The sequence below is a fragment of the Peromyscus leucopus genome, chromosome X (assembly GCF_004664715.2).
Source record: "Peromyscus leucopus breed LL Stock chromosome X, UCI_PerLeu_2.1, whole genome shotgun sequence".
In the NCBI taxonomy this organism is placed as follows: Eukaryota; Metazoa; Chordata; class Mammalia; order Rodentia; family Cricetidae; genus Peromyscus; species Peromyscus leucopus.
The window spans coordinates 119,672,382-119,960,739 of record NC_051083.1 but is presented as its reverse complement, the minus strand read 5'-3'; the positions used below and the strand labels follow the sequence as shown (position 1 = coordinate 119,960,739).

The 288,358-nt window shown below is 41.3% G+C and overlaps 3 protein-coding genes, 2 long non-coding RNA genes and 1 other non-coding gene across 11 annotated transcripts; 4 read left to right on the top strand and 2 right to left on the bottom strand.

The window, feature by feature from the left end:
* The first annotated feature begins 35,258 nt into the window (after nucleotides 1-35,258).
* On the top strand, nucleotides 35,259-45,518 carry Rbmx (RNA binding motif protein X-linked). 4 transcript variants are annotated; one of them, XM_028889888.2, is made up of 11 exons: nucleotides 35,259-35,441; nucleotides 36,781-36,915; nucleotides 37,105-37,211; nucleotides 37,623-37,794; nucleotides 38,496-38,648; nucleotides 39,765-39,879; nucleotides 39,965-40,090; nucleotides 40,665-40,747; nucleotides 41,392-42,610; nucleotides 43,511-43,595; nucleotides 44,204-45,518. In XM_028889888.2, exons 2-9 carry the CDS (start codon nucleotides 36,807-36,809, stop codon nucleotides 41,700-41,702), a joined length of 1,176 nt encoding a protein of 391 aa, XP_028745721.1. In that variant the 5' UTR covers nucleotides 35,259-35,441; nucleotides 36,781-36,806; the 3' UTR covers nucleotides 41,703-42,610; nucleotides 43,511-43,595; nucleotides 44,204-45,518. The 4 variants fall into 4 exon arrangements, with proteins under 4 accessions (XP_028745721.1, XP_028745720.1, XP_028745719.1 ...); XM_028889887.2 differs by having other exon boundaries at nucleotides 36,784-36,915; nucleotides 41,392-43,595; XM_028889886.2 differs by having other exon boundaries at nucleotides 41,392-43,595.
* On the top strand, nucleotides 36,963-37,034 carry LOC114707237. The gene has a single exon (XR_003736623.1). It is a non-coding gene; the product is annotated as a small nucleolar RNA SNORD61 (small nucleolar RNA).
* Nucleotides 45,519-72,513: 26,995 nt separating the features above from the next.
* On the top strand, nucleotides 72,514-76,137 carry LOC114707233. Its single transcript, XR_003736620.2, has 2 exons — nucleotides 72,514-73,200; nucleotides 75,349-76,137. It is a non-coding gene; the product is annotated as an uncharacterized LOC114707233 (long non-coding RNA).
* Nucleotides 76,138-96,265: 20,128 nt separating this feature from the next.
* Nucleotides 96,266-218,435, top strand: Arhgef6 (Rac/Cdc42 guanine nucleotide exchange factor 6). 3 transcript variants are annotated; one of them, XM_028889909.2, is made up of 22 exons: nucleotides 96,266-97,316; nucleotides 98,536-98,619; nucleotides 130,807-130,891; nucleotides 133,021-133,145; nucleotides 135,537-135,738; nucleotides 147,996-148,066; nucleotides 163,589-163,683; nucleotides 167,995-168,090; nucleotides 169,997-170,119; nucleotides 195,617-195,755; nucleotides 199,419-199,478; nucleotides 201,592-201,738; nucleotides 204,763-204,849; nucleotides 205,591-205,669; nucleotides 206,627-206,772; nucleotides 207,886-208,011; nucleotides 209,564-209,584; nucleotides 210,787-210,880; nucleotides 212,185-212,262; nucleotides 214,346-214,445; nucleotides 216,890-216,944; nucleotides 218,126-218,435. In XM_028889909.2, the coding sequence occupies exons 1-22, from the start codon at nucleotides 97,152-97,154 to the stop codon at nucleotides 218,264-218,266; spliced, it is 2,319 nt and encodes a 772-aa protein (XP_028745742.1). In that variant the 5' UTR covers nucleotides 96,266-97,151; the 3' UTR covers nucleotides 218,267-218,435. The 3 variants fall into 3 exon arrangements, with proteins under 3 accessions (XP_028745742.1, XP_028745743.1, XP_028745745.1); XM_028889910.2 differs by lacking the exons at nucleotides 96,266-97,316; nucleotides 98,536-98,619 and adding an exon at nucleotides 107,253-107,550; XM_028889912.2 differs by lacking the exons at nucleotides 96,266-97,316; nucleotides 98,536-98,619 and adding an exon at nucleotides 107,795-107,870.
* A 9,033-nt stretch (nucleotides 218,436-227,468) lies between these two features.
* Nucleotides 227,469-240,294, bottom strand: Cd40lg (CD40 ligand). Its single transcript, XM_028889908.2, has 5 exons — nucleotides 240,021-240,294; nucleotides 237,866-237,997; nucleotides 233,162-233,216; nucleotides 231,228-231,290; nucleotides 227,469-228,740 (listed from the first exon to the last, which is right to left on the bottom strand). Exons 1-5 carry the CDS (start codon nucleotides 240,174-240,176, stop codon nucleotides 228,364-228,366), a joined length of 783 nt encoding a protein of 260 aa, XP_028745741.1. The 5' UTR covers nucleotides 240,177-240,294; the 3' UTR covers nucleotides 227,469-228,363.
* Nucleotides 240,295-250,567: 10,273 nt separating this feature from the next.
* Nucleotides 250,568-254,201, bottom strand: LOC119086664. The gene is made up of 2 exons (XR_005090011.1): nucleotides 253,964-254,201; nucleotides 250,568-250,854 (listed from the first exon to the last, which is right to left on the bottom strand). It is a non-coding gene; the product is annotated as an uncharacterized LOC119086664 (long non-coding RNA).
* Between the last annotated feature and the right edge of the window lie 34,157 nt (nucleotides 254,202-288,358).

Below are 288,358 nucleotides of genomic sequence, written 5' to 3'. Positions count from 1 at the left end.
CCATCCCTGTTCCAGCTCGACCATCCCATTCCCTTACAGTCTCATCCACCATCCCCTAGCCTCTATTGCCCCTCTGCTCCTAGTTTACTCGGGAGATCTCATCTATTTCCCCTTCCCAGGGTGGTCCATCCATCCCTCTTAGGGCCCTCCTTGTTAGCTAGCTTCTCTGGAGCTGTGGGTTGTAGTGTGGTTATCCTTTGCTTTACATCTATTATCCACTTATGAGTGAGTACATACCATGTTTGTCCTTTGGGTCTGGGTTATCTCACTCAGGATATTTTCTAGTTCCATCTATTTGCCTGCAAATTTTATGATGTCATTGTTTTTTACAGCTGAGTAGTATTCCACTGTGTATATGTGCCATGTTTTCTTTACCCATTCTTTGGTTGAAGGGCATCTAGGTTGTTTCCAGGTTCTGGCTATTATGAACAATGCTGCTATGAACATAGTTGAGCATGTATCTTTGTGATACAATTGAGTGTTCCTTGGGTATACGCCCAAGAGTGATATTGCTGGGTCTTGAGGTAGATTGGTTTCCAATTTTCTGAGAAACTGCCATAGTAATTTCCAAAGTGGCTGTACAAATTTGCATTCCCACCAACAGTGGAGGAGTGTTCCCCTTGCTCCATGTCCTCTTCAACAAAAGCTGTTATCAGTGTTCTTGATCATAGCCATTCTGACAGGTATAAGATGGTATCTCAGAGTCGCTTTGATTTGCATTTCCCTGATGACTAAGGATGTTCAGCAAGTCCTTAAATGTCTTTCAGCCATTTGAGATTCTTCTGTTGAAAATGCTATGTTTAGTTCTGTAGCCCATTTTTTAATTGAATTGTTCAGTATTTTGATGTCTAGTTTCTTGAGTTCTTTATATATTCTTGAGATCAGCCCTCTGTCATATGTGGGGTTGGTGAATATCTTTTCCCATTCTGTAGGCTATCGTTTTTTCTTATTGCCCTACAAAACCTTCTCAGCTTCAGGAGGTCCCATTTATTAATTGTTGCTCTCAGTGTCTGTGCTACTGATGTTATATTTAGGAAGTGATCTCCAGTGCCAATGTGTTCAAGACTACTTTCTACTTTCTATTCTATCAAGTTCAGTGTAACTGGATTTACATTGAGGTCTTTGATCCACTTGGACTTGAGTTTTGTGCACAGTGACAGATATGGATCTATTTGCAATCTTCTGCATGTTGACATCTAGTTATGCCAGCACCATTTATTGAAAATACTTTCTTTTGTCCAATGTTCAGTTTTGGCTTCTTTGTCAAAAATCAGGTGTTCATTTGTGTGTAGCTTAATGTCAGGATCTTCAATTTGATTCCATTGGTCCACATGTTGGTTTTTATGCCAATACCAAGGTGTTTTTATTACTATAGCTATATAGTAGAGCTTGAAGCCAGGAATAGTGATGCCTCCAGAGGTTGCTTTAATGTACAGAATTGTTGTAGCTATCCTGGGTTTTTGTTTTTCCATATGAAGTTGAGTATTGTCCAGGTCTGTGAAGAATTGTGTTGAGATTTTGATGGGGATTGTATTGAATCTGTAGATTGCTTTTGGTAAGATTGCCATTTTTACTGTGTTAATCCTTCCTATCGATGGGCATGGGAGATTTTTCCATTTTTTGATGTCTTCTTCAATTTCTTTCTTCAGAGACTTAAAGTTCTTGTCATACAGGTCTTTCACTTGCTTAGTTAGGGTTATCCCAAGGTATTTTATATTATTTATGGCTATTGTAAAGGGTGATGTTTCTCTGATTTCTTTCTCAGCCCATTTATCATTTGTATATAGGAGGAATACTGATTTTTTTTTAGTTAATTTTGTATCCTGCCACATTACTGAAGTTGTTTATCAGCTTTAGGAGTTGCCTGGTAGAGTTTTGAAGTCACTTATGTATACTATCATATCGTCTGCAAATAAGGAAAGTTTGACTTCTTCCTTTCCAACTTATATCCCCTTGATCCCCTTGATTTGTATCTCCTTTTGTTGTCTTATTGCTCTAGCTAGGACCTTGAGTACCATATTGAATAGATATGGGGAGAGTGGACAACCTTGTCTTGTTTCTGATTTTAGTGGGACCACTTTGAATTTATCTCCATTTAATTTGATGTTGACTGTCAGCTTGCCATAAATTGCCTTTATTATGTTTAAGTATGTTCTTTGTATTCCTGATCTCTCCAAGACCTTTATCATGAAGGGGTGTTGAGTTTTGTCAAAGGCTTTTTCAGCATCTAATGAGATGATCATGTGTTTTTTTTTTTTCTTTCAGTTTGTTTATACGGTGTATTACACTGACAGATTTTCATATGTTGAACCATCCTTGCATCTCTGGGATGAAGCCTACTTGGTCATGGCTGATAAGTTTTTTGATGTGTTCTTGGATTCGGTCTGCCAGTATTTTATTGAATATTTTTTCATCAATGTTTATGAGGGAGATTGGTCTGTAATTTTCTTTCTTTGTTGCATCTTTGTGTGGTTTGAGTATCAGGGTAACTGTAGCCTCATAAAAAGAGTTTGGTAATGTTCCTTCTATTTCTATTTTGTGGAACAAATTGAAGAGTATTAATATTAGCTCTTCTTTGAAAATATGGTAGAATTCTGCACTGAAGCCATCTGGTCCTGGGCTCTTTTTGGTTGGGAGACTTTTAATGACTGCTTCTATTTCCTTAGAGAGTATTGGTTTATTAAAATTGTTTATCTGGCCTTGCTTTAACTTTGGTATGTGGTACCTATCCAGAAAATTGCCCATTTCCTTTAGATTTTCCAATTTTGTGGAGTACAGGTTTTTGAAATATGACCTGATGATTCTCTGGATTTCCTTGCTGTCTGTTATGTCTCCCTTTTCATTTCTGATTTTGTTAGTTTGGATTCTCTCTCTCTCTCTCTCTCTCTCTCTCTCTCTCTCTCTCTCTCTCTCTCTCTGCCTCTTGGTTAGTTTTGTAAGGGCTTGTCTATTTTGTTGACTTTCTTAAAGAATCAACTCTTTGCTTCATTATTTGTATTCTCTTTGTTTCTATTTTACTGATTTCAGCCCTCAATTTGATTATTTCCTGGCAACTGTTCCTCCTGGGTGAGGTTGTTTCTTCTTCTTCTAGAGGTTTCATGTGTGCTGTTAAGTCGCTAGTGAGAGGTTTTTTCAGTTTCTTTATTTGGCCTTTAGTGGTATGAAATTTCCTCTTAGCACTGCATTCATAGTGTCCCATAAATTTGGGTATGTTGTACATTCCTCTTCATTGAATTCTAGGACATCTTTAATTTCTTTATTTCTTCCTAGACCTAGTGGTGATTTAGTTAAGTACCATTCAGTTTCCATGAGATTGTAGGTTTCCTGCAGTATTTGTTGTTGAAATCTACTTTAAGCCATGGTGGTCTAATAGAATACAGGAGGTTATTTCAATTTTCTTGTATCTGTTGAGATTTGCTTTGTGACCGAGTATGTGGTAGATTTTAGAGAAGGTTCCATGGGGTGCTGAGAAAAAATGTATATTCTTTTATGTTAGGGTGGAATGTTCTGTAGATATCTATTATGTCCATTTGAGTCATAACATCTGTTAGATCCCTTATTTATCTGTTAAATTTCTGTCTAGCAGACCTGTCCATTGGTGAGAGTGGTGTGTTAAGTCTCCCACTACTAGTGTGTGGGGTTTGATGTATGATTTAAGCTTTAGTAATGTTTCTTTTACAAATATGGGTGCCCTTGTATTTGGGGCATAAATGTTCAGAATTGAGACTTCATCTTGGTGAATTTTTCCTGTGATGAATATGTAATGTCCTTCCCAATCTCTTTCAATTGATTTTAGTTTGAAGTCTAATTTTGTTAGATATTAGGATAGCTACACCAGCTTGCTTCTTGAGTTCATTTGATTGAAACGTCTTTTCCCAACCTTTTACTCTGAGGTAGTGTCTACCTTTGAAGTTGAGGTGTGTTTCTTGTATGCAGCAGAAGGATGGATTCTGTTTTTGTATCCATTCTGTTAGCCTGTGTCTTTTTATAGGTAAATTGAGTTCATTGACATAAAGGGATATTAATGACAAGTGATTGTTAATTCCTGTTATTTTTTATTGGTAGTGTTGTGTGTTTTCCTTCTTTGGTATTTTTTGGTGTGGGATTATCTATTGCCTGTGCTTTCATGAGTACATCTAGCTTCCTTAGGCTGGATTTTTCCTTCTAGTGCTTTCTGTAGTGCTGGATTTCTGGATAGGTATTGTGTAAATCTGGTTTTGTCTTGGAATATTTTGTTTACTCTGTCTATGGTGATTGAGAGTTTTGCTGGGTATAGTAGTCTGGGTTGGCATCAATGGTCTCTTAGTGTCCACATAATGTCTGTCCAGGACCTTCTGGCTTTCAGAGTCTCCATTGAGAAGTCAGGTGTTATTCTGATGGGTCTGCCTTTGTATGTTACTTGGCCTTTTTCCTTTGCAGCTCTTAATATTTTTTCTTTATTCTGTATGTTTAGTGGTTTGATTATTATATGGCGAGGGGACTTGTTTTTCAATCCAGTATACTAGCTTCTGTAAGCTTCTTGTATCTTCATAGGCATTTCCTTCTTTAGGTTGGGAAAGTTTTCTCCTATGATTTTGTTGAATATCTTTTCTGTGCCTTTGAGCTAGTATTCTCCTCATCTAACTCTATTATTCTTAGGTTTGGTCTTTGCACGGTGTCCCAGATTTCCTGGACATTTTGTGTTATGACTTTGTTGGCTTTAATGTTTTCTTTGACTGACAAATCTATGTTCTCTATGGTATCTTCAATGCCAAAGATTCTTTCTTCCATCTCTTGCATTCTGTTGGTTATGCTTGCACCTGTAGTTCCTGTTCATTTACTCAGATTTTCCATTTCCAGCATTCCCTCAGTTTGTGTCTTCTTTATTATCTCTATTTCATTTTCAAGTCTTGAGCTGTTTCCTTCTCCTGTTTAATTGCTTTTTCTTGGTTTTCTCAGCTTTCTTTAAGGGTTTTATTGATTCCTTCCAATTTTTTGTTTGTCTTTTCCTCGATTTCTTTAAGGGAATTTTTCATTTCCTCTTTAAAGGCCTCTATCTTCTTCTTAAAGTCATTTTTAAGGTTGATTTCTTCTGCTTCTTCTGTGTTGGGATGTTCAGGTCTTGCTGATGGTGCCATATTGGTCTTTATGTTGCTGACTGTATTTTTGTACTGGCATCTACCCATCTGTTCCTCCACCAGTGCAAGTGGTATCTCTGTCTGAGGAGGCCTTTCTTGGTCCAATCGACACTTTTGGTCCAATCAGAGCTCTTGGTCCTCTTAGTCCAATTGGTGCTACTGGGCTCTTTCTCAGGGAGCAATGTGGTCTCAGAGGGTGGGTGGATTTGGGAGGGTTGGAGCTTGTAGTTTACAGGGTCTGGTTGGGAATGGTGGTAGTCCAGCCTGCCTGAAGGATACCTGCCTGCTTGCCTGAAACTGGATCTACAATGGGTAGTGGTATGAGGATATGGGGTTCATTTTTTTTTTGAGACAGGGTCTCTCTATGTAGCCCAGGCTATCTTGGAGCTTGTTAAGTAGACCAGGCTGGCCTCAGACTCAGAGATCTTCCTGCATTTGCCTCCCAAGTGCTGGAATTAAAGGTACATGTGCACCACCACATCTGGCTGATATTCTTTTTTTTAAGTGTGTGTGTGTGTTGTGTGTGTGTGTGTGTGTGTATGTGTGTGTGTGTGTGTGTCTGTCTGTCTGTCTGTCTGTGTGAGTGAATGCTCATATTTGTAGTGTACGTGTGGAGGCCAGAAGAGGTCACTGAAATCCCTGGAGTTCTATGTACAGATAGTTGTGAACTGCCTGACTCATGTGCTAGAAACACAAACTCAGGTTCTCTCCAAGAACAGTATGTTCTCTTTTTTGTTGGATTATTTTTGAAACAGGGTTTCTCTATGTTGCCCTGGCTATTCTGGAACTCACTCTGTATACCAGGCTGTCCTCAAATTCAGAGGTCTGCTTGCCTATGCCTCCCAAGTGCTGGGATTAAAGATGTGTGCCACCACTACTCTCCAGCCTCCAAAAATAAATTATCATATTTTTAGTTAATTCTTTTTTCCCAAGAATATTGAGGTAATTCAAAATGGTGCTTCTAAAAGATGCAAAATTTATAGTATACATACAAATTAAGTCTAAATAGATGACAAACAAATTTTCAAGGTTAAAACAATGAAATGTTTAGAATAAAGCACAAGAAAACGCTTTGAAATTTTGGGTTAAGTAAATATTTGTGGATAAGGGGCTGGAGAGATGATGGCTCAGTGGGGACTCATTTCCCAGCATCCCTACAAAGCAGCTCACAATTCCTTATAACTCCAGCCCCAGGGAATCCAATATGGAGTCTTACAGGCTATGTAGGGCACACACACATACATGAGTAAACAAAAAAGTAAGATAAATAATATTTTTAAGTTTCATAGTTAAAACAGTATATTTGTCATTTATACAAATAATTTTTGGCTCCATCAATGTGTAAATCATTTGTATCCCAAAGCTATAATTAAGGAAATGGAGCCAAATGTGGTGCTCTGTATCAGTAATTTCAGCAAGACAGAGGTGGAGACAGAAGGAGGAGGATCCAAAGTTCAAGCTCATTGTCTTAGATAGGGTTACTGTTGCTGTGATGAGACACCATGACCAAGGCAAGTTGGGGAGGAAAGGGTTTATTTCAATTATAATTCCATATAACAGTTCGTCATCAAAGGAAGCCAAGACAAGAACTCAATGAGGCAGGAACCTGGAGGCAGGAGCTAATGAAGAGGCCATGGGGGTGCTAATTACTGGCTTGCTCAGCCTGCTTTCTTATAGAACCCAGGACCACCAGCCCAGGGATGGCACCATCCATCATGGGCTAGGCCCTCCCCCACCAATCACTGATTAAGAACATGCCCTACAAACTTACCTAGGGGCCAATCTGATGGAGGCATTTTCTCAAATGGGGTTCCCTCCCCTCAGAGGACTCTCTAGCTTGTGTCCAGTGGGCATAAAATTAGCAAACACAGGCATCCTTAACTATCTATCAAGTCTGAGGCCAGGCTAGGCTTTAAGAGACATTGTCTCAGAGAGAGAGAGAGAGAGAGAGAGAGAGAGAGAGAGAGAGAGAGAGAGAGAGAGAGAGAAGGGAAAAGAAGAAAGATGGAATGAGTAAAGGGGATCCAAGTCTGTTGACCAGCTATTTGGGGGGCTGAGAGTAAGGAATAAAATGATCAATGATTGCCTTGCCTTGGTATCATGGTGAAACCCTGAAAAATAAAAATTAAAGAAAACGTCAGCCAGGTGTAGTGGCACACACCTTTAACCCCAGATCTCGGGAGGCAGGAGATCAGGAGTTTACAGAAAGCCTCAGCTAAAGATACCTTGTCTCTGTATAACCGAGTGGTGGTGATACAAGCCTTTAATCCTAACATTACAAAGGCAGGCAGATCTCTGTGACTTTGAGGCCAGCCTGGTCTATAGAGCGAGTTCCAAGACAGTCAGGGCTACACAAAGAAACCCTGTCTTGAAAAACCAAAACTCAAAAACAAAAACAAAGGAACAAAAAAACAAACAAGCAAGAAACTGTAGATGAATCTTAAAAAGTCTTGTTAATTACATCAAACCTAAAGCCAGTTATTGCGGTGAATGCTGGAAGATCAGAGAAGCAGAACAAGCCACAGCTACCTCACCTCACAAGTTCCTCAGCTGATCCTGTTTCCTCAGACTGGAAACCTCTGAGTCCTCATACAGAATGAATCTCAGCTGAACTGGTGCTCCAAAGCCTGAAAGCTTAACCAGCTAAAAGCTGCTAGTTTCTGGTCCTCACACCTTATGTATCTTTCTGTTTTCTGCCATCACTCCCTGGGATTAAAGGCTGGCTTTCTGGGATTAAAGGTGTGAGTCACCATGCTTGGCTATTTCCAATGTGGCCTTGAACTCACAGAGATCCAGAGGGATTTCTGCATCTGGAATGCTAGAGTTAAAGGCATGTGCTACCACTGCCTATCCTCTATATTTAATATTGTGGCTGTTCTCGTCTCTGACCCCAGATAAGATTATTATCGTGCACAATATTTTGGGGAACACAATACCTCTCTCAAATAAATAAAAATATAAAAAGGGATGGCAAGATAGCTCAGTGGATAAAGGGCCTTGCTGCTAAGCCTGATCCCCAGGCCCTACATGGAAAAGAGAAAACTAATTCCTTAAATCATCATAAGACCTCTACACATGCTACATGGCACACATGCACCCACATACATACACAAAAGTAAATAAATGTGATATATAAAGAACTGTAGATTATATATACAGGAAATATAAGAGAGGATTTGAACCAGGTATAGTTGGAGCAATCCCAGCACTTGGGTGTTAGAGACAAGAGCATTAGTAGCTCAAGGCTAGCCTTATCTACATAGCAAGTTCCAGGCCAGGCCTGAATCTATGAGGCCCTATCTTCAAGCAAACAACCAACCCAGAGTGTGGGCCCCGTGGGCCCTGGACCCCGACTGTGAGTGGCTGCTGCCTTGCTTGCCAACCTTGACCAGATGTCCTCCCTATTCAGATTCCCTGCGCTTACCGGAGGTTCTTTGTTCCTGCATCCTGTATTAGGTGTAAACAACTTAGATGCAAGAATGTAGAACATTGGGTCTAGAATGTAGACCATTGGTAGCGAACTTCTGCCCTCCAGAGATCCTCCATTTGTGTTGTAAGCCTGTATTTAAGGTTTCTTCCCTCTTTCTTTCTTTTTTTTTTTTTTTGGTTTTTGGTTTTTCAAGACAGGGTTTCTCTGTGTAGCTTTGCGCCTTTCTTGGAACTCATTTGGTAGCCCAGGCTGGCCTCGAACTCACAGAGATCCGCCTGGCTCTGCCTCCCGAGTGCTGGGACTAAAGGCATGTGCCACCACCACCCGGCTTGTCTCTATTTTTTAATCCGCAGCCCCTCGCTCAGACATGGTGAACGGGTATCGGTAATGCGGGTGTTACCACTACACCAGAGTTTTCAGTAGTTGTGGTATTTGATGGCAAGTAGTACAGAAAGGGGAACCTGTGTCGTGGATGACTCATTAGTTTCAGACCAAGCGCCTGTATTTAAATATAGTATACTCTGAGAAGCACAAATAGGAGAGTGAGGTTACAGATAAATGTTTGTCTCCGGAATGCTGATAGGTGTTAGGACTTGATGGCTTATGAATGAGAGAAGGGAGGGTACAGAACAAGAAGATGATATACAACCAATCTTTGGAAAATTCAGTAACTTGTGGTCTGACAAAAGATGAACTGCAGATTGAGTGAAGCAGCAGAAAGGGATCTGGGTAGAAAACCTGAAGAACATGATGTCATATATAAATGCAGAATTTGGTTGCCAGGGGAAGAGACTATTTCACGGGGGAAATGGGCCAGAGAATCAAAGGCGAAATTAAATAGTAGAAATGTTCTCTTTGGTTTGGTAACAGACATCAAAAGAAAGCTCTTGGAGCTGGGGTGCTGGAGCACACATGTAATTCCAGCACTAGGTGGGGGAAGGAAGAGCAAAGAACACTGGGAGTGTGAGGTTATCTTTGGCTACATAGGAAGTTCAAGGCCAGATTGGGATATATGAGACCCTGTCAGATGAAGGAAAAGAAAGACAAAGGGAGGAAGGGACAGAAGGAGGGAGGGGGAGGAGGGAGGAAGGGAGAGAGAGGAGGGAGAGAGAGAGGGGGAGGGAGAGGGAGGGAGGGAGGGAGGGAGGGAGGGAGGGAGAGAAAGCTAGCCCTTTGGGGAAATGATCAAGATAAAAGACAGGAGTGGGTTAAGAATTGAGCAAGAGGTGATGAAATGGAAGGACTTGATATAGATAGCTCATTTTATTTAGTTGCTTTTAAAATTATATAGTACAAGAATACTATATTGAGTGGAGTAAGGCGGAAAGCACTGGGCCACGCCTTAAGCAAACAAAAAGTTCTGACATGTGCAGTAGTACCCTGACACAGAGGAGCCTGAAACCAGACCCCCAAGATGACAACTCCCAAAGTAAGACCCAGGGCAAACCAAGAAATGCCACAGCAACTGGAAGCAGAGCCCACCAGACATCACACATACACACGTAAAATACCTCAGTCCTTTGTGTAATAAATGAGATTGCTTGCATACCTCCCAGAATCTGTGCCGTTGAATCTGCATCTGCCCACTCCCTGCCCCCAGGAACAGAGACAGTGGGACCCCAGCTGCAGAGCCAGCAACACTATGTGTAAACCTCCTTCAAAAACTCAAAACAGCCTTGTACAGTGATATACATACACCTTTAAACCCTGGTCTACATTGCCCCAGTTTCAGAACAGCCAGTGCTACATAAAGAAACCCTGCCTCCAAAAGAAAAAAAAAAGAAAGAAAAAGAAAAAGATTATAGAGAAGACAAAACTTCCCTTTGATAACTACCATCAACCTGAGCTGCACTCCCATCTTCCATAAAGGAGCTTTGCTATGTGATTGCTCTGTCTTTTCCGTTCTTTGATTTTCATACACACATAAATACACAGTGGTGCATATACTTAATTATAAGTTATTTCTTGTGTAGCATGACATAGAATGGACTACTTAATTATTCTAAGATATGATATTAAATTAGCATATCATGGGCTGGAGAGATGGCTCAGTGGTTAAGAGCACCCTTGCAGAGGATTCTGGTTCAGTTCCAGCAAACACATCAGGCACCTAACAACTGCCTGTGATTCCAGTTACAGGATATCTGTATCTCTTTGACCTCAGTGGGCACCTGAACACACATGGTATGCATAAACTCATGCAGACACACATCAAATAAATACATAGATTTTGTATTTTGAGACAGGGTTTCTCTGTGTAACAGCCTTGGCTATCCTGGAACTCACTTTGTAGACCAGGCTATCCTCAAATTCACAGAGATTTGCCTGAGTCTGCTTCCTGAGTGATGAGATTAAAGGTGTGCACCACCATGCCTGGCTAATACACATTTTTTAAAAAAAATTAGCATATGCTGTTTTATTTGATGGTTTCTCTTTTTGTTTTTTAAGACAGGCCCTCATGTCCCTCAGACTGGCCTTGAACTTACTATGTAGCCAAGCATGGCCTTGAATTTCTGATCATCTACTTCCAGTGTTGGGATTACAGTTGGGGTCTTTGTTTGTTGGTTTGTTTTGTGGGGTTTTTTTCCCCCTGAGACAGGGTTTCTCTGTGTAGCCCTGGCTGTCCTGTAACTCACTCTGTAGACAAGACTGGCCTCAAACTCAGAGATATCCACCTGCCTCTGACTCCCAAGTGTTGTTATTATAGTTGTGAGTCACCATACACAGCTATATTTATGGTAATTTAAGTTGTAATTTCTTTCTCTACAATCACTAACAGTTCTGTAAAAAATGTATCCTATATGCTCTACCCTTGACCTGTTTGATACTTCTCCAGAGTGAACAATAAATTTAGTAGAGCCAGGTATGGTGATGTATGCCATGATGTAATTTCTAGGCCAGCCTGGTCTGTCAGACCCTGTCTCCCATAAATAAAAGAAAAGAAAAGAAAAAGAAAAGAAAGGGAGGGAGGGAGGGAGGGAGGGAGGGAGGGAGGGAGGAAGAAGAGAAAAAAGCAAAAAAATTAGTAAATACTACTTGTATTTTTTAAATTTTTTTATTTCATTGAAAATATATTGTTTTCATATAAAATATCCTGATTATGGTTTCCCCTCCCTCTACTCCCAGTTCCTCTACACTTCTCTCCCATCTTTATCCACCCCCTTCTGTCTCTCATTAGAAAACAAACAGAATTTTAAGGGATAATAATAAAATATAATAAGATAAAACAAACACTGATACATCATGATAGATCAAAACAAACAAAGAGAAGGAAAACAGCCCAAGAGAAGGCACATGAAACAGACCCACTGGTTCACTGGTCCACACCCTCAGGGATACCATAAAAACACTAAACTAGAAGCCACAATGTATATGAAAAGGATATGTAGGGTAAAAAGAAAGAACAATATAAATAAAATAACATAAAAAGAAAAAAAGTTATGATATATTTTTTAATTAAAGAAAAGGAAAAGTCCTAATACAACATTATGAGACAAGAACTTCCAAAGATGTTGTTGAGTTCATTTTCTGTTGGCCATCTACTTCTGGACATGCAGCCTACCCACAAGAGTAGTTTGTTTCCCCAGTGAAACTCCCTTGGAGAAAATTAAATTTTCATTTGCAAGTGATTATCACCTAGATACTGCTTCTGGGTTTGGGCTTGGGCCCTGTGTCCATATCTCCTTTTAGCTCTTGAAGGGATTAAACTCTTCCACTTTCACTACTGAATTTAGGCTCCAGTTTTCTGAGAAGGACAAACAGGTGTCTCTCCCAACAAAGAGCCATTTATCTACAAGTCCTTACATTCAGGGTTGAGGGAGAGACCAAATACAGAGGGCCTAAGTCTGCAAAACAGTTTCTCAAGGACAAACCCAGCAGCCCCTTCTGAGTCATGTCCACGCTTGTGCAGATGTGCCCAAAAATGAGAAGACTAAGCCAATTAGTAATGTAACTGCTGCTTGCTTAACCAATTATGTAGCTGACCCTGAAATTCCACTTACCTGTGCTTAAAAGGAGCCTACATGTCCCTCTTGGGGTGTTTGCCATTTTGTGCAGGTGACCAACCCCACATACATGTGATATAATAAATGCTCTTTGTTCTTGCATACTATTTGAATCTGGGGTCTTCCTTCAGCATTTCCTCTGACCCTACACTCTAGGACCCCATCTGATACAGACCTGTGCAGGCCCTGTGCATGCCTCTCCAGTCTCTGTGAGTTCATGTGTGCATAGATCTTGTTGCTTTAGAGGACCTTTTTTTTGGGGGGGTGTCCTCTGTTGGAACATAATCAAAAGAATGACGCATGGTGAGCAATGTCTTAGGGAACTGTGAGAGAGGCTCCAAGAAAAAAGGCAAAGGACCTTTTGCCTCAGGTACATTTTGTTCACTGGATTGTTCTTGCATGTGATTTCATACCTCCTGTGACAAACATTTACATACAATTTATGAAACATGTTTATTCTTGTTGGACGTCAGAACATAGCTATAGAATCCAATCTGGTGAATGTGCCCTGAATCTGATTATGGACTTCTGCCTTGCTTTCATGCTTTCCCAGATATAATCTATACTATATGCCAGGTAATTGTGTTTAATTGATCTGTCCTGAGAACGTTCTGGAAAAGGGTTGCTCTGTCAATATTAAGTATGTGCTTACTAACATTTATTTACTTTTTTCTGATCATGTATTTCTGATCATGATTTTCTGAACTCAACCTTCCTTAGATCATTGCTTTTTGTTACATTCATGTATAAAAGTACACAGAAACTGAAGTGAGGTTGTCTACAGTGTTAGACTGTAGCCTGCCCCATTCTTTCAGGTCCTCAGATCCCAGGTCTGGCAGACACAGATCTGCATAGATTGGTGGAAGTTGACAGTCCTCCACTCCCTCTGGCTCTTTATATTCTTCTTGCCTCCTCTCCTGAGGGCTTTTCTGAACCCTGAAGGAAGGGATTTGATGGAGACATTTTGTTTAGGGCAGAGTGTTCTAAAGTCTCGCACTTTCTACATAATGTCTGGCTGTGGATCTCTGCATTTGTTCCCATCTGCTGTAGCAGGAAGCTTCTCTGATGATGACTGAGCAAGGCACTGATCTATGAGTGTGAAAGAATGTCATTAGGAGTCATTTTATTGCTCCATTTTTTGTTTTTCTTTTTAGAACAGTAGCATTTGGTTTTACCCTAGATCCCTGGGCTATCTAGTCTCAAATTCTTGATCATCCATGCAGTGTCAGGTATGGGTTCCATCCCTCGGAGAGGACCTTACATCAAATCAGATATTGGTTCGTTACTCCCACAAGCTTTGTGCCACCATTTCACTAGCATATCAAAGAGTTTGTGGCTGCATTTGCATTTATGTTTCTTTTTTGATAGCATGCAGAGTACCTACCTGTACCAAAGATGCTACAACACTGGGTAACAATTCCCCCAAGTGCCTGCCTTGAGGGGATTTCTATCAGGGTCCAGAACAGATGCTACAAGCAGTTAAGGTTACTAATCTGAGGGATATCAAATGAATCTAAGCACACTGAGTTCTTTAGTCCATCCACCTTATTCTTCTAAGTCAATTCTATCTACACAGTTTCAGCTCTGTCTTTACATTCAACTTCTCTCTGTACCCAGCTTTCCTGTCCTCATAGATTTAGTAAGCTCTTATGTTTTTGACCTTCATCATCCATTCCTTCACCCTCCATCTATATCCTTCCTGGCTCCTTACCCCTGGCCCTGATAAACTCTACAAGAGATCTGCTTTACCCTCTACTCAACCTCTGTCTTCCTCTCTTCTCTCTGGCCATGCAGCTGTGTCTGCTGTTCCTGCCTTATCCTTCACTCCAGTCCTTACTTCACCTGGTTATGCAAAAGCCCTATTGTCCTTAGTCCATTGCTCTGGAAAGCCACTAGACTTGAAGGCAAGGGATGGTATGAGCTTCATTTGCACAAGAAACAAAGCTATGCATTTAGGAGCCTGTTTGTCTCCAAGGCTTAGTGCAGAGTTAGCTACCTAGAAGTTCAGCAGATCTGAGCTTAGTTGTTTGCCAAATGGTCTACAGTATTTGGTCACACAAGAATTTCATAGCAGAAGACAGCTGAAATATTAAAAGCTGTATAACACCAAATATTCCATGATAAACGGTTTCCCATTTGATTGACCCTTGGCCAGTCAAAGTATATCTTTAATACACAGCTGAATCTCTAATATATATTCTTGCAGCCCACAAGAATTGGGGTTGTTATGCCCAGATCGTGACCCCCAGAGAGACCACCAAAGACGAGCATGCCAGAATGCAAAAGCAAGGTTTAATTCTGGATATCCAAAAGCAATACAAGCCTAGGCAGGGACTTCGTCCAATACATCCAATGCAGTGGAGGCTGGAGGAAGTGCCCACCTGTCTGCAAGCTCAGTTTTTAAAGGGAAAAGTCACAAGGTTACATCATTTAGGGGTGCTAGTATGGATACAATTCTGATTGGCTCGCTTATAGGGACTTCTAGAAATTACTTCTAAGGGAGTGGTTGCCCGCCACCATTTCTCATTGGCTGCCCTCAGGTGGGGGCATTTCTGTGGTCAGTTACCCTGGAAACCAGGGAGAGGACATTCCATAGTCTGGCAGGCATTACCTCGTGACTATCTTGTGACTCTGTACTTTTACACTTCCTGGTTTCTGGAATCTGAACTGACTGGTTTGAGTAACTAATGGCCTATTCCCAAAAGGAGAAATCTTAGGCCTTAATTTTAGGGTGAAAGCATTTTAGTCTTATTTCTAAGATGGCTCATTTTGGTCTCACAGGGTGAAGTGTCAATCATCAACTCAGTTGCTCCATGTTCAATGAGTTGTGTAGGTGCTGTCTTCAGCAATGGGGTCTTTCTGTCAGTTTGTGGAGAGTAACCTATAGTCTTGGAAATACCCTGGATTGTTTAGGGGTTCCCATGGACACCTTTAGACATTATCTGAATTAGATGTAACACAATCCTGGTACTGAAAACTCCATTTGTTGACAAGAGATGACCACATGAGACTCTGTCTCTGCAATTATTTGAAGATTTCATTTAGATCACCTTCATGTATGTATATATTTTAGGAAGCTTCTACTGTGTTAAGTTTCCATATTATCCTTCAAGTGGCCCTTAATTTTAGCTGTCTCTCCCATATTCCATCCTTTGTCCTCCTTCTTCCCTCCCCACAACTTGATCCTCTAATTCCAGTCCACCTTATCCATCCATACTACCTATTCTATTTCCATTTCCTAATGAGATCTATCACACACACAAGTCCCTTACTCTAAACATAATCTCCATGATCCAACAGATTGTAGCTTGGTTATAATCAAATTAATAGCTAATATCAACATATAAGTGAATACTTAACATGTTTTTTGATAGGAATTCCCACCACACCCCCACAGTTGCACATGCCCAGCAGGACACTTAGTCATTTCCACATAGTCATTTCTGGGTCATACATCCTGTGTGACCCATGACCCCATTGTTGCCAGAGTCTTCCTGCCTTGCCCACAGTCAGGACAAATCCTTGTCACCTGCCAGTCCCACAGCCGCTCAGACCCAACCAAGCAAACACAGAGACTTATATTGCATACAAACTGTATGGCCGTGGCAGGCTTCTTGCTAACTTTTCTTATATCTTAAAGTAACCCATTTCTAGAAATCTATACCTTGCCACGTGGCTCGTGGCTTACCAGCATCTTCACATGCTTCTTGTGCTGGCGGCATCTGGCAGGCAGTCCTTCTGCCTTCCTGTCCTTTTATTTCTCCTCTCTGTTAGTCCTGCCTATCCTTCCTGCCTAGCCACAGCCGATCAGGTTTTATTTATTGATCAATCAGAACAACTTGACATACAGACCATCCCCCAACACAGCCAAGTGCAGACCATCTCAGACACCTGCACTCAGGCCCATGGTCCTAATCATCCTCTATGCGGACCTGCTGGGTAACGCCACAAAGAACCCAAGAAGGGCTCCCACAGGACATACAGAACATCCCACAGCACCCCATGGCTGCATGGTTGCAGAAAGTGCAATGCAACCATGTGATCTATGCACATGTGTGGAGTAGCCATGTGGACCTGTGTGTGCAGGTGGGGCTTCGCCTCTAAAAGCCAGCCTCCAGGTCCCCCCACCCGCTTCACACACGTGTCCTTTCAGCAGGCCTGATCATATCTATCCTTCTCTCCACATCTTAATATAACTCTTGTTAGTGGATTCTGTTATGTTTCATGACTTTTCCTCACAGTGTAAGAGTACTGCTAAAAACCAACATCTGGTACCGTGGCCCAACAGGCCATTCCGGATGCTCTGTGCCTGTAACCTGTAAACCGGGGAGTCTGCTCCATCCAAGACAGACCACTTTCCATTTGCTTGGCCGCAAGATCCTGCACACAACACTGCTACTTCGATTGGTGAGTCCCCCACTTTTCAGCCAGCATAAACAGTCTCCTGGATCTGTGGGAATGACCATTGAGCGTCCATCATCCCTCTGGCATTCTTGAGACTGGGGGAACCCCGACCATGGTCTTCACTGGCTACCATGAAGCACACAGTGTAACTTTCCCAGGCTAGAATTTCTAGCCATCTCCCACATCTGCAGTTTGAGATATATTCCTCACAGTAAGACCCCCACCTTCGGGTGCATCCTCAGGCTATGTAAGGATAACACATTTTTCTGGCTTGCCAAAGCAGTCAATGCTGTCTGGACTCCTGGGGAATCCTTGCCTTAAATGCCTTAGGTCCCTGCCTTGTGACTGACAAGTTGTACAGTGGTTTGTGCCTGCTACAGATCCGTCCTTGGACTTAGGGACATCTGGGGCCTTGGATTAGGATCACATTTGTTTTTTGTTGTTTTGATTTTTTGTTTTTTTACTTTTTATTTTTTGTCTCTCTTCTGCAGACATTGGATCAAGGACCTCAACATAAATCCAGCTACTCTGAACCTGCTAGAAGAGAAAGTAGGAAGTGGTCTTGAATGCATTGGCAAAGGAGATCACTTCCTAAATATAACACCAGTAGCACAGACACTGAGAGAAACAATCAATCAATGGAACCTCTTGAAACTGAGAAGCTTTTGTAGAGCAAAGGATACGCTCAACAATGCAAAGCGACAGCCTACAAAATGGGAAAAGATCTTCACCAACCCCACATCTGACAGACGACTGATATCCAGAATATATAAGGAACTCAAGAAATTAGACATCAAAACGACCAACAGTCCAATTAAGAAATGGGCTATAGAACTAAACAGAGAATTCTCAACAGAGGAAACTCAAATGGCTGAAAGACATTTAAGGAATTGTTCAACATCCCTAATCATCAGGGAAATGCAAATCAAAGCAACTCTGAGATACCACCTTACGCCTGTCAGAATGGCTAAGATCAAAATCACTGAAGATAATTTATGCTGGAGAGGATGTGGAACTTGGGGAACTCTCCTCCACTGCTAGTGGGAATGCAAGCTTGTACAACCACTTTGGAAATCAATATGGTGCTTTCTTAGAAAATTGGGAATCAATCTCCCCCAAGATCCAGCTATTCCATTCTTGGGCATATACCCAAGAAATGCTCAATCATACCATACGAACACTTGCTCAGCTAGGTTCATATCAGCATTGTTTGTATCCAAAACCTGGAAACAACCTAGATGCCCTTCAACTGAAGAATGGATAAATAAATTGTGGCACATATACACAATAGAATACTACTCAGCAGAGAAAAACAATGATATCATGAGGTTTGCAAGCAAATGGATGAATCTAGAAAAAAAATCATCCTGAGTGAGGTAACCCAGATGCAGAAAGACAAATATGGTATGTACTCACTCATAGGAGAATACTAGAGGTGGAACAAGGATGACTGGACTGCTACTCACATCACCAGGGAGGCTACCTGGAAAACAGAACCCCAAGAAAGACACGAGGATCGCCCAATGACAGAGAAATGGCTGAGATCTACATGAACAACTACGGTGATATTTTATTTTGTACTAAAATGTTAATTGTATGTTAATAAATAAAGTTGCCTGGGGGTCAGAGCTATTAGAGCCATAGCAAGAGCGTGGCAGTGGTGACGCACACCTTTAATCTCAATACCATAGAAGACCTAGAAGTCTCTACAGACAGGCAATGACGAGGCAGTCATGTGTTTGGGTTTACAGCCAATGAGAAGGCAGAACAGAAAGTCTATATAAGGTCAAACAGACAGGAAGTAGCTCTCTTTCAGAGAGGTCTCTTGGTGGAAAAGCTAGCTGTAGCAGGAAGGGTAAGGCTCTTAGCTCTGATTTCTTGGTTTTCTTCTTTACATTGGTTCTGTGTTTATTATTTAACAAGACAGTTGGATACATCTACAAACAACCTGGACATGAGTGGGAGTAATGAAGTGCGAGTGTCGAGGGAAAGAGAGCCTGTGGGAGTGGGAGATTCCAGCTGGATCAAGAACACAGAGAGAGAACAAGGAATAGGAGACCATGGTAAATGAAGACCACATGATAAAAGGAAGAAACAAAGTGCTAGAGAGGCCCACAGAAATCCACAAAAATACCCCCACAAAAATAGACTGCTGGCAATGGTAGAGAGACAGCCGGAACTGACCTACTCTGGTGACGGGATGGCCAAATACCCTAATAGTCGTGCCAGAAACCCCATCCAAGTACTGAGGAATCTGGATGCAGAGATCCATAGCTAGGCCCCAAGTGGAGCTCCAGGAGTCTAATTAGCGAGAAAGAGGAGGGTTTATATGAGCAAGAATTATTGAAACCAAGGTTGGATAAAGCACAGGGACAAATAGCCAAATGAATGGAAACACATGAACTATGAACCAGCTGGATCAGGCCCTCTGAATAGGTGAGACAGTTGATTGGCTTGATCTGTTTGGGAGGCATCTAGGCAGTGGGACTGGGTCCTGTGCTCATTGCATGAGTTGGCTGTTTGAAACCTGGGGCTTATGCAGGGACGCTTGGCTCAGTCTGGGAGGAGGGGACTGGACCTGCCTGAACTGAGTCTATCAGGTTGATCTCAGTCCTCCTGGGAGGCTTTGCCCTACAGGAGGTGGGAAGCGGGGAGGGGGGGCTTGGAGGAAGGGGAGGGGGCAGAAGGGGGGAGAACAAGGGAACCCATGGCTGATATGTAGAACTGAATGGTATTGTAAAATAAAATAAAAGGAAAAGAAAAAAGAGATCAAGAAGGACATTACATACTCACCACAGGAAAAATCCACTAAGATGAAGTTTCAATTCTGAACATTTATGCCCCAAACACAAGGGCACCCACATATGTAAAAGAAACATTACTAAAGCTTAAATCACATAGAAAACCCAACACATTAATAGTGGGAGCCTTCAACACCCCACTTTCACCAATGGACAGATCTCCCAAATTGAAACTTAACAGAGCAATTAAGGACTTAACTGATGTTATGACCCAATTGGACCTAATAGATATCTACAGAACATTCCATCCTAACAAAAAAGAATATACCTTCTTCTCAGCAACCCATGGAACCTTCTCTAAAATCGACTACATACTTGGCCTCAAAGCAAATCACAATAGATACAAAAAAAAAATTGTAATAACCTTCTGTGTTCTATCAGACCACCATGGTTTAAAGTTAGATTTCAACAACAACAAAAACTACAGAAAACCTACAATCTCATGGAAACTGAATAATGCTCAACTGAATCACCAATGGGTTAAGGAAGAAATAAAGAAAGAAATTAAAGACTTCCTAGAGATCAATGAAAATGAAGATACCACATACCCAAACTTATGGGACACTATGAAAGCAGTGCTAAGAGGGAAATTCATAGCACTAAACACCCACATAAAGAAGTTGGAGAAATCCCACACTAGTGACTTAACAGCACACCTGAAAGCTCTAGAACAAGAAGAAGCAAAGTCACCCAGGAGGAATAGACACCAGGAAATAATAAAATCGAGAACTGAAATCAATAAAATAGAAACAAAGAGAACAATGCAAAGATTCAGTGAAACAAGCCAGGCGGTGGTGGCGCATGCCTTTAATCCCAGCACTCAGGAGGCAGAGCCAGGCAAATCTCTGTGAGTTTGAGGCCAGCTTGGTCTACGAAGTGAGCTCCAGGAAAGGTGCAAAGCTACACAGAGAAACCCTGTCTCGAAAAACCATAAAAAAAAAAAGAATCAATGAAACAAAGAGTTGGTTCTTTGAGAAAATAAACAAGATAGACAATCCCTTATCCAAACTAAGCAAAAGACAGACAGAGAGAGAGAAAGAGAGAGAGAGAGAGAGAGAGAGAGAGAGAGAGAGAGAGAGAGAGAGTGCATCCAAATTAGAAAAATCAGAAATGAAAAAGGAGACATAAAATTTAACATTGGAAAATCCAGAGAATCATCAGGTCATACTTCAAAAACCTGTACTCCACAAAACTGGAAAATCTAAAAGAAATGGATAATTTTCTGGATAGGTACTGCATACCTAAGTTAAATCAAGACCAGATAAACTATTTAAATAGACCAATAACCCCTAAGGAAATAGAAACAGTCATAAAAATCTCCCAACGAAAAAAAGACCAGGACCAGATGGATTCAACACAGAATTCTACCAGATCTTCAAAGTAGAGATAATACCAATACTCTTTAAATTGTTCCACACAATACAAACAGAAGGAACATTACCAAACTCCTTTTATGAGGCTACAATTACCCTGATTCCCAAGCCAAACAAAAATGCAACAAAGAAAGAGAACTACAGACCAATCTCCCTCATGAACATTGATGCAAAAATACTCAATAAAATACTGGCAAACAGACTCCAAGAACACATCAAAACAATTGTCCACCATGATCAAGTAGGCTTCATCCCAGGGATGTAAGGGTGGTTCATCATACAAAAGTCTGTCAATGAAATACACCATATAACAAACTGAAAGAAAAAGAAAAAAACCACATGATCATCTCACTAGATGCAGAAAAGGCATTTGGCAAAATCCAACACCCCTTCATGATAAAGGTCTTGGAGAGATCAGGAATACAGGGAACATAGCTAAACATAATAAAGGCAATTTACAGCAAGCCAACAGCTAACATCAAAATAAATGGAGAGAAACTCAAAGCAATTCCGCTAAAATCAGGAACAAGACAAGGCTGTCCGCTCTCCCCATATCTATTCAATATGGTACTTGAAGTTCTAGCCAGAGCAATAAGACAACATAAGGAGACCAAGGAGATACAAATTGGAAGGGAAGAAGTCAAGCTTTCACTATTTGCAGATGACATGATAGTATACATAAGTGACCAAAAAAACTTGACTAAGGAACTCATACAGCTTATAAACACCTTCAGCAATGTAGCAGGATATAAGATTAACTCAAAAAAATCAGTAGCCCTCTTATATACAAATGACAAACTGGCTGTGAAGGAAATCAGAGATACATCACCCTTTATAATAGCCACAAACAATATAAAATACCTTGTGGTAACTCTAACTAAGCAAGCGAAGGACCTATATGACAAGAACTTTAAGTCCCTGAAAAAAGAAATTGAAGATGTCAGAAAATGGAAAGATCTCCCATGCTCATGGGTAGGCAGGACCAACATAGTAAAAATGGCAGTCTTACCAAAAGCAATCTACAGATTCAATGCAATCCCCATCAAAATTCCAAAACAATTCTTCACAAACCTGGAAAGAACAATTCTCAACTTCATATGGAAAAATAAAAAGCCGGGCGGTGGTGGCGCACGCCTTTAATCCCAGCACTCGGGAGGCAGAGCCAGGCGGATCTCTGTGAGTTCGAGGCCAGCCTGGGCTACCAAGTGAGTTCCAGGAAAGGCACAAAGCTACACAGAGAAACCCTGTCTCGAAAAACCAAAAAAAAAAAAAAAAAAAAAAAAAAAAAACCAGGATAGCCAAAAAATTCTGTACAATAAAACAACTTCTGGAGGCATCACAATACCTGACTTCAAACTCTACTATAGAGATACAGTAATAAAACAGCTTGGTACTGGCATAAAAACCAACATGTAGACCAATGGAACCGAACTGAAGACCCTGACATTAATCCGCACACCTATGAGCATATAATTTTCGACAAAGAAGCCAAACCTGTACAATGGAAAAAAGAAAGCATCTTCAACAAATGGTGCTGGCATAACTGGATATCAACATGTACAAGGCTGAAAATAGATCTATATCTGTCACCGTGTACAAAACTTAAGTCCAAGTGAATAAAAGACCTCAACATAAATCCAGTTACTCTGAACCTGCTAGAAGAGAAAGTAGGAAGTAGTCTTGAATGCATTGGCGTAGGAGATCACTTCCAAAATATAACACCAGTAGCACAGACACTGAGAGAAACAATCAATCAATGGGACCTCTTGAAACTGAGAAGCTATTGTAGGGCAAAGGACACAGTCAACAAGACAAAATGACAGCCTACAAAATGGGAAAAGGTCTTCACCATCCCTACATCTGACAGAGGGTTGATATTCAGAATATATAAAGAACTCAAGAAATTAGACATCAAAATACCTAGCAGTCCAATTAAAAAATGGGCTATAGAGTTAAACAGAGAATTCTCAACAGAACAATCTCAAAGGGCTGAAAGACATTTAAGGAATTGCTCAATATCCTTAATCATCGGGGAAATGCAAATTAAAATGACTATGAGACACCATCTTATACCCGTCAGAATGGCTAAGATCAAAAACTCTGAAGAGAGCTTATGCTGGAGAGGATGTGGAGCAAGGGGAACACTCCTCCACTGTTGGTGGGAATGCAAATTTGTATAGTCACTTTGGAAATCAATATGGTGCTTTCTTAGAAAATTTGAAATCAATCTCCCTCAAGACCAAGCTATACCACTCTTGGGCATATTCCCAAGGAACGCTCAAACATACCACAAGGACACATGCTCAACTATGTTCATAGCAGCATTATAATTGTAATAGCCAGAACCTGGAAACAACCTAGATGCCCTTCAACTGAAGAATGGATAAATAAAATGTGGTACATATACAGAATAGAGTACTACTCAGCAGAGAAAAACAATGACATCATGAGGTTTGCAGGCAAATGGATGGAACTAGAAAAAATCTTCCTGAGGCAGGTAACCCAAACTCAAAAAGTCAAACATGGTATGTACTCACTCGTAAGTGGATAGTAGATATAAAACAAAGGATAACCAGACTGCAACTCACAACTCCAGGGAGGCTACCTAGTAAAGAGGACCCAAAGAAAGACACAGGGATTGCCCAATGACAGAGAAATGGATGAGATCTACATGAGCAACCTGGTCGTGGGGAAGGGGGGTAATGGAGGCAAGGGTCATGGGAAAGAGAATTTAGGGGAGCTGGAGGTCCCAGCTGGATCAGGAACAGTGTGGGAGAACAAGGAAAGAGATACCATGATAAATGAAGACCCCATGGAAGTAGGAAGAAGCAGAGTGCTAAAGAGGTCCCCAGAAATCTAGCAAGATACCTCCATAATAGACTACTGGCAATGGTTGAGAGAAAGCATGAGGTTGACCTACTCTGGTGATCTGATGGCTGAACACCCTAATTGTCGTGCTAGAACTCTCATCTAGTGACTGATGGAAGCAGATGCAGAGATCCACGGCCAAGCCCCAGGTGGAGCTCCAGGAGTCCAATCAGGAGAGAGAGGAGGAATTATATGAGCAAGACATATTGAGACCATGATTGGAAAAAGCACAAGGACAAATAGCCAAACATGAACTATGAACCAATAGCTGAGGCGCCCCCATGGAACTGGATCAGGCCCTCTGGATAAGTGAGATAGTTGATGAGCTTGAACTGTTTAGGAGGCTCTGAGGCAGTGGGACCGGGACCTGTCCTTAGTGCATGAGCTGGCTTTCTGGAACCTAGGGCCTATGCTGAGACATTTTGCTCAGCCTTGGTGTAGGGAGGAGGGGACTGGACCTGCTTCAACTGAATCTACCAGGCCGAGCTGAATCCCCAGGGGAGACCTTGCCTTGGAGGAGGTGGGAAAGGGGAAAGGATTGGGGGGGAATCTTGGGGGAGAGGAAGAGGGAGGACAGGGGAATCCATGGCTGATATATAAAATTAAATTAATTATAAAATAAAAAATAAATATTTCTTATCTAAGTTCTACCACATGCACATGCCTGGTACCTTGTTACCTCATTTTCTACATGCCCTGCTTCCTTTGCATCTGGCTGGTGACTCCCTGTCTCCACCTTTCTTCTTCCCAGTATCTGCTCTTTCCCGAAAATCCTGCCTAGCTATCAGCCAGTCAGCTTTTTATTAACAATGAGATCAACACATCTTCACAGTGTACAAAAGGATCATTCCACAGCAACATCTAGGTTTTTTCCAATTTCTGGCTATTATGAATAGAGCACCAACTAACATGACTGAACAGGCACCTCTGTGGTGAAATGAAGTATCCTTTGGTTATATGCCCAAAAGTGGTATAGCTGAATCTTGAGGTAAATTCATTACCATCTTCCTGAGGAACTGCCACACTGATTTCTGTAATGGCTGTACAAGATTTTACTCCCAAGCAATAGATGAGTATATATTGCTTTTGGTAGGATGGCCATTTTTACTTTATTAATTATACCAATTCATGAACATAGGAAATCTTTTCATCTTCTAATACCTTTTTCAATTCTTTCTTCAGTGTCTTAATGTTTTTGTCATACAAGTCTTATACTTGCTTGGTGATAGTTATACTAAGGTATTTTATAATATTTGAGGGTATTGTGAAATGTACCATTTCCTTGATTTTTTTTTCAGTCTGTTTATCATTTGTATATACAAAGACAGACATGGTGCTGGAGAGAGAGCTGAGACATCTGGATTGGAAGGCAGGAGGAAAAGACTGACTTACTAGGCCTGCTTGAGCTTCTGAGACCTCAAAGACTGACCCCAGTGACACACTGCCTCCAACAAGGTCACACTTACTCCAATAAAGCCACACCTCCTAATAGTGCACTCCTTATGGGCCTATTGTGGCCATTTTTATTCAAACCACCACAAAATACCTCTAATATATCCATAAAGGCTATTTTAAGGTCTTTGTCTTATGTTTCAACTATGTTACAACACTCAGGACCTGCTGTGGTAGGGTAGCTAGGCTCTAGTGGATACATTTGGCTGTCACTGATTATGTTTTTACCATGACATCTAGGCAGATGGCTAGGGTTTGGGAAAATTGTAATTTTAAGTACTGATATCTGGTCTTGTTTTTGTTGGGTGGATGTTTTATTCCTTGGGTTTGTTGTAATCTCTAGTTCCTAGGCAAGTGTGGTGGCTGTGTGTTGTGTGGTAGGAAATTCTTCTGAGATCATGATAGATACAGCCATTGAGGTTTCTGGTTAAATGTGTTTCCAGGTATTAGGAGCTGAGACTTAGCAAACAGGATGGAGCCAGTGTTGGTGGCACATGCCTTTAATCCCAGCAGAAGCAGGCAGAACTCTGAAAGTTCAAGGCCATCCTGGTCTACAAAGCAAGTTCTAGGGCAGCCAGGGCTACACAGAGAAGCCCTGTCTAGAATCTCCCTCCAAATAATAATTAGGAATCAGGATATGCTAGGAGGGGAGGGCTAAGGATTTTCATAGGAAGGTGGAAAGCAGGGTGTTCCACCAGGATCTGCTTAGTCTACTGGGAATGGAGTCAGAGATTGAGGAGAGGCCACAACAGGTAGTCTGCTACAGAGCTGGAGGTGGGACTAGGGGACTGGATAGGGAGAGAGGAGGGAGAGTGGAGATTTGAAGTTCACCTACCTGCTTTGCTGGCCTACTTGCTTTACTGGCAGGCTTAGCTTGTGGGTTTCCAGAGAATGCTTTCTGGAGTTGGGGGATCAATTAACAGGATGAATGGGGAGCATGGTTGGAGGAGATCTTAATCATCTACTAGAGATGGGAGCAGAGAGAAAGGGGAGGCCACAGCAGGTGGTCTGCGATAGAGCTGGGAGAGTGAAAGTGAAACTGGGAGAGTAGACTTGGGGGAAGGAATGGCTAGGTGAAGATCTGCAGTTAGCCTACCTGCTTCCCTGGCCAGCATGACCTGAGAGGTTCCCAAGGAGCACCTGCTCCTACTTGTGCTTTCTACATTTTAATATGTCCTACCAAATTGTACTCCTAAATGGCTGTGCTAATTTCCCATCCTGTAAGCAAAATATTAACCTACTATATATATTTAATAGCTCTTTGGATTTTCTCTATTTTATTTTCATGTTGGTAAGCACTTACCACTGGTTCTACTCTCTTAATAGATTTTAAATATACAGTATATATTTTGTTTATTTAATTATTTATTTATTTATTTATTTATTTATTTATTTTATTTTTTTTTTTTTTTGTCATTTGAGCTATGGTCTTGGACTGCACCTCAGGCTGGCCTGCAACTCACAACAATCTGCCTGCCTTAGCTTCCCAAACACTGGAATTAACAGGTATGAACAATTTTGTTGGGCTTATAATATGATGTTGATATCTATAGACATAAGGCTGTATAGTAGATAGCTAGTCGTTATATATCATGAGTAATTCAGTGTTATGGTTTGGATAAGTGTCCCCCAAAGGCCCTTAGAAGGGAAGTCTGTCTTTGGCCACATGCCTTTGAAAGTGATATTGGGTCTCTAGACTTTTCATCTTTCTCTTTTGCATGCCTCTTACTCTAAAGTCAATGGCTTTTGCTCTCTTTCTCTGTAGTGCTTCTTCTGTGATATGCTCTCCACAGGACTAAAGCCACAGGGCCAACTGAGGACAGGTTGAAACCTCTCCAACTAGCTGCCCAAATAACTATTTTCTCTTCATACATAGATTATTTCAGGTATTGTTAATAAGAATGGAAAGCTAAAGAACATTAAGTTTGACTATTTTAGATAATTAATCCAAGTGAATTCATACAGCATTTCTCTATTTGTCACTGGCTCATGTAACTTAATATGATCCCCTTCAGAGGTCATCTATACAGATTGCAGGATTTTGTTTTCTTCTAAGTCTGAATAGTATTTTATTATACATATGTGTAGCTGGAATTTTCTCTCTGGGTCCCGCCAAGCCCTGGCAGTCCCTTAGCCCACTTATAAAATAAACACACAGACGCTTATATTATTTAAACTGCTTGGCCATTAGCTCGGGCCTATCATTGTCTAGCTCTTACTCTTATATTTAGCCCATTTCTATTAATCTATACTTTGCCACGTGGCTTGTGGCTTATTGGTACCTTACATCTTGCTTATCCTGGCAGCGGCTCCAAGCAGTCTCCCCCTCTGCCTTCCTGTTCCCTCAATTCTCCTCTCTGTTAGTCCCACTTATACTTCCTGTTTGGCTACTGGCCAATCCGTGTTTATTTATACAGAGCAATATCCACAGCACTTCCCCTTTTCTTCTTTTTCAAAATGGAAGGTTTTAACTTTAACATAGTAAAATTACATATAACAAAACAATTATCAAGCAAGAATTACAGTTACAAGCTGGGCGGTGGTTGGCGCACGCCTTTAATCCCAGCACTTGGGAGGCAGATCCAGGTGGATCTCTGTGAGTTCGAGGCCAGCCTGGGCTACCAAGTGAGTCCCAGGAAAGGCGCAAAGCTACACAGAGAAACCCTGTCTCAAAAAAACAAAAAAAAAAAAAAGAATTACAGTTACAATATTAAAGAAGATACCCTATCTATCTTATATTTGTGAGTTTAAGGTTTTTAGAACTAACTTATCTTTTATCATAACTAAGGAAAACTGTAACTATCTAGCTTCAACTACATCAAAGACCTCAGAAGGATATAATATTACCTGAGAAATTACTGTCCAGGCTGCCAGCTGTCTCTGTCTACTCTTGCAAGATTCCTGAAAGTTGCTTGCATCCACCTTCCACCTCAGGTACCATTATATTCCTTCTCAGGTCTTTGATGGGATTGAAGACTAACAGTTATAGTTACAACTTTGTGTGTGTGTGTGTGTGTGTGTATACATATATATATATACATATATATACATATATATATATAAAATATCTTAGAACATATTAAGTATTAGATTCTGGATTTTAATATGTGTTTCTTGCTTGATATTGTTTGCATTAGTTGTACTTCCATCTTATCTAGGTAATTAACCCTCTTTATTCCTGGACAATATTTGATAACCTTTCCTTGTATATAGTCTTGTATTAGGTTATAACCTTCTTATTTAGACAAAAGGGGGAGAGCTAGTGGGTAGCCATTCCAACCTTGATCTGGAAATTACAACCCCCATTGAGGCTTCAGTAACTGTCATGCCTACAAGGAAGGGACAAGAGAGGACTCTGAAGACCCGAGATCCAGATGTGTCATCTCTCTTGGTTCTGGGACCTTGGACGTTGGAGGTAGACTGAGCAGAGTTCTCCAGGGAACACCACCGGACTGCGCTATGTCTTTCCCAGACCCTGCAGCCTACCTATCCCTTCATTTGTAAGTTATGCCACTAAATAAACCTCCCTTTTAACAACGTGGAGTGGCCTTAATAATTTCACCAGTACATATGCACCACACTTTTTGAAATAGGGTCTCCTTCCATAATCCAGTTTGGCCTTGAATTAAAGACCACACCCTGCCTTAGTCTCCACAGGGCTAGGATTCCAAACATGTGCCACAATGCCTGGTCATGGACAAAATTTTCTTTATCCATTTATCTGTTTGGTAGAAGCAACCAAACATTATTTAGGTTGTTTCTACTCTTAAGCATCATAAATAGCAATGTAACAAACATGGAAGTATTACTACCATATGAGTTCAGGTGTGTGTGTGTGTGTGTGTGTGTGTGTGTGTGTGTGTGTGTGTGTATACACCAGAGCTTGACATTAGGTGTCTTCCTACTGCTTACCATCTTATTTTGAGACAAGGCTTCTCACTAAGCCTAAAGCTCACTGGTTGGGCAAAACTTGCTGACCAATGAGCTCTGGAGATCCTCCAGTCTCCATCTGCCCAGCCTGAGATCACACACACACACATACACACACACACACACACACACACAGCCATTCTTACTTTTGTTTGTTTGTTTGTTTGTTTGTTTGTTTGTTTGTTTGTTTGTTTTGAGATCAGGTCTCTCTACATAGCCCTGGAGGTCCTAGACCTCACTATGTAGACCACTCTCCGCCCTTCAGCTCTCAGATATCTGCCCGTTTCTGCCAGGATTAAAGGTATGGGTATGCACCACCGTGCTTGGCCTTGCAGATTCCTGTTTAATTTTAATTTTTTTATTATTTTTTTTAATGTGGATGTTGGAGTTTCAAATGAGCCATCCACTCAGCTCCTGTGGTTTGATCTCAGTTTTAATGCTCTGGGATTAATCACAAAAGTTGGATTGCTGAATGAGATGATTGATATTCCTGAATGACTCTTTAAAATGTTTGGCTGCAGAGAAGTAAATTATGTAAAGCATGTCATATCTAGAAGATGGATGATTAAGAGAGGGAGGGACATGTATGAAGAAGTCCTGAGCATGTTTTAATGTGCATGAGAAGTTTCTGGTTGAGTATTCCAGAGGGAAGAAAAGAATATTAATGACACATAGTCCTAAGAGGATGAGCCAAGGCACAGGAAGAAGCACAAGCAGAGAAGAAGCTTTGCGTTTCTATTGTGGTAAGTCTCTAGCTTGCCTATCTCCTCCAGGAACAGAGTGTGATGGCACATGCTGAGAAGCCCAGCACTTGAGAGGCTGACCCAAGAAAACTGTAAATCTGGCACCAACCTGAACTTTACACTGATACCCTATCTCAAAAGAAAAAGCAAATTCCTGGGAAGTAGAGAAAGGAGAATCAGAAGTGCAAGGTCATCTATGGATACACTATGTGAGGCAAGTCAGACCTATGTGGGGACTTAATCTCAAAAATGAAACAACAACAAATGGCTTTTTTTTTCAGGCCTGGCATGATAGCCCACATCTTTATTCCCAACACTCAGGAGGAGTAGATGGGCAGATAGATATATGTGAGTTCAAGGCCAGATTGATCTACACAGTTTCATGAGGGATCCACCAGACAAGGCCTTTGGGACACTAATTCAATCCAACAGAAAGTTTTGAATAGCTGGCTGGCCACTACCCTGGGTGTTTGAAACCCAAGTGCTGTCTTGAGCCTTTCTCAGGGTGAGCTTTTAAGCACAAAAACCACATTCTGGGTTGACATACCTCAGTTAGCAAGGGCAGTCAGCCTTAGAATTGGAACTACAGAAGCTAAAAAGCAAGGTTAGTACATTTAGGGACTTTCCCAGAACTCTGGAGTTTGATGAATTATGTCTTTGCTCCCATTTTAGCAGATGTTAAGATCTACATGCTGGACTTTTAGGTCAGAACGGTGCAGTGTCTCTACATGGTGTTAGATTTGCTAACGTTTGGGAGCCTGTCACAACACCAAGTTTAGGACTAGCCAGGGCTACAGAGTGAGACCCTATTAAAATAAATCTCCACCCCTGGAGGGGTGCTGAAATACAAAACGCTTCCCCTGGTTTTGGAGAGGTGGCTCAGAGGTTAAGAACTTTGCTGCTCTTGTAGAAGACCTGAGTTTGATTCCAAGCAGCCCCATAGAGGCTCACACTGTCAGTAACTCCAGTTCAGAGGGGATCCAATGCCCTCTTCTGGCCTTTTTTACAGGCAAACCACAAACATAAACAACATAAAATAATAAATCTTTAAAAATTGTTGCCGGGCGGTGGTGGCACACGCCTTTAATCCCAGCACTCGGGAGGCAGAGCCAGGCGGATCTCTGTGAGTTCAAGGTCAGTCTGGGCTATAGAGTGAGCTCCAGGACAAGCTCCAAAGCTACACAGAGAATCCCTGTCTCGAAAAACAAACAAACAAACAAAAAAATTGTTACATTTTTCCTCACCCTAACCCCAGGTTTGTGATTCTTTAGGTCTGGAGATGCACAGAGAGAGGGTTTGTGCTGTTATGGAGCATTAATTACAGTCTGAGAACTACTATGTACTATTTTACAATAGGAGGAGGAAAAGAAATAGGATGGATACACAGTTGTATTGAAAGACCCTAGCCCTTCAAGCTTACACCCCCAAGCCTCAGGAAAAGAGAAACTTCAAGCACCAGGAAATGAGAAACTAAAAATCTAGTTCCAAGGGCAACCTGATTTAGCCATTGTTCAATCTCCCCTGCAACTATATAACAATGTAAAGAGATTTCTGTTAAGAGATGTGCTCAACTGTGACTGGGAGAGTTGCAGGTGTTCCAGGAAGGACTACTGTGACCTTTGTGTAAACTCACTCCAGCCCTGATAGCCCCCCTTGAGGTTTCAGGAAGAATGTACCTGTTGACGTAACTGTACCCCCTCTGTAATCACTCTGTGATCAGACCATGATCTTGTGAAATGAAATTGTATGGGAATTGTAATCTTGTGGGTTTTGTGGGTTTTTCCTTTATAAGCCCTTATGGGGCTGCAGTAAGATGGGACTCTTGCTCTTAGGAGCAGAGTTTACCCTTCTATATAGAAGCTTCAATAATAAAATCCTCATGGTATTGCATCAACTGGACTGGAGTCTGGGTTCTTGGGGCGCCCACTTGAGACCCTAAATTTTGGGGTCCAACAGTATACATATGCATGTCTGTAGTCAGAAGCTAAAGAAATTCCCATATGCCAGGCAATGGTAGCACCTACCTCTAATCTCAGCACTTAGAAGGTAGAAGCAGGCAGATCTCTGTGAGTTCAAGGCTAGCCTGGTCTACAGAGTGAGTTCCAGGACAGCCAGATGCTGTTAGACAGAGAAATCTTTTCTTTAAAAAAAGTTCCCATGTAGTAGTTTTTTTTTAACCGAGAGTAAGTAAGTATATAAAACAGGTATATAAATAGAACATTCAGTGATAATAAATTATATGGTTTATGTGATCCCAGCTGAATATTTGATATTGGAGGACAAAGAGCCTCTTCGATATTTTCAGAGCTGATCAATATTTTTACTTTACAAAAGTCAGTGCTGAGAATGCTACTTCATATAAATAGGTAATATAAAATGGCAGAAATATGGCTAGGGTGGTTTCAGAAATTGTTGGAAATTGCTTGTTTTGGTGATTAGTAGGCATCATAGCTGAATAGGACTGTTGGTTGCATCCCTCCTTTAGAAACTTGCATGGTGCCTTCTGTTGCCAGGATAGCTGGTTCTCAGGAAGGAGAGATTCAGATCAATTCCAGCTTGTGTCCTCCAGGTTCTGTGCCCAAAGTGTCTTCAGCATGGGGACTTACCTTCTGAGTCAAGGGCAACAGCAATAATGTTTTGTTTGTTTGTTTTTCGAGACAGTGTTTCTCTGTGTAGTTTTGTGCCTTTCCTGGAACTCACTTTGTAGACCAGGCTGGCCTCGAACTCACAGAGATCCGCCTGCCTCTGCCTCCTGAGTGCAGGGATTAAAGGCGTGCACCACCACCGCCCAGCTCAGGAATAATGTTTTGTGAGTCCTTGGACAACCCTGACCAACTCAAATGAGAGCTCCAGGAGTTGGTCCTGGAAGGAGCATTGTCAGGCCAGATGAGAAAATTTCATTTGTATTCATACACCATTTTATTCCTATTATAGGTATTTTAGGTAAATAGTTATTATGATTCCTTATCATAATATCTTATCATACCCTTTCAGACATCCTTACAGTTCTTTTACCCTCCTCCTTCCTTCTTCCAAGGTTATTTCCCCTCCCTAATTAGAGTAACTTTCTCCCCATTTGTACTATCATATCACTTGTACCCTGCTATTCCCTTCTCTACTCTCACCCTCCCTGCTCTGTGGTGATATTTTGAACAAATAAAATTTGCCTGAAGGGCCGGGCGGTGGTGGCGCACACCTTTAATCCCTGCACTCAGGTGGCAGAGGCAGGCAGATCTCTGTGAGTTCGAGGCCAGCCTGGTCTACAGAGACAGATCCAGGACAGGCACCAAAGCTACACAGAGAAACTCTGTCTCGAAAAAACAACAACAACAACAACAACAAAAATTGCCTGAAGATCAAAGGGCAGAGCCAGCCACTAGATAAACATAGAGGTCAGGCAGTGGTGGCACACACCTTTAATCCTAGCACTCAGGAGGCAGAGATCATCTGGATTTCTGTGAGTTCAAAGCCACACTGGGCTACATGAGATTAATCCAGTCTAAAAGAGAAACAGAGCCAGGCAGTGGTGGTATACACATTTAATTCCAGCACTTGGGATCACACACCTTTAATCCAGTACTAGGAAAGGTGGAAACCGGAAATGATATGGCTGGGGAGAAAAAGGAATATAAGGTGGGAGGAGACAGGAACTCAGCACTTCAGGCTGAAGAGTCGGTGAGGTAAGAGGTGGTGGCTTTGGCTTATTCTGCTTCTCTGATCTTTCACCCTGATATGGCTCTGGGTTTTGTTAAGACCATTTAGGATTCATACAACCCTGCTCCTCTGAAATCATACCATTTTTACTTTCTTGATTTCTGCAGTAATCCAGATTATGTTCTCACATCTGAAGATTTGGAGTTAGGAACCTCAGATGAGAGAGAACATGAGACATTTGTCTTACCGGGTCTGGGTTCCCTCCCTCTGATCTTTCCTAGTTTCAATCCTAGAGAAGGAAGTCAAGACAATAGATTTAAAAACATGTTGTGCTTTGTAATATAGATATTGCTGGAATGACTGACAGGTGCCCTTCATGTAAAAATGTAAAAGCTCAAGAGAGCTTCAATTTACTCACTTCACAATTATTCCTATTTAATAAGAACTCTTAGCCGGCGGTGGTGGCACTCACCTTTAATCCCAGCACTTGGGAGGCAGAGGCAGGCGGATCTCTGAGATTAAGGCCAGCCTGGTCTACAGAGCAGGGACAGCAGAGAAACACTGTGTGTGGTGGGGAGAGAATTCCCCTGCCTCAAAAGGGTTTAAAAATGTAATTTTCCCTCTACGGGGCAGATAAAAATTTAGAATCAGAACCTGGTATGGTAGCTTATGCCTGTAATCCCAGTACTTGAGAATTTGAGGCAGGAGGACTGCTGTGAGTTCCAAGACCAGCCTCAAAACACAAAACAAAGTATGAATGCTCACTTGAACTTCAAACATAACTGGTAGCATTTTTTCCTGGTTTTGTTTTGCCTTTTCTTTTTGAGACAGCATCTAACAAATCCAGGCTGTTCTGGAACTCATAGCTTCATAGCTGCCCTACTTCAACGTTCCAAGTCCTGAGATTAAAGGTGTGGGCCAGCACCCTGGCTATCATCGTGCATTTTTATTTGGCAGTCTTAACTCTGCCCTAGCCTAGTTTCACTAGTTCATGGTTGTTATAGGAATCTAATAGGTAGTCAGTAATTATTCTGTATGGATGGTTTTTCTGTGCTATTCAAGTTGTTTTCACCTAACAATTACTTGCCAGATTCTTCCCATTTATTAGGGAGTTATAGGTAGCAACTAAACTTGTTTGCTATTTCTACAACATTGGCATTGTACTTCTACCATTTTCACATTGCTTTTGGAATTAAGATTTTATGCAAAAGTAAAACTTTTGCACCATGCTTGGCCTACTAGGCCGCTCAATAAGTTTACTTTTGTATTCAATAAATCAGGGTGCCGTTTTAGCACAAAGCTAAAAGGCGCCTTGGAGGAGAATGGGTGGGGGTAGGGCAAACAGTAAAAATTGTACACCGGCAAGAACTTTAAGAGACACGAAGAGGCGGAGCGAATAGTGAATGACATAGGAGATGGCCAATGAAGAGTCTGGGAACCACTGCCCTCCCTCCCTTCGTGCTTCAAATTCTAAGCTTAATTTCCATCCGGGTTCTTCAGCCTCGTTCCCGGGTAGTATAAAGATTGCTGTCTCCTTTGTTCGCCCTCGTTGCGCAGTATTCCTAGCGTCATTTCGTTCCGTTTCAAGAATCGCAGCTGTCACTGAAGCGGCGAAGGTCCTGTCAACGAGCTCACAGGAACTTGACACCGTCGCAGTCCCCTCGGGTAGGAGCCTCCTTTCCTTGACCTGTTTTCCGTACAGTCTTGTCATGTTAGGGCTGGAGATCATTTGTTTCCCTGGAGAGAGTGGTGGCGGGCGCCATTTTAAGACGCCCAAAGGTGTCAACCTATTTAAAGCAGAAGGGGTGGAAGCAGCACACTAGGGGGTCCATTATCTTGCGTGCGTCTCCGGGAGGTTTGGCTGTCGCCTGAGGGCGGAGGGCGGAGGGCGCAGCGCACAGCCTTGTAGGTGGGGCGGGAGGGACGCAGAGCGACCACAGGACTAGCACCAGGACAGCGCCGATGCTAATGATGGGCTGGTTGACTTCTCTGCGGCTTCCTCTGGTCGTTGGCGGTAAAGAAAGGAAGCCTTTGGAGTTTTCGCTGCCAGTGTCAATGCAAAAGTTAGTTAGCCCAGCGGTTGTTGGTGGTTCTGGGTTGGATCCAAGTGTCGCCATTTTGTCTTTAACACGCGGTTTTTAATGAGTCTTAATTAGGTGCCGGCACAGGGAAGGAGTGTGAACAGTGTGTGATTCTGAGTTCCGCTATTTTCTGACTTTGGCACTTTTTATCTTTTCAACCAGATAACAATCTTTGTTGGGTTAGATGCAGCGACTTTGTTCTAACTTAAAGATTTGTGCCTAAACTTACTAGGAAATCTAAACCAGAAAAGGGCTTGGTCTTTACTTGGTGCATCTGACTGATGACCTTATTTATACCTTCGCTGCGGGGGAGCGAGAAGGGTGATAGGGGGAGCGAGAAGGTTGATAGCAACGGAATGTTTAAAAGATAACAGGTCAATACAATAGCCGGGTGTGGTGGCGCAGTCTGTTAACGCCTGCACTCTTAAGGCTGCAACCTTGAATAAAAAAAGTAAAATACGTTTAAAAGTGGTCAATATAGTAGCCGGGTGTGGTGGCCCAGTTCGTTAGTTTCTGCACTCTTAAGGCTGCAACCTTGTATACAAAAAAGTATTTAAAAGTGGTCAATATAGTAGCCGGGTGTGGTGGCCCAATTTGTTAGTTTCTGCACTCTTAAGACTGCAACTTTGTATCAAAAATACATTTAAAAGTAAAAGTTGCCTTTTCAAACGTCGAATAGCTGTTCTTTGACTAAAAGCAGCCAGGGCAGAGGTTTGCTAAATTAGGCAGACTCTATTAACCGGGTTAATGAAAATTGCACTGCACTGTTAACCAAAAGTATTTCAGTTGGTTTTCTACTGTTCTTGAGGGTTATCAGAGTCTTTAGTTACTAAAGAATAAAGATTTTAATAAAACAGGAGCCACAGTTAAGCTGTTCAGTAAACTTAGGGAACTTTCTCCAGAAAGATAATATTATTTTTCAGCAGACTCCCATCAGTTGGAAGAAAAAATGGTTGAAGCAGATCGCCCAGGAAAGCTCTTTATTGGTGGGCTCAATACAGAGACAAATGAGAAAGCCCTTGAAGCAGTATTTGGCAAATATGGACGAATAGTGGAAGGTGAGTTATCTAAAATTATATGCTGTGTTACTGAAATGAAAAGACAAGCTGTGATGAATTTGAATCCACTGATCATCTGACATGATAACGTATTTTGTCCTCTAAGAAGTTCTGAGCTTGCTTTCTGTAAATGTGCTCGGGTTATTTTTGTTTGAATGAAAGTAACCACCCCCTCCCAAACTGTTTTAGTGCTTTTGATGAAGGACCGAGAAACCAACAAGTCAAGAGGATTTGCTTTTGTCACTTTCGAAAGCCCAGCAGATGCAAAGGATGCTGCCAGAGATATGAATGGAAAGGTATGATTTTCTGCTTAATATAAAGGGGTTTTCTGGTGACAAAAATAACTAAAGTGTTATCCAAGTCTGGGTCCAGAGCAGCTCTGGAATTTTTATTTTGTGTATGTATATCCAGAGACTTTTGATCATAGCCATTGGTGGTACTATCCTGAATTTTATTTTATTATATTTTCTATTTTATTTAGTAAGAAGGGGGTCTCCATGTAGTCTTGACTATAGATCAGGCTGACAAACTCTGAGACAGATCCTCCTGCTTATGCCCCCAGAGTGCCATAATAAAAGACCACACCAAGTCTCTATTCTGAATTTTAGAGTGACTCCACAACCAAATTTTGTAGCTAATGTTAAAGGTTATATGCCTGACAAGACTTTGTTTCTTTTCAGTCTTGGTAAAATTTATTTTTTTTAAAGTCCTTAGATGGAAAAGCCATCAAGGTGGAGCAAGCCACCAAACCATCATTTGAAACTAGTAGACGTGGACTACCTCCACCTCCAAGGAGCAGAGGTCCTCCCAGAGGTCTTCGAGGAGGAAGAGGAGGAAGTGGAGGAACTAGAGGACCACCCTCACGCGGAGGACACATGGGTAATTTGATTGGAACTCAGGCTTGGTGTTTAAGTTAAAAGATGCAGACCCACACCAGTATATGCATTCTTTTTGAAAGGCTAAATCAGTGATCCTCAACCTTCCTAATGCTGTGACCCTTTAATACAGTTCCTCATGTTGTGCTGACCCCCAACCATAAAATTACTTTCATTGCTACTTTATAATTTTGCTACTGATATGGATTGTAATGTAAATCTCTGGTATACAGACTATCTGATAGGCGACCCCCATGAAAGGGTTGTTCCACCCCTGGGATCACAAACCAAAGGTTGAAAACTGCTGCCTTTGACATGGAGATTACTCACCCAATTAATGTAGTGTTCATGACTTGAGAAGAAAATATGGGAGGCCTAAATTAAATTATAGTGTTAAAACTATGGGCCAAATGGCTCAGGACTAGGACTATTGTTTTTCCAGTCTATAAGACTTGTGGATTTCAGAAACAAGGTCTCTGTTGTTTATTCGGGCTGGTCCTGAACTCTTGCCATGCTTACTCTTTTGCTCAATGGAAAACAAACCTAGCCTCCTTAGCTAAGCAGAAAAGATAATGGTCATGACACACATAATTAATTCTTCATGTTGTTTTCCTTGAGGCAAATATTTCTTAGTCTTTTTCTTGAGTGTTATAATTTTTTTTCTTGATTATTGGGTTGATGTATCTTCTTTCTTTTCTAACATAGATGATGGTGGCTATTCCATGAATTTTACCATGAGTTCTTCGAGGGGACCTCTTCCAGTAAAAAGAGGACCACCACCACGAAGTGGGGGTCCTCCTCCTAAAAGATCAGCACCTTCAGGACCAGTTCGTAGCAGCAGTGGAATGGCGGGAAGAGGTAACTGTTGCATGCTTTACAATCTCTGCTGCTACCATAACACTAGGTTGAAGCTAGGCATGGTGGTTGGTTCATGTCCAGTCCTAGCACTGAGGAAAATAGGATTGACATGAGTTCAAGACCTACCTAGGGAGACTCTTTGTTTTCTTTCTTTTTATTCGTTTAAATGCTTGGCCAGCGAGATGGCTCAGTGGGTGAAGCATTTGCTTCTCAAGCGCAAGAACTTGAATCCAATCCCCCATTCACAAACAAAAGTGGAAAGAGAACTGAGATTCTAGAGTTGTCCTCTGACCTTCATGTGCATCATAGCATGCACACGCCCCCACCATTACACACACACACACACACACACACACACACACACACACACACACGGTGGTATTATGTTCCCCAAAATATTGTGCACCCTAATAAATTTATCTGGGGTCAGAGAATGGAATAGACACTAGATACAGAAGCTAGAAAATGGTGGCACTCACACCTTTAATCCTAGCCTTCTGGAAGCATGGATCTCTGTGAGTTCAAGGCTACACTGGAAATAGCCAAGCATGGTGACTCACGCCTTTAATCCCAGAAAGTGAGCCTTTAATCCCAGGGAGTAATGACAGAAAGCAGAAAGGTATATAAGGCGTGAAGTCCAGAAACTAGAAGCATTTGGCTGGTTAAGCTTTCAGGCTTTGAAGCAGCAGTTCAGTTGAGAGCCATTTGGATGAGGACACAGAAGCTTCCAGTATGAGGAAACAGGATCAGCTGAGGAATTGGCAAGGTGAGGTAGCTGCGGCATGTTCTGCTTCTCTGATTTTCCAGCATTCACCCCAATAACTGGCCTCAGGTTTGATTTTATTAATATGACCTGCTAAGATTCATGACACACACACATACACATTAGTAAGTTCTTTTTAATGCTTATGCTTAAGACTGATTTAGGGATTCCAATTAATCTCATATTTATAATTAATGAGCACTGAAATTATGTGACTAGGAAGCATTCTGTTTTAGCTACATATGATATTTGATTAAATCAGTTTTTTGTTGTTGTTTTTTTTAGCCTGAGTGTAAGTTTACACTTTAGCTTTTCGATGGCTAGATTTTGATGGTTATTTTTTTTCCCTTAAGCCCCTGTGTCACGTGGAAGAGATAGTTATGGAGGTCCACCACGAAGGGAGCCCCTTCCCTCTCGCAGAGATGTTTATTTGTCCCCGAGAGATGATGGGTATTCCACTAAAGACAGGTAACAGAAAAGTGCAGTTTCTTTTATGAAGAATTATGTTGAAAGAGAGCACATCAGAAGCATAAACCAAATTCTCTTCCTGTAGCTATTCAAGCAGAGACTACCCCAGTTCTCGAGATACCCGAGATTATGCACCACCACCAAGAGATTATACCTACCGTGATTATGGTCATTCCAGTTCACGTGACGACTACCCATCAAGAGGTTATGGGTAAGTGGCTACTTCTGTGCTTTCCTTTAAGTATTTTCTGTAAAACTTCATGCCTCCAGGGCTTGGCAGATGGCTCCTCTGTTAAAAGCACCTCCCAAATAAGTTTGGCAACCCAAGTTCCATCCTTGAAACCCATGTAAAGGTGAAAGGGAGAGAAGAGATTCCACAAAGTTGTCTTTTGACCTCTACAGGATGATGGCATGCCCATGTCTCCTCATCCTCCCAAAATTTATTTTCCATTGGACAGCTTAAAAAAAAATGAAGAGATTGCCGGGCAGTGGTGGCGCACGCCTTTAATCCCAGCACTCGGGAGGCAGAGGCAGGTGGATATCTGTGAGTTCGAGGCCAGCCTGGGCTACCAAGTGAGTCCCAGGAAAGGCGCAAAGAACACAGAGAAACCCTGTCTCAAAAAACCAAAAAAAAAAAAAAAAAAAAAAAAAAAAATGAAGAGATTTAAGACTTTTATTTTTAAAGGATTTGGGAATTTTTAGAGTGTATTACATTTATATTATGAAATAAACATGTAATTTTGGGGAAAATATATATTTTAATTAAAAAGTTGCTTTTTATTTAGTGATAGAGATGGATATGGTCGGGATCGTGACTATTCAGATCATCCAAGTGGAGGTTCCTACAGAGATTCATATGAGAGTTATGGTAAGATACTGGTTAAGGATCTTAAATATCACCAGCTTGAGGTTTTAGGTTCATGAGCTGGATTAATAGGCTGCGTGGTGCTTGCTTTTCAAGGGACCTTTGCTTGCTTTCAAGGGGTAACTTTATCAGCTGGGCTTTTTCCTAGTTTTGTGAAGGGCTTTTTGGTTCTTTCCTTGTTTCGGTTTTTGTGTCTTTTCTTTTGAGGCTGTTCGCTTGCTTTGGAGGGGATTTTGCTTGCTTAAATTGGCAGCCTTATGTGTTTTCCCCCAACAGTGAAAATACAATTTAAAAATTTTATTAACAAGATCAAATATTTACCATTGCAATATGAAGGAAACTCAACAGTTCAAAATTGCAACTTATCACTGGAAAGTGGCTGAGTGTCTACTATAAAATAACAAGCTGTCTGGAATGTCCTCTTGAAATACACAACGTCTTCAGTCTTTTCAAACAAACATTAAAATCAATCCATTTCCGTATTTCAGCAGATGAGCAATTCCCTTTTATGGCCAGCAATGGTAGAGTTTAAAACTTCCCAGTTGAGAAAGTAAACTTATAATACAAGAATTCTGTAAATTCAGATTTAACTGTTGTATATATACAATTTATAGTGTTGCCATATTACCTGACCATTGACCCTGCAGGTAACTCACGTAGTGCTCCACCTACACGAGGGCCCCCGCCATCTTATGGTGGAAGCAGTCGCTATGATGATTACAGCAGCTCACGTGACGGATATGGTGGAAGTCGAGACAGTTACTCAAGCAGCCGAAGTGATCTCTACTCAAGTGGTCGTGATCGCGTTGGCAGACAAGAACGAGGGCTTCCCCCTTCTATGGAAAGGGGGTACCCTCCTCCACGTGATTCCTACAGCAGTTCAAGCCGCGGAGCACCAAGAGGTGGTGGCCGTGGAGGAAGCCGATCTGATAGAGGGGGAGGCAGAAGCAGATACTAGAAACAAACAAAACTTTTGGACCAAAAAAATCCCCATTCAAAGAAACAAACAAAAAATGGAAACTTTCTGTCATAAACTTCCCAAGGACTACTAAAAGGAAAAATTGTGTTACCTTTTTAAAATTTCCTGTTCCTCTTAATAATTTTTATGTTCTTGTGAGGGAAAAAGTAAGACATGTTTAATTTTATTTGATATTATGAGTTGCTTTCAACAAGCAAATGTTAAATGTGTAAGCCTTGACTTGTACTAGTGTTGTAATTTTCCAAGTAAAAATGTCCCTGAAGGCCACTTCCTGATTTTTCCCAGTAAATGAGGAAAGCAATCCTAAGATCTTCCACAAACATTAAGCCATCTATATGTCCTGTGGTCTCCACTGAGCGATGAATCGCCCTGCCTGTGCTATGAGAGAGGGTTGGTTGGGTGTGCTGCTCTTAGGATTTCATGATTTCAGGGTGTCTTCCAAGTGAAACCTCAATGCTCACAGTATAAAAAAAAACCCTGAGATCAGATTCCTAGGAATGTGCTATTTACCCAGAAACCCCAAAAAGCAAATGGATGCAGGCCATATTTTGCTTTTCTGACATTTCCTTGGGAATCTACAAGGACCTCCCTTTCCCCTCCTTTAGTAAGACCATTTAAGTGTGTGTTAAACAACTACAGAATACTAAATAAAAAGTTTGGCCAAAACCAACCATGAAGCTGCAAAACGATGCTTGCTCTTACTGTTTCAAATTTTTGCAACTCTGTAGTGTCTCACTTTTAAAGGAACAGCTTGATTGCAAAGGAGAAAATAGATAAGCAATGAAGTTATCTCCAACTTCCTAAAGGCTTATGACTTCTAAAAAGTGAATCTATCAGCATTCCACATCAGATTTAAAGCACCAAATGCCTGTGAAACAGCAAAGATGGTAAGCAAAGCAAACTAGTTTTTCCGTCTAAGTCGAAATTGAGCACTTACCTTCCTCCTAGTACAGTGAACCATACTGTACTTCATGGCAATGGAAATGCCTTCTAGATTAAAAAAAAAAACTTTTGAAAAAAACCACAAATGTTCAATAGCATATTAGAAGTCCTCCAAATTCAACACTTGGATCTTTTTTTAAAGCATGTGTGGCACTTAAAGGCACTAATGCAGCTGTTGTTTATCAATAGCAATCTGGAAATTGGGAGGGGGTGATTTTTTTTAAAATTTTTGATGAAGACCTTTAAACATGCTTCATGTTTTGACTTTTTATTTTTCAAATTAGTCTTTTAGTCAATATAAAAAATGGCTTAGGATTGGGGTCTCCCGTCTGGCCCCTATAAGCCATTGCAAACTTGACATTTAGTTGGATGCCTGACTTGTTTTAGTTCTATGAAACTACACTGTATGGAGAAAAAAATCTATTGCAAGTGGTCTTTAAAAAAGCAAAAACCTGAGGCAGCATGACCCAGGTCCAGCCATGAAGTTGAAAAAGATGCTCTTGAATATAGTAAACTTGAAGACCTCCAACTAAAAATCCTTAGACTGCACTTATTCCTTCAAATGTTTTGTCAGTTCAACTTATGGATTTAACGTGGCAGTGCACCATTGGAAAAGAATGAGAATCCATAAGCCATGCGACTTAACCATTTAAGCCATTCCAGTCCATCCCAAGCCAGTGAACCTTCCACCAATTAAGAGAAGTAGTAGAACATGAAATAATGCATTATGCTGCAAGTCTGAACTTGCCTGTTCTCTCTGGAAAAAAAAAAAGGACAGTTATAGGCAAGTATTAAAGAACTTCCTTTAGAGAAATAACTAGTTTTCATTTATGTAATTTTTGCAGGTTGAACCTAACAGTCATACTGTCATGGAGTGCTGATTGATTCACAGTAGAGAAAGCTGGCAGTATGAAAAAATCAAATGCTCAGGTAAGAGTTGAAAGTAGTGTCCATCAAAGATTTAAACACTGTAGCTTTGTCATTGTGTGGCTATGGTATTGGCAAGTATTTTCTGACCCTTAATTTGTCTATAACATGGGATAATGCTAAACTCTGGACATAAGAATGAATTTGTTTTGTCATAAAAAAACCTAGTACATCCATTTTAAGTGAAGGTATATAGATATATTTTGATTAAATAAAGTACCAGTAAGCTGTTTCTGAAATAGTTATTAACAGCTCTTTGCCTGCAAGAGTTCTTGTGCAAAGAGCTATTTAGTTAACGGTTTGCTATGTGAGCAACGTTGTATGAATTGCATGCATGCTGTCAGTGCTTGCTTATTTTCAGTTGACTAGTTAGTGATACAGCTGCCACTGCAGCTTCCGAATTTCATGAGCACAATATGGCAGGGTATCTGATTTTACTGTTACAAAGCTGATGCTTATAGTAATTGTAATGAATATGGCCACATTTTGAAGCTGGCACTTTATCGCTAATACTTAAACTGAAAACCCAAGTTGTGTGCACTTAAGAGAGAGGATTGAAGTGCTTTGCAGTATAAAATTCTCTGTAACTTGATCACATGCTTTTTTTACAGAGTTGTTGAAGCAGAGGAATGCTGACACTAAGCTGCAGCAGTTACATACCCAGTGCTCATCAGAATTGGTTTGGTACAGGCAATAGAGGGTTGTTCCTTTTTTGTCTTCAAGGGAGGGAGGCATCAGTATTGGTTAAACATTAATTAGGGAGTGGTGATTCCTTAAAATTGACCAAATGAGGAGAGGGAGACAAAGAAATTGGTAAGTCGAGGTACCTACCCAAGAAGTTCTCGTGGCTCTTTGTATAGATTCAGTAGTTTGGGTGAAATAATGGGGCAACTCTGCAATTTAGAGCTGATGATCACTTACTATAAGAAAATTGAATTAGCTGGGACTGTAACTCCATGGTGAAGTGCTTGCCTAAATACGAGCAAAGCCTAGAGCTCAATCCCTGGCACCACACACAGAGAAGAACACTCAATCAGAAAACTGATGCTTCCGTGATAACTGTATCTACTTTTCAGCAAGTAAACCATTTGGGGAATTCCCGTATCAGGAAAAAAACATTTACTTGTCCTATAAAACTTAGAAGAGGAGAGCAATGCTACAAATGAAAGTAAAAACTGAAACATTGTTAAGATAGTGGAAAGATGCTGGAAACAAAGACAGTCACCAGGTCACTGTAGTTTTAGAAAGGTCCTTCACCCTCAGGTCTCCATCTTGGAAATACATCATGATACAACTCCAGTTTATTGCTTTGGAAGCTAAGAGCCAGTAATGTAAGTGTTGATGTTCTCAAAGGAAATAAGTTGAGTTGCAGGGCGAAAGGATTGAACTCAACTTCTGAGATTTTTCTTACAAAGCCATTTAGTACTATTACATTTAATGTTTATGATCCAGAACTTGTAAACCCCATTGGTCACATCAGATGACATCAGATGACGAGGGTCCTAACCAAATTTCAGTAGTTGTACTTGAATAGCTCTCTTAACGCCAGCCTTCTGTATTCTAATAATTCCTTGAGTAGGTGCTTCTGTCAAGACCTTTTGACTCTCAAGCATTTATTTAGATTTCTTAAAGACAGTTTAGCATAGGGAATACTAGGGTAAAAATAAATGCTAAATTCAAAGTAAGGAGCAGGTCAAAATTACAAAGAAAACTTTTTGACAAATAGTAAAGTTTACAGACCCAACAGGCCTAAAATACACAATTAGAAAAAAATTGTCCTTGATTCTTCTGGCTATATACTGGTTGTAAACGAATCTGAGTAATAGAGGAAGTGTGGTTTATTTTGGTAGTGGATGTAGAGTTTAGGTATTATGGCTTACTTTTTGGAATGTTTTGTATGGAAACCCAATAAAACTTGAACATGTATCTTTGTGGTGTTGGGTTCTTTTTTTTTTTTTTTAACCTTTTTGAAAGTAGAAATTTTAGGCTTTCCAGTGTTTTTTTTTTTTTCTTTCTTAACTCTCTCTCTCTCTCTCTCTCTCTCTCTCAAACTTTCAGTTCTAGGGCACTGCTGATACTTAATAAGGGGCCATCCAGAGTCCCTGAGGTGGTCTGACCACTGTCTATTGTGATGAGTTAACCTTAGATAAACATGGTCATTCAGATGATTTTGTTTAATCCTTAACCTAAAATGAAATGAGAGAGAGCTCTCACACTTAAGTAAGGCTCATTTACCAAGAATTTCCCTTGTTGCTTCTACCTGGATTTCCTGCATATCTTGGATCGATAGGGGCAAGGGTGGGGATGGGTCAGTAAGAAATTGTTGATAGCAGTGAGTTTCAGTACTTTTGGACCAGAGTCCTCCAATGATGTTAATAAAACAACCCACAATGTTATGCTTCTGTGGAGGAGGTTTCTAGTTTCCTAACTTTCTGTGAAGTATACATTTAAGGGTGGCAGAATGCTGACTTCACAAAACTTAACTGGCAGCCTATGGAGACCAGAGCTCCATCCCCAGAAACCAAGTAAAAAGGCCCTGAATGGAGGTCCATTTGTAATCCCAGTGCTCAGGAGCTAGAAGGATCCCTGGGGCTTGCTGGCCAGCCAATCTAGTCTGTTCTGTGGGCCTCCATCCTGTGGTTTTAGGTTTTATGTTAGGGGGATAAAACTTTCTGAATCAATTTTTGTGACATGAGACTGGAAATTTAAATTTATTTTTTTTTAAATATAGATAACCATTTGTTCCAGTGTCTTGCTGAAAAGACTACCCTCTTTTTTGACCTGTTCTTCAAAGTTCTTTTCCTACTGTTTTAATTTGTACCTGCATATAGTGGCCACAGAGGCCACAGGCATCCGACCCCCTGAACTGGAGTTAGTCCAAACTCAGGCCCTCTGCAAGAGTAGTACAAGCTCTTAACCACTGAGCCACCCCTCCCTTCTTTGCTCTCCTGAAATGAGTGGGCTTTGTGTTTGTTAGATGACTACGGCATTTTGGCTGGGTATGTTGGCACAAGTCTTTAATCCCAGAACTCTGGAGTCAGAGGCAGGGAGAACTGAGTTCAAGGCCAGCCAGGGTTCAACAGTAAAACTCTTGTCTCAAAGAAAGGAAAACTGAGTAGGGGGTTAACATGTATGCTCTGAAGGCTTTTTGACATTGAGAATTTGTTGGAGAACTCCTGATACCCATTTCTTAGAATTCATTGTAACTGTCATAGGAAGTAATGGGGTTCGTTGTGGAATCTACATACACTTTGTTGGTTTTTGTTGTTTCTCTCTTCTATCCCTGCTGCAGCCCTCTTGTTATTCCCCTTCTATTAACCCCCACTTGAGATCTATCTCCCTCATAGCTCCCTTTCTAGTTCTTAGACCACATCCTCCTTTCCCACTCATGTGTATATACATCTATATTAAAAAATCTATACTCAGCCTGCCTAACAAGTACAAAGTCCTGGGTTTAGTCCCTAGCACTGAATAAACTAGGCATGGTGATGTATGCAGGAAGTTTAAGGCCAACCTGGGCTACATGAGACTTGATCTCAAAAAAAAAAAAAACTGTAGAGATGGCTTAGCAGGTAAAGAAGCCTTTGCCAGCAAGCCTGACACCCTGAGTTTGGTCCTCAGGATCCACATGGTAAGAGAGCATGGACTCCTGTAAGTTCTCTGACTAGCACATGTGCATTGTGGGACTTGCATACCCCAGCCTTCAAATGAAAAGAATACATTCTAATGAACCATAGAAATGATTTCTGAAAGTATGTCTTCACATGTTTTACAAATTTGGGGTTTGTGCCTGAGAGAATTTTTTTCTCTCTGAGTTTGTCAGATTCCCTAAGAAAGGCTCCAGCAGATCCTTGCCTTGAAGGATATACCCAATGCCTGAGGGTCTAAGATTGGGCTCTTCAGTGTGACCCATGTAACATGCTCCATGATTCGGTACTACTGTGACTTGACAGTTGTGTTTGCTGGCTTGCAGTGATGATGGAGTAGGGAATGGTCTTCCCAACACTAAGTTGGGGACAGGACACGTATGCATAATTTCTTCCCTAGCCTCCTATATCCATGGTGGTATTCATAGTAGGATACCCCTCTCCGTCCTGGAGTCTCTGTTGCCTATCTCTAGGCATTTCTTAGTGATTTTAAATTCCAGTTTCAGCATTACCACTTGTGGAACATGGGGAAAATTAACCTCTGTAGTTGATTTCTCACCTGTAAAGAGGGTTGGTAATATGTATCCCAGAGGTGGAAATGATTGAGTTCCTGTGCTTGGCTCATAGTATATGGTACATATTTTTTGTTTTGCTTTGCTTTTTGTTTTTTGGAGACAGAGTTTCCCTGTGTATCCCTGGCTGTCCTGGAACATGCTCTGTATTCCAGACTGCTCTCGAACCCAGATCTCCTGCCTCTGACTTCCCAGTGCTGGGATTAAAGGCGTGTGCCACAACCACCCAGCATAATTATTAAATATTATTTTCCATCAATTTTCCTCTTGTATTATCTTCAGGACTGGGCTTTGGGGGAGGGATCCAGTACCTTATGTTAGATTTCCCTTTTGTCAGGGACTGAAAGTTCTTATAAGCTGAGTGTTTTTCTTCTGGGTTAGTCATCCTCTCATTTTTTTTTTACTGTGTTATAATTATTTCACATAGCGTTCTCATTCTGGTTTTGCTTTCCTCCCTCCACAAGCCCCCATTAGGAACTGTTTTAACACAATGTATGTCCTTTTGTGTAAGATCTTATTAAATGTTTTTTTTTGAGACAGGTTATGTAGACCAGGCTGGCCTCAAAGTCACAGAGATCCACCTCTGCCTGCTGGGGTTAAAGGTGTGTGCCACCGTGCCTGGCCCAGCCCTCATATTGATATTTTTGAGACAAGGTCTCACATAACAGGCTGACCTTGAACTACTGATCCCCCCCATTCTTTCCTCCCTAAAGTGCTAGGATTATACTATCACACCCAGTTTATAAAGTAAATGGAACTCAGGGCTTTGTTCATGCTAGGTAAGCACTCTACCAAGTTACATCCCTAGTCCTATATTGATGTTTTGCATGCATGTTTTAAATTACTTCAGTTTATAGTATTGTGTGTATCTCTTGTTCCTTATGCACTGTTTGTCAGCAATGCTTGAAAGATTTACCCCGAGGGCAAAAATACGAATCTAGTCTATTACTTCTGGTTATAGCATAGCGTTTATTCCACACTGACACTCCACCGCATTTTGCCTACACATTTTTCCCAGCTTGATTCACAAGCCCTTAGGTTGTGTGTCTGTGCCTGCTCAGATCATGCTGACACTTGACCTTGGCTGTGAGCCTAGTGCTAGTTGAATATGGCTGTGGTGAATGTAGAGGAAGATAGTATATTTCAAAGAATCATCCCAGACAAGTTGTGATTTTTAAGCAGAGGGAAGCTTATTTCTATAGACTTTAGGGCAAGCTGCTTCTGCTTCAGCTGGGAGGGGTCCAAGTAGCCTATGAGAGACATGATAAGAGTCAGTTGTCATAGTCAAAATTCTTCACAGCTGATATTCAGCAGTATCTGTCATAAGATTATAAGAAATCAACTTTTGTAGAGCTATTGGGAAGCCCTCTGATTCTCAGAGCAACTTGTGCTGAAACTTAATGCACCTGAACTTGCAGTTTTCTTTGTAGGCACAAGTAAGAAGGCAAGAATTCACCCAGTCCCTGTTTTGCAGGTCATCTCTATTGCTAGCACAGTGCAGCAGTCACTTGAGACTTCAAACATTTGTGTCAGTTGGTACTTTATGAATCACAGAACGTAGCTTGATTGTGATGTTCCTGCCTGCCAAACATTGCTAGCAGCTCATTTCCCATTTGCAAAGAGCACTGTGCTCAGTCTGAAGGCGTTTGGTTAACAGTTCCCATATGCTAGTGTGGGTTTCTCTTGAGTTGCCTCTCTAGGATCTTTTTGATACCAATTCATTAGGCTAGGCTTAATTATTATTATTAGCAAGAACACAGATATTTTGTACAAGGAAAATTTAGTATGAAGAATTCCTTAATGGGTAGGAGTAATGGAAATAAAGGAAACTAAGGAATATATATATGAGGACTAGATAGAATAACAAGCATAGCATTACTATAATTACTAATGCTAGGGTTGAGATTAGAGTATCCTTGGGAGACCTCCTACCTTTATAGTTCTCCAAAACTGCTGCATGACTATTCTAGAAGATCAAGGAAGAGTCTCCCCACCTACTTCTGAGAAATCAAAACTTGGAGAGGTGTAGCTGGGGCTTGTTAAATGTTTAAGGAGGCACTGGTACCACACTAGCAGAACTTACTTGAAGTCTGCCCTCTAGCTGTTGGAGAAATTACAGAGGGAAGTGTCTTGCCAGATGTACGTAACTGTGAAAACTGCCTAAGGGTGTTTCTGGGGAAGCTGTTACAGAGTCCAGACCACATGTGCCCTGTACGAGCACAGCCCAGACAGGCTCCTCAAGCTAGAGACATGCATGCTGTGGAATCAGGAAGCAAACCCAAGTCCTGTGGTGCCTTACTAATATTTCACTGACAAGAACTCCAAGTATGCCAGCTGGCAGAGGGCCAGGATTCATTTTCATGGAACTAGAATAAAGTGAATTTGGAGTCAGGCAGTTAGGGGGAAAAAAAGAAAAAAGAAGTGAGTGTAAAGCCTAAACTGAATTAGGAAATGTTTCCTCCTATGTAACTATTTTTCCTGAAGATGCCATAGCCAGGTATCTTTAATTCCCAACACTTAATTCCAGATAGATTTCTGTAAGTTTGAGGCCAATCTGGTCTACATAGTGTGTTCCAGGTTAGCCAGGGTTACATAAGTGAGACCATATTTTAAAAATAGCACACAGCCTAGGCTGACCTTAAACTCCTGCTCATACTTCCCAAGTTCTGGTATTGCAAGCAAGCATGTATCACCACTATGACTAGTTTATGTGGTACTAGGGATAGAACCCAGGGTGTTTCGCATGTGATGTTAGTACTTTACCAACTGAACCATGCCCCTGCCACATTCTTTTCCTTTACATTCACCCAATACCTTAGCTGTGGAATCATGTGCACTTTAGATAGGCACAGTGGTCCACACGTGTAATACTAGCATTTGTAACGTAGAGGCTAGAGGATCAGGCTGTGTCCACTTCATAGTTTCTTGTTTTTTAATTAATGGTAGCATTTTATTTGGTATAATCTAAGACTTAATCACTTCATAGGCTGAGCCTTTTATATTCTACCTACGTGTTGTTTTATGGTGGAATTTACCTATAACCTTGTGATGCATTCTACAACTGAGTTATATCTTCAGTCTGTTGCTTGGTTTGGCTTGATCAAGGTATTTTGAGACAGAGTCTCACTAAGTAGCCCAGTCTGGCCTAGAATATATTATTGTAGACCAGGATGGCTTCTGGTGATCCTTCTCTGCTTTTGCCTCCCACATTAACATGATTATTGGCATGAGTCACCATGCCTTGCTTAACTTTTTTTTTTGAGGCAGGATCTCATAAGGCTGGCCTTGAATTTGTTTTTCTTCTGTCTCTACCTCTCAAGTACCAGAATTTCAGGCATGTACTACCATGCCCAGTTTTATTTGGTGATAGGGATTGAACCCAGAGATTCATGCATGCTAGGCAAGCATTCTACCACTGCTGAGCTATATCCCAGCCCTGGCTTCGAGTTTTAAAATTATTTGTATTTCATGTGTATGAGTCTTTTGACTGCATGTGTGTCTGTGAACCACTTGCTTACCTGGTGCCTGAGGAGTCCAGAAGAGGGTGTCAGATCACCTTATAGATGGGTTGTGAGCTGCCATGTGAATGCTGGATCTTCTTGAAGAGCAGCCAGTTCTCTTAACTGCTGAGTCATCTTTCCCATCCCCTTGACCAATAAACATGAGAAGATGTTGGACCTCATTAGCAAATGCAAATCAAAACTATGTTGAGATTCCATTTCCCCTATTCAGAGCAGCGCTCATTAAGAAAAGAATAATAAGGAATGCTGGCAAGGATGTGGAGAAAAAGGAACCCTTATATGTTACTTGTGGGAATGTAAACTTGGATAGCCATTATAGAAGCCGGGATGGAGGTTTCTTGGAAAAACTAAAAGTGGATATTGGATATACCCCAGCTATGCCATCCATACCTGGGTATTTACCCAAAGGACTTTAAGTCAACTGTCACAGAGATGTTTGCACATCAGTGTGTAATGCAGCATTGTTCAACACAGCTAAGTTATGGAATCAGCCTAATTGTCCAATGAGAGGAATAATAGATAAAGAATTTGTGGTGTATATACATAAGGGGATTTTTTTCAGCCATGTCATTTGTAGGAAGATAGATACAACTGTAAATAATCATTAAGGGAGCTAAGCCAGTCTCAGACAAATATGGTTTCCCTCGTTTGTAGTTCCTAAATTTTGTATAGATCACAGAAGCATGTGTTCCATGACTGTAGAAGTGAAGCTGTTTGGAGGGACTGAGGCAAGGGGGAAGAGGCAAGAAAAGGTTTTGAGGGTGGGAGTGAGAATCTACTCAACACACAGTATATACTTAAAACAAAATTAACACATTTTTTTTAGATTTATTTATTTATTTATTTATTTATTTATTTATTTATTTATTTATTTATTTATATGTATATACTATTCTGCCTGCATATGTCCCTGCAGGCCAGAAGAGGGCGCCAGATCTCATTACAGATAGCTGTGAGCGACCATGTGGTTGCTGGGAATTGAATTTAGGACCTCTGGAAGAGCAGTCAGTGCTCTTAACCACTGAGCCATCTCTCCAACCCCACACTTACATATTTTTAAAATTTGAATTATAGCTGAGCATGGTTGTGCACACATGCATTCCCAGTACATTCTGTGATAGGAGGAACCTCATGAGAGGAGCCCCATGTTCACAACTGCCTGGGGAAGAATTTTCTGACTGCAGCATACAGAAGTAGAGTCTGAGCACAGTACATTAGTGTCACTGGACATAGGGGGCAGAGATCAGAATCAGGGTTTCAGAGAGGAAGAAAAGTATAGGGTCCCCAGATGTCACTTTGTGCTTTCCTTGTGGGTCATTAGTTAACAGCTAGCCTGTACACTCACAGCGTGACATTTTGCCAGGCCTGGAAAGAATTCTAGTTGCTCTGGAGTTGAAAGAAGAATAGAAATACTAGAGGTCACCCAGTGTCAAAGCTCTTGGGACTCTGACCTAGCCATTTTTTATGTTTTTAACACACAGCCATTCAGTTGAAAAGCCACACTTGAGAACCTCTCTCTGAGGAAGGACAAAGCCTAAATTGTGTTTCACCAGGATCAAGGAACAAGGAAATTCACTGCCTCTCAAAACAATGTTCTCCTTTAAAACAGGTTTTCTTTTTTGAGACAGGGTCTCATGTAGCTCAGGTTAGCATTAAACTGACTTAGCCTTGAACTCTCCATCTTTCCTTCCCTTTTTTTTTTGGTGGTGGTTTTGTTTTTGTTTTTTGAGCCATGGTCTCACCTTAAAAGCCCTGGCTGGCCTAGAACTTACTATGTCGAGCAGGCTGGCCTAAATTCAAGTGCTAGGATCAAAGGCCTGTGCCATCATGCCTTGATCAATATTTTAGGTGGTCCACATAATATACATACAGGTAAAACATACATATAAAGTCTTTTTTCAAAAAACAGTGTAACAAATTTGGGCATATGTAGCTGTAAGTTTTCCTGTGTCCTTGGTCCTGCAGCTGCTTGGACCCAATTAAACACAGAGAGGCTTATATTACTTACAAACTGTATGGTCTATGGCAGGTATCTTACTAGCTAGCTCTTATATCTTAAATTAACCCATTTCTATTAATCTATGTTTTGCCATGTGTTCCATGGCTCTAACGGTCTTGGCATGTTGCTTCTCCTTGCTGGCCGGTAGCATCTCTCCCTTCTGCCTTTCTTCTCTCTGTATATCTGCCTGGATTTCCCACCTACCTCTAAGCTGCCTTACCATAGGCAAAATAGCTTTATTTATCAACCAATCAGAGCAACACATATTCACAGCATATAGAAAGACATCCTGCAGCAGGCATAAGGCAGAAGGATCAGGAGTTCAAGGTCAGTTTTAGCTACACAGAGAATTTAAGGCCAGCCTGGGATATGTGACACCCTATTTCAAAAGACAGCAATTTTTTTTTTTGTTTTTGTTTTGTTTTGGTTTGGTTTTGGTTTTTCGAGACAGGGTTTCTCTATGTAGCTTTGGAGCCTGTCCTGGAACTCACTCTGTAGCCCAGGCTGGCCTCAGAACTCACAGAGATCCACTCACAGAGATCTGCCTGCCTCTGCCTCCTGAGTGCTGGGAATAAAGGCATGCGCCACCACCGCCCGGCTAAGACAGCAAGTTTTAAACAAAATGTAGAGTAGTTGAAACCCTCATACATTACTGATGGAAATGTAAAATGGTACAGCCTCTTTCAGAAAGCTTGAGATCTAGTACAACCATTCAAAGAAATCAAAACAAGTGTCCCCAGGAACATTTAAGGCCAGCCTGGGATAGATGGGAAAATTTATAGAGACAGAAAACAGATCCATTGATGGAAATTTCATATTGGATTTTAAAGATGATTCACACTGCTCTTGTTATAGTTTAAAGAAGGAATGTCCCCAAAGGTTCAAGTGTTAAAAGTTTTTGTCCCCAGCCTATGACATTATTGGTAGGTGATAGGAACTTTAAAAGATCAAACCTAAGAGAAGGCCATCTGGCCATAGGATGAAAGTTGTTGAAGGAGGATATTGGGACTCCAGCCTCTTCATCTTCCTATTGTCTTCTATATGAGGCACTAGGTGAACAGTTTTGCCATGTGTTGCAGCCATAATATGCAACCTCATTGCAGACTCAGGTATTTGTAGTTTAACAGAGAGCTAAAATACAGATATTCATACTGGCTTTATTTATAATTGTCAACAACTAGGGCCAGGCATGGTAGATCATGCCTGTAATCTTAGTACTGTGAGGCTGAGGCAGGAGTATCACCATGAGTTGAAGGCTAGTCCACATTAGAGAGCGAAGCCCTGTCTGAAAGCAAAACCAAATGAAAAATAGCCAATAATCAGAAATGGCCCAAATGTCTATAGACTGGTGGATGAATAAACAAACAAAAGGTCATATAATCATTCACTGTACTGTTCAGCAATAAAAGGAACATAGGAATATATAATATAACATAGGAACTTCAGAAACTACAAAGGAGGGGCTGGAGAGATGGCTCAGTGGTTCCTAGCACCACATAGCACCTCATAAGGGTAATTCCAGTTCCAGGGGCTTTTGTACCCTCTCCTGTCCTCTGTGGGCACTGCATGCACATCTTGCATACACATACATGCAGGCACTCAATAATAACTACAAACGACCATGTCCTCTTACGCCATTTACAGAAAGTGTTCAGAAATGATGAAATTTATAGAGACAGGAAATAGATGTGGTTTTTTTAGGCTTAAGGAAGTAGAGATTAGCTGTGCATGGAATTTCATCTAAGGAAATTCCTCATATCTATGTACAATTTCATCTAATCAAAAAATCATACTGGATTTTGAAGATGGTCACATAGCTCTGTAAGTTTACCAAAAGAAAATCTATTGAACATTTATAGCTAAATTTTGTGGTTTTAAATGACACCTCAATAAAGCTATTTTTAAAAACATCTGATAAACACAAAATTGTAATTGCCATCACTAGTAGTTATGGGAATACAGTCTAAGATCATGATAATTTCATTTTCCTTGGATACATAACCAGAAACTGGATTGCTGGATTTTTCCAGTTTTGTACATGTTCCTGTGTTTTAGTGTTTGAGGGACCTCTACACTGTTTTGCACAGTGGCTTTATTAACTTACATTCCCATCAAATATGTATAATGGTCCCCCTTTCTTCATAGCCTCACTCAAACTCCTTATTTTTGTTTTTTTTTTTTCCTTTTATTTTATTTTACAATACCATTCAGTTCTACATATCAGCCATGGGTTCCCCTGTTCTCCCCCCTCCCACCCCCTCCCCTTCCCCCTCAGCTCACCCCCCATTTCCACCTCCTCCAGGGCAAAGCCTCCCCCGAGGACTGCGATCAACCTGGTAGACTCAGTCCAGGCAGGTCCAGTCCCCTCCTCCCAACCTGAGCCAAGCATCCCTGCATAAGTCCCAGGTTTCAAACAGCCAACTCATGCAATGAGCATAGGACTTGGTCCCACTGCCTGGATGCCTCCCAAACAGATCAAGCCAATCACCTGTCTCACCTATTCAGAGGGCCTGATCCAGCTGGGGGCCCCTCAGCCTTTGGTTCATAGTTCATGTGTTTCCATTCGTTTGGCTATTTTTTTTTCAGTAATTGATTAAAATTGAAATTTATTATAAGCCACAGTTGTCCTAGGGACCTCCATGCTATATATATGTAGCCTCCATGGTTCTATGGGTTGTGGTCTGATTGTTCTTTATTTTCTGTCTTTCTGGCAAGTTCCTTATTTTTGTGTTTTTCATGACAGCTATTCCTACTGGGTCTAGGCGACATTTCAACATGGTTTGATTTGCATCTACCTGATTCGCCTATATCTGTGGGTCATCTTTTCATTTTATTTTTGTTTCTGTTTTGAAACAGGGCCTCAAATTGTAATTGAGGCTGGCCCGGAACTTACTCTGTAGTGTAGGATGGTCTTAAAGTCATGGCAGTCCTCTTGCCTTGGCTTCCTGAATGCTGGGAATAGAGATATGTACCACTTCACCTGGTTCTGATTTTTTTTATTATTATTATTATTATTTTTTTTTTTGAGCTGAGGATCGAACTCAGGGTCTTGCACTTGCTAGGCAAGCGCTCTACCACTGAGCTAAATCCCCAACCCTGGTTCTGATGTCTTTTAAGAAGTGCCTGTTTAGAGCTAAGTGTAGTGTCATGTATCTCTGAATCTAGTTGTTCACAAGGCAGAGGCAGGAGGATTGTGAGTTAAAGGTCATCTTGGCCTTCATAAGAGTAAGACCCTGTCTAAACTATAACAGCAGAAACAATGACAATGTGGAGGGGTGAATAACAGAATTTTATTGAGATATTTGGCTTGCTTTAAAGATTGGATTACTTTCAGGTGTTTCCCCCTCCTTTTAGCCCGGACTAGCCTTAAACTCCTGGGAATCCTTCTGCTTCAGTCTCCCAAGGGCTAGGATTACAATATCTAGACTAGTTTTTGTTGGTTAGTTTGGGGAGTTGTTTTTTTGCTTTTTAGCTTTTAACATGTTTTTTTTTTTTTATCAATTTTAGATATTAAAAAGAAAAAATGGGGGCTGGCAAGATGGCTCATTGGGTAAAAAAAAGCTCTTGCTTTGAAAATCTGATGAATTGAATCCCCTGAACTCATGAGAGAAGGAGAGAACTAACTCCTGAAATTTGTCCTCTGACCTATGCATACACACAGAGTACAGTTGAAAATTCTGGATCTTACCCTCTGGTCAGATTGTTTCCTTTGCTGTAGGAAAGCACTGTGCTGCTTCTGTAATCCTGCTTGTCTATTATCTGTTTGTTTCCAATGCTATTGGTACTTTATCAATGCTGTGATGAGGTCTCCTTATGTTTTCTTTAAGTAATCTCTTAGCTTGTGGTCTTACACTAAATGTTTTATCTGTTTGGGCTTGTTTTTTTTAATTGGTGAAAAGTAGGAATCCTGTTTCATTTTTCTGCTGTGAATATCTAGTTTTCCTAGGACCATGTTTGAAGAGACTGTCATTTGCCCACTCCTTTGTTAAAAGTCAGTTGGTGCTCATTGGTGGTCTATAATTCCAGCACTCAGGAGGTAGAGGTAGGTGAATCTCTGAGTTTGAGGCCAACTTGATTTAGAGAACAAGTTCCAGGATAGCCAAAGCTGTACAGGGAAACCCTGTCACCCAAAACAAAACCAAAAGTCAGTTAGCTATAAATATATGATTTGTTTCTGTGCTTTCCATTCTGTTCCTTGATGTTTGTGTGCATTATTGTATCAGTAGCATAGTATTTGGGATACTATAGCTTGATAATGTATTCTTTTTAAAAAGGAAGCTCCATTTTATTATTTATTTTTGTGTGTATGATCCTGTGTGTGCAGGTGCATGTGGGTGCCCTTGAAAGTCAGAAGAGAACTCTGGCTCCCTTGGAGCTGGAGTTGGAGGTGTTTGTGGATGCTGGGAATTGAACTTGCAAAAGTGCTCTTGCCCACGAAGGCCTCTTCAGCCCTGTGCTGTATTTTGAAGTCAGAGAGCATGATGCTTCCAGCTTTGTTCTTTTCACTAAGAATTGTTGGATATTTAGGGTCTTTTGTAGTTCCTTACCAATTTTAGAATACTTTTCTATTTTTGTAAAGAATGTAATTAGAATTTTGAAAGCAGTTGTTTTGAATTTGTTGATCACTTTGGATCCAAGGGCTATTTTAACAATATCAATTCTGCCAATCCATGACATGAGCTACCCTTTCATTGCTGTGAATCACTTTCAATTTCTTTCATACATTTTTTTTTGGTTTTTTTTTTTTTTGTTTTTGTTTTTTTGGTTTTTCGAGACAGGGTTTCTCTGTGTAGCTTTGCGCCTTTCCTGGAACTCACTTGGTAGCCCAGGCTGGCCTCTAACTCACAGAGATCCGCCTGGCTCTGCCTCCTGAGTGCTGGGATTAAAGGCGTGCGCCGCCACCACCGCCACCGCCGCTGCCACCACCACCACCCACATAAATGTCATTGGAGAGATTGTACCTCTGCTATGGTTTGGATGTCATTTGTACTCTGTGAGTTTATGTGTCAAAAGATTAGTCCTGAAGAGAGCTGTGTTATGGAATCTTTAAGAGCTTAGTGGGAGGTCCTTAGGTCACTAGGATGTGTCAACAGAAGTCATTAGGTAGTTGTTCTGGGACTCTGAGTTAATTCTTTGTTTTTAGTTTTCTTCTTTAGTTTTGAGAATTTCAAGCATATCTACAATGAAAAGCTCCCCTCCCCATTTCCCTCCTCTGACCCCTCTGCGCCCCCAGCATGTCTACCTTCCAATTTTGTCTTTTGAACAGTAATCCCCGAAGTCTAGTCAGTGGTGCCAGTGTGTGCACGGGTTTGGAGGCATCCCCTGCCTGCATCAACAACACATATTGCTTCAGGATTTCACTGCTTCAGGACTTTCTCCAGTCCTCCCAGGCGGGGATTGAGGCTGACTTAATTCTTGCCAAGACAACATATTAGGAAAGCCTTTGTATGAGACCTTTACCAGGGCTAAGTTTATGATGATGCTTTGCCTTTGCATATCCAGAACTTTGAGATAAATCTCTTTTCTTTTATAGTGACCTAACCTCAGAGTTTCATTTCAGTAACAGAAAATGGACTAATACAATCTCCTTCGTTAAAACTTATTCTTAGGTCCTTGTACATTATTGATTTGTGTATGTCAATGTCAGAGGACAGCTTGAGGGAACTGGTTCTCTTCTTCCACTTCTTGGGTCGCAGGGATCAAACTCAGGTCATCTGACTTAGTGGCAAGTGTTTCTACCCACTGAGCCATCTTGCCTGCTCTTTTCCGGTATTTTTATCAATTGGAAAAAGGAATTATTAGCTGAGCATGGTGACATGTACTTGTAGTACCAGCCCTTGGTAGGCTGAGGCAGGAGGGTCACCGTGTGTTTGAGGCCAGCCTGGGCTAGATAGCAAGGCCCTTCCTCAAAAAAAATATGTTCTCTATCTCTTCAGATTGTTTGATATTAATATACAGAAGTGCTATTTTTTATGTACCAATTTTTTTATCCTGCAACCTGAATGAATTTATTAGCTGTAACCATTCTTTGTCTTTAAATTAGTGTGCAAAAGACACATCTGTATTCACACTCTACTATGTCACAATTCACAATAGCCAATTATAAGAAATCAACCTAATTGTCTATTAACAGATGAATGACTAAAAGAAAATTAGGTGTGTGTGTGTGTGTGTGTGTGTGTGTGTGTGTGTGTGTGTGTGTGTGAGAGAGAGAGAGAGAGAGAGAGAGAGAGAGAGAGAGAGAGAGAGAGAGATGTGATAGTATTCATCCATAAACTGGATAAAATTCTGTCCTTTTCAACACCATGGATGAAGCTGGTGGACATTTATATTAAATGACATGTCATACAGAGAAATAAAAATACTACCTGATGTCAGTCATGCATAGAATTTTTTTAAAGCAAAAGTACTTATTTATTTAGTACACTATAAGAGTGCAGTGGACATTGCACTAATGACGGAATGTTCTGTTTAAAAATTGACTTCTTGCATATCAAGAGTAGAACAGTCATGAGCCCCTGAGGAGGGCAAATAGATGTTGGGCAATAGGTCTGCTGCTGTAGTTAAACAGGATAAAGAAGTTCTGGTATGCTGCTGCACAGCAGGGTGGCTAGTTAACCGGGATGCATTGTCCATTTCAAAATAACTAGAATATTGTGAGTGCTCTTACTGTAAAGCTATAACTATCTAAGGTTACCCTTATATAACCTCTCAAGATTTGATATTGCACTCCATAAGTATTCAGAAGTATCTGTGAATTACAACCAAATTAAGAGCTGGCCTGTTGGTGCAATTCTATAATCCCAATCCCACTTACTAGAAAGGCTCGGTCAGAAGCAAAAATTCAAGGCCAGCCAGGACAAATTAGTGAGACTCTATCCTAGAATAAAAAGTAAAAAGAATTACAATTTGGTGTTTTTTTTCCTGTTTGGATGTAGTTTTATGTGGTTGGATATTTCTGTCTTGCCACCCAGTTCTCAAATAACCACAGAGACTTCTATTAATTATGAAAGCTTGGCCGATAGCTTAGGTGTGTTTCTAACTAGCTCTTATAACTTAAATTAACCCATTTATATTAATTTACTTTCTGTCTGTGGCTTTATTACCCTACTCTGCCCATGCTGCTTTCCTGCTTCCTCTGTATCTGGCTGGCAAGTCTGCCTCTCTTCTTCCCAGCATCCTCTGTGTGCCTAAAAAGCCTGACTAGTTATTGGCCATTCAGCTTTTTATTAAACCATTAAGAATGACATATTTTCACAGTGTACAAAAAGATTATTCCATAACTGTTTTGTTTTCTTGGTTTGGGGGGTTTTGTTGTAGTGGGGTTTTGTTTCATTTTTGAGAAAGTACTTAAAGTTGGGTGGGTCGGGAAGGAGAGGAAGCTGGAGGGTCTGGGGGGAGGGGAAGAATATGATCAAAATATATTTAAATTTAAATGATTTTAAATAATGAAAAATATAATAAAAAGTTTTTTAAAAAAAGACTGGAATATAGCTCAGTGGCACAACACTCAAATGCTACATGTGAAGTCCTAGGTTCAGCACCACACACACACACACACACACACACACACACACACACACACACTCACACACAGCAATAGGGAAAAGTAAAATAGACCTGGAATATAGTGCCACTGGAGAGTGCTTGTCTAGTACATACAAGACTCTGGGTTTGATCCTTAGCACTTTCCAGAATCTCTGAAATAAGAATAAAATAAACCCACAATGGTAGAGCATTATATGTCCACTGGAAAGGATATAAAGAGTTTAGAAAGTAAGAATTGCTGGAAGGTGTGGAGAAATAAATTGCTGATCTGAAAGTCATGGTGTGCTCACTTTGGAAAATAGATTGGCAGTTTCTTAATAAGCAAGGTATAAGTTTACCGTATACCCAGATATTCCCCTCCAGGTTGTATGCACAAGGGAGAATGGATAAGTATGAATACACAAAGACTAGTACAAGAATTTTAATAGCTAGATTACTTATGATAGCCCAAATGGAAATAATCCAAATATCCATTCACTGGTTACTGAGTAAATAAATATAGAAGGTAGAATATCATTAAGCCATAAAAGAAATGTAGTACTGATACATACGACAAACTGGATGAAACATGAACACAGGATACTAAATGAAAGAAGTCAGACATAAAAGATGAAGTGTTGTACAAGTTTATTTATATGAAATGTTCCTAATAGACAGATTCATAGAGACAATGATTGCAGGAACCTTATGACAAGAAAAGGAATTTAAAATAACTGGGATCTAAATGAATTAAAACAGATTTATTATGATAGTTATATAATTTGGTACTATCTTTAAGAACATCTCACAGACCAAGAAGCAGAAAGAATGTAAGCTGGAGGAAGGGGTGGGAGCAGTACAGAACGCTGACCTCTAGGAATGCCATGGCTCTTGCACTCTTGACCCCCAAACAGCTGTGATTCCTAGCATAGCATCTCCACAAGATTGAGCCTGTCAAAACCCCATCATGGTCACGCATGGTGCCAGTCACCTTTAATCTCAGTTCTCAACAGGCAGATGCAGGTGCATCTGAGTTTCAGGCCAGCCAGGGTTACATAAAGAGACCCTATCTCAAAACAATAGCAGCCGCAACAACAAAAGAAAAATGCTATGAGAACTTATTTGCAGTTAAAGGCTGGTGAGGCAATTAAAGACATTTTCTTTCAGTGGTTTAGCTACTGACAAGGTGGCAGTGCTCTTACAAAAAACTCTAATGAAACTCATTGGGTCAAAAAAAAAAAGACTTAAAAGTACAGGGGTGCTGTCCCAGAAGAGGGGATTAGCAGGAGTTGGGGGGAGGGACAAGAAAGAGTAATGGGGAATGAATATACTTACAATACATTATGTACATATGTGAAAATGTCATAATGAAATCCACTATTGTAGGCAGAGTTTTCTTTCCCATCCATCAGTTCCCAAATAACCACAAAGAGGCTTAATATTAATTATAAATGGTCAGCCAATAGCTCAGGTTTGTTAGTAGCTAACTCTTACATTTTAAATTAACCCATTTATATTAATCTGCATTCTGCCATGTGGTGTTGCCTCTCTTTCATCTTGTACTTTCCTCTCTGTGTCTGGCTGGCAATTCCTCTCACTCTACCCTTCTACTTTCCAGTGTCCTTAGTCTGGTTCTCCCACCTAACCTTATCCTGTCCAACTATTGACCACTCAGCTTCTTCATTAAACCAATCACAGCGACATATGTTCACACACTGTAGTGTAAAGGAACATTTCACTCACTATGTATGATTAATATATACTAATAAAAACATTTTAAGCCAATAAATTTGGTCAAGTATGGAGGCGTATGCTTCTCATTCAGTACTTGGAAATAGGATGATGATGAGTTCAATATCACCCTCAGCTACATAGTGAGTCCAAGGCCAACCTGTGCTGTATGGGACCCTGTCTCAACAAACAAATCGGTAAATTGTGTACTTGAAATGGATAAATTATGTATGTAAAATATGCATTGAGATTTAAAAGGCTAGTAGAGAATTTCAAAACTTTGTTAGTGTTGTTTTGTCCATGTCTTTTGAGTCTTAACTATTTCTTTTTTGTAGACATTCTACCCTGTCACCCAGGCTGGTCTCAAACTTGTGATCTCCTGTCTAAGCCTCTTGAATGCTGCTGAGATTCCATGTGTAAGCCACTTTCCCAGGTACCTCTAACAATTTCTGAGCATTCTTTTGTGTATACTTTCCTGTATAGGCCTACACTTTGGTCTCTTGGGCTAACAACTTAAAGGAGAAAGGTTTAGTTTAACTTGTGGTCACTTGGCCCCATTGCTTCTTGACCCATATGTGACAAGGCAGAACATCATAGCAGAAGCATGTGGTAGAACGGAGTGTAGATAGGGAGATAGACAAGGACCCAGGCAAGATGTTCCCAGCAGAGGCAGGCCCCCAGTGACCTACTTCTTTTACCCCAGTCTCTCCCATCTCCCAATGGCGTTGCCATATTGTGACTACATCAGTGAATCAATCCATTGATTGAGTCAGATGCTTCATGATCCAGATGCTTTACTAAAACCACAGCTCTGAACATTGCACTGGGGACAAATCTTTCAGTACATCAGTTTTGAGAAGTAGAGCTTCAGTCTGGAGTCTTAGACCACTTAGGCATCCTGACAACCAGCATGTGAGTTTTGGAAAGACCTTGTCATATCTGCTGTGGTTTGATCATCATGAGATGGTAGGATTGCTGTATAATATGGGCACAAAAAAGTATGTCTGACATTCAGGTGACCTATTGGGAAATTTCTTGGTATTCTTTATGTACCCTCACTAGCCTTGAACTCACTGTGGATTCTAGTTTGGCCTCAAACTCAATGATGTTCTTGTATCCGTGTGAGCGGGTGAGCTGGGATTATTGGTATGCACCACTGTGCCCTGGAGGGACAGTTATTTTACTTTGGATAAATGACTACATTGGTGGAGCTTCTTGGAAGTGTGTTGCTCCAAGTGAATGAATTGCTAATACTTATGGGATGAATATTATTATTCTAAATGAAAGTTCCAAATGATTTAGATAGAGTGAGACAGAAAGAGATCCAAGGGGATCATGAGTTAAAAACCTTGTCTTTCATGGAAACCTCTTCCTTTCTCTATGTCCCTACCCTGCATGCCCTAATCTTTTCTGCCTGTAATTCTCCTTCCTTCCTTCCTCACCCTTTACCTTTCTTCAGGAGCTTTCTCTTCATTTTCTTCTAGTGGACAAGTCTAAATTCTTGTTTGTTTCTGCTTATACAAAACTCAAGTATTTAAGCAAAGGACTTCTCATGAGTTTTGTAACTCCCTCTGGCATGAATGCTTAGAGAATTCATTCCACCAGAGGCATCTCTAGTTTTTCCACATGCTCATAGCCTCAGAAATTAAGGATGAATGGAAACTGATACTCTGACTTTATTCCAATTCTTTGCTTCATAAGGTCTGAAGGTCTCCTTCAATTTATGATATTTTTCTGAGGCAAAGTATTCATAGACTCTGTTGTTAGCCACAGAAAGTTGCAGTCTAGGAGTCATCCTGTTTTGCAGATCAAATGGCATGCTAAAAAAAAAACATAGTTCTATGCTGTGTATGTTGGAGTTTGTGGAATCCCCAGTGTGTTAGTAGAAGTCAAGGGCGTGGGATAGTAATGTCACTCAGTGGTAGGGGACTTGCCTGAGGCCATGGATTTCATCCTCAGCATGCAGAAACAAAACAAAACAAGGAAGAAGCTGGCCATGATGGCACCTGTAATCCAAGTCCTTGGGAAGTAGAAACAAGAGGGTTGCCTATGAGTTCTAAGTGTCAAGTCAGTCGGGGTTCCATAGTGAGACCCTGTCTCAAATAAACAAGCTAAGAAACACCAAACCAAACTGGCTAACAAAAATCAACACTTGAGCCAGATGTGGTGACAAATACCTATAGTCTTAGCACTTGGGGGATGGAGGCAGGAGGATGAATTCTATGTTCTTATGATTGTGAAGCAGGCACTTACTAAATAAGCCATATCCTCAGCCCCAGAATTCATTTTAAATAGGTCTTTTTTTTGAGACAGGGTTTCTCTGTGCAGCCCTAGCAGTCCTGGACTCCTCTGTCGACCAGGCTGGCCTCAAACTCACAGAGATCTGCCTGCCTCTGCCTCCCTTGTACTTAATAAGTTCTAGACACCTGTTGTATAATATTGTACTATATTCATTTTTACTATCTTTCCATTACATGGATTTGCATGTTCTAGACATAAATTTAGTCATATGTTATATGATTCCTTTGCCCTCATGTAGTATTTCCAAAGTTCGATGATGACACACTATGTATCAGTATTTCAGACTTTTAAAAAGTTATTCATTTATGCCAGGTGGTGGTGCACAGCTTTAATCCCAGCACTTGGGAGGCAGAGGCAGGTGGATCTCTGTGAGTTCAAGACCAACCTGATTCACAGAGCAAGTTCCAGAATGGCCAGGGCTGTTACACAGAGAAACCATGTCTCAAAAAAAAATATTTATTTATTTATTTATTTATTTATTTATTTATTTATTTATTTACTTATTTTGTTCTTTTCATTCATATCTCAATATTTAGCCCTGGCTGGCCTTGAACTTAATAATAATCTTCCTGCCTCTGCCTTCCAATGTCTAGGATTATAAGCATGAGTCACCAAGACTGTCAATATTTCATACTTTTCATGACAAAAATTCTACCATAATTTACCTTTTTAAAGTTTGGGACAGGGTCTCACTATAAAGTCCTGGGTGGCCTAGAGTTTATTATGTAGACCAGGCTGGCCTTGAACATGCAGAAATCCTCTTGCCTCTGCCTGTAGAATAATGGGATTTAAGTGGCAAGCCACTAAGATCATTGAATTTATCCACTCATAAATGATGGACATTTGACTTGTTTGTGCTATTTTTATTTGTTGTTGTTGTTGTTGTTGTGTTTTGTTTTTTGAGACAGGGTCTCTCTATGTAGCCCTGGCTGTGCTGAAACTGGTTATGTAGACCAGGCTGGCCTCAAACTCATGAGATTCTCCTGACTCTGCCTCCTAAATGCTGAAATTAAATGTGTGCACCACCATGCCCATTTGTTTATGATCTTTAGCTGTTAGAAATCTCCATGTTTTACAAATCATGATAGTTAAGGAGGCAGGCAGATCTCTTTTTAAGTTCAAGACCAGCCAGGACTACATAGTAAGACCCTGTCTCAAAAAAAAAAAAGCGATAGTGTTGTCTTTATTTTATTTTAGAGCCAGAAAATCAAGGAGAGAAGTATCCCTGCTTGTTGAAACAGATGACATATTATTAACATATTGAAGAAAAAAAAAGATTCAAACTTTGTTTTGCTTACATCATCTTAGACTTGAAACCAATTGTGTGGCTCATACAAAGAAAAACTGATAAATTAGAGCTGATCAAAATTAAAACTTTCAATCAGGCATGGTGGCACACCCTTGAATCCCAGGACATGGGAGGTGGAAACAGGAAGTCAGCCTTGGCTACATAGCAAGTTTGAGACCAGCCTTGCCTACATTAAGATTCTGAAAAGCCAAGCTTTTATTCAGCCAAGGCCTGCATGAAGAAAAGGAAAAGGCAACCTACAAACCAGGAAAAGTATTTTTAACCAGTAGAATTGGAAAAAATTAGAGGCTAGATTGATGGCTTAGTGGTTAAGAATCCTAGCTGTTCGTCCAGAGGACCAGGGTTTGATTCTCAACAATCACATAGCCATTCACAACTGTCGATAACTCCAGTTCCAGGGGATCCAATGCCCTCTTCTGGCTTCTGTGAGCACCAGGCATGGTACACAGACATACATGCAAGCAAGACACAAATACAGAAAATAAAATAAATTTTAAATTAAAAAAATTAATGATAAAGTAGCATTAAAAACAGGAAGATGAAAACAACCTATATATGCTTCTATAAGTGAATAGTTCAATATTCCATATCAAAGAATACTACTTAGTAATAAAAGAAATGAATTGTAATCTTAAGAGATAAAGGCAGGAAGATCAGGAATTTAAGTCCAGCCCTGGCACTAGAGGTTGAGACCAACTTGGGCTGCTTGAAATTCTGTCTTAAAACGGAGAGAGAGACTCAAAATTTTCTCCTTTTAAATGATTTCTTTCAGCTAATTTGTCTCAGCAAGGAAAATCATGACTAACACTCCGAAATATATTGGGCAAAAGCTTTGTAACAAAATATGTACAATAACTTCTATAACTCACTAGCAAAATCTGAAACTCACCAAAAAAAACCTTGAAAAAAATTGTTCAACTTTGTTAATCATCAGAGTAAAATTGCTATGAGATATTGCAAAATTACATATTTGCAATAATAGCTAAATTGGTATGGAGAGGCGACTCAGTGATTAAGAAATTTTGTTCAGAACCATGAGGACTGGAGTTTGGATGGCAGAACTCAGGTAGCAATGTCCATAACTCTACCTCTGAGAGAGCTACTGCCCTCTTCTGGCCTCCATGGGTACAGCCATGAACACACGTGTGCACACAGTCAAACAAACACACAAACACAAAATAAAATGTTTAAAAGTGCTCTGAGAGGAGAGAGAGAGAGAGAGCGTGAATGCACATGTATGATATGTAGGGAGCATATTCGTACATTCCACAGCATGCTTGTGGCTATCAGGACAACAGAGCTCTCTTCCCACCATGTGGGTCCCCGGAATCAAACTTAGTCCTCAAGCATGGTAGCAGGCTTCTTTACTGGCTCAACCATCTCACAAGACCATAAAATAAATCTTTAAAAAGTAGCGAACTAAACAGCAAATGATGAGAAAGATGTGCAGCATCTGGACACTCTCAGATGCTACTATGTGGGTAAACTGGTATAACAACTTTGGAAAACCATGTGAGAATTCTTTTATTGTTTTTTGATTAGTTTTACCTGATTAATTCTTTGGCAATTTCATACATTTAGATGATGAAATTTAGCCATTTCAACCTTCATTTGACTCCCATCCCCCTCCCTTTATTTCCTGATAAGTTGCCCTCCTAATTTTGAGTCTTCTTTTTGTGTGGGGCCCTCTGAGTTTAGTTAGAATTCTTCCCTGGATGTGGCTAGGAGATTTCCTGGAGCAAGGAGAATTTAGTAGCGGCCACATAAAGAAAAATAACACCCTTATCCCAACAACTTTTAACTGCTAATAGTCCTTCAGGACCAAGTTGGGTCTCCTGTACCTCTCCCTCCCTATGATGAAATGTGCAAGGCCCAGTCTCCTGCAGCTCTTGTGTAGCTAGCCACAGCTGCAGTGAGCTCATGAGTATGGTTGGTGTGTCTTGTCTGGAAGATGCACTTTGGCTGCACATCTCCCTATCTTTTGTCTCTTCCATGTTTTTTCCTGCTCCCGCTTCCAGTCCCCCAGCCTTGGAGAACAGGATACAGCTATTCCATTTAAGGCCAACCACTCCACCATCACATGTTCCCAGCACTTTGGACAGATATGGATTTCGGCATTAACTGTCACCCATTGCAGTAGGAAGCATCTCCGATGACAGCTGGTGCAGCACTAATCTATGGGTATAAACATGAGTACAAAGCCATTTAAGTCAAAGTTTCTTAGAAACCAAAACATGCCGGGCGGTGGTGGCGCACGCCTTTAATCCCAGCACTCGGGAGGCAGAGGCAGGCAGATCTTTGTGAGTTCGAGGCCAGCCTGGGCTACCAAGTGAGTTCCAGGAAAGGCACAAAGCTATACAGAGAAACCCTGTCTCGAAAAAAACAAAAAAACAAAAAAACCAAAAAAACCAAAAAAAACAAAACATGAATATGGCCCAGCAATACTACTAATGGGAACTTACTCAAATAGAAGTAAAGCTTAGATATTCAAAGTCATATAAGAAGATCATGGGTGCTTTATTCATAATAGTCTCAAACTAGAAACAGGCCAGCAGTCCATCTTCAGTAGACTAGATAAACTGCAGTATAATTATACAATTAAATATTACTCAGTGATCATTACTAATGCAAGGCTTGATGGAGGTACTTACCCATAATCACAGCAGTAAAGAGTGAGAAGCACGCAGTGAGTTCCAGGCCAGCCAGTGATACATAGAAAGGCCCTGTCCCCCAAATCCAAAGGGTTGGTGGGGTGCAGTTGGGGGTAACCTATACAGCATGGGTGAATCTCAAAAACAGCCTGATGAAAGAAGCTGAGATTTTAAAAACACAGTGTAAATTTACACTTAGTAGAAGTTTGGTTTTTGTTTTTTTGAGACAGGGTTTCTCTGTAGCCCTGGCTGTCCTGGAACTCACTCTGTAAACCAGGCTGGCCACCAACTCATAGAGATCCGCCTGTCTTTGCCTCCCAAGTGTTGAGATTAAAGGCATGTGCCACCACCACCTGGATCACTTATCGGAAGTTGTAGAAGTATAAAAGGACCTATTGTTGACAGAGAGACAGATCATGGTTACAGGAGGAGAAAGATGAGAGAGGAAAGGAGAGACTGGAGGTAAGGAGAACAGTACATGCCACATGAATATGTTCTAGATTTTCTTTGGAGATAGGGTTTTGCTATGTAGACCAATCCGAAACTTGAATTCATGGCAGTCCTCCAGACTCAGCCTCATAAGCCCTAGAGTTAAAAGTAGGAGCCACTACACCTGGCTCTAGTATTCTTATCTTTCCTAATTTTTTTGCAATTTTTATTTCTTTTCATATGTGGATTCATGTGTGTGTGGATGTGCAGGGGGGAGAGGGTGCACGTGCACGTGCGTGTGTGAGAGTCAGGGTGCATGCGGAGAACTCAGAGGACAATCTGTGAGTTGGTTCTCTACCATGTAGGTTGCTATCCTCCCTGTGGGCTGTGGGGATACACTCAGGTTGTTAGCCTGGTGTCAGGCTCTCTACTTTCTAAGCCAGTGGTTCTCAACCTTCCTAATGCCCCAACCCAGTTCCTCATATTGTCACCCCAACCAGAACATTGTTTCGTTGCTACTTCATAACTGTAATTTTGCTACTGTTACAATTTGTGTAAATATCTGATATGCAAGCTATCTGATGCAATCCATGTGAAAAGGTCATTTGACCCCCAAGGGGTCGTGATCCACAGGTTGAGAACCATTTATCCACTTTCTGTTCCCATCAACAGCTATCTATTCACTGACAGAATCCAGTTTTCCATCAGTCTCCTTGATCTCCCTGGGTTTATTTTCTTCATTTCTGTTCTACAGCTAGAATCTAAATCCTCATGGCCTCCCAGATGGCTTGCCAAAGCAACAAGTTCATTTCTCTCTACTCAGAATATCAACTGTCTCCAAATTTTTTTTGCGGGGGGAGTACAAATTAAAGCTACATATCTATGAATGTCAAGGGACTTCAGTATTTTACACACACTATAACATTCATTTTCCTTGTTATAAAAGTAATTTTATGTGTACTGTCTTGAAAGCCAGCTTCTTTTTCTCTCTATGTAGCAGAGGATGACCTCGAACTTCTATCTCCCTGGTGATGGGATTACAGGCATGAGGCACCACATGGAGGTTCATCTGTTTTTTTTTTTCTATAATTCTGGGGCTGGGAGGTAATACAGTGGCAGAGTGCTTCCCAGCACTTAGGAAGTCCTCGGTTCATACTCTAGTACCACCACCACAAGGCAGGAGGAGCAGGGGCAGGCATGGTGGCGCACGCCTTTAATCTCAGCACTTGGGAGGCAGAGGCAGGCAGATCTCTGTGAGTACGAGGCCAGCCTGGGCTACAGAGCAAGATCCAGGACAGCCAGAGCTACATAGTGAGACCTTTGTCAAAACAAAACTTTTTAAACACTGGCTGCTCCTTCAGAGGATCTGGGTTTGGTTCCCAGCACCCCCAACGTGGCTTACAACCATCTGTACCTTCATTTCCAGGGCATTCAACATCCTCTCTTGGCCTCTGAGCATCAGGTGAGACACCCATCCACATAAAATACAAAATTGGGGAGGGGGTTTCTGTGGTGGTAATCTAATTGTACTGAAATATTATTTTGATTGTATGTTAATAAATAAAGTTGTCCGGGGGGTCAGAGCTATTAGAGCCATAGCAAGAGTGTGGCGGTGGTGGCACACGCCTTTAATCCCATAGATCTCTGTGTGTTCAGGGATATAGCCAGCATTGGAGACATATGCCTTTAAGACCTAGGGGGCTGTACATTCAGACAGTGACGAGGCAGTCATGTGTTTGGGTTTACAACCAATGAGAAGGCAGAACAACATACTATAAAAAAAACGAACAGACAGGAAGTAGGTCTCTTTCGTGAAGCTGGGACAGCAGGAGGAAGGGTGAGATTTTAGCTCTGAGCTCTGACCTCTTGGCTTTCTCTTTTACATTGTTTCTGTGTTTCTTATTTAATAAGACGGTTGGTTACATCTACAGGTTTCTGAGTTTACTTCCCAGCACCCACATGGCTAATTCACAATCAACTGTAACTCTAACCTTAGGGGTTCTGACACCTTCTGGCCTCTAAGAACACTGCACTTGTGTGTACATACCAGCATATAGACACATATGTACACATTATTAAAAATAAAATCAAAATGTTGAAAGTCCTTCCTGTGAGATTAATATATATGTATTTGTAATAACTCAACATTCTGACATCTTTTCTCTGCAGTTTATGCATACTCAGATGCAACTACAACAGTAACATCATACTAATTTGTAATCTTTTTTTTCTTATTTTCATGACAGTATAGATCTCCACCATCTTCAAATTGTATTATTCTGGTTACAAAAGTAATGTATACTTATTGTATAAAATATGTATATACTGTACCCATCATTTATAGAGTCTTTCCTAATTTTCCCATGCACTCAAGAGAGCCTTCACTTTGAGAAAATCATGGAACTTTTTTCTGTTTTTGTGATTCTGAAGACAATTCAGGGCCTTGCTGGACAGCTTTTTTTGTTTTTTGTTTTTTTTGTTTTCTTTTGTTTTTTTAACCACTGAGCTACATCCTCAGTTGGCTACAATTTCTTTTGTTTCTGTTTTCAGGCAGTTTGGAACTCTGTAGTTCAGACTGGTCTTGACTTTATACGATCCTCCTGTCTCAGTCTCGCAAGAGCTGGAATTAGAAATTTGTGACCTCATGCCTGACTTCTTTTTAGGTATCCATTCATTCAGCAATCATTTGTTGTGTGTCTTCTATATGCTGGACATTTTTTTCTTATGCCAAGTATACATGTAGCAGTAAACAAAAAGTTGCTGACATTGTCGTGGTATTGTGTTCCCCAAAATATTGTGTACCCTAATAAATTTATCTGGAGTCAGAGAACAGAACAGCCACTAGATACAGAGGCTAGAAAATGGTGGCACTCACACCTTTATTCCTAGCATTCCAGGGGGAGAAATCCATCTGAGATCTCTGTGAGTTCAAGGCCACATTGGAAAGAGCCAGGCATGGTGACTCATGCCTTTAATCCCATACCAGCATAAAGTGAGCCTTTAATCCCAGGGAGTGGTGGTAGAAAGCAGAAAGATATATAAGGCTTGAGGACCAAAAACTAGAAGCATTTGTCTGCTTAAGAATGTGGCTGGTTAAGCTTTTAGGTTTTGAGCAGCACAGTTCAGCTGCGAGCCATTCGGATATGAGGACACAGAGGCTTCCAGTCTGAGGAAACAAGATCAGCTGAGAAGTTGGCCAGGTGAGGTTAGTTCTGGCCTGTTCTGTCTCTCTGATCGTCCAGTATTCACCCCAAATACTTGGCTCAGGTTTGTTTTATTAATAAGAACTTTTAAGATTCATGCTACATGACATCATGAAATATAGTTTGTGGTAGGAGTTACTAAAAAATATGCAATATGCTGAGTAAGTGATAAATGCTTTGATAAAATAGAAATGCAAAAAGAAAGTGAAACAAGGTTTTCAATAGTCTTTTTTTTTTTAATCTTTTACTGGAAGGTTTTTTGTTTGTTTGTTTTGAGATAGGGGCTCACATAGCCTAGGCTGTACTAGAACTTAAAATGTAATTGGTAATGACCTTAAACTTCTGATCCTCATGCTTTAGCCTCCCAGGAGCTGGAGTCACACCATGCCCGGTCTCTGCAATACTGCGAATTGAGTCCAGGGCTTTGCATCTCTAAGCAAGTACTTCACCGATTGAGCTCTAGCTCTAGCCTTGTAGTTTAAAAGGGGCTCTATTAATTGTTTGAGAATTTCGTACAATGAATTTTGTACCTTTTCTCCCAACTCCCCCCAGGTCCACTCATACCTCCCTGCTCACTTCTGGTCCTTTGGTTTTGTAACAATTTGTGCAGCCTAAATAATCTTGGGTATGGAGCCACTCCTTGGAATGTGGTCAAAGTACCAGGGATCACACCCTGGAAAGAAACTGGTTGTCCCTCTCCCCATGTGGAAAACAAAAGGTCAGTTGTACTCATGAACTCACAACAGTTGCGATGTCATGCACAAGACCTGCCTGTGTAAACTCAAGTCAGACAAAATCCCAGTATGGTGGGGGGAGGTGGTCATGAAGTCCTTGTTTTATCTTTTGACATACATGTAGCCCAGTGTAGCTTCAAATTTGAGATCTTTGTGCCTCAGCCTTCTAGTTACTGGGATTATAGTTGCACACTACTCCCCTTAGCTAAAGGAGGGATATTTTAGTAGCTGAGATAAAGGCAAATGCAAAGGCCCTGAGGTTTAGACTGATTTGTAAAAAGAATCCATGGGAGCAGGAGCAGGCCAAGCAAGATGTTTACTAGGAAATATAGAGTAGGCAGAGGCCAAATCATGCAGGCCTAGTCGTCCATGGTAAGCCCTTTGGATTTTATCCCAAATGTGATGAAAACCCCATTGAAAGAGTGAGAACACAAAAAGATTAGTTCTTTTCTTTCTGTTTATTGAGATAAGGTCTCATGTATCCTAGGCTAGCCTCAGACTTGATATGTAATTGAGGATGATCTTGAACTCCTGGCCCTTCTTCTGGGGTGACAGAAATGAGTTACCACATACAGTTCATTTGTGTTTTAAAAATTGGCAGAGACCTAGGGGATTTAGGGATTGGGGATTTAGCTCAGTGGTAGAGCACTTGCCTAGCAAGTGCAAGGCCCTGGGTTCAGTCCTCAGCTCTTGAAAAAAAAAAAAAAAAGACAAAATAACAAAAATGCCGGGCGGTGGTGGTGCACACCTTTAATCCCAGCACTTGGGAGACAGAGGCAGGTGGATCTCTGTGAGTTCGAGGCCAGCCTGGACTACAGAGTGAGTTCCAGGAAAGGCACAAAGCTACAGAGAAACCCTGTCTCAAAAAACAAAACAAAACTAAACAAAAGTATTGTGACAGTTGGGAATGTAGTACTGTTGGTAGAGTGCCTTCTTAGCATGTATCAAACATTATTTTGCATGGCCAGAATCAAATACAATGGGGCATGGTAGTCCCTACTTGTAACTACACTTGGGAGATGGAGGCAGAAGGAACAGGAAGGAGTTCAAGAGCTGCCTGAGATCTTGTCTAAACAAATATTCTGGAGATGTAGAGATGGTTAAGGTTAAGACCACTTTCTGTTCTTGCAGAGGACCTGAATTGGTTCTCATCACCCACATCAGTTAGCTCACAACTACCTATAACTCTAGCTCCAGAGGGTCCGATACCTCTGGTCTCCCTGAATACCTGCACTCATGTGCACAAACCCACGTGTGAGTACCCACACACACTTAAAAATAATAAATAATAGATTTTTAAATGTTATCCTGTCTCCCTATGTGTTTTTGTTGTTGTTTTTCTTTTCTTCTCTTTTCTTTTCTTCTCTTTTCTTTTCTTTTTTCCCAAGACAGGGTTTCTCTGTGTAGTTTTGGTGCCTGTCCTGGATCTCACTCTATAGACCAGGCTGGCCTCGAACTCACAGAGATCCGCCTGGCTCTGCCTCCCGAGTGCTGGGGTTAAAGGTGTGCGCCACCACTGTTTAGCCTCCCTATGTGTTTATAAGAAGACATGTAGGCAGAGAGTACTGTCTGACACTTGCAAGCACAAAGAGATGATCATGTAAACACAATTTGTTGTCCTCTACAGTACAATAGGGCAAGAAGAGAGGTAACAGGACTTTGGGGGCATTTATGCTATTAGCTGTGATCCAGGTGAGAAGCAAACCAGCTCAGCAGCATGACAGCAGTAGAGAGTTGTAGAGGGATGGCTTCTGAACTTTTAGAAAGTGGACAGCATTGTTAATTGCCTAAACTTGGGGTATAAGAGGAAGTGAAGTCTCACTCCAAGACTTTCCGACCTTCCTTTCAAAACTGACGCAAATAGTCCATTTAATTCCCTCCCTCTTAGTTCCTTAGGAACTAAGGAAAACAGGCCTCATGCATTGAGGCATGGAGTCTGAGTCATGCTGACTTTGAGATTAGATCACTCAAGTGGGGATGGTGAGTAGGCAGTTTAAATATGAATCTCAAGTTCAAGGCACAGGTCAGGCCTAGCCATTACAGTATGAGATCACGCCGGAAATGAATATAGCTAGAAGAAAGAAGATGCCCAAGGCTTGAGCCCTGGGCCACTCTGTTTGTCCCCAAATCAGGAAGAAGAGCAACCAGCAGAAGAGACTCATGGAAACTAATGAGGTCAGAAGGAACTGAAGTCACAGAAGCATAATGAAAGATGTTTCCAGAAGAGCCTCTATGAGGCTATATGATTCCTTTGTGAAAACCAAAGAAGCAAAAAGTCCTGTCTCTTTCTCAAGTAAAAATAATTACTTTATATGGTGCCAGGGATTGAACAGAGCTCAATTTTTGAAAGCTAGGCAAGTAATCAACTGCTACTGAACTGTATCCCTAGCCAGTAGGTGTCAATTTTCAGGCAGTATAATTCGTTTAGCACCATTAATAAATTTTTCTTGAACACCATTGCTCAACTTTTGCTGATTAATTTCTAATGTTATTTAGTGCTTACAGGAGCACATGTGATTGGATGACTCGTATTTTCTGTGGTCATGACTTTGAAAACTGGGTGTTGAGACTCTCCAAATGCTTCTCAGGAAACTAAGGAAACAGGAATGGGGTGTAGGGGAGTGTCAGTTGACTGTAGCATGTTCAAATCACTAGTCTAAACTCAACCCCACCTCCAGAATTGAAGATATATATCCTCAAATATTTGACAGATTCCATAGTAGAGATGTTGAACTTGTATTGTATGAACCTGAAAGGAAGAACTTAGAACTTGCTCATATTTCATCCACAAAAGAAAATGTTGATATTTTCAGTTGTGCAAATATCATTAAGACAATATCAAAGCACTTCTGTGATCTATTCTTCAGAGAAGTCTGAGTTGGCAATTATTTACCAATAAACATGAAATAAGATGTTTCCCATTGACAGTTTCCACTGTCTTATTTTTCATGTGGGGTGGGAGGAAGAGACTAGTATAACATATATCTTTAATTTTATTTTTTAAAGTTCCCAGTTTAATAAATTTATAGCAATACTATTTTGATTACTTTTTAAAGACTGGATTTAAAATAATAAAATCCTCAGCTTTGAAACCAAGTCCTTGAACTATAAAAATATAAAAATTTATGCGACACAATGGGCCACATTACAGCCTCCATGACAAGATTTTTCTTCTTTTTTCTTTTTCTTTTTTTTGTGTTTTCTTTTAAATTTGGTTTTGAGGCTGGAGAGATGGCTCAGAGGTTAAGAGCACTGCTTGTTCTTCCAAAGGTCCTGAGTTCAATTCCCAGCAACCACATGGTGGCTCACAACCATCTGTAATGAGATCTGGTGCCCTGTTCTGGCCTGCAGGGATATGTGCAGGCAGAAACCTGTATACATAATAAATAAATCTTTAAAAAAAAAAATTTGGTTTTGATGGGGGGGGTTGCAAGAGTGGAGGGTAGATGTGAGGGGACAAGGAGATAAGTGGGATCAGAATGCATGATGTGAACTCCCCAAAGAATCAATAAATGTTTTTAAAAAATGGAATGATGAAGATGTCTATGAATGGCTCAGTGGTTAGGGGCATGGTGCTCTTGAAGAGCATCAGAATTCATTCCTAGCACCCTTGTTGGTCACTTCACAGCTACTATAACTTCAGCTTCAGGAGGATCTAATACCTCAGCCCTCTGAAGGCACTTGTACTCTTGTTCACACACACACACAAGCACACACTTAAAAATAATAAACTTTTTAAATAGTTGTATACAACTTACTCCCTTAGCTGTTAGGGTTTGTTTGAACAGTGGACATGCTTTTGTAGTGACATGGGTTCCCAAAGGGTAGTAATTGAACATTGTACAAATTCTGAGAAGTCTGGTAAGGGAACCCATAATTGATCATTGGGTAACATGGAGTTTGTTACATGAGGCTGAATTATCTCACCTTAAAATTTATATGCTTGCCGTGTATAGTAATTTGTGCTTATATTCTCAGAACCCAAGAGGCAAAGGCAGGAAGACTACCAAGAGTCCAAGCCTATCCTGAGCTCCATATGGATATCGAATCCCTAGAGCCTCATAATGTCATAATGTAATCATATTTGGAGATAGGGCTTGTTTTGTTCTATTTTGTGTCACAGTATATTGTGCTGTTTGGAGAAAGGATCTCACTGTGTAACCCTGGCTGGCCAGCCTTGAACTTGTGGGAATCCTTATACTTCTATCTCCCAAGTGCTGGGTTACAGGCATACATTACTATGTCTGATTTTGCAATAGCATCTTTAAAGAGGTGATTAACTTAAAATGAACTCTTCATAGTGGGCCCTAATCCAGCATGACTGGTGTGTTTCTAAGAGGACATGTAGACGACACTTGGATGCACAAAGTGATGATCAAGTGAACACACTTGGTTGTTTGAGGAAGGGTCTCATGTAGTCCAGGCTGGCCACCAACTTCTTTATGTTGTTAGGGATGACCTTGAACTTCTGATCCTTCTGCTTCTACCCCAAATGCTGTAACTACAAATGTGTACCACCAGACCTGGCTTATGCAGTACTAGGGATTGAACCTAGTGCCTGCCAGGTAAGCATTCTGTCAACTGAGCCATATCCCCGATCTCTAGTGACATGTTTTGTTGTTTTTTTTTTCCATAGCAGCATAATTAATTTTGATTTTATTTTTCATAATTAGGTTAAGTTTTTTTTTAATTTATTCTCCTCTCATATGTTACTTCTCATATATTATACCTCTCATGTATATACATTCTCCCTCCATCTCTCACACCTGATCCCTCCTGTTCCCATCCCCACCCACTCCCAGTCCACCAACAAAATCTATTCTATTTTGATGAGTCAATGAGTTTAATTATGATTGCTTACATGAGCATGGGCGGGGAATTATTGACTGGAGCACAGGAAACTTACCAGTAGCTACGCCACTAAAGAAAGTGTCTTTCCTTCCCCGGGCAACTATTAACTGCCAGTAGCTCTTCATGGGGCCTATGAGTCCCCTCCTCCACTCCCTGACTGATAGCCACATGATAGCTGTCTATCTAAAATTCAGCTGGGAGGAAATAAACTTTGTTATTTTAGGCCACCCAGTCCATGATATCTTGAGCTGACAGTCTCAGCAAGGTAGCATAGAGGTATGGGAGATGACATGGACATAACTGCTGGACAAAAGTATTCAAGTGTTTAAGACCCAGATCAGTGAGGGACACTAGGTAGCCTACTGGCGTGGGAGGGAGGCAGGGAGGGTAGAAAGAGCACATACAGCTGCAGATGCGTGCAGGCTGCTTGATTGGAGACATGAATTGCCACTTCATCAGTTAAATATGAAGCAAGACCTTCAACTAAGTGGGGAAAATAGGCAGGGAATTTCAGCTTTGATGAGAGAGAAATGTTTTAAATAGTCTGGTAGGTGAGTGCTGTGTCTTTTTCAAATACCATAAGTTAAAATCATCCCTGAGCCAGGTGTGGTAGCACATACCTGCAATCCCAGGACTTGGGAGGCAGAGGTAGGACTGCTAAGTATGTGAAGCCAGCCTGGTCTGCAAAGTTAAGTTCCAGCCTTGAATACCAAGAATACCCTGTCTGAAAAGAAAGAAACAATTTAAAAATAAAGATCTCTCCTAAAGTTTGAAGGTGGATCCCTCTTGAATGGGGTTAGTGCCCAGATGAAAGTGACTCGAGAGACCCCTGGCTCCTTCTACCATATAATGGCAGCAAAAGACACCACCCATGACCCAGGGAGTGGGCTGCCGCTACACACCAAACATTGGCGACTTGGTATTGGAATGCCCAGCCTCTAGGGCTGTGGGAAATTTCAGTTGTTTCTAAGCCCTCAACTGAAGAAGTGTATGAAGATTCTTGGGCAGTGCTAACAACCCAGTTAAAGCCAGGCCCGTGAAAAGTTAAGGTAATCCAGGTTTGGGTTCTTGCAAGATGTAAGAAATAAAACTTGATGGTTCATTTTCAAAAGTGCCCACAGCCAGTCTAGTTCCAAATATAGATAAACAAAAAGCACTAGCTGACTCCTAGCTAGCCCCATCCTCAAGACCATGGTATACCACTCTCCCACCCAAGCGAGAAATTTAGAGTAGAAAATTCCTAACAGCTAAGCTTACCTGCAATGCCATGAGCCTGAAAAGTTTTAACATAAACACAGTGTAAAACATGCAGATGAATCCATGCACACAGAGATGAAACATGCATGGTCTTATTGAGAAACAGATTGATGTGAGCAACAGAGAGAAGGATAACATCTAGATGGTGTTTTAAGTTTTTACCTTCCTGATTATTCAGTAAGAGGAAAGGGAAGAAGAGTGTAGCCTTAGCATTCATAAGCTGTTCTCTGCACTCAGTTACCATACCTGCCTATCATTCTAGGCTGATGGCTGGCTTGCAAAGCCATAAACTCCCACTTTTGCTATTCTGAGTCTCTGGAACTCCTATTGTGAAATGAGGCTCACTGTTTCTCACAACAGATAAATGTGAAGGAATTTGTGAAGAAATAATTATAATAATGGGTGGTGGAGTCTTAGCTGGATAGGAATTAAAGTGGTTATCTATTGATATAAAAAGTAATGATAAAGCCAATTGTGCAGGCTTATTCCTGTAATCCCAGAACTTGGTGGAGGCAGGAGGGTCTAGAGTTCTGGAATAGCCTATGCTATCCCATTTTTTTTTTTTTTTTTTTTTTGGTTTTTCGAGACAGGGTTTCTCTTTGTAGCTTTGCGCCTTTCCTGGAACTCACTTGGTAGCCCAGGCTGGCCTCGAACTCACAGAGATCCACCTGGCTCTGCCTCCCGAGTGCTGGGATTAAAGGCGTGCGCCACCACCGCCCGGCCCCATTTTTTTTTTTTTTAAAGCGAGAGAGATATTGACTGGTACAATGCTCAGTGGATACAGGCATTTGCTGCCAAGCCTCACTGACCTGAGTTCCATCCCTGGACTGAAGAGAACTCGGTTCTGTAAGTTGCCATCTGACCTCCACAGGTGTGTTTTGGCATGCATGCACTTGACATTACCACCACACACATTGTATATACACACTGCTAAATTTTTTAAAAATGTAAAAGAGATACATACAAAATCACCTGTGTCCTATAAAAGAGATGATGTATACTTAATGACATTTGCTATTGTTTTAGAATGGCATCCGTGAAAGGACCAGTGCTTGTGAATGAAAAAAAAAAAGTCGTATGCATGAAACATTAATTCAATTTTGTACACTTGAAATTAAATAATGAATGTTCAGTAGTAATAGATACTTTTTCACAAGCATATTTTAGTATGTGTTTGTGCATTGTTGAAAGGGGAACATGTCACATGCTATATATTTTTACAAGCATGTTTCATATATATAATATATATTGAATGGGGAGCACATAATATATGCTATATCGCAATTGTACTTCGGGGACACTTTTTGAGGCAAATATTGCTATGTGAGCAAGGCTCTCTTGTGACTCACTGCGCAGCCAGTTCAAAACTTGTAGCAGTTCTTTTGCCTCTGTCTCCCAAGTGCTGCTGGGCATAGGTATTAACCACCTTGCCTCTGCTGTTTTTGGAGACAAAGTCTATTGGCGAAATTATTAAGGCCACTCCACGTAGTTAAAAGGGAGGTTTATTTAGTGGAATAACTTAACAAATGAAGGGATAGGTAGGTTGCAGGGTCTGGGAAAGACATAGCGCAGTCCGACGGTGTTCTCTGGAGAACTCTGCTCAGTTTACCTCCAGCGTCCAGGGTCCAAGAACCAAGAGAGAAGGCGCATCCGGATTTTGAGTCTGCAGGATCCTCTCTTCGCCCCACCTTGTAGGCGTGAGAGTTACCAAAGCCTCAATGGCGGTTGGAAATTCCAGATTCAGGTTAGAATGGCTACCCACTACAAAGGTCATCCCAGTAGCCCTGACTGGCCTAGAACTCATTATGTAGACTAGGCCAGGATTAAACTCACAACAATCTTCCTGTATTTGCCTCCCAAGTGCTGGGATTGCAGGAATGAGTCACCATGCTTGGCTTTGAAAATGCTTTTAAACTTTACTATTGTTTTTGATATTTTTTCTATGTTAAGCTTTGTATTACTCTTTTTAGAAAGTAAAGATTTGATCTGATGATTATTTTACAATGCAAACAAACCTTACATAAATCAATATCTATCTATCTATCTATCTATCTATCTATCTATCTATCTATCTATTTATCTATCTACACCTTCCTATCTATCTACCTATCTATGAGGCTGAATAACCCAGGGATTTGTATATGCTAGCCAATCACTCTACCTCAGGGCTACATGCCTACTCCTCAAAGGATAATTTTTAAAAATAGTATTGTAAGGCCAGGTGAGATGGCATAATCACAGCAGTTGAGACTGAGGTGGCAGGATCCTTGCAAGCCTGTAAGTACCCAGGCCAGCTAAGGCTACATAGAAACACCTTGTCTTGAAAAAATAGTGTTCTACATTATACTTTTAAATAGTTAGATGTGCAAAATAGTATAGGATGCTTAAGTGCAAATGGGATCAATCAAAAATATTGAAAAAAAGTGAAATGTCAAGTAAATGGCTTCTACAGCTGCCTAGATTGAGCTTTCTCCTATGTGGACCTATAATGATGCCAAAGCCATCAGTAGTGCCAATGATCAAATGATCGTGATGTTTCTCTTTCTTATAGCTTTCCACAGACATATCTGGCCTGGAAAAACTGGCTGGGATTTTTCCACTGATCAGCGGATGATAATAATAAATTTGGTTTGCCAGGCATGGTGGGGCAGGCCTTTAATCCCAGCACTCAAAGGCAGAGGCAGGCAGATATCTGTGAGTTCAAGGCCAGCCTGGTCTACAGAGTTAGTTCCAGGACTGCCAGAGATACACCAAGAAATCCTGTTTTGATAAACCAAAAAAGAAAAAGAAAAATGATAAATGTGGTTCATAGTCTCATGGTTCTCTTGGCTTCCACTTCTAGTAAGATTGCACTTAGGTGACCTTTTTCAATGTGTTGTACAAAGTCAGTACTTTATCAATGCCTCTGAGGTCAATGAGCCATATGGAATTTTTTCTTTGAGACAGGGTATCACACAGTAGCCTAAGATGACCTGGAGCCCACTATGTAGGTGATGATGGCCTCATATTTGTGGAAATCCTCCTGCCTCAGCCTCCTGAGTGCTGGGATTACTGGCATTAGCCACCATGTTGAGCTCCACATGGACCCTTGATAAAAAGCTTTTCTCTATTCAGGGCTGGAGAGATGGCTCAGAAGTTAATGATGTTTGATGATCTTCCAGAGGTCCTGAGTTTGATTCTCAGGATCCATATTGGGCAGCTCACAACTTCCTGTAATTCCAGCTGCTCCGGATCTGATGGCCTCTAAGGACAAAACACATGTATACACACACACACACACACACACACACACACACACACACACACACACAATCATTTAATATTTGAGACAGAGACATAGCTCTGGATGACCTGGAATTCACTGTGTAGACCAGGCTGGCCTCAAACTCACAGAGATTCACCTGCCTCTGACTCTCAAATGGTGAGATTAGAGGTGTGTGCCACCATACCTGCCCATAAATAAATCTTTTTTTAAAGGCTTTTCTGGATTCATTTCTAAAATTTTCAGCGCACTGTATATGAAATTTCATTTCTAAAATTTTCAGCCCACTGTATATGAAATTTCCATCACATGCAATGTTAGCTCTTTGTGAGCAGACTGCATCGTCACCTGCTGCTTATAGTGTGGAACAGAAGGGTGGCCACGAAACTACCCAGTTTGGTGGTTTGCACAAAGTGTTTTAAGCCCTCCATTCTTCTTTCATATCCCAGTATTGGTTGCCATCTTGGTTCTGGCATAATCTACAGAATAGAAAGTTGAAAGGAGCAATTTCTGTTATGAGAACACAAGCTATATTGTTAGCAAACTATATGTGATATGCACTCACCACAAGATCCTGCTTAACCATAATGGTAAGATGAATGGTTTGATTGGAGATGGGTATGATGGTTTCTTCCAAGTTACCTTTTATGACTATTAGCTTTAACTGTCAACATAACCCAAAATCACCTGGGAAGAGAATCTTTGTGACATTGTCTACATTGGGGTGGCAGGTGGTCATATCTATGGGAGATTATTTTGATTGTCTTAATTGGTGTGGGGATACCCACCATGAATGTGGGCAGCTAAAGTGAGAAATCCACAGAGTCTGCTTAAATGGCAAGGAATTTATTAGGGTATAAAAACTCACTACAGCCCGGGAGATTTATCATAGGATCCTGGAAAGCTGAGCTATGGTCCACACTGTTCTTCTGCCTGGTCTGTCTCTGCATCTAAAAACCACGAGGCAGAGAGAACATATGGCGTATGTGCATCTCAGTTGTTAAGGGTTCCAAGATGCCATGCCCCAGTGGGATGTACTTCAAGGTCATAGGCAGGTAGAGCAGTTACCTGCTCCCTCTCTAGGGGCGATGCTTCAAGGTCATAGCCAGAAGAGCTACCCACTACAGTCAGCACCTTCTGGAGCAGCCCACATAAAAGGACATGGAAGAAGGAAAGTGTCTTGCATTTTGCTTGCTGATGTTCACTCTTGCTGATGAGTTCATCAGTCCTGTTACTGCTGCTGCTGATTCTTTAACTGACACAGAATCAGCTTCATTGGGCTGCCAGTGTGGACTGAAGACGCTTGGCTGGTTTTTGGAACCAGCTACTTTTGATGTGGACTGAAGATAAACAACTTTTCATGAGTCTTCTAGGCCTCTAGTGCCATATTGGGACAGTAGAGACATCCAGTCCCAGGGACTTAGAAACTCCTGGATTTGCTACCTCTCTAGTGTGCACAGTCACAGTTGGACTACAAAGATCATATTGTGTAAGCCACTCCAATAAATGTACATTTAAAAATATTTATTTTATTTTCTTCGGATTATAATAAAGTTACATCATACCCCCCAATCCTCCCATATACCCCTCCCTGCTTTCTTTCAAATCCATAACCTCTTTTTACATTAATTGTTATTACATACATCTATGAGTATGTATATACATATATATTCCTAAATACATAAATACAACCTGCTCATTATGTGTAAGTTGTATGTATGTTTCCATGGCTGACCATTTGGTATTGAATAACCAATTGGTGCGCTCTCCCCTGGGGAAGCCTTTCTCTCCGACTCTCAGCATTCCTTAGCTGTCTGTGGTTCTTTGTTTAGGGATGAGGCATTGTGGGCTTTCCCCCTGTTCATGTTAGCATGTCTATTGGTATTGTCCTTGTTTCAGATCATGTTTAGGTAGTCATGCTGGTGAGACTTTATAAGGGTGTAGCTTCTGCACTGCTAGGAAACACAATCTCACAGCAAGCCCCTTGATCCTCTAGCTCTTAAAATCATTCCGTCCTCTCTTCTGCAATTATCTCTGAGCCTTAGGTGCACAAATTGTATTGTAAATGTATCAATTGAGACTGGGATCTACATCTATACATTTCATTGGCTATGATTTTTGTGATTGTCTCTGTTACAAAGAACAATTTCCTTGATGACAGGTGAGGACTACACTTACCTGTGGGTATGAGGAGAGGTGGAAGGTAAGTCCCTATTACTGAAGACACCATGCACTTCAGACACAGGATCCAGAATCCCCTGAGCTGGAACAGATATGAAGGCCTCTTCCCGCCTGGTGGTGGTGGTGGCAGCGGCGGCCGCGGCCGCGGCCTTGGCGGCGGCAGCACACGCCCTTAATCCCAGCACTCGGGAGGCAGAGGCAGGTCAATCTCTGTGAGTTCAAGGCCAGCCTGGGCTACAGAGTGAATTCCAGGAAAGGCGCAAAGCCATGATATCTATGAGCTACAACAATGATCAGCATGGTATGATAACCCTAAAGGTACAGTAATGGCATGCATGACTTGTCAAGAACCAACAGCTCTCTACTTGGACTTAAGACCTACTCAACAAGAGGGAAACCATGCCTGGTCCTAGCCAACTACCCGGGGCTAGTGAAGTCATGGATCTTAGTGGAGAACCTAGAATTGCCACTTTACTAAACCAGCAGAATCCCTAACTAACCCCCCTGTAACATATATATTCATTCTATAGGTTGTGTTCCTCTCGAGAACCCTCACTAATACACCATGGAGAAGAGAACTCACTTCTCCATGGGAAAGCAGAGGCACAGTGTGTGTCTTTGTATGGTCTGTCAGCAACAAAATACTTAAATGTTTTTATTAGCATGTATTAATTACATACAATAATGGATTTCATCGTAACATTTACAAACCTACATTGTGATAGCTACTTTTTGTCAACTAGACACCAATTAGAGTCACCTGGAGGATGGTACCTCAGGTGAGGAAATGCCTCCATCAGATTGGCCTGTAGTCATGCCCGGGCAGCATTTTCTTGATTGTTGATTGATGTGAGAGGGTCCATCTCACTTCAGGCACTGCTACTCCTTGGCAGGTGGGCCTGAAGGTATTAAAAGGTAGCTCTGAACATAGGCTTGTGGATAAGCCAATAAGCAGCGCTCCTCCATTGCCTCTGCTTCAGTTCCTGCTTCTAGGATTCTGTCTTGAGGTCTTGTCCCAACTTCCCTTCATGATGGACTACAGCTATAAGTTGAAATAAACAAATTCCTCCCCAGTTTAATTTTGGTTTTGGCCAGTGTTTTATCCCAGCAACAATAAAGCAAATTAGGACATGTGTGTAATGTATTTTCATCATACTCACTCCCTCAATACCTTTTCTTGTACTTCCTCCCACTCCTGCTAATTCTCCTCCCAACTATCCCCTCTTCTACCTCCGTGTGTGTGTGTGTGTGTGTGTGTGTGTGTGTGGTGTGTGTGTGTGTGTGAGAGAGAGAGAGAGAGAGAGAGAGAGAGAGAGAGAGAGAGAGAGAGAGAGAGAGAGAGAGACCCGGTGAATTTTATTAGCATTGCTTATAGGAGCACGGATGAAGGAGTATTACCGGAGCAAAGGCACCTTACCAGTGGCCATATCACTGAAGACAATGTCTCCCTCTCCCCTAGCAACCATGAAGTGCCTATGTATCCCGAGGGAGGGCTGGAGCCTCATGAGTCCCTATCTCCTCTGTGATGGGCCCAATCTGATGCAGATAATCCTAGCTGCTGTGAGTTCAAGAATGCAGTAACCCTGCTGTGCCCAGTAGACAGGGTCCCACAGTATTCAGTCCCTTCCTCTAGCTCTAACATTTTTACGGGCCCTCTCCTGGGGTGTTTCTTGTGCCTTGAAGGCAGTAATATTTTTTATTATTTTAAGTGTGTGTGTGTGTGTGTGTGTGTGTGTGTGTGTGTGTGTGTGTGATATGTGAGTGCAGGTTCTCATGAAAGCCAGAGGTTTCAGATCCCCCAGAGCTGGAGTTTAGCCACCTGGCCACCTGACCATCTGACATGGGTGCTTAGCACTGAACTCAAGTCCTTTGCAAGAGGAGCAAACATCCTTAACTACCAAGCCATCTCTCTAGTTACCATTTTTTCTTACTTTTTTTTTGAGACAGGATTTCTCTGTGTAGCTTTGGAGCCTGTCCTGGAACTCACTCTGTAGACCAGGCTGGCCTTGAACTCACAGAGATCCGCCTGCCTCTGCCTCCAGAGTGTTGGGATTAAAGGTGTGTGCCACCCCTGCTCGGCTAGTCACCAATATTTTTATAGATATGTTATAGCTCTGAGCATCTATTATTTCAAGAATATTAATTAACTGGATGATTACACACCTATATTCTCAGCATTTAGGAGGTAGAGGCAAGAAGGCTAGGACTTCAAGGCCAACCTGGGCTACATATTTGAGGCAAGCCTTAGATACATGAGACCCTGTCTCAAAAAAATAGTATTAATAAATAAAGCCCTACAGTATGCAATTTTTTGAAACTGACTTTTGTTCAGCATAATGCTTTGTGTTCTATCCAAGCAAGTTGTTGTATGTATCGATCATTAATTTACTTTTATCATTAAGTGGTATTCTATACTATGGCTATAGAGCAGTTTTAGGCCTTTGCCTACAGATGAACATTTGAATCAGATAAGAGTGGTATCTTCTGCTTGTAATTTCAGCACTCCAGAAGCACGGGCGGGAAGAATTCCAAGAGTCTAAGCCATCTGAGTCACAGAGTGAGTTCCAGGCCAGCTTGGGCTACACAGCAAACTCTTGTCTCAAAAAACAAATAAAAATAAAAATAAAAAAGTATTTTGAATAAAATTGCTTCTACTGTATGACTGTGCAAAATAAAGATGCAAGAACATTCACGTATAGGTTCCTGTATTTTTATTTCTGGGGAGATACTCATAAATGTAATTCCACGGCAAGTGCTTGTTTAGTTCTTTTCCCCACGAAACTGCAAACTGTTTTCAATGCAGCTGTGACACTTGTGTGACCACCAGCGATATTCAAGTGCAGCTTTTCTGTATTCTCACCAGTGGTTTGTGGCATCCATCGCTGTTCATTTTAGCCCTTATTCTATCTACTTGTGTATCATGTATCAGATAACCATTGAGTTGTCATTTCTCCAGTGATTAACTAAGCTATGCATCTTCTCATGCATGTATTTTATATATAAATATCCCATTTCATTAAATGTCTATTCAGATATTTTGTCCATTTTCCGTTGGCTTCAGGTTGTGGGGCGGGGGGGCTGAGACAAGGACTACTGTAGCTCGGGCTAGCCTGGAACTTACTATGCAGTTCAGGTTGGTCTTGAACTCATGGCAATCTTCCTGCTCTGGTCTCTTAGTGCTGAGGTTATAAGAGTGAGCCACTATGAACCTGTGAATTATTTTCCCTCCCACTGTTGGAGTTGTAAGAATTTACAAGTCCTTTTTAGTTATAAAGACACCATCAGATATGTGACTTGCGGTATTTTCTTCCTGGCTGTGACTTTTCATTCTCTTGAAATGGGATTTTATGGAGCAAGCTTTTTTTAATTTACATGAGGCCTAAGCTTCTTTTGTAAACTATAATTTTATGGTAATAAATCCAACCATTTTTTGAGACAAAGGCTCATTTTTCAGTCCAGCCTAGAACTCGCAATGTAAAACAGGTTAGTCTCAATCTTGTGGTGTCCGGTCTGTGTGGGGGATGGAGGGGATTGGGGGCCAGGGGTGTTACTAGTGTCAGCTGCCGCACCTGGCTGTATTTAGTTGGTTTTGTTTTTAGATAGTGTTTCCTTATGTAGCCCTGGCTGGTCTCTAGCCTACTTCTTATTTAGTCCAGACTGAGATGAATTCAGTTGATACCCCTAGTTCAGCCTCCTAGTGTAATCCTGTAATTACCTGGATGGTCTTTAAAAGTTCTTTTTCATGCAATATATTTTGATTATATTTTCCCTCTACCCTTATTCCACCCAGAACCTCCTCACCTGCCTACCCACCCAATTTTATTCTCTCTCTCTCTCTCTCTCTCTCTCTCTCTCTCTCTCTCTCTCTCTCTCTCTCCCCCCCCCCCCGTTTCAAAAATAAAACCACAAAAATGAAAATGAAAACAAAAAGACCATTAAGACAAAAAAAGTGTCGAAACAAAACAAAATGAACTAAAAGTAAAAAACAAAACAACAACAAAAACAAACAAAAAATCCCATGGAATCAATTTTGTGTCGGTTAACTACTCTTAGGCCTGGGGCCTGCCCTGGAGTGTGACTGATCAACCCAGGGACATTGCATTAGAAAAACGGATTTTCCATTTCCCAGCAGGTATCATTGCAAATAGCTTCTTAGTTAGGGAGTTGGACTTTGTGTCCACTTCCCCTTCTCAGTGCTAGGGTTTTGTCTGGTTTGAATTTGTGCAGGTCTTGTGCATGATGTCACCGTCTATGTGAGTCCTTGTTGTGTCCACAAGATGCTGTTTCCTTGGAGTCATTCACTACCTCTGGCTATTATACTCTTTATGGCTCCTCTTTCACATAGATCCTTGAGTCTTGAGGGGAGGGGTTTGATAAAGGCCGAGTGCTCCAAATTGTCTTACACATTGTCCAGCTATGAGTTTTGGTGTTGATTGTCATCTACTACAAGAAGAAGCTTCTCTCATGGGGGTTGAGTGAGGCGCTGATCTATGAGTATAGCAGTATATCTTCAGGATTTCATTGCTATATTCCATTAGCAGAATAATAGTATTAGGTTTCCCCTAGGTCCCTGGCCTATCTAGTCTCGGGTTCTTGGTCACTTCAGCAATGTCAGGTATGGGTTCTATCTCATGGAGTGTGTCTTAAATCTAATTTTAAAAAGTGGTTGGTTATTCCCATATTGCAGGAGTATGTTTTACAGCCAGATTGTTGTTGTAGGTTACAGGGTTTGTAGCTGAGTGGCATAGATGATTACCTTTCTGTTCTGGTAGCATTCGGAGTATCTTCCAGTACTATTAATGCTAGTCAATAGGGGTGAAGCTTCTACTTAGGTTCCAGCTTGACTTCTTCATGTTCAGTGACATAAACAAATGTTGTCTTCAGTAATAGCACCTTACCATCAGATTGTGACCGTAACCAGTACTGGCTGATATTTTTAATTGGCTACTTTCCTGGTTGCATTTCTTTCTCTTTGGGGAGGAGTAGACATACATCATCTTTCCTTCCCTCTCCCTCCTTCCTGCACTCTGTGGCAGTATCTCAAATTTGTGGCCATAAAAAGTTGTGTTCAGTCTTACATATTCCAAGATGTAGAAAAATGATCAAGGCTTCAATAGATGTTTCAGCTGGTAAGAACACTTACTGTACAAAGTCTGAGCCAATAGTAAAGGAAAGAATCAACTCTTAGAAGTTGTCCTCTGGATTACACACACACACACACACACACACACACACACACACACACACACACACACACACATGTACAAATACACCAATAGTTTTATGTATCCCAGGATGGCTTTGAACTCAATATGTAGCTGAGGCTGACCTATAACTCCTGGTACTCCTGTTTCTCCTTCCATATTGCTGGGATTGAAGGCATATGTGACCATGCCCAGTTTGTCTGCATTTTTTATTACAGCCATCCTAATACTTGTGAAGTGGAATCTTGTCGTGGTTTTGATTTATAATTCTCTGGTTTCTGAAGACGTTGAACATCTTTTCATGTGCTTATTGGATCTGTGCATATTGTCTTTGGGGAAATGTCTATTTACTTACTTTTAGTTGTCACATTATTGAGTTGTGGGTTTTTTTTAACAAGTCCTTTATCATAGATACATGATTTGCAAATATGTAAATATTTTCATCTCACTTTATGAGTTGTTTTTGTGTTGTTGTTGGCTCAGTTTTATTTATTTTATTTTATTTTGAGATGAAATATTATTATGTTGCCCAGGTCTTGAACTCCTGACCTCAAATGATCCATTCACCTTGCCTCAACTCTCAAGGACTATGATTCTAGACATGTACCACCATACCAAAGCTTTCATTTCTTTCTGTCTTCATCCTTTCCCTCCCCCGTTCCCTCCCCCTTGTCATGTGGATGGGCATAAGTAAAAATTTAGAAATCTGAGCTATGAAGTGGTCAATAGGCAATCATAACATCTTTGTGAGAATTCAAACGTATACAATCATTATGGGAAATTATTTGGAGGTCTGTACAAGGTCAGGGAATTGTAGAGAGAGATAAAAAAATATCTATTCATGATTCAGGAAGCAGAACATTTTATGTGATGACGAGGTACAAGGTATAACCTTGCAATTAGTTTGCTTAAGTGGAGAGTAGGTGTTCTTTGAAGATAATGAAGTAAATCTGTTTAGATGCAATCAGGTTGAAGACACCTTATAGTAATTTGAAAAGTAAAAGTTTAACATAAAGAGTGAGCAGCCAGAGAGCTGGGGGAGATGGTTCAGTGGCTACAGTGCTTGCTCTGTAAGTCCGATGGCCTTAGCTAGAGCCCCAGGACCCACACAAAAGCTGGGCCCGGTGCTGGGTCCTTTGTTTTGTTGTTGTCATTTTTGTTTTTCTTTCTTTCTTTCTTTCTTTCTTTCTTTCTTTCTTTCTTTCTTTCTTTCTTTCTTTCTTTCTTTCTTTCTTTCTTTCTTTCTTTCTTTTTGTCAACTTGGCACAAACTAGAGTCACCTGGGAAGAGGGAACCTCAAACTGAGAAATTGCCTCCATCACATTGGTCTGTGGGCCTGTCTGTTGGGGGCACTTTCTGCATTAATGAGTGAATGTGGGAAGGTAGTCTTGGGTTGTATAAGAAAGCAAACTGAGCAATGCATTAGAAGCAAGCTAGTAAGCAGTGTTCCTCTATGGTCTTTGCTACAGTTCCTGCCTTGGGTTTCTGCCCTGGCTTGCCTTTATGATGGACTCAAGCCTGTACTATTTAATAAACCTTTTCATCCCCACTTGTTTTTGATCATGGCTTTATCACAGCAGCAGAGAAGCAAACTAGGAGAGTCTGTAACCCTCGCTCCTGGAGATTGGAGACACACAGGTTCTGGGTTTCTAGCTAGCTCGTTTGGTCAAAACAAGGGGCTCTAGGTTCAGTAAGAGCCTTTGTCTCAAAAATTAATGTGGGGATCAATAGAGATCGCTATCTGAAGTCAAACTCTGGCCTCCACAAGTCTATGTGTAACTCTGTGTACCTGCCCACATACCTGCACAGGTATGCATACCACACATACAAAGAATTAGCAGCCAGGTGTGGTGCATACCTACTGCAATCCCAGGACTTGGGAGGTAGAATTCAAGTCCAGCCTGACTACATGAGATCTTATCTCAAAGAGTAACAAATAATGGTAGGGATGGTGGCTAGCCCCTAGAATCCCAGTACTGAGAACTCTATCTCAAAGAGTAGCAAATAATGGTAGGGATGGTGGCTAGCCCCTAGAATCCCAGTACTGAGAACTCTATCTCAAAGAGTAGCAAATAATGGTAGGGATGGTGGCTAGCCCTAGAATCCCAGTACTGAGAACTCTGTCTCAAAGAGTAACAAATAATGGTAGGGATGGTGGCTAGCCCCTAGAATCCCAGTACTGAGAACTCAGGTCCTCATGCTTCTACAGCAAACACTTTGTCCACTGAACCATCTCCTCAGCCCCTCTGGCTTCTCACTCTTTTTTTTTTCCCCCCGAGACAGGGTTTCTCTGTGTAGCTTTGTGCCTTTCCTGGAAATCATTATGTAGACCAGGCTGGCCTCGAACTCAGAGAGATCTACCTGGCTCTGCCTCCTGAGTGCTGGGATTAAAGGCATGCGCCACCATGCCTGGTTTGGGCTACTAATTTGTACGTGAAACTTTTCCTTTTCAAATTACTCTAAGGTTTCTACATCCTTATTGAGATTAAGCTGATTCACTTGACAAGTTTGAGGCTAATGTAGGCTACAAATTTAAGAAGCCAACAGTAATAAATTAGAGAATGGGGGTGTTGAAGGATTCACTCGAAGTAAAATTCATATAGTGTACAAAAGAAGTAAAGGGAACTCTGAAAGAATGTAGAACCAACAGATAAATATAGAGTAGTAGGTATGATAAATATAATGTGCCACATCCAATGCCCCAGGACTGTGGTAACCTCCTCTCAACCCATAGCTGAGCCACAGGCCTTGTTAGAGATCTTGAACTACACCGAGTCAGTGGAATTTGGTGGACATACGTGGTCTGCAACCTCCTGAAAATATGCTCTTCTGTGGTGCTTCTTCACCATGGGAGGTGTCTCACAGAGACACTTGGCTACGGAACTACTCAAGGGGAAAGTCAAGGAAAACTGCTCCCCTCCAGCAGCAGAGAAGCCAGAGCTGCAGAAGGTGGGTGTGAAGAAAGCTGGGCCCAGCCAGTGGAGTGAGGAAACAGGAAGTAAAAACCTTTCTTTCTGCGCTATTTCTCCTCCGTCCCTCAGTGATAAACCTTACCACCGTGCCAGCTGGCAAAGCCCAAAGTCTTTTAAACCCCCAGGTCCATTTGCAGAGAGAGCAGGCAGAGAGGCAATCTGAGAGGCACTACATCAATCACAGGCAGAGGCAGTCTGCGAACTGAGGAACTTGGCAGACATGGTGTTGGCTTGTTGCTGGGGATATTGAAACCAAGCAGCGATTGCCAGGGCCTGGCGTGGAGTAGAAGCTCAGAAGTGTAACCCGCGTCTGCCCGCATCTGAGGCAAGTGGAGGACGCTACTGCAGGTCTTCTGAACTAGAATATCTGGGCCTAGTTCCACCAGATCTTTGTTTTAACAAGTGCCCCAACAGTTTGTGGTTAAAATGATAAATATTTCCAATGCATAAAAGTAAAGAAAATGGTCCCAGTTTTCCCATCAGACAGCTTTAATGTATGCTCACATATGCCTCGTTTCCTTTAGGTCTTTTTATTTCTAACAAAATGCTACCTATTTCAGCTCAAATCCTGCCCTCATTGCTTTTTCTCTGTTGCAACCAGGAGGTTATCATCATGCACATTTTTGTTTGTCAATCACTGCTTTAGGCCTTTGAAGGGATTTATCTTTTTTTTTTTTTTTTTTTGGTAAAGGGTTTCACATAACCCATGCTGGCCTCAAACTCGCTACACAGGCAAGAATGACCCTACATTCCTGATCTTCTACCCTCTACCTCCTGAGTGTTGGGATCACAAGCATGTACCATCATGTCCCGCTCCTTTGAAGATGTTTTTTTGTAAAGCAGGATGTCACCAGAAGCATCAGAACAAAACTAGCTAACTGGGGTCTTCTGGAGTATTCATTAGGATGGGAGGAGGTAGGCAAACCTTTCAGCTGGTAGATTTAGTGAGGCAGAGGGTGTGATGCTAGATTTTTGGTTTTTGTCCTCGTGCCCTTCTGGGAAGCCCGTTCTGTTCTTGTGACCTTCAGTATCTGCCCTCACCTTATTTCCAAGCACATCAGCTCCTTTCTTGTCTTTACCTGCTTCCCAAGCCAGGCTGGGTTCTATGGTGAGTCACTTCAGGTAGAAGCTTGCCCACCCTGACACTATCCTGTAACAAATCTAACTTGGAAATCTCAATGTTAACAACTGTTTCTTTTACCTTGGTGGATGCTGGCTTGTGGCACTCTCAGCCTTTGCTTTGTTATTTACAGTAATTTGCTATAGCTAAATGTCTAAGCTGAGGTAGGACCTGGGAGTGATGGGACACGTTTATCCTCCTCTAAAGAAACTGGGACAGTCTTCATTATTGAGTTCCAGGCTAACAGGGCTATATAGTGAAACCATGTCTCAACAAAACAAAAATCAAAACAAGGTAGATCTCTGTCCAGGTGACACTGGACAAGAGCCTCTTTTGGGCTAGACTATATTCCTGAAATGACTCAGGCTTTGCTTGTCATCCTCAAATGTAAGTAGTACCTCAGTAATACTGCCAGCTTATGTTTGCCTGTGGAGTACAATTCTCCTGAGCAATTGTGATGCTATCCAAATGACATACAAAACTGTGTTTAAATAGGTCAGTTGAGGAAATAAATTCATCAACAAATGGCTTCTGTTTATTTCCATTACATAGATTTGGCCATGGGTCAAATCCAATTAAAATTTTCATTGACTATATTTATTTTACTTATAAGTACAACAAGCTAAAAACACAGAGGTAAAATCTTCATTATAGAACTATGGATAGTCCCAACATCATCACTGAATCTCAAAATGTTGGTGTTAAGAAACTACACAAAGCCAAGTAAGCGTAGGGAATGACTTAGAAATGTGAGACATTTGGCTTGGGCTGTGTGCACCTCCCTTTGCTAACAATGCATCTAGCAACATGTTGGCAACCCGAGACCCCCCACCTGCTTTAGGCTTCACATATTCCTGCTTGAACCAATGGAAATGTGTCAGTCTCTTTAGAAACAGACATGCTAATGTCTGACAGTCAGAGGCCCTTGAGTATCTTCCATCCTTTGGCTGCTCTCAACCTTGATAGTGTGTTTCTTTGGATCTGTACTGTTGCTTCACTTTGAATAAAGTTTCCTTGCTACTTTCACAATATAAGTGAGCCTTTATTTCAGTTATTTGATTGAGAAACCAAGAACCTGGAAACCCCTGGTCCAGATTGTGACTACCAGTAACACTACCATATTATATAATTCCCTTTATGCAAGATCCTTGAAAAATACAAGCTAACATAAAGGGACTGAAAGCAGATGAGCAGCTGCCTGTGATGTACAGAAAGGGGAGGAAAGAAGGAGTTGAAAGGGCACATGCACACTTTTCAGACTGAGAGAAAAAGTTCATCTAGAGCAGTGGTTCTCAACCTCCCTAATGCTGTGACCCTTTAAAATAGTTCTTCATGTTGTGGTGACCTTCAACCATAAAATTATTTTCATTGCTACTCCATAACTGTAATGTTGCTACTGTTATGAATTGTAACATAAACATCTGTTATTCAGGATACATAATATTCAACCCCTGTGAAAGGGTCCATCAACCCCCAGAGGGGTTGTGACTCACAGGTTGAGAACCACTGATCTAGATTGTGTGAGATTGTAACCAAATAGGCTGAGAACGTCAAAATTCTTAAGTTGGCCTGGGGATATAGCTCAGTTAGTAGAGTGCTTGTCTAGCACGTACAAAGTCCTAGGATCAATCCCAAGCATATCATAAACTGGGTGTAGTGCTGCATGCTATAATCCCAGCACTTGGGAGATGGAGGCAGAAGGATCAGGAATTCAAATCCACCCTCGGCTACGTGGAACTATCCAATCACTATCACCATCAAAAAGCAGGAAGAGGGGGTGACAAGAAAAGGATTGTGAGACTTAGCAGCAAACAGCTATAATTAACTGGATGCCTCCCATATGTAAGGAGAGAGACATAGAGCTACGCAATTTAATTCTGCCTTAAAGTTTCTCTATAGTATGACTATTTTACCTGGTGCGGAAAATGTTTGAGACTAAGAGACCCCTCTTGCTCATACTACAGAGAAATTTAGGATAAGGCAAAGTTTAATAGTTCTTCTGGATTCATGACTGGGGCTTGTTTTCAGGTCACCATTTTAAATGCAGAGTGTTTGTTGATGGAGAAAAGTGAATTTTTCAGTCTGTAGTGTAGACAGAGAGGACAAGTGCGCTTTTGTTCTCAAGTGCTCTGTCTCCAAGCATATTTCCCTCATTTTCTCTGACTGTGTCTGAGTCTTTGCTAAGGGTACTGCAGCTGGACTGTGGAGTGGAACCAGGTCCAGAAAAAGAATTGCTAAAGAATGCAAGTAAACAGGATGGCAGATGTTATCCTTAGCCTATTTCCCTAAACATAGCTTTTTGGCTACAAAGTAAAATGCCATTCTTCCAGCTTCTGCTTATATGCGGTGATGGCTGACAGCAGGGACAATCTTCCTTTGCTTGGCAAGTTGTCACCGTGTGACTTCACGTGTTTTGTAAGGAAGGAATGATCGTGACACACAAAATCGCTGTGCGATTGTCTGAGGACATCCGGCCATTTCTGGGAGGAATCGTCTCAACCCACCTAAGGCTTTGAGCTCTGTGTGACCAGCACAGCTCCCCATGAGGCTCAGAGCTGTCTGACCTAAGAGGCAGTTGGCATCTTCCTCCTGACGGAAGCCAGATTTTTCACCGGGGCTAGACTGTATTGACGGTGGTTTCCCAGTCTGCCCCATGCATGTCTCATTTCCAAGGTTCTCTGAAGTGCTGGCTCACTCCCGGCTCCACGAGCCCTTGCTTACTTTCTGCCTCCCCAGCATCCTCTTCACTTCCTTTCCTACAGCTTCTTGTACTGCTGTGTGTGTTCCTCCCTTTAAAAAAAAAAAAAAAACCTAATGAATGTGTTTTGCAGGTTTTGAAAAAAACCCCGTGATGTTATCCCAGGAGTCTGTCCATTCCTTATCATTCCTTCCATATCTTTGAGTATGATCTCTGTGGTTTAGAAATCCCGCGTTCCACTGTTGTTAAAGAAAAGTTGCCTTAAACCTTTGCCCTGCAAGCACCAGAAGAGAGCTCATAAAAAGGAAGACAGCAGCAGATGCAATCACGGATGTGGCTTAGTCCTCGCAGCTGCCCCGGAGAACTGTTCAGAGTGTACGAGCCTCAATCATGAATCCAGAAGAACGCGTTGTGACATGGCTTATATCTTTGGGAGTTTTAGAGTCTCCCAAAAAGACCATCTGTGATCCAGAGGAGTTCTTGAAGTCCTCGCTGAAAAATGGGGTAGTGTTGTGCAAACTCATCAACAGACTTCTGCCTGGTTCGGTGGAGAAGGTAAGGTTGTTTGTGCAGTGTCTTTGGGATTGCTTTCACCACGAAGCAGCAATAATACCATTCTTCTTGAGATTTTTTTTTTTTTTCTGTTGCCCGGTCATGGGAATCCCCTACTTCAATATCTTTCTAAGAGTTAGGCATTCTTTCTTACTGCCCTTGTACTTTGAAAAAGTCAGAAAATGAAATATCCTTCAGTTACTGGTCCCCAAATATTACCCTACTAAAATCCTGTTCCAGCACTGGCAGTCTGGGATGGGAGGACATGCTTATCATGCATGAGTTCGCTGTGTTGTGGAGATGCATCTTAAACTTCCCTGTGCACTTCGGACATGTTTTGAACTTTGGGTACATGAGTCTGTGGAATAATGAAATAATTTGTAGTAGATCTTTCTGGTGTTTGAGAAGTTGCCTAAAAGTTGATTCAGAGTTCCTTTCTTTAAAAAAAAAAAATCAGTTGAAGAAAAGTCTATTCACAAAAGTCAGTGTTACATAAAACTCACAAAAACCAAAGAGAAACCAAGTGTGTGTATTAAATTCAGTGAGCATTCAAAATGAAACTAAACCTTGCTCAAAAAATTCCAAGATATTTGAGGTTAGAAGGCCATGTTACAACAGTGGACGACTTCTAAAGTAGCCAATTTTGTGGTATTAAAGGTAGAGTTCTTACCGTTCTTTTCTCAAAGTCATTGTGGAATGTGACTGCAAGGCAGGCTTCTTTTGCCTTTTGGAATCAGTTCTTTTTTATTGAACAAGTGCATTTACTTCTAATTTCTTAAACTTGAGGAACAGTAATTCAACTGGTGATAAGATGCGGAGTGACATGATAACATGTAGTGCCCAGCCAAAGTGAAATATAATACCAACAAATTATCATGGGGAGTAGAGGAAGGTAATCCGTGTGGCCTTCTCAAATGAAAGCAGGAACTAAACTAATATGTTATATGTGTATGTCTTATTCTCTCCAGTTTGCTATTCTCACAACTGACTTGAAGGTACAAGGAAACCTTTTTAAGTAGAAACGGTTCGCAGACATTTGAAACAAAAACCAACCGTTTAGACATTTGCATCACTTCCTTAAGTGGTTATTCTCTTCCTGGATGGAGAGCAGGGCTGCCCTCTGCCTTCAAAAGCTGACCGACCATATCTAGTTATCTGCAAATGGTGATGATCGTTTGTCATGGCTTAGCAATCCCTAAGTGACATTTGACTCTTTCTCTAGTATTGTCTGGAGCCCCAAACTGAGGCCGACTGCATCAACAACATCAATGACTTCCTGAAAGGATGTGCAACCCTTCAAGTGGAAGTAAGCTAACCTGCCTTGCCTTTCATTTTGCCACTATTTTCTGTTCTGTTAATAATAAAAAAAAAATGTCCGTAAAGTATGGGATTAATTTTCACTGCCAGTAGTCACAAAGATAAACAGAGGTGGCCCTTTAGAGAAACCAGAGTTGAGACTAGTGATCCCCAATGGTGCATTGCTAGTGTGTGTCTTACAGAACCTAATTCTAAACAAAGCAAAATCATTAACCTCTAATCTGCACCACTAAGGTAGTAGAAGCAGGAAGATCAGAAGTTCAAGGCCATCCTTGGCTATACATTTAAGTTTGGGGCCAGGCTAGGCTAAATGAAACTCTTTCTTAAAAAACAACAACAAAGAAAAGAAAGAAAGAAAACAGAACCAAAAGGAAAGAATTTTTAAAAAATGCAAAATGATGACTTTTAAACACAACTTCTTTTCAGATGACCAAGCTTTTTGTGGGTGTGCTTCGTTATTAATGGGTGGAAAAAGTGAGTCACCGGCTATTGCAGAGGGTCTCAGGAAGCTGCATTAAAATCAATTTAAAAAAAGAAATAGCCTGGTTCCTAAAGATTAGCCCTGAAAACATACATATATACATACATGCAGTAACAAATAATGGAAAAGAGGTCATGAATTTAAAGGTGAGTGGAGCAGGAGGATTTGGAGGGAGAAAAAGGAACAGAGAAATGTTGTAATAAAAAAAAAGAAAATCTTGAGAAAGAAAACAGGCCTTTTTACTCTCAATAACACTTTGGAACAGAGGAAGGCTTTGGGAAACTACAAGAAGCTGGTCTTCAAGTCAAAACTGTATTTAAACAGAGCAGGAGCTATGGATCAGTGGTAGAGGCTTGCTTGCAATGCAAAGGCCCTGGATTCAGTCCCCAGCACCAAAAGAAAAACAATGAAAAGCAAAATAAAAAACCCAAGCCACATTAAACTGTGTTGCATGAAGAACCCTACTGCATGCATTCAGTGTATTACTGAAAAGGAGTTCAATATTTCTTTGTATGGCGAGTTACGTTTTTGTGCTTCCGTGTTGTTTTTGTGGTGCAGGGGCTGGATCCTCCTCTTCCATGTGTTCGGGGAGTGCTAGCATGGAGCTGCACCTTCATGCTCTCTCACAACGCTTTTGTCTGTGAAATAGACATACTGTTAACTACCTCATGATGCTCTTTCAGGGCCAAAGGAGAGATTGCTTAAATATGTAGGCTTAAGAAAGTCAATGTCCTAAAATCTGTGAGATAATTTGTGTATTATCTTCAGCTCAGAGCCAGGTCAGAGGTGCTCTACATTAGTAAGCAAGTATTATCTGTGGGCAAATGGTAGGGGTTTGAGCAGGGACTCTGATGTTAGACATCTGGGGATTAAATCTCAGTTCATACTCACTAGTGACATTATGACCTTTGAATCTGTTATTTAACTGTGCTTCTATGCCTTGGCCTCTCCACCTGTAAAATAGGAATAATAATGGCACCTGCCCGTCTATTAATATTGGTATGACATTTCAATGAATTAATACATGCAAAACCCTGGGAAGAGATACTGGGGCATATTATTTTTCAAGTAGCTATTTATTAGTGTTGCTACTATTATTATTATCTTTACTAGCTGTTGTCCCAGCTGAACTTTGTTTCCTCCAAACATTTTCTTAAAGCCAGCTGGGTGTGGTGGTGTAAAACTTCCATCTCAGCACTTAGGAGGCAGAGGCAAGTGGATTTCTGTGGGCTTGAGGCCATCTTGGTTTAAAAAAATCGTTCCAGGGATACGATATGAGACCTTGTCTCAAAACCAGGTTTTTGTTTTTTGTTTTTTGTTTTTTTTTCTTGAAGCTAAGCCTAATCTAAAGCCACATCTGTGTCAGAATATCTTATTCCAATGTTCCCTGCTTTCCAGTTTGAGAGACCCCTCACCCATCTTGAGGTTCACAGTCCATGTGACTTCAGAGCATGTGATATCCATTATAGGATACTGTCTACTGTGGAACAGACCATGACATTTCTTGTTTGATTTTTCACATAAAAACATGGTGAAGTTGCCAGTGATTTCTGTGCTGAAGCTGCCAGAAGGTGTACTGTGCTTCTTTGCAGTTCTAAGAATACTGGATGATAGAGAAACACCTCCTGCTGCTCCACTGTTGGGGGTTTTCTGATAACTAAAGATTATTCCTTTAAGCACAAATACTTAAAATAGTCATTTTTTTTAAAAATCAGAAAATGTTCTATCCACTTTGGGCAGAAATTTTACAGTGTATCAGATTGACATGATATGAACATTGTAATAAAAGAGTATCTGACATTGTGGTTATCATGTTCCTTCTATGACTTCATAGATGTGTGTGTGTGATGTATGTACATTATGTGGGGTACACGTATAGGCTAGATGTCAAAGTTGGTGTCTTCTTCTGTTTCTCTCCAGGTTACTAAAACCATTTTGAAGCAGTCTAGATCCCTTATATGAACAGCTGAATTTTAGGAAAGTTTTCTTTCTTTCTTTCTTTCTTTCTTTCTTTCTTTCTTTCTTTCTTTCTTTCTTTCTTTCTTTCTTTCTTTCTTTCTTTCCTTCCTTCCTTCCTTCCTTCCTTCTTTTTCTTTCTTTCTCTCTTTCTTCTCTCTCTCTCTCTCTCTCTCTCTCTCTCTCTCTCTCTCTCTCTCTCTCTCTCTCTCTTTCCTCTCTATCTTTTCCCCCACCCCTCTTTCTTTCTTTCAGAGATAAAAATCTCTCACTGAACCTGCTGGTCAACAAGCCCCTCACCCACCCAGCATCACATGGGGCGATAGGCAGTTGCTGACAATGCTTAGCTACAGGGGTGCTGGGGACCCAAACTTTGGTCCTCATGTTTATGTAGCTAACATTTTACCCACTGCACCATCCCACTAACCCTGTATGCTAGAACCTTTCTTCATAAAGTTACTTGGCATCACTGTATGATAGGGACTAACAGTACAGAGGACTTTAGAAAAAAATATATATATATGTATATATATATATATATATATATATATATATATATATATATATATAGTCTGGATGTTTCATTTTCAATGTATATCTGTGCACCATATGTGTGCCTGGTGCCTGCAGAGACTAGAAGAGGGCATCAGATCCCCTGGAACTGGAGTTTCAGATGATTTTGAGGTGCCATGTGGCTGCTGGAAATTGAACATGGGTCCTCTGTTAGAGCAGTCAGTGCTCTTAACGGCCGAGTCATCTCTCCAGCCTGGCTGCAGAAGATTTTAAAATTATTTTTTTTTAAAGTTTAGCATTCATTGTGGTGGGTTTCATTACAAAGAACTATTTTAAGGGTCGAATGAAAGAACGCATCTACAGCTCTCAATATATCATTGCGTCTAAACCCTAGTCCCACTGCTTACTGTTACCTTGTGACTAAGTGCTCTTTGTACTGTTATGCACAAAACTGAGCCACGTTGAGTCACTCACAGAGCCCTCAGGGAAGACACATAGAATCACCCTACAAGGCATGAGACTGAAAGCTGAGCTGGAAAGGACGGAGCAGTCACGTATGTGGCCAGTTCAGTCTCCAAGCTTCTAGGTAGCTGAAAAACAGATCTGTATTCACAGAGGTCATGAGGGGGGGCGGTCTCAGGCACCAAGTCCTTCAAACAGTGTGGCATAGGGCATACCTGGTGGATCTGAGTTAACTTTGTAAAGCTCTAAATGTATGAAAAGCAAGAAGAGGGCTTGACTCTTTCCCAGAGCACACTATCATTTATCTGAAGAACAGCTGCTAGTTCGATCTGAAGAACAGCTGCTAGTTCGAATCAGTCAGTTTGGAAGATTGTAACGCTGAATCAGACAGTGGTGACTGAGTATTGGGTTCAGAGGTGTGGGGACCACATTATAGGTTTGTGATCACTTGGCCTTTCCAGATGCCCTCTATCTGCTGTTGACAATGTATGTGTGTAGGTCAGAGGGTAGGGTGTCTTTAATTATTTCTTCTCCCTTGTTGAGGCAGAGTTGGTCTCATTTCTGCTGTTGTGGTGTGTCCTCTAGGCTAACTGATCTGAGAGCTTCCCAGTGGATTCCTCTTCTTTGCTTCTCATCTCACTGTACTGGGATTACAGATGTGCACCTGTAAAAAGGCATCTGGCTTTTTCTTTACATTCAAATGTATTTTATCTGTACATGTGGTTTGCTTGCATGTGTGTTTGTGCACCACTTGTATGCCTGGTACTCATGGACTACAGAAGAAAATGTCACATCCCCTGGAACTGTAGTTATGGCTGCTTGTGAACCACCATGTGGGTATAGGGAATTGAATCCAGGTCCTCTGCAAGAGCAGCCACTAGGTTCTGGACATCCAATTCAGGTTGTCAGGCTTGCCCAACAAGCATTTTTACCCACTGATCAATCTCCCCAATGCTCATTTTTTTTTTTTTTACTCTTTAGTGTCATCTGAGAAACACTTCCACAATCAAAGGTCATGAATAGTTGTGTTTTCCCATAAGAATGTTACCACAAATGGAGGTTCTTTTCTTCTACTATGTGGGTTTAGGAACTTTACCCATGAGGCCATTTCACTGGCCCCAAGTTAATTCTTTTGGATGTGGAGATGTAGTTTTCTAATTACCAAGTTCTTGAAAAGACTACTTTTCTTTCCCTTACCTGATTAACATAGCTTTGTAGTAGCTTTTAAATTGAGAAAACGTGAGTCCTCCAACTTGTTTTAGTTTCAAAACCAATTTGGAATACTTGAATGTATGGATGAGTTTTATATCATCTCCTGCCTGTGTTTTCTTTTCTCATATCTCTCTCTCTCTCTCTCTCTCTCTCTCTCTCTCTCTCTCTCTCTCTCTCTCTCTCTCTCTCCATCCATCCACCTATCTATCTATCTATCTATCTATCTATCTATCTATCTATCTATCTATCTATCTATCTATTTTTGAGGCAAGCATTCATTGTAAAGTTCCAGCTGGCCTGGAGCTTGCTATGTAGAGCAGGCTAGCCTTGAACTTACAACAAATCCTTCTGCCTCTGCCTCATGACTGTTGGGATTACAGGTGTGTGTCACCATGATTGTTTCTTAAAAACAGACCTTGACAGGGACTGTTTTGAACTTACAGATCACTTTGAGGAATGGTGTTCTCTTAGTAACTAAGTCTTTGGATCTGTCAACATGGTTATCTTTCCATGCACTTATATCTTCTTTAATTTCATTGTATCTTTTTTTATAGTTTATAACATATGTGTCTTATACCACTTTGGGTCAATGTTTTTGCCTCAAGTGTTTAATACTTTTTTGTTTGAAATAAGGTCTCATGCAACCTAGTCTGGCCTTAAATTATGTAGCTATGCAGCTATGTAGCTAAGGATAATCCTGAACTCCTGAACCTCCTGCCTCTTCCTCTAAGTGCGGGGATACACTTCTAGATGCTAGTACATGTGGAATGTTATTTTTAATTAGTTGTGCCAGTTATGGTTGCTATGCCTTTAATCCCACATATAGAAGGCAGAGGCAGTTAGACTCCTGTGAATTTCAGATCAGTGACTGCTATATAGTGAGACCCTATCTGAAAATTCAATTCTCTCTCTCTCTCTCTCTCTCTCTCTCTCTCTCTCTCTATCTATCTATCTATCTATCTATCTCTCGTACATATTGAATAGAGGTGGTAGAAGCAAGTGCCTTGTTTTGCTTTTGATCTTACAGAAGAAAGTGTTAGACACTGGGTACAGTGTTAGCTGTGTAGTTTTTATAAATGCACTTTAGTATTGAGGACATTTTCTTGTAATCCTAGTTTGTCAAGTGTTTTGTTTTTTAAGTTACAAAAGATGATGCATTTTGCCAGTTGGCCTTGGGAGGTAGAAGTAGGGAGTTCTGAGTTCAGGGTCATCCTCAGCTACATTTATGTGCTCCCCAGGTGTATGTTATGTTGTGAGTATATTTGCATATTTAAGTCGAGGTTTGCATATGGAGGTCAAGAGGAAAACCTTGGAGACTGCGCCTACCCCTTGGTATCTTGAGTTTCTTTACTGTTCAATGCTACATGCTGTAGGCCAGCTCTACATGGCATTTCCAGGGATGATGCTTCTGTCTCTACCTTCCATCTTGCTAGAGGAGCACTAAGATTACAGATGCATGGTATTGTGCCTGGCTTACATAAGCTCTGGGGATTTGAACCCAGGTCCTCATTCTTGTATGGCATTTTACACACTGAGGCACCATCCCCAGCCCAGTTTCATTTCTGCATTTTATGCTTCTGTTGAGATGATCATTAATTTAGGCTCTTTATAATAATGATGTATCACATCGATTGATATTCATATGTTGCATCAATCTTTCATTCCTGTGATAAATCCCAGTGACTTATGTTGTTTATATATAGAGAATTTTTTGTGCATTTGTGATTATTCTTGAACACTTTTTCATCATAGAAATGAATTACTGTGTCAGATTTTGATAGATAATGTCAAATTCTCCTACAAAAATGCTCTACTAACTTACATTTCCAACAAAATCATAGAAACTGTTTTCTTTCTCATGTCTCTGTCAACATTGCACATTATTTATCTTTAAAGTTTGCCAAAGTGATGGATGAAATAGTATTTTTTGCTATAATTTGTATTTCATGATTCCAAATGAGTTTGGACATACTGTCACTCCTTTATAGTCCATTTGTATTTCTTCTTTGTAAACCAAATCCATCTTTTTTATTTTCTCAAAGAATGGAGGAGGTAGGGAAGATATTCAGTCAAGTCAAAGCTATAGAGAACATATGAAAATGATCCTTATTCTGAGGTAAAGTCACTAATGAGACCAGAAAGTCACCCAGCAACATGTACGGAGTCTGATCACTTGAGAGTGTCCTGAGTGCTATTTCTCTGGCTGCACTGTTCGACAATAGCCATGTGAATTCTGGTCTGTGGAAGCTCTAGCCCGGGGGCTTTTCCTTTACCCCAGTAGAAACATTTCCTCTATCATCTTCTACCGTGGAGCCCTGCTCAGGACACCCTTCCATCTCCATTTTGCAGACTAGACATGTCTTCTGCTTCTGTACCCAGCTTACTTTGTAAATGAAGTTTTGTTCATGAAGGGGTTATTGGATGAATATGTGATTCAAATAGTCTCTCCCTCCTTCCTTCCATCCTTCCAGTATCAGCTGGTAGCAGTATGGTTTTTCTCTGCCCCTCCCCCTTATTCTCTCCCGACTTCCTGAGTCACTCCATCTGTCACCATAACAGCACGGGTGCTCTCCCTCAAGTGAGGCCTGTGGGATGGACCGTTTGCCATTTCCCAAAGACTGTTTGAAGGGAAGCGGTCCTAGAAGTAAGGCAGCTTTACCAATGCTCATGAGTTCATGTTAAATCTGCCACCTTCCTACTCTAGCTCTAAGAAAGTAGAAATAGGCCGGACCACTAACTAATGGCACCATAGACTTCTTCACGCCTTGGCAGGGGTACTTGCCTGAAGTCCGAGTTTCTCTCTCTAGGCCTCGCACGCTGGCCTCGAACTCACAGAGATCCGCCTGCCTCTGTCTCCTGAGAGTGCTGGGATTAAAGGCGTGCGCCACCATTGCCCAGCTAAGAAGCCTGCGCAGAAGTTGGAGATTGTCTCATGGTTTGGCCCTTTTCCATCTCTTCCCACTGGGCAGAGCTTCCACTCAGTTTGACTAGTGGGAAGACTAAAAGGGGCCTGGGCACCTTTTTTTCTTTACTAGTTGAGCCAATGTGACACCCCTAATAGAATTCCAGAAGATTCAATGTTATCCATTACTCTAGCTGTCCTAATCTTTTACTGATTATGCTGCATTTCTATAAAAATTGAGCTTCAAGATGTACACTACAGCACACATCTCAACTATTCCATAGGCCAAGATAGGAGGATGTGAGTTCCAGGCCAATCTGGGTTACATATGAGATCATATAGCTAAACTTAAAAGGAACTTGGGGTGCAGTTCAGTGGTAGAACACTTGCCTAGCATGAGTTTCTTTGAAAAGGCTGGTTTGGGATCTGTTCAGGGAGGAGATGGGTGTGAAGAGCCACTAAGCACTTCTCTGCTTGGGGGAGAGGGTGGGAGGATGTCTCAGTGGGTCACCATGCAAATTGCAGGTCCCAAGTTGCATCCCTGGATGGGGAAGGAAAGCAGTCCACTAGCTAGTAATGGCTAGTCCTGGACTCCAGCATTCCCAACCGGGGAGTTTTGGAAATGGCCTTAGGCACTGATAGCCCTGATCTTGGAAACTGGGTGGCAGCAGCATGCGCAGTGTAGCTGCAGCCCTTACACCGCGGCTTTTGCTCTTTCCCTGACTACTGGGGTGCTGAGACTGCTGCCACCACTGCCACCACCACTGCCGCTGCTGTTGCTGCTGCTGCTGCTGCTCTGCCCTGTGCCGCTGTCACTTCCAGTTCCTACTTCTGCGATCCAGGTCCGGGTCATCGCTTCCCCGCTGCTGGCCCGGTCTCTCCAGGCTTCTCTCCCTCCCGGGTTCTGGCTCCAGGCAGCAGAACTGGGTCTAGAGGAACCCTGCGGCCAGGCTCCCACTGGCCACCCCGCTTCCCTCCTGTGGCCGCCCCACAGGGGCACGCCTCCCGCAGCCTGGGATCGGAGCTCTAGAGAGAGAACTTGAAGGCAAGAATCTGACTTCCCTCTTCATTAAATAAATAAAAAAATACATAAAATCCTTTGCCTGGGAAGCTTGGAAGCTCAGCAAGGAGTTTGGAGACGGGCGCCCCCTCCTCGCGCGTCCAGGAGCAAAGTTGCAGCCGCCCCTCCCTGCCGGCCATACCAGCAGGCTCTCCAGTTTCGCCCTGGTGGCAGCCGCGCGGGGCAGGGTCCCAGCTCCATCTGGGGACAGTGCTTCCCGCAGCCTTGGCACAGGCTGGCGGCGCTCGGCGGCCCCGTGACTCGGAAGGGCGAGCCACTTCCAAGGAGGAGGCTAGAGGGATCTAGCAGCAGGAGGACAAGCGAGCCAAGCCAGGTGACCTGCCTGGGGGGCAAGGGGTCAGGGGGAGGGGAATGTTGAGGGCCTGGTGCTGGGGGGCTGGGGGAGCCGGGGGAGGAGCCGCCCTTCCTTCAGGATTGACCGCCTAGGTCTGCAGCCCCAGCCGCCAGTCTGTTCTCTGCCAGGGCCTCTCCTTGGTGCACTGAGTCCCTGGGTACCCAGAGCGGGGGCGGGGGCCAGGGCACAGGGTGAGGACGCGCCAAACTTAGGGGCATGTTGTCCAGCTTCGGCCAAGGTTTGTAGCAGGACTGGATTCTGTCTTCTGTCCTCCCTGGAACCAGAGCAAAGAGTTAACGGTACTGTTTTTGATATTAATTTGATGCTTTCCCAAGCTGGAGCAATCCATGCATTGGGGAATGTTTGACACAGGTCTGTCGCAGGAGTGGTTTTCGGATGGACTCTACCTGGTATTCCAAAGTAGCTGTAGTTGATTTAGAGTTTTCATTTTCCAGTCATTGAAGGACCCAACAGGTATTCCAGCCATTTCATTTCTTAGTTCTAGAGTAGAGAGCTCTCGTGTTTATCTCTGTCTCAAATATCTTTCTTCTCAATACCTTACTTATATTTTTAGTTTGGTTTTGTTATTGTTTTTGAATGTAGGAGTGACTCACATGATTTTTCCCTCTTTTCTTAATGTGTAGTGGGAGTAAAAATATACTCAAAGAATATATTTTGCTATGAAACTATATTTTTCAATAAGACCTCCCCATAAACCAAAATAGGCACACAGAACGGGGTTAAATCTCAGTTGTTCTTTAAGTTTTTAAGGTATTGATTTTAAAGGCAAGATTTTGAGTCTAGACTGCTTTCTTACTTATATATTTGCCTGGAAAAATCCAGTTTGTCCTTGAACTTGCTATCTTAATTTTGACATTGACCACGGTAAGAGGATCTCTGATGACATCATTTGCTCCAGCCACAGTTCAGTGTTCCACCACTGAGAGCACCTCTGTCCAAAAATGTAAGGCCTGGGCCTGCCCTTGGACTTCAGCAAAATATGATGCTCCACGCCAGGCAATGCTGCAGTCCCTTCTTACATAAGCAAACTCCAGGCCCATGTGGCACAGGGTATGCTTGGAGCTCTTAAAACAAGAGAGGGGCTCTTTCCATGGGAGTTGCTGAAGGATGAGTGAAGTTTTGAATACAAGAAATGGCCAGCTAATAATCTCACCTTGCATTTCTTTGGTGCTTAACTTTCTTTTCCTTTTTTTTTTTTTTTTTGGTTTTCTTTTTTGGAATGCTTTCCACTTATTCAAACTCCAACTCCTTATAAAGGGCATTTGAGAACAGGCATTTCTTTCTTCCGATTATCAAAGAAACAGAAAAGTTTGGCTAAGCAAAGTCATAGTGCTTCCAGTAGTAGAGTCAAAAGGCTAACTCTGCTCCTGCTTCCCGCCCAGATTTTGTTGTTTGTTTTCACTAAAAGGTGAGGCTTTGCAGCAAAGTCTTTCATTTGGAACATTGTATGAGTGGTCCATGTCCTCTGAACCAATTGTTGTTCAATTGCTAACTCTCACTTTGGCCTCTTTTGCTTGCATAGAGTCTGCTCTGTAGTTAAGGTGAGTGCAGGGTCTGGAGTTTGTATTTACCTCTCTGATCTACCACTTTTCTAGTCATACTCAGGGATAGCAAGGGATGTCTAGAGGGAGCAGCCACGACCTAGAAATTTCCAATCCTCATTTGACAGCATGCATAGAGGATTATTTCAGTCTCTAGAAACTTCTTCATGAGGCGACAGTAAGGGCATGTGTTTGCTCCGCTTACAGCAATGTGTTTGTTCATCACTGTTGTCAGGAGCTTAGGTACAAAGGAGGAAAAGTGGCTGAACACCATTTCTCCCACGCCTGTTATGTTCTAGACTTTGGGCTGCCTACTCCAAGCATACAATCTAATTTAATCCTCACAATAGCCCTGAGAGGCCGGTGACATTGTACCCACTACAACAGTGGTGGACACTGAGGTTTGGGGAAGATGCATACTTGTGCCTCATCCTGTCAGTGCAAAGCAAACACAGGAGAGTCAGCTAGACCTCATTTCCTCTGTCACAAGCCATACTGTGGCCGTCAAGGAGCCACTGTTAACATACAGAAACATGGAGAACCTTGGTTTTCAGACATGACCGTGCATCAGAAACATCTGGGGTACTTTTAAAACCACAAGTATTAGAGTCTCATTGCCCAGAGATTCTGACTTGATTGTTCTACAATGAGGCTTTTGCACTGGTATTTTTAAATGTTTAAGTCAGTTTAGTAACATGAATTTTTTAAAAAATTGAAAATATTCTAATTGTTTGTGCTGATGAATCCCCACAAACTGATTCACCCATATAATCTTCACTTGGCTTAAGGAGCAGAACATTGTCACTAGCTTCAAGTACTCTTGTGTGCCTTCCCAGTCATGATTGCTCACCATCTGACTCCTACGAGAATAGGTTCGTGTAGTTTTTTCCTGTTTTGGTATATGAGTGGGATGTTAAAGTGTGTAGTTGTTTTCATAAAATTTTCTTCCACTAAGCATTATATTTGAACTAGCCTGTTGTAGGTACTACTGTTTAATTATTTTTTTATTGCTGAGTAGTATTCCATTGTATGGATACACCAAACTTTATTTTTCCTATTTACTCACTGATGGACATTTAGAGTGTTTCCAGTTGGTGTGTGTGTGTGTTTGTGTGTGTGTGTGTGTGTGTGTGTGTGTGTTGTCATTGTTCTTTCGATGAACAATGTCTCCGTGAATATCCTTGTGGGTATCCCTTGAAGAACATTTCTGTTGAATGTATGTATAGTTATAGAGTTGCCTGATCATACAGTATGTATATATTCTGCTTTAGGAAGTACCACCAGAAAGGTTACTGAAGGGACTGAGCATTTAGAAGATGTGTTTTGAGAACTAGGCAAACAGTTCTGGTGTGCATCAAGGTATGAGAAGCATTTTTCTAGTTTATTCACATTGTAGCTATCTGGCCACTTCAAGCATTTGCCACGTGGCTGAGACCATAAAGAAAGAAATACTAAGCTGAGTGTAGTGGCACAAGTCTATAATTCCAGCACTTGGGAGGCTGGAGCACAAGGATTGTTGAGTTGGAGGGAAGCCTCAGCTACATAGTGAGTTTTGGGCAAGCCTGAGCTACAGAGAGGGAGAGGCCGAGACAGAGAGAGGGAACTGCTGGGTTAGGTAATTTATACTTATTTTCTCATAATCCCTTATACATTATTTACTGTTGTGATTATTAGTGTGTGTATGCACAACTGCCATTGTACATATGGAAGTTAGAGGACAATTGTCAGGACTCACTGTGCTTATGTTTGAATGTATCTGTTGGCTTGTCTGGAAATTTATTAGGCAGAGACCAAAGATTCTTAATCCTCATAATCCCAGTCCTCGGGATGGAGCATGGTTCCTAGCAGATCCCAGTCCTTGGGATGGAGCAAGGTTCCTAGCAAACCCAGTCCTTGGGATGGAGCACGGTTCCTAGCAGATCCCAGTCCTTGGGATGGAGCAAGGTTCCTAGCAGATCCCAGTCCTTGGGATGGAGCAAGGTTCCTAGCAGGCCCTAGTCCTTGGGATGGAGCAAGGTTCCTAGCAGATCCCAGTCCTTGGGATGGAGCACGGTTCCAGCAGATCCCAGTCCTTGGGATAGAACAAGGTTCCTAGCAGGTGCTCATTAATATTCACTAAATAAATGACTGTCCCGTGGAATGGCTGAATAGTCAGGGGAGTCCTTAGTTAGAAAGGAAGCAGTCCATTTTTGCACTGAGACTTACATGCTTTGTTCCTATGAGATTGCCTCAGTCTCCCACTCAGGGACAAGTTACTTTTACTTAGCTGAGCATGTGAACATTAAGGGTAACCTGGCTGCTCACCCCAAACTGATTAGAAGTGGTAGATGAGGTGAGATGAGGGAAGGTGTGTGGAAGGACTTGGCAAACTGGGACACAGGGCCTGAACAAAAATCTGGGATAAAGGAAAGGAGGCCTAATGCAGATTAGACATGATAGAGATGCCAAAAAAAGTGTGTGTGTGTGTGTGTGTGTGTGTGTGTGTGTGTGTGTGTGTGTGTGTACAAATCATGGAAGAATGGTACACCGCCAAAAGGGAGAAAAACTATATAAATCAGACCCCCAAACACAGAACCATCCGAGGTCCTTTGAGTGGGAGGCCAGGTAAACTTCATGTGGGACATGGTGAATAGAATTTTCTTCTTGCCCTGACTTGCTCTGCATTTGTTTCCTGCTTCAGACACTCTCATTCATCTCCCTGTCCCCTGTGTGAGCAAGTCTCTCTCTCTCTCTCTCTCTCTCTCTCTCTCTCTTCTCTCTCTCTCTCTCTCTCTCTCTCTCTCTCTCTCTCTCTCTCTCTCTCTCTCTGTGTGTGTGTGTGTGTGTGTGTGTGTGTGTGTGTGTGTGTGTGTGTGTGTGTGTGTGTGTGTATGGTATAGTAGCACAGTGGTTAAGAGCTTCAGCTTAGCTTTGCACTTGGTCTGCTGGGTTGGCTACTTATTATGGATATGCCAGTCTTGCAGGTGGTAGTGGTACATAGGACCACTGATGAGGTATATGTTAGCCTTAGTGTTAGTGACAGATGGCAAGAAAAGCAGTTTGCATAGTGCCTCATACCAAGTATAGACTCAATGTTCCTTTCCTCTTTCCCTTTCTTTCTCTTCTCTCCTCTTCCCCTCCCAACTCCTCCCCTCCTCTCTTCTCCTCCTCTCTCCTCTCCTTTCTCTTCTTTTCTTTCTTTCAAGTTGGTCTTATGTATCCCAGATTGCCCTCAAAGTCTCTACATTGCAGAGGATGACCTTGAACTTCCAATTCTTGTGCCGTTATCTCCTGAGTGTTGGGATTATGTGTGCATGCCACCAGGCCTGTTTTATGTGATGCTGAGGACTGAGCCCATGGCTTTGTTCATCCAAGGAAAGCACTCTACAAAGTGAGCTTTACTCCCAGCCCTGAAAGCTCATTTCTAATTGCAATTTTGATGTCTTCTAGTAGACTTATTCATAAGTCGTTCTGCATTATGAAAACAGCAGCTCTCTTGGTTATGTTGAAATAATCCCATTTGATAAATGAGCTAGAAGATCTCTTGAAATTGTAGCATTTAAACAGATTAAATGTAGAGCAAGGATTACCTGTGGGCTCTCCCAGGGTTCTGTGCTTTTATATTAGCCATGCTAGAAAGTTAGACATGGATGAACTTGAAATTGGGAAACAAAAACATCCAGCCATCTTGCATCTCACTACCATGTACTATTTGGCAGAGACTGCCTGGTTTTGGAAAACCATCTTAAACGGTAAAACCAAAGGTAAAACCAAAGCCTCACATAGTTTGGAATACGTATCACATGCTTTTTTCAGAAAGCAAAACAAACTTGAATGTTTCTGGGCTTTTTAGATGAATTGTGGTGGTAGCATTGGCTCCGGTTCTCATGATTAACTACAAAGATGGACCCATTCAGCATTGTTAGTGTCTTTTCTAATTGAAGGGCCTTTCCCCCTGAAATTGAAATTCTCATCAAGCACAATCACTGAAGTTTAGAGTAGGTTGCAATGTGTTTAAAATAATTTATCTAACGTATTTGCTTTGGGAGACTACAGGGAGACAGTTCATATTTCATTGCTACTGCAGCTCATTGTAACCCGTGGAACACAGCTTGGAATTCTTAACTGTAGTTTCAGACAATATACAAAACCATCTGAGTTTTAAGAACAGCTTGCAGCAGTTCTCCTTCCTTCTCTACCTCATGGTCTTACAGTTGTTCTGAATGCATACCCAGGCCATATATCTATTAAAGAGGGCTTCCCTCTGTCCTGGAACTCACTCCGTACAACAAGCTGGCCCCAAGCTCACAGAAATAAATCTACCTGGCCTGCCTCTGCCTTGCAAGTGCTTGAATTAAAGGTATGTGCCATCATACCTGGCCAAGGTTTTTTTTTTTTTTTTTAACTGATAAGAACAATTTACATATGTTTTTCTTTATATCAAGCCAAGACTAGAAATGCACTTAAGGATCCAGTTGTAAAGAGGAGACTGAATTATTTAGTTGTTAACTACAGTAACTTCTTTAGTTGCCATTTTGTACTCTAGTAATAGAAACAGCTTGGATAGATTCTTCTTAAAATTGAACACTCAGGCAAGCTGTCCATTATTTTCTATAGTCTACACACCAATTAGACAAATATAAGAAAGGAATACTTTCAGTTTCTTATTTTTGCCTCTATGAAAGGAGCTTAGTTTATGTGTCTTTTCAAATGAACATGTTTATTGTGACATTAAAATAGCACAAAATATAAAGTGTAATACCCAACCTAGAGAAAGATGCTTATTGTTTCATTTAAATTAAACAATTCAATGAATGATCTTTTATTTTTGGTGGTGACTGTAAAACATTCCTCTTGCACACAGGAAATAAGTAATAAACCTGTTGAACTGAGCATAGTTGGGGGGATCAGAATTAATGGCCTCTATTTTTTAAAACTAAAATAAGTAATTTCTAAAAAGGGAGCCATTGTTTCTGAGTTGAGTTGTATGGACCCACTATCTATGAAAAGGAATGCATTTTGTCAGTAAATTGGATCACTGCAATCTTCCTGACTGGAAATGTAAATTCTCTCTTTTTAAATCTCACTCACTCTAATTTGCTTTTAATGTTGACTCTAATCCAGGCTGTTTCTGAGGGCAACTGAGTACAATGTGCCTCTTTATTTAAACCATGCAGCCTTGCTCAGCTAACCTCAACTCCAGCTCATTCTAACTTGGTCACGCGCATTGGTTAGACACTCCTTCAGATCAGTGTAAAAGTTTGTGCAGGGTTGGCCACACAGCACAAGGTATGTGCTACCGTTGGTGATGCCATTGGATTTAGTACAAGTCAAAAATGCACACTGAACTTTTCTGTTGTTCTTGTTTTCTTGAGACACAGTATCACTACGAAGCTCTTGCTGGATTAGAACTTTACATTTAGCCCAGGGTAGCACTGAACTTGCACCGATCGTCCTGCTTTTCCTTTCCAAGTGCAAGGATTACAAGTATGATGCTTCTCTCGGGGTGCTTATCCCCCTCAGACAGAATCTCACCATGTAGTCACGGCTGGCCTCAAATTTAGAATCCTCTTGCCTCTGACTCCCCAGTGCTAGGATTATGATGCCTGGCTGTCTCACGACGTGCTTTAAAAAAAATATTCATTACTATCTCTGTATCTCTGTGTCTGTCTGTCTGTGTGTGAATGTGGATGTGTGTGTGTGTGTGTATGTGTGTGTGTGTGTGTGTGTGTGTGAGAGAGAGAGAGAGAGAGAGAGAGAGAGGGAGGGGGGAATGTGGGTGCAAGTGTGCCAGTGGCATGCATGTGGAGGTCAGAGGACAACTTTTAAGAGTCAGCTCTTTCCTTCCACCACATGGGTTGAGGGATTGAGCTCGGTGTAAGGCTTGCATAGCCACTTCTTTTACTGCCTGGGCTTTCCTGCTGTATAGGGTGTGCTTTGTGAATTGCAAATGAGAGATGTGTGAAGAAGGCACACACTGGTCCCTTAAGGCCCTTACTTACTAGCATTTTAGAAAAGGTCATTGTCCCACCTTGGCCAGAAGCTGTCTGGTTCAGAGAGTCGGAGATATGGGTCTTTTTGTATGTTTTATGACAGTTTTATGTAGCCCAGGCTGGCCTCAAACTTTCTATCACTCTGCAGCTGAAGATGACCTTGAGCTCTCAGGATTTTCCTGCCCTCCCCTCAGAAGTGCTGAGGTTACAGGTTCACAGCACCATGCCCAGTTTAGAGATGAGGACCTCTGATGATGGCCTTTGGAGTGTGCCGATGACTCCCAAGAGTACCTAGTCACACATCATTTCTGTTTGGCTTCTGGCAGAAGATTTACCTTCCTAATTAAGTTCCACTTAGACAAATAGAGTAAAATCCCAGTTTTATTCGTTCTTAGGGACTTGAATATTATTACAGAGATCAGACATGTCAGTTGAGGGATTGAATAGGACAAGAGGGAAAAGAAGGAATTAAATCAAGGTGAGATAGCGTGCAGCAGCTTGCAAAGTGGCAAGCAAAAGCATTATTAAGGACTGCTTTCACCCCAGACACAATAACAAGACATTTTTCTACTTCTTGCAAGTGTTGACTTTATTTTAAGAGGCAGCTTAAGGTGTCAAGTTCCCAACATCTTTTATGAAGAGCCGTGCCTGTGAAACAGGCCTGAATACTAAGAAACATTTTTTTATATAATTTATATATTCTTCAAGGCTAGATCTATAGTGAAGTGAGGTTATCTTCTCAATAATTATAGAGAAATATATGCAAATCAAAAGAATGATGTACTTGACTAACAAAATAAATTTAAAGCCAGCCGTGGCAGCACATGCTTGTAAGCCTACCACTAAGGGAGCTGAGGTTGGATGGTCTCAAGTTTGAGATCATCTCGGGCTACATAATGCTTTCCAGGTTTACCTTAGCTATACAGCAAGACCCCATCTCAAAAACAGAATTTGAGAAAGCTGGAGAGATAGCTCAGTGGTTAAGAATACTGGCTGTTCTTTCAGAGGGCCCAAGTTTGATTCCCAGCACCACGAGGCAGCTCACAAACTGGCTGTAACTCCAGTCCAAAACATGCATATGACACACAGATAAACATATAGGCAGAACACTCACACATATAAAATAAATTAATTAAAAATGAAAAATGAAATCTAGTAACTTGTGGTGAAATATACTGTAAATAAGTATTTTCTTTGAATTTACTATTTTTGAGATTAAAATATAATTACATTTCCCCCTTCTTTTTCTTCCTTCCAACCCTTCCCATGCATTCCCCTTGCTCTCTCTCTCAAATTCAAGACCTCTTTCTTTGTTATTACACACACACACACACACACACACACACACACACACACACACACAAACTCCTAAATTTAAATATAACCTCTGGGTCTGTATAATATTACTTGTATGTATATGATTTCAGGGCTGAGCACTTGATATTGGGTAACCAATTTGGGGGCTCTTCCCCAGGAAAGCCTATTTCTTCCCTTTTCAATATTCTGTGTTGCTTATAGTTCTTTATCTAGGGTCTGGGCTCCATGAGACTTCTCTGTTTCATGTTAGCATGTCTATTAGTGTCATTGTGTCCATGCCTTGTTTAGGCAGTCATGCTGATGAGATTTTGTGGATGTAGCATCTCTTACACTTCTAAGAGACATTGTAACCTGATATGTTTTTATTCTCTGAAGGCAGGGTGGCAACTGGCAATGTGTTATATATTGGGGTACATCTTGATGTGGGATTTAAATTTTTTCCTTCAAGGGAAGACAACAGAATGGAAAGCTTGATTAAACACACATAGAATCCCAGCATTTGGGAAGTATAAGAGGATCAGGAGTTCAAAGCCAGCCTCAGATACATGAGACACTGTCAGAGAGGGGGGAGAGAGGGGAGAGAGGAGAAATGGAAGTTAGTGTACATGGGGGTGACTTCTTTATTTCCTAATTTTTTTCAAGTGTATGTATGTAGTATGCTTTCTGTGTATGGGTGCACATGCATGAGGAGGTCAGAAGTCAATATTTGTGTTTATGTATGTATGTATGTATGTATGTATGTATGTATTATATATATATATGCATGTCTGTGAGTGTATGCCGTGTGTGTGTGTGTGTGTGTGTGTGTGTGTGTGTGTGTGTGTGTGTGTGTGTATACTCAAGAAGGCATCAGAGCCTTTGGAGCTGGAGTTACAGGCAGCTCTGAGCTGGCTGATATGGGCTCTGTGTACTGAATTCATGTCTGCTGGAAGAACAGCGAGTGCTCTTAAGCACTGAACCATCTCTCCAGCCTTCTACCTTTTTATTCAGACATGAGCTCTCACTGTACCTAGAACTCATCAATTCTGCTGGACTGGCTAGCAGGTACGCCCCAAGGATCTGACTGTCTCTTACTGTCCAGCTCTGTGATTATAGAAATGTGCCTGGTTTTTATGTCAATGCTAGGAATCCAAACTCAAATCGTCATGCTTGCATGTCAGGAACGTCCCTGACTAAGCAATCTCCCAGCCCATTTAGCAGATCTCATAGAGTATCCCTTTGCTTGTCTTACAAGAAAGGAATAAATTAGTGTATTCACTACTATTATGTTGCTGTGATAAAACACCAAAACTAAGGCAACTTGTAGGAGAAAGAGTTTATTTAGGCTCATGGTATAAGAACCTGTCACGGCGGAAGGCATGACAGCAGGCAGGTGTGGCAGCTGGAGTAGAAAGCTGAGAACTCACATTGAACTGCAAGCATGAAACAGAATTAGGAAACTGGAAACGGTGCCAGTGTTGTAAACTCTGAAAGCTGGTCTCTGATAACACACTTGGTCCATCAAGGCCATGCATCCTAAACATCCCCAAACAGTGCTATCACCAGGGAACAAGTGTTCAAATGCCTGAGGTCACAGGGGTAGGGGGGATTTCTCACTCAAACCACCACAATGAATTCTTGGTATATACTAGCTACTCAGATAGTATTTATTCAATAGATAGTAGCTTGAACTTAATTTTAATTAGCTTTAAAATATTTTCTTCTAGATATCTTCGATGTCTAACATGTTCAGTGAGTGAAAACAGAAAAACAAGGCTAGGTCCTCGCTAACATTTTTTTAAGCCAAGCTCTTTCAAAGTTATCTTGTTTTACTTTTGTTTTGTTTTGAGATAGAGTCTCATTACATAGCCCAGATTGTCCTCCATCTTGTGTCAATTTTCCTGCCTCAGTTTCCTCCCTCAATTTTTTTTAATTAGAAAAAGAAAGTTGTGAGAGCTTAGGTCCTATGATGTCATATGGAAACACTTGACTTTTCCCTATCTGCCTACTTCTTATTTCTTATCTTATCTTACCCCAAATCTCTTGGTTTCATTGGCCTTTCCTTTTTTAACCACATTTATTTATTTTTATTGTGTGCATATGTATGTACACATGAATGTTTATTTTTATTATGTGTGTGCATGGCCATGCACATATGTGGAGAAAAACTTCTGAGATTATGTGCTCTCCTTTCACCGTGCAGTTTCCAGACTGAACTCATATTGTCGTCCATCTTGGCAGCAGGCGACTTTGCCTGCTGATCCATCCTGCTAGCCCCTTCATTGACCTTTCAAGGTCAGACCTCTACATTGGACATGTTCCTACGTGTCACTTCCAAAGTGACACAAATGGTTAAGTAAAGTCTCCCAATCACACTCTTGTAATAAAAGAATTCATTTTACAGAGTCACAGAAAATTTATGAGCTCTGATTATCAAGTTTTAATAGAAAAATAAGTCTTTTGCCTTCTCTTCTTTCTTGGAAAGACATACCAAAAGGACAGGTATTTTTGATGTAAGAAATATCTGTTTGAATTTTATTTTATTTTAAAATATTTACTTTATGTGTATAAATATTTCCCCTGTATGTATGTATGTATGTATGTATGTATGTATGTATGTATGTATGTGCAACATATGTCTGTTGTCCATGAAAGTGAGAACTATCAGATTTTCTAGAACTGGAGGTATGGATAGTTATAAGCTACAATATGGGTGCTAGGAATTGAACCAACATTCTTAACCCCATATAGAACCATTTCTCTACCCCCTGTTTGAATTTGAGATTAGGAAAGAGTCTGGTAACCAGTGGGAGCCTGCCAATGAGTAAGAAAAAAAAAGTGGAATTTAACAGGATGTGGCCAAGTTAGTGGTTCCAGAGTCTAGAGGTCAAATGCAAGACAAGTTCAGAAATAGAACTGTTGGATAATGATGAGTAGTGTTTGGGCTAAACCTTGTAACTGAACCATGATGGAGATCTAGGGTTCGGGTCCTAAGTAGCCTTTTATAAAGGAGAACTATAAATGCAAAAGAGAGACACAACAAAGAAAGAAGAGCCCATAGGGTTCACACTGGTAGGACAAGGTAGTGAGAAATATTGAACTTGTTAAGGAGGAGTCAGTTTGAGAATATTCTTGCATGATACCCCCTCAGAATGGTGAACATGCTGTTTTGTTTTCTGTATTGTTATTAATATGTATTTATTTTGATTTTATGTGTATGAATATTTTGCCTGCATATATATGCATGTGCACTGTGTGCCCATGGAGACCAGAAGAGGGTATTGGATCAACTCAAACTGGAGTTAGGGACAGTTTCTAAACTGTCAGGAGAATTTTGGGAACTAAACCCAGGTCCTGTGCAAGAACAGCAAGTGCTTTTTAACCACTGAACCATCTTTTTAGCCCCTGATGTTTTTTTGAGATGGGGCCTCACTCTGTAGCTCATGCTGTGAATGTCACTGTGCAGCCCAGTGGAATGGAACTTGAACCTGTGCTGCTCTTCCTGCCTTTGTCTTCTGAGTACTGGGCTTACTTACAAGCAGTATCTTCCAAGTCTGGCTTATGAACTTGATCTTTCAGAGTTTTAGGTGGGCTTTTTTTGTTTGTTTGTTTTTTTGTTTTTCGAGACAGGGTTTCTCTGTGTAGCTTTCTTTGCGCCTTTCCTGGAACTCGCCTTGGAGAGCAGGCTGGCCTTGAACTCACAGAGATCCACCTGGCTCTGCCTCCTGAGTACTGGGATTAAAGGCTTGTGCCACCGCCGCCCGGCTTAAGTGGGCTTTTTTGTTGGATAGCTGTTCTTTGAGCTGTAGATGCTAACTGAAACACTAGAACTGAAGTCTCCGAAGTCTGAGCTCCTGAATGCTCACCTCACAGTGTTTGGATTGTTTCCAAGGTAAAAAAATTGTGGTTTTAATGAAATGGTGTAGAATTGATTAATTAATTAACCAACTAAAAAACTAATTAATTAATGTCTCTGAAAATGACATTTTTTAAATTTACACAGAGACAGAAACATGAAGGATTGCTAAATGTGATCTCTAAATAAAGAGGTCCTAGAGATGTAGCCCTAGTTTGGTTCCCAATACTGCATGAACCAGTGTGGTAACACATACCTGTAATTCCAGCGTGTGTGTGAGATGAAGGAAGGAGGATCAGAAGTTCAAGCTCATCCTTAGCTACATAGTAAGGTCCAGGCCAGCCTGCGCTACAGGAGACCTTGTCTATAAAAGAGAGAAAATGATAGTTAATCTTGATGCAACATCCTTCCCACCCAGATAAACTAGAGTTGGAACGACTTTGGATGTGTAGTTTATAGTCTTTTAAATTGCAAGTTACTTCTTGTTTATGGGGGGTTATTTTGCCACATCTCACTGCCCTCTGCCTATGAATCGGAGCTGGTTTTAGAACATGGGTATGAATAAGTGGGTACAGGTTGTATTTGTTGTCATTTTGCTGCTCTATAATACAACAATTAAAATATAGTCCATTTTAGCAAGGCAATGAAAACCCACAAATCATTCCTGCTTCGCTTCTCTGTGATACTTAGGTCATGGTGCTTATGGTGGGATTTAATGGAACATCTGTGACCTGGGACCATATTTAACACATGATTCAAAAGATCCATAACCAGGGAGTCTGAAGTGCCCCTGGTCACCTCCCAGTCACAGGGATTAATTGCTTAATTTTGCAGATGAATATTGGTGTTTCTTGTTTTAGATAGCTGTTTATTGCAAAGCTGGAGGATAATTGATTTTGTTTTTGTTGTTTCTTAAGTGATACATCTTTCTGAATTTATTTTCTTTTGTGGTGTTAAGAGATAGAACCTGGGCCTTGCATATGTTGGGCAAGCACTTGGAATGCTGGGCTACATCTCTAGCTATCTTTCTGAATTTATTGTATTTTCAGCAATGCTTTTTTTTTGGCTGTGATTAATTATCTATTAACAAGAACATCTAATCATTCAGTATGTATTTAAATATCTATTGAGATCTTACAGCATGACAGGAACTCTCCTGGACATGGAAAGTTAGGGGTGACAAAAATTACACTTTTGTCACGTGTAGTCTGTACAAGTAGTCTGTCTGCATGTCTGTCTGTCTAATAGAGAATCCTGTCAGTCAACCAGTGAGGGATTATTCATCATGGATTTCACGTGTGTTGCCAGAGCAGCATGTTACTTTGCACTTCAAAGACTGCACCATCCAATTGGAAACCCGTGAGTAATTTTCATACCCACAGAGACAAAAAGACATGTAGATATTGAAGCGCTGGCTTGCTGGTAGATCACTGAGGGCTCTGCTTCTCAGCATCACATATCTCAGGACTTCTTTCGAAAGAAACATGAAGGCTGGTGTATGGAGGACTTCATGGGAACTACCAAAGGGACTGCTGCTTACAGTAGCCTGCAGCTATTCCTGTGTTCATGAACTTCGTTTCTTAGCTTTGTGCGACCTTCTTTACTAGCCATATCTCCTGTACTTTTAGCCATATCTCCTGTAATTTTAGTGGGATGATTGCTTTGACTTTCTTTTAAGCCTCCAAGCCAGTCATCCAAGGCCCCCACGAAAGCAGAGGCTTCATAGCCAACTCCGTAACTCTCCAGATTGTTACAAGATTAAGCACTGACACTCTGGAGGAGATTCTCACTCTTCATATATTTACGATAGTCCTTGAACTACAGAGTTCTAAAATACACAGTACTGGGAATGTCTAGGCCATTTATTCATCCTTTGAGAAGAAGAGGGGAAAGTATTGTAGATATTAAAGTTGATTTGGGAGTGCATGGTTAGTAACAGTGAAGTGCTGAAATACATTATTGGGGCAGGTAAGATGGCTCAATGGATAGACGCGCTTGGATCAAAGCCCGAAAACCCGTGTTCCATCCCCACTTGGTGGGGGGAATGAACTGACTCCTGCAGGCTGTCCTCTGACCTTCATATACCCTCAATGAATAAAATGTAAAATACATACAGAAATATGTGGCTAAATGAAATGTATTTATAAAATACAAAAATAGAGCCGGGCGGTGGTGGCGCACGCCTTTAATCCCAGCACTCGGGAGGCAGAGCCAGGCGGATCTCTGTGAGTTCGAGGCCAGCCTGGGCTACCAAGTGAGTTCCAGGAAAGGCGCAAAGCTACACAGAGAAACCCTGTCTCGAAAAACAAAAACAAAAACAAAAACAAAAAATACAAAAAATAGACTGTTTTCCAAATACTCACCTGTAAGTTATTGTTATTAACACAAACATTTCTCCATAGAAATAAGGCTTTACATGTTGATTATGTTTTCTGGCTGTCCCACAGAAGCTTGTTTAATACTTTCTGTGGCTAAACTATAAAAACACACAGAGACTAAGTAGCAGGTGCGATGCTAAGTCTCCAGGAAAATGTGTTCTTCGTTCCAATTTAGAACACCCGGAAGTCAGTCCTTTTTCTTAAGCAGGTGGTGGTAGGGGCTGGGGAGGCCACCTGAGGTACTGACATAAAAACATTTCAGTAGCTGAGGTATCAGCCACTTCCCTCCTGAAAACTGGCAGCCCATGTGGTTCTGAGAAGGCTCTGGTCACAGGAGGTGGGGTGAGGAGCTACAAGAGTGATTTGGTCCCCCATGTCCTTCACGCCCTTTCTCTTTCTCGTGGGGTTTCTCCATTGCAATGTCTTTTTTAAACCCCATGCCTTCCCACCCCAGATGCCTCTGTCAGTTCTTGTCTCCTCTCCTCTTTCCTAATCGCTGAGCCCTCAGCTGAAGATCAATCTCTAGTGTGGAGAAGGTGGGGTTTTCCCTGAAGGCATAACAGGGAAGAGTGAAGTCCTAGGCTGTGATGCACTGGAGCTTGGGCGGTCAATTTGGTGAATCTAGATGTGAATAGTGAGGAGTTAAGCTTAGGCCTTAGTTCTTTCCTAGCAGCAGTATGGGGCTGAGCGTCCTGCCTCTGAATTCTGGGAGGTTCAAGGCATCCAGGAGCCTATGTCAGTCATATAAAGTGACTATAGAGATCCACAGAGATGAGAGAACATCCATGGTTAAACAAACTGCCTATAGTCACAATCACAGTCTAAATGGCACCGTGCAGTGGCAGAATGCTAGAGACAGAATTTGAATTTGTAAGGAGGTCATTTTAAGTGACATTAAAAAAATCAACGTACAAAATCTATTATGTAGTTCCACTGATTCCCTTGCTTTATATATTTAACACACATGCTAGGCAAGCAGTCTATCACTGAACTACATCCCTAGCCCTTTTCACTTTTTATTTTGAGGCAGTATCTTATTAAGTTGCTTAGGCTGGCCTTGAAGTAATTCTGTAGACCAAGCAGGTCTTGAACTAGTGTTTTTCCTGCCTGAGGCTCCCAAGTATTTAGGATTTATAGGCCTGCTTCACGAGATCTAGTTCACTGTGCATATTTCTGTTTGAAGAGAATGTTCTTGCCATAATATAAGGATGTGATATCCTGTCCACTTAGCAATACATTTTAGCAAAAATTAAGACTTTAGCATTTGAGTTTGCAGTGGCTTTTGGTGACGTTGTTGGCTAGTGTGAATCCATTTTCTATAGCCTTGAGAACTGAATCCGATTTGAGGCCTCAGAGATCTAGCTAAGATGTTGACTTTGAGATTCTCTATTCAGAAAGTGGATCAATAGGCATCTTGTTGTCCTGTATTGGTCCAATTCATCTCGCTTTCCAGACGTAAAAGCCACAGGAAAGTGGTGGTGTTTTCCTAAGGTCCTTAGAGCTGTTGAACAGTGACAAAGCTGGTGTTGGAGTCGAGGTCTCCAGGCTCCCACCCCTCTTTTCGACATACCCCATGCTGCTGTAAACGTAGGCACAAGCAGGACCTTGTTTCCTAAACTGCTGCAATGCCGAAAAGTGGAGGGAATCAGAGTCCAGTGAATGCAGGGTCTGCTCTTTTAAGTCTGCTCCACATCAATAGAACCAGTTATTAGACCTGGTACAAATGCCATCCCTGTATTCTAGTAAGTGGAATGCCAGTGGCTAATGAGTCTAATTTGTGAGCTAAGAGCATTATTTGTTGCTGAGTGCTTTTAGCAGGAGCTGTGTGGAAGCGTCCCAGGTTACAGAGCCAGGAGCAGTGGCACCAGTGGAATATATGACTAAGCAGCTCAGCTTTGCCTTCTCAGTCATTCCCTGTCATGACATTTCCTTCAAAGTTCAGGGCTTAGCAGAGGCTGTGAGACTTAGAGAATGTGATTCCAGATGAGCTCAGGTAATTTCAGATTCCACTTCATAAGACCAAGACGAACAGGGAAGCACTGGGATGTCCTTAAATATTTGGCATCTTTTTCTTAAATAGGCTAGAACTAGAAGCTGTGCATCTTTGTGGTTCCATGGGATCACTTGTTTTCCAGTTGATGAGATTAAAAAAGCAAAGAGTGGTGGATCCAGTTGTGCTCAATGTAAACCTGAATGTAACCTGAAATGGGAGTTCGCTACGTGCTCTTGAAGGCACAGTGGCATTAAAGGTATTGCTGGTTCTGAAGCAGAATGGGTGTGTGGGGTGGGTGGGTGGATTCCTTTCTTAACTAGGATGTGGCTGGCTGCTGTGACTGCTTAACTCACGTGCTGAAGGCGTGGTCATGAGGAAATCAGGGGACCCAGGTGGCTTAGCTCATTGCTGTAACCACAAACTGGACTCTCCATCTGACTGGTGCCTTGCAAAATGTGAACTGCCCTTCCTGACTTCTGGCGAATGCAGCATGAGCTGTGTCAGGAAATGGGAAGGGCAGCCCAGGAATTAGGCAGGGCCCCTTGGGAGGCAGTCTAGTACGGGGGAGTTTCTCATTGCCGCAGTGAGTTGAATTTGTCATTTTGGGGATTCTAATGAACTGTCTGCAGATGGTACAGATGCTACTTGGACTGAAGTAGCAAGGGATTTCTTCCTGTGCCAATCCACAGATGGCTTTTCTGTGTTTTCCTATGTCTCAAGGAAACCTCAAGTGTATGTGCATGGCTACAATGCTCCTCAGAGCACCCACTTGTAAATGTTTTTATTTTAGGGAAGGCTTCATCTATCTCAGGCTGGCCTCAAGCTCGATATGTAGTTGAAGATGAGCGTGGTCTTCTGATCCTCCTGCTTCAGCCGCCTGACTATTGAGATTATAGTAATGTCTCAACACTCCTGATTTACAGAGCAGTCAAATCCAGGACTTTGTGCAAGCTAGGCAGGCACTCTATCAAGCGAGTACACTCTGCCAAGTGAACCACACTCCCGATTCCTTTCTTGTGTATTTTTATCTTATCGGTTCCATCATTTTCTTTGCCTGTGACTTCTACTCTGGATCTTTAGTTTATTCATTTAAGGAAGTGAGGAAACAATTGTTCCCATATTGTAGGCTTGTTGGGAGAAACGAATACAATGAAAAATTTTAATCTTAATCTCAGGTAATATCAAAATATCATAATCTTATAACAATACAAATAGTTTCTGTTATTCATGGTTGTGGAGGTTGGGGAGTCAGGATGAAGCTACTTGTAGAGCCAGTAGCTGGTGAGTACACGACCACTGTGTCCTCATATGATGGAAAGGGCAAAGCAGCTGTTTGGGGTCCTTTATTTATTTGTTTGTTTATTTATTTAATTATTCATTTATATTTTTAAATTTATTTTTATTTTATGTGTGTGAGTTTTTGCCTGCATGTATGTCTTTGTACCATGTGTGTGCTTGATACCAGTGGAGGCTAGAAGGTGTCATATTTCCTGGTTACAGATGGTTGTGAGCTGCCATGTGGGTTCTACAAATTGAACTCTGGTCCTCTGGAAGAGCAGCCACTTAGCCACAGCCTCACTTTTATTTTCTAATTGAGGTTACTAATGCCATTCATGAGGGATCCATGCTTGCTCATGACCTAATAACTTTCCAGTGTCCCCACTTCCAAATAGTATCACCTCAAAGATTACATTTCAATGTATGAATTTGGGTGACATAAGCACTCAAATCATTGCACTATGTATTTGCTCTCTAAGCATCATGCCAGGCAGACGGCAGGAACCCAGCAAATCAGCTATCATATTTACGTGATTAGTGAGGAATGGAATGGAGATGTAGCTCAGTGAGTAGAGAGTCTGCCTAGCATGCATAGAGCCCTGGGTTCCTTCTGCAACACCGTATTGAACTTGCTGTGGTGGCCAATGCCTGTAATCCCAGTGTTCTGGTGGTGGAAGCAGAAACATCAGTACTTTAAAGGTAATTCTTGACTATAGGGAGTTTGTGGTCTGGCCTAGACTCTATGAGACCTTGTCCAAAATGGGGAGAGGGGTAGTGAGGTAATACAGAATGCAACAGGGAATGTCTTCTAATGTGCCTCTTTGCCTTACACATTGAAACTGAGAGTGACGCCAAAACGATCTATTTGTAAAATCATAGAAATAGTAACTTCTGCACAATTTACACTGGCAGATCCCCAAGATTTCAGAATTCACAACTGGTGTTTAGAGGATGGAAAATAGGTTTTGATGTTATTGTGGATTTCCAGAATGGAAAAAATGTTGGAAAACGTGTAACAACTAAGTGTCTTGTCTCGTTTCATCTGCTGATGTTGGAATGGAGTTTGACCAGCTGTATGTGAATATTCAGAGAAGAATCCCTAATGAGCTTTAGTGCCTGTCTTCATTATTGCTTACCCACAGTGGAGTTTCTGTTGTTTATAAACTTGAGCCAAATTCACCCAATTGCTGGAGCGCTTGCTACCTTGGGACTCTCAAGCAATAATACAAATTCTTTTTTTCCAGAAGTGGTAAAATGAACAGAGGGTGAAAGTCTTGTTGTTTATCTGACCTTCACAGATCTAAATGAACTAACTGGCTTATTTCTGGACTGAAGCAGGAATAAAGAAAGTTCAGCTAATCAGAATCTTGATCATATACCAGACACTTAAGAGGCTAGTGAGTGTTTCCCAGAGTCCTACTTGATGACATCATCACAGCTTTGCCATGATTTGACTTGACTTTGAAGAGCACTTTGGACAATTATACACTTTGCCTTTGCACAGGTCCCAGGGTTTGCAGATAGAAAGAGGGATTATTAATTCTCATTTTGTGACATTAGGGCAAGGTGTGGTAGCTCAATCCTGTAATACCAATACTTGGGGTGGGGCAGAGACAGAAGAAGTTACTGCACACAGTGGGTTCCAGGCCAGCTCTGCCTCAAAAGCAAACCAAAGAAAAAGTATGAAAACTGGTATTCTTTTTATTCCACTTCTTGTTTTTCTTTTCTTTTCTTTTCTTTTCGTTCTTGTTTGTTTTATGTTTGTTTGTTTGCTTGCTTGCTTGCTTTTTTTTGGGACAGGTCTTTTGAGTGTAGCTTTGGAACCTGTCCTGGATCTCGCTCTGTAGACCAGGCTGGCCTGGAACTCACAGAGATCCACCTGGCTCTGCCTCCTGAGGGCTGGGATTAAAGGTGTGCGCCGCCGCCGCCGCCGCCGCCGCCGCCGCCGCCGCCGCCGCCGCCGCCGCCCGGCTCTCCTTGTTTTTCTTATCCCACTCCACCTTAAGGGACTCTCCCTACTTTCTTCCAGTTGGGCACCAGTGTCCTTCTGGACATCTTCATTTGTAAATATGATCCCACACTTCTCCTTTGCAGTATAGTCTAAATGGCTGACAGTGAATGGAAGTGATATGCTCTTCTCTCTAGTAGATCCAGGTCACGTTCATGGAAGAAAGATCTAGAGTAGAACTTCCAATACTCAATTTGGAGAGGCTGAGGATGTAGCTCAATTGGTCAAGTACTTGCCCATCATAAAACAGGGCATGGTGGTACACACCTCTAACCCCAACACCTGAGAGGTAGAAGCAGTAGGCTCAAAATTTCAAGGTCCTCCTTGACTGCAAAGCATGTTCAAGGCCAGTCTGTGCTACATGCAGCCCTGTCTTTTAAAAAAAATCAGTTTAGAGCTTAGGAATGTATGGTGTAGTGAAGGCTGTCTGTATGGGTATCTGGTCTCCCAAATGCTCGGAAACAATAATCCCTGTGCTTTGTTTTTCTTCTAGTCCCCACAGGCCCCCTGTAATGTCTTCCTGTTTAGTTCCTGCTGCTTCAGAACAGGCTAGCTGTGAGAAGAACAGCATCTGTGGATAATCTCAAGTATATTTGGGTTTTCTCAAAAGGGAACTGGGTGCAGTCCAGGCAACTTCCTCATTTAAACAGTGACTTTTGTTGATGCATGTTTTATTTTATGATCAGTTCATATGTTCTAAAACTCAGTCAAGTACTGGGCTATTTTAAGAATCCTAGTGTTGCCATTTGCAAGTAATCACCCTGGCTAAGGAATACAAGTAAAACAAAGGGGATATTTTCATCACAGGTTTTACTCTCATGTGTCTATTCTCCTAGCATTTCATTTTGTTTATTATTGTAGAGACCATCCACTTTTTCTGTATCTATCTAACAGACACACACACACACACACACACACACACACACACACACACGTATAAGAAGTCCCACTGGGAATTACAGACTGAAAACAAATGAACTTCACAAACAGCCTTAGTTAGACTTGGTGGGTCACAAAGCAAAAGAAGACATAAATATAGGGAAGAGACTTGTGGGGGTGGATAATAGGAATGTGGGAGGGAGACAAGAGGGCGAGAGTGAGAGTGAGCAGAGTATACTGTCGATGTCTGTGTGAAACTGTAAAGGGAACACATTAAACACAAAGGAAACAAGGGACTCTGCCTGGTGGCTGTTTGGGCATAGATGTCATGAACACTTTCCCACTGGGTCAGTTCTAGGGGAGATGGACTAATTCTGGCGTCCTCTGCAGTTAAGGATGCTCTTGTCATCATCTACTGCACTGTGTTTATCTTGGCTTTGGCAAACTAAAATGGAACTCCTGTCAGTTTATTCCTGGAAAAGTGCATTTTAAACATTTGGAATGTAGTACCATTTAACTCTTCACAAATATTAACGGTACCCTTTTATTACAAGTCTGTCTATGCTTCTTATTTGTTTCTTTGCTCTGTGTGTGTGCACGTGCATGCTCCCATGCCCATTCCACAGTATGATTATAGAGGCCAGGGGACAACTTAAGGAATTGATGTTTACTTCATGTAGATTTGGGGGCCCTAACTCAGGTTGTCACACTTACTATGTAGATCAGGCTGGCCTTGAACTTTTGGTGATCTTCCTGCTTCAACTTACTGAGTGCTGGGATTACTAGTATGAGTCACCACGCCTGGCTTACATCTATGCTACTGACTGACTACTTTAGATTGTTCCTGTACTTGATGATACTAGCCTCAATATACCTGTCAGAGATTATAAGAAGCCTCAACCCATCTTAATACAGGGGATGTGTTTTAAAACCAACATTTTACATTGCATTTAAAACAATGAGGCTGGTGAAATGGCTCAGTGGTTAAAGATACTTGCCTGACAACCAGAGTTAACACACTAGGACGGACATGGTAGGAGAGAACTTTCCAAAAGTTGTCCTCAGCACATACACATAAATAAATACACAAAAATACACCAGTAGGTAACTGGTATTTTCAGTAGGAACAGTAGCCTATGAGAATGGTGGCAAAAACTGGCAATGTGGATTTTTCATTTTAGGCAGGTCTCACTCTATCCCAGGCTGACCTAGAGCTCACTCTGTGGCCCAGGCTGGCCTCGAATTCATAGCAATCCTCCTGCCTCAGCCTGCCAAGTGTGGTGACTACAGATAAGACCCATCATGCCTGGCCAAAGTGTCAGAAGGGCCTAACGTTGTAGCTAGAAAAGTCACCCAAAGCCAGGAAGAACTCACAAACTCAGGCAGACAGAGAGTCAGAATCTCTTGGTTCACACATGAGAAGGACAAGATCAATCAGCAGGAAACAGGAAGTGAGGCTGCAGAGCAAAAGGCAGGTTGGGACAGAAGTTCTGCAATGTGGCATTGGGATCCTAAGCAGTTGGGCAGCGCCAGGGAGGAAGGGGAGGAGAGATGGGGACTTATGACGGTGCCACTAGTAAGGACAGTGAAAAAAAAAAGGTAAAGCAGAAAGCCTCACCTCCTTATTTGTAGACTTCTGGGGCCATCGCAGAGGGGTTGGCCAGTAACTGGAACCTGTGCACATGAGCTTCCTGTAACTGGCTGACGAGCTTCGTGTGTTCAGATCGGGAGAGAGGCTCTGAGTATGTGCTGTAGATTTCCTGCTGGGCGCTGCCTTTGTGGCTTGTCTTTCATATCCCAGTACTGTCTTGTTCTGACTCACTGATGGCTGCCACATGCCATTAGGCAGCTTAGCCACTGCTCTAGCTTCTCCAGAAGGTAGGCAGAGGTTTGCATTTTGTCTTGTACATATTTTTTCCCTCTTGAGTACTGGAGGAAGGGGCCTTTTCATAGTTTTGTTTGTTGAGTTGATTGCTTACAATGTCTTACAGCTTCAAATTTCCTTTCTAATAGGTATTTGAGCCTGATGACCTTTATTCAGGGAGCAATTTCTCCAAGGTTCTGAGTACTCTTTTAGCTGTCAACAAAGCAACAGAAGGTAAGGCATGTCGGTGATTTATGATCCATGTTTCTAGAAGCCAACTATGGCTACAGTTGTTCAAATGGTGCAAATTTCTTCCCTTCCCCAAATAAATTCAAACCAATATTAACTTTAATGTACCTATTACAGAATAACAAGAACAAACATACCTATCAAGCCTACCTATCTCATTCTAATGTCCTTAATACAACAATAAGAACCAAAAAGTGATTTCTTGCAAAGTTTTTGGATTGCCAGTTGAGTATAACAAGACAGAAAACAAAAAGGGAAAGACCAGTTCCTCCTTTAAAAAAATAAGGTTTACAAAATACAGCCATCACTTCCCTTTCTCTGCCAGAGATATTTTTTTCTTTAGGTTTTCCATTGGTCATGAAAAAGAGCTTTTCAGTAACTTTGCACTATGAATGAAACCTCAGATTCCCCATGAATGAAAAGAGTAGCTTATTTAAACATTTCCTATCCTCTGTATTGGAGGTTATTAAGTATAATCAGAGTAAAGAGGAAATTGATAAAACTATACTAGAAACCCTTTTCTTCTGTGACATCATGTCTTAACTATATCAGTAGTAGTCATTGAGAGTTCAAATGCTTTGAGCCCTCTCTATGGGTCTAGGCTGTCTCAACAGCTCCAAGTGATCTCATTCAATCTTTGAAACACCTTTGGGGGATATGGTGATGACGAAGTCTACATTATAGATGAGGAATGCCAGGCCTACAGTTAGCCAACTAGAAAACAGATGACTAATCTACGAATTCAATCTACCCACACATGACTGTCCAGAGCCCTTGTGTCAAACATGAATCCTACTGCTGAATGGTTTAAGAGCCCAAAGACTGTGTGCTCAGCACTGCCAGGTGCCATAGAGGAAGTAGAAGATAGGGCCCTGCCCTTGAGAAAATTACTATCTATTTATGGAGACTCAACTTACCCACGTGAAACAATTAGGGAACAAGAGCAGACAATGTAATCAAGTGCCAAGTAGGATGGAGCATCTAGGAAGCCATCAAGTAATTATAGTTTTACCCCAAAGAGCTGTAGATAATAGCAAGATGTGGAAAAATACTTCCCCAAAGTTGTTCTTTTGCTATTTGGGAAAAAAAAATGTTTTTGAGCTATTGCGAGGCGTAGAGCAGAGTACAGCTAATTCAAGTAGCTATATTTAACGCACATGACAAGTATCCAGTTCTGGGAAGGGAGGATGGTATAATTCTAACATTATGCCACACAAATTATACGTTCCTTTGCCAAACTCTTCTAGCAAGTTTTACAGTCTCTTCGCTTACCACAGATATTTATAAAAATACAAGGAGGTGAAAGTTAAAACCCACAGCCTCAAGGAAATTACTTGGATACTGAGCCTGTCGCCTAGGGAATGTTTGGGCTTTAGACTTTTGCAGTTTATATCTTTTAAAAATAAGTGGAGAGGAAAAGGAGCCTCATTTGAATTTGTCAAGAAGCCAGCCTCTCCCTTTAATACATGCTCAGCATACTGAAAACACCCAGCTCAGTTCTGGCCCGATCAAATTTCACAAAGAATCAAGCAAGAGAAGGCTCCCGTGTTTGATTTTATAAAGTGATTCTAGTGTCAAGATTGCATCTGTCTCAAATACACCCTCTCCCTCATTCTGATTCTGCACCCCACTCCAACACACCAGGGAGACTGTGTTATGTGTGCCGTGTGTATTTTTACATGTAAGCAAAGAACCCCTAAGTTATGGGCCAGCAAACAAAGAGAGAAATTTGAAATATTTCAAAAGTAATAAGAGCCACAAACAGCTGTTTGGTACCCGATATAGGTCTGCCTTGGATAACAGGGCATACTGTGGCAACTGGTTCAGGAGGGAAGAGTTGTAGGGAAATGGGTTAGGAGAAAATGTGGTTCTGTCGCTGTTTTTCATTATACTGGACAGCAGTGGCCAGTAAGGTTAAGAAGAAAAAAGTTGGCCATTGGAAAGATAAAAGGGAGGGGGAACCTGAAACACATAGCCTGTTGTTCAGAATGACAGAAGTCCCAGGAGCTGCTAGGATGGCTTTGACAATGTCCTGGGAAGGAGCTTCTCGGGTTGTAGGTGGTTTGCTGCCGTGAGTGGTTCTTTCACCGTGTCTTTTCCTCCTCTTTTCACAGATCAGCTATCAGAAAGACCATGTGGACGGTCCTCTTCTCTTAGCGCTCCCAACGGCTCGCCGACAACCCCCCAGGCAGCAGTTCCCAGCACAACTCCAGCGCAGCAGAGCCAGGCAAAGGCTGTGGTACGTAGAGTCCCTGGTTCCTACCCCCTCTGTTTTCAAACCTGTCAAATCAGATCAGCAGCCCAGATGCATTTCCAGATGTGGTGAGGTAGATACCCTGCTTGTTTGTTGTGTCACTGGGCAAAGAGGTACAGAATGAATACCGGTTCAGGCTGGAATGCTGAGCTAAAGCAGGTAGGTGGGGCCCCTGCCTCAGGAACTCAGGGGCAAAGCCCCAGCTTTGTTGTTTACTAGAATTCAGCTAGTCACTTAATTGAGAATGCTATGCAAATGCCAGTCATTATGACTGCTCCTGATGGCACTTTGCTGTTACTTTCTCTAGCCCTTGAGCTTATTAGAATAAGTTATTACCTGGCACTCACAAGCAATCAGTACTCTTGTTGTTCTGGTCTTGATTGCGATCTTTTTTTTTTTTTTTTTTTTTTTTGAATTCCAATTGAGCAAGACCCAAGCATAGCTGGATGTGATAGAACAAACCTGCATTCCCAGCACTGTGGAAGTTGAGGCAGAGGCATCACCAGTTTGAGGTTAACCTGGACTACATAGTACACTCAAGACCAGTGTCTCAAAAGAAGACCCACATTTAAATATCAGCCCATGATACACTGGGTCTCCTAGGTGCTTTTGCATTTGGTCTTAGAAGCTTTGATTTGGGAGGAAATGCCGTTCTCTGTTCTTTCATCCTTGTCAAAAGCAACTGGCTTACTGTAGGGCACCACGACCTGTTTTGCAGAGCATCTAAACAGGCGGTGCTTATCCCTTTGGAGCTCACTCCATCCTCCTCCTCCTCCTTTTTGAGACAGGTTCTCACATAACCCAGCCTGGCATAGAACTTGCTATGTCTTGGAGGTAGAATGACCTTGAACTTCAGATCCTCCTACCTCAAACCCCCAAGTGCTAGGATTACAAGTTCATGCAAGCATACTTGGTTTATACAATGGTGAGGATTGTACTAGGGCTTCTAGATGAGCACTCTACCAACTAAGTTACAGCACAGCTCTCCCAGCAGATCCCTTGCAGAAGCTGATGAATGCTATGGTTCCATACTCTTTGGCCTTTCTTAAATTGTATATAAAAGTGTGTGTGGATAAACTAATATGAGCAAGGAAAACTACATTGAGCTTATCAGATTCTCATAAGGATCTGTGACTTTAGGAAGTTAAACCCTCAACTTCTTATTTATATAATTGTGAGTGTTTTGAGGCAGTTTCATGTAGCTCAGGCTGACCTTGAACTCAATGTGTAGCTGAGGATAACCTTGAACTTCTGACGTTCCTCCCTTCAAATCTGAAGTGCTAGGAGCACATATGTGTGCCTTCCCCTACCCAGCCTAACTGCTATATGTGATCTTTACTTGCTATTTAAGGCTAGCCTAGTTGAGATTTGTTAGTGACTGAGAGATGGGAGCGATTTTTATAAGGGTCTGTTACTAGCTAACATTTGGACCAAATTTTATGTTGGAGAGAAGCAGGATGGAATGGTCTATTAGTTAGCTCAGCAACCACATTAGAAAGCTGGTGAAAGAAAAGGGAACCGAAAGCTGTGACTCCCTGGAAAATGCTCATTCTGACAAATGCAGTTTGTATCGAAAATTTTTCTATGATTGTTATTGCTGTTGTTGTGTGTGCGTGTGCTCTCTGTATATGAATGCAGATGCATGTGAAGATCAGGAAACAATGTTTAGGGGTCCGTTCCTTCTTTCCTTCCACCATGGACTCCCGGGCTAGAACTTGGGTCATCATTTCGCAAGGCCCTGCAGACACTTGCATATGGATTTGAAGGGGCTGTTAACCTCAGGCTGTTAACCTGAGACCCATTCAGAGACTCCTAAATTCAAAACGGAGGCTAAGCTAGGCATGATATCATATGCCTGTAATGCCAGCACTTGGGAGGCTGAGAGGCAGGCCAATTGCTGTGAGTCCTGGCCAGACTGCATAGTGAATTCCAAGCCAGCCAGAGCTAATATGAGACATTGTTCCGGAAAAAAAAAAATAAATAACTGAGATGGACCTGGGGTTTTACTCTTTTTAAATTAAAATAAATTTTATGGGTATAGATGTTTTGCCTGCGTGTATGTCTGTGTACCACTTACAAAAGTGCCCAAGATGGTTCAGTCCTCAGCTCTGGAAAAAAAAAAGTGCCCAAGAAGGACAGAAAAGGGCAACTAATTCTCTGGAACTGGAGTTGCAAATGGTTGTGCGCTGCCATGTGGGTGCTACAAACTGAACCCAGTTCCTCTGTAAGAGCAGCCAGCATTCTTAACTGCTGAGTCATTTCCCCAAATCCCTGGGGTCACAGCCGAGGCCGCTTCACTTGGCTTAAATCTACATAATTTCTAGCCATGCCTCAGTTAGATGGGCACTTAATCTGGTGTGACTCTTGTTTCTCTAGGAGATGACGGAAAATGGAAGTCACCAGTTGATAGTAAAGGCAAGATTCAACTTCAAGCAGACTAATGAAGATGAACTGTCAGTTTGTAAAGGGGACATCATTTACGTTACTCGAGTTGAAGAAGGAGGCTGGTGGGAAGGCACACTGAATGGGAGAACAGGATGGTTCCCTAGTAATTATGTCCGAGAAATTAAACCAAGTGGTGAGTAAAACTTTTAAAAAGTCTTCTTACGTGTGACACTTGTTCCTTCCCGGTGTTCTCATTGAAAATGTTTCATTTGAAATTGCTTAACACAAACAGTTGATACATGTATGTGTATGTCCAAAATAAGACTAGGACAGAACTGGGAATAGTTCCATATGTTGAGACAAAGTTTTATTTAGATTCTGTGAAAACTAAATAAGCAAAGGAATCCAAAGTTGGAACAACTGTTGTACTTTAAGTACGTGCCTTTCTATCCACTGACTAGCCCAGAGCAGCACACAGTGCAGAGTCCTTCCCGCTCCTCTGAGAATCACCATGGCAGAATACAATAACAAGAGAAGCTGAGAGCTAACTTCCCTTTTTAACACTGCCTCAGAGATGTGTGAGAGAGATAACAGTCTCCTGCAGAAAGCGGCCTGGCCATTTTAGGAACCAGACTGTCCTTAGCTTATTGCACGCCATGAGCTGATTTCCCCTTTCCTGAATAATATACACACAACAGACTTTAATTGCTCTTTAGAAGTTTTTTTTTTTTAAGAGGTTTTTGTGTGTGACTTATTTGTCCTTCTTAAATAAGAAGGCAGATTCTTTTTGTAATACCAAACAGAAATTAGAACAGCATCGTGGTGTACATCTGTAATCCTAGCCCTGGAGAAATGGAAGCAGGTGGATTAAGAGTTTAAGGTCATCTTTACCCATAAAAGAAGTTCTAGGCTAGCTTGGGCTACATCAGACCTTGTCTCAATGTCTCAAATAAACCAAACAACAACAACAACAAAAAATTCAATAAAACCCTCCCACATCCAGTTTATGAAAGAATATGATAATACAGATAAAAGTGCTATTATTACATCTCTTCATTTTTCAAAAATATCTAGCCAAGGGCTCTTTTCAATCGCCTGACCCTCAGTGTATTATCTCTTTTGTAGATGTCTTCTTTGCTTTTTATTTTAATGCTTCATAGTTGACGGGGCCAGTGGATGGCTCAGTGAGTCAAGGCGCTTCCTGCCAAGCCTGCCAACATTAGTTCGACCCCAGTGCACATGGTCGAAGCAGAAAACCAACTCTCAAAAGTTGTTCTCTGACCCCCATATATGCACCGTGATGCATGCCCCCTAAAATAAATAAAGGAATAAGCAAATAAACAAATTTGAATTAAAAAATGATACTGTGAGCCAGTGAGATGCTCAGTGGGTGATGACCTGAGCCTGACCCCTAGAACCCATGGAAAAGCGGAAGGAGAGAACCAATTCCACAGAGCAGTTCTTTGATCTCAGCACATGTACCATGGCTGGAGTACCCCCTCCCACACACATATCGTGCTCACACATACACAACATATTTTTTACATTGATACATTTAATTAATAAAATATAGACTCACTCTAAATAAAATATTTCAGAAGTATAATATAGGTAATAAAAGTGCCTTCTCCCTGCACAGCTGTCCCCAGATAACTATCATTCTTAGAAAGTTTTCCTTTAAAGTACTTAAGATGAAATTTAGTTGTTCTACTTTCTGGGTTCTGGGTCGCGGATAGGAGCATCTCACTGAATGGAGTGTGTTTCCTGGGGGAATTAGAAATATTTGTTTGTTTAGACTTCTCATCAGTTTTTGCCAGCTGGGCATGGAACCCAGGTCCTAATACATGCTGGGCATGGAACCCAGGTCCTAATACATGCTGGGCATGGAACCCAGGTCCTAATACATGCTGGGCAAGCGATTTACCTCTGATCCTGAGTCCCAGCCCTCAACCTTTTTATTTCCTGGGAATTGAGGCTGCTTTTTCGTAAAGCGCTGAAGTATTTTCACAGGCCTGCCTGGGATTTCCTTGGTTTTGATTATTTCCACAGCTGAGCCTCCACCCCCTGTGTATCTTTCCTTTGACATAATCCGGTTGTCAGGATCCCTAAAGCACTTTCCAGATTTCCACTAAAGTTCCCTGGTACAGTGTCCTCATCTGCAAACCGAAAAGGAACAATTTTTGCTGCCTCACCTGGAAATCCCAAGCATTGCTTAAAGGGTAGCGAAGTGGATCGCATGTCACTCACTATGGTGTCTTATAGCAATGTGCCTAAGGACTACCATAGGCCTTGCTCTCCCTTCCCTTCAGGCTTTTCTTGGAATATTCTGGTTTATGACTCAGATCAGCAAATTCTGGCCAGACTTGGGCACTTAGGGGATCCCTACAAACATCCTACTATTGAGGGTAGGTCTGGCTTCAGAGTCCAGGAAGCTTGTGAGGCAAGGAAGGTCTAGGATTTGATGTGTGTGGAACAGCATCTCTCCTGTAGCTCATCGTCATCACTGTCTTGTCTTCTCTGCTGCTGTTCCTGTCACTTCTGTAGTCTAGCCTAAACTACATTATCAGAGCAGTTCATTAACAATGTAACCCAAATCATGGCTTCTCCCAGGAAGTGTAAAAGCCTAGGTCACCACAGTAGTGCCGGCCTAACCTTGTCCCTAGATGACCTCACTCATTCCACTTTATGCATGCTGCTCTCTTGACCTACCTGGCTGTCCAGATGTCAGCACTGCTTACCTGGTGACCTTCAGGCCTGCTCTCTTGTGACGTTCTAGCAGGGCCTTCCTGAGTCACCTGGGGCAGAGGTGAATCCGATCCGCGCTTCCTCTACCCATCACTCCGTCCTGCTTCACTCTTTTTGCTATTGTTTTTCTTCCCCAAACATCCTGTACATTTACTCCTTTATTTCATTTGCTGCCTACAGCTTACCTTGAAAATGTAGATGCCACCAGAACAAAGGTGCTCTTCTGCTTTGTTTATGCTTGTTAAATAGTTGTAAACCTCTGGGTGTGATGCCTCATGCCTGTAATTTACAGCACTTTGGGGAGTGAGATGGCAGGAGTGCCCATGAGCTCAAGGCCAGCCTGGGCTACAGAGTGAGACCCTATCTCAAAAAATCAAAACTAAAACAAAATAAAAACATGTGTGGGGTAAATATGATCAATATACATGATTTACTTGAAAGAAATTGTGTGTATGCCACCTAATACTGGACAGTGAATATAAATGAACAAAAAGTTCAGACGTAGAAAAAGATCATACTGTAAAATAAATGGATATTATGAAGTAGGTGATAACATTGCATTTATCTTGTTCACGGAGTATCCACTAATCACTTGGGGTGTCTGTAGCAATATTGGCCCCAGACTCTGCCCCAGGACCCTCTTAGGCTTATCTGCTTAACTTACAGTAACAGCATGAGACAAAGCAGGCAATACAGATAAATGTCCAAACAAGTGACTGTTGGAGCAACCAATAAACAATTTGATCAGTCATCGTCTAAGGTGAAGGCAAGTCCTTGAACGAACTGGATCAGGAAGATTTGAACGTGGTTCTGACTGGTAGAAGATTAGAGAGAGCGAGTTAAAGAATGGTTATAGGGTTACATTGTTGTGTGATTTGTTTGTGTTCTGACAAATAAAGCTTGCTTGGCATCAGAGGGCAGAGCTAGTCACTAGTTAACCATAGAGGTCTGGAGGACTGTAGAAAGAGGAGACAAGAAGTGGTAAGGCAGGGCTGAGACAGGATCTCGGCCTTTTTGGTCGAAAGAATGGAAGAGGTAGGAAGTCACTGATGGCTGCTCCCCTGCTTTTCTGATCTTTCAGGTTTTTACCCCAATATCTGACTCCTGGATTTTATTGATAAGATTAATTAGATATATCCTTCAAGGTGTAGAGTAGCAGGCAGGATGATTTCCCTTGAGAATGAAATACATGAAAAAGACCAGGCCCTTCAGCTAGATAGAGCTCTATGAAGAGGGGTGTGGCATTGTCAAGTTGCTTTTTATTTTCCACTGACATGTTTAAACATTGATTTTTAAAGGTAATATACAAGTGTGGTGGTTTGAAGTAAAATGGCCCCCAAAGGGAGTGGCACCATTAGGAGGTGTGACCTTGTCAAAGCAAGTCTTGGAGGAAGTGTCACTGTGGTGGTGGGATTTGAGGTCTCTTTTGCTCTTGCCCGAATATCAACATGTAGCTCCAGTGCCATGCCCCCCCACCATGATGATCATGGACAGTGGTGATACATGCCTTTAATCCCAGCACTCAGGAGGCAGAGGCAGGCAGATCTCTGTGAGTTTGAGGCCAGCCTGGGCTACAAAGCGAGTAGTTCCAGGAAAGGCGCAAAGCTACACAGAGAAACCCTGTCTCAGAAAAAAAAAAAAAGTGCCATTCCCTGTAGACTCAGCATTCAAATGTGAGCCTATGGGCAGACATTCTTATTCAAACCACCATATTCTCTTAAGACTTAATAACTGTTCCCTTTCCTCACAGTTATCTTTCTACTCTCATGGCCTACATATATCTAGGTTCTGTGTAGTCGGACTTTCTTGGCTCGCCAGTCCCCAAATAATGACACAGAGACTTATTATTAATTATGAAAGCTAGGCTTTTCACTTAGGCTTGTTCCCAACTAGTTTTTATAGCTCAATTAACCTGCTTCTATTAATCTACATTTTACCATGCATTTTTTAACCTCTCTTCTATTTTATATGTCCAACCTCCCCCATGACTTTATGGTGTCTCTCACCTCTCTTCTTCCCAGAGTTCCTCTCTCTCCCCAGAAGTCCCACTTATCCTTTCCTGCCTAGCTATTGGCTATTCAACTACTTATTAAACCAATAAGAAGGCACCTTCAGCAGAGACATGTCTTTACAGTGCAAAAAAAGATTATCCCACAACAATTCTGTGTATGACAAGAAAACTTGTAATGTCTGTCTAAATTTAGCCTATTTTGCTTAACTTTATGATCTACAGTTCTATCCATTTTCCTGAAAATAACTATTTTTATCATATTTGTCTTTTAAAGATAGAGTCTCACATAGCCCTAGCTAGCCTTGAATTCATTGTGTAGAATGCAATGATGACCCACAGCTTCTGATCTTTCTGCCTGCATCTTTTAAGTACTGGGGTTGCAGGCTCATGCTGCCATACCCTGTTTATGCAGTGCTGGGAATGGAACCCTGGGCCTCATATACACTATGCAAGCACTCTACCAACTAAGCTACATTCCAAATCCCAGTTGGATTCATCTTTACATTAGAATAAAACTCTTCAATGTGAAGTTTTAAGCAGAGGATAGTATGCGCTCTGGGAAATAGTTGGATTTCAGGGAAGTGATGGTTCAGGCTTTTTTCTGTGGCCCAGGCAATCTAGATAATGAATGATAGTGGAGAGAAAGAAAAGTGCATGGATGCAGAAGATATTGCTGAAACAGAACCAATGAGTGTAGTTATGAGGACAAGGGAAGAGATGAGGAGAACACCAAATCTAGAAGTTCACCTTGATGATGAGCTCTTTAAGGGTATGTGTTATCATTCATCTGACTGGCCAACAAAGATTTGTTTCCCATCATTAGCTTATTACTTCTTGTTCTGGACCCTGGTGCAACAGAAAAGCATAAGAATGCCTCTTAGCACCTTGGTTTGCAGGTTAGTGGGAGAAGATACCATTACAACACAGAATATCCAGCTATTTAGCTACATGTAAGATGCTCTGGAGACTGCTGAGAAGAGGGGTACCTGAGCCAACCAGATGGGGGTAAAGGGGAAAACTGCTCATGTTTGTATATTTTTTTCCCTTCTTTCTTTCCTTCTCCTCCCTTCCTTTCTTCCTCCTCCTCCTCTCTCCTCTGTTTCTTTTTCTCTCCTCTCCCCTCTCCTCCCTATCCCTTCCTTTCACTCTCGCCCTCTTTCTCCTTGTTTTGAGACAGGATCTCTTGTAGCCTACCAGGCTTACCTCACACTCACTCATAAAGGAGGATGACCTTGAATTATTAATCCGCCTGCCTCCACCTCCTGTACTGGAGCTGTAGGTGGAGTTAAGTCTTTGGGGACAGCACCCTTGGAAGAGAGATTACAGTAGTTTTTTTTTAGGTATGTTGACAAGTTCCTGTAACAATGGTTGTTATAAAGAGAGTAAACCGGGATCCTGAATCTCTGTGGTCTCCTGTCTTACTGTGCAATCTCTTCATCTTCATGTGGCCAGTTCTCTTTCTGTTTTTCTTCCATATTGTGAATTAGCCAAAAAGGCTCTAACCAGAGGCCAAATAAATAAGACCACCCAATCTCAGACATTCAGCTTCCAGAATTGTGAGATAGGGAAACCTATGTTTTACAGGCACCTAGCTATAAATATTTTGTTATAGAAACAGAGGATGGAGTAATAAAGAGAGAAGGTAGGAGAAAGGTGTGTATGTATATGTGTGTGTTAGGGGTTGGAGGGTGTTAGTACAGAAAATGATGAAATGTTTGAGGGTTATTGAATTTGGAGAAAGGGAAAAACTGAAGATGAAACATGCAAGTGGCAGTATAAGGCAGGGGATAATGAGGTATAAATTATATTGCAGATCAGCAATATTCAGAGTCAGAAAGTATATTAAGGATGAAGAGGCTACAGGAGACTTAATGAAGGAAGTAGTGTTTGAGCTGCATACTAAAAGACAAGGAATCCGAAGATGGGCCCGTAAGGGAGGAAAGGATAAGGTAAATCGTAGTAATTGGTCAGAGAAAACCAGTGAACTTCTGTGGTCAGATGAGCAGAGTGAGCTTTGGACCAGTGTCAAAGGTTAGCTTGGTCTAAATGAAGGTATTAGGTATTTTGTTAGGAAAGTTAGGTGAGCAATAAAGTTTTGTTGATTTGAATTCTTTCCCACCCCAACTCTTGCTAGCTCTACCAAATCTACCTAGAATGTCATCAAAGGACGTGTTGTATTCAATGATTGTGAATGGCTGCCTTTTTATCAATTTCTTTCCATGAATGCTTTGCTTATATGTAAGCTTAGAAAACAAGACTAGTCTTCAGGGAGGTTGACAATGATTCAAAGATTGATTCATAGATGAAATGTGCATTCCATAGACACAAACCTTCACTTCAGCATTTTAAACCCCACTGCTGTACAATCTCTTCAACCATTTCCTGAAGTTGAATCAGGAATGGAACTGAAGAACTTGGGTGATCTCTATCTGCTTGCTATTGGGTCAAAGGTGTAGCCCTATGGTCACTTGGACGGTCAGTAATTCTGACAAACTCACACACACACACGGCCTGGAAGGTGAGATAGTCAAGCTAATACTAAGAGTATTTTTGTAATGTCACGTAATGACAAGGCAAGCTCAGAGCCATATAACCCTCCCACTGGAGAGTGTTGTGCCAGGGGACTGCCATGCAGTTTCCGTCTCTTGAGACTGTCATTTACAAGAACACTTAGTGCTGGGGTAAATTTGTCCTCAGGGAGTGGCATATGAAGTTCTAGATTCCACTGTAGGTCTTGGGTAGAAATGACTGTGATCAGAGGCACAGAGGCAGCTGCTTTCCCTGCTCTTCGAGAGGAGACAGATTTCAGAGAAGTGCAGCATAAAGAACAACCCAGAAGATATAAAGATGCAAGAAATAGAGTAGTTGAGTCTCTCTCTCTTCTCTCTCACACACACACACACAGAGGCAGAGACAGAGAGACACAGAGAGCTTTCAGCATGTGCTTGAGGTTAAAGATACAGTAGGTCTTTATGACCTTGATGATAAAAATGTCTCACTAAGAGGACAGAACTTCAACATCAGTGACATCAAGAAGCTATGGAGAGATAGATCCGTGGTTAAGAGTACTTACTGCTCTTTCTGAGGACCCAGGTTCAATTCCCAGCACCACATGGAGGCTCACAATGGTCTGTAACTTCAGTTCCAGGGAATCCAGCACCTTGTACTGGTCTGTGCAGGAACCAGTTATGTATGTGGTTTGTGTACACATATGCAGGCAAAACACTCCCTCACATAAACTGAAAATAAATTAAAAATGTACGACTGTTCATCATGTCTCATTTTTTATTTCCTAGAACATGAGAAAAATAAACTCTATTTTGAGCAAAATTACATTTTTTGATGATCTTACTACATAAAAATGCATAAATTATGAATTTTGTCATTTTATGAGCCACAGAAGGTATGGTAAGAACACTTACTCCTTTATTGCATTTGAACCAGGTATGTTATAAATAAAAAATTAGTCATCTGTATAATTTAAGTTCTCTTTTTAAAATCAGTGGTAACCTATAAACTAACAAGTTGTTAATAAAGCATTGTGGTAATATAGCAAACTACACCACTCATTCATCTAAAAAAGGGACTTTTTTTTTTTTTTTTTTTTTTTTTTCGAGACAGGTTTCTCTGTGTAGCTTTGCACTTTCTAGAATCACTTGTAGCCAGCTGGCTCGACTCACGAATCCGCCCTCTGCCTCCCGATCTGGATAAAGGCGCACACGCATAAGGACTTTTTTGAGATGGGTCCTCACTATATAGTCCCAAGCTGGTCTCAAACTTGCAGTAATTCATCTTCTTGCTTTCCCCTTTTTGCCTTTGTTATCTAAAAAGCCAAGGCTTCCAATTCTTTTATTTCATTTATTTATTCATTCACTTATGTATGTATAAATGCTTGGGTGTGGAGGTCTGAGGACAACTTGCAGGCATTCGTTCTGCTGGAATTGGTTCTTTCCTTCCACCAGGGGCTCAAACTACAGCCATCAGGCTTGGTGGCAAACAGCAAACATCTTTACTCTCTGAGCCATGCGACTAGCCCTAAAAGCTAAGGTTTTGTGAAGATTTGTCATTCACCTTTTCCCAAGACAGGCATTGTGGGTTACACCTGTAATCCTAACACTTAGGATACTGAAGATGGAGGATGATCTTGAGTTTTCAGTCAACCTGTGATGCTGGCAAAAATCTTACCTTAAAAAGAAACATGGAGCCAGTAGGTGGTGATGCATACCTTTAATCCCAACACTTGGGAGGCAGAGGCAGGACAATCTCTGGGTTTGAGGCCAGCCTGGTCTACAGAGTGAGTTTCAGGACAGCCAGGGCTACACAGAGAAACCCTTCTCAAAAAAAAAAATCACCACCTGGCCCCAAAAAAATTATGGAAGAAAGAAAGGAAAAAAAGAAAAAGAAAGAAAGAAGGCTTCTCATTTTCCATGCAAAATTTCCATGCCAGGAAAATGTTGAAACAAACATGATTAGGAAAAAAAAAAGATTTTGAACAAATTTTATTTTCTCCAACTGATCCTGTTAAGGAGTCATTAAGCCAATTGAGGGGATGATTAGGTACATGGTTAATTAGGTTTGTATTAAGGCAGATTAGGAAAATACTCTTCCTTATATATGAGACCCTGTCTCAAAAATAAATAAAAATATTCCCTATTTTCCAGATCTGGAGTAAAATCTTTTGTTTCATTACTTGCTGTTACTGGTACTGGTAATTTTTTAATTAAATTTCTCTCTCTCTCTCTCTCTCTCTCTCTGTCTCTGAGTGTGTGTGTGTGTGTGTGTGTGTGTGTGTGTGTGTGTGTGTGTGTGTGTGTATGCATGCATGCGTGCAGTGGCAAAAGGACAACTTTGGGAGTCAGTTTTCTTCTTCCACTGTGTGGGTCCAGGGCTCAATCTCAGTTTGTCAGCTTTGGTGCAAGGGCCTTTACCCACTGAGTCATCTTAGAGGCCCCTGATATTGGTAATTTGTTCTCTCTCTGTCTCACTCTTTTCATAGTCTTATTAGAGCTTTGATTATTTTATTGATTTTTTGAACAATAATGTAAGACTTTTATTAAATTTTCTCTTTGACAATTTTATATATGTTTGTAATGCATTGTGGTTTCTCCCATCCTTACCTTCTCTTAGTTTTCAAAGAACTAACTCTTTTTCCGTTGCATTCAGTCACCCCAGTAATCAAGAAATCTCTAAAGCATCCAATTCTTTTGTATATGATTCTCCCGGATTGTACTTTGCATAGTTCACATTGTGTTTCAATGGCATTATGCATTCCTCCAGGCTTTCCTGCCCTTGGCTGTGTCTTAGCAGGCACTCCATTAGTGGAATGCACTTTTCTTAGCCTTGCTTCTGATTGGTGACCACATCTTGTTGATACCTTCCATCCACATACTAACCAGACTTGACCTTGCTTGGTTTCTGAGATCAAAGGAGATGAGGCGTGTTCCATGTGTTTTGTCTGTGGACCTTGCTTTTACACTTAAAAAGTGGTCTTCGTTTCCTCATTTTTTTGAGACAATCTTGTTGTGTAGCTCAGGTGACCATTAGCTCCCTAGGTACCCTTACCTAGTCTAAAAATTATTACAATCCTCCTGTCTCAGCCTCTTTAGGACTGGGATTATAAGTGTGACCCACCACAATAGGCTCAAAATTTTTATTTTTATCAAGATCAGTTTAAATAATAATTGAACAAAAATCTTAACTTCTAATTAAAATCTTTACTGAAGTCCTGCATCAGCTTCTGCCCAGTGCTGTTCACCAAGCCCTTTAGTAGTTTTGTCTTAGAAATCCTATTGATTGGGAGCAGACCCTCCTTATCAAGTCATGCCTCAGCCTTGATCTTGGTTCTGCCGTTTCCTAGCTGCATGACCTTAGGAAAGGACATTGCATCCCTGGTTTCATAGTCTCTCTCTGTAAAATATGATGATCTCCATTTATCAGGGTGTTGTAAAGATAAATAGAATGTCTTTGATGCTACTTAGTTGCAAATAAATATTAGGAATATTTTAATGCAATTAGTTAAAATCAATATTATATGGGAAATATTTATGAAACTATATTGCAATAGAGTTACAAGACTACAGGAAAAGATGTGTGCGTATATGTGTGTTCACACATATATATACATAAAAAGAATGAAAGGACATAATTGTTACTCAGATTGATGCTTAACTTTGGATAATGGAAAATCATTGCGATTTATTTATGTTTCCCCATTTTTAATTCTTAGGGTTATCCTGTAAAAGATTCATAACTTGGCAAATACTATTTAAAAAAGAAATATTAATGTGTGGTGACATACTCTCACTTGGTCATGTGTAGCTCACCATGCTTCAGAAAGGGTGTAAAGCAGTGTATAATATAGGAAGATAATGAAATGCAAAGCAAAATGAAGAAAAGGAGACAGTGCAGACTGGAAAGATACTATGCAGTGATACTGCTAAACATTTACAGCCAGGTGTGATGATGCACACCCGGAATTCAGGAATTTGGGAGGCTGAAGCAGAAGAATCAGGAGTTCAAAGCTAGCTTGGGTTACATGGCAAAACTCTATCTCATAAATAGAAATATGAGTGTTTTGTGTTTTATTTTAAATAGAAGACTGTCCTAGGATATCTAATGGTTGTGAGTTAATAGATAAGATAAACTTTGTAAAAGGGAAAAGATTTATATGATCTGAAGAGAAATCAGAGCTGACTGAGCTCATGGGAGCTCATGGACTCTAGAACGGATAGCTAGGGAACCTGCATGGGACTAACCTAGGCGCTCTGCATATGGGTGACAGTTTTGTAACTTGATCTGTTCGTGGGGCACCTAGTAGTGAGACCAGGGTCTGTCCCTGGTGAATGAGCGGGCTTTTGGAGCCCATTCCCTATGGTGGGATGCCTCACTCAGCCTTGATGCAGGGGGAGGAGCTTAGTCCTGCCTCAACTTGATATGCCATGTATTGTTGACTCCCACTGGAGGCCCTACCCTTTCTGAGGAGCGGATATGGGGGGGGTAGAAAGGAGGTGAGGGGAGGGAATGGGATGGGAGGAAGGAGGGGAAACTGTGGTTGGTGTGTAAAATTAAAAAATTAGTAATTTTTTAAAAAAGCAGATAATTGAGGTAAAATAAAAATTCTTTAAAAATAAAACCAAACATGTAATAAAAAAGATTAACTTTGTAAAAGAAGGGCAGCATTTTTCTAATACAATGTAATAATATTAAAATGATATAGAAAACAGAGGAGCAGTTTACAGAAGTTTTCAGTAAGCTGGAGATTCTGATTATTATTGGCACAGTAGGCAATCCCAAGAAAGGCATGGTTGGTATTACGTTCTTTTCTCTTTGGGTGATAATTTGCCAGTGACAACTACACTTGGATAGCTTTGGTGTCACTTACCGTTTGGAATAAATTGAGTGAAGACCCTGACTTCCACAAATAAACCCAAACTGAGAGTGCCACTCTTGCCCTGGCTCTGCCATTTCTTAGCTTTGTAGTAACTCTTTGAACTGTTCCTCCCTTGGAACTCGAGAAACCTTAACGAGAAGATTGCACTTTGCCTTTCTGCAGTTCAGTGATACTTCCACTTACTTAGAAAGGTACCTTTCCTTGATCTTTCCACTTAGAAACGTTATAGTATGTCAGTTGTCCTATGCTATCAAATGTCCACCATGAAGCTGGTATTAACATTGTCTAAATGTCTTTTTCACAGAGAGACCTCTGTCCCCTAAAGCTGTCAAAGGATTTGACGCTGCTCCGCTTACCAAGAATTACTACACTGTGGTGAGTGTTCAGAGGGCAAAAGTATTTTAATTCAACATGGAGATGTTTCACTTGTCACACCACTGATCATTTTGAGGTGGCACAGAAGAAAGAGGGGGGAAAGTTGCTTTGTAAGGTTCCAAGGCAGTTGGCATCATCACAATGGTATTCCTGTACTTGTGGAAGTCTTCCAGCTAGCTGGAGGGTTCACATCCAATACACTGACAAACTAAAGAGATGAGCAGTGCTCCAGAGCAAGGCCCAACAGTGGTGAAAGAAATGATGGTTAAGTATCTAGGCACGCTGGAATTCAGTGACATGACCTAATCATGTATTTAAAAGCAGGCAAGTCCCCAGGTCCCTAAGACGGAACGATGTTTAAGTGATTGTGTTCTATGATTTTACTGGAGAGTCAATCAACCCATAACACCCGCTGGAATATTATCAATTCCTATTTTTGATGAAAGCCCAAAAGGAAGACTGCCGTTTGACATAGAAGGATGAATGAAATGGCTCTGACTTGAACACAGATATGTCAAAGTATATTGGCTATAAATAGGTTATGTGTAATACTTAAAATAAGCTCCTGTTTGAAAAAAGAAATTGCATCATTCTCCTTAATCTGTTCTCTGCTTTCCTTCATTTCCTTTCCAGACTTGGCCTAGTCACTAATGAAAAGGTCAAGTGCTCATTACCTCTAAGTTGCCTTGTCTGGTGCCTCATGATCTCCCCAACCTCTCCTGAAATCCAGCTTCAGTTTTTACCCAGTGTTCTATGTGCATTCGCACTGCATGTTCATTTCATTTTGTGCATGGATAAGGAGTTTTTAATCATCTCTGTACAGGTATGTGAGTGTCATTTGACTTCCAAATTTTAATTTCACTATGCAGTGAAATACAAATGTTCCTTACTGGTGATATAAACAGTAGGTGATATGAAAAATCAAGAAGAAACTCCATAGGTGCCATGGGCAACAATCAGAAAAGAACTTTTTTTTTTTCTCCATGGCTTTCCTCCCGTTTCCAGTTACAAAGGCCTGATTCAGCCGAGCTAACCTGCCATCTCCCTTCAGTCCTTCCCAGCTCTTCCAAATGACCTTCTCCTGATCTCAGCTTTCAGGGAAGGACTGAGTCTGATGGCAGGTGAAGCTGTGCCATAGCTTCTCCGTGTGCACCTGCAGCGTGCTGGCGCTCGGCTGTGCCTTTCACTATCATCTGACTGCAGCAGTTCAGAAGGTTGAGGGGATAGGTGGAGGTAGCTCAGTGGTACAGTATTGTCTAGCATGTCCAAGACAGAACCCCTTGGGATTCTCACATGCTAATATTATATGCAAACCCTGGATGGACTACAGTTTGCATAATCCATCCTCTAGTGAAAAGCATATTTATAGATCGCCTCTAGCTTTAGCTGTTATAAACAATTCTGCAGGCGGCACCTCAGCCATAGAATTTGATAAGGATCTGCAGGGTAGACTCCTACAAGTTCAATTTTGGGCTCAAAAGATATATATATATATGTTTTTTAATTTTTGATATATATCACATGTCAATTTTAATAAAGAAAAGAGGTCTTTAGCAATTCATACTGGTCCAAAGGGAAAACATGTAGAGCTTTTGTGTTAGTATTACTTAATAATTTTTACTATTTATTTATTTTATTGTTTGTTTTTTTACATTGCATCTCCTGCAGCTATATAGTTGAGGTTAGCCTTGAATGTCTAATCTTCCTGTTTCTGCTTTGCATATATGTTGGGACAGCAAGCATGCCCAGTTTGTTTGTTTGTTTGTTTGTTTGTTTGTTTGTTTGTTTTTGAGATAGCCTTACCTTGTTGGCCAAGCTGTCCTGGAATTTAACACACTGCCCAGACTCCTTGAATGTATAATCTAGCTTCTGCTTTCCAAGTGATAGGATTACAGAATCGTATCACCATGTCTGGCTTATTATTATTTTATTATTGAGTACAGATAAATTGTGTGTATTATAACTAGATATGGTTGTTGTTTGATTATTTTAATCTACACTACTTTGGAGTTGAGTATTTAGGAAAAAAAATTGTGGTAATGAATTCAAAGTATGTCCCAAGTGATCTGATTATCCTTCTTATCTGTGGATATCTGAGACAAATAAAAAATACTATCCCATTCAGAAAACTAGAAAACCATTATTCCACATGAAAGATGTCCCATCTAACCTAATATCAACTCTCCCTCTAAGCATCATTAATACAATTAATACATATTCTTTACTAGATGTAGTGTCTGAATTTTACTCTATTAAAAACAAATCACATAAATAACAATGAAACAATATAGAAAAAGTATAAAGAAAATGAATACAACTAATTTGAAATGATCGCTACTAACACCTAACTTTTCTGAGAAATATATGTGTATATATGCACACATTTCAATATATTTACATACGTGTATATACATGTATATTTTAATATAAAAATAAGATCTATGTATTTTTCATTATCCTCCTTTATGGGAATTTTTCTATATACACACTCCAACTGTATTTGTCTCTCACTAGAGCTTTTCTTAAGGCCTTTCATTCAGTGAGTCCTTGCTGTTACAAACTTACAAACTTCCTTTACTTTGGTATTGTGTATTAATTAAGTTTTCCAGGGAAACAGAGGAAGGAGAGAGGAGGAGAGGAAGAAAGGAAGGAGGGAAAGGTGTAAATAGAGAGATAGTCAACACATGAGAGAAGGAGTAAGCAAGGGATTTTAGTTTTACTTATTTTTACTTTTTGAGACAGGGCATGACTATGCAGCCCTGGCTGGTCTGGAACTTGATATGTAGATCAGGCTGGCCTCCTGAGTGCTAGGATTACAAAAGTGCAGAACCACACTGGCTTATGTTTCTAACAAATGTTTGTTCATTGCCTTTCATTGCCCTGTCGCTGTGTGCGGCACGGGTGTGTGGGTTCACGCGGGTCCACGGAATGAAGACTCAGAGGCATCTTAAGAATGAAAATAGCCTTTCATGGCTGCACGGGGGTCCAGCCTCGAAGGACTGAAGCACTTTTCCTTCGCCTAGGGCATTTTTATTTACTCTCTGTTTACAGTTTAGCCAGTTAATTTCTGTACCTTCAAAGCAACCTAAAAGGAGCTCCCAGAGACCAAATGCCAAGTGCAAATTACCTGATTTCTCGGGTACCTTGGTTTTCCAGGTTTCTTGGACCAAGTTTTGCATAGTCCTTTGGTCCTTGAGGGACTCTCTGATCCTTGACTCTCAGACAAGATTCACATAGGGCAATAAGAGAAGCAAAAGGTAAGAGAAACAAAAGTGTGGTTAAACAAAGGAAGGATTAGGGCTAGGTGCTACTCTCTGGAACCAGGCCAGGAGCTCAGCAGGAATGCACTACATTGCCCCTTATAACTGTATGTTGTACATGAGGAGGAGATTAAAAAGGTAACGAACAGGGTGGAGGAAGGACTGTATGCATCTTAACTGTCAGGCTGGATGTTGTGTGGTCCCATTGGGAGTGCAGGGCAGACATGATAGCATCAGCCACATAGTTGAGAACGATGCAGAACTGTAAACCATCAGAAGACAGTCAATTCAAAATGTGGCCAAGCAGCTTTTGCAGCGAAAGCACCGGGGAGTTTGTTAAAAGTATAGGTATCTGGGGCCCCAAAGTGACCTGCTACAGAAATTTCTGCTCATGGAGATGGCGCTGTAGTGTTTCAATCAATGGTTCTGAGCCCATCTTCATTTTCCCCCTCAACACAAAGGTAGTTTGGGCGATCATTTAAGCTACAATTTGAGGATCACTGAGGGAAAGGTTGACGGGAGGAGGCAGGATTTAAGGCAGGTATTAGAAGAGAGTTCGAATGGAGCTAGAAGCAGAGAGATGCTGAAAGGGAAGCAACTGTTTGAGGAAATGTGTCCAAGCAAAAGGGACATGGGTGCAATTAGTCAAGGGGGCCCCCATGGTGGTTCTTCCCCATTGAAATGTCCCTCAGTAGCTCACTGAAAGAAAATGCCACTGGCAAAATACGTGCCAAGAGTGACTCAAGGAAGGCTTCTTAGGCTCATGGTTGGAGGGTGCAGTCCACCAGCTTACATTCCATCTACTCAGGAACTGGAGAGAGGTGATTGGTGATGCTCTGCCCTTTCTCCCTTCTTATTCAGTCAGTCTCCACCTCCTGGAACAGTACCACTCACATTCAGAGCATGTCTTCCTTCCTCACTTAAGTCTCTTTGGAAACATGCTCACAGACAAGCCCAGAAGTGTCTATGAATTGTGACTCCCAGGTGTCTATAAATTCAGTCAAGTTAACAGTGTAGATGAATAATTAAATGATATGGCTTGCACAACTGGCATGCACTAGACGGGTGAGGCAATGGCTGTAACATGGCAAACCAAAAATCCCATGACAGCTCTTATGACCGATGCTGGGGCCTTCCACTGGCTCTCACCTCGTTTTTTGCTGGTCTCTCTACTCCTTTACTCCCACCTTGAGCTTTCTCGGCCCTTTGGGAGCTTACCACCCCATTTAAAATTTCTCTCTCTCTCTCTCTCTCTCTCTCTCTCTCTCTCTCTCTCTCTCTCTCTCTCTCTCTCTCTCCCCCCCCCTGCCCCGTGTGTGTGTGTGTGTGTGTGTGTGTGTGTGTGTGTGTGTGTTTATGATGTCTGTGGGCATATGTGAAGGTCAGAGGGCAATTTTGTGGAGTCAGTTCTCTCCACTTTTTTGTTTAAGAATGTCGAGCGTGTATATAATGTGTTCTGATCTATCTCTTCTCTCCAATTCCTCCCTATCTGCCCCAGCACTTCTCCCTCCCAACTTTCATGTGATCTTTTATAAACCTAGCAAGTTCATTTACTGCTACTTGTATTCCTGTGGGTATAGGACAATCTCCTGAAGCAGGGGTAACCTCTCAGGACCCACTACCCTGAGAGAAATGGACTCTACTTTTCCTAACAACTCTAAAGTCCTTAAGAGCTCCTCAGCTAGGGGTGGGACTTCATGATCCTCTTCTATATCATGCTGGAGTTTTATCTGGACTGATCTCGTGCTATCTCTCCCTGTACTTGTACATGGCTTCTGGGAAAAGAATTAAGGTTGTCTGGCTTGTTCAGCATGGATTTTACCTGCTGAGCTGTCTCAGTGATCCTTACTATTCCTCCCATCGCTTTTTGTGAGACAGGGTCTCACCATATATATAGCCTTGGCTGGCCTGGAGCTCACTATGTAGACTAGGCTAGCCTCAGACTCATAGAGATCCACCTGTTTTGAGTGCTGGAATTAAAGAGGACCACCACCATGCCCAGCCTCACCACTGTTCTTATCCCATAGTATAAGTTCTTACACAGGTCTCCATGGAGTCGCTTCTCCATACTCTCCATTATTTTGTTACCCTCCTTCTTCCTGTCTTACTCTTCCACTAATCTGTTCCACGTGAAGCCTGGAGGTTGAAGAAGTGATAGGATTATGTGGAGCTGGTAAGTCTATGGTGTTGTGAATGAGGTTGCTGGTACATTGAAAGCTAGTGATTTGGGGGTGTGAAATCAGCCAGTACCATTGGAGGGAGGAAGACAGTTTTACTGGCATGAAGTCAGATATGACACAGATACAGAAATATAGTGTCCTTTTTGCTCTCAGAGGATGTTTCCAACATGTTGTCATTTTTTACAGGCACCAGAATCATATCAGATTTCTACAATATAGTTTTGCTTTGCTTTAAGGCTTTCTGAGGTCACTATAGTCTTCCTTCATAGAGCATACTTCTATTTTTAGACATTGTTTATATATTTAGCCTCTTAAAACAATTTCTTCATGCATTTTGTTATTTTTGTTCTTGAGACAAGGTCTTGCTGTGTCTCAAGCTAACCTAAAATTCACCTCTAGGCTGGCCTTGAACTTGTGACCTTCACACTTCAGCCTCCTGATTACAGGAATTACAGGTGTATGCCACCACACCTGGCAATCTCCTCATACTTACATGGCTCTTTCCTCTTAGAAAACTTAGTTCCAAAGCTGTATTCACTCTAAAGCCTTTCCAGGAAATGTAGGACATTTATTTTATGGGAAAATAATAGTCCAGACTAGATACAAGATTGCCACCTCTTTTTCTGGGGCTTCATGCCATATGTTCTATTCTGAAGTCAGGGAAAGGTTAGTTCAGCAAATGGATGTACAATGTCCTCATGGAGACAGAACCAGGGAGGCACTGGCAGTGTCTGGACACAGCCTATCTTAGTAAGTTTGAAGGGATTTCATCCCCATCCAATTGTACTGCTCTCAAGTTGGTCGGTCTGCCAAGCTCCTTGCCTTCTGACTCACCACTGAGGCCTTCTGTTATGGAGCACACAGCCTTCTCTGTCTGCTTCCCTCCCTAGCCTTTTATATGAGGCACCCCAAGCCCTGAGAAAGAGCCAGTCCCCATTCATCAGCCGCTCTCTTGAGTTTGAAGAAAGTGAGGAAAGTCTGGGTGAATTTGGGAAAGAATCTCAAGCATCCCCTGATGAGTACCGCTGCCACTCAAACTGCTGCCAATCTCATGTGGTTTGAGAGGAAATAATGGGATGAGAAAGCTTTTTCCCCTTTGGGGTGTGTGTGTGTGTGTGTGTGTGTGTGTGTGTGTGTGTGTGTGCGTGCGCGCTTGTACATGTGCAGGTGCAGGTGCACATGTATGTATGTGCATGTGTGTGCGTGCCAAGAGTCAACCTTGGGTGTTGCTCCCTAAGAGCCATGCACCTTGTTTTTTTGAGGCAGGATCTCTTACTATGACCTAGCGACTGGTAACTAGGGTAGGCTAGGTGGCCAGTGAGCCACGGGGCTACACCTGCCATTACCTCCCCAGCACTGGGATTACAAGCATGTGCCACCACATATGACTTTGTATGTAGGTTCTGTGGATCAAACTCAGTTCCTCATGCATGCATGACGGGCATTTTACTGACTCAGTTCTTTCCTGGCCCCGACAAAGCTTTGGTCTCTTTAGTTCTGTGAGCTCAGCATCCTGCCGCCTCTAGAACTTGCAGTTATGTGAGTTTCCTTTCAGGGGTGCAGAGGGACAGTTGCAGTGGAGGAGCATTTCCCTAGCTTTTGGGAGACTCTGAGCTCCATCTCCAGCATGGAGGAAGGGGGCAGGTCTTTCCTCCAGCAGACTCCTCTGCTCCCTTTTTCTTCATTTGAATAGGTATTGTGATTCAGGTCTTGTGGCAGAGACAACAGTCCTTGAAGGGAGGATGAGGATGTGAGGTAGCTCACTATCAGAACATGCTCTTTTTAGAAAAAAAAATGCACAGAAAAGATGATTAGAAGATTCATTCCTTGTTAAATTTGAGAGGGAAGGCAGGATGCCACAGTTTGAGATTAAATAGATTAAATCCCACACACAACCAAATAAATACTTTCAAAAGAACTGCTCTTTTATTTTTAAATATTTTTATTTTGTGTGTATGAGTGTTTTGCCTGTATGTATGTATGTGCACCATGTGTGTGCCTCCTATAAGCAGAGGCTAGAAGAGGCCATAAATCACACAATAGTCCATGAAAACTCGAGCTTACAGGACTCAGAGCAGTTTTTTTTATTAATACTAGCCTGTGTTTTGACTATTTATCTTAGTGTGTGTGTGTGTGTGTGTGTGTGTGTGTGTGTGTGTGTGTATTTCCATCCAGGATGTGTGGTGGACAGAAGCATGCATACCATGCTGTGCATGTGGAGGACAACCTTGTGGAAAATGGAGTCTATGTTTTCTCTTTCCACCTTCGCATGGATTCTAACTCTCCAGGATTACATGGCAAGTGCTATCACCTACTGAACCATTTTGGTGGCCTTTAAAAAAATTAGCTTGCTTTTGCTTTTTGTTTTGTTTTGAAACAATGTCTCATGTAGCCTGAGTCCTCCCACCCCGAATTTGGTATATAGCTGAAGCTGATCTCGAACTCCTGATCTTCCTGCTGATACCTTCTCCCCAATCTCTAGGATTCAAGATGTGCATCACCATGCCTGACTTTATTATCAACTTTTTATTGAACCTATATAGTTTACAAAATGGCTGTATTCCTTTAGTAGTGTGCAAAGATTCCTTTTTTTTTTTTTTCTACATCAATACTGTTAGCATTTTGTGGATCTGGCCCTCAAATCCAGAGCCTCAAGTGTGCCAGGCAAGTGTGCTCTACCACTGACTTACATCCCCAGACCAATCAATAACCAAACTAACAGGTATGAGGTTAAAGCCCTTTGATTTGTGGTTCCTTGGGATAGGTGACATTGGGTATTATATACTTGCTGGTGACTTATATGTTTTATTTTGAAAACTGTATATTTGATTTCTCATTTGCTCATTTTAAAAGTATAGGGTAGGTTTGGTGGTGGTGATGTCACACTCCTTTAATTCCAGCACTTGAGAGGCAGAGCCAGGCCGATCTCTTTGAGTTCGAGATCAGCTGGTCTACAGAGCGAGTTCCAGGACAGGCTCCAAAGCTACACAGAGAAACCCTGTCTCCAAAAACCAAAACACCGAGAAAAGTATAGGGTTTTTTTTTTTCTTTTGCTAATGAGTTCTTTACATTCCTTATACATTTTGGATATTGACCCCTTAGTAGGTAATAGTTTCAAAAGATTTTCTTTCATTTTGTAGGTTGTTTTCATTCTGTTCATTGTTTCTTGTGTGTGTGTTGGATGTGAGTGTATATGCTCATGTGTGTACATGTATGTGTGTGCATGTGTGTGTGTGTGCATGTACACATGGAGGCAAAAAGTCAGTGTTGGGTGCTTTACTCTTTGGCTTTCTTTCTTTATTTGTCAAGACAGGGTCTCCTGTAGCTGGCTTGGGACTCAATACACAATATTCACAGAGATCTGCCTCCTGGGTGCTGGGACTAAAAGCAGGTGCTACTATGCCTGGCACTACTACTTTGTTTTTGGACAAACATGAACATGGAGCTCAACCTTTTCAGTTAGACTGACTGGCCAGCAAGCCTCAGGGTCACCACTTCCTAGTTTTTGTGTGGCAAACACTTTACCTACTAAAACCATGTCCCCACCTCTTGTTTCTTTTGCTGTATAGAAGCTTTTTAGTTTGATATAATCACATTGGTCTATTTTTGCTTTTGTTTCTTGTGAATTTAGTATCATGTCCAAAACAAGTTATCACATGGAACAACACAGTGGAGGTTTTTATCTGTTTTTTTTTTTCCCAGTAGGTTTATAGTTTTGCATTTTGCCTGTAGGTATTTAATCCAGTTTAAGTTGATTTTTTTTGTGTGTGCATGGTGTGAAATAAGGTCCATTTTTATTCTTCTGCATGTGTATATCCAATTTTTCTAACAGCATTTATTGAGGAACCTGTCCTTTCTCAGTTATGTGTTTTTGGTAACTTTGACAATAATACATTGGCTATAAATGTGAATTAGGTTTTTTATTACACTTTATTTATTTATTGTGTGTGTGTATGTGTGTGGGTATACATACACACACATCACAATGCACATGTGGAGGTCAGAGGACGACTTAGAGGAGCCAGTTCTTTCTTCCACCGTGTGGGTCCCAGGATCAAACTCAGGTCATCAGGTTTGGCAGCAAGCACCTTAACCAACTGAGCATCTTGTTGGTCTCCTTTGTTACTGTTTACTATTTTTACCCTTGTTCTTTGTTCTATTTTTCCCTACATTTTCCTGAATTTTGTTGTTTTAAATGAGTATTTTATATGATCACGTTTGTCTTCTTGACATATCAATTATATATTATGTATGTGTGTGTGTGTGTATGTATTTTATTTGTTTGTTTTTATGACATATAGTTTTGCTATATAGTCCTGGCTGAACTCACTGCGTAGACCAAACTGGCCTTGAACTCCTGCCTCTACAACCAAAGTGCTGAAATACAGGTGTGTGCCACTCCACCTGGCTTCTACTATATTAAAAAAATCTTTTCATGGTTGCTTTAGAGTTTCCAATATAAATTCACATTGAATCCAAGTTTATTTTCTTTTTCATATTTTGTGTATGAGAGTGTATATGTGGTATATGTGCTTGTACAGGTATGCATGTGTGTGTGTGTGTGTGTGTGTGTGTGTGTGTGTGTGTGTGTGTGTGTACAGAGACCAGAAGAGATGTCATATGTTCTGTTCTATCTCTGTCTAATTCCTTTGAGACAGGGTTTCTTACTGAACCTGGAGGTAGGCTGCTGGCCAACAAACCTCAGTGATCCTCCTGTCTCTACCCCTACACAGTGTTGGCGTTAGCAAGCGGCCATGCCTGGCTTTCCGTGTGGGCGCCTGCATGTGATTAAGCCTTCACGCTTGTGCAGTGACTGCTCCTTACCCACCGACTCATTTCTTCAGTCTTCTCTTTTTTTTTTTACCATCTTTATCCTCCTCTTCTTTTTTCTGTTTTGCTTTGTTGTTGTTGTTTTGGTTTTTGAGACAAAACATGATGGTTACTCTTCATCGTTAACACGATTGGGTTTAGACTCACCCAGGAGACAGATCTCTGGGAATGTCTGTGTGGGTGTTTCCTAAGAGGATTAACCGAGGAGAGAAGGCCCACTCTGAGTGTTGGAGATATCATGTCATGAACTGGGGTACTGAACTGGACACAAAGGGGGAAAAGGAACTAACCGAAGTGCCAGGATCACCTGTTCACTGCTTCTTGTTCCATGGAGATGTGAGGAATGGAGTAATGTCAGCTCTACATTCCTGCCGCTAAGGAGCTACCTACTGTCAATGATGGGCTCTAGCCCCTCAAATTGTGAGCCAAAATAAGGCCTTTCCTAAGTTGCTTCATGCCAGATATCTGCTTACAGTTATGAGAAAAGTAACAAATACCCAGGGTCTCATATAACCTAGGCTGCCCTTGAACTCCTGATCCTCTTGCTGTCTCTGAAGTGCTAGGATTACAGGCATGTATCACCACACTGAGCTTCCAAGTTCATTTTCAAACAACACTACCCAAAGATATACTCAATATTCAGTTAGTAAAAGTATCTTTTGTTAATAAAGTACTCTTAATTCTTCCCTCCCATGCCTTGTATTATTAATACCACTCATTTCACTTACACATAAACATGCCTACATGTACACAGATACTTATGTAATCAAATGCATTATTTCTGTTGGTACTAGGGATAGAACCCAGGACCCAATTTTGAATAATTTTTATTAGCTGTTGGTCTATCAGTGAGAGAAAATGAAAATTATTCTTTGACCATCACTTGTTCCCTCATGAATGCAAGTTTCTCCCTCTATCACTTTCCCTCCAGACACTCTCTTACAAGAAAGGAAGCATTTGTTTGAATCTTCAGAAGATTCAGTCCATGGTCCTTGTCTCTGTTGACTTGGGCCAAACATCATGGTGGCAGCTGTGTGTGGCAGACGACGTAGTTCATCTTGTGGTGGGCAAGACACAGAGGTTCAAGAATTTCTAGGAACATCTCTTGAAAACCAGGCCTACATGGAGCTGATAATTTCCTTCAGGGTGTTGTTTCAGTTGTCTGAGAAAGTCTTTATGTCTGCTTTACTTTTGAATAACAAGTTCGCAGGCCACAGAACTCAGTGTTGGTGGGTTCTTTTCAATGAATGCCCGCTATCTGACTTTGTCTCTGATGCTTTCACTGTCTCCTTAAATTCACTGGGTTATTGTTAGTCTTCGTTGGTTTTAGGTGGCTCTGGGCATGGAACCCAGGGCCTTGAGCATGCTAGCAAGCATTCGACCACTGTTACACCCGAGCTCCAGCTGCTGTTTCCTTTCAGTGTGGCTTTGCCATTTTGTGTTGGAAGCCTGACATGATGTGCTGGGTCAAAGAGACTGGAGAGCAGGTGTTCAGTACTGTGGTGGTGAGGTGTGGAGACACGGACACGTTCTAGTGTCCCATGATCATGTGTTAGACCCTTGGTGAGCCTGGGCGCCCCGACTGTGCCTTTACTAATGCTTCTTTCTCACTGTCCATTCTCAGGTGACACAAGATGACTAGAGGGGGCTGAGGTTGCTCAGTTCCCTTCTACATGAGTCTTTCCAGCTGGCTGGAGTTGAGATGTTCTCTTTCCGTGTCAGTTAGTCTCTCATGTCAGTTAGATTATGAGCTGGTCAAAGTTTCTCCTGAGGGCTGACGTGGTTAGGAACTAAATGTTCCCATGTTGTTTAGCTACCAGAATATGCTGGTGTCATACTGGCTGCTTTCTTCTTCTGCCTGAAAAGTAAGGGCATTTCCTCTATTTTTACTGGAACAAAAAAATCACAAAACGGTAAGTGTGCTTTCATGACACTGAGGCCCCTGAGTGCTCAACTTTCAGATTCATCCGCTCTAAGTGCTCACCAGCTTGTTGGTTACAGCAAAGGTTTTGCTACCCTGGTCTTGCTCCTTGTGGAGGCTTTCTGTGGGTCTCTGCTCCGGTCCGTTGTAAGTCTCAGTAGCCACTCTTCAGAATAGATGTTTTCTATAACCTCATTCCTTACAGATTTAGTTCGTTTATTTTTCATTTTGTCCAGCTAAGTGTGTTAGAAGGGAGTGATGACTCCCCAGCCCCTTGAATGCCAAATGAAAAATTAGAAATCATCCCTCCTTGAAAGATATATCTATTCTTTGAGAATTTCCTTCATGCAATACAACAAATTTTGACCACATTCACCACTACCATGTCTCTATCTGAACTTTATGTCCTCTGTTTTTTTAACCCATTGAGTCCAATTTACCCAGGAAGCACATCTGTTTTAAAATTGAAGTTCCTTGTTTTTTCTTAATATGGGCGTTTGCACCTATAATTAGTTTCTTGAAGCATCATTTTAATTGAAACCAGTAAGTTTCCACTTTTTTTTTTAAGAGAAGGTCTCATGTATTCCAGGTGGGCCTTGGACTTCCTGTGTAGATGAGAATGACCTTAAACTCCTGATCCTCCTGCCTCCACAATGGGATTCTAAGTGTGAACTACCACACCCAGTTTGTGTGGTGCTGGGGATGGAACCCAGGGCTTTGTGCATGCTAGATAAGTACTCTGCCATCTGAGATCCAGACCCAGTTTTTGCATGCTGAATTTGCTTTTCAGTCAGCCCAAAGCAGTTTCTAGTGGCCTTTATTGTAACTGGATTTTTTTATAGGCGGTAACATTACCGTTCCATCATTGGACTAATTTCAGAGAGCACCAGTTCTTTCAGACCTCTGAATTTACATTTGTAAAGAATAGTTTCTGAGCAATACGGAAACTGAAAGTAGACAAAAGTGGCTGTCAGTAGGGCCTATAATTTAACTCTTCACTGGTCTCCTTTTTTGTTGTAGGCTCAGTCTTGCTCAGGCTAGCCTTAAACGCACTGTGTATATAAGCTGGCCTCAACCCATCTTTCTGCCTCAGCTTCCTGAGTGTTGGGATAATAGGCATGTGCCTTTATGCTTAGCAAACCCTTAGCTTTGGAAACCACCTTATGGCCTTCTAAGTCACTGGTTCCCAACTAAGGTGATATTACCCTTCTGAGCACATTTTTGACGGTAGTAACTGCAGCGTGGAATGGCACACAACTGGCATCTAATGGGTAGAGGTCAGGGATGCTGCTTAACTTCCCTCAAGATTTTAGGGCATTCCTCTCCCAACAGAAACTTCTGGTCTGAAATTCCAATAGTGCTATTATTGTCAGAAATGCATTTAGCCTCTTAAATTGGTCAAAGTGCTTGCCACTTGCCCAGTACCTACCTGTGCAGCATCTCACTGCTACTTCACAATGGTCCCTGAAATGTCACAATCTGAGATGAGGTAGGCTATGCCTTAAAACTGAAGCAGCCTGTAAGCCAATAGCACAATTGGGACTACCATCCCCCAGTTCAATTGTTCACCAGAAAGCCAGCGGTTCCTTGGTCCCCTACTTACTTCAGCTACTCCACTTTTCAAAAGTTGGTCATCATGCTTTGTCTTGTGAGTACTGCCACTCTTTGGTATCCACAAGGATTGGCTCCAGGGCCTCCTCGGATACAGATGTTCAAGTCTTTTATATAATATAAAATAGTCTAGAATTTATACATGCTCTTTTTGCATCCTCTCCTACACTTGAGATAATCTCTATGCTGCCTGCCCGTGTATGCGTGCTATGCTAATAATTGTTACTTGTGATTCTGGAAACTGAACCTAAGACTCCACACATGCCAGGGCAAGTGCTCTACCTCTGAGCTACACCTTCAGCTTTTATTTTCCCATTTTTTATTTTGAGACTGGATCTGACTAAGTTACCCTGGCTGGCCTCAAACTTGAAGTCCTCTTACATCAGGCCCAAGGGTAGCTGGGATTAGAGTCTTGTGTTAAATATACTATATAATTTAAGAAATAATGACAAGGGGAAAGTCCATATGGATTCGATTCAGGTGACCTTTTAAACCTATTTTCAATCTGAAATTAGCTGAATCCTGTGGAAGCTGAAGCGCTATGGAATCCAGCTAATGTGGAAGCCACAGGCACACTGTCAGCTGTGCGTTTCCACCTTTTTGCTAGACTAATGTGCTTCTCCTAGCCATACATGTTTCTGTCTGTCTTGTAGGTTCCTATTTAATGTCTTCATCTTCAGATATGGTGGAAGTTCCCTATCTGTAAGCAGCATAGCCATTAGCATAGGAAAGATCTTTCAATGAATTAGAAGACGTGAAAAAAAATATAAATATAACATATAGCAAAATAGTAACTTGGTCATGTATAATTGCTTGAAATGAAGGTTTTATATGCTTCCAGAACAGGCTGAGAAATGGGGGATGACTTAGAACTGGTAGGAGAAGAGAACTTGTGGGGTCCTACATTGATTGTTGTGCCTATAGATCTTATTAGCTAGGTGTGGTAGCATACACTGATAAAAAAGTTCAGCACTGTAGAGGCTTAAGCATGTGGATTATGGTGAGTTTGAGGCTAGTTTGAACTACATAGTAAGTTCCAAGCCATTCTGGACTAGAGTAAGACTTTGTCTCAAACCAAGAGCAAAAAAGAATTTTGTGTTATTAATAACATAATTATCGAATTGTTCTCCTCATTAAATTCTTCACAGTACTGTCTCCTTTTCTATATGAATTGTTCATGTGGGCACTCTTTGTTTTTATTGAAAGACCAGTTTCAATCCTGCTTAAGAATGTACTATATACTATGATTTTGTTCCACAAATGTCTTATCAGAAACAATACAGAAACCAAATCCTTAATGTTTAGTGTCATAATTATCTTTGAATTCTCCTAGTCTTGAGTCTCTATGTTTTATACTTTTATTATTCATAAAATGGGAATAGTTGGCCTTTATTAGCTAACCTAGCCCTTTCCTTGATGAACTTATTTAAAGTATAAATAATTGTGACCAGTACCATGTAAGTGGTAAGGCTCCTCCAGTTGTGGAGAATTCACAATAATTGTGTTCATATGAGTTACTTCATCCAACTAGTTGTCAAACAATTATTAAAATATTTTTCTAGTGTGAACTAAAATACATATGCATTTTTGTATTCCTGACATCTAACATCAGCCTAAGTAAACTGGGATGCTTTTCTCTAGGAGTTTGATTAGAAGATCTAAAGCTCTGACCTTGGACTTGCTTGACAGTTATGAGACTTTAATTCTTGTTTCTCTACAGGTGTTACAGAACATCTTGGACACTGAAAAAGAATATGCCAAAGAACTTCAGTCTCTTCTCGTTACTTATCTAAGACCCTTGCAGTCTAATAACAAGTAAGACTCCTTAAACCCTGAGTAAACACAGCAAGATAATGTCAGCACTTGGAAGCATTACTCCTATGTCACTGAATAATTGATTTTGCTCTTTAAAAGAATTCCCACAGATCATGGGTTGCCAAGAACATGGTCAGGACAACGGCAGTTATGCAAGATGTTGCTTTTGGAGAGCTTGGCTTGCTTTCTGTGGAAAAAATGAGCTGATCTGAGATTCTGCCTATGACAATTTTTGTATTGGGTATTTTTTTTTTTGCCTCCTTATATTTTTTTAAACTTCCACACTTGGCACTAAACAATTGTACATGCTTATAGGATGGAGTGTGATATTTCAGTACACCTCTACAAAGTGTCAAACCAGATCAGGGTAACTGGCATATCCAGCAACTACTTTGAAATACACAAGTGCTTTCTGGCATCCCTAGAAACCCTCTGTGCTGCAGAACACTCAGAATTTATACCTCCTATCTGGCTGGACCCTGGACCCCTTAACTGTCCTTTCTCCATCCTACCATCCTCCTTATCCTCGCATAGTTTGGTAACTACTCTTCTACTCTGTGTTTCTGTAAGATTTACTTTAAAATACTTTTGTTAAAAAATTTCCATATAAGTACATATTTTATATATTAATCATATTCCCCACCCTCTTACCCTCCTGTTTCTTGTCCTTTTCCCTCTTATTACTCTTCTTTATTCCCCCACACAGTTTTCCTTCTACCTTCTTTTTTAAAAAAGATTTATTTTGTTTATTATGTATACAGTGTTTTGTCTGCATGTGTCCTTGCAGGCCAGAAGAGGGCACCAGATCTCATTACAGATGGTTGTGAGCCACCGTGTGGTTGCTGGAAAGTGAACTCAGAACCTCTGGAAGAGCAGTCAGTGCTCTTAACCACTGAGCCATCTCTCCAGCCCTCCTTCTACTTTCATTACACACACACACACACACACACACACACACACACATGCACGCACGCACACACGCACATGCACACACAAAATTCTATGTATCTATGTAAAACAAATGAGAGGCAACACCTGATATTTGCCTTTCTGAGACTGGCTTATTTTGTTTAATATGATTTTTTTCTGATTGCATCCATTTTCTTGCAAATGACATAACTTCATTCTTTATAGTTAAACAAAAATTTTCTTGTACATAGAAGGCACATTTCCCCTGTGCATTCCTCTAGTGTTGGACACCTGGGTTGATTTTGTTGCTTAGCTGTCATGAACAGGGCTGCAATATTAAACAAAAGATCCATTCACGAGCACTGCAATATGCACCAATGTGCAGGTAGAGGGGTCTTCTTTTTAGCTTCCACATTTCCTGTGCATATTAAAGTGAAGTACTTTTATTCAGAAATCACATACATTGGAAATTCTCATGTTTGCTCTGACTTTCAGTTGCCAGGCCAGACCTCTTTCCCATGCTCCCAAAGTGGAAAGAGAGTGGCATTTTGCAAATGTTTAGAAGAGCACAATTCAAGCCAGTATTGCATTCAGGCACATGTGAATGATAATGAGATGGAAAGCATTCTGAAAGCAAAATGTGCAAAACTTACTAAACCTGAAATGATTTTCTAAAGCATGAGCTAAAGACTAAGTTTTCATGAAAGAAAAATACATGTTAACACTAAAAATCAAAGAGACTATCAGTTTGAGAAGGAGTGGGGGAGCAAGCTAGAGGGAGAAAAGGGAAGGGGGAAATGATGTAATTAGATTTCAGTTAAAATATTTTATTTTATTGTTTATGATTTATTGTTTATGATTATAGGGCTAACATATTTAACAAATAATGACTGTCCTTATTTGTTACTTTAACTGATTAAATTTTGCTGGCTATCATAATCTGTAAGTGAAATAGAAACTTTAGCTCACACAGTGGAAGACAAAATCTGAACTACCAACTCCAGGCTTAAATGAGTTTAATATAGTTAACTATTTTTCTCCTTTTTCCTCCCCAAATTATGTTGTTTAAGCAAACTGTCATGCTGAACTTTGATTTAACTGTTCTCATGACGCCAAGGGAAGCATTTTTCATATGGAAGCACTGTATATTCCTCTGTTTGGTTTTTAGGATGTGCAATGTGAAATGTTATGTGAATCATAGTTTATCGAGTGATATAGGAATACAGCACACCACCCTTTCTACTTTCCTGGGAGAACTGACCATCTCCATTGAGGAGATAAGAAACTGAAGTCTGGACAGGCTCACTGCTTTGCCTGTCACACAGCCCCCAAGTGACCAGACCGGCTCTACCATGTCTCTTGGTACACGCTATCTGAAATATGCTTTCTGTTTTCTGGCTGGAATCCGCAGAAGAGGGGGTCACTGAAGTAGTCATCCTGAGTGGGGGATGGTCAGATTTCAAATGAGGAAGAAGCAGACTTGGAATCCCGGAACAGGGAGAGGAGTGTGTGAGACGGGTCAGACCTGCGCTCACCCTCACTTTGATGCTCACACTGGTGTCTGGGTGTTTCCACCAGTTCTGACTGTCTTCTCACCCCGCAAAGATTTGAGCAAGCCAGACTGTTTGCTGTCTGATGGTGAAGAGGCTAGCTACATTCTCCAACAGGTTGCAGAAAGTTCAGGGGCCCTGCTTGCTGCAGCTATGATAGAGAAGCAGCCAGAGAAACTGGCTGGCTGCCAGAGTCCTCCTCGGCCAACAGGAGGCGGGGTTTCCAGTTTGCAGTTCAAGAGGGCAGAACAGTGGAGGAACTGGGAGCTTTTCATGTTCTGAGGGTTACTGGGAATGTTTACTGGGATCTTCCCTTTTTGATTAATGAGCAAAACTCCTTTGCAAATATTCCCCTAGGAATTAACTATGTCATGCACATGCTTTCAAAAACTTGTTTTGGGACAGTGTCTCTCATGTAGCTTAGGACTAGTTTCAGGCTTGAACTCCTGACCCTCTTAAATTGACCTTTCAAGTGCTGGGATTACAGGTGTGCCTTACCGCATCTCTTTAGGATTGTATATATTTTTAATTTAATTTTAATATTTGTAAGGGTTTCTTACATGAGTACTGTATTGTCGCCCTTTCCACTCCCAGCCCCCCTCCAGTGCCTCCCTGTCTCCCTGAGCCCATTTAGTGTTGCTCATATGTATGCGTGCTTAGAGCTGGTAATTTGTTTCTTTAAAATATTTTTTTTTTATTTTTAATTCTGTATATGTCTCTGTGAGTGTATGCCATGTGTGCTCAGGTGCTGCAGGAAGCCTGATCCTGGAGGGCATCAGCGCCCTGGAGCTGGAATTCTATGCAGTTGTGAGCAGCTCCAATGTGGGTGCTGGGAGCTGAATTTGGGTCCTGTGCAAGAACAGCAAATGCTCTGGGCCCTCTCTGCAGCCCCCAGGACGATATATTCTGAAGGAGAGGGAATGTGTGGTACATCCACCTCTCAAGTGAATCTCCAGACAAGTGCTTTAGAGCATGCTCTCCAGAGTTAGAATGCTTGGGATAACCTTTTCTTTGCTATTTATTGCTCTTTGATCTTCGGTGGATTTGCTTACTACCTGCCCTGTGCCTGTGTCTTCTCGCCTGTAAAATGGCACTTAGCCTGTAAATGGCCGTGCAGCTTAGCTCACAGAGCAACTGAAGCTCCTGTTTGGAAAGTGATTGCATGACTGTTCCGTGCCTTGTGAGGGTTGGCTCCTCTTCTTAGTATCGCTTACTGCTTGGTAAGGGGAAAATGAACGGGAATAATCCTCATGTAGATGCTCTGAATAAAACCATTCAGTTTGCCACCATTTAACTCCATTCCATCCCACAAATAACGATAACAAAATTCAATTTTATTTTCTCCCTTCTATTCTCCTTCATGAAGAATGTTTTTAGTTGTTATTTGAATATTTCCATTTTAGAGAAAGCTAATTTTGCTACCTTTTCCTCTCTGTGCTTGTTGAACATAAATATTTTAATTACTTCCCCATTTTCTTTAGAAGAGATATACCATAGATTTTTAACTTATTCCACATAGTATTATGCTTTTACCTATTGTTATACGTTAATATTAAGCACATGTTGTTTTCCTCATGGTTAACAAAATATGTAAGTGCCCCTAATGACCACCAACTTTCTTTACAATCATTATTCTTATCATATAAAAGATAAACCAAGGGAAGAAGCTAAACAAGGGTAACAGAGGCAATAGAGCTGTTGTAAGTTAACAAAGAAGAAATTCAAACACAGGCACTCTGACTTCCATACTTGCCAGCTAGCAGCCAGCTAGCAGCTAACTGAGCTCCAACTAGATATCTGGCACATCTTTCCGTTCTATTAACTGGAACATCATGTCCCTTTTTTTATTCAGCCTTAGTACTGTGGAGTTTACATGTTTATTGGGAAACTTTGAAGAAGTATGCACATTTCAACAGACACTCTGCCAAGCCTTGGAAGAATGTTCAAAGTAAGTGACTTTGCCCTTTCCTTCTATACTTAAAAATGCCTTTTGAGACTGTATCACATAGACCAGACTGGCTTTGAACTCCCTATGTAGTGGAGGCTGAGCTTGAGTTTCTGACGCTCCTGCCTTTACCTCCCAAGTATTGGGATTATAAGATTAGGTAAGGCTCTTTATGTTTATATATTTGCTGCAATTTCAGCCCATTGTCCCAGAACACAGGGACACATAAAGATGCCCCACCCTACCAAGACACTGATGGGGATTAGTGTCAAACCACTAGAGGTATGCAACGGTGTTCCATCTAGTAGACTCTTTCTGGCTTTCATTTTAAATAGCACCATTTGTTTTGTTTGTTTGTTTGCATGTTTGCCTTCGTGTATGCGTGTGCACCAGGTCAGAAGAGGGTGTTGGATGCCCTGGAGCTGGAGTTATTGGTGGTTATGATGTGTGCTGGCAACTGAACTCTGGTCCTCTACAGGAGCTGCAAGAGGGCTCAAGCACTAAGCTCTCTCTGCCGGGCCGATGATAACAGCTTTGATGTTAAGACATTTTTATTTGATGTGCTGAAAATACTTGGAAAAGTCATTTAAATCATTCATTTCAAATCTCCCCCTTTCTGATCCCTTAGATTGGGGCCTTGTGTACTCTAGGCAGGCTCTCTACTACTGCACTCCACCCCTGGCCCTCACTTTGCCCACTCTTCTGTCCCAGCAGGCCCCAAGCTCACAGTGTAGCCTAGGTGGCTCTAGAAGTTCAGATCTTTCTACCTCTGTCTCTGGCATTACAATACTTACCACCATGTCCAACTTGGTTCTTTGTAGCACTCCTGGTATTGTGTCTGTTATAGTCTGACTTGAAACACATACAAAATCGGAGAAGAAAAAAGTATAGGTCTTGTGTGAACCATGGCATGATTTTTTAAAAAAGATTTATTTATATTTTGTGTGTATGGGTGTTTTCCCTGCAATCTATATATGAGTGTGCACCATGTGCATGAAGTACCCTCAGAAACCAGAGAAAAGGCTGGATCCCCTGAGACTGGAGCTATAGACAGTTGTGAGCCACCAATGTGGGAGGACGTGGAGAACTGAACCCAGGTTCTCTGCAAGAGAAGCCAGTGATCTTTACCACTGAACAATCTCTCCAACCCCCACAGCATGGTTTTGATGGCTACTTGATTTCTGAATTAGTAAACATCATATTACAAAGTTCACTGGAATGACCTTCTGGCAGTAAAATTATATTTTCCCGTGTATCTTGGAAAAACTAGTGACTTCCATCAGTCTATGGAAATTGGGAGATTGCCTGTTTTCTGAGCATCATGGGATGAAATTTTTGTCCAAGATGTGTTATGCTGTTAAATTCGATCAGTTTTGTCTGTGTTTGAACTTGGTGTGAATTTGAATATTTTTAATGTGTCAAGAGAAATTTGAATATAACCATCCTAGAAACAAACAGCCCTACCTACTAATTCCAAGTAAGAATTTTATCCTATACATCAAAGTTTTACATGGTAGCTAGAATTTATTTTTTAAATTTTATTTATTTAATGTGTATTGGTGTTTTGCCTGTATATGTCTGTGTACCACATGTATGAGTTAAAGATGGTTGCAAGCCACCAGGTGGGTGCTGGGAATTGAACCTGGGTACTCTGGAAGGGTAACCAGTGCTCTCAACAATCAGGCCACCTCTCCAGCAAGGTGGCTAGAATTTTAATCAGTGATCAAAAACTGCATTCCATGGATAAAGTGCTTCCAGTGTACATAAAGACAAACAAACAAACAAACAAAAAATAAATAACCCTCATGGCAATGCATCAAATGGTTTACCTGCTTCTGGGCTCAATTATGAGTATCTTTACCTTCTGTTTCCTAGTTTACATTCTATGCTTCACATGTTTTACTTACAGGTTTCCAGAAAACCAGCACAAAGTAGGAGGCTGTCTACTGAACCTCATGCCTCATTTTAAATCAATGTACCTGGCTTACTGTGCAAATCATCCTTCAGCTGTCAACGTGCTCACCCAGCACAGGTAATGCCCTGGCTTTCCCCCAGCACAGCTGTTCTGCAGAGAGCCTTGCTCAGGAGGACTTCTTGGAATTCAAGGTCTCCATTTCAACTCTTGGTTATCTCTGTTCTACAGACCAAGACTGAATTCATTGTCTCATGGCTTGGTCATCCACTAATGCAACAAGTAATTTACTGAGCACTCACTCTAGGCAAGCTTGTAAATACACTGATGAGCATAGTAGTAGTGATCAGGAAAGACAGGGTCCCACCTCTTGTGGGAGAGAAATGCGGTTGTCAAGTGAAACACTGTGGACATGTATTGCAAGAGGTATGTCAAAAGGATATTGGGAACTTTGCAATATAATAAGTAAGTGGGGTTAAGGCTAGGGTTAGGGTTAGGGTAGAGGAAAAATCAGGGAAGACTTTGCTTAAGTAAAATTCAATTTAACATTATGGGTTAACCCTACATATACCAAGTATTACTGTTTACATTGTGATCAACATATGTTAATTGCACATATTATTGACTTTCACTGTGACATTTCCACATGTGCACATGTCTTGGTTTGGTCATATCTGCTGTTAAATTCTCTCACTTCTTCCCCCTTGAGTCACAAGTAGTCACTTTACTATATACAGATTGATATTTGTTTTGTTTTGATTTAGGATCAGATCAGTCCATAGCCCAGGCTGGCACCAAATTCTTGGTAATCCTCCTGCCTCACCCTCTCAAATACACATGCCACCTGGTATGTCTTTAATTCTAGCTCCTGAATATGAGAAAAAAAATAAGCAATTTTTGTGTTTCTGTACTAAACTGATTTTGTTTAACATGATGACCTTTATTCCCATTCCCTTTCTGTAAAGAGCATTCACTTCTTTATGAATAAATAATAGTCAATATAGACAGATAAAAAGATATATAGATGTAAGTAGATATATAAGTATAAAGGTACACACACACACACACACACACACACACACACCCCACACATATGCTGATTCAGCGCTTAGCTGTCACAATTAAGAGCCTCAATAAACATGGGTGTGCAGATAACTCTGTTATATGCTTCCTTCCTTTCTTCAGTTATATACAAAGGGGTTGTATAGCTGATAGTTTTGTATTTAGTGTTTTGAGAAACTTCCACTCTGTATAGTGGCTAGACTAAGATATATTCCCACAAGTCATGGACAACACAGTTTCTTTTCCCTGTATCTGCCAGCATTTGTTGTTGCTTTCTTGATGAGAACCATATGACTTAGGGTGAGATGGGAATCCCAATACACTTTTTATTTCTATCTCCCTGATGGCTGAATATTGAATTTTTTCCCCATAAATTTGCCATTTGTGCCTTTTGCGAAGTGTTTACTCAGATGATTTGTCCATTATTTATTGTGTTATTTCTTCTTTGGCTAAATTTAATGAGTTTTTCTTTTTGGAGAAAAAAGAAAAATCCCAGGGCCCGCAAGCTGTAAATCTCACCAGCTGCAGAGAGGAGGGAGTTGGAGAGAGGAAAGAGGAAAGGAGAGAGAGATTGCCATTTGAGCCAAGCCAGCATGGAGGTCAGCCATATGGCAAACAAGCAGACACATGGCAGAAAGGGGAACATCGCAGAAAGAGTGAAAATACCTCAAGTACCAGAGCAAGTGTGCTCAGTAACAGAAAGAAGAAGACGAAAGGAAAGGGCAGGAGTGTGAGTTAGGGTGGCTCCCCAGCAACGGCACTCCTTGAGTTTTGAGAAACATTTCCTTGACATTCTGGAGAAGATTTCTCTCACACCGTGTGGGCTCTCTCTTTGTTCAGTTGTTTCTTTTGCAGTGTGGAAGGTTTTCTTTTTTCTTTTTTTAAATAACATCTCTGGAGTGGCATATGCCGATTCTTGCTTGATTTCCTGGCATATGGAGTTCTCAGAAAGTGCTTGCCTATACTGTATTTCAGGGTTTCCTCCTAGCATTTCAAAGTTTCTTGTCTTACACTGAGTCTTTGATCAGTTTTTGCATGTATGTTTGTGCAGGGTGAGAGAGATGGAAGTAGTCCCATTCTTTGACATGTTGTATCCAGTTTTCCCCGGGCTTTGTGTGCCACTGATCCCTTATATTTTATATTTACACTTTCTTCTACACTCTAATGAATGTTTTCCCCAAACTCTGCTGCTTCTGGGGTGCTGATTGATACAAGTTTCAAGAAGTCAAGCGGGTAAACAATAGGCAGTGGTAAGGAACCTAACACTGACTGTGAGCTCCATGTCACTTCCTCTAATAATTTGCGTGAATATGATTGGCTTTGAGCTTTCAAAAAAAATAATTGAATGCTATCTCCCATCAGTATAAATCTTTACAGTGCTGGGAAGGTGGCTTAGTGGGGGAAATGTTTCCCACACCAATATAAATACCTGAGTTGGGGTCTCTAGCACCCATCCATGTAAAGAAAACCAGGGCAGGTATAGATAGAGGTGCCTGTCTGTAAGCCCAGAGGCAGGAGGGTAGAGGCAGGCAGATCCCTGGCCCTCAATGGCTAGCTAGTTTAGCTGAACCATGAATTTCAAATTGAATGATAAGGTGGAAGGTATCTGACATTGATTTCTTGTTTTTAAATGTACACAGGCATGCACACCCAAGCACACATGTGCACACAGGTGTGCACACACATGCATGCAATTGAACAAGTACACACACAGGAAATGGAACATGTGCACACATACATGCAAATGTACAAGTGCATACACATGAAATGGAACATGTACACACACACACACACACACACACACACACACACACACACACACACGCATGCACACACACCCCAAATGAAAAAAATAAGTCTTTACAAGGCTAGATGAGTGACACATCTCTTCAACAATTCCTTAAATTCTAAATACCCATCTTTGACACATTCACCAAAAATATTTATCTGGATCAGAAATGGATTAAAGGCTGAAGATGCAGTTTAACCACTGGAATCATATGTAAGAAACCCAGGTAGGATGATAATAGTGCCACACACACACGGGCTCTTTTTTTTACAGACTGGATTCAGAGCAGACATGGTTTTTGGACACAGCTCAAGACAGAGAAGAATAGGCTTTGACTTGAACTTCCCTAGCAGGCTAGAAAATTAGTTGATATCAACCCTCAGAAGTAGTAGACATTTCAGTTATGGAAATCAGTATGCAAGTTCCTTTAAAAACTAAATTTAAAACAGTTATCTTCCCTTTGCCTATGTATTCAAAGGAATCAAGGTCAGTATACAATAAAGACACCTGCACATGTTTATCATAGTAATACTCACAAGAATCAAGATGTGAAGTCAAGCCAGGTGCCCATCAGTGGATGAATGAGTAATCAAAATGTGGCATTTATAAACAAAGGGATATTTCCCAGCTACAAAGAATAAAATCATGAGGTTCTAACTTCCTTTTTTAGTACTTCCTCAAAACCCACAACCAGAACAAACAAAAAGCAAGGACACCATAGACATGAGATTGCACTGGCAGTACTTTGTTGGCTGGTGAGATGGCTCAGAGGGTAATGGTGCTTGCCACACAGACCTACCAATCTGAATTCAGTCCCTGAGTCCCAATCCCACAGTGGAAGGAGAGAACTGACTCCTAAAACTTGTCCTCTGACCTTATACCCACATTCACTCATGCATACAGATCACGCGCGCGCACGCACACACACACACACACACACACACACACACACACACACACACACCATCATCATCATCATAAGTAAATTGAAAAGAGAAAAATATATTTTTAAAAAGAGCGGATATTAGCATAGACATTTTACCACAAGTGGTTCAACTGCTTAAAGGGAACATTAGCTAATAATAGCATTGAAAATGTACCAGGCATGCAGTTGTAAGAAGCCATGAGGAAGTTACTATTATTACCATCTCTGCTTACAGATAAGTCACTGGCAGGCTTAGGTTGAGTAATGTGCCAAAGAACTCATAATTGGTAAGTGGTAGAGTCAGAAGTCAGGTCAGTCAGGTTTCTAAAAATGTTTTTGTAAGATAGATATTTTACCCACAAAGAATAACGTAAATGCAATTTTGAAGAATTATAATATGCACCTAAGAGCCCACCACCTAACTCAGTGACATAATGTTATCATTTCATTTTTGTACCACAGATTGAGATGTAATGCATAAATCATAGAATTCACTTGTTTAACGTATGGGTAGTAACATAATAATGTACACCTGGATCTCAGCACCTGGGAGATGAAGGCAAGATGATCAAGAGTTCAAGGTCATCCTTGGCTATGTGATAAAATCAAGGCCCCTATCTTAGGCTACATGAGACCTGACTTCAACAAAACAAACCATAAAATGTCAGAGATCATATCACAGTCTGTTGAGAGTCTTCCAAGTCTTCTCATCCCAGAGTAAAGGATATAATGAATTAATGTTTCCTGTATTCACAAAATCGCACAATTGTCATCATAAATTTTGGAATAGTTTTAGCACCCCTAAGCAACCATATCCTTTAACAGTCACCCCACATAGTCTAAAACCAATTAACCAAAGGTAACCATACCAAACTAGCTCAATCAGTAGGCATTTGTTTATATTGGACTTGGTATAGGTAAGACACATACAATATGTGGCTTTTTGTATCTGTCTTCTTTCACTTAGCGTTTTTGCCTTTTCAGTTATATTTTATGTACCAAATACAATAATGAGTTTCATTTTGATAATATATATATGCATATAAAATTACACTTTGTTCATATCCTTCCCTACGTGTTCTATGTATGAGCACAAACATGCAATATTTATCTTCCTCCATTACCCTCTTGTTCCTCCTTTGCTATCCCTTTTGACCCCTTTCTCTCCCTGCAATCAAATCTACCTTTGAGTCACATACATATATTTGTGTGTGTGTGTGTGTGTGTGTGTGTGTGTGTGTGTGTGTGTGTGTATTCTGCATATGAAATGAAATGTAATACTTGTTTTTGCTGGTTCATTTCAGTTGTTAACTTGACACAACCTAGGTTCACCTAGAAAGATTTATCCAGCTTAGGTTGATTTTTGGTCATTGTTTTCATTGTTAATCAATATAGGAAGACCCAGGCCATTGAGGGTGGCACCAGTCCCTAGGCGGAGGTTTCTGAACAGTGTAAGAGAAGAAAAATGAGCTGAGAGCAAGAAAGGATCCATGGTTTATTCTTTCTGTTCTTGTCTGTGGAGGTTATGCTTTAAGCTCTTGCCTTGACTTCCCCATGATAATGAACTGTAACCTGGAATTATAAGCTAAACGAATCCTTTCTCCTCTGAATTGCTTTTATTCAGGGTATTTTATTATAGTAACGGAAATGAAACTAAGGACACTTTGATTTCTGAGCCTGGCTTATTTCACTAAACACAATTTTCTTCAGTTCAGTCCACATTCATCATGGCTGAACAAAAGTCCACTGTGTACATATTCCATATTTTCTTTATCCATTCATTTGTTAATGGACCTCTAGGCTCACTCTGTTTCCTGGCTATGTGAAGAAGCATGGCTGTGCAAGTGTCTCTGTGGTCTATCGATGTAGATTGCTTTGGGCATCTACCCAAGAGCAGTATAGCTGACTCATATTCTATTTGTAGTTCTGTTGGTTTTTGTGAGAAGCCGCCATACTGATTTTCATAGTAGCTGCACTAGGTAATGTTACCACAAGCAGTATATAAAGGTTCCTCTTTCTGCCCATTTTAGCCAGCATTTTTTCAGATTAAATTTACTTGTTTTTTTTTAAGTTTTTATAAAGTATATGTTGAATGTTAGGCATGTCTCCGCATACCTGCTAACCTCCCTTTTGTCATCCCTCTCCTCCTGTTAGCCTCCTTTACTTGAAACAGTAAACACCTGTTTTCATGTACATATATATAATTTTATGTATCTATGTGAAATCTGAAAAACACAAGTAGGAAAAAAGGATCTTTGTCTCTCTTGATTCGCTTAATATGATTATTTCCAGTTGCATCTATTTTCCTGCAAACAACATTTGTTGTTGTTTTCTTAGTGGAATTGGATAGAATCTCAATGCAGTTTTAATTTTCATTTCCCTGATGTTGACATGTTTTAAAGCTTTCCACACACTATAAGATTATGGGCGTATCATTAAAAATATATACACAGGGCGCTGGAGAGACGGCATAGTGATTAGGAGTATGTACTGCTCTTTCAGAGGACCTGACTTCTTCCAGCATCCACATCAGAAAGCTCACAAATACCTGTAACTCTAGCTCCAGGGGATGCAACGCCCTCTTCTGGTCTTACAGCCACTAGCATAGGCTCATATAGACACATAAACATACATATAAATACAAAATAAATATTTTTAAAAAGAATTCTGTTATATAGATGCCACATACTGTTTTTTCTATTCTCTACTTGATGGATCATGAATAGTTCTGTGTTGAAAAATCAAATTTGTATAGACATGTTTGCATTTCTTGAACTCCTGGATTCTCCAGTCTTCACCTCCCAAGTCCTGGGATTATTGGTATGCACCACCATGCTGCCTTGGCTTTCATCTTGTTTCTCTTTGTGGTGCTGAGACCTCACAGACACTGTAATACCAGCCAAATCACATCTCCAGCTCTCTCTGTTTAACCTTACAAGAACTATAAGACTATTTTCCAAACTGACTGCATCAATGTATTCTCCTACCAGCAGTGAAGGACAATGTGATATTTGCTATTCTCTCTCTCTCTCTCTCTCTCTCTCTCTCTCTCTCTCTCTCTCTCTCTCTCTCTCTCTCTCTCTCTCTCTCTCCCTCTGTGTGTGTTCCATGAATATATGTATGCATTTTTGCATGTAGGGGCACATGTGTATGGAGGCTCAAGGTTGATATCGTGATTCTTTTTATTGATTGTTCATTTGCTTCATATACAGAGGCAAAATTTCTTAATCAAACCCAGAGCTCACCAGCCTGGATAGTCTCATTAGCCAATTTGGTCTAGAGATCAATTATCTATCTCTACCTTCTGAGGCTAGATTACAGAAAGGCCACCATACCTACCCAGCATTTACATGGGTTCAGGGGATTCAAACTCTGGACATCTTGCTTATACAGTAAATGCTTTAATTACTAATCCATCTTCCCAACCCAGTCTCCTTTTTATTATAGCCAAATTAATTGGCTATAAAGTAGTTTTTCATTGTGATATTGGTTTCATTTTCTTAATGAGTAATCATATTCGTCATCCTTCATTTGTTCATTGGCAATCTGTATCTTCATTTTTTATATATTTTATACATGTTTACAGGGTACCATGGGATGTTTTGATACATGCATACACTGTCTAATATTTAAATAATGTTAAACACACCTATGTATTCAGACATTTAGCATTTCTTTGTAGTGAAAACTTGTGAAATAATTTTCTCTTTTTTGGATGTACTATATGTTATTGTTACTATAGTCACTTCTCTGTACACTAGAGCAGTTTGCCTCTCTCTGGTGTAACTTAATACCCATGAGTCAAGCTTCCCCCACCCCGACTCCATCACTCTCTCCAGTCAAATGCAATCATTATTCTACTGCCAACTTTCATGAAACCAGCTGTCTCAAATTCCATGTACAGGGGAGATCATGACATTTATTTTTCTGTGCCTGGTTTATTTTACTTAGCATAATTATCTCCAGTTCCATCTATGTTGTCATAAATGATGGTATTTTTGACATCCTGAATAGTGTTCCTTTGTACACATGTACCGCATTGTCTTTATCTATTAATTGAATGATGGACACTTAGGTTGGTTCCATTTATGGGCTATTGTGGATAGTGTTGTGGTAAGCATGGGAGTCAAATATTTCTACAACATATTGATCTCATTTCCCTTGGGCAGATACTCAATAGTATGTTTGATAGATCTTATTTATGACAGTTCCTATTTTTAATTTTTTGAGGAATCTCCATACTGCATAATACTATACATTTTACATAATATCTGGACTAATTTATAGCCCATCAACCGTGTGCATGGACTCGTGTCTTTCTATATCCTTGCAATCACTTCACATTTATTTATTTAGCCTTTTGGCAATAGGCATTCTGACTAGAGTGAACCTCACTGTGGTTTTGATTTGTCTTTCCCTGGTGATTGGTGATGTTTAGCATATTTTCTTATATTTGTTGGCCATTTGTGTGATCTTTTGAGAAATGTGTATTTCAATTTTTTAATCAAGTAATTTTTTGCTACTGACTTCTTGAGTTTTTTATTCTGGATATTAACCATTTGTCAGATGTATATTTTGGAAATATCTTCTCCCATTCTATAGATTATTCCCTATTCATGCTGTTGATTTTTTTTTATTGTGTGCAAGCTTTTCACTTTGAGATAAGCCTATTTCTCTCTTTGATACTTGTAAAAATTGCATTTATATATTTCATGCATGTGCACATGGGTACTACAACACATGTGTGAAGGCCAGAGGACTCTCCTTGTACCATCAAACTCAGGTTATTAGGATTGGTCACAAGTGTCACTATTAGTTGAGTAATCTCACCTGCCCCCACTTCTTTTGGCTATTTTTGTACTTTATCCCACCCCTCTGTGTTTTTCTAGTAGACTCACAGCTCCAGGTCTTACATTTAAGTCTGGGATCAACTGTGAGTTGATCTTTGTAGCTGGGAAAAGATGAAGGGTCTAGTTTCACTCTACTACACATGGATGCCCAGCTCTTCCAGCATCATTTATTAAGACTGGCTTTTCACTGTGATTTGTTCTCAGTACTCTCGTCAAAAGGCAGTTGACTGTAGATACATAGTTTTGCTCTAGGTTCTCTATGCTTTTCCACTGGTATATGTGTCTGGGTTTGCATTAATGAAGAATCTACACTGTTTGCTCATGGCAACATTGTAGTGTGTTTTGAAATAAAACAGTATAATGCCACATGGTTTTTTTTTTTCTCAAGACTGCTGTGGCATTTCCTTTTTGTTGTTGTTCTATCCAGATCATAGATTATTTTTCTAATTCTATGAAAAATATCACTGGGATTTTGATAAAGATTATAATGAATCTGGATTTCTTTGGGTGGTATAGGCACTTTATTAAATAAGTAATTAGTATTAATTAAATAAAACTTATTATTATTGTATATATATATATATATATATATATATATATGTTATATAAATGTGAGTAAATGTGTATATACCCATACTATGATGCATGTGTGGGATTTAGAGGACAACTTTTGGAAGCTGATTCTTTCTTTCTACCCTGGAGTCCTGGGATCAAACTCAGGCTGTCAAGTTTGCACAGCAAAAGCCTTTACCCACTGAGACAGCTCATCAGCCTTTTGCATTTTAATAATAAATAACGACTTCCTGTTCCTTGTGTTGTCATTTTCTTTCAACAGTGTTTCATGACACTCGCTGTAGGCATCTTTGACCTCAGAATTTATTCCTAGATATTTCGTTTTTGATAGCTGCTTTCTTGAGATTCCTTTCTTGGTTTCTAGTTCGAATCATTCGGTATCAGTGCCCAGCAATGCCATTTGGTTTTCTTTCTGTCTTGCAACTTCACTAAATTTGTTTATTAGTTCTAGTATATCTTGTTCGAGTCTTGAGATTTTCTGTGCCCAATCATGCCACTTGCAAACACTAACAATTTACTTCCCTCTTTTCTTGTTTAGGAAAGCTTCCTTTCTGTCTTCTTCCTTATTGCTTTGGCTAGGATTTCTTGTACTAAAGTCAAATAAAAGTGGTGAAAGTGAGCATCCTTGTTTTGTTTCAGATCCTAGAGAAATAAGAATTCAGCTTTTCCCTATTCAGTATAATGTTAGCTTTTTGGGCAGATATATAGCCTTTATTATGTTGAGGTACTTTCCCTCTGTAGCTACTTTGTTCCAGTAGTTTTATTATGAAGGCATGTTGAATTTTATTCAACATTTTCTTCTTCATCTAATGAAGCAATCATATGGTTTTTGCCCTTCATTATGCTGATGTGCTGATACTATGTCTGTTAATTGGTGAATGTTGAGACATGCCTGTACCCCTAGGACAAATTTCACTTGATCATGGTGAACAATCTTTTGAATGTGCTGTTGGATCAAGTTTCTAGATTTTGTTGAGGCTTTTTACATCTGTGATAATCATGGATACTGGTCTGTAGTTTTACAAGCATGATGCTGGCCTTGTAAAAATCTACTTTGAATAATTTCCACCTCTTTTATGTTTTGGAACAATTTAAGAAGGACTGATATTTGTTCTCCTTGCAAAAGTAGAATTTAACAGTGAATCCAACTATTCCTGGGCTTTCCTTAGATGGAAGACTTATTCCTTATTCAATGTCATTACTCTATTGGTCTGTTCAGGTTTTCTATTTCTTCGTGTTTTAATCTTGGTAAGGTATATGCCTGAGAATTTGTCCATTTCTTCTGTATAGCTTGATACTGTATAATAATCATCTCCAAAGACCTTTGTGTATTCTTATGATGTCAGCTGTCTTAACAAAGAAATGAAAATTGCTTTTTAGTGTTTTTTTTCTGTGTACAAGAATTTTCAGCATGTTTTCATTTTTATTTGTTTCAAAAAAGTTTTAATATGTTTTTTAATCTTTCCTTGATCCACTGGTTATTCAAGACTAAGTTGCTTAATTTACATGTATTTGTGTAGTTTCCAAAGGTTTTCTTGTTACAGGTGTATTTTTTTAATGCATCATGTTGAGTTTGTTTTGTAACCTGCTGCTTGATGTATCCTGGAGAATGTTCTGTATGGTGCTGAGAAGAATACGTATTCTGCAGCTGATACTTGGAATGTTTTGTAGATGCCTGTGAGGTCCGTTTGGTCTAGCATGCAATTTAATTCTAATGTTCCTTTGTTGCATTTGTCTACTGTTTCTGAAGGAGGGATGTCAGAGTCTCCAGCTATTACTGTGTTGGAGTTTGTCTCTTCAGGTTTATTGATATTTGTTTTACATACTTACTTGTTTTATGTATTGAGTATATAGAATTGTTTTTCTGAATTGACCCCTTTATCATTATTTTGTGTCTTCTTACTGATTCAGATTTAGAGTCTATTGTATGTAGTGTAAGTGTGAATGTTCCTGCTTTCTTTTGGACTCCATTTGTATGGAACATCTTTGTGACAGAATTGTACTCTATAACCCAGGCTAACTTCAAACTCATGACAATCTTCCTGCCTCCTTTTCCCAAGTGTTGGGATTATAGATACAAGTCACCTTCTAGCCCCCTTCACTTTTAAGTTTATGTCATGGAGTTTCTTCTATATAACTTACTTGGGCCCTCCTTTTGTTAATCCATTCAGTTCTATTTACTTTCAGGTAATTGTCAATAGTAGGGTTGGACTGCAACCATTTGTGACTTGTTTTCAAGTTCAATTGGAGCTTCCTCTTGCCTTACTGTCTTGTAATCTTCCTTTTCAGTTAAGTATGCAATTTACTCTATTGGTATGTTTTCATTCCCTTCTTAGTTTTTCTTTGTCTACTATAGAGAAGTTTTTGTGGTTACCTTGAATGTTACAAAAACTTATTTTATTTTAAAATGATAACAATCAAAATGACCATAAAAATGAAAATAGAAACACCAAAGAATCAGAAAATATACTGATAAAAAGTGCATACCTGTGTTCCATTTTTCCACATAATTTGAATTTTAATGTCTTATTTTATAGTTTTTCTATTTCATATCTCATAATACATTAATGTATTAATTTTTAAATTTTGTTTTAGTCTACAATGGTTATGATATTAGAGAATTTTGAATTTATATAGTTATTGTTTTTTTTCTCTTTTTTGTTGGTAATGAAGATTGAATCTTGGACCTCATGCATGATACACAAACACTGGACCACTAACCTATATTCCCAGACCTCTTTTGTACTTTTTATTTTGAGATAAGATCTCACTGAGTTGCTCAGGCTGGCTCACCATGTAGCCCAGACAGGTCCTGGATTTTGTGATCCTTTTGCACAACTGGCTTGGTCCACAATTAAAATTTTATTTATTTATATATTTATATTTGCTTAGCATGTGCGTTTTTACACTTTTTATGTGTCACTTAAAATAAATTTAACAAATAATTATAAAACACCATCCAAACAACAACAAAGTGACATGGGAAGGAGGAAATGGGAATTGTATAGCCGCCATTTATCTGTAGCGATACCTCTCCATTGAGCTGCTAGCTGTCTCCAGTAGTCATTTTATTCAGTCTTAGTACTACTTTTTGGTGTCAGTTCTCAATAGCTCTGGGCTTTATCCTTGGTCTTTGAATTTTACCCTTTGAATCACTTTTTCTGTGAAATTTATTCTATGTTTGCAGCTGAGTCATTTTTTTTAGTCTGATTTCTGCCATAATTATTTGGGAGCACGAGCATCTTCATTTTGTGAGAGCTTTGGTACACTTAGTTTAAGCCAGAGGTGCTTAGACCAGTATAGACCTCTTACAAATTTTGTGGATTGTGTGCCTTAATGGGAATTTACTCCATAAACTAAAAACTCCAACCATAAACTTTTTTTTAATACCAAGCCCTTTCTATTTGGGGGTCCCTGCCAAACTGTTAAATAACATGTTAGGAGTAGCCAAGGGAGGAGGAGTCCTTTTCTTCACTGGTGTAGTCACTGGTGAGTTGCTTATACTCCAGTAAATGACTCCTAGCCATGCAAGTGATTCTAAAGAAACTCAGTGGATCACACACACACAGAAGACATGAAAGTAGGAGAAAAACTAGTTGGGAAGAAGGAGAGGGTCAATGGAAGCAGGAAGAGGGTAAGAGAAGGTAAAGGAATTGGATATGATCACTATATACATGTAGAAAATTATCAAAAACAATAATAAACAAAATCCAGTGTGCATACGCACATTTAAATTTACACTAGTTTTATTAATTCTTTAAGGATTTCATATAGGCACACAATGTGTTTTGATCACATTCCCCCTATATTCCTTTCATAAACTCCTCCCAGATCCACCCTTGACCACCACCCCCAACTTCATCTCCTCCTTTATTTAAATGGCCCATCTGTGCTGCCCATACCCTCTACTTCCATTTGAGCATGGTCAACCAACCAGGGGCCACACTCTTAAAGAAGTGTGACTATCTCTTCCCCAGAGCGATGAGCTGTGCATAGCTCCTCAGCTAGGGCTGGGGGCTTAATACTGAGCTTACCGCCCACTCTTGAACTGTGTTTTGCTTGTTGTTTGTTTGTGCACTGACGCCATTTCCTAATGTAAGAATCTTTTAATTTCGGGGCTGGAGGGATGGCCCAGGATGTAAGAGTACTGCTGGCTGCTCTTGCAGAGGACCCAGGTTTGTTTTCTAGCACCTACATGGTGGCTCACAACCACCTGTAACTCCAGTCCCAAGCAGATCCTATACCTTCTCTGGCCTCCATTGGTGCCAGGCATGTATGTGCTACACAGACATACCTGCAAGCAAGACACTCATAGACCTAAAATCAATGGTTTTTTTTAATTGTAAATAGTCATTTAACTTCTAGAGAGACAAAGAATGTTCATTCCAGGAAATCCTGCCTCCTTTAGAACACCTCAAAATTCTTCTTTAAAATGGAAAAAAAAATCCTCTTTAGCACCCTCTCTTTGTTTGCAGGTTATGTAGTTATGAGAAACCAGTCGAGAGTTTATGTGGTTTGCCTGGAAATCTTTGATTCATCAATTCATTCAACATTTTCTGTATTACTATAGGTGACAGTTTTGTGAAACTTTCTACCACTGTGTAAAACGGGCCCCCCTTTCTCTATCTTCCAAAAATACATCCAAAAACTTAGTTTCTGCTAAGGTCCTTTGGATAGTCTCGTTGAGGAGGGCAGGAATAATTTTAGAGACTTCTGTGGTCACATGTTTTGGCATTTGGAATGGGATGACTCACACGTTGAGCTCAGCTGGGTCCATGAACTGGATCCTAAATACCAGCACTTCATGTGGCTTGGGATCTTAATAGTGTGATGGCTGTGTTGAGAGAGGAACTAAGGATAGATTGACAAGAGAGAGAATGTTACCGGAGAAACTGGGTGGATGGAATCCCAGGTGATTTTTTGATACAGCCTCAAAAGTCAAAAAGAATTGCTTCTATTGTGTTTTATTTGTTAAATAGAGAGTCAGCAAAGCCAGTCCAGATTCAAAGAAAAAGGAAACTGACTTTATTTTCTGATGGTTCTAATTGCATTGCAGAAGAACATGTAAGACAGGAAATATTGTTGGAATGATTTTATTTAGAAAAATACAATATTGCATACTATTATTAGATGATGTGGGGAATTTTCTGAAAATTTTTATCAATAGTTTCTGGACAATAAGTGCCTCAGAGGTAGTGATTTGAGTTATTGCAGTTCAAGTTGTTAGTTGTTTAAGGAATCCTATCAAGCAAAAATCACCAGGGACTTAGCTGTGATCAAATGAAAATTAGGTTTGTTTAGCTATGTGCAGCAAGAAAGTTGTATCTGAAAAACTGTTGGGTACTTTAGTAAATAGGAATTGGGAGATATAATTGCATGTTTTCATTTCCCTAATAAAATACCTGAATCTGGGCAACTTTATAAGGCTCATGGTTCTGGATGGCCCATGGCCATGGCAATGACATTTTCCTGGCTTTGGTGAGGAAGTCAGGGAAGCTCACATAACCATGGCAGGAGCATGGCAAGGAGAAATCATGCCACCAGATAAGGAGCTAAAAAGGCTGGGACATGACCTTGCCTTGTTCTCTCTCTCTCTTCCTCCCTCTCCCTCTCCATCTCTCTCTGTCTGTCTCTCTCTGTGTGTGATGTGTATGTCACATGTTCACGTGTATGCACACATGCATATTCACAGAGAGCTCAAACGTCAATGTTCAATGTATTCTTTAATTACTTTCCACCTTATTTTGTTGAGACAAGCTCTAAACCTGGAGCTCACCCATTTACTGAGGCCAGTGTGGCTTCAGGGATTGACCTGACTCAGGCCACAAGGGAATGAGGAAAGGACAGACACATGTACAGAAAAACTGAGGTCAGGTGGGCCGTGTGTGTCCTGATATAGTGGCACCAACTATACAACAACCCAGCACCTCGGCATGTTTACTAAGTAAAGCACAGGGGGAGGAGTCAGTTAGTCTCAGTAAGAGATCTCTACAGGGGAGCAGTCTCTGCTTGCAGTCATCAGAAGAAGGAAGCTAGAGTTGCTAGTGTTTACACACACTGACCAGTCATTCATTAACAGTCACACTTGAACACACTATCAACCTTCCCATGAACACCGGATAAAAATGTTACCACTCCTCTGAGCCTCACTCCAGGGGAAAGTTTTGCCACTACCATGGGTCTGAGGCATTGGGGTACTTGACATGGTCATGACCATGTCAATCAAAAGATGTTCGCTTGGTTTTCTCTGCACCCCACACTCACAACTATTCAGTTAGCCTAGCTGGTCAGCAGCTCCCAGTGTCCTCTTGTCTCTGCCTTCCAAGCACTGGGATGGCAGATGTCTGTAGCACATGGGTGCTAGGGATCCCAATTCAGGTCCTTACGCTTGAACACCAGACACTTTGCTGACTGAACCATCTTTCCAGCACCTTTGCCTTGCTCTTTTTATTCAAATTTACATCTTATTTAACTTTTAAACTTTAATAGTATTTTTATTCATTATTTGATGATTTCATACACATATGCAAGTTTTTTTTTGAGACAAGGTCTCATTGTGTAGCTCCAGCTGGCCTAGAATTTGCTATGTAGAGCAGGCTGGCCTTGAACTCTCAAAGATCTGTGGGCTTCTGCCTCCCTAGTGCTGGTATTAAAGGTGTGCACCACAATGCCCAGCTCTACAGTGTATTTCGGTCATATCATACCCCATTCCTCTTTCTTGGTCCTCTCTCATTCCCTCTGGGACACCTCTTCTCCCCACTTCTATGCCTTTGGTTTTTCATAATCCATTGAGTTTAATTAGGATCTTATGCATGCACAAGGACATAGAGTTGTTTACTGCAATGTGGTCAACATCCCAGTGACTACTTACATGAAGAAATATGCCTGCCCCTCCTCCAGAAGCCATTAATTGTCAATAGCCTCTCAACTAGGGGTGGGGCCTTATGAGCTCCTCCCCAATCCATACTGGACTATTGACTGGCTTGATCCTGAGCAGGATTTGTACAGACAACCACAACTGCTGCTAGCTCATGAATGCAATGGCCCTGTCATGTCCAAATTTTTAAATTTTAAAATCATATTTATTTATTGTGTGGCAGTGGGTGGAGGGGGAGGCAGGGGACACACATGCCACAGAGTGTACGGAGGTCAGAGGACAACTTGCTGGAGTAGAGTCTCTCCTTCATGATGTAGGTTCCAGGGATCACATTTGGATTGTCATGCCTTGTGCAAGTGCCTTTACTCACTGAGTCATCTTACTGGTCCAGGGGTTCTTGCGTTGTTTCAAGACAAGGTCTCATAGGCTCAGACCAGCCTGGAACTCAGTATGCAGTAAGGAATACCCTTGAGTTCCTGATCCTCTGCTTTTATGCTTTCTGAGTGATGGGGCACCTCACTATTACTAGTGAGTATTTTTTTTTTGCTTCCCTGTACTTATTACTAAAGCTTTTTTCAGTTTGAAGAGTGTACTTTAGCGTTTCTTGCAGGTCTAGTGAAGATGTGTTTCTTGTATGGTTTTGCTATGTGCAATTGACTTTATTTCTTGATATATATGTTTATAACATCTTCCATAAGTGATGGAGGGTTACTGCTGCTCTTTGTTTTTATATATGGATATAAATTTATGTCTGGATTTACTTGCTTTAAGCCTGAGGGTCATTGCTTAGTATTTCCTAAGGTGGGTTTCCCAGATAGGGATTCTCTCAGTTTGTGTATGGAAATGCTTCCATTTTCCATGGTAATTTGGGTGGCTGTGGAAGTCTGGCTTGGTGATTTTGTTTCTTTTAGTGCTTTGAGAATGTCAGGCCACTGTCCTCTGGCCCCTGTAATTCTGCTGTGAAATCAGCTTTTAATATTATCCAGGTTCCCAAGTCCACAGTGAGTTGTCTGTCGCTTGTTGCTTTCAAGATTTGTAGCTGTGTTTCTCAGTATTTCCTCTGTAATTTGTCTGAGTGTTGATCTTTTTGCTTTTATACTGCTTGGAATTCAATGAGCTTCTTAGATGTGGAGATTAATAGTTTCCTAAATGTTGAGGCGCTATCAGTCATTATTTCTTTTTGTTACTTCCATACTTTTAAAAAGATGTCAAATATTTTCCCCAAGTTATGTTTGTTTATCTTTATTCTCTTTTCCTGGTTGTAGGTACTTTCTCTGTGTCTTGGCAGCTGCTCCCAAATAGCTGACACAGAGACTTAATATTAATTGTAAGTGCTTGGCCAATAGCTCAGGCTCTCACCACACTGTCTTTTCTATGAAGCTTGTTTGGCCGTTCTTTGCTTATTTGTTTGTTTTGTAACTTGATCACACTGTTTTATTGAAATCCATATACACATGGCATACAACTTCTAATGTTACTTTTTAGAGGACCTGAGTACATCTTTATCCTGGATTTACTAACATTAGTGGAACTCTTTTTTTTAACACCTCCCCCACACACCTATCTCACTGTTAAGACCAGTTTAACACTATATCCAGATGTTGGGTTCCATTTATTTCTACCTAACTGTCTCTATTTTTTTTGGATGATTACTTGGGGCATAAACCATTCTACTATCTAAACCAGCAGTTCTCAACCTGTGGGTTGTAACCACCACAGGGGTCACATATCAGATATCCTGTATATCAGATATTTACATTAGGATTCAGAACAGTAGCAAAATTAGTTATGAAGTAGTTTTATGGTTGGGGGTCACCACAACATGAGAACTGTATTAAAGGGTTGCAGCATTAGGAAGATTGAGAACCACTGATCTAAGCTAATACAGTTCAAGCAGAGGCCATTTTTGATACCAGATTTAGAGGCTTCCCTGGCTCCCCTTAGCACTTTGTAGTGGCTTCTTTCCCTGTTTTCTCTGATGACTTAGCTGGCCTATGGATCCAAGGATGCTACTCTTTTTTAAGAGAGACCACCAGCCTCCTTTTATTGGCTTGCTATCAAAATCTCTGCTGTTTTGGGGAGAGAACTTAAACTTGAGATTATCCACAGTTGTCTTCAAATAATAAGTTGCTTTGGGGAGAGCTTCTTCTGAGCTCTCTATTCCTTGAAAAAAATCTGGGCATTATTGCTATGACCAACTGGAGGGGTGGTGGTCTCTGGTCTTTTCAACTTGTCATTTCTAGCATGGTACCCTGGTCCGTCAAGTGATCCTGGGTAAAGGTGATGGGGCTCCAATATTATCAGCCTTCTACTCTTTTTTATTTTATTTTTTCATTTTTTATTATTAAGAGATTTTGTATTCATTTTACATACCAACCACAGATTCCCCTGTCCTCCCTCCTCCTGCCCCCAGCCTTCCCCCCAACCCACCCCCCATTCCTACTTCCTCCAAGGCAAGATCTCCCATGGAGAGCCAGTAGAACCTGCTACATTCAGTTGAGGCAGATCCAAGCCATTCTCCCTGCACCAAGGCTGTGCAAGGTGTCCCACCATAGGCACTGGGCTCCAAACAGCCCGCTCATGCACTAAGGACAGGTTCCGATCCCACTGCTTAGGGGCTCCCTAAACAGTTCAAGCTAAACAACTGTCTCACCTATCCAGAGGGCCTAGTTCAGTACCATGGAGGCTCCTCAGCTATTGGTCCACAGTTCATGGGTTTCCACTAGTTTCAGCCTTCTAATCTTAGGATATAACCTCCACTTTAGGTGTGAGGGCTAGAGGAAGAGAGTGTCCTACTTCTCAGCCTCACTTACTTGGAATTTAGTCCTTCTTGCTCAGAGCTGAAGAGGATGTGATATCCTGGTGGCGTGCCCATTTTGGTAAATGTATCTCTTGACCAGGTACTGAGGAATTTGGACATCTTTTGTTTGGAGGCATTTTCATGGACTGAGTTGTGAAGAAAAGAGAGGAGTACAGCAGACTGGCTCAGAAGCCACTGACCCTCCCTTCCCTTCATAATTTTGCTACATCTTCATGAACAAATGTTTCTCTGTTCCATGCCATTATAACAATTTCTAGAGACTCTGAATGGTTCTTGCATTAGTTATGATTTACTGGAGAATGAGGACAATGAACACCTCTTGCCTCCATCCTGAAAGTAGAACTTGCTACCACCACTTTCTTGTCTTCCTGATGTATGTATGTATGTATATATGTATGTATGTATGTATGTATGTATGTGTGTATTTGTGTGTATCAAAAAGAAGGGGGAGGAGAAGGGAGAGCACCTGTACCAGCCAAGGGTGTTGGATCGCTCAGAGCTCAGTTACAGGCATTTTCTGGACACTCAGCTTGTTACCTGGGTGCTGGGATCTGAACAATGGGACTCATGATTCCATAGCAAGCAATGTCAACCACTGAGATATCTCTTCAACCCCACCATTCACTCTTTCAGTCTATATGTGCCCTTGCCTGATCTGATCCTAATTTTTTTTTCTTACCACTTTTTTGTTGTCCCAACTAGAAGCTGCATTGCCAGATAGGATTCACTTAATTGTAAATGTCAGTTGCCTTTCTTGGGGATTAAATGAAACAGTGTACACAAAGTAGACAGCATATAGCATGAGGGACCTGATCGTGTATAAGCTTTATACATCTTCTACCTTTTTAATGAAGGAAATCTTATAAGAGCCCTTTAATCATTATGATTTCAAATGTGTTACATGATTATTTTAAAGGTTCTTTGTGATTTTAAGAACTGGAAGACCCTATTGGTCTTGATTAAAGGTGCTTTTGTAGGAACTTTATGATAGAAGTCTCACTGGAGTCTTCAAAGAACTAAATTCCTGTCTTCTGATTTATTTACATGACCAGGGTGAGATTCCATTAAAATGCTTGAGGTTTCCCTGAGTTGTGCTTTGCATATAATCTCTGCTACGTTGTGTGCATCTGTTGATCACTCAGGACATATGAGATGCAAAGCACAGTTGAATGAAATTCGCAGAAAATGCAGATTAAAGCCTTGCTTTCGTGAGGGCTTCTGCTGAAATATGGACATTAGTGGATTTCTCTTTGCCTTCTCAAGTTGTCATGCTCAGGTGAACTTCTCCCTTTGGGTCTGTAGGTGGCAATATCAAACCAGAAATGCTCACATGCAACTGTTGGCCGCAAGAATGCATTCAGCTTTCAAATTGGATGATTACATACAGATGCCTGTTTAAAAGTGTTGTGAAGTGTTGCCTGAATTTGAATATGTAATCAGACACCAGCTTTGCTCGGTCCCCATATTTACATATATTTGAATGGCTGCCTCTGTCTTCTGTGATCCACTGGGTGAGGTCTTCTGGGAGTTCCCCTCTCTCTCCCCTAAGATACCTTTCTGGCCCTTCTTGGGAATAACTGCTCCTTACAGAAATACCCACTTCTTCCCCATGCTTTAGTATAGCACCTGTCTGTCCTTTTCACAAGGGAGAGGGTTAAAAGAAAGAGCCAAGTGAGGAGAAAGTACGCACTAACCCAGATCTGGAGCTCCTTTCCACTGCCGCTATGTGACCGCCACAGATACTCCGTATACTTTTCTCCTTGGTAACTTTCCTCTCCCTCTGTTTACCAGGTTGCTAGCAATGATGCCTTTGAGAAAACCCCCAAAGAACTAGCCATTTGCTCTGTGGACAAGGGAGACAGGAAACATTCTAAGCCTCAGTCGTGTTTTGTTTGTGTCTCTTAGGTGCTGGGACTACCTAGTCACACACACAAAAGTAGTGGAGACAAAAGAGCAGACAAATCAGGTGTGGTGGTGGTACGTGCTTGTAATCCCAACATTTGGGAGGTAAAGGCAGGAGAATCCGGAACTGAAGGCTAGCATGGCCTAGGGGAGACTATATTTCCAAACAAACAGAAGCAGATAGTCCGATGCTGGGGACTGGAAAAAGGAGAAAGGAAAATAGGGATCGTTCAACCCAGAGGAAGCAGTGCCCCTATGATTTTTCTACTGGCTAGAAGTCAAACTTTCCCATTTCTCATGCCAGGGCACCACAGTTCCAAAGAAAGGCTGTTGGAGAGGAGATAGGATGGGGAGGAGGAATCTTTGGGCTTCCGCTAGGTTAGAGTTGTGTTTATTCAAGTTAAAAGTCTGCACAGGGATTCCATAGAAACAGTTTTTGACATTTCAATTGTGTGTGCGTGTATACGTGTGTGTGTTTGTGTATGTGTGTGTACTTAGTATATAACAGCCCAAGTGTAGAGGTCAGAAAACAACTTTCAAGAGTTAGCTCTGCTTTCCTTTGTGGGCTTTGGGGATTGATCTCAAGTTAGTTGTAAGATTCTCACCCCAAGTACTTTTACCAACTGAGCTGCCTTGGTGGCCCTAAAAACATTGTATATGAATTAGTTAAGCTCTCTATTGCTATTATGACACAGAATAATTCTCTCCATCCTTCCAGCCCAACCCAGAATATAACAAAGTCCCATCCACCATATTTTCTATGAAATAAATGTATATTGAATGTCAAACAGCATTTATAAACTCATTGAAAGCTGCTTCTGATGAATAATATTAGGCTTCAAAACCAAGCCTTGAGCTGGGTGTGGCAGTACACACTTGTCTTGTAATACCATGTGAAGCAACAAGATCAGGAGTTCAAAGCTACCCTTGGCTATATAGCCAAGGTCAGCCCGAGATACATGAGAGCTGTCTTAATAGTCAAAAGGAGGGCACTGGAGTGACAGCTCAGCACTTAAGAGCACTGACTGCTCTTGCCAAGGACCTGGGTTCAATTCCCAACACCCACATGTTGGTCCACAACCTTTTGTATCTTCAGTTCCATGGGATCCTGCACCATCTTCTGACCTCTGAATGCGCCAAGCATTCATATGGTACCCGAACATACATGCAAGCAAAACACCCATACACATAAAATAAAATAAGATGTTTTTAAAAAGCAAACAAGTCTTAAGACGCTGCTATTTAAAAGTAAAAACCATTTCAAGCCAGATTCATCTTCAGTATAATGATTATACATTTGTGAATGCTATTTACATATAATATTAATTTACATATTAAACTTATTTGGCTAAGTAAAGCGTGTCTTTTAGAATCAATTCATCATGACAGGTGGTGTTTCTATAAAAACAATTTGGTTCATTTCATTAACGACATTTTCTTTTCTCTCCAATAATCTGTTTTAATCCAAGACAGGTGTGTCATGTTATTTTGAAAAAACAGCTAAATTGCTTTATAATATTTCCCAAGCCTAGGAATTAGAATACTTCATGGAAAATAATAGCACAGTGTCCATACGCCCATGCTATGAATTGCTGCAACTCTCCCAGCAATGAGAGCCGAATATGGAAGATTGGCAGTCATTTAGTCATAGAAAGAAAACACAAAGCTTATTTACCAAACTGAAAAGAAATTAGGAAAGCTATTTTCTTCAGATTGCATGTCTGCTCAAATGCACTTTCTTAATTATATTTTGTAAGTGATGAATTTTTATGTCTCGTTAATCTCTTGGTTGGAAATTAAACATCAGTTGATTATCCATTAAGCTGCAAATCATGGGTACTAGGAAATTTTAAAGATCAGATTCTAGCCAGCCATGTGTCTTGAAAAGGTAGTAATAATGCATCTGCTGGCTAAAGTTGACAAAATCCCTTTCTGTAGAGAGGTAGGGTAGTGGTGTGGATAGACCCAAGGTTTGGCTTCAGACCTCCATATTAAGCCTGCCATGACCACTTACCAACTGGAAACATTTCTAGGCCTCAGGTTTCTCAACTGTAAAATGGGACAAACACCTATACTGAAATGCTTTACAAATCCCGTTAGTTTTGTTTAATCTGAGCAGTTTTATTAGGAAATAGGTTTTACCTGTTTTTTTTAGGTTTATTTTACTTTTAATCATGTATGTATGTGTGTTTCTATGTGTGGGAATGTGCACATGTAAGTGAAGGTGCACATGGGATCCAGAAGAGAATGTCAGATCCCCTGGAGCTGAAATTATAGGCAGTCAAGTCTGATGTAGTCTGATGTAGGTGCTGGGACAGAACTCTGGTCCTCTACAGAGCAGTGGTGTATACTTTTAACCGCCAAGTCTTTCTCCAGTTCCTGCTTTTATGTTTTATGGATGAGTTACTCAAGACTCAAGCTGTGTCCAGCACTTTCCCTCGGCTGCTTGTAGAAAATGGCTGTGAAATGGATATAATGGATAACACTGATGATTTGATGTGAGTGTCCAGTCACAACTAGCCGCCCCTGAGGCAGCCACTGCCAGACCATTCCCCCTGACACACATATGACACTGCATGGCCAGAGCTGCTGTTGTGGTTGCTGAAACTGCATCCTTGACTAAACCCAGAAACCGGAGGAGAGAGAATTCATTTTTAATAGGGATCACCTGCAAGTTACTCCATTTCCAACCCCACTTGTTGATAGTAAGTTTCTTTGGACATATTTCACAAGCTGTGGGAACACTGCAATTGGAGACCACTACACAAACTATGTTCAAGAAAACAAATTTGGCCACTTTTTAGTCGAGAATCCTTATTTGGGGTGACAAGGAAGGTTGGTGAGGCCAGCAGGAGTCTCAAAATTTAAGACTGCCTTGTCAGTACTTGGACATTCTTGAGCAGGAAGGCTGTGGGGCTAAAGCACTGTTTTTCAGGATGGTGAGTGGGGAGAGAAAGGGAGCCAGGGGAAACACTCAGCCCACCGAAGTGTGCTGGACGGGATATGGGACATGACGGAGGCTTGAACTTAGGTGGTTGTAGCAGGAATCTTAGAAGGTCTTACTAATAAAATCAAGCCTGAAGCCAGTTATTGGGGTGAATGCTGGAAGATCATAGAAGCAGAACAAGCCACAGCTACCTCACCTCACCAGTTCCTCAGTTGATCCATTTCCTCAGACTGGAAGCTTCTGAGTCCTCATCCAGAATGAATCTCAGCTGAACTGCTGCTAGAAGCCTAAAAGCTTAACCAGCCAAATGCTTCTAGTTTCTGATCTTCACGCTTTATACATCTTTTTGCTTTCTGCCATCACTCCCTGGGATTAAAGGCTCACTTCTTGGGATTAAAGGCGTGAGTCACCATGCCTGGCTCTTTCCAATGTGGCCTTGAACTCACAGAGATCCAGAGGAGTTTCTGCCTCTGGAATGCTAGGACTAAAGGCATGTGTGCCACCATTTTCTAGCATTTGTATCTAGTGGCTGTTCTGTTCTCTGACCCTAGATAAGTTTGTTAGGGTGCACAATATTTGGGGAAGACAATACCACCACAGGTGGTAGCTGTAGGAGTGAACAAGAATAAAACCCCCAAGGAGGTTAAGTGGTCATGGGAGAAAGCAAAAGTTTCAAAATCAATTCTCAGGAAGTAGGTCCCTTTCTCTAATCTTCCTTTCCTTTTCTTTCCTCCCACCATCTCTCCCTCTTCCTTCCTTCCATCTCTTTCTTTTCATCCCTCCCTCTCTCTTCCTCTCTTCTTTTTCTTTCTCTCTTCCTCCTTCCATCTTCCTTGTCCCTTTTCTTCCTTTTATTTCATTCTTTTTTTATTTCAAAGAAAGCTATTTTTAATAGCAGAGTATCAACAAATACTAAAATCAAGTAACAATGGTTTGAATATAATATAAATATTTATAATATGTGTATAACATAAATGTAAATTATTTATTTTATAAAGTAATTTATTTACTTATCCATAAACTTGAATGTTATGTCATTCTTTTATACAGCATCTCATTCTTTATCCCACTCTGTCCTAGAAGTGACTATGTAGCTCAGACTGACTTCAATTCATGGAGATTCTCCTGTGTCCTAAGTGCTAGGACTCTAAGTGCTACCACATCTAGTTCTCTATATTTTTAAGTGTATATTGAATGACCTTGAAGTCACAGCCCTCATTGATAGAAACAATCTGGAAAGGTACTGAAAGACAGAGAAAGCAGTATCTGAGATACACATGTTTTTAGGGCTAGGCTCATAAAACATACTTTTATTCCCACCAATATGCTGCCTATGGGGGTGTTGAGGTAGCCTGCAGAACTGCGTTAAAATCCTAGACAAAATGACTCTAGTTAGTCACACCAACACGCTGCTGCCTGAATACAGCTTTTGGTTCAGTGGAGTGAGAGGGAGGGTTTACTGGATGGTTAATCTTGGCATCAAACCAGCAAATAAGTAGAATGTTTGAAGTGACCAAGAAAACATACTCTTTAAACTTGAGGTTGAGGTCACTGATCGACTCTTCACCCTGTCACCTGGGTACAGCCTCCTAAGTGGGGCATTTTTGTTTTGTTCATTGCTGTAGCACTCTCCCAGGACAGAGCCTGCTCCCCAGTAGATGCTCAATCAGGAAGTGTTGACTGAGTAAATAGCACCAGGAATTCCAAGTGTGGGCCACCACCATCTCCTCTGTGCTGGGCACAGAACTAATGGTGCTGGAGAGATGAATAATGGCTGGTTTCATTGTGTAAAATATACTAACACATTAAGTCGATATTTGACATCAGATATTCAGCAGTATTGAAAGTATATCCATTTTTTTTAACTCTAGTGATGATCTAGAACGATTCATGGAAAACCAAGGTGCATCCAGCCCGGGTATCCTTATTTTAACAACAAGCCTCAGCAAACCATTCATGCGACTGGAAAAGTATGTTACTCTTTTGCAAGAGCTGGAGCGACATATGGAGGTAAGGGAAGAAAAGCTTCATCAAGGTCCTTTGCCTACTGGTGTCCTCTGTGCTGCACAAAGCAGATGGTCTGCCTCCAAACTAGCTTTGCTAAGAATCTAGAAAATAGCTTGGTTTCAAATTCTACTTGATATGATCTTCCCTCTTCCCCAAAGACCTCTTAGCATTCCTCTTTATGCAGTGAAAGAAGATCCCCATTCTTTCCTGCTCAACAGTTATCATTCTTCCTCCTATTCCCTCTCTCTTCCAGGCCTCAGCTCTGTTGCTTACCTCAAGACAATGCACATTCATTGACTTAGGTTTTCTTTTGCCTTCTTGTCTATAGAGCGGTGGTTCTCAACCTTCCTAAGGCTGCAGCCCTTTCATACAGTTCTTCATATTGTGCTGACCTCCAACCATAAAATTATTTCCTTGCTACATCATAACTGTAATTTTTCCACTGTTACAAATTGTAATGTAAATATCTGATATTCTGGATAGCTGGTATGTGATCCTAAGGGAGTCTCAACCCACAGGTTGAAAACTGCTGCTGTAGATGATGGTTCAGTGGCAATCAGACCTACAAATCTCTGTTGTTCTGGTGTTTTAACTAACATTACTATGATAGAAAAAGCAAACCAACATCAGGAAACATGGAGACCAACCAAAAAAGAAAAGAAATATAAAAAATGTTTGTTGCAGATAGGAACACTGTAGAAATTTGATTTTCTGACTCTGGCATTCCCTAAAGATTATAAATGGGTCCAATACTGCTGTATCACTGTGCATTAGTATATTTACATCAAAGTCCACTCACATTTTTGTTTACAAACTGAATTTTATGTGTAATGATTGTAGTGCAGCTACAGTCTTTTTTAAATACTAGGAATTGCAAAGAGGTCTGATAATTGAACATGAAGCACCCAGATCCCGTTGTGATTTTCAGAAGCAGTCAGATTGCCTTAAGCTGTTCTTTCATGATCTTGCATGGGGTGTGGAGGCGTGGGTGGGAAAGACTGTGTTTACCCTAGTTGCTCTTCCTGTGTCTGGGGAAAGGTTTTGAGGTTTGAAAGGGGTTGATTATCTTTAAAGCAAAAGGTTCCATGCTGCGGTGCTTGTCAGCGTTTGTAAGGACCGAAAGCACCCTCTCTGAGTGAAAAGCACATTCTCAGGGTATTTGAGCTGCCTCAAAGTTGGAGGCAATGGGGAGCTGGTGAGTAAAGGCTGCCAGAATGAAATTTCACTTGGGGCTCTGGAAGGTGTTGATCTCTGGATGCCTTTCCATATGCTAAGCCAGTTCACCAGATTGTTTCTTCCTTATCACAAAAACCCAGAAACTGTTCCTTCTCCGAGCTGTAGCACACTGCTGCAGTCGGAACTCGGTGAAGCTGGCAAGAAACCCCCAGGCCTAGGTGCTGCTCCTGCTGCCTCCCTCAGCCGTTTCTAGCCCAGCCTCCACGTGATCACATTTGCTTTGACTTCCTTCTGATTGTCGCCATCAGATGATACACTCCAGGATGCCAGCACCATCCAGATTTCTAATCACCTGTTAGGATAAGTTTTACCACGAAAGAATACACACTGACTCTATGTGAACAATCCTGCTGGTGGCATGAGTCAGACCTCTAATTGTTGTACCCTGTTTTCTACCCGACTGGATGAGCAGAACTGACTTTCTCATTTCTCCAGCTGAATTACCCCTAGGCAAGGTATGCCTGACAGCTCCGTGTTCCTCAACATTAGGTGCACTACAGAATCAGTGAGATCCCTCCAAGGAATTATTTAATGACTATATTTATTATCAAATAATATTTTTAAAACAGTGTTTAAATGTAAATATATTTTGATTATATTCTTTCCTTCTCCCAAGTTCTCTCCCCCTCCCTACCCATCCAACTTTAAGTTCTTTCTCAAAAAAGAACCCCCAAACCTAGAAAACAAAATACAGAAACACCCAAAAAGAACAAAATGAACCCATCAAACTATGACCAAATAAAAGCGCGCGCGCGCGCGTGCACACACACACACATACACACACACACACACACACACACACACACACACACACACACACACAAAACCCTGTGGAGTCCATTATCTGTTGGTCAGGGAAATGGGAAATTTTACCTCAATAACAATACCTATTATGTTGTTACTTAATATATAATGTGTTATAAACTATCTTAAAAATCTATGGTGTTTGTCTAAATACTGCTGTTTACAATTCCTATGTATATATGTGTACGCATACATTAAAACATCATATTGCCTACCATAAATATGTATAATTTTGCTTGTCAATTAAAATGAAAAGATAATAGTAAACTCAAATGTTATGTGCAAAATAGTCAGTCATGTAATATGATAAGTTAAGAATTAATAAAATATACCAGAATTTAGGATCTCAGTACTTCCAGTAATTAGGTGATTAAGAAATTTTCTGGGGCTGGAGAAATAGCTCAGCAGTTGAGTGAACACTACTTTTGCAGAGGACCCTAGTTCAGATATCTGCCTGCACCCACGTTGGCCAGCTCACAACTGACTGCCTGTAGCTCCAGTCAGCTCCAGAGAAATCCAAAGCCTCTGGCCTCCTCCAACACCAACATACTCATGTGTACATACTCTCTCACACACTATCTCATATAGGCACATCACTAAAAATAAAATCATCTCAAAAGATAAGAATAAATAAAATTTCTTTTGGTCAATAGTTCCATGAATTTTAACACAGGTGTGAATTCATATAATTACCACCATAGTGAAGATATAAGACAAGTCCATCACACACACACACACACACACACACACACACACACACACACACACACACACACTTCTACCTTGCTGACCTGTAGTGGGTAGCCATTCCAACTTGGTTCTGGAAGTTCCAACCCCCATTGAGACTCTGGCAACTGTCACGCCTACGAGGCAGGGCGAGGGGAGGCGCCTGGGGACCAAAGGGGAGATGTAGTGGGTAGCCATTCCAACTTGGTTCTGGAAGTTCCAACCCCCATTGAGACTCTGGCAACTGTCACGCCTACGAGGCGGGGCGAGGGGAGGCGCCTGGGGACCCGAGAGCTGGATGGGCCAGCGCTCGCTCTGGGCGCTCTCTCGTGCCGGGACGCTGACCAGTGCAGATTGACTGTGTAGAGCTCCGGAGAACACCGTTGGGCTGCATTACACCTTCCCCAGACCCTGCGACCTACCCATTACTTAATTTGTGAGTTTCGCCATTAAATAAATATCCTTTTAACTACGTGAAGTGGCCAAAATAATTTCTCCAATATCTGGCGCTCACGTGGGGCAAACTCCAAAGGCCTGGGCGCCTCCCCTCGCCCCGCCTCGTAGGCGTGACAGTTGCCAGAGTCTCAATGGGGGTTGGAACTTCCAGAACCAAGTTGGAATGGCTACCCACTACACTGTCCTTTTGTGGTCATATGTTCATCTCACCTCATCCATGGCAGCATCCATTCTCCTCTCATACTGTTTTTATTATTTATTTTTAATTATTTTATTTTTTGAGATTATAATATAATTACATCATTTTTGTCCTTCCCTCTTCCCTCCAAACCCTCCCATATACCCCTTCTAGATCTCTTTCACTCATGGCCTCTTTTTTCATTAATGTTGTTACATACATATATGCATAAGCTGATATTGTTTTTAAATGTATTCCTTTGATAGGACACTCATCCGGATCATCAGGACATTCTGAAAGCAATCATAGCATTCAAAACCCTCATGGTAGGTGACACTCTCAGATTGTCATACTCCGTTTTGTATACTTTGTTGCTGAAAGAATGATTTGTGTGTAGCATTTCTTTCCTTAAGCAAAGGTCCTCAGGATGGAAACAATAAGCTCCGTGATTGTTACATTTGCTTTTGTTCTCTACAAATCATGCTCACCTATGAAAGGTTGCCAGACTGAGGGTATAAAGCAATCACATTTGAAAGTCTTGGCCACATTAAGCATTGATGTGTAGGTGGGGGGTTTCCTTTTTTTCTTTGTCTTTACCCCCATTGCTCACCCTATGTCTGTATAACTTGTCATTCATTGATTGGCATCAAGACTGGATTTCACTATTTATGCCAAAATAGGTGAATTTGTTCTTTGCATATGAAAAAGTAATCCTTCATAAAAGGGAAAACATAGTGTACTAAAATGAAATTGCTTACTATAGATAGCTAGCAGAGGTAGCTATAATCTTATATCTTTGAGCATCAACATTAGCCTATCTCCTTGAACCCACTGATGAAAAACCTTTTGATGCCATTTCAGAAGGGAAAAAAACCTTTATTTTGAGTAATGAGTTAAATTTAGATATATTTGACATTTCTAAAGTATTCTGTGGGATTTGGACCAATGTTTAGCTTTTGATCCTTGCTAGAAGGTTACTGGATAGCATTCACCATTACTTCACTTTTATTGCTTTTGAAAGATAAGTAACTGATATGTCAGTGCCTAAAGGGAAAGCTGACGACCAGGTGAGGCATTATGATAAATTTGCACCCGTCGTCAGGCAAAAGTAGTCAAAATACCAGCAGCTTTACATGGCTCCACTTCATAGAACAGCTCACTCAAACCCATGGACGGCATTGGCATTTCTTGTAATTTGTGTCTCTTTTCTTCATTCTTATGTGAATGACCATAAAAGGCCTTTGAAGAAACAGGTTAGCAAACAGCACAACAAATTCAAGAGCCAGTCAGGCATGGTAGGGGATGCTTACACACCACACTTGGGAGACAGAGACAGAGGGCCCAGTTCAAAGTCAGAGCCTCAGTTACCTCCTGAGTTTGAGGCCAGCCTGGGCTGCACAAGACTGTCTGAACAAACAAAAACTAAAATATGCCCCCCCCCCGCAAGAAAAAGCAGGTGCAACTCTTTTTTGTCATGTTATAAAACTTACTTTGATGGTGGTAATATATTTACTACAAATACATATTCTTTCAAAATCTGTATAATGTATTTATTTCTAAAAGTCTTAGTTAAATGATGCAACAGATTTTTATAGAAAAAAATTACTTCCAAAAAGTATCATACATTCATGTGGACAAAGTAGCATAAGGAAACACTTGCTTAGACTTGTATTCATTTTGCAATGAGTACTGTTAAATTACTCTAAGATAACTTTCCTCTTCTGAAACAGGTTTTATATCTCTCTATATTTCATACCCCACATAGTATTGGCAGACTCTTTCTTGATTTGAATTTCCAATTTAATCATCATGAAATACACTTGTATCTGTTTTCCCCAATCCCTTCAGGACTAAGAATAAGCTAAGTATTTTACAAGGTACTGTTGCTCCCTAAACAAAGTGAGGACAGTGCATGTGTTCATGATAAACTCAAATTTGCTATGGCATAAAAACATAGATTCTTTTGCCGTTCTCTGTTTTCAAAACTCTAAGAGTAATTTTTGTTTTTCTTATCATCAAGTTGGTACCTTGTTGGAGAGTGAGCATACAATTATTTTGTAATTACAGCCCTATTTAACCATGGTAGCTAAGGTCTGTTTGCTATCGTGACTCTTCTTGATGGGATTCTGCTTCTGGTATCTCCAAACTCTTCATGGGGAGGGAGCAATAAGCCCCTTCTTGCCACTTTATCTTGGTTCCTTGGCAAAATGGAAGCTGTCACCCCTTCTTGTAACGTTGAGGGGCTCAAAGCTAGGTAGTGTATTTGTTTGTCTGGCAGGAGCATGGATGGCCATAGAATTCAGTAAGCGATGAAGCGATCCAGTGAGAAGCAAGGAGTCAAAAGCCGTACCTTATTTTGAACTTGTTTTGGGGCTGAAAACTTTCCCTATCTGTCTCACCTGAATCCCTATTTCATCATGTTCTGTTTTGCATCTGTAGGGGCAGTGCCAAGATCTGAGAAAGAGAAAACAACTGGAATTGCAGATCCTTTCAGAACCTATTCAGGCATGGGAAGGAGACGATATTAAGACCCTGGGAAATGTCATCTTTATGTCACAAGTAATGGTGCAGTATGGAACCTGTGAGGTAATTTCTCAGCATTGCTTCTTTCAGTTTTCATATTTCCCTTCCTTTATTGGTCCTTCTGTCAAGGTGAACTGGGGTAGAGGCAGAGGGAATGGAAAATAATGGGTAACTTTGAGACACATTTAGATGGTAATATCAACAGAAAGGGGTGGCTTACAGGATACAGAAAATGGCAGATACAGTTTAGACCTGCTAACTAGGTATCTGCATGGAGATGTCCTGTTAATGTACTATGGAAATGTAGGTGAGAGGTCAGCATTAAAGACAGAGATTTAGCTGTCTCTAAAAAATGTACCTCTCTAAGAAGTACATATCCAAAGAGAAGCACAGAGGTGGAAGATGGATTATTTCTTTTAGGAAGAGGCCAGGGTAGGAGAGAAAGGTTGATCATGTCACCTAATATGATTTATTGAGTGTTAGCATTGTGTTAGCTCTCTCAATAAACACCTTCCTATACTCTCTGATGTGCTTGTGGCAGAGATTCATTACTTCGAGTTAATAAGCAATCTTATTGAAAATGCAGATACCCTGGGGAAGGTTAATGCAGTGAGGGTAACTATTAGTCATTCATTCTTTGGGATAAAATCCTTGGGTGAAAGGAGGAAGAACCATTATGGGACTCAATGGGGGACACAAATAGGAAAATAGAATGGAATTGAGGATTGTGGTGTCATTGAAATTCCTGGAGGAATACTCGAAAGTGACCAGCAAGCTGAGTGCTATGGGAGGTTCAGAGGTCGAGGAGTGTGAGGACAAAAAAGAAGCCATTGGCTTTTGCTAGAAGGCAATTATTGATGACTTTGAGAAAGAGGTGGGGGTGCAGTTAGGGAGCAATCAATGGAGAGAAAATGAAGGCAGCGTGTAATTTGGCAATAAAATGTCAAGAAATGAGATATTATGAATGAGGAGCCACACGGGGTGAGAAAGGTTCTGAAGATAGCAATGAGCAGGAGAGGCTGCTGAAGAAGGGCAATGTCTGTGGAAGGAAAACTAGGCAAGAGAAAGATTGGAGAGAATAATGGTTGTTCCAACAGTTAGTCCTGACGGTTTACTCTATTCAAGTGGGAAGAAGAGTGAGGAGATAGCCATGAGGACTATTGTGTCAAATGATTTTTTTTTTTTTGGTTTTTCAAGACAGGGTTTCTCTCAGTAGCAGTGCTGGCTGTCCTGGAACTTGCTCTGTAGACCAGGTTGGCCTCGAACTCCCAGAGATCCACTTGCCTCTGTCTCAAGATGGATTTTTTTTGCATCTACTAATTGTGACTCTGTTAAGGGGATCAGAGCAGCCCTCACATATCAAGTTATTTTAGTGCAATCAAAAACTGTAGTTGACAAAAATGCATTATAATAATATTAAAAGAGCTGAAAGAGAGAATTTCTTTTCATTTATAAGCAGTTTATACATTTGTTTGTTTGTTTGTGTATGCACATCTGTGTGCCAAAGCACACATGTGGAGGTCAGAAGATACCTGGTAGGGGTTGGTTCTCTCCTTCTACCACATAGGTCCTGGGGATCAAACTCAGGTCTTCAAATCATCTATCAGACTTGCTGTCAGACAAGTCTTATCCAGTGAGCCATCTCAGTGGTCCCATAAAGGAATTTTAGTTTATTTGTCATGAAGAAATGATAAACATTTAAGATAGTAGATATGCTAATAACTTGGATTTGGTCATTACACAAAGTATACATGAATTGAAATTCCACATTGTTTCTTATCAATGTATACAAATATGTTATGTGCCAATCAAAAAATAACCCTATGAAATTGGGCTGAAGATGAATAGGACAGTGGATTTAGTATGCACAAGGCTCTCTGTTGTGTTTCCAATATCATACACCGAGCCCAAATAACCCACACCAATTTTTAAACGTATTGATGTCTTTGTCTTACATGCCATACAGTAACTACCTCTCTCTGTGTAGATGTGTGTGTGGACTTGTCTATATATGTGCATTTGGGGGGAGGCCAGAGGTGACAATAAATGTCGTCCTCTATTACATTCCAATTTTGTTTCTTATTGAACCTGGAGCTTACCGATTTTTGTCTAGACTGGATCACCTATAAGCCCCCTCGATCCACTTGACTATGACCCTGCAGCATTCAGTATTTTAGATGCTTGCTGCTATGCTCTGCAAATATACAATTGCTGGGAATCCTAACCCAGGCCGTCATACTTGAGCAGCAGGTACTTTAGCCACGGGGCCCATAATCCTCCTAGTATTAATGATTAGAAATAATTTAATGACTGGGAATATTAGCAGATGATAAATTTCTTTTTTATTGATAAAAGTTTTCATTTATTTTTCATCCCGATCGCAGTTTCCCCTCCCTCCTCTCCTCCCAGTCCCTCTCCCCAGTCCCCTTTATCCTCCCCCCACTCCTCCTCTGTTCAGAAAGGAGCAGACCTCCCATGGGTGTCAATAAACCATGGCACATCAAATTGAGGCAGGGCCTAGTTCCTCCCTCTGCATCAAGGCTAGACAAGACAACCCAGTGTGGGGAATAGGTTCCCAAAAGCCAGCTCAAGTGCCAGGGACAGGTCCTGATCCCACTGCTAGGAGACCTACAAACAGACCAAACTACATAACTGTCACCCACATGCAGAGGGCCTAGGTTGGCCCGACGCAGGCTCCCTTGCTGTCAGTCCAGAGTCTGTGAGCTCCCATAAGCTCAGGCCAACTGTAGCAGACCATAAATTTCTTATCTGCTAAAAGTTGCTTCATTTTGCTACTATTCAAAATAAAGTTATATTTTAGTTTGGGGAACTTCGAGAGACTTACTTTGTGTCTGGAACTAGCATGTCACACTGGTCCAAAATCTGTGTGGGTTCTTACTTTCACAGACTCAGGAAATAATGTACATACATGTTGGCACTTTTGAGTTGGCTATCATTTTACAACTCACTGCCAATGCTAGATCGATGATTATGTAAGGCTTGTATTTTGAAGCAGTGCTTTCAGAAGGTCTTAACAAAAGCAGTTCAATTTCTGTTCTCCCTTTCATGATTTTTATTCTACTTCAGGAAAAAGAAGAACGATATTTCATGCTGTTTTCAAATGTCTTGATAATGTTGTCTGCAAGTCCTCGGATGAGTGGCTTTATCTATCAGGCGAGTAGTTCCATATAATACAAATTAGCAAAGGCCAGATGAAAACAGGCTTCTGCTCACATAGATGCATGATGGCATTAGAAGTCCAAGTCAGCAGAGACACAATGTTCTAACCCTTCACTATAATGAAACTGCTTGTAAGAACAGATGTTCTTGAGATCAAAGACCTTTGTAGTCATATAATCCTGCCCTGGCTATCTGCTGTTCTGCTTATGAGCTAGGTTTCCAGTTGTATAAATAGAGATCTAAATCTATAATTGGATAAATTAGTAATAACGGTTTACAGACCCATATCGTTACTGCTGAAAACCGCAAAGCTGGGACTTGATCCTGGGATTATCATATTATAGCCATGTTATACTATTTGGGTAGTAAGATGCCAGCCCTTAAATGCCATATGCAATGAAACCTCTCTCAGGCTGTTCCCCAAATGTAGACTATTATGCTATGATTCTCTATGGTCCTGGCCATTACTCCTTTTCATAAAATGTGAGCCTTTGCTTTTCAATTCATATGAAAATACATCAGAAACGCAACTGTTTTGTAAATCATGAGCTTAGGGTTTGAGGTGTATTAGCCAAATACACATTTCTCCCTTGCTTTCCTGTCTAATTAAAATCTAGACTAGGGAAGCATTATATATTTTCAGACTAGTTAAATATGTGACTTCAGGGAGGATCAAAAGTAGGAGAGAAATATGTGCAATCATAGAATTAATAAGAATGTTCTTTTCTCTGCTAGGGAAAAATACCGCTAGCGGGCATGGTGGTGGCTAGATTAGATGAAATTGAAGGGAATGAGCACGCATTTGAAATCACAGGTAGGTCATTTTCTCCTTTTCATGGGGCTGCTTCAAATCCTTTTTGGAATAAAGTGGCATTTAAATAAGTAAATGCTATTACTTCCTCCTGTATAGTCAGGCCATAAGCAGGTTTTACAGGGATATGGCACAGCCCATTCCATCCCCAGGACAACTAGAGTAGACTGCTAAAGCAGTGAAGCTCGCTTGTCAGTTAATAGCCTCGGCTTCGCCATTACTTTCCATCTTCTCCTGTAAGAGCCAGAGAATAACAAAATGGACTGACCTTCTCTGTCATGTGGTCTGTGGTGGCCAAGAAGCCAAAGGTGTGGACTTTTGTCACCAATCTTATCAGTCTATAAACTAGCAAGGCATGGTTTTGTTCTAAGAAGCCAGAAAGCTTTCTATACAAATTGAGCCCAATCTTCATAATTCTCCCTGACAGTTTAGGCTGCTGTCCCCTTTGCCGGGGCCTCTGTGAGTGACTTGTAATGGCTGTACTGCTACATGGATGACACAGTGGTGAAGACAGTGTTAATGTCCCTAGACCTTATTAAACCCCGTACTCACCAATAAGGAGCCCAAGATTTGGTATTTGCCTAAAGATTTTTCATCTGGTTTTAACTACGTGTTGTTCTACCTTGAACACTGGGCAAACCAAAATTCTTACAATATTCTTAGATTGTGCTATGGACTAGATGGCCAGTTAGTACAGGTAAGGTTTTAGATTACAAGTGTGTTTATTGTGAGGTTTTACTATATGTCTAAGATTCTGCAAAGTGGTGCAAATCAAGGGCATTATTAGAAATAAAAAGAATAATCATTTTATCATAACTTCTCTGTTCCTAATGTTAAAGTTTGAAAGGGTTATTTCATGGAGAGGAAGATGCCTGAAAATAGATGCCCAACTGGAGAGTGTTTGTGAGTAAGACAGATTCTTGCATTTTCTTCCTAAATGTTCCTAATTGGGTGATACAGGTAATGTGGTAGAGAGAACTGTGGTCTATTGCAACAATAGCCAAGACTTCCAGGAATGGCTGGAGCAGCTGAACAGACTGACCAGAGGACCAGCCTCTTGCAGTTCATTATCTAAGACTTCATCATCATCATGTAGTGCTCATTCTGTAAGTACTTCATTGGGATTACTGAAGCATTGGGATTATTGAAGTACTGGGATTACTGAAGTATTAGGATTGTTGAAGTATTGGGATTACTGAAGTATTGGGATTGTTGAAGTTTTTGTCAGACTCTGCCTGCTAAAGACTTCTAAAAATCAGCAGCAAGCATGCCCTTTGACTTTGGGTGGTCTCTGTAGATTTTGAAGTACAGTTAAACCTCACTAATTCTGATTTCTCATCATTGTGAAGCCCAATGAAATTAGTAAAACATTTCAGTTAAATGTGTGTGATTTTGGTCAGCAGTCTTAATGTACTCCTGCTAACTGCTAATCAAGTGTTTCCCACCAGAGGACCTTCTAAGAGATTTATTTGTTTCATAACTGTTATTCTCACCTTAATCACATGCTAAGTCAAAGCAAGTAGTTCACTTCTCTGAATGCTTTAACATCTTCATGTAATCTCATTCATGCTTTCACATCTGCTCAGTAACATTCATGAAAGGTAAATATTTAGCATCGTCATCTGAGTTCTCAGAAATCTAGAATTTGTGGAGTTGGAATTAATGAGATTTTACTGTACTTGCTGGGTGAAATGGAAGCTTTCCTCTGTTGTCTGTTAACGCTCAAACCTGCAATGCCAGTAGCCCTATTTTGAGTGCTGTGTTGTGGTGGTGGAGCACAGGCTTTGGCATCCAATCTGGGTTTAAATCTTGTCTTTGCCAGTTTCTAGCCAGTCACTTCCCTTCTCTGAGTCTGTCGTTGTTTACGCTGATGAAGGAGCCCACTTAGGAATCTAATTGAGTACGAAATACATTACTGAAACTCCAATGGTTTCTGCTGTTCCACTTTCCTCCCTTACAGAGGAAACATTTCTGCCTTAAATGGAATTGCAAAAAAGAGGACAGGATCATGGAACACTGAGTCCATTTTGTGCTGTTACCTAGAGACCCCATAACCTTGTTTAGAAACTGTTTTCCCACTGGACACTCACGATTCCATCTTCCCCTTTTCTTGTCGGGCTTTGCTGATCCTATATGAAGCTATTGTCATTCTCTCACTGTGTGGTACCAGGTCGGGTTCAGATGGCAGATTGCCAGCATCTCATGAGACATTTTCCCAGTCTTTTAGCTCTACTGGACAGCCCCGAGGACCCTTGGAGCCTCCTCAAATTATAAAACCGTGGAGTTTAAGTTGTCTACGACCTGCACCTCCACTTAGACCATCAGCAGCACTAGGTTATAAAGAGGTAATTTTGCTACATATGGTATAAAATGCTTCTGACAGCTAATTTTGGAGCTTATTGCACATAGTACAGTGAGAATATGCTAGAATTTGTGATAGGATACATATATGTATGTATATATATATATATATATATATATCAGTTCTGAATTGCTAGATTCAGAGATTGTTTCTTAAGTTTCCATTTCCCTGTTCTCCATCTACAGACATTGATGGAACTGAACAGTTCAAGTGCACTGCCTGTTTCCCTAGTCTATTCCTTAAGTGCCTCTGTTGTCTCTCTACATGGTGACACTAATTCTTTAGATTAGTTAACTATGTACACACATCTCAAACAAGAAACACTTCATTGAAAGCTGCATTTCCAATCAAATTCTGCATTTTGTATCATGTTGATCAATGAAACTCAATGAGATCGAGTCATGTGTCTCAACTATGAAATCACTGTTTGCCATAGTGAGAAGGAGAGAAGAATATAATGAAAGAAATGTCTTTTTACAGACAGACTTCTCAGTAGCAGCCTCCCGCACAGGGTATTTGATATTTGCCTAGTGTGCTGCCAAGATGTACCATGACCAGAGTGTCTGGTCCTTTGCTTTAGAAGTGCACTCAAGGCACATCAGTCACTACCCCCATAACTACATAAGTGTTACCTTTCCACCCAGTGAGGTTTTCCCCTTCTTACTTATTTCTAATTATTTCATATTTCAGGAAAGATGCTCATTTATTAATAACTGCTCTTAAGGTCTTGTTGTATGAAGAGTAAGTTGCTGACAGTTATGAAATGAACCTTACAGTTTTGATGTAAAGGCCACGTAGAATTCTGTCCCATGTGTTTTGATCCTGGAGACTTTGCTCGGATTGGAGTGTATTTTGATTTGAGCAACCATGCTTCTGCTCCAATTAATTGTTGTCTCCATCGCTCAGTGCAATGAAATAGTACAATATATAGATACTGCAGGATTTTTTTTAACCCTTTCAACTGACATGATAGGAGACATGACTCGAGCATTTTTTTTCAAGTTAACTCTATTCAGAATTTGGGCAGGAAGTGGTCCCACAGATTTGCTTTGAAACTGACCTGCGACCATTCACCTTTCTTTGATTACTTAAACCAGGAGTGCCACTTCATAGTAACCTAGTCCCCTTTTTAATAGTGGACATTTTGCAACTGTCAGTTACTAAATTCATACTAAGGTGAGCTCTGAAGGGTAAAGTTGACTTAATCCTTCACATAACTAATCTATTAAAAACTAAGGCATGGTCTCTTTGTTTCTGCTGGGGGAAGAGAGTTATTAATATATTCTTGCTATGTCCTGTGCATTTCGGTGATTTCTCAGCATTTGTAATTCTGCACAGAACTGGTTTCTTTGGACTTTTGCATGAAGATATTGCATCTGAAACTAATGTGGGAAATGTGATGATATTCTCTCCATGTAATTTATGATAACACTAACATTTCGAATGTTGTTTTAGAATTATTGATAAATGGATTTGGTCATTATAACCATCGACCTCTCACGCTCATCTTCTCTTTCTTTACATATTCATTTTAGAGGATGTCTTATATCTTAAAGGTAAGGGTAGAACAGTGACATCGTAATGTTGTTGTGCTGTAACCTTTGATGAATGAAGCTTTCCTTTATGCTTGTTTTGTCCCTTGCTATAATTGGTGGCTAAAATGTGAAGATGCAATTCTGACATGTAAGTATTTTCTTCAAAAGCAGGCTTGTGTTTGATACGTGTAAAATGTCACTTTATATATCATGCCTTTAAAATGCTCATTTTCCTATGTTTTTAATGCTAGCTTTTCCTCTTTTTTTTTTTAAAGCACGTGTGGTTTTTCATGTTTGTCTCTTTTCAAGTCTAAGTGGACCATTGTGGCTAAGTGAAGGCAATTCAATTATTGGTTTTACATATATTAAAGTACTAATTATTATTCATGTATTAGATAGATAGATTGGTAGGTACATACATACATACATACATACATACATACATACATACGTACATAGATGATGGACAATATGTAATATCAAGATAATATCTTGGGATTGTAAGTATAAGATTGTAAGAGTCCAATCTGTTTACTTTCATATTAACATTGATCTGTTTTTTTAATTATTAGTTATACATATGGCAAAACCCAAATTCACTAGTTTTCATCTCCATTGTTACTAATTAAAAGTGTGGCTTTGGTTGTATATAACCCAAAGTTATTTATCAGGAAACCCTTCACAAAATTCTCCTCTCTGAGAAAATAACTCAGTCTCGCCACCTTAATTTTCCCATCTAACTGCTAGGAGTTATAGTTTTCTTTGTGGGACTGCTTTTAAACAAAATTTACTCAAATAGTTTTAAACTCTGATACAAGGTATAACTGTTCTAGCAGCAGTTACATTGTTTACTTAATTCCCTTCAAACTCTCCATGGGGAACATCAGCCAAGTTAGGAATGCTGGTACCCTTCTGAGGTTGAAATCTCATCACTCTTGCTGCAGATGGTACCCTAAAGGCACTGGCCCTCCTGCACACTCTGCATCCTTCTTCATTCTTCTTCTCGTTCCTGTGGCAACTGAGAGTGGACTGTCATTGCCTGTGCTTTGTTGAACCTTTCCAAGTTAATTGAAGCCATTTTATTATGTGTAATCGAAAATTCTGACACTTTCCTAACGGATGCTATCACGATGAGAGATGCATTCGGATTCATTTTATTGGCTCTATTTTCGCTTGTATTTGGGAGAGAACTTTAATTCATGGAGAAACCGTTATCCTTACAGGAATCTAGTAAGAGCCCCAAAACAATGAAGAAGTTTCTTCACAAAAGAAAGACGGAGAGAAAAGCATCTGAGGAAGAATACGTGATTAGGAAAAGTATGTCTCATACTTTTGCCAACTTATTTACGGGTGAACTAACAGGAGACTTTTTTAAAAGCAGATACTTAGAGCAGTTTGTTCTTGGCATCATCTGTTGTAAAAATACATGGAAAATTTGGTCACTTGTAAGACTTCTGCTGCACTTCCTGCCGACTCTGACAAACATCAATCTGTGTCATTTTCATGCTGCAGAACACTGCACCCCACCTGGTTTCCATTCCCCAGTGGGGCCCATTTGCTATGGACACATTTTTCCCCTCTAGGTTTCTGATGCCTGGGATATTCTTCTGAACAAGTAGACTAAATGGACTTGAGGACAGAAATCCTTCTGGCTCTCTAATGCTCAAGGATGCTCTCAGTTGGCCAAGGAGTCAGTCTGCTGACATCTGGAAAGAGCACTTTATCTAGAGGACTGATAAAGTCAGTTAGTCAAGTGATATGCTTGTATTTGGCTCTAAAATTGTGAACAAGGAGTCAGTGTTGCAGCAGCACTGCGTGTACCAGTTGCAAGTCTAGCTTAGATGAATCTCTGCTGTGGCTAGGGACATAGTTCAGTTCATTGAGTACTTGCCTAGCAAGCACAGAGCCCAAAATTTGATCCCTAGCACCACATAAACCAGGCATGGGTAGTATGTGCCTCTAAACCCTTGGAAGGTGGAAGTTTGGAGAATCACAAGTTCAAGTTTATCCTCTGCTATATAACAAATTAGAGGTCAGCCTGGGTTACACAAAACCCTGTCATATTATAATAATATAATATTATAATAAAAATAATATAATGTTATATACAAAGTAAATCTTTGCTGAACTCCAGCTCCTGCAAACCCATCCCCGCCCACAACTAAACTTATTAGTGCAACATTGCCATCTGAGCATTTAAAGACTGAGTTGGGCGGGGGAGACTCAATGATATACTGGCTGGTTGAGAAGATGGGTAGGGTTAATAGGGAAAAGCTCTTAAAGAAGGTAAGCCTTGACATTTAATTACCAGGAAGACTTTGGTGTTCTGGGTGAGTGCTGAAGCCAATACCAAAGCCATGATTTTAGCCTTCAAGAGATGACTAACAGAACCCCCACTAATTTAGAGTTCTGAACTTAAGGAGCAGCCTCCTCCCCTGAGTACTGACCCAGAGCTCTCCCAGTGACACTGTTGGTGTCACTCTTTTGTCTCATGAGGCTTGAACAAATTTCTGCCTGCCTTTCAGAAACACTGCAAATCCTTGGCAGTGATGGGCACAGCATCATTTTGAGTGTCCAGGGTCATATATCTATGAGAAGTCACTACTGATTAAATTTGGCAGGTACAGCTGCTCTGGAAGAGGATGCTCAGATTCTTAAGGTGATTGAAGCCTACTGCACCAGCGCCAGTTTTCAACAAGGTAATGGCTCCAGTAGAATTCCCCATATTGCTTGCACTAATGAATGGGGTTTGTTCTTTGCTGCTCGCTGTCTCTTAGGGGGAATAAAAGAGCATCAGTGCAGATCAGTTGCAGGCTGTGGAAAGCATGAGACTCAGTGCAGAGCAGAGGCGCAGGACTGAACCTTTCAGATAAGGCTCTTTCAGCTACTGGGTGCTTTGTTTATGCACCGTTGCTTTTGACCCAGAGAGACAATGATATGCAAGAGGGAAGAAGTTGGAGGCGATAGAAACGAAAAGGATTTTTAAAAAGTCACTTTCTTTTGATCTACTCAGATACCTTCACCAGCACTAGTTAGGAATTAAAGAGCCCAGAGAGTTCCTGTGTCTGCGAACTGATGCTAATCTCATCTTATAGGCAGAATTGGAAAGGAAGTCAAAATACTATCTTTCATCAGCTATGTATTGAAGTGAACGATGCTTCACCAGGCTTAGGTTTCAAAGGTGCTCTGAAAAATCTAGAAATGTAGTTGCACAGCTAAGGCTCTTCAAAATGAACAAAATGTCTCAAGGAGCTGTTAGGTGGTGGCATTTCCCTAAACAGCTTTTCACTCTGAAAGCTGGGTGATGCCTTCTAGTGAGTGAGTCCTTGTGCTTTTTCCAGTCCAAGTCACATAGATTATATATTTTGTTTCCTATCATCATCATATATATATAGGACACCCTTTAGAAAGTTTCCCTTATCTGCATCAGGACCAAATGTCCTAGCGTGCTGTATTTTTCACAGCTATTGACCAGCTGCTTACTTGGTATGAGAGGCGTTTCTTAGGAGACTGCCTTGACACACTCTTTGAAGGTAGCACATCTCACAGGCTGTCACAAGAGGAGAGCATTTGACATGGAAATCAATACATTTCACCATGAACAGGGACACGGCACCACAGACGTAATCTGGCTGTAGCTTCTGGCATGCTTGGTCCTAATAGAAAGATTTTATGAGCTGGGAGAGGAAAGCGAGAAGTTTTTATTGTGAAAGCTAGGATGGAAGTGGAAATGAGGAGACACTGTAAGAGCATCCCTCATATAAAATCCAGCCATACCTTACCTCTGTACCATTTGTTTTCCTAGATGTAGAGCCCATACAAGTAATTAGAGGTGAAAGCTCAGGCATGTAACTGGCCTAAAGAGGCAAAATTTTGTTCCTACCCTCCCTTGTACATGTGGAAAGTATTGAATGCCATGCTTGGCATTCAGATGTAGCCAACATTTCAGCATCACAGTGGCCCTCTATTTCATCCCAGTCAAATATCCCATTTCCCTAGAACTGACTGCTCTTGGCTTTCTGTATTCATTCATTCATCCATCCATTTCTCTTCTGCATACTAATTCAATACTTATGAAGAGCTAGTCACTGAACATTGAAGCATCTCACCTCTGGGAGTGATCAAATAAAAGCAGTGAATGCATACACCTCTGAAGGATGTTGTTCTAAAACCGAACAGGCCCAGTGACCCAGGCAGACCGAAGACTAATTCCTTGAGCCCGGAAAGAAAGGCTCCAGACTGAGCTGTGGAGAAGTTGAAACTACCTGTCACCTCCTCTGCCCCCCGCTGTCGAGACAGTGTGGGCAGAGAGCAATGAAGATACTTGCGTTTTGTTGCTGAGATGATAATCTCCCATCTCCACTGTACCCATGGCCACAAATAGCTTGAAGTCACTCCATATTTCCGTAGAGGACTTCAGAAAGAATGAATGGTGCTTCTGAAGCCCTTTTAGCATGTTGTAGCCCAGGGTAGTGCTACTCTCAGCCCAATCTTTACTGAAATAAAGAATACCGATCGTGGGATGTGGTGTGTGAGTCCTGGAGGAAGGCAGAGACAGGGTGACCACTGGTCAGTTCTTTTGCTCTAGGGGGTCTTAACACATCATTTCCCCCACCTTGAAGATCAAATGATATCATTTGGCCATTTAGAGTTCTCTCTGTCAGGAAAATTGAAGAGTGGCATAATTTTCCTCTGAGTGCAGGGGTGTGAAGAAAGCTGCTGCTCTAACCTCAGTGGAAAGCACTAGGACCCGACAGCCTCTCTGGCCATTTTCACTTACAGGTACTCGGAAGGATTCTGTACCGCAAGTTCTACTCCCTGAGGAAGAGAAACTCATTATTGAAGAAACCAGAAGTAACGGGCAGACCATCATTGAAGAAAAGTGAGTAGAGAAAGTGACCCCTTTCTTTCTTTCTTTCTTTCTTTCTTTCTTTCTTTCTTTCTTTCTTTCTTTCTTTATTTATTTATTTATTTCACTTATTTATTTATTTATTTATTTTTTCCAAACCTACATGTGTTTATTAGTGTTGGAGAGGTTTTGCTTATTGTTTTTTAGTAACCCTTTCTTAACCTGTCTGGGGCCTGAAAGGAGGTACGGCAGTTTGTCTTAGTTAGAGCTTCTGTTGCTGTGATCAAACATCAGAACCAGAACAACTTGGGCAAGAGAAGTGTTTCTTTCAGCTTACAAGTCTCAGGTCACACTCCATCAGTAAGGGAAGTCAGGGCAGGAACTCACACAGGGCAGAATTCTGGAGGCAGGAGCTGGTGAGGAGGCCATGGAGGAGCGCTGCTTATTGGCTTGCTCCTCATAGCTTGCTCAGACTGGTTTCTTATAGAACCTAGGACCACCAGCCCACAGATGAAGGAAGCAGCTTCCCAGCACCAGAGATCTCCACATAGTGTGTCCGGAGTTATCCGGGAAGACCTTAACACGCATCTACCTGCCCACAGCATTGCTACTCACATCTTTTTAGTCAGGAGCCGCTTTTCTCACAGTTGACCTCTTGTAAAGTTCTAAAGTAATCTGGTGGGAAAAGCATCACTTTCAAAGATGAAGAAAATGAGGTTCTGGGAAACTGTGCCTATGGTCTACCTTTCACAGTTGTGAGTGTGACTTACACGGGGTGGGGTCAGGTTAAATACCTTCAAGCTCATAAAGAAGCATGGAGTAACTCACTCCTTTATACTTGAGTCATTTTGGAAGTCAGGCCTGAATTTGCATAGGTCAGCACCTCTCACAGTGCTTGGCACTGTGGATGTGTTTTCACACCTGCTGTATGGTAAAGCACTTAGGCTCAAGAGAACAGGCCAAAGTCCCAGTTCTGCTCTCAATTTGCTATGTATTGCCAGTGTCATCCTGGGCTAGTTCTTCCATCTCTCCAGATTTGCTTTCATCATCTGCAAAATGGGAATGATAGAAATATTTTCTGAGCTGTTATGTGATCAAATATAGTAATTATAAAGGTTAGCACTCAAAAATTACTAGCAGGTATACTAATTGCTGTTATTAAGAACATTATTATTGGTATAGTAATCACAATAGCCATGGGAAGGCTTCAAGGAATGTAGTATTATCTCTATTTTACATGTAAAGAAAGCAGTGGCCAAGATGAGGAGGAAACTGAAGAAGGGCAGAGTAATAGTAAGTGGAAGGATCAAAAGTAAAACCTAGGGCCTGAAGAGATGGCTCAGCAGTTATGAGCACCAGCTGATCTTTCAGAGGACCCAGTTTGGTTCACAAGACCCATGTTGAGCAGCTCACAACTGCTTGTAACTCCAGCTCCAGGGAATCTGGCACCCTCTTCTGTTCTCCTTGAGTACCTGCACTCATGTGCACATAAACATGCACATCAATAATAAAAATTAAACTTAAAATATCCCCAACTAAAACCTAGATTTGTAAATTCCTTGACTAGAAATAGTTGGGGGACAAAGAATTCCATAACTATCCAGGGAACTTTGCCATTTAAAAAATTTATTATTTTTAACGTCCTGATTCTCTGTCGTGTGAGGTTAGCTAAATGGGAAGGGTAATACCATGACATGGCTATTGTAGTATACACAAGTTCTTGTGATACCTCTCATTATATAGTAAGTAATATTTACTCTTACTCTAAAGCTACAGCAATCAAACCTGAAGATGGGAATCTTAAAAAAATTGAACTCACAGGAGCAGAGGATAGAACAATGGCTTCCAGAGGCTTGGAGGGGGGTAGAAAAAGTAGGTGATGTTGGTTAAAAAAAAACTCCACAAAGTTCAATTCTATAAGATGATAAATAGGTTTTAGTCTATCTAATAAGCAATAGAATGACTAAAGTTAATAATAATGTCTTTTATTCTTGACATTTACTAAGAGCATAGACCTTCTCAAAAGACACAGACACTCACAAATAGTAGATACAACTACATCTTATGATGGCTGTGTTAATAGTTTCATTTGGGGGCATCATTTCTTAAGACAAACACACCAAAGCATCATGTTGTATACTCTAAATATATACAGTTTTTATTTGTCAGGTATACCCTCAAAGACAAATTTTATGGCCACTATCTGTTGTTTTCTGGTTACTCAAGCTGGAATTGATTGGAGAAGGAAATGGATAGTGTAGAAATGGTGGTCTAACATGGTTTTGAAGTGGGCATGTGTGGTGAGTTTTTCTCCTATGAAGAGAAAGAATGTGGACCACTCAGAGCAGGGATATTCTCCATCAGCTAGAAACCTCACTGATTTCCATATCTGTATTTATAGAGAGAGTTATGTATTGCTTATTTATCAGCACTTCAGTGCCAGCGATTCATTTCTGAATTTTCTCTGTATGTTTCAGGAGCCTTGTTGATACTGTTTATGCCTTGAAGGATGAGGTCAAAGAACTGAAGCAGGTAACGCATTGTCAAAGTTATCTTCTCAGGTAACAGAATTGCTCTGTCTTCTTGGCCACCAGCTGGAAGCTGGTGTCAGGTAGAGTCCAGGAGCAAGGTACTGGGGGAGAATTTGCGTTTTCTTTGTGTTACCAGGTGGTAACATTTCTTTAATCATGTGACCTTGAATTTCTGAGGCTTACTATTTAGATGTATGCAGCAGAGTCCCAAACATAGATACTACTTTCTCATTCCCTCACATCTTAAAAAATGTAAGCAAGCCCAGGTGTGGGAGTGCCTGCCTATAATCCTAGCCACTAGGAAGGTTGAGGCAAGGAGATCATGGACTTGCTAGTCTGGGCTGTATAACAAGGTCTTGTCATGGAAACAAAGAAAGGAAGGGAATAATGAAGGTGAGATGGAAGGAGAGAAAAGAGAACTGTCTTTGGTGGTTTGTGAATTTATTGGTGATGTGATCGATCCTTCGCTCTGTGATATGCACTCTACCTATGTGATGACACTGATTGTACCTTGTGACAAGGGGGAGGATAAGGAAGAGGAGAGTCAAGAGCTTGGAGGAGCACTTGTGTAATTCTTAGCAAATTCTGGATGGGGCATGGTGAAGTCCTGAACTGAGCCATGAGGAGTAGAGCAAGTGTAAAGAGACATGGTAGAGTTGGAATTTACAGCACATGACGGCACCATGCTGGGATTAAGAGACAACAGACAGTAGAGAAGCTTCTCCCCTAATTTGATACAGATTCAGAAGCCCTGGAAGAGAGAGGTTTGGGGTGATGGGGGAGGTGATACTAAGTTCCCTTTAGAACATAGTAAGCTTAAAGTGCTTATAATCTTTCTAAATTGACCTGCCTCACTGGCATTGTCCTGTGAGTTTGGTACTCAGAAGGTGAAGCTGGCACCAGAGATATTTGGGAAGCCTTTTAATGCACACTTGCATTGATAGAGAAGTGACCTTAAACAAAAGGGTTTGGAACCAGGGCAGATTCAGTCTTAGGGAGAACTTGCATTTAAGTGAAGGGTGTAGGAGGCTGCTCACACACAGGCAGAAAATCAAGACACAGCCTAGGCTCAGAATATGTAGTCAGAGTGAAGGATGCCGTGAGGAGGAGGAGGAGGAGGAGGAGGAGGAACCTGGGAAAGTCTGCCTTGGCTCAGTGATCAACAATTCTTTTCCCTTCTAGGAGAATAAGAGAATGAAGCAATGCCTGGAAGAAGAATTGAAGTCGAGGAAGGACCTAGAAAAACTGGTCCGGAAGCTGTTGAAGCAAACAGATGAGTGCATTCGAGCTGAATCCAGCAGCAAGAGCCCCATCCTCCCATAACCATCACTGCGCCGCTGAGCACAGGGCCTTCAGCACTTGCTGAGTTGGCCAGCTGAATGATTTGACTGTGCACTTCAGCTTTTGCTGTGTTGGAATCTTTCTTTCTTTCTTTCTTTCTTTCTTTCTTTCTTTCTTTCTTTCTTTCTTTCTTTCTTTCTCTCTCTCTCTCTCTCTCTCTCTCTCTCTCTCTCTCTCTCTCTCTCTCTCTCTCTCTCTCTCTCTCTCTCTCTCTCCTGCCCACCTCTGTTTGCTTGAGTGTTTGTTACTTGGTTATCAATTGATTGATATTTGTCTTAACAGGGGAAACAGCCTGGGGTGGTGATAAAATGGCCCCAATATTTTGCTATGCCCAACAGCCCTTCACTACCTAATTCGCTGAAGACAAAGCTTCTCAGGCTATGTCTAGAGTAGGTGAAAATGGACACCTTTGCCCAGTGATCCAGCTGCCCTTTCCTGAACTCTCACATGGCCCCTTCAATCCTCTACAAATGATTTCCCTGTGTTGTCTGTAAAGACCAAGAGCAGTGTCATGCCCTGCTTCCCTTTGTGCTGGTGTCCATTTCAAGTCAGCGGAGTTGGAACTCCAACTGTCCATACCAGCACCAAGTCCATCAGCAAACTGCTTCAGGCAATCCCCCCCCCCCCCGCCCCAGCAGCAGGGCAGAGCAGCTATTCCTAGTGCACTGTAGCTTGACAGCCCAGCCTTCTGCCTCTATGTGAGTTTTCTACCTCCCCCTCCCCCACGCTTTTAGCCAGCCATAGCAAGGGGTGTGTGAACTAGTGTGGATGTGCTTCGCTTATTTTGTCAGTTACTACGAGCAGTGACTTTCCCTTGAATATTCAAACTACAGCCTTTTCATCTGTCTAAACAACCTGGGGGACAAGATCCCGTGCCCTAGTATACGCTTTCCATCCCATCTTATCAAGCTCTGGTTTGTGCAGTGAGCAATTGGAATCATCAATGGTCTCTTTGGAGTAGGCCTTGAATATGATGAACCAGTTTGTATATCCTGAGGGAAAGGGCCCCTCCACTGGCTGTGCTGCTTTCTAGTGATGCTGATTGTCTGAAACTAGATTGCACAAGTTGTTTATAATGTCAAACTATCGACCCTGTAAGGAGTTGAGAAATCTGAACTGTGAGAAAGCAGATTTAGAAGAGAGCCCCAGGAGAACACTGTACGCCTAAATTCAACACAAGTCAAAATGGACCAAGGCTGCAGGATGGAGCAGCGCAGCTCCTGCCTACCTCCTCAGATGACAGGGCAATTGGGCCAGATGGCAAAGTCGCTTTAAAGAGAGGCAGAAAACCAACGAAGTCTATATGTATACTTGATGGGTGCCCTGTAAGTGCTGGTTCAAAACCAAACTTGAGTCCTGAAATCTTGTTGAGGAGCCCTTTTGCTTTCTGGTATGGAAGCTCTCACAGTTTCCATAATTTCATGGTACAGGGCTATTGTCTCCTGCTACATGGATGACATTATAGCACCCACAGAAAATGGAGAATTCCTGAAGTCCAACCCCAGACAATTGCACAAAGCCATCCTGGCAGCTTTAGTGATGGTTTCTGAGAATGGCTGTCCCGTTTCTATGAGACATCTTTCATGTAAAAATTTAAAATAAGAAAAAACAATAGCAACCCAGATGTTCACATGTGTCCTGCCTGTGCTTAGTCAATAGTTTGCAATAAATGCAAATTTTACACTTTAGTGATTACCAAATAATTTAGTTGATTACTTAGGACATTGAAAGGTCTCTAAAAGGATGTGTACATATGCATGTTTGGGGACTTTGCCCTTCTGAGGAGAGGCCCTTGGTACTTGGGATAATGAAACTCGTGCAGTGGGCTGCCCGCGCTTACACACTAAATAGTATAAAGGAAATGAAGCCATGTTAACCCGACAGCCGTGTCTCCGTAGTTATGTTGTTTACAGTGCTCTACAAATGGGTTCCTGTTCCTCTGTAATTAAACTGCTGCCCTTAGAGGCCTTTCAGTTTCTTCTCTGTCATGTCCCTTCTTACAGGAACTCAAATTTTCTAAACTTGTTTTTATTTTAAAGACTTTTAAAATGGACATTTTCAATAAACAAGAATAAACAGTGCTTTATAAATAAGATCATTTGTTTATTTTTTCTACTGATTGATGTTCAGGAAGTTATCTTTTTAAGTATCATTTTATTTCAGCTGACAAATATGAATTGCATGTTGGTGACAACAGTGTGAGCTTTCAATCCATACATATATCATGCTATCTATGGTCATAGGCTAATATAACATATCATTTATTACCTCAAATATTACCATATCTATAGTGAGAACATTTAAAAATCCTTGCTTTTAACTCCTTTGAAATATACAAATAGTATTAACTATAGTCACTGTATTGTGCACAGATGAATTCTTCATATTCCACTGAAACTTTGTCTACTTTGATAAAAATAATGCCCTCTCTCTTTCCACACCCAGGCCCTAGTTAAACCCTATTTTACCCCTACTTCTATGTGTTTATGTTTTTATATTCCACATATGAGAACTGAGATGTGCAGTATTAACCTTTATAAATATAAAACCTGGCTTATTTCATCTGGCACAATGCCCTCCAGGTTCATTAATACTGTTACAGATTAGTTTCTTCTTTTTTGAAGGCAAAGTAGTATTCCATTTTGTGTATATCTACCACATTTTTATCCATCTACCCATTCACAGATTCTTACCTTAATTCTATATATATCGATCTATCTAACATCTATCTATCTATTTTGAGGCAAGATCTCACGGTGTAGCCATGGGTAGGTAGCCTGAAACTCACTGTATATACCAGGCTGTCCTTCAGCTCACAGAGATCTATTTGCCTCTGGCTCCCAAGTGCTGGGATTAAAGGGTACACAGCACCATGCCCAGCTGTAGGTTATTCTAGATCTGGACTAAGTGAATAGTATTGTAATGGACATGGGAATGCAGATGTATGTCTTCAACATACTGATTTTGTTTCTTTCAGAAATGGTGCAGAGTAGGTTGAGGTTGGGAACTTTAGCTAGTCCGTTCGCATCAGCCTTCCCCCACCCCACCTTTTCCACTTAAGGTTCTATTTCATAGTGTGGTCATCCCTGTAAAGTAGGGAGCAAATGTCATCAGCTGGTGACATAGAACTGCCCTTCACTTCTCTTTCATCTTCTGGGTCTCAACTTACAAACCACTTGAAGTGCATCTCACAATTTCCCTTCCAACATTAAGAAAGATACATTCATTTTCCTAAACAGGTACTCATTCCTCTTTGTATTTTACAACAGTTTGTCGATCTGGGATGTTTTCAATTGCGATCTCTGGTGTCAGCAGTCAGGATGAGAAGTATTTGAGCTGTGGGCCAGGGGTAGAACTCAGTTGATGAAGTGCTTATCGCGAAAGCAGGAGACTCTGAGCTAGATCACCAGAACGCATGTAAAAGTGGGGGTGTGGTGGCACGCACCCATAACCCCAGAACTAAAATGGCAAAGACAGGTAGATTCTTGGGGCTCACTGGCCAGCCAGTCTAGCCTGGTCACTGAGTTCCTGGTCAGTGAGAGACTATCTCCAAAACTAAGGTGGGGCTGGCGAGATGGCTAAGCGAGTAAATCTTAGTGACGTGCGTTCAATCCCGGGAACACGCATAAAGCTGAAGCAACTGCACAAAGTTGTCCTCTGACCGCTCCATACATGGGATGCTGCATGTGCATGCCCTACCCATCATAAATATGCACACATCATCATAATAACATAAAGTTAAACAATCCAAAAGGTGGATGAGTCCTGTGCAACGATACCTGATGTTGACCTATGCCCTCTACACACAGAGGGAGGGAGGAGAGGAGATAGATTGAACTGGATATTGTTTGCTGCTCCACACTGTCTGTTCTTATCCTCATGCTTCCCCTGAAACACAAAGGCAAACATTTTTTTTCCAAAATCTTGCAGCAAGGGTTTCGGATACAATGAGGGTTCACATACATTTCCAGTTATGCTAAGAAGATGGGGGTGTATAATTTAGACGAAGTCTGTCTTCTGGTGGTCTGCAGGAAGTTCCCAACATACTGTGGTGTCTGTAGTCCCCATTGCAGTGTCTCTGCTCAATCTTTGTGGGGGACACTGTAGCAGTAACAGTGCCAGAGCATGGTTGTAGCAGCAGCTTCCTACCATTTGGGTCACAACTGCCATGGAATGACTTTGAAGCCAGTAGTTCACCAGATTGGAACTGCCTCTCACTTCTATGACCCCACATTTTTACAGATACCAAATTCACTTTCTGCTTCAGCTGCCTGACTGGTTCTTTCTTGCTTTGAACAATTACATTTAACCTTGTGCCTCCCACATACTAAGTACTGTATTAAATGGTTCACATATTTAGGTTCATGCAAACCTCAAATGACCCTATCAGGGTTTTCTTGCTGTTATCTCCATCTTACAGATGAATAAAAGTACAGAGATGTTGAATTACATGGTAGTACGTGGTGGAGGTGATTTGAGTCTACCTCTTGGATTTGTGCTCTATATACCACATATCCTTTTATATCCATTTAAATGCTGCTTCTACATTAACTGTCAAACCCTGTGAAGTCCTTAATGAGGTCCATTTCATTAGTTGTTTTCAGACAGGGTCTTTTGTATCCCAAGCTGGCCTCAAATGTACTATGTAGCTCGGGATGACCTTGAAGTTCTAATTCTCCTGCCTTTACCTCTGATTTCTTGGATTACAGGCATGTGTTACCATGCCAGGTTGTATGGGGTACTGGGTATTGAACACAGGGCCTCATGCATGATATCCAAACATTTTGTGAATGAGCCATATCTCCAGTAAAGCAGTGAATTCTTAATTGTCAAATCTAAGAAATTGCTTTTCAAAACCCAAAAGTGTTAAGTTTTTAAAGATGATATTACATAGCTTAAACTGGTCTCAGATAACTCAAATTCAGCCTAAAGCTGGTCTTGAACTTGCTACTTTTCTGTCTCAGCCACCGAGTACAGATTCACAGATGTGCAATTGCTGCACATGGCCCCTTGTGTTTTCTCTCTCTTCCTCTTTCTCCCCCTTTCCCTTCATCTCTTCTCCCTTCCTCCCTCTCTCCCTCCCAGAAATCTGTCTTTCTCCCACTATCTTTCTTTCCTTTTTGTATTTTTTCTTTCACTTCACTCCATACTCAGTGTCTTCATTCTTCCCCTTCACGGGTAAGGCTTCTCAGTATGGCAGAGCTGCCAAGTAAGATCCTTGAGTGTAGACGAGTCAACTATTTTCAGATACGCTGCCATCCCCTTGCAATGCTGGATGCAGACCACTAATGTGGCTTTCACAGTGTGTTTCATTTGATGATCAATCTGAGGGAGCAGAGTCTGCTGGGGCTCTCTGCTGCCTCCCTTCTCGAGTCGTCATCAACCTCAAAAAAACAATACTCACACTGTCCCCATTTTCCAGATGTGGAAACTGCGACCCAGAGGTTAAATGATTTGTCCACAGTTAGAAAGTCGATAAATTGTGGAGCCTGGGTTAAAATTCTTTCTAGCTCCAGAGTTAACCACAGTACTACAGCAAGAACGGAGTAAGAGTCATCATATTAGTTCCAGGTGCCTTCCCACTTTGAAGTCCTAAGCTCTCAACATAGTGGATCTGGTCCTGTGGTGATAGTTGAATACACTGCAAAATATTCCCACTGGAAGCCCAGGAGTGGTGTAGAATATTACTTTAACTATGTAAAGCTGAGTTACTTCTGCTTATGCTGTGGAATCTTACTTTAACTGTGTCAAAGTGTGTTACTTTTGTTTATGCTGCATGTGTTTAATGATGTAAAGATGTGTGTTCAATTATGTAAAGATAAGTCGCATCTGTTTCATCTTCCCTGCCTAAGGCACCTGATTGGTCTAATAAAGAGCTTAACGATCAATAGCTGGACAGAGAAAGGCTCGGTGGGCTGGCAGAAAGAGAATAAATAAATAAATAAACAAAACAAGTAAAAGGTAAACAAAGAGAAACAGGTTAAGTTAAAAAAGCTAGCCAGAAACGAGCCTAATCTAGGCCAAGCATTTATAACTAACGATGAGTCTGTGTGTCATGATTTGGAAGCTGGCTGGTGGCCTAAAAGAAAAAGCCTGGTACACAAGAGTCTACAGCTGCTTCCCTCTAAGTAGGGTGCTTCTGTGCTGAAAGCATGTCACAGCACACATTTGCATTTTGTGGTTACTTGCTTCCTATCTAATAGCAAAGACAGCAGTATTTTATACTTTGTTCATTTTCTGTTTATTTAGAAAAACTTATTCCTGCCCCACCATTCCACAGAATGTAGAAGTGACATGTTTCTAAAGCCGGCACTTTGGGCTAGGACTTGGCTCAGTGGGAGACTGCTTGCTTGCCTGGCATGCATGAAGCCTTGGGTTCAACCCTTAGTACTGAACAAACCAGGCATGGTGGCACAGGCTTATAATCTCAACACCTGGGGGCGAGGTAGAGGCAGGAGGATCCTTGGTAAAGTCAGGGTTCTGGTTTGTTAAACAGGGTGAGGAAGATGGCGTTCAGTGAAATGAGAAACCCTGAGAGAAGAGCCCATGACACAGGCGACAAGATCGGAAGTTCCAGCTGAATGCATGGATCTAGGGGCCCGAGCCCACTGCTGAGGTGTAGGGAAATTACTCAAGCTACGGCCTGAGTACAGTGGCTCACTCCTGCTGTCCCAGGAGAATGAGAGTTGGAGGCAGGAAGATCTTCAGAGATTTGAGCCCAGCAAGGAACACATAGTGAGGTTTAGGCCAGCCTGGGCTACAGAGTGAGGCCCTGTTTCAAAAAGCATAGCCAAAACAAACAAAAACCCCAAACATCCCCATCCCAAAGGTATTCCACTAGTGACAATGAAGGTGGTTTTAAAACCATGAATCTAGCAGAGCTCCTATGGCATATAGGAGAGGGTGAAGGGCAGCACTTAAGAGTCTTTCGAAAGAGAGAGGGGACCTTGAGGAAACGAGAGGCTGAGGGCCTTTGGCTGCTTAGGGTGAAAGCTTAGAGAAAAAGGACCAGGATGGAGTTGTGGGAAGCGGCTTCTAGAGGGCAGTAGAGAGTACAGGAAAACAGGAGGCAGCCTAGAAAAATGCAGGGTTTTTATTTTTTATTTTTATTTTAGTAACATTTTTTTTCATTTATTTTACATACCCACCACAGTTTTCCCTCCTTCCTCTCCTCCCGTTCCCTCCCTCCCCCCCCCCATCCGACTCCCATCTACCCCCCTCCCCATCCACTCCTCCGTCTCCATTCAGAAAGCGGCAAGCCTCCCCTGGGCTTGAACAACAACAACAAAAAAAATGCAGGGTTTTATATCAATGATATTACTTCTTGTTACAAACATTTAATTAATTAATTTAAAGAAAAGAAAGAGTCTCCGTGTGCAGCCCTGGCTAGCCTGGATCTCCTTATGTAAAGCATGTTGGCCTTGAACTTGATTCAATCCTCCTTCCTCTCCCCAAAACCATGCTTGTATCTCAGTTGAGCACAGCCATCTCATCCTACTTTTTTGAAAAACATTCCTTTCCAGAAGTAGAAATAGCTAGGAAGATAATGGCTCCCACAGAACAAAAAAAAATTCAGAGGTCATGAGTCTATGAAGGTTATTTTTAAAATCTTCCTGGCTATTCTGGTCTTGTTTGTACAGGCATTTCTAGAAGATACTATTTACAAAGTGGTCAGCCCTGAAACCATATACACAGAAAAAAACAAAAATGAACTCCATGGGTTATAGTTATGTACTTGTGCATACTTAAAAATTCCTATATATGTAGCCCTAATAATCAAAGAAAAAGAGGCTATCATCTCTTTGAGAGTGGAGGGACATGGCAGGAGTTGGAAGAAGGGGACTTGGGCAGGGCTGTAGGTAGGAAAGGGAAGGGAGAAAATGATGTAATTATATTTTAATTAAAATGTATAAAAGTAAAATAAAAATAAATCTATCCAAGTGGCAAACTCTCCTAAACCAGAGAAGTCCTTGCCTGCCACACTACCCCCACTGTTGAACTCAGACAAAACCCAGAGGAAGATTGTTCCACAACATGGGCATCCAGCTGCTGTAAGGAAGAGAGAATTATGATGATGGTCGGTTGCTCTTTCTTTTGACTGAGGCAATGCCTTTCTTAAAGCAGGCAGAGGGTTCTGGCCTTCCTAATGAAGGCCACAGTGTAAGAGCGTCATGGCCACTGTCTACGAGGCTGCCATTGCTGCTGCCTTGCTTCCTTCATGCCTCTTATGCAGAGGTTTGTCAGTTGATGCTTTTTTCCCTGTTGCAGTGCTTTACATGGCCCCCAGGGCCTCTCACTTGCCAGAGAAGCACTCTACCGCTGAGCCACCCTGACCCCCATCAGCAGTTAATACAGTAGAAGAATCTTTGCTCCTTCCTGGAAGGCACAAACATATGGTGCACATAATTTCAAGTGAGTTCCTAAATCCACCAAGATCACTCTTGTTCATACCAAAGGTCTTTTGTTGGGGGATGTGTGCCGACACACAAGTTTGTCCAGCATGGTTAAAGCTTTACAGTGGGTTTTCATAATGCAAGAGCTCCATCAAGATGCAGCTGTGCCAGGCACACTATTGAAGAGCAAGGACGTGAGGAAAGACACTTTCTCCTTCCCCCTTTTTATTTCTGCAGTAGTAGTTTTTTGATGAATGTGTTTCTCTTAAGCAAAACATCCCACCAGTTAAACTGAGTTTCTTACATACTCATTTCTTCCACCACAGTTGGAGGTGGCAAGAAATGATTCTGTTGATTTCAGTCGGAAGGCTCGAGGGCCAATAATCGCCTTCACGATGCTCCAGCTCCATTTCCTCTGCTTAGAGCAGAGCCACCTAAACAGTTGATAAAAAGATTTGCTACTGCTTCTCATTTAAGGCTCTCTCTCTCTCTCTCTCTCCAGTCTCTCTTGGCTGGGATCAATTTTTAAAATGTCAGTCTCTAGCAACCTTCACAGAGCGAGTTGGAAGTAGAGGCCCAGATTGTTTTTCACCGACCAGGCTTCCATGTCATCTATCAAAGGCTATGGTGGCAGACTTTCAGAGACTATGCTGTCACTGAGATAGCTTGCTGTGTGCTCAGCCTGAGACCTAAGTTTATGGTACAGCAAAAAGAGTTGGCAAAACTCCCTCCAAATGCTTCCTCCTCGCCCCCAACTTGGCTGAGAGCTATAAGTACTAACCAACAAAAACAATGGTAAAGACTCTTTATTATTTAAAAATAAATAATAACATAATCATTAAGTTCACTACAGAAACAATGAAGACTGCAGGGAGCTACAACAGATTCCATTAAATACAGTCATTCCAAGAGGAGGAATGGGCAGGCCAGAAGCTGTTGTCTACCCTGCCCTGCCCGTCCTGTAGACAGGGGCAGGGTAACTAATAAGAGAACCAGTCAGTAACAGCATGACTCTGTGTGTGAGGTGTGTGTGTGTGTGTGTGTGTGTGTGTGTGTGTGTGAGAGAGAGAGAGAGAGAGAGAGAGAGAGAGAGAGAGAGAGAGACAGAGACAGAGAGAGACAGAGAGAGAGAGATTGGAGAGATTGAAAGACTGAGCGTTGGGTGTTGGGGGAAGATGGAGGCAGAGTTTCTCAGTTCTCCTTGGGAGAGTTTAGAAACTGGCCTATTGGGGCCACAGGGACCCCAAGTCAACCATAACAGATTGTGAGCTAAGGCTCACACTTGCCCTTCTGCATCTTTCCTGGTAAGTCAAGTGCACTGTCCACTGAAAGACACACTCATAATCAACACAACTGAGCTTGGTCAATTATCTACTGTTTCACCCGAGCTCTGTCATCTGTGCAGTATGGCTTTGTCTTTTCCTAGGGCTCTCTGGTTGTATACATCAGTAGAGTTGCTGTTTCAGAATACAAGCTCTTAGGGAGCAGGGTCCGTTAGGATTTTGCCTGCCCTGTCATTCTCTTATTTCAGCTCTATGTGCCTTGGGGTACATAATAAATAGTTCTCCATGAGGAGGGTCCAAGGGTTATAAATAGGCAGTTCAACAGGGGGCGGGTCCTAACTGATGGGCTCTATAGGGAAGACTGCCAGCAGCAGCCTTGCTGCAGCCTAGGGCGGCACACTGTTCAGAGTTTGAGCAAGCCGAAAGATGTGAAGCCGATTCCGTGGATCACTTGACTTGCATCAGTCACGTTGACGAACAAAGAAGAATCTTCTTGTAATTCAAATACTCCTCCCAAGTGAACGGACTGTTGGCCGCAGGGCTTGGAGGAACTGTGGGTATTTGCCGCCCTGAGTAAGATTCTCTCAGATCCACTAGTGGACTTCAGACAGAGGCTGACTAAAAATGGATCTTTACTCGATGGTTCCTGATTAGAACAGAAGGTGACTTGGGTGTAGACATAATAGAGTCCTTGTCTTTTAATGGTCAGCTGTTTCCCATTTTCGAGCGTTACCAAGTTGTTTTTCATGGTATAATATCCTTTCTTGGCCCACTGTAGAACTGTAACAAAGAGAGAGAAATCCCTGGTGAGCATAAGCATAGCATGTCATATATTTTTCCAACAGGAAATAAAGTTTAAGGTTGGATGCTGACTATAGTGAGAATGAATTCTCCAGGCACCTTATGGCCATCAGAGGCATGGTGAGTATAGATACCAAGTTTACACGGGCTTCAGAGTTAGTGTCAGCTTTCAACCTGGGTTTTCGTCAAGCTTGAGAAAGTCACTTGATCTCCCCAAGTCTAAGCTCCTCGACAACAGAGCAGAGACAGTATGAAAGCATATTTCAGAGACTTGAAAGTTCAAGAAAACAGCAGGTTTTCTCTCTTTGGAATTCTCTGAGCCAATTGCCCTTGAATTTAAGGAAGTACAAATGATCAGCCAGGCATGGTGATGTGTACCTAGAATTCCCAGACACTGGGCAGTTCAAGGTCAATGTCATCTTTGGCCACATAATGACTTTGAGACCCATGTGGGCTAAGGGAGACCCTATCTCAAAACAACACAAAAGGAACTGGAGAGGTGGGGTGTAGAGAATATCACAGGGACATGCTGGTATCCACCCTACATGAGAAAACATGAGTCTCAAGTTCAAGGAAATCCCCTGGTTCAGGAGAATAGGTGGAGAGTGATGAGACAAGGGTGCCCTCTTCTGACCTTTGTGTACTCCCACTACCCTTCACTTCTGTATACATTCACACAGGCATACATATGCAAACATAAATGAGTGAATAAATGCTTTTAAAATGAAGTGCAAATGATTTCAGAATTATGCATGGCATAAAACTCTTGCTAATGTGTGAATATTTAGCTTATCATGAATTCTACAAAGAGTTGTCAGTCTACCTAGATTAGTGACAGCTCAGAGACAAGACCCTATTTCTTCCTCCTACTTTATGCTGTCGCAAACCTGACCTGCCTCCCACGACCAAGACTAAAATAGGTAAGGAAGTATGAAAATAAACCATGTGCTCATTTAACTGTGTTTTGATCTCTCATTGTAGTGGGTGCCACAACTTGAAAGTACCCGTATTCTTGTGGCTACGGCAGAGTCCCCACCAACAGTGTGCCATTTTCTCTGCTGAGATGTTGAGTGGGTTCAAAGTCATGTGTGCACACGATTTCAAATCTCAGCTTCCACAGAAAGCTAGGTTTGATGGAGGTGAGGGGAGGGAGGTGGGGAGAGGTAAAAGTATTGTTATATTGGCTTTCTTGATATTTTCCAAGTATTTAATTTGGTGGTCTTACACCAATAAGGGCATAAGATGCTTCTTGTTCAGACTTCTCTTTTTGTATAGGAAGGCATCTTATTATGCCTGATATTTCTGGGTACCCCAAATTCTCCATAAAAGATGTTTGTTTCATGGTGTTTTCACTTTTAGACTGTTTGATTCTGAAAAATGAGCAGATTTGCTTCTGTTCAATGAATTAGGTTTCCCCCTTACATTTTTTTTTCTTTGCTGAGACAGGGTCTCACTACCTATCCTTTGTTGGCCTGCAACTTGCTATGCAGACCAGGCTAGCATAGAACTCATAGAGATTTTCCTACCTCTGTCTCCTGAGTGTCTCTGTTTCTCTGTGTTTTTATCTCTCTCTCTCTCTCTCTCTCTCTCTCTCTCTCTCTCTCTCTCTCTCTCTCTCACACACACACACACACACACACACACACACACACACGGGTACAAATACACACACGTGATTTAGAACTCCATTGTAGAGCACTCTGCTGAAGCTTTCAAATGCTGCTCTGATGCTCTTGCCTTTATATACATGGGGAAATTCATGCTAGCATACATGTTTCCACTCATCAACAGATGTGACACATTTTACAGCATCAGCCCTCACAAGGTAGAGATTTGAGGAAAATCTACAGGCTAAAATAATGGTAGGATCTATATGGAAATAAAAGCATTCAGTGTTGAAAAGATCAGAGTATGCCATCTGTTGTTACTTCATTGAAAAATCTAACATCTTGGCGCCTATTGATCATTACAAAATGATTTTACCTTTAATTTCCCTGAGGTCAGCCCCACTGAGACTGGGGTTAATCACACAGGGATTGACAGATGACAAAAAAAGACCTCCTGAGACCCATTTATACACAGTGAAGAGGTCTTAGGAGGAGAGATGTTCCCAGTGAAGAGGTCACTACCTGCCATCTCTTTTTATGCTTGCAAAATAATGGTTCCTCCACCCAGTCATTCATCATTTAGAATCAGCCACTGAGCAAAAACATAATGAGAACATCGGGACTCCTTCCCATCTCCTTTTGTCGCTCTAAGTCCCATCTGTGCATTTGAGCTGACTTTGATAACAAAGGACAGTGTTGGAGAGTTATAGGGTAGGTTTGTAAATTGGTCCCTGGAGAAAGAGAAGTGTCTCATGATTAAGCTGCATAGCTTTGGAGTACCCCACCACCACCACGCACACACAAATACACACATACTCCCACACTTGGGTGGCTTTCACTCAGATGCTGTGGGACTTACCAGATGCTGTTTTACTGTTGGCCTCACTTACAACATGTACTGCAATTTGAGGATCCTCATCACCTGAAATAAAACCAAAAGCACACTGTCAGGCCAAAGAAATAGACAACTGCTCATGGAGTTAATGGGTCCAGTTCTTCAACTGCATGGCAGTGACTGTGCTAGGGTAGTTTACCTTAAAGGAAGGAAAACTGGGCCAGTAAGTAATCCTTCCCATTGAAGGAAAAGGTGATTTCTAATCCTTGAAAAACTGTGTTGGCTATTTCTATTGATCCTTTCTCCTGATATTAAATACTCAGTTCCTCTCAACACAGATGGATATGAGCTAAAACATGTTACATTAAATCTACCCTGAATCTTATTTTTAAGGACAACTGCCATATACTGGAGTGGTTGTGAGCACCAAAGCTGTGCCTGGACACTGAGCTGGTAATATGATTATCATGTCTGATTTGGTCAAATGACTGTCCAGACTATCAAACTGAGCTCTCTTTCTCTTGTAAGAGCCTTGCTTCCCAATTAAAAGTGCTCATCTCCTAAGTACAGAAACTGTGGGTGCTTTCTTCCCAGTTATGAGCCCAGTGCTGAGAATTTTGTAGGTATATTATGAAGGATGTTTTGATGATAAAACCATGTATGATATGAAAGACCAGTTTGGTCAAATTCATGATTTGTCTGAAGACAAACATCCAAAGGGGCTTTTCCTTAAAATCGCACTGCAGTTAACAAATAACACAGCATCACTGAACGTGTCTTGCAGTCACTGTGAGGATGAAAGCTTCAGGGGAATCAGATGAGCCTTTGGCATCAGACCACTCATTGAGACAGGTTCTGAGCACTCTCTTCGCCTAAGAAAATTGGATCTATACCTTTATATGTATACATTTCTTCATGTGCATTAGATTTGTGTAGGTATAACATTGTATTCGGTAACTTTGTGTTGTAATAGTTTCTGCAACAGCATCCCCTTCCCCTTTTCTGCTACTCAAGTCACTCCACATATCACTGTTTTGGGGGATGCTATATTCTAACAGAAACTGGAGAGAGTTGTGTTCAAAAAGGAAATAACTGGGAGAGGAAAGAACCTGGAAAGGATCATAAAGGAAACAGTGGAAGGTGCTGGGCATGTTTAGCCTAGATAAGAAAATGTTCAATGGAAACTCAGGGTCATAGTTGCTGTCTTTAGTAACCAGACAGCTACTATATAGGGAAAGAACTTTTCTTTGCTTAGTATAGCCTCAAAGAACAGAAATGTGTTCAATAAGTAGACATTCCAGGAACACAATTTGAGATAAGACTTTTTTGAGTAGATATTGACCTTAATATTATTATTAGAGCTACTCAAAGATAGACCAGGTTGTCTTATTAAGTATAAGGTATTCTATCTCTAGACATGTCTGAGCAGAGGTCATATGCTCAGTGACGCTTTAAAAGGGGATTCATATTCTCAGAAGTGTACTGGATTTGAGAGCCATCAAGGTCCCTTTCTGACTCCTAGATGTCCAGGACACTCTCACTTCAAGAACAGGGCAAAGATTAGAATGTAGTATTGTATTTATTGATCCCAGAGACCCACTGGGTACTGTCCTCCCACAAAAATAGTTATCATTGAATGATGAATGCCACTTTTTACCAAATGATGAATTCCTTGTCATCTGGTCCTCTGAAAGTGGAGCCAGAATGTGTGATTGCTTGGATAAATGTATTGGATGTGGGGTTCCTTTATATTTGATATTGTCAACATTACAGGAACATAGCCTCATCAATGTAGACATAAAAAGCCTTTCTGTATCACTGAGGCCCGAGAAGGTACCAATTTGACAAACAGTACCTTCTTTTATTTCCAGGGCTAAATGTTCCCTGTTTCATATGGACAAACTAAAACTTCTTTTTATCCTTTAAGCATTTATGGAAATTGGTAAATAGCAACATACCTTTTTGCATTTCATAGATGTTTTCTTTTTTCTCTTCTTTGTTTAACATTATATCCTAAAAGAAGAATCATTGCAAAAAATCAGTTGAGAGAAGCTCTGCTTTAGGGTTTTCAAGGTCTCATTCATTTGGTAACTGTCAGTCCTGTGTTGTCTGTGCCTAGGGAGGATTATAATATAGACTAAGATGCTGTCGTTAATTCCATCATAGCGATTGGGAGTCCCTGGCTCTGACAGATGAGCTGACAGCCCAGAAAACTCAGGGGAGACTCTGGAAGCAAATTCCAGGCCTTATTATCTCCTTTACCATGCTCTCCCTAGACCAGAGGTTGTGATTCTGACCCTTTCTATGACCTTGGCCTCCCTGCCTTTGACAGATATTGATAAATAATGCTGAATGGGGTAATAATTCAGAACTGGGAACTGGCATACAGAATACTATTAAACACAATGCAGGTGTGGGTCTGTTTGAATAAAATTGCTTTGAAACCTCATAGGAAAAGATTTGAATATGATCATGGGAGAGAAATCCAGATTTTTCACTTTGAATGTGCTTTTGTGGCTAGCTGTATGGCCTGTACTTTAAATAAGTAATAAACATTCAGGAAATATAGGCCATCTCTTAATGCTGGCAATCTGTTCAAAATATGTAGTTTCTCGTTTTTCTTTTAACATTTTAATTTTTTTTATTTCCATGTACATTGTTTTGTGTTTTTAAGACAGGTTCTCATACGGTCTAGGCTAACCTTGGACTTGTTATGAAGCTAGGAGCGACCTTGAATTCCTGATCCTCTTGCATCTACCTCCCAATTGGTGGTTACAGGCATGTACCACAGTGACTAGCTAAATGCAACACTTTTCTTTTACTTAAAGGTGAAAAAATGCCAGACATACTTAAGGAAACCAACACAGACTTCCTTCTATGTAGATTGAGAGATGATAAAAGCTATTGCCGCCATTTTAAGGAGATTGAATCAAAGACCTGGCAAATGTGAGGTTACCCAGAGGGTCTGTCTGAGGATTAAATGAAGTACAGAACGTAGGATCACATTCATAGACCTGGCTCAGTCTGTTTCATCACTCTATTCTGAACAAGAGGGGAAGGAAAAGTGTAGCCTTTCCACTTCTGATAGCCCTGTACTCCTTGACGTTCCTAGAACCTAATGTCCACAGGGCCCTTCCTTCACATTCCTCACCCCAAGAAGGCCTTTGGGTTGCTACTCTCCACTACGTTAGCTATCCGCTCAGCTTGGCCGCCAGATGTGAGGGCATAAGGCACGGAGTCCCAAAGGGGAATCTGAGCCTTGAAATGTTCACATGGGCTACACAGATGTTCACATGGTCTACACAGATCAACTTTCCACTTGAGCTGCAGTGGGGCACTACGGCAATGTGGCAACAGGAAAATGTTTGTGAGCCAACAAGTAAACAAATGACTGTTTGGTGTCTTTTCAAACGCTGAGGTGTGATGATGGAAGTTCAGATACTACTTTTAGGCTAAGTCATTGCAGGCCTGGGCCTGGCCCAGACGAAAATGTGAGGTCAGCAGAGTTTGCCTTTGGTTCACCCAGTCCTACCTTTTTGTGAACTTTCCCCCAGCCACACTCCCCAGAGCTTTTATTTATTTATTTGTTTGTTTGTTTGTTTATTTATTCATTTATTGGCTTCACTCTTCACTTAAACTGAAAGGCTTTTTAAAGTCAAATTTCAGAAAAATCTTGGGTTAATGATTTGGCTCTCAATGGAAGCTCTCCGGTGGCAGATACGGATACAGTACCCTTTAACCTAAAATGGAAATGATTTGATTCCCTCCAAGGCACCTCAGACATTGGTAGACAGATAACCATGGGACTGGTCATTCTGGACAGGGAGCAAAGGAGATTTTAATGTGCAATTACGCTGTTCAAAGTGGTGCCTCCACTTGCCCTGACATGAGCCCTGACTGGCAGCTCCTTCCACAGTGAGAGCTCTGTGATACTTGTCTCCGAAGTTAGTGAGCTCTTTATCATGAGAGGGATTTAAATGAAAATTGGGTGCGCACTTTGCAGAGATGGGAGAGAGAAGACTGAAATTCTAATACCTGGGAATTGCATCTGACTATTTCTAGGATCCCATCAGGCCCTGTGATTTCGGTGTTACTTTGGGCTAGCCGAATCATGGTCCAAAACCCGCTAATATTAGCTAAGAAAACACAGATCTAATCTAGATTTAGTCGGGCTAAACAGTTCCAGATACTGTTTCTGAGTGAGACCTCTAGTGAAATGGCGGTCTTAAAGGGGGCCAGAAAACTTTGCATCTCAGCCTTTTTATATCCAAAGCAAAGAAAGCGTTGCCTAGGGTCCTGTAGCTGCTGCAGTAGATGCAAGGAGCGTTCCCGACAGGTATTTAGTATATTACTGGGGTCTTGGCCGGCATGCTTAAAAAGTTCTACTCCTCCACCTCCCCACCCCCCCCACCCCCGTACAAACAGAACTGGCTCTTTTCCTTACTCCTATCCTGGGTAGATGGTTCTGGAAGCTTTCCACATCAGACCTGAATGAGGACAAAGGGAATTGGCAGGTCACCTGTGAAAGCTCACTGTTAAGAAGGAAAAATGGGAAAAACCACTTTCACTGACTGCCACTCAAGAAAATGGAAGATTGGTCACACAGTGAGAGAAGGCCAGAGCTGGGAGTGTCCTTAGAGAGAGTCTCGTCCTCCTTCTGTCACACAACAGAAATGAGCTCAGAGAGATGGAAAGCTCTTCAGCAAAACGTAATCATTATGCCATTTGGGACTATCAACCATCATCTCTAACACAACTTTATACACATTAAAATTAGAAACATCTCCCAGTACCTTGCATTACACCCAGCACCCTGTAAGCACCGGGGAAACCCAAGACATTTCCTGACCTCACCAATATTGCAAATTAAATGTTAGGGGTTTATCTAAATCCCAGATTCTGGAATACAGGTGTTAATACAAGGTCCATTACAACCTTGCATAATAAAAAAGTAACTTGAAAAGCAATTAGGCATTATAGAGAATGGAAACAATAAAACCTAGATTAAACTGGACACAGTGGTACAGGCCTGTGGTTAGAAACAGGAGGATCAGGAGTGCAAGTGTTCAGCTATATAGCAAGTTCAAGACAAGCCTAGGCTATACAAGATTGTGTCAAAAAATCTAAATAAATAAATTCTAATTTAATATAAAGAGCTTAATTTAATATAAAGAACTTAGAAGCCAGTGGCAGATTTGAACTATATTCTGATCTCAGTAAGTGACCTAGGAATAAACTTTTAGAATCTTCTCCACTGGATTAAATTCCACCTTGTTGACAGTACAGGAGGATATATTTTAAGTTCATAACCAAGATCTGAAGAGGACAGCGGAGTGGCTCGGTGGGTAAAGGCCCCAGCTGCCAAGCGTGAAAAAGGGTCTGAGTTGGATCCGCAGGACTCATGCAGTGGAAGGAAAGAATCAAGTCTCGCAAGTTGTTCTGTGACTTCCGTGTGTTCAATTTACAAATGAAGTAAGATCTTACGCTCTTTAATCCGTTATTGAATTATACATGATCTTCAAGTCAGCATTAATTTCTGTTGCTTTGTTCAGATGACCACCCACCTGGCACAGAGATGCCCTCAATGTGCAGTGAGCACTGCCTCCTAGAACAGCCCCTAAATTAGCCAATGGATGGCCACAGGTGCTAGGATCAGTTCTGAAGGGAAATGGGCAGGGAGAGTTTTCAATGTTCTGTTTCAGGAAAAAAGAGCACCTTAAACTCATGTCTGTGATGCACAAATAAATGGAAAAATTCTGGAAAGTTGTGTTTTAGATACTCAGTTACTAGGAAGCTGGATGACAGCCGGAATGTTTAGAAAGCTTGAAATCTTTAGAGTGAAATGGCTTCCTGATCAAGTAATGTTACAAGGGCTCTACTGTGAGCGGCACTGAGAAGGGGCATCCACCTCTTCCCGTGCAGTAGAAGGGAAGACCACACTATCACAGTACCTAACATCCCTCTCATCACTGGATAAGCACTGAAGACTGAGGGGTTCCTAGTACTATCAGGACAGGCCATCTCTTCCCTTGTGGCCTGCCAAGTTGGCACCAGATAACCATTACTACTTTAGCTAAGAAACGGAGATCAGACTCTGGTTTCACAATGGGAGGATATTAAAGGATGAATGGAGAAATACAGAAATACAAAATTCCAACTGTATGTCCTGCACAACTACTGTGTGGCGATAGCATGTGTGTGCTGATGAGTCATGTGTTGCTGTGCATGAGAGTATGTATGTTCTTTAGAGAAACCCTTTTCTATTGCAGTAATGTGCACATGTCCAACTTTTATTTTCATTTTATCCTAAGGCTTTGTCTTCATTTGTGCTTTTTGTATGTATCCATTTCCATACCCACCTATATGTGTGTATACATATATATATATATTATATATATATATATATATATATATATATATATATGTACATGTGTGTGTTTATATACAACACATTTTGATGTCTCACTCTGTAGAACAAACTGGCTGGAATTCATGGCAGTCTGTCATTCTGCTTTGGCCTCTAGAGCACTAACTAGGATTGAAGGTGTGACCACCACCCCTGCTTACAGTTTGAAACCTTTCCAGGGTCAGAATTCAGTTTGCACACCTAGGAAATGTACTAAAACTTCTCAGTGAAATCTGTCAGGAACTGAGCACCTTACCTTGACAGGGTTTTCATATCGCCTTCTCACCTCCTCACAGTTCAGCAAGGACAAGGATTCTTCTCCTTTCATGCATCTCTGTAGCTTTTTGATGAATACAAAATCTTCATGAAGGCTTGCTTCCTCTTCTACCTATTTTGAAAGAACAGGCTTGTGAGAAGTGTCATAGTGAAGAAGAATGCAGCTAACGATGTCTGCACCCACATTCACTTCCATAGCACTGAAGAGAGGAGGACTTTGAGAGCATAAATGGAGAATATTATAAGTTATTATGTTGAATTATTGCTGTCTGATGCTTGTCATTTAACAACCTAAAAAGCCATGATTCCGATGTCATGTTCTCTATGGCTCTGGATAGAAATCACAGCTATTCTGGCGACCTTTCATCACAAAGTGTATGTTTTTCAGTGTACCACCACAGCAATATCCTATAATTGCCATAGTTCTCATCAGCAATAAAGTAGTTTGATGCTGAGCTCGTTTGCCTACTTCATGGCAGTGTTCACAACATGGGGCTTTATAAAGGAGTTCATTCGTAATGTGGATTTATAATTACATCTCTCCTTTCTTTAATACTTGTAGAAAGCATTATGCAGTTTTAAAGAAATTATCTCTCAGCCCCAAAGTGAATGAGATATTTACTTTTCCAATATTGGAGTAATTAAATGTATGCTATTAACTTGTGCTGTCAACTAATCCCATACCACGTTTTTTGTCTTCAGTGTAGATTCTTCACGTTCAAAATGAGAACCAATACAGGCATAGTGGAAGATGTCTGTAATCCCTGCACTTGCTAAGCTGAGGCAGGAGTGTTGCTGTGAGTTAAAGGTCAGTCTGGCCTATCTATGGTCAGTTCCTGATTATTCTGGGATAAATTATGAGACTCTGTCTCAAAAAGAAAAAAAAACCCAAATCAACCAAACAAAAACAAAACAGAAAAATAAGGTGTAGTTTGCCAATGACTTTGCCCCTCATTAAGGGTTTACTTAAAGGTTATAGCGTGTTTGGGTCTACATGAGTTATAATTTCTCCATTACCCTCAATGTCTGTATACAGGCATTTGACAGAGCCCACCAAATAAGCAAACAATCAGACCCAGACCCTGTCTCTTTGCTCAGCAGTGAAATCCAGTTTGAGTGGGCAAGCAGATAGTCTCCACTCTCGTTATCTGTCTCCACCTCTCCTTATATTGATAGGAACTTCATGACCTTCATTTAGGTCTTGTTTCAAGAAAGGCTAGCCAATGATCCCAGAGAAAAGACAGCCATCCAGTTGTTGCCTCATCATTGTCCTCACTTCCAAGCGTTAGGAACAACTAGCTGCTCGATGACTTTTCCCCTAGTCTCTTGTGATTGGCATTTTGTAACACAGCCCACATGCCCATCAGTGGAAGTGAACCAATACATGGATACAAGATCAATCCTGAAGTTGCCTTTTTCTAGTCTGCTCCCTCCCTGTCCTCTCTTGCTCCTATATACCAGATCATTTAAGTGTGTAAAACACCTCAGAGGAGCACAGAGCAGCTTATAATGGCAGTTGACATTGAAGTATTGTACGGAGAGCACCATTCTGATTTTTTTTTTAAATCTGCAAATTGAGGGCATTGTACATATCTGTACTAATCCAAAACACAATGGAATTTCAGACCAAATCAATGCTCTTTTTGTCTGGGCCAAATTTTTAAAGAAAAATGTTGTCTTTGTGGGGAAAAACAGTTTACTTAATGAAGCAAATTTTAGGCAATAACCATATCTGCTGCTGGTCCAGCACTTCCTATGTGTTAGGTACTAGTCTAAGTGCTTTCCCGGGCTAGACTCAGTTGACCCGTGGCGTGGGTCCCACTTTCACCTCTACTTCCTTGCTGTAGAAAGAGAAATAAAAGCATAAAGTGACATGCCTAGAATCTCAGAGCAGTGAAGAGCCAAGCTAGGATTTGAAACGAGGCTGCCTGACTTCAGATCCCAAGATCTTTGTCAGAGGCAAAAATGTGAGGCCGCAGCCGCTGTCTAGTCAATAAGCATCATGCAACAAGACTATTAATCCACTTAAGGATTGAGTCTACTGTCCTCCATCATTTGGGTAGTACTTAAATCAACCAGTCCCCAAATCAATAAGACCCCCAATTCAGTTAATGAAGGCTTGTAGGTCACCTTACCTTATCCAGTCTTCTATGAAGATACACAGCATAAAGCACCGACCCAATCATCTGGGTGATGAGAAAAACAGTAAGTAAATACATAAAAATTTTCATGCTCATGGGCAGCCCAGTAGGCACGGATCGGGGAGAAGGCTGGCTGTATGTTTCTATCATGCTGGGTTAAAGTTGAAATGGTGTCTTCTGACCAAGAAGGTGGCAGAGGCAGCATGAGAAGACTGTCAAAGTGGCCACCTTACTCAGGATTAGTTAAGAGCGCACAATCGTCGCAGCCCACACTTCCTGGAAAATGTGCTTCGTAGTCTTCTGTCCCAGTCAAAAAAAAAAAAAGTTACGTAAAGGTTTTTTCTCTTCTTTTCTTTCCTTTTTTTTTTAAACTACACACATATCATTCACTTCCAGGCTTTCCCTTTTGTTAGTAAAGAAGAAACGAGTTTCTTCTTCCATACATTCATTCTTGCCTTGAAATGTCACAGACTTCTTAAGAGACAATGGCAGTATTTTCCTATCGCTGTCTAAATTTTGGGGTTCACCAGTTTCAAGGAAAGTGACAAATGAGTCCACTAGTAATAAACTTATTTCAATTTCAGTCTTACTCAGATAACCTGGAACCTGGTATAAGGGGAACAGAACAGATGTTTGCAAAAATATGGATTGATTTCATGCCCAGGGTGCCACTAGATAATCGCTTCTCGAGACTTGGTTTCTTTAATGTCTAAGCTCAATGAAATCTTGCTAGCTTTGCTACTCAAAACTGCATGTCATAAAGCAAAAAGGGCTCCCTATTTGTTAAATAAGTTGTAACTAGAAAGCGAATTCGAGAAAAGGCCAAACTACCTACAGTGTTTGAAGAGTTCAGAGCAAACCGTGGGATTGAAGCTAAAGGAGAACGTTTAGCCTGATTGGGCCACATTGCCTGGCTCCATGGTTACAGTCCATTATGCTGATGCGTGACTAACGATAAGAACAAACTTCAGCTAAGAAACCTAGGTTCTAGTCCTTGCTGTACCAATACATCCTTAGAGACCCCAGGAAATCACTTTGCTCCTCTAGAGCTCCGATTCTCCTCCATAAAAGGCAGCCTGTCTTCCTTAGCCCGTAAGTTTAGGTGAAGATGAAGATAGGAATGAAAGAGACTTTTGAGACATCTTATGCAATATGTAGTTGGTTTTGGTTTTTAGAGACAAGATTTCTCTGTGTAACATCCCTGACTGTCCTGGAACTTGCTTTGTAGACCAGGCTGGCCTCAAACTCACAGAGATCCGCCTGCCTCTGCCTCCTGAGTGCTGGGATTAAAAGCATGCACTGCCACCACTTCCTGGCTCAGTTACTCCTATTTTTAATGGTTTTCTTATCCTAAGCAATGAGGTTTTCAAATGATTGCTAACTCTTTATATAATAAAGAAAAAACAGTAGCAATGGCCAAGCGACTTCAGGCTGTGACACTTTGTGCAGGATTCAATGTGTATGAGTGGCTATTGTGATGTCATATCAGATAGCCTTCAAACTGAGCACAGCTGTGGAAATCCCTCTCCCACATCCCGACCTCACGTAGAAACCATGATAAAACTGCTTTGGTGATTCCTACAAAACTGTTTTAAGAGACAAATAGGAAATAGTAGCAGTGCTCTGCTAGGCATGCCGTCTGTGGAGGTAGCGCCTGCCGTCTTCCCCTCCCACGCCTCTGCATCCTGTCCTGGGCCCAGACCTGAGCACTTTGTCACTACATCTGCTGAGGAGGTGGCTTCAAAGCAAGTGATCAACTTTGATCAGTCAAGTCAGAGGCTTTGCTTCTTAAGACAAGTGAGCATGCTTGGGCTCTCAGGGCTGTGTCCCAGGTCAACTTCACGTAATTATAGAAAGTTCTATTTACACAGGCCCTGTGAAGATTAGTTGGGCCCAGCCAAGCTTAAGGGAGACATTGCTCCAGGGACCTCGGACAGGCAGTCAGGGGTTTTTTGTGTGATCAACTTCAAGAAAGAGTCGGTCAGCCTTCCTGCTCCCCCTTTTTCATCGCCAGCCTCCTGAAGCCTGACTTTTGCCCACAACCCAACACTGAAACTGCTGCTTCTGCTATTAGCTAGCTCAGTTATAGTTTTGTTCTGGATGCTTTTCAGCATTCCTTTTTAGTGCCTTCTCTGCCGTTCTCCTGACTTATTTTTCTTTTTTTTTTTTTCTTTCTTTCTTTCTTTCTTTCTTTCTTTCTTTCTTTCTTTCTTTTTTTTTTTTTTTTGGTTTTTCGAGACAAGGCTTCTCTGTGTAACTGCTCTGCCTGTCCTGGATCTCGCTCTGTAGACCAGGCTGGCCTGGAACTCACAGAGATCCGCCTGGCTCTGCCTCCCGAGTGCTGGGATTAAAGGCGTGCGCCACCACCGCCCGGCCTGACTTATTTTTCTACCATTCTTCTGGTACCTTGAATTCTGCACCACTATGACCCTTTATTCCATTTTATTTGACAGATTTACCAAGTGTGATTGGCTGATAAAAATTGTACAGATTTCAGGTATGCATGATGCTATATGCATTGTGAAAATGATTGATCTTGTTTTTCACCAGGCGTTTTTTATAGGCTATCTATGACATGTCCTGCTCACATTCCTACTTTGAGGTTATCCGCTTGTGTCTACCAAAGACAACTGTATTCCACTATTGGGGATGTATATGGCTCAGTTATTATTACGTATTTGCTTGCTCAAGTCACAGGCCACTCATGGATCTAAAGAGTTGCTTCCTCTTAGAATACTGTCTACTCTTCATTTGATCTTCTTTTTTGTACCCATTACACGTCTTTAATCCCAGCACTCGGGAGGCAGAGGCAGGTGGATGTCTGTGAGTGCGAGGCCAGCCTGGTTTACAGACTGGGTTTCAGAATAGCCAGGACTGTTACACTGAGGAACTCTGTCTCAAAAAACAAACAAACAAACAAACTTTGGTCTTCTTTTTGGTTATCTGTCTTTCCTTTCCCTCTGCTTTCTTCCTCTTCTTCTCCCAGTCACTGGCCTCACCCGTGCACCTAACTAGAGAGGCTAGAGACCTGAGAGTCACTGGCGCGTCCGTTCTCTGTCTTACCTTAGATGGCTGTCCAGTTCCAGTGCTCTTCTTTCTCCCCACAGCTTCTCGATTACTACTGCTTTGCATCATGCCTCCTGTCAGCAACCAAACCCAGGCCTTGACTCCTTCCTTTTCTTGGCTTACTAAACTGTAGCACCCCAAATTGTCTCCTGGCTTCCTTTCCTGCCCCCCTCATCTACCTTCCACACTGTTAGATTAAATTGAAATCTTTTATGTAACCGTATTAGACAATCCAATTGGACCTAAGACTTGGTTCCAGACTCAAGGCAGTGCCATAACATGTGCCCTGGCATATTTAAATGTTTGAATGGTTCTGGTGTACTGGACTCGTATTTCAATTCATTCCTTGAATCAATCTCTCTCTCTCTCTCTCTCTCTCTCTCTCTCTCTCTCTCTCTCTCTCTCTCTCTCTCTCTCCCTCCCTCTCTCCCTCCCTCCCTCCATCCCTCTCCCTCCATCCCTCCCTTCTTTTCTTCTGTCTCTCCCTTCCTTCCTCTTTCCCTCCCCTATTTTCCTTTCTTCTTTCTTCTCTCCTTCTCCCCCCTCTAGCCCTGGGGCCTCTTTTTTGCTCTGCAAGTGCATGACACTGAGGTGTCCTGTCAGAAGCTTCTCTCTTCCTGTCCTTTTCACAATAGTCCTTTTGCATGATGCAACAATAGCTAGTTTTCCACTTTTCAAGCTTCAGCTCTGTTAGGATGTCTCATTCCGAGGCAGAGGTCCTTCCTGTTGGAACTTCCTGTACTTATTTCTCTCTAACACTGGAAGGGCTGGCCATTGTGGTGGGCCCCACAGAGAGCTCTTCAGCGAAGCCTGGGCTGGTGAGACACTGTCACAATGCTAGCACTTGGGAGCCTGTGGCATGAGCATAGTGAGGTAGACACCGTCCTGGTCTGCACAGACCCTTTCTAAGAACAAACAGAAATGAAAAGAAAACCTTCAGCTTCCTACATCTAGAAGTGACTGTCAAACTTTCTTCCCAGCAAATACGGAGATTTGTGGCATGCAGGAAAGTACCTGGAGCTCGAATCAAATGTTGACAACTGTTGATTTAGTTTATAGAAAGAATTAAATCAGATGTGAACTGTCTCATTTTTCAGTTGTTCTGGTACAGATTTTAAAGTCCCATCTTTTTATGCTACTCCTTTTTTTGCAGCCTAGTCTCTGATCTGTAACCAACAACTATAAAGGGGAAACATTCTTTCAGTGTATTGTACTTCAACAACTTGCTTTGGGTGTGAATACACTTGTGGTTGTGATTTTATATTGATAATCTAGAACAGAGTCATAATTTCTGCAAGGAAAATTATTTCCAGTGTATATGAAAGAGTTTAACTATATCAGTATTTTGTTTGTTCTATGAAGGGCATCACAGAGACTGGTTTTTTCCTAACTATATCTGGAAGATTATCCATTAGAGACATGGTTTTTATTTTCAGCCCAAGAAATGAGCAAATCCCTGCCCACATTTCTTTCCTCATCTTTCACAACCCATTTATGCTCATCCCTACTCATCATGCATGTTAAGCTATTTTCCTTTCCTTTGATATATTGTGCTTATTTATACTATTCCACGTGTACAGGCTGATTCCCATGTCCCTTACCATTAACGTTTGAAGTGAAATACCCTTCCCACAAGGTAGCCTCATCTGTGTTTAATCTATCATAATATTGTCACATCACATCATAATTGATTTATCTGACAGCTCTACCATTAGCCACTAGAACAGAATGTTTGTTTTTGTAATTTCAGAGTATTTGACATCAGAAAAACTGTGGTGAATTAGTAAATATAACTACACTGTTTTAAGTGGGATAGAAAGAGAACGTGTAAAACATTTTAAGCTGGAAGAACAGTGCTGGGGTGGACTGGGGCTGGAGAGATGTCTCAGCAATTAAAAACATTGGCTGCTCTTGCAGTGGGTCTGGGTTTGATTCTCAGCACCCACATGGTGGCTCACAAGCACCTGTAACTCGAGCTTCGAGGAATCCAGTTCTCTTTTCTGACCTTCTTGGGCATACACACATACGTATACATACAGGCAGGTGGAAGAAGAAACACTCACATACATTTTTTTTTAAAAAGGAAGAATAGGAGGAGAGGAGGGGGAGGGGGAGGAGGAAGACAAGAACTGGCCAGTCTTGCTGGTGACACAAGTCAGAATGTATTTGTTTTGAAACTTATTCTACTTCTCTAATAATCTCTCTTTCCTCTGGAGTCAGTTTTACTTGTTTATTTTGTCCCCTCTTTGTCACATTGTCAGCTTCCCTGAAATGGCTAGTGATCTTTAGCTGTCTATCCACAGCCTGTGTTTTAAAGCCAGGTTTCATTATGGAGCCATGGCTGGCCTGAAACTATGCAATGTAGACCTACCTCATGAGTGCTGGGACTTGTAGGTGTGTACTAGCATGCCCTGCTTGTGTTCTGGCCGTATTTAGGAGTGGAGAACTGTTGAGTTTTGTGGGTAGATGGCATGGGATTCCTCCGTGACTGTGTTGATCTGTTTCCCCTACAAATGTCTCTCTGCAATGGGAGGGCTGGCTGAGGCATCTGTTTAAGTGTGTAGGGCCTGTCAATAAGCAGCCTTCCCTTTAGGTTATGTGGGTAGAGAGACAGGAAAACCAGAGACCTTCTCCAACTGATAAGGGAAGGAGGGCTTTTTTTGGAGGTGGAGTTTAGATGCTTGCAGTCTTGACTGATGGATGCTGTTTTTCCATTTGGTTTTTCTTTCCATCTTCAAAATCCTATGTTTAGCCCCTTTTCAGACAGCTTTAGCCTGAGGGCAAAGGCTGAAAGCTGCTGCTGACAGAAATGTTTTTAGGGGACTTACAGTCATGTTCTGGAGGGTAACCAAGAGCAGTGGCAACAACCTGTAATACTGGGCAGGGGGAGAGGTACAGTGGGATCTCACTGCCCGACAATTCCAAAGGGGTAACCCATTTCTGACATGGGGATTTTTGTTAGTTCTGTGGTGTTAGTGGAGGAGACATTATTGCTCCCTTATAGGATAACCCCATTTTAAAACTTTTTTCTATAGGTCTATGTTTATATTGTGGGAAGCTTCTACAGTAGTGGCTTTTTTTGTTGGTTTTTCTCTTTTTTATTATTAAGAAATTTTGTATTTATTTTACATACCAACCACAGGTCCCCCTCTCCTCCCTCTTCCCGCACCCCCCAGCCTTCCCCCCACCCCACCCCCCATTCCCATCTCCTCCAAGGCAAGGCCTCCCATGGGGAGTCAGCAGAGCCTGGTACATTTAGCTGTCCAAACCCCTCCCCCTACACCAAGGCTGTATAAGGTGTTCCACCATACGCACTGGGCTCATGCACCAGTGAAGGATCCTGATCCCACTGCCAGGGGGCCCCTTAAGCAGGTCAAGCTACACAACTGTCTCATCTGTGCAGAGGGCCTAGTCTAGCCCATGGAAGCTCCACAGCTATTGGTCCACAGTTCATGAGTTTCCACTAGTTTGGTTTGGTTGTCTCTATACGTTTCCTCATCATGATCTTGATGCCCTTGCTCATAGAATCCCTCTTCTCTCTCTTCGACTGGACTTCTGAAGCCACCATGATAGAGGGAGACATCATGGGGATAGGGAGAAACAGGGTACTAGGGCAGTTTCCCAGGAATCCACAAGGATGATGACCCCACCTTATTACTACTAGCAATAGTCGAGAGGGTACCTGAACTGGCCTAATCCGGTGATCAAATTGGTGACTACCCTAACTGTCATCATAGAGCCTTCATCCAGTAACTGGTGGAAGCAGATGCAGAGATCCAGAGCCAAGCACCAGGCTGAGCTCCAGTAGTGGCTTTTAATGTGATTTTTTTTTTCAGATCTTAGTCTTAATTATCCCCATACTCCCCCCCTCCCCATTCTCCCACACCATCTAACCCCTCCTCTTCTAGTATTCTCCCCGCCATTTGTCACTTTATTCTATATTCACTCCATCCTACATGGCCTCTTATTAATTTCCTGACCTCTGTGAGTATTCTGAATGAAACACACACATTTAAAGATTCAAAACTATTTCCGCAAATGAGAAAAAAGCATGGGACATTTGTCTTCCTGGGTCTGGGTTATCATGACTAGAATAATTGTCTCTGGCTCCATTCATTTACCTGTGAATTTCATAATTTTGTTTTTATTAACAGCTGAATAACATTCCACTGAGAAATGTAACACATTTTCTTTATCCACTAATCAGTTGATGTTTCAACTGCTTCCATTTCCTGGCTATTGTGAACAGACCAGCAATAAACATGAGTGAACAAGTGTCTCTATAGTAAGACATAGAAACCTTTGGGAATATCCTTGAGATTGGTGTAGCCAGGTTACATGGTGGATCTATTTCTAGTTTTTTTGATGAACTTCTACACTGATTTCGATGGTGGCTACAACACGTTGCACTCCCACCAGCAGTGAATAGGTATTCTCCTTTACTCACATCTCTGCCAGCATTTGCTGTTGGTATGCTCAAGAACTGTGCAAGCTCAAGCCAGATCAAATCCCAGCCTGGAGAGAGGGGTGGGCACCAAGTCCCTCCTCTAGCTGAGGAACTACTGGAAACCAATGGTCACTGGGAGATAGACAGTTTTCATGGTAGGTCGATGACCCTTTAGAGGAAGGTCGCACATCTAAGAAGATATGAACAAAACAAACTGGATTTGGTGGGTTAAAAAAGGACACAACACTGGTTGGGTAGTGAAGAGAGGAGATCTAGGAGGAAATGAGGTAGGAAGGGTGAATAGGATTAAGATGAACTTTGTGAAATTCTCGAAGAACTAATTAAAAAGTATAAAACAAAATTCTGTACATTTTTTTGTGGATCATGGCAATATAATACTATGAAAATATCTCTCACATTCTAAGAGACTGGAACTTTACTAGACCTCACAGTTAATGTTAATAAAACTTCTTTAGTCACTTAAGACTGCTATCCTACTGTGTGTTTAGTCTGCTTTTAAGAGAACAATGTAACAGTCAGCTTTATTTGCCTTGAATTTCCCATGTAATCAACTTTCACAACCTAAGCTAATGCATAGCTGCAATCCAGTTCCTCTGTGTAGCTTTAGTGGTTGTTGTGGAAGTCATTCTGTAGACCAGATCCGCCTGGCTCTGCCTCCTGAGTGCTGGGATTAAAGGCGTGCGCCACCACTGCCTGTAATCTGTATTATGTACATGGGTTCTAGGCTCTAACTCAGATGTTAGGTTTATGAGACAAATGCCTTGAACTGCTAAGGCATCTTACTGGGCCCTGACATCACCTTTTCTTGTTTTGCATGGCTGCTGTGCTTACTTTTAATATTTATTTTTGACCAATGATTATGATAGGCTTATGAGCTTAATATATAAAGGATGCACGATAATATAATGTAATATACAGTGCAGAGTCTTTCATTGTTAGACAGTTTCTTGTGTGTATTACAATTATTTCATGAACATTTATGCAAATACATAGGCTCATCCTTTTATATACAGCAATGTGTACAGCATTCTGCTTCCTTGGTGCTTTGTCTTGTCTTTTTTTTTTAAACACTGCTAGGGTTCAAACCCAGGACCTTATGCCCGGTAGGCAAGCACTATACCAACAAGCCACCAAGCAACATCTCTAGCTTTCCTTGTTTTTGTTTTGTTTTGTTTTAATTTACACTGTATCTTGGAGCTTGCTGTATGTTTTTTGCAACTGCATAGCACAGTAGTCTCACACACCATCTATCATTGCTTTTTTTGGAGACAGGATCTCACTGTGTAGCCTGAGCTGGTCTCAAGCTGGCATTGCTCTCCCTGTCTCTGCCTCCCAAGTGCTAAGATTAGAGGCACAAGCCACAATACTGGCATGATTTCTACATTTTAAATGAGTTTTATTTTAGTGTGTATGGTGTAGTACATTATAGTGATGTATAGTTATTCTATGATTATCCATGTTATAGTTCTGGTTATTAACCTTTTACTGTACCTTTTAAATGTTATCCTAACTATGTATAGCACACATTATGTGTGTGTGTGTGTGTGCGCCGTGCACACACACATGTGCGCGTGCTTCTGTATTGCTATGATATAAATGTGTCTCCCTACATTCAGGTGTTAAAACTTTCATTCTTCAATTTGGCAGTGTTAGGAGGTGAGACCTAGTGGAAAGTGCTTTGGTTCCAGAGTCCTCATGAGGGATTAATGTGTTTCTCATATCAACCCTTGTCACAAGACTGTATTAGTTACTCCAAGATTGGGTTCAAAAAGTAAGACCACTCTCCATGCTTTCTCTCTCTCTCTCTCTCTCTCTCTCTCTCTCTCTCTCTCTCTCTCTCTCTCTCTCTCTCTCTCTCAAATGTGCCTACTTGCCCCTCTCTCCATCGCTGAGTTAAGCAGTACAGGGACTGTCTATAGTCTGGATCTTTTTAAAACTGTTTTAGTTAGAACACAGATGTTAAAGGTTTCTTCATGGCATTTTCTTACATATTTTCTTACATACTTTGTGTTGATTGATCCTTCGTCTCACTCTGCTCCCCATAGCCCTGCCACACTTGTATCCCCACCGACAGCAGTCCCCAGTCCACTTCATGTTACATGTCCCTCAAAGGCTGTCTTCTTAAGGCTTCTTCCCCAGCGGATGGTGCTGTTAAAATGAGGCAGAAACATGAAGTGGCAGGCCTCCTTAGAGGAAGTAATGCACTGGAGGAACGCCTTGGAAAATGATTGTTGTGTCTTCAGTCCCTTCCTAGACCTCCTTTGGCCCCCTATCATGAGCATCTTTGTTGAAGCACATGCTTCCTGATGGGGTGTTTTCCTTCAGCATAGGGCCATAGCAATGGGGCCAATCAACCAGGAGCTAAAACCTCTGAAACCCTTCTTTCTTGAAGGTGTTTGTCTCGGGTGCTTTTTCAGGGCCTTGCCTGCTGTGACCACTTCATCTTGTGTTTCCCAGCTTTCAGAATTAGGAGCCAAAACGTCCCTCTCCCCTTTTCTGATAAATTACTCATTCTTTAGGGATTCGTTGCAGCATCAGACAAAATTGTTGGAAGCATGAGCTGGGAATGCTGAAACTGTCCCCTTTGTATAAATGATGGACCATAATGTATTTATCTGCTACTCTATTGATGAGCGCATATATATATATATATATATATATATATATGGAAAAGGTATTTAATTAAAAATATATTTTCACTCACTTCATCCCTATGCACCAAACACATGCATGAACCAAACATAAGAAAGCCAAATTTCAGAGGCCCCTTAACAGAAACTGTATTATCCTTAATTTTACTTCTCTTTTTTCTAATAATATATTTTTGCCATAACAAATAACCTTGTACTTAAGTACTCATTTAAATACTTTTCAGTCATTTTTCATAGGCTCCAGAAGGTCAAAATTCATATGTATCTTAACTTTGGGCAATCAACCTGTAACCTTGAAAACACACCACACTCAAAGTGATTATTTTCCATTAGGTAGATGAAGTCATAACAAATAATTTGTGTTATATATACATTTTATTCAAAGCCCTAAATCACGTTTTTTAAGCCTCCCATGTGAAGTCCCTTATGACCTTAAAAATTTGGGTTGTGCCATGCAAGGTTCTCCATGCGGTTCTGAAGCACAAAGCTAAGACAATGCCATCTTCGCTATCTCCAGCCAAGATCCTGTATTTGCTGGCTATCTTAGCAAGAAGTGATTTCACAAGTCACTCCCTCGAAGCAGTTCATTCGGTCAAATCAATTTGCACTGAGTTCACACTGTGGGCCAAGTACTGAGCTAGACCTGGGAATACAAAAACCAAGATGAACTTGAAAGTTGAACTATATGTGAGCAGACAACTAATGGCAATGTGACAGACACGTACCACAGCAATGTCCAATATAGAGGCTCCAGGAAAGTTCAAGATGAGAACCTACTCAGGAGGATGGAATTGAAGGAATACATTAGGGAAGAAGAAGACCTTGAAGAAGGAACACCTGGCCTGAGTTTGCAACCTGACTGACAGCATTCCTTGACAAATCTTAGAACTTAGTGTTTCATAACCTGAAACATGTCCCCATTTCTCTTCAGAATATTCTAGTTGGTTCTGTTTACTCTGACATTCCAAAGGTCCAGGAGAAGTAAGCTAGGAAAGGACTGGGGATAATCACCTTGAGCATAGTTAAAGGCAGTTGGGAATGCAAGTATTTGGAGTGTTAGGCTGGTTTTAGTTTCCATAATGAGACCAATATCCTCAATACCCATATCTACCACCAATATCGATATCCATATCCTCCATCCAAGGCCTCCAAGGTGAACTTTCATTTATTTGGGGGGTTGGTTTAGACAGGGGCTCAACTATGCAGTCCAGACTGGCCTTTATCTCACAATTGCCTTGTCTCATCCTAAATGCTGAAATTATAGTCATATGACATGATACCCAGCTAAGAAGAACTTATTCTCTTCTTGGTTCTACTGTAAGTTTTAAAATATTTACCTCTGTGTGTGTGTTTGTGTGTGCGCACATGCCTTACCAGGGTGTGAATGTCAAAGGACAATTTTGGGGACTTGGTTTTGTCCTTCTACCATGTAGATTCTGGTGAATAGCACTCAGGTCTTCAGGCTTGGTGGCAAGCACCATTACCTACTGAGCTCACTTGTCAGATCTCTACAGTATGTAAATTTTTGTAAGAAAATAGGCCATATGTATGGGTATGCTTAGACAAGAAACAATGGTTGCTTCTGGGAAGTAGAGTTGAAGCATGAAGGGAAACAAACTTTAATTTTTGTTCTAGATCCACTGTGATCTTTCAACTATTTTTATAGCAAGCAATTTTATCTTTATGATAAGTTATTTCTGACAAATTATACATTGAAGTGAACCTTCATGTACAGAAAGAGATGCAAATCATAAGCCAAATGAATTTTCATAAAGTAGACCCACTCTTTGTAGCCATCACCCAGATTTTAGTCCTATTACTATCTTCTAGCCATATTCGTGTCTCACAGTGATAACCGCTTTTATGTCTTCTACAACCAAAGACCACTTTTGACTGACAGGGTTTACCAGCTTCTTATCCTACCAGCATTTGGTATCATTCACATTATCTTAGTCATTCTCATAGGTCTGTAGTATTATCTCATTCCTGTTTTCATTTGTATTTTCTGTTTCATGGCTTCATGGGGTTTTATGAGTATTTTTATCTAAATCTTTTAAAACAGATTTATAATTTTAATTTTAAAAATTATATGTGTATCTATATGTAGGTATGTGCATATGCGGGTGCAGTACCCACAGAGACCAGAAGAGAGAGGTGGAGTTATAGGTGTCTGTGAGCCACCCAACATAGTTACTGGAGTACGAACTCAGGTCTTTTGGAAGAGCAACAGAGCTCCCAACTGCTGAGCCATCTCTCCAGCCTTGTCTTAGTACTAAATGAGAGATTATATAAGGCCATGTTGTATGCAAGGCATAGTGTATGTTCATCAGTGTTCTCTCCCTGCCCTTTTTGGAAATCCTGAAAACAGTGTCAGTGAGAGAGGGTGTCTCTAGAATAGTCGGTGGCTTATATCTGAAGGAGAATGTGCCTTCTCTTTCTCTGTCTTTATGGGAGAAAACGTTCAGAAGTGTGTATATTATTGGTAAAATTCTATCTCCTGAACAACTGCAACACACACACTTCTCCCCTTAAATACAAGAAGATCCCCCTCCAAGGGATATTTGGAAGAAAGACACTGACCCTATGACATCTTATTATATGAGTCCAAAAGGTTCTCCACTGATGTTGTCCATGGAAAGACTACCCAGGGAACCTAGTGATAATGGACATTCTGTCATTGAATCATTGCCCAGCATTCAGCAGGTACAGGGCTCTCTGATAGGTCTGGAGATCCAACGTGAAGGAAGAACAGGCTGCTAGCTCTAAAGATAGAAAAGCAAAGGAGAAATTAGCCCCAGTGTACTGGGTAAGCAGCACATTAGAGAACTACTGGTGAGGGGGTGTGGGCTCAGCAGCATGAGAGGGGGAGTAGGGGAAGAATTAACACCAGGGCTACTGGGGGAGTTTTCTGGGCTAGGAAAGAATGCAGTGGGAGCATGGGGTATGGGAATGGGGAGCATGAGGAGGACCCAAGGCTGAAAGTCAGGAGATATATCTATCTCCACTTGGTCCAGTATTCTTGGGACCAAAGCTTTGCTCTGGGATCTTCATAGCAAGAGCACGGATAATCAGACCTAACAGTTGTTTTTATTATTATCATTTTTAGTAATCTTTTTGTTCCATGGTTAAGTGTGTCAGAGATTGAGTATCCTGCAGAGTGGGCTACATTATTGGTACCTATTATCTTGAAAAGTAAGCCTGACATATTTGAACATTTCAGACTTGCCTGGATGTTTTCGCCTACCTTTAAGGTTTTAAACCACCACCACCCCCATTTGATCAGGCTCAGACAGCCTTATGCATTTTCCTCTGGGGCTGCAAAATGCCCTTAGGCTATCCTGTAATTTTTATATTCAGACATCTTTCTTTCCATATAGCTTGTCCCTGCCCACCCTCAGATTCCATTACTTCTTGATCTAACTGGCGAAAGAAAACTCCTCTCCTTCTCCCTCTTCTCCTTCCCTCTCAATTTCTGCTACCACACCTGAGGTTGCCCTCTTCAGCTCTGACCTTTCTGATTTCTTTCTGATTTCTCCTGTGGTCCCTTCTTGACAACTTCTGATGGGGGCATTGCTTCTAAAATGTATTCTCTGCTCCCAACTCAACCTCAAGTTGTCTTCAGAGGAGCCCATCTTCCCAGTAAGATCCTGACTTAGGAGACCTCTAGCTCCACCACCCGTGTCTCCCATGGCCAGCCCTGTGCTTTCCTTATAAATGGGGAAACTGAGGCTCAGAGAAGGGGAATGACTTACCAAGCCAGGCAGCAAAGGAATCACATGGCTGCGACGAGCCCGAGCCTCTTGGCTTCCAGCCTCATGTTCTTTTCCAGAAAGCAGACTGCCTTTCTCAAGGCTCAGGGCTTCAGGGCGGCAGCAGCTCCCACCCACTGCTTGCACTGTGCACCCATCTCTCTCAGCACTTCCTGCCTGAGCTACTTCATTACTACCGACCAGAGCTGCCCATCTGTGTTTCTGACTCAGCAGTCTAAGCAGAGGACATCTAGTCGTATCTTTAGATGATTAAGGAAACATTGGGGACAGGAAACATTTTTTTTTTCTAGTTGGGTAGGAGGTGATGGTGCAAAAGGAGGTGGAGACATTCAACTAAATAGTAAGATTTTAATGGCAAGTAATCAATCTCTCAGCATAAGGTATACCAGGGAGGGGAATGTCATATTAAAAGATGTAGGGCTACCCATTGGATGTATTATATCAATGAAGTATTAGAGGGAGTCATGACAGTGAAAATATCATGGCAAAAATAGGGTGCTCCCATAAATCCCCTTTTGTAAAAACACGGGAAGTAGCTATAAGTAGTAGTTAGAAATTATCTAAGTTTCCCCTCTGTCTTTGCATCCATGCCAATTTTTGTCCACAAGCCAATAGTTGGCAAGTGCTACTTACCCTGAGCTTTCAGAGCTGGAGTGTGACAGGTGTTCCTTTGTGAATGACTGGAGTTGAGAACTTCTCTCCACTGCACTGTCCCACAATGCACAATGTCATATGGGCAAATGTCAGCTTTTGAGGTTTCCCACCTGAGTACATTCACATCCAACCTAATGACCCTGGTTTTGGATATCAAGATATTTTTTGATTGAGGAGAGCAGGAAATCAATTACCCTTATAGTTACCAGGTTGCTAATGCATGCAGAGCTAACTCTTGAGGTGGGGTAACCAACCACATAGAAGCATGATTCGATAAGTGTGTGGGGGGGTGACACTTGTATGGAGTTGAAGAGTGTCCTCCAACATTCACATCTATGTGGGACCTGTCTGTTTAATGTGATCTTATTGGGAAATAGTCTTGGCAAATGTTGCTAGTTAAATTGAGATGATGTCATACTGGGGAGAGGGGCTCTAATTCAATGGCTGTTATCCTGATTAAAGAGGCAAAATTGTACTTGCTTATAGCTTAAAAAAAACCCAAGAAGCAATAGAGGGACAATTTAGATCTCTCTTGTTGTCCCCTCCTATATGCACACACACACACACACACACACACACACACACACACACACACACACACACACACACGACACGTGAGGAGGTGGATGAAGTTTAAAGACAAGTTGCTACAAGTCAGAGATCTTCAGGAAACCAAAAGGAGGAGGCCAGGAAGGACCCTTCCCTAGAGTCTTCAGAGGCAGGGTAACCTTGCTGATACCCTGGCTTTAGACTTTTGGTCCCCTAGGCTAAACAACACTTCTGTTGTTTTAGGTCCCCCAGTTAATGGTAACTTGTTCTGCCAGCCCTTGAAAACAGACACAGCACTTCACAGAAACAAATTGGTCTCATCTTCTGAAATATGCTTCTGGAACGGCAGAGGGGACAGATGCTTAATGGGGGCCCACTCTCAAGCAGAGAGTGTGTGCCTGAGCAGAGGAATAAGCTGAAAAGGCCCACAACACTCCATAGTAATACGTTCTAAGACATCTTTGTCCTTTGCTTTAGCTCATTCAATTTTCCCCAGATGAGTACACATTATTTGCACAAAACTACATATCTGTATCTGTAATATAGATCTGTATCTCTGTCAACCCATCTATGTTATCTTTAAGGACACCTATTGTCATGCATTTGGAGAGCACTTCCGAGTGAAACAGTCCGAGAGCAACTTCACTTCTTGTAGATAAGGCTAGAAGCTACTTTCCAAAAGGTGAGTGTGAGTAATCAAACCGTATTTTTATGTAGTATGTACTATTCCTCAAAGAGCTCCCCTCTGTATGTTTTGGTCAATTTCAGCTGAAAGCCCTCTGACAGATAAGGAATCTGGGGTCCTAACAGCTGTTAAGCAATGCTTCCAAGGTCTCATAGGTGTTAATGCTTGCCCCAGGACTAGCTTCTAGATCAGCAGTTCTCAACCTGTGGGTCGCATATCAGATAACCTGCATATCAGATAGTCACACTATGATTCATAACAGTAGCGAAGTTACAGTTAGGAGGTAGCAGTGAAAATAATTTTATCGTTGGGGGTCACCACAGCATGAGGCCCTGTGCTAAAGGGTCGCAGCACTAGGAGGGCTGAGAAGCACTGCTTTAGAATGTAAGCTATGTAAAAGCAGGACATTTAGTCTGTCTTGTTCACAGATTTGTCTTCATTACTTGGAGTAGTTCCTGGGGTATAGTAAGAGCAGCCCATTTGAGTAAATCTGTAATTATAGTGCAATGAAAACATGCTTCTCCTGGTTTTGTTTAAACCAGGCTAAGATGAGCAGGGCTGCTGAGGGAGTCCTGCTAGTACTCTTTCCAGTGCCTGTCCTCCCATGTCCTGACCTTTGCTCCAGCCCAGAGATTGTCAGTTCGTTCTTCAGTCTACCCTTCCACAGAACGTGCAAGGAGGTGGCTTCGATGTGTTGGCAATGCATGATGGAGAGGAGCACTGGAAAAGGCTCCCAACACAGCACCTCCCAGGAAGAAGATCCAGGTCTGGTGGGGCAGGGGGGGCCCGTGTGCACGTGTGAGCTTTGTCACCCACCCACCCATACAGTGATTTGTTTCTGGGTCAAAGGACAGGAACTCTTCAAAGAAACACCAAGATGGATGAAGAGACAGGGTGAAGGGGCGGGGCTGGTTGGAATAGTTAGGAAGAAAAGGAGCGAAAACATATCTGGGGTAGGGGGGGGAACAAGTCAGAAAGGAAGACTTTGCTGAAATAAATGGGAACCTTGACATTGGAAACAAACGGAAAGGAGAAAAGGAGAGGGCTGCGGCCTGAAGAGCCTCATCTCCTGGGGTCCCTCACAGCTAAACTGCCCTTCCCTAGTTCTCACCGAGGCCAATCTTTTACTTTGCACAAGGCGACCTTCCAAAGGATTGCCTTTCTGGCCAAGTGTAAATTCTAAATTCTCCTGGGACACTATACCGTGAGAAAAGTCCAGGAAGCTGATAGCTCCGCCCCCTCCCCTGGAGGGAAGGGGAGCAGGAGGCTTCTGTGCACAGCAGGGAATTCTGGGGACCCCTTAGCATTTCACAATTGTCCTTTCCCTGCCCTTTTCTACAGATGGGGTAGGGAAGAGAAGTTTAAAGAGGATAAAGGGCCAACCCATTTTAAACCAGTGTCTTGATTAGGGACTGTTTGTGGGTGATAGCCAAAGATTTTGAGAGATCACACATTTCTGAATCCAGGTAAGGCCATATACATTTTATAAAGGACATCTTCTAGGACCTTTGAGATACCCTGCGATGGGAGGAAGCTCCAGGGCGTTTTTCTGCTTTGCCAGCATTGCTTATTTTTGCTCCCTGACTTCTAGGTTCACGGTGCTAGTTAATATTTGTCACAGAAATGAAAGGTTCATGCGGCTTACTGCTCCCCTGAAGTCTCAGACTAAGGAGACAGGGGTTGGTGGACTGAATGGGCTTTTCTCCCCTGTGAGCAGTGGGGAAGATAGAGGGACTTTGTCTGTCTGTCTGTTTGTTTTTACCACAAATCTCATGTTAGGGACTAGGGATCCTGAAGGGCTTTAATGAGAGAAAAAGAAAGGAATGAAGTCAGGCATCAGGCAGGAAATCCCTCACCTCAGAGCCTTTCTCTCCAGAGTTAAGAAGGGTCCTACCAAAGATCTGGACCTTATTCCTGAGACCAGCATCTACATTTCTTTTGAGATACTTAACTATGTAAGCTGAGGCAAAGAGACCTTCTTGTAGGGGTCTCTCTCCAGGTTTTAGAGTACTGGATGAAAGGAGCGGTTTCTTTTTTTCTTTTTGTTTTTTGTTTTTGAATTGAAACAAGGTCTCACTCTGTAGCCTAGTATGGCTGTGTAGACCAGGCTGGCCCTGAACTTGTGATTTTTTTTCTGCCCATGCCCCCACTGGCCCAGTGCTTGGATTACAGCCATTTACCATCACATATGGCAAGGAATGAGCTCTTAAAAATGAGGAACATATTCGGGAGGGAAAGATGAAAGGAATTAATTCTGTTAAAGACACTTTCCCTAGAAATTTGGTGATCTGTTATATAACCAGTGAGTACAAAATATGAGTCCCAGCCAAATGTGGTGGTACATACCTGAAATTCCAACACTCAAGAGGCTGAGGCAGGAGGACCGCAAATTCAACATCATTCCAAGGTCCCCAGAGAGAATTTGACTCAATAGAATGAAACACAAACAAACCGATATGCCAATCTAGACTGTCACTCATGTGCCTATACCTAAGAATGAATGCCCATTGTCTCTTAGTGTGCCTGTCATCGGCTCCTCATCGTCCGCCTGCTTTCACTTCTTGGTTTTTCTGAGATAGCTGTTTGCTATGTAGTCTAAGCTAGCCTGGGATTGACAGAAATTCTTCCCCCACAGCCTCCAAAGAGTTGGGATTACAAACTCGGGCCACTAGTTTCTTAAGCAAAACACCTATCTCACAATCTGCTCTCCAATGGCTATGTTCGTTCAGCTTGGGATACGTAAGAGTTTTTCCAATGGTGTGGAATTTGGGCATGTCCCTCACAGAGCTGAGGAACAATGGTACTTTCTGCATTTACAGAGCTAGCGCCTCTGAAACCGGAAATGTGAACAAAGCTGACTTAGTGCTAATACTTTCTCTTACTCCTGTAAGAAAGAGGAAAGACTGCACTCGTTAGCAGTGATGTGCAAAAACCACAGTAGAGGTTTTGTAAAGAGGAGCATTTGTGGCTTTTGCACAAGTTATTCCTAAACGAAGGCTGAGGACAGCATATGACACTTTTCAAAGTAGCTTCTGGATTGGTATTTCACCGAAATGGAGATCTTTGAGCAAGACCGGAAAGACGAAATCTATGTTTCATGACCTCTGCAGGAAAGAAATAGTTGCACTGTGGAACATTCTAGAGTGGCAGGCTCAAACCATGGCCCGGAAGAACTGTTAGGTAGGAGGGGGCCAGACAGGGAAAATCTAATGCCCAATAAGGTTTCTGATCGTTTTCCACCCCCATCCTCTGTCTGCTCACCCAGTTCTGCAGACCTCAGATACCACCTCTAGCCTAGCATGAGGGCTCTGATCAAACATCCAGGAAAGGAGAAAGCAGAGGAAAGAAAGAAGAAACAAATGAATGCCAATTTCAGGCAGTCCAGGACTCTTTGAGGCTTGAAGTTGCCTGCAAAAGCACTGACTGTGTCTGGTACCCAGCTGTCCTGATAGTGCACCTAGGCATGCCGGGCATGGAGATGTGGTCCTAACAGAAGCCAGTGCTGATTCAGAAACTATCCAGACCGAACGAAGTAAGAAAGAAATGAGAGCCTTGCTGCTGACACATACAAATGTCTGTCTCTTTGACAGACTAAGCTGCGCCCTTTGTAGTAAAGAAGCTGCCTCACAACCAAGATCCTCCTGACTTGTCCCTTTCCCCACCTTCCCTCACATGCACGGGAAGGGGGTTTTGCCTGAAATTTTCTTACCCCCTCAAAGAAGGCCTCCCATGGAAGGGAATGCAATCGCCTTGAATTCAGTGCAGGAATGCCTGGAGAAAGTCACTATGTCTAGACAGATTTCATATTGTCTGGTCTTTGGTTCAAATCATTTCCAAAGAGGATTATTTTCAAACTATAGTCTTCACATTGGACACATCCATTCCCTTTAAAAGCTACCCATTGTCTATGGTCCTCCTATTTCCTTCTCCTCCTATGAAGTCATTTGAGCCTCAACTGTCCTACCTGCTCCTGTCGGATCCTTTTGAGTTTGAAATTTTGTGTGGCTCCTGACGATATGTGCAGATGAGTACATCTTTACGCCCATTTTTCTGTGTCGTCAGTCTGTTGCAGCAAGCCTTCAGTGAGGAAGGGAAAAGTCCCTTTCCAACTGCAGCTGTTACTAGTGAATAAGTGAGTGAGAAGAACAATGAAGGAAGTTATGCCATTTGCAGAAAAGTGGATGCAAGTCAAAGTACTCATATCAAGCCAATTAAGCACATCCAAGGAAGAGAACGATGTGTTTCCCTCATTTGTGGTTTCTAAATAAAATTTTATATAGATACACACCATTGCATACATATGGTATGAAAGCAGAAGTAAAGCTCTCTAGGGGACAGAAAGGCCCATCAGAAGGGTGCGGGATGAAAAATGTGAGGATGGGGGGTTAGGGGAAAATATATACTAAATATCCAACATGTGCATGTATGAAAGCTTGAGAAATACTTTAGCAAAAGAGAAAAGAAGCAGTAGATGGAGGTGAATGCAATGCGCTTTACTGCATTTCTTGAGCTGCTTTTGGCCGTGAACTACATTAGGAATGTTCTGAAGGAGCCAGGTCTCCTAAACAGCATCAGACTCAACAAACTTCATGAATACGTTTTTTTTGTTGTTTTTTTTTTTTTTTTTTTTTCATTTTGGCCACAAAGAAGCAGTATATAGAAATTCTCAATTGCATCTGTGTAACTTCACTCTAAAATAACTTAGCTTTTAAGAATAAACTCTAGGGCTGGAGAGATGGCTCAGTGGTTAAGAGCACTGAATGCTCTTCCAGATGACCTGGGTTCAATTCCCAGCACCCATGTGGCAGCTAACAACTGTCTGTAACTCCAAGATCTGACGTACATGCAGGCAAAATACCAATGTACATAAGATAAGAATAAATAAATTATAAAAAAAGAACAAACTCTAATGAACAAGCAAATAAGTTGTTGAACCAGGATACCTCTGTGCAAAACAAAAGCCTCACATAAAATGTCTCATACAGAATGCTATCATTTGCATACAGCATACTAAAATAGCTGGGCCTGCTCGTACATTCTTTCACAATGTCATATAAACATGGACATAGACATATGGTGTTTTTTTTTTTGTTTTGTTTTTTTATCAAAATCAGCTCCATTGTCCTCTGTTAATCCATCCCATGAATTCTTTCATACTCTCAAGGAACAGGTAATGTTGATACTTTTCCAAATGTTCCAGAACAGACAAAAATAAGAAACTGCCCTAGTTTTTCTTTCTCAGAGTCTCTCTGTCTTTTTCTTTCTCTTTTCTTTCTCTCTCCTTTTCATTCTTTTCTCTTTACCTCTCCCTTCCCCCTCCCCTCCCACAGCCAGGATAACATATCAAAAATTTAACCATCTAATGAAGGGCATAAAAATGAAGATTCCAATCCATTGCACACATAAATATATATTGAAAATTGCCATGAAAAATATTCATGCTTTGAATCTGGCAGTAGAGAATGCTCCTATACCTGCAGGAAGACAAAACCATTCGCATCAAGACAGAATGGTTTAATATTTAAAAATCAATTAATGTAATTCATTTAACTAACAGAGTAAAGAGAAGGCATTATTGTAATAAATGGTGGTAAAGCCGAAAACACTCAGCAGCAATTTCTGATGACGCTTTTAGAACACATGCAAGACCATTGTTCATCATTCCGAAGCTCTATTAATTAGCCCTATTACCATTTTACACTTCGGAACATCTCACTGTTTGTCCCCTTATTTCATTCATACTGTCCTTTCCCCTTTTATCTATTTGAGACAGGGCCTCATGTAGCTCATACTGGCTTCAAACTCATTGTGTAGCCAATAATAACCTTGAATTTCTGACCCTCTTGCCTCTGCCTTCCAAGTGCTTGAGTGATAGGTATATACCGCCATGCCAGGTTTATAGTGTTCTGGAGGATGGACCCAGGACTTCATGCACGCTGAGCAGGCAGTCTACCAACTGAGCTAAAACATGCTTAGTCTCTTTTTTCATATTTTCAATAGGGATAATAATTTGTTCTCAGTATTGTAAGGTGTGCTGGTTGGTTGATTTTTATTCTTTGTTTATTTGTTTTTTGTTTTTTATCACTAGGGTCATTTGGGAAGAAGGAACCTCAATTGGGAAAATACCAAGTCTGTGGGGCATTTTTTGAAATGAGTCATTTATGTGGGTGGATCCAGCCCACTGCAGATGATGCCACACTTAGGCAGGCTATCCTGGGCAGAAGAAAGCAGGCTGAGAAAGCCATGGGGAGCAAGGCAGAAAGCAACATTTCTGCTTCAGGTCCTGCCTCCAGGTTTCTGACTTGACTTAATGTTCTGACTTCCCTCAGTGATGGAGTGTGACTTGAGAGTTGGAAGATGAAATAGACCCTTTCTTCCCTATGTTGCTTTTACTCAGTGTTGAATCATAGCAATAAACATAAAGTCATGCAGATTCAAAAATAATCTATGGAAAGTGCTGCCTCACAATATTCAACTCCCCTTCTTCTACCTTATTTTTCTCACCCATGCAACATTCATTAATACTGCTAAGCACACTAAGAGGGGTGATAGACTATGGTTTCATCGATTTCCTATTTTCTTTCTGTTTCACCAGTGGATATAGAGTGATTTAACTGCTTCTCTGGCTTGTTTATTCATATATGGTCTTACCAACTAAGTAACACTCTTCCTGATGACTAAAACATTGGGCACCTTCCATGCTAACTCCTGGATCCCTTTAAAGTGTGATTATACCAAATGGCTTCCTCGGCTGTAGTAACTTAGTGGTTACTGGACCTATTTTCACACCAGAATCACTTTAGAAGTTTCCTCAGATTTTCTAAATGGGCAAATAGAATTGTGAACTCATGTAGTAGTAATTTGACCCCAGTTAGAAAAACTTCTATTAGCTGCTACAGTTTGAATGACATACCATAACTTTTGTTGACACTATCCTCATTGTGAGGTATCAAGAGGGTAGAACTTTCATCTCATTATGGTATTTGGAGGTGGCACATTTAAGAGGTAACTAAAGTTCAATGAAGCCATAAAGGTAGAGGCCCAATTTAATGGGACCGTGGCAGTATAAGAAATGGAGACTCTGATGGGGTTCTCTGTTTCGCCTATATGATGCCCTTATGTACCTCAGCAGTCAGCAGAGTTCAGCAAGAAGGCTCTTTCTAGGAGCTATAGTTATTGTGAGGCCTAACCAAGACACTGAGAATAATATTGGGAAACAAAATGATGTTTCACCCATTCACAGTGCTAGCTATTGTTATTTCAAATGCCCTTCCTGTGGACCTCCCTGCCACCATGCTTTCTCCTTTAGCATTTGTTTCAGGTTTTACCTTTTGTGATTGCATTTGACCCAACCAGGTTGACTGTCCTTTTGAATAATTTAAATCTATTTGCAGCCTTAATTACATCTGCAACACTTCTTCATATTTGCCTCATAATATAACTGATTCCTAAGAGTGTTATCCTATCTCTAGTTACTTCCCATAGGCAGGCAACTAGAGGGAATTATATAATCCATGAACATGGATGTGACTGTGCAGGAATTTTATGGGCCATCATAGAACTGTACTTATTACAATGGCTATGTGAATAATCTCTTACTCCCTTGATAGATCATAGACTTTCCAAGGACAAGGGCATGCCTGCTTTGTAAAATGAGTAAATAAAGAACTGGATAAAAATAAGAGATTGAGTATGTGTATATACATACACATTGTCTGTAATTCTTGGTAAACATAAAACAACATGATTCCATATGTTTTTTTCAAACATCCCTGGTGTTATTTATTCCCTTTCCTCCTCTCTCTCTCCTTCTCCCCTCCACATTTAAAGCCTCCCAATTTTTCCATTCCTCCCTCCTCTGTAGTACCTGTGTGCTGCCATTACCCACTTTAGAAATACACCCACGAACTCTCAACAATATGGTTGCCTGAACAAAGCCAATATAATGATAACACCAGTTGTCATGCCAATGTGGACAAGGGAAATTTCACATGGTCCCACCCCTAAATGAAGAGCTACAGGTGGTCAGTGGCTGCTGAGAGAGGGAGAAGCAGTTCTTCCAGGAACGAGCTCCAGCACAGATTGTCCAGTCCTAAGTGGCCAGCACTGTACATGTGCACATATGAGCAAACCTAAATGGACTCAGTAGGTTATATATGCATGTGTGCACATGCACACACACATATACATGTATGTATATTCACGAATTTTGGAGGAGAACCTGGGAGGAGTTGGAGATGGAGGGGCGGATTCGGAGCTCATGTATGGGTCTTTAAAAACTATTATTTTACTATTAATTTTAAAGAGAGAGACTAAGGAAGAAATCACTTTGCATATGTCTGTTTTGATTACCATTATGTAAAAAAAAACAAAAACAAAAACAAAAAAACGAGGAAGCCTTTAGAATTTCCCAAGAAGCCATAAAGTTTATATTTGGGTGAGAAGCCAGGCCAAAAACCCTCTGTGGTGTGTGTCACATTACCAGAGGCAGCTGAGGAGCTACCTGGCACCTCTGTTGACTTGGGCAGTCTCACCACAGCGTCTCCACACACCCATCTCCAGCTCCTTGCAAACCCTCAGAACCTAACACCTGGGCACCATGTGATCTCAACTGTTTATGAAGAGATCAAGGGCATCCTGGGTGAGATAAGTGGAGCGGGGTGTGTGTGTGTGTGTGTGTGTGTGTGTGTGTGTGTGTGAAGGAATAGCATCTAAAGACAAATGTAAGGACTTAAAACGATGAATATAATACCTCATCTCAAAGGTGTTGTTGCTAGTTTTCTGGGTTTTTTTTCTTTTGCTTTGATGTATGAAATACCACAGTTGCTATATATTCTTTAACAAATATCACTCTATCGTTTTACCGTTCACTAGCCTCACTCCCCTTCCAATGACCATGCCCCTCTTCTGAGACAGGGCTCAGAATGTGTTCAGTCAGTAGTTTTGTGGCACCTATATTGACATATAATTCCCCTACCAGAAGATTCACCCATTTAAGGTAGAGAGTTCAACAATCCTTGGCATATGCATAATTGTGCAGCCATGGTTATCTCCTAATTCCAGACCATTTTCATCCCTCCTGCAAAGAAACCAGGTCTCGTTTTATCAGACCCATCTCATTTCCTCCCCATCCACCATTCAATTTTGGATTGCAGCAAGATCACTGTCGCCCAGTTTTCCCTAGCCTAGTGGCGCACTAGGGGAGGAGATCTAAAGACTAATGTAAAGGCCAGTGTGCGTTCTTGGCCAGCTGTTCCATGCTACAGACCTCTCTTTCTGCGGCTCCATTTGTTAGACATGAAGGCTTTTGGATCACTAGAAGAGACTTTGTTCTTCTTGTACTCCACCCACAAACCACTCTGTAAACAGGGTATAAGTTTAGTTCAACAGCCCAGCAGTGTGAGTGTGATGTGTGTGTGTGTGTGTGTGTGTGTGTGAGAGAGAGAGAGAGAGAGAGAGAGAGAGAGAGAGAGAGAGAGAGAGAGAGAGAGAGAGAGAGAGAGAGAGAGAGAATGCGTGTGGAGGCCGGAAGTTGATGTTGGGTGTTTTCCTCAATCACTTTTCAAGTATGGAGCTTACTGTTTCAGCTAGATTAGTTGTCCAACAAGCTCCACAGACCTGCCTGACTACCTCTACCCCTACCTCAGCTGCCTGTTCCTCAGCATAGGCTTACAGATGCATGGCTTACAGATGCATGCCACCATGTGAGACTTTTATGTGAGTACCTAGGATCTGAACTCTGGTCCTTAGGCTTGTGCAACAAGCACTTTACCTACTTAGTCGCCCTCCAGTTCTCAGCTCCCCTAACCCCGCATTATTATCACTCCCATTATGCCTTGACTTGTTCACCTCAACTGCAAGGCCCCCCACCTCTTTAGAACCAACCTCAGCTAGACCTCCTCCAGGAAGCCCCATGGCTCCCTAGTTTATCTAAAACCTTCTGGAAACTGAGTGGCCTGTCTACCACACAACCTTTCTTTTCTAAAGGAAACCTGTCTTTTCTTGTGCACGGTTTCAGAGGCACACCCTGAAGTGCTGTTCTCTTTCTCCCCCCAATGCCTCCTCTCACTGCTCCCGTACTCTTTCCTGTTTGACCTCTGCTGAACTACCACACGACTTCCCAATGTGGATTGGAGGTGCTGAGGAAACAGTATGGAGCTCACATAGTCCTGGTACTTACATTGATCCCAGGCCAGGCTTACGACCTAAGATGCTTCATCTCCACGCAGCTCCAAGCAACAACTTTGAAGCTGGGAAGAGTCAAGTTATTTGGTCAAGCTCGGACGTAACACAAAGAAAAACTCCATGTGTGCCTGATTCCTGTGTTTGGGCCTTTAACCTCCACTCTATGAAGGAACTTTCTATAGGAGGAGGTTACAGAGCTGTAATGAGTCCAGATTTCTCCTGTAACAGATGGGTGTGGGGTCCAAGACAGAGCTCCACACTATAATCTTATCACACTCCATATCATGAAGAACATCTCAAAGGCACCAAGCTCTTGATTGCTCTAGCTTTGGGTGATATGTCAAGATAATGATAGGTGAGAGCAAATTTGGGGGAAAGTGAGGCCGCCTCCCTGAGTCTCAGTAGAGAAACATTGACTTCAAAGAGGCCAAATTTTAATCAAGAACTGATTTTAAATTAGCCAGTGATTTTTCTCACAAATTGTTCTTAAAGCTATCCAATTATTTCAGAAAGAGCTCTACATTCGAGCATGTGCCACCAACCCATGCTTGATGGAGCTCTGCTTTTCTGATGTGAAAAATGATAAGTGTTCATTGTGGGAAGCTTTAAAATGAAGAGAAATAGAGAGAAGGAAGCAAAAGCACCACAACCCAGAGATAAACGCTGATAACATTTTGGAGTATTTCCTCCGAGACTCACCAGCTTGCACGCTCCTGTTCTCTCAATAAAGAAATAAATATATTCATCAGGCATCATTGAAATCAAAGCCAGAATAGAACTGTGTAGCCCCCTTATCCTGTCTAACATTAATATTTTAGATTGGCTTACAAAATAATGGGTTTTACTGTGGCATCTTTATACATATATATCAGTACATATTCCTCCTGTATCCTTGAAAATGGCTTATCTTTAAATGGTCCTCTATTTGCTTCTGAATTTGTCCCTATCAGGACCTGATTCTTGCAAATAACTAAGTCAATTTTAACACTGGTTTTTCAGAAGCGCTTTCTAGAACCCTCAAATAAAAAGGCTAATAAATAAAAGGGTTCCAAAAGTCCAGAGCAGTAAAGAGTTATGCAGAAATTTTTCTGGTAGCCAAGGAATTCTCTTGCATTTGTGTAGCACTTAATTATGTAGCACCAGGCACTGACACTTAACTGTCTCTTATATCCATAAATAGTTTGTGAATTGCAAAAGCAGCAGGAAGTAGTAAGCTTCTGTGGTACTCTGTCCATATATTTCTTCCTTTTCAATGACTATTACCTTTGAGAGTTTTGTTGTTGTTGTCAATGAACTGAGGACACCCCTCCCCTGCAAAAACATCTTAGTGAATCTGGCAATGCAGTTGGTGGTCTCTGGGGATCAGGAGACATTCTAGCAGAAGATTTTAGCTGTGAATGGTATTCTTTGCCCAGGAAGTGCAGGTATCATCATGTACCTAACACATTCTTTGCTTCTTCTCTGAGCTGAAGGCAGGTCTTGGTCCTTGTCCCTGGTGCTCAGCTCTCAGAGAGCTCTCACACAAAACTGGGCTGCACTGGATTCTCCACTGCAAGGAAGAGAAGAATGAGACGTAGAGCTCTTGTGGTGGGGGTGACTCAGAGTTTCTCTGGGCATAGTCACTAAGAGGCCAGGGCCCAGGTAAGCCCTTCCCCTAGGCAACCGTTTTAAGATGAAAAATTGCTCACCACACTGAGAATCTCAGTTTCTGGAAGATTGGGTTAAGCTAGAGGAAAAATCAACTTATGCTTTCAACCTTAATTTTACAATAAATGCACAAAGAAACCCCTCTTTTACATAAAATTATAAAAAAGACCAGGAAGAAATTAATGCTATTGCCAAACAAAGAAAGAGAAAGGGAATATAATAACTCAGAAAAATTTTAAACACGATGATTGTTACATTTCCTTTTTTGCTTCATGTAAGCTTTTCATGGTTATAATTAGGGTTTAATATAATGTTTGTATTCTGGTTTATTCATGTAGACTTTCCTAGTAAGAATCTTTTTAGGAATGAAAAATATTGCTCCATGTTTTATTTTTAAATTTTAAGTTATTATTATTTTGTGTGTATGATGTGTGTGCATGTATGTGTGTATGTATGTGGGTGAGTGTGTATGATTGTATGTGTATACATGTGTATGCAAGCATGCACACACCATGGCACAAATGTGGAGGTCAGAGGACAACTTTTGGGGGTCAATTTCCTCTTACCACCATGAGTTTTGGGGGTTAAACAGAAGTTGCCAGGATGTTGTGGCAAGTACTTGTATCTACTAAACCATCTCCCTGGCACAAGGAATGTTTCCTTTTTAGTGATATTGCATCATATAATTGTGAACATGTGATTGTTTTCCTATTTCTTTGCATTAAGTGTAGAGTTCAGACATTTAAGACATGGCTGTTCTCTCCCAGAGGATTCACTACTTCTGGAAAAACCTGTCTTTTCTTGTGCACGGTTTCAGAGGCACACCCTGCAGTGCTCTTCTCTTTCTCCCCCCAATGCCTCCTCTCACTGCTCCCGTACTCTTTCCTGTTTGACCTCTGCTGAACTACTACACGACTTCCCAATGTGGACTGGAGGTGCTGAGGAAACAGTATGGAGCTCACATGGTCTTGGTACTTACATTGTTCCCAGGCCAGGCTTACGACCTAAGATGCTTCATCTCCACGCAGCTCCAAGCAACAACTTTGAAGCTGGGAAGAGTCAAGTTATTTGGTCAAGCTCGGACGTAACACAAAGAAAAACTCCATGTGTGCCTGATTCCTGTGTTTGGGCCTTTAACCTCCACTCTATGAAGGAACTTTCTATAGGAGGAGGTTACAGAGCTGTAATGAGTCCAGATTTCTCCTGTAACAGATGGGTGTGGGGTCCAAGACAGAGCTCCACAATGACTCCTGTAATTCCTAATTAGGTCTAAATCCATGAGCACCATCAACTTGAGGTCTTTCTGAACAGTCCAGAAGCAATGAAGTACACATGCGTGTAATGAGTGAGCTTTCGATGATTTGAGTCTATCACCTTCAAAGTCAGATTTTTGTATTGGAACCTACAAACTACTCCTAACAAGAGTGCTATCTCAGTGGCCTTGATGTGTGGAACCCTCTCTCACACCCCTTTAATCTAGTTGCTTGGTTTACTGGAGAGTGTGCTCTGGTGGGTTAACACCTCACCCCCATGGTAACCAAATGAGAAGATTCTAGCATCTTGGAGGGCACCAAATATTAAGGTGAGAAACAGTCTTCCAATATGAGAGATTCTCAACTAGTGGACTGGGGATAGGATCTCAGAATGGGATACAACTCATAGAGACCAATAAATAAATGCTTAAGGCATCCGGAAACCTAGAATTCCCATTGGATAAAAATCACTGCTCCTAATCATTTGTATCATGAGCTCCTTTTATTTCTCAGTGTCCTCTTTAGTATCCCACACTCCAGGAGGACAGTATGTTCTTATACAAGGAAATGTTCAGAACTGATGAAGCTCATGAAAGAAACCAGCACCAATATATTCTCAAGTGAAAAGATCCATTTGAACATCATCTGGTAGCTTTAGGTCTGCCAATTTCTGTCCTGAGTTCCAAGCAGGGTATCAACTCTTATATCAACACTCACCTTTGGAGGTTTTTTTGTTTGTTTCAAAATGTGTTTTACATGTGCGCATGTGTATGGTGTATGTGTTTATGGTGTATGTGCATGAACACATATGTATGTGTGTGTTCATGTGGGTATGTTCAGATGTTTGGGAGTGCACGAGTGTGTCAGCATGTGGAGGCTCAAGGTTGACCTTGGAAGTCATTCTCCCATCCAAGTACTATATTTTTGGTTGTGAGCCTAGCCTTTAATGGCTGAGCCATCACTCCAGCCCGGAAGTCATTCTCAATAGCTCTGTACCTTATCCATTGAGGCAGGGTCTCTCAGTTGAACTCCAAACATGCTAATTGGGTAGTCTAGCTCACTAGTTTGTTTCAGGGACCTCCTGCTTCTGTCTCCTGAGTCCCAGGGTTATAAATGGTCACCACACCCACCCAGTGTTTATGTGTATTCCAAGAATCTGAACTCTGATTCTTAGGCTTGCAAGTTCTCATAAGAGCTACTAAAGATGATCCATAGAAAAAAAGAGAGTCATGATGCAAATAAGTTGGAATGGTTATTATTGATATCACGAAGTCATCTCCAAGCCCCTCAAAAATGACTCTTTTATTTCTTGGCTTTTCTAACACTGCAGTATATTTTTATACTGACTCCAAGAACATGTTTGTGAATGTATTTTTGGCTTTGTTCAATGGTGTCTTTGGTTGGTTGAAGTGAGCACTTTCCACTGAGGTTGCAACTCAGATACTAGAAGGTGAGCACTAGTGTAGCCTATGAAATTCAGTATTTGTACTTTGGTTTCATTTTGTTTTGTTTTTTATTAATTTGTTTTTATTTCATGTGCATTGGTGTTGGGTCCCCTGGAACTGGAGTTACAGACAGTTGTGAGCTGCCATGTGGGTGCTGGGAATTGAACTTGGGTCCTCTGAAAGAACAGTCAGTGCTATTAACCTCTGAGTCATCCATCTCTCTGAAATTTATACTTTGAACTGTAGGATTGTGAAAAGCATGATAAAGAATAGATCAGGGAAGTCTCCTTCAGTGCATTTCCTACCATTTGTGAGAGGGAATCTTGCATACTCTTATAGTCTCCTGTCCTGTAGGAATGGTTGCAGGGCATTTCCCTACAAAATGATGCAAGTTTCAAAAAGACATGATCCCATGTTATGGACCTCCCTTGCATCCTCAGTAAGGTATCTCAGTACCTTTGTCCACTAGACTTCCTCTCATTGATCTGACTCAAATGGAGACTAAGTTTGTGGTTGGAAATGTGACATTACCAAGAAAGTTCAGTTAGTACAAGGACTATTCTCAGACTCCTGTTTGCAAACCCAAGGAAAGAACTTTAGCAGGAAAGGCCATATATTGATATGCAAAGTTATCTTTTATATGCAATTTTTGAGAGGACTCCACAACTCATAAGCTTACCCTCATTCCTGCTTTGTTAAATGAACCAGTTCAAGGAAATTTTTAGTGAAGCTGCCTACTGGTCATTTATGTTCAGGAAGGACAAACAAATTCTGGAAAATCAAAAGTCAGAAAACATAAAGAATTTGTTAAGCTAGCAGTTTCAAAATTATACCCCACCTAACCTTTGTTGTTTTTTTTTTTTTTCTTTTTATTTTATTTTCTCTTTGCTCTGGATCATCTTTTGCTGGAAGTAGAAATGTGGCTTTATATAACTAGAAACCACTGAGAACATTACCAACTAGAAGCTAAGAGAGGCAAGAAGTCAGTTTATTGTTATATTATGTGTAAACAGATGATAAGAATATGGTAAACAGGACAGAAGAACATAGATTCATGAAATGTTAACTTGACTGTGGAGCATATTAAAATGCAGATTCCAAGAATATAGCAGCAGAGATTCTGACCCAGTGAATATGGGACTGAATCCTAGACATGGACAAAATTCATTAACTTTACACATTTTTAAAAAGGCATCTTAGGAGATTATATCATTTGCTTAATGACTGTAATGATAACTCTCTGAAGCACCTCAACTCTGAGGCTTTTCCTCTCTGTGTGGATTCTAGAATGAGTTCTTTTCTTTGGAGCTCTCATCTGAGTCTAAGTCAATGGTCAAGTCCTGTTTTTGTCAAATGGGACCAGAGCCAGAGCTCTCAGACCGAATCGATTATGCTGGTAGGGGTGAGGCATCCTACAATGTATATATGGCCCTCTTAACCTCATTATTACTGTCAAACTGGCTGAACTGCAACATCAACTTTCCCAGATCAGAGTGCTAAGCTGTGATTAATGTGATAAATCATCATTATTTTTGGCTAAACCAGCTAGCCATTTCACATCTGGTTACTAGCCGCCTCCCCCCCCCCCAGAGCCTTGAAATTGAGGGGTCCTGTTGAGGACGTTCTCTAGGAGTCTTAGTTCCTTGACCTACACAGGACATTAAACATTTGGATATGTAACTGACCATATGCATAGTTTATTAGTTTGTTAACCACAAACTTAAGGCTCAAACAATAGAAATGTATTGTCACATGACTGGAGGAGGCTAGAAGTCAAAGCTTAAGATGCCAGCATAATTGATTCTCTTTAGAGATGCCAGTGAGAGGTCTGTTCCTTGTCTCTGTCTTAGGTTCTGCTGATTTGTTGGCAATCTTCGGTGCTCCTTGTTTGTTGATATATAATCACAATTTCCAGCCGCTATGTTAACATCACATTCTATATGTGTGTGTTCTGCCAATTTTCCCATTTTGGTACAAATAATAGACATATTGTATTAAGGACCTATCCTCAGTACAATCTCCTCTTAACTAATTGCCTGTACAAACAGTACCTGTCAAACAGTATCATATTCTGAAGCATTGGGAGTTAGGAATTCAACACATGCATGTTTGGAAGACACAATGCAACCCATCACACAAATCTTTATTTCTGTAGTACATAGGGATGAGTGCTTGAAGGTAGAGGCAGTGGAGGGAGGGGCAGAAGACTAGACTAGGAACAAACTTAAGCATAACATTGCCCTAGTGAAGAGAGAAAAGTGTAAAAGAGAATTCAGATGCTAGGGAGAAAAATCCATGAATTCTGTAGTAAAATCTCCGACCATATATTTTTATTTGGATTATATCCAACATTTCATAAGAATAGATGGTATAAAAATCGTCCACAAGCATGAATTAGTATTACATTTTACTTATAAATATGCTCTTCTGAATCAAGAAGAAAGGACAAATTATGACTTTTTTATTCTATGGAACTTTCTAATATAAAGTTTCCCAAAGTTCTTAACTCTGAGGGGAAAACAGCAATAGATTACCTTAGAGAAACTAAAAAGGTATTCATCATCAAATCTTTTCCCAATGAGAATAGAAGGCAGAGATGTTACAGGCTTCTTATTCAGGTGCCCCTTAAGTGAAATGTAGCTGTGGCTTACTTGAAAAAAAAAAATGGAGGACATGGCTACAAGGTAGTCTGCTGCAAAGAGGAAAGACTGCAGAGCGGAATGGAAAAAGCCAAATGTGGCGGTGACATTTGCTTGAATGGGTTCGACATTTCACTAACAGAGATTAGGAAGCTATTTTAAGTCAGGGGTTATTTAGTTTCGAATGTGAGCTTTGGTTGTTTAAACAGCCTTCGCTCAATCAGAACCTCACCGGCCACATGCTAACGATCTGTGGGATGCCTCTTTGCAAGATAGGCTACACATTCAGGGGCACTTGTTGAAACAAAGAGGGGCACACAGAGGGAAGAAGTGGGAGGGTCCATGTCATAGGCTCTGGCACCTGTTGTGATGCAGGCTAATCTCAGCTTCAGAGTACTTTGGGGGAATTAGAAAGTGAATGCTGAGTCACTTACCCAGACTTTCTAGAAGGCAAAGGTGGGCAATGCTAGGTTTTGGTGGTCACAGAATGTGGCTTCTGGTGGGCCACAGTCTAGCTACTCTGGAGCTCAAAAAGAGAGTAGAAAGAGGGAGGAGAAATGCTTCACTGGAGTTTTCATCTGCAAGGTTCTCCTTCAACATGCTGCTTTTACTTAGTCCCCCTTATGGCCTACCCATGGGGCAGGCTTGTGAGGCAGGACCATTCCTTACTCAAAGCAGCATAATACCTTATGTAGTGTTTATTGTATGAAACATTCTGTTATAAGTGCTGTGCATCTTATTCAATCGACACCCTAGATGGAGAAATGGAGTTACCCATATGTGAAACAGCTTGCTCAAGTTCATACTGCGCGCAGGTTGCAGAGCTGTGATTAGAGCTCCAGCCTAACATATGTGCACCATCACTGTAACTGACTGCTTCCCAGTCGGGGCTCATGAATGAAGGATGGTGGCGGTGAGCAAAGCCACTGTCCGGAGTCATAGGGCAATGGCCTTTCTAGAGATGCTTATTTCCAAAGGCTAGCCTGTACATGTGAGACTGTCCGAAAAGCAGCTATTGTTGGATAGAAATCCTCCTGCAATGTCACTTCACAACAGAAGACTCCAAGTGTATGGTCACATCTTCTTGAAGATTCCATGGCTTCCGTACGTGCATCACTCATGTACTCACCCCACATTTATTGCAAACGGTTACTGTTACAGTTCTTGTTGACACCAATGAGTCTCGAGCTAAATAGACTTCACATTCTGGGTAGCATAGCTGCATCCCAATGCTCCACTGCATGCAGCAGCATCCCTGGTGGCCTGGTTGCACCTGGAAACAGAGAATCAGACAGACCTAGGTATGTTCTGTCATGTTCAAGTGGCTTCATGGGCATGAAGAAGCCAGTGAACTTTCGTTTCCTCATACATCGATGGGGTTTTAAGATAATTTGCTACCTCAAGGGTAATGGAGACCCAGTTAAGAAGATGCAGGAAAAGTACAGTGCTTGTCTCCCAAGGAATGTCGTGATCATAAAGCATCAGGAGATTCATTTTATACAGGGAACCCGCCACTCTTAAGCACTGGAGCGACTCAGGGACTCTGGTCTTCTCAACTCTGCTCATTTGCAGTTGCATGAACAAGTGACGCCACTCTTGTGCAAAGTAGGCACTGAATGAGCGGCGACCGACTACAGTTTATAGTAAGGCCGATTGTTGATTCCCTTCACGCCTCCTCAGCCGTGCCTCACTTTCTCCGCCCGCTCACAGGCCTAATAATACTTGCCACCTACATGTCTTACTGCTGTAGGGAGGCTTCTTGTAGGCAAGGGGAGCGGGGGATCATTAGAAGATGTACATCTAACAAAGTGGAAACCTTTGAACTTTCAGAGCTGTGGGGTTGTCATGTTATCTTTATCTTTTAAACTCCATTTCGGCATTTCAATTACGTTAGAAGTGAATTGTTCTCTCCTGCTATCAAGCCAGTGTGTTCAGATGCAGGAGCGTACTCTGACCTCTTAGTGTCTTGCAGTCCAGCTTATCTCTCACTGGAAGTCCACTGAGTGACTGGGACCAGATAACTCCCAGTCCCTGTCACTTCTGCCGCTTCTTCGTCGTATTTTGCACACAGGGAGAATGAAGGGTAGCTGTGCAACAGGAGTGAAATCTGGACCATCAAAGGCAACGGCAGGGGATGATTGCTTTATTTTCAGGAGAACTTGCTTACAAGTGTCTTTTCTTTCATTCCACACACACCCAATGAGCACCACTGGGTGCCAGACACTGTTCTAGTAAACAAACCAAAGTCTGCGGCCTTGCACACATTATACTTCTGAGAGAGTAGACAACTGGTGATCAAGTGGATGAATTCAAAAGATAACTTCAAGTAATAATAAAGGTTCAGCAGGTAATGAAATGGGGAAATTAGTTCAAAACATGGCCGGGATCGGAAGCTGGTTTAGTTGAGACAATTAAGAAAGGTCTCATTTAAAATAACTCATCTCATCCTGGGACTTGGGGACTAGAGGTGACCATGCTTGGACTTCACCTCTGGAAATGTCTTAACCTATCTGAGATTCCCTTTAAACTTAAAATCTGAGCTAAAGGGGTCACTCTCACACTGTTCATACCCGAGGGTGGATTCTGTGCCAAATCCTCCTCACCCCATCCAAAAGGAAGAAGCACAATGTAGGCCAAAGGTCTTAGTGGGTAGATGGTGATGTGAAATAGATGTGGATCACTTGGCCACCTCCGTCATCATTTCCGCCTTCTCCTCAAGGTGCTTTACCCTCTCAGGGGCAATCTTGAGATGATGACTGACTAGAAATCGGTTTCCAAAGCCATAGATCTTGCAAGCACAGTTGCCATACCTGCATTCGTCCCTTGCTCTCAACAAACACTGGAAAAGCTCTGATTCATGGTCTCAGAGCTCTTCCACGCTGTGCGAGCCTCTTGTTCTGAGTCAGAGTGGAAGAGCTCCGAGCCTTTGGTTGGCAGGGCTTAGTAATGCGGAAGGAAACGGTTACTAGGAAATGAAGAGTTACACGCATCAAAGTGATCAGCAACCAAAGGACGGTGACTTGGTTCTTTCTTACATGGTGGAATAGAAAGGAGTAGGTGTGTGACAGACTGGGACCCAGATGACCCCCACACTCCTCAAAGGGCCAAGGCCAGCTTCCTATGAAGCTGCCTAGGAAGTAGGCGGGGACGGCCCCTCTTGGGCCTCCATGTTGTTTATTTGTGCTTTCCTGAAATAAGCAATCTCAATCTTTAATTTCCACGTGGAAACATGGCCCACTCTCCCCTGCCCTCGGAATGTGGGTGTGTAGGTGAACAAGAACACAAAATCATTCAACGGTAGAGTTTGTAGATGGTAGTCAAAGGCCTGAACTGGGAAATTTTACTCACAGAAGGTCTCCTCTTATCTCCCTTTCCTTTGTTTTGTCACTAAGCTGTGATCACAGTCAAGGTCAATTGAACACTCTGGAAACATTTAGAATCCAACAACAACAGTGCATAACACTTTGCATGTGCTTTACCTCTGTTTTTAGTCACTTTCTAAGAACACATTCAATCTTACAAGAGCTCTTGAAGGTAAAGATCCGATTATTATTATTATTCCCATTTTATAGATTAGGAAACTGAGGCCCAAGAACATTTGTGTTACTTGCCTTGCTTTAGAAGGTGAGGACAGGATCTAGGCAGACTGTTTTCCAAGCCTGCATACACACACACACACACACACACACACACACACACACACACACACACACACTATTCTAAATTAATTCATTGAGAATTGTGTACATGTATACACTGTATTTTAATCATACTCAATCTTACCCTCTCCTCCATATTCTCCTGGATCCCCATGTGCTTATATCCTCCTCCCAAATTAATATCCTCTTTTTAAAAATAACCTATTGAGTCTATTTAGTGTTCTTCATGTAACCACCGGAGTTTGGTCAACCTACCTGGAGCCAAACACTTAAAGAAAACTGAGAGTCCTCTTCCCAGAGGCCATCAACTGTCAATAGCTCATCAGGGAAGTTGTGGGCCCCTCCCCCTCCATGTTAGATTGCTGACTGGCTTGGTCTTGTGCAGGCAACCATAGTTGCTGTGTGCTTGTAAGTGCAAAGGTCCTGTGGTATCCAGGAGACACTATTTTGCAGTTACTCTTAATGGCTGTCACTTGTTCTCTGCCCTTCGACTGGTTGTGAGTCTACTAACCACCACCATTCATTACATAAAGATGCTTCTCTGATGAGGATTGAGACCTGCATTAATCTCTGTGTCTAGAGTCCAAGCCTGTCTCTTAATCATCATACTAGCCTGCTATTCCTGGCTACCTACAGCAGGTGCTATTGAAGCTCCCAATGCTTCCTTCTGGTCATGTATGTTTGTTTAAACTCCGCCTCTGCAGCTTACTTCATATACGATTTAATGTACTATTTATCGTCTTCCCAACCACTTCCAGAAAAGATTGGAGGTGATGACTTATTCACTAAACACCTACCATCTGGCTTATAATTATTTGTTACAAACCCACACATTTCCCCCAAGTGTTTTTTCATATCTGCTCTTTCCTCGGAGAATCAGGACTGTGAACATCTAAAGCCCAAATGAGCACCATAGTATTTTCTGGAAAGTATGAGTCGGGTAGGCACAATGCCCAGAGATAGCCCTGACAGGCACCTTTGATTTTATTTTTAGAAACTTGGAGCCAAAGAAAAAATAAGACTAAACAGTTAAGACAAGAAACCAGAGTTTGGTTATTACATAGAACAAGACCTCCTGCCTGAGACTCATAGAAGAGAACTGAACTGGCTGGCTTGTCTGTAATGATAGTCATACAGAGTAGCATGCTTCCAATAACAGAGTCATGGGCTTGATTCGAGGGGCAATAGGGGATGACTATGTATGTGCTTTGTGTTTTGCCCCAGAGGCTTGTGATTGGGGAGAAAAGGGTCTGCAAACTTCTGGGCAAGTAATCGATCCACATTCCTGGAGGAATAGGTCAAACTGGGAACAGGAGCTAAGGTTTGTAGCACAATGGAATGAAGAAAAATCCCAAGAAGCTAGTTGCTAAACTTGCTTTCAACCATAATCTGCACATAAGTTTTAAGATGGCGGACAGTAGAACTGTGGTTCTCAACCTGTTGGTTGCAACCCCTCTGGGATCAAACAGACCTTTCACAGGGGTCACTTATCTGAAATCTTGAGTATCAGACATTTACATTATGATTCACAACAGTATCAAAATTACAGCAATGAAGTAGCAATGAAAGTAACTTTATGGTTGGGGGTCACCACGGCATGAGGAACTGTATTAAAGGGTCACAGCATTAGGAAGGTTGAGAACCAGTGACTTAGAAGAAAAGTCACTAACAGTGCAGCTTCAATTCTGTTTCAGGCTCTTCCATGGATACCTTCTGTCATTTAGGTCATCTGGAAGTATTTTCTCTCCCTTTATGGCAACCCTTCTCTGTTAAAACTCTCTTTTAATACATTTCTATGACAGTAATAGATCAAAAGGATTTTTGTTTTAGATTAGGGCCTCATAGACACCAGGCTGGCCTCTAACTCTGCATAGCTGAGGATAGCTTTTAACTTCTGATTCTCCTGCCTCCACATCCTGAGTGCTGGGATGACAGATGTGTACCACCATACCTGTTTGAATTTGGTGCTTCACAGGGCTTCCCGCTTGCTAGGCAAGTGCTCTACCAACTGAGCTGCATTCCCAGCCTTCATCAAAATGAAGTCCCAAAAGACTGCCTTTGTTTCTGTAGAGGGACACAGAGAAGGGAACAATCTTACATTTGAGACAAACAGATTTGCCTTATGTCTAGAGTCCTATACCCCAAATCTCTTGCCCGCTTTAACCAGGGGTCACTTCATCACTTTCCCACTTTACTGGTGTTTTTTTTTTTTCTTTGCTTGAGTAAATGGTGCTTTTTACACACCCAACCTAGGCTTGCACTGCTCAGACCTAGAGGGCTTCTTTCCTGAGTTTAGGGGAGGCAATGTCTCCTGTTCCCAATGAGGGACAGTAGCACTTTTCAGGACAGTGACAGTCACTCACTGACCATCTTGTGCTCCTGTGTACCTGCTGAAGCACACAGAAGTCTGTAACGTCTGTGATGACTCTTGGCTGCCGCGTTAACACTAGGCATTAAGTCAGACTACCTCTTTGGCTGAACACTAAGGGAAAGACCTTTCATTTGAGCACCCCAGGAAGTTGAATGGATGAAAGATGAAAACAGTCTCTTTTTTCTGAGCATGTTGCCATGTTCAAGGCACTTTACAAGGATTAGCTCTTCTTATCTTCCCAGCAGCTCTGGGAGGCAGGGAAGACCAGGCTCATCCCTACATTAGGCAACTGACAGTGAGAAGGATTGGGGAACTCCCCAGTATCCCTCAGCTTCAAGGGGCGTAGCTATGACTCAGATAACGGTAGTGAGAGGCCCCTGCCTGTGCATTTTCTCACCACACCATACTGTTTCTCGGAGTAACCTAATGCATGGAGGTGGAGCTGGGATTTAACTGTAGGCATCCTTTAGTTAGTCCTTAGATTCTCTTGATTCAGTATCTTAATTAGGGACCATTTGGTTTAGAAACACCTTGTGGGATGGTCTGGTGAAATTGTATGGCCACACAATGGTTAGAGTCATAGACTTTAACAGAGAGCTGGAGTGTGGATGTGGATGTGTGTCTATGGTGTGTGTGGGGGAAACACAAAGAACTTACTAACTTGCCTGTGCCTTGGTTTCTTCAAAAGTAAAATAAAAGGACTTTATGTAACATGTAGGTCTATAGATTAGTTAATTGAGATAAACGACTTAAAATAGCCCGGGACTGGGAGAGGACTTAGTTGGTAAAGTGCTTACCATGCCAGCAGGAGAACTTCGGTTGGCATCCCCAGTACCCACATAAAATCCAGGTGCAGTGGCATGCCTCTAATTCCAGCACTGGGGAGGTGGAAACAGAAGGATGCTGGGAGTTTGCTAGCCATCCAGAGTAGCTAAATTAATGACCTCCAAGTTCAACTGAAGAGTCTGCATCAAAACATAAGAAGACTGGAGAAATGCTTCCATGGGGAAGAGCATTTGCCATGTAAGCATGAGGACCTGGGTTCAAATGCCATGCACTCACATAAAAATAAGGTAGGAGTGGTAATGTGTTCTTTACCACTCCAGTAAACATGTCCATGTGCATAACCACATACACATAATTACAATTAGCACATAGTTTTTATGTTGTATATTTAAGTATGTGTTGTTGGTACTTTACTCTTTTATGGGGGGCCCACCACCCAGTTCCCAAATAAACCACACACAGAGGCTTATTCTCACTTATGAATGCCCAGCCTTAGCTTGGCTTAGTTTCTTGCCAGCTTTCCTTAACTTTCCCTTTGCCTCTGGGCTTTTTCTGTTCTCTTTCTTTTGTATATCTTGCTCTTACTCTGTGGCTTGCTGTGTAGCTGAGTACCTGGCCCCTGATGTCCTCCTTCTCCTTCTTCCTTCTCCCAGGTATCTCCTTCAATTTATTCTTGCTGCCTGGCAGCCCCACCTATCCTTTCTCCTGCCTCACTATTGGCCATTCAGTTCTTTATTAGACCATCAGGTGTTTTGAACAGGTACAGTAACACAGCTTCACAGAGTTAAACAAATGCAACATAAACAAAAGTAACACACCTTAAAATAATATTCTACAAGCTTACTTTCTGGAAGAGGGTGAATAAGATATTGATCTAATTCACTAACTGCTGCTCTATATTATACATGTTGTCTTATGATTTCATAATTTATGGTGTGACCTATGATTTCCCACATCTGCCAAACCAAAGATCTTTCTTTCTAAATACCAAAGAAAAATGTTTTGCTCCATCATACTCCTTGGTATTTTAGAAAGAAAGATCCTTTTGGCTTTGGATTTTTGAGACAAGTTTTTGCTTTGTGGACAAGCTGGCCGTGAACTCATGATCTCCTGCCTGAGCTTCCTGAATGTTAGGCTTATAGGTATGCACAACACATGCACCTGATTTTTTTTTCTAATACAAAGCTAGGAATGGTGTCTCGTGGCTATAATTCTAGGATTCAGGAAGCTGAGGTGAGAAGATGGATGTGAGTTAGAAGCCAGCATGGGCTACAGATTAAGATCCTATATCAAATCAAAGAAGCAAAACCAAAAACTTTAAACAAAAACACAGGGCTTTCCCCTTGAAAGCTGAGATATTCATCATAGCCATGATGTGATATCAGTGGATGTGTCCATCAATGCAAGAACAGATAAAGAAAATGTGGGACATATATGCAATGAAATATTATTCAGCCTTAGAAAAGAAGGACACCTTGCTATATGCGGCAACACAGATGGGGTCAACGGAAATTTAAGGTGAAATAAACCAGACAGACACAGAAAAATAAATGCTGTGAATATTTTTTTCCTTTTCATGCATATTTTTGAGATTATAATTACAACATTTCCCATTTCCCTTTACTCTCTCCAAACTCTCCCACATACCCCTTCCATCTCTCCTTCAAATTCATGGCCTCTTTTTTACTTATAGGTAGAGGCTTAAAAAGTTGATTTCCTAGAAGTAGAGAATAAAAGAATGACCACTGGAGACCAGGAAGGGGAGATGTGGGGTACAGAGGGATAGTGCATAGTGATTACTAAAATGCAGCTAGACATGAAGAGTATGCTCTAGTGACTTAAATACAATGGAGTGACTAGGGGTCACAACAAAACATATTTTATAAATAACTAGAGGACTGGGATTAGAGAGATAGCTCAAGGACTAAGAGTACATTCTTCTTCTTCAGAGGACCTGATTTCTGTTCCCAGGAAATAATCCCACATTATGTGATTTGTAATTGCCTATAAGTCCAGCCCCAGGAGATCCAATGCTATCTTCTGGCCTATGTGGGTACTACATGCACATGGTACATACACTCGCACAGACATACACATATACATACAAATAAAAACAAATCTTTTAGAAAAGTTGTAAAGGGAAAGAGTTTGGAGAGCCCAAACACAAAGAAATGACAAACAATTAGGAAAATAAAGATACTAATCACCCCAATTTATCAGTATACCTTATAATATATACACTTTACTCTATAATATATATATGACTATGTCAATTAAAGTATTTTTAATTTAAAAACCTAAAAATAAAAACCCAAAACACTAAGAGCTGAGTAATGTAAAGCCAACCTCTGGGAAAGTCAGACTTCAAAAGAAAATTCCCTTCATTTTTTCCCCTTACATGGAGCTGAGTAATATAAAACCAACCTCTGGGAAAGTCAGACTTCAAAAAAAAAATCCCTCCGTTTTTCCCCCTTGTATGGCATTATCTCTGTATGCAGGATTTTTGTTCACATTTCTACTATGCTATCAGTTTTTGGAAACATAGCACTGCATTGATTTCTTTGAGATAGTATCCTGTAGCTGGAGAGCTTTTCTCTCCGGGTCCCACCAAGTCCTGCCAGTCCCAGAGCCCACTTATAAAATAAACACACAGACACTTACATTATTTAGACTGCTTGGCCATTAGCTCAGGCCTATCATTGTCTAGCTCTTACTCTTATATTTAGCCCATTTTTATTAACCTATACTTTGCCACGTGGCTCGTGGCTTATTGGTACCTTACATCTTGTTTGTCCTGGCAGCGGCTCCAGGCAGTCTCCCCCTCTGCCTTCCTGTTCCCTCAATTCTCCTCTCTGTTAGTCCCACCTATACTTCCTGTCTGGCTACCGGCCAATCAGTGTTTATTTATACAGAGCGATATCCACAGCAGTATCCTATCTTGGAATTCTGCAAATGTGACTGTGACGTGGAAAATCATCTATTGGTTAGCAAAAGAAGTTGAGCCATGGTCTATTTTCCAGAATAATAAATCACATCATCCTTGACATTCTATGCCCATACCTTGTGATCTGACCTTAGTGTAATACTTCCTGCAGGCAAAAACATTTTCTAGGTTAAGTTCTAACAAGTCCTGGACCACTTAATGCTATTATGAACACATGTATCCACTTACACTTTCATCCCTAAAACTAGGGAGGAAGAACCCTGAGCCATGGCATAGATTTCATAGTGATTTCTCTAGATTTGACTTCGTGTAAAGACTCATCGATGAGAGAGTACAGCAATAACGTGTGATATTTCTTACACTGATAATTTTACTAGTCAAGAAGACATTGCTAATCATGTCTTAATGTAGTTGCAGATGTGTGCAACCATCACCCTCATAAACTATAGACCTACGCCCTGCTTGAAATCTTTCACTTTTAACAAATCACTAATCTTATGTCTCCATATATTTCTCTAACCTTGATTTTTTTTTCTTTTTTCTTTTTCTTTTTTTTTTTTTTTTTTTTTTTTGAGACAGGGTTTCTCTGTGTAGTTTTGCGCCTTTCCTGGAACTCACTTTGTAGACCAGGCTGGCCTCGAACTCACAGAGATCCGCCTGCCTCTGCCTCCTGAGTGCTGGGATTAAAGGCGTGTGCCACCACCGCCTAGCTCTAACCTTGATTTTTATATAAAAAGTATCATATAGCATGTAGGATGGTGTGTCTGGCTGTTTTGCTTTCTAATGTAATGCTTCAAGGCCCATCCATGCCACAATATATATCAGCATTTCATTCCTTTTTATGGGTGAATAGTATTCCATTGTATGGACATACTATACGTCATTTCAATAAAGGGACTTGATTAATGCATGTGGGGAGTACTGATCAGGGAATAAGACAGGTCTCAGTGGGTGATGATTAAATTTAGTACCTGCATGTCAATTCTGGAAGTCCTGAAGACAGGTTACAGAAACATCATGTAGGGCTGCTATGGCTTTGTAGGTAAGACAGAGAGGCCTTTGGCATGAGGTTTCTGCTGTTATTATCTTCCTCAAATTTAATTTCTTTCTGTGGTAATTTCATAATATATTAAATGTACTTAAATCCACCTCCTTCAAGAACATCCTCCACATCCTCCTCCCAACTTCTTTTCCATTTAAAAGAAAATGAGTACAATTAGTGCTACCCATACACTCATGGTGCTTGGCCAACCTACCTGGGGACACCTTCCCCCAAAAAACCCCTCACTATCCCTCCCCCAGCATCCACCAACTGCCAGCAGCTAGTTAGCTAGAGGTGGAGCTTCCTGAGCCCCTCCCCAATTTGTGCCGGAATATCAACTGGCTTAATCTTGTCCCTGTCTTGTGTAGGCAACCACAGCTAATGTGAGTTCTTGTGTACAAGGATCCTGTTGTGTCCAGAAGACACGCCTATGCAGTAGTCCTCTTCAACTTCTAGCTCACACAATCTTTCTGTGCCCTCTTCTGTGATGTTTCCTGAGCTTGGCAGGGAGGAGCTGTGACACAGTTGTCCCGTTTAGAGCTGAGCACTCTAGTCACTTCTTATCTGTGCTTTGATCAGTTATGGGTCTCTGAACCACTGTTCAATGCAAAAAGAAGCTTCCCTAATGAGGATAGAGAGTCTTTACCAGACCAGTTTTCAGGCTCAGTGTGCTGGAGATACCCATCATTTGCCTGCCTATTGCCCTTAGGTCTCTAAATATCTCCACGATATCAACTCCTCAGTTCTTTCTGACGGCTGCAGAATTAGCAGGCATTGGATAAAATCGTGCCCCCTTAGTGCCCTATGTAGAATTCTTGGAGCCTGGTTTTAAAACAAATTGTGATCTTGAATGATCAGATTCGTCTCCTGAGAGTGTGGTATTGGAAATCTCAGAGTCTGAACTCCCAGATTCAGCAAATCTGGCTGAAATGTTATAAGGCATACTTGCAGCAGGTTGTATAAAAGACCACATAAGTAAGGGCAAACATTCTGAGGCATCTAGTAACTAGAAAAGGAAGAATAAATATGCAGAAAGAAGATGAGATGGAGGGCAAGATCTGGGCATCTGGAGGGAGAGCCAGAAATGGTAACCATCTCTTTCTGGAGGCTGTCTATCTTAGAAATGCCACAGGATGAGATCTTCATCTCCTTGCAGTTATCTCTGTCTCCCTGATGCCCCGACACATTTTATCAACAAGTTTTAATGGGTCTCTGTTGCTTGCATCCTAAGAGACCCTGATAGAACAAAGTGCATAATGGACACCAACTTAGGTGTTTGCAGTGGAATGGAGGAGGCAAACTGGGGTAGCAGATGCTTGGTTGGATGCTGAGCATTAGCTTTTCAGCACTGGTGCAATCTCTCAGCATGGGGTGGTGGAAGAAAATTGTGCCTTGTATCTGGCAGGTTAAAGTACAGAGGGACAGAGTCTTTATGTGACCTTCCTGCCCTGAGACAAATGTTGTGTGCACACTGTTGTACATCTCTATATGGTGCATGTTCATGGCAGGAATGGAGTGGCAAGAGGGAGAATCTTGAAGTAAAAGCTCAATCTTAGGCAGGATATGCAGTAGATTCTGAAGCCAGTAGGGAGAGTGAGGCCTCACCATCAATGAGTTCACCCCAGCCACTTGAGCTACATCTTTCAAAACCATCATGGGACAGAATTACTCTGCTTTAACATGTCTTTCATGACAACAGATGAAATGAAGCTACAATAGGGTAACATATCATGAGAATCTAGTTCTAGATTTTTCCCCTTCTGTAGAGATTTACAGACTGGAGTCATGAAACTAGCGAGGCATCAAACCCATTACTCCCAAACTTCTCCGTGAATACCTGGAAAATGGTTAGTGTCCTGAAGTAAGGCATCCCCAGCAGACCACTGACATTAGGGAATGTGAATATATACCATTGTTATCCCAAAATTGGCATTCTCTTGAGCAAGCAATGTGATATAAACTCGATAATCTAGCTTATGGGTGGGATCCTACCTGGGAGATCTATACTTGACATCCTGTAAGATGTGGTGGTGATATCATGAGTGTGTACATCTGTTCAAACTTACATGTGAACTTGATACAAATGTTTGTGAATCAGCTATACTTCAATAAAGCTATTAAAAAGCTTTATGAAACTATAATTTTTTGGTTTGGTTTGGGTCTTACTAAATAGTCCATGTAAACTATTTACTTGTAGCCCAGGCTGACATTGAATACTTGATCCTCCTACTTCCAAATCCCCAGTTTGAGGATTACAGTTGTACATTTTTCTTTTTCTTGTATCTCACCAGTTCTATGTGCTCACTATGGGGAAAATTAAAGTGCACTTGTGTACATGCATATGGGGACACACACACACACACACACACACACACACACACACACACACACACACCACAATACCTTAAAAAATCCATGGTAACCCTATACCCAGAGACCCATAGATAGCCACTGGTCACATAGCACTGTTAATTGGAGTTTTTCTATTTAATCAGTTCACATCAGTCTTCCTGGCCTTCTACCATGCCAGGCTAGCATGCCTGTGGGCTCTTGTACACCAATCTGGCAGAGAGAAGTCAACACTGAAACAGTCCTGCCACCTGCTGCCCAACATGCTGTCCTAAGCATCTTTTGGTCTTTTTAAGTTCTTTTGTTTTAAAATGCTTCTGTTGGTCTTTTTCATAATTAAAAAGCTAATGTGCCTTGCTATAAAAGAATGAACAAGGAACCAAAACATCATGGTGCATGCCTATATTCCAGCACTTGGAAGGTGGAGGCATAAAGGTTAGGAGCTCAAAGCCAGTGTCAGCTACACAGAGAGTTTGGGGTCAACCTGAGTTACATGAGATTCTGTCTCAGAAAAAAAAATACAACAGCAACAAAAATTGAAAGAAAAATAAATAAAATAAATAATGCATGAGCAGAACAGATAGCTCAAGCATGAGGACCTGAGTTCAATCCCTGGCACCCACATAACCAAGTCAGAGGTAATGGTGCATGCCTGTTGTCCAAGTGCCAAGGAATCAGAGACAGGTAGCTCCCTGGGATTAACAGGCATGCTGACCAGTCGACCTTAATTGGTGAGCCAATGAGAGGTCCTATCTCAAAGGACACAGACAGCATTCCTGAGGATGACCCCTGTGGTTGTCCTCTGCCTTTCATATATCTGTTCATTGGCACCCATGCATAGAATTTTTTAATGAAAGCAATAGAAAAGCCTATGAATTCAAACATCAAACTGCCCTTCCTGAAATCTTAATCTCCCATGGTACCCACTGTGACAAGTTTAGTGTATATGCTTAGAGATCTACTTGTTTTCCTAAGTGCATAGGATTCCCTTATTCATTCCAAAATGTTTGTTGGGGGAGATCTCTTCTAGGTGCTAGGCTAGCTATTGGGACTACAGCTATGAACAAAATACCATTCCTCCTCTTTCTAAGTTTATATCATAAGGAGATGGGCCCCTTAAGAAACCATGAACATCAGGAAAAGACAAAGAATATAGAAGGATGGGGAAGAACAGTAAGAAATCCTGCCATAGAACAGTTCTTTCAAAAATACTGTCCTTCAATGTCCAGGGCTGGGGCAGGGTGGAGAGTCATCATTTTGTAAGAGAAAAAAAGAGAGAGATGACAGCTAACTGCAATGTGTGTGTGGAAATGCCATAATTAAACCCATTATTTTGTATGCTAACTAAAAATTGATTTTTGAAAAGTATTATGGGATATATTGGCAAATGTGAACTTTGGAGTGATAATGACTATGTTTTTGCCAGAAAATACCCTTGTTAAGAAATACAGAATGAAGTATTAAGAGGGTGAGTGATGCTAAGATTTCTGCAACTTACCCTCAAACTCCCAAATTTACTGCCAGGGAGAAGAAGGTATATAGAGAGATAGAAGACATGTGTCAAAATGTTACATTTCTTGGAGAAAGGGTATCACTATGTAGCTCTGACAGCCCTGGAACTCACTATGTAGACCAGACTTGCCTCAAAGTCTCAGAGATCAGCCTGCCTTTGTCTCCCAAGTGCTGAAATTAAAGACAAGTATTATCATGCCTGGAAAAATGTTACAAAATTTTAAATGAAATGTAAATAAAAAATAACTATTTTTTTCATCACCAGCATCAAGATTATCTGGGATATTTCTTTAAAATACAGATTTCTAGGCCACTTACATTTTTTTTTTCATTTTTTCCTATGTAGCAGGAACCTTAAAAGTTCTTATTAATAAAATCAAACCTGAGGCCAGTTATTGGAGTGAACACTGGAAGACCAGAGAACCAGAACAAGCCACAGCTACCTCACCTTGCCAGATCTTCAGCTGGTCTTGTTTCCTCAGACTGGAGGCCTCTGAGTCCTCATCCAGAAAGGGTCTTAGCTGAACTGCTGCTCAAAAGCCTGAATGCTTAAACAGTCAAATGCTTCTAGTTTCTGGTCCTCACACCTTATATACCTTTCTGCCTTCTACCCCCACTCCCTGGGATTAAAGGCTTGCTTTCTGGGACTAAAGCGTG

What these genes read in the sequence shown, in the direction of transcription:
- Cd40lg (XM_028889908.2), bottom strand. Translation starts at nt 240,176, where the DNA reads ATGATAGAAACATACAGCCAGCCTTCTCCCCGATCCGTGCCTACTGGG. An exon ending in TTCATAGAAGACTGGATAAG is followed by an intron (nt 237,998 to 240,020) that starts GTAAGGTGACCT and finishes CTTTCAAAATAG; the next exon opens with GTAGAAGAGGAAGCAAGCCT. An exon ending in CAACAGTAAAACAGCATCTG is followed by an intron (nt 228,741 to 231,227) that starts GTAAGTCCCACA and finishes TCTTTGTTACAG; the next exon opens with TTCTACAGTGGGCCAAGAAA.
- Arhgef6 (XM_028889909.2), top strand. Translation starts at nt 97,152, where the DNA reads ATGAATCCAGAAGAACGCGTTGTGACATGGCTTATATCTTTGGGAGTT. An exon ending in GCCTTGGAAGAATGTTCAAA is followed by an intron (nt 168,091 to 169,996) that starts GTAAGTGACTTT and finishes TTTTACTTACAG; the next exon opens with GTTTCCAGAAAACCAGCACA. An exon ending in GGATGTCTTATATCTTAAAG is followed by an intron (nt 209,585 to 210,786) that starts GTAAGGGTAGAA and finishes TTATCCTTACAG; the next exon opens with GAATCTAGTAAGAGCCCCAA.
- Rbmx (XM_028889887.2), top strand. Translation starts at nt 36,807, where the DNA reads ATGGTTGAAGCAGATCGCCCAGGAAAGCTCTTTATTGGTGGGCTCAAT. An exon ending in ATATGGACGAATAGTGGAAG is followed by an intron (nt 36,916 to 37,104) that starts GTGAGTTATCTA and finishes AAACTGTTTTAG; the next exon opens with TGCTTTTGATGAAGGACCGA. An exon ending in CAGTGGAATGGCGGGAAGAG is followed by an intron (nt 38,649 to 39,764) that starts GTAACTGTTGCA and finishes TTTTCCCTTAAG; the next exon opens with CCCCTGTGTCACGTGGAAGA.